Source organism: Python bivittatus, unplaced genomic scaffold (assembly GCF_059951505.1).
Source record: "Python bivittatus isolate LINGU-HERP-01145 unplaced genomic scaffold, Pbiv_v1 ctg000070_np1212, whole genome shotgun sequence".
In the NCBI taxonomy this organism is placed as follows: domain Eukaryota; kingdom Metazoa; phylum Chordata; class Lepidosauria; order Squamata; family Pythonidae; genus Python; species Python bivittatus.
The window spans coordinates 39,726,052-40,007,432 of NW_028277034.1; the positions used below are offsets into that span (position 1 = coordinate 39,726,052).

Sequence of the window (281,381 nt, forward strand, 5' to 3'; positions counted from 1 at the left end):
AGTAAAACTCCATAGTTCAGACCTGCCCCAGTCAGACCTAGATTTGTGGATACTATGCAGGCATGCCTGCCTTTTCTCTATATGCTTTCATACTAAAGTGTTTTTTTTTTCCTGTGTGATTTGTATTGGCTTGGGCCACATGCTAGAGGTCTCAAGACCACCTCCCATTAAGGGCTTATATAACGTTAGATATTATAAAATCTAGGCTTTCTAATATTCTGCTTGACTTTCCAGTTGCACCAATCGGTGGCAGATTATTTGCACAATAACTGAAATCTCTGAAACCTGAACAGAGTTTGCTGTGCTACTAATACATACTTTTGTAAACCCCACTGAGATGGTAGCATGGCAGTTACGTTAGTCTGTAACCCAGTTTCCATCACTTGGTTGCATATTCTCGAATGTCTGATTTATAAGAAATGTACTGGATTGTGCAGATTTATACCCACAAAAGGAAACATTCAGCAAAAGCCAGGAAATGCATAAAAAGACATGCATAAAAATGCATAAGCAATGTTTTGAACTGGCATTAGATATACTGGTCTTAGAAGCACAGGTTTGCTTCTTCCAATTTTTTGTTCCTAAGTCTTAATCTGGATGCAATTTAATAACGAACAGTTAAAGAATAAATAAAAATTCTCTTTATATTTTTATATAAATGTGTCAAAAAATTCTAAGAAATATTTTCAAATGTTTATATAATTTTCATGTTTTTCTCCTTCCAGTGGTAGCAGTAGTACTCATCTGGGCTGTAATCTGGTCTATTACAAACCGTGAAAGTCTTCCTGGTGGGAATCTCTTTGCACTTTTATTCCTCTACCTCTTTGCTGTAATTGGTGGTAAAATTATGGGCTTAATTAAATTTCCTGGTCTGCCTCCATTCCCGCCCCTTTTGGGTAAGTATATTTTCAGATAGGCTGTGTCTTTTCACACTGACATTGTTTATTGAAACAGAGAATCTATAGTCAAACTGCCACACAGTTCAAATTTAATAGCTAGATCATTAAACTATAATTAATTGGAAAAACAGAATATTACTTGGTGAAGATATTTTAAGTACTGAGAAAGTCACTTAAAAGTTGACTTGTTTGGGGTTGCTCTTTGATTTTGTGTTTTGAGATGAAATTAGTTGGAATAACTCCTGTAATGGGGAATCTTCAAATAAATAGTTGCAAATGGACTTCAAAGTGCTAAGTCTTAGTGGTACAAATTAAGAAGCAACAGCTCTTGTTTCCATTTCTCAAAAAAGTACTCATCTTGGTCTTTTAAGTAGTTTTAAAATTGATTTTTTTTTTTCAGTTTACAGCCCCAATCTGTGCTTGTTTCACTAACAGAAGTTTCTGTAGGGGACCTGTCATGGGCATGTATCCTGCAGATTATTTAAATTAATTAACATTTATTTTCTTACCTATTAATCATTCCTTTGTTCTCAACCCACTACCTTTATGGCTCAGGGATGCTTCAATTTACAATGAAGCAAGCTGCTTCACTTTTCAAATTCCCTTAAGCTTTTGGGTCCTATTTGATGTTTTAACCATGGTTGGTTGAACAAGCCATATAACCTGATAGACATATAATACTAAGTCATAATCATAGATTACCTACTGGAATGGCTGGGTTCCCATATGCACTAAGCCAAAATAAAGCACATACTGGCTGCATTCATGCAACAAGCTTAACCCAGTTACTAGGGTTCACACAAAACATTAAACCATAAGCTAATCAAATGTGCTGGGTTTGCATATGAAGCTAAACCAGACAAACATGCACAGATAAAAAATAAAACCAAACCCCTAAGGTCAACATTAACTAAACTTAGTGGGTTGTGTGGTCTAATTCAGCCTGTTGTGTGAATGCAGTCATTGTCATTTAGTTCATGGTATGAAAGCTGCTTAAAAAGTATTAGATTATGATTCTATGTATGACTGATTTATAGTATTATGTTTTTGGTTTTTTTGCAATGATTAGGCTCTAGTAAAAAGAAGAGTATGTTCACACAACATGCAAAACCATGGCTGCTAAACCATCGTTTTCTGAATAATAACACAACCACATGCTCAACATGATTGGGCTTATCCCAATTACTTCCTCTGAGAATGCAGCTGAAGTCCATCATGCTAAACCATAGCTTATTTATTATTTATTTTTATTTATTTATTGAATTTGTCACCGCCCATCTTGTTGAATGACTCTGGGTGGTTTACAAAACAATTAAAATCAATTAAAATGACAAAATTACAATAATAAATAGAAAATAAAAAGATCCAAAATAATTGGCAGTCACTCAGGGAGCGTCATCGAGGCGCTAGCCACCCCCAGGATTGAGTAAGGTTGTTATCACTCCAAGCAAGCTGGCAGAGCCAGGTCTTCAATTCTTTCCAGAAGGCCGGTAGGGTAGGGGCCTGCCACAACTCTCGGGGGAGAATGTTCCAAAGGGCGGGAGCAATGGCAGAGAAGGGTCTCCTCTTGGGCCCCGCCAGGATTATTATTATGCATTTAACCATGATTTATTGAATAAATCTCCATGTAATAAACCTCCATGGCTGGTGTTTGTAGTACAAACCCATTATTGTTTAGTACAATGTCTCAACCAGGCAGACATGATTTAACATGCTCGGTATCTTTTCATCTAATAAACTCTATGGGATTGTTAAATGTACAGAAGAAATTTGGTGGAATACAAATTTGTACAGATTTATTCAGGAGGAAAGCATTTTCTGTAGTGTTCCAGAGATTAGGAAATGGGACTCTTTATGAGATCTCAGGTTGCAGGAGTATGACCCTTTGACTGCATGATCACAGGGGAGCCATTTCCTTCTTAAATGTTTGGTTCAAATGGTATTCTGTGAGTACAGGAAAGGAAACATCTTTGAAGGCACTGGACTTCATAGCAAGCTTTTCAGACTTTGTATCTGCCAATTATGTCAGTCAGTAAGATGCCTCTTCTGCCTCCTTTTTAGGAATGTTGCTTGTTGGATTTCTTCTCAGAAACATCCCATTAATCAGTGACATAGTCCAGATCAATGTGAAATGGGGAGCCAGCCTGAGAAGTATTGCTCTCTCCATTATCTTGGCCCGTGCTGGCCTTGGCCTCGACCCAAAGGTGGAGTATCAAATGGTCCTTGCTTAACAAATGCATAACCAGGTGATAAAGCCATGACTGAGCTCTGATTCACTATTGAACTAGGTAACAATTTGATTATCCCTGGTTTATTAAGCAAACAAAAGTGGCTGGGGCTGCATAACAGATTAAGGCTTAGTGTGCTCCTAAATTCCACTTCTCAGAACCCCTGTAGTCCCTTTTTACTGCAGTTGCCAAAAGTCATGGCTTGGTACCCAATGAAAACAGTGGTGCCAGCTCTAAAATTGGCTTAAAATTGTTTTAAGAAAGAAAGCTACCCCCATCTCTTTAGCAACCCCATGAAAAATACTGAAAATCTCTTATGTGTCTGTGATCTGGCCACACCCTCTTTGCCTGGTTTCCCCACCCATTGCAACTCTTGCTCTCTCAAAAACCTGTACAGGCTTTGGCTACCAAAGTCCATATGTTTAGAGAGCCATAAATCATAATTTATAACTCTACCAGCTGGGCACACGTGGCCAAACAAGTGATCTAACTAAAGATAAATTTCTTTAATGTGTGGACCCAGCCCTAATTTCAGATGAGTTTGGGACCACTTTCCCTCTGAGCTCTGTGGGTGGGAGCACTTCAGAATTTGGGACTAAATAACTGAATGCTCCTTCAAACCACATCCCTCAATTTGTGGAAAATTAGCATCTAGGGGAGAATACTAGATTAAACTCTCTTTGTGACATCTAGTATTTTTTTAAAAAAATGTGGAAGGGGTATTTTGTGCAGAGGGACATTTAACTGCAAGAAGATCCTAAATGTCTCAGCAGCCTTCCCCAGTCTAGTGCTTTCCTGAGGTGTGGGGCTATAATTTCCAGGATTCCCAGCCAGTTTATGTCGTCCCAGCACATCTGAAGTACACTGTTTCAACCCTGACACAGTTTGTCACTGTAGTAGGAGCTATGATGCCCCCACTAGAGCATGGATATTGTCCTTAAGTGCATGCTGGCTGGGGAATTCTGGGAGTTGAAGTCCACACATCTTCAAGCTGCCAAGGTTGGGAAACACTGCTCTAGAGTTTAAGGTCTTGCAAAAACTTTCTAAAGAAAACAAAATGTTTCCTTTAAGTTGATCTTGACACCTGATAACTTGGTGGACACATCCATGTGGTTTTCTTGGCAACCATTTGCCATTACTGTATCCTCTTCTGGATAGGGGAAGCCACAAGGGCAGGGTTAAAATCTGCAAAATGGCAAATGAAATGCAGGCAGATACATGCAAGTCCTGCCCTTTTGTATATGCATCAACACGGCATACACATTCAAGGAGTGTTCACAACAACGCATCATCCAACATCTTGCAGATGTCAATCATCCCCACACCCCCAGATGCCTTTGCTTCTGTGTTTGTTTGTTTGTTTGCTTTGTTTGTTAGGGTGTCCAACATTACTTACCTTCTGAGATCAGCCAGGGATATCAATGTGGAAATTAGTTTGGCTGTATGATTGATCCTCTGGATTATGATCATTTTTGTCTGAATTTAATCTGTTTTTGAACCTATTAAGATAGCAAACGTTTAATTTCATTCAGATGTAACACAAAACCATGATTTACAGTAATGAGGCATAAGTAGCTTTGAGAACTAGATACAGTGGAACCTCGGTTTACGAACTTAATTCGTTCTGTGACTCTGGTTGCGACCCGAATTGGTCGCGACCCGAAGCAAATTTTCCCATAAGGTTCAATGTAATTACCGTTAATCCATTCTGGCGTGGAGGACAGGGAGGTGGCTATTGCTTGCAGGGAGAGTCCCCCTCCCTACGACCACGTGTCTGGGGTGGAAAATGGCCGCGGATCACGTACCAGGGGCGGAAAATGGCCTCGGACCATGTGTCACGGGCGGGAAAATGGCCGCGGACCGGGTCACGAGAGGGAAAATGGCGCGGATCCTGTTCGTAACCCGAGGCAGAGTTAGCAAACCGAAGCAAAATTTTGCGGCCGGAGCTGGTCGTCACCTGAAAAGTTCGTGAACAGAAGCGTTTGTAACCCGAGGTTCCACTGTATTCCTACCCTTTCTTCTTTTCCAGGATGACTTTGCGAAAATCAGAAACTTCTGCTTTTCACTGAGATTAACTAAAATTGTCTGAACCCTGAACTGTGGTAGCCTCAACTATATTTAGCTCATAAGTTTCATAAATTATCATTTAAAATTGACTTCCTTTAGCCAGTGATAACACTAATATACTTTAGAACTTGTATCCAAACTTTAGCAAGCGTAGTTAATCTAAAGCAGAAGCATATTCTTCTAAACTCCATCTGTTAATCATACAAATTGGAAGGAGCATACCTAAACCTTACTAAGGTATAGTATTGCCATGACATTAAGGTTGTGTTTGTGCAACTTATTAAGTCAACTGATTGTCAAACCCATGTAGTACAGTGGAACCTCGGGTTATGAACGCTTCTGTTCACGAACTTTTCGGGTGACGACCAGCTCCGGCCGCAAAATTTTGCTTCGGTTCGCAAACTCCGCCTTGGGTTACGAACAGGATCCACGGCCATTTTCCCTCCCGTGACCCGGTCCGCGGCCATTTTCCAACCCGTGACACGTGGTCCGCAGCCATTTTCCGCCCCTGACACGTGGTCCGCGGCCATTTTCCGCCCGACACGTGGTCCGCGGCCATTTTTCCGCCCGACACGTGATCCGTGGCCATTTTTCCACCCTTGACACGTGATCCACAGCCATTTTCCACCCCTGACATGTGGTCGTAGGGAGGGGGACTCTCCCTCCAAGCAATAGCCACCTCCCTGTCCTCCACACCAGAATGGATTAACGGTAATTACATTGAACCTTATGGGAAAATTTGCTTCGGGTCATGACCAATTCGGGTCGCAACCAGAGTCACGGAATGAATTAAGTTTGTAAACCGAGGTTCCACTATATATTATCTGAATCTGGACCATGGATCCAACTGTAGAGGCCTTAACCATAACCTATAACCGTTTATAATTAATGCATCTTAATCTAGGTTCCTCATGTTATCCAGACCAATTAATCTGTACTGAACTTTTCTCTTTTGGCCTGTGGCCAAAGAGACTGGAACAAGACTAGCTGTAAAATGTTGGGGGTTTTTTTCCTGATGTTTTTACTCTGTTGTATAAAATGAAGACCATCATGCCAAACTAGGCTTAATGCATTATGCAAATACATTAAAACTGTGGTATGCCAAATGTTGGCGTATTATAGTTCTTAGCAGCCTGGGCCAGCATCTACAGTGGTGAAGGAAGCTGGAAGCTGTAGTTCAGCTATATCCGGAGTGCTACAGGTTACCTGTTCCTGCTTTATACACAAACAAAACCATTGTAAACTCAGCACATAAGAAAAAATTCTCTGTTGTACCCCCTTTTCTAAAGCAGCAGGCTCATTAGGTAGGTCTTTCATATCCAGGTAAAAACCCAGTTAGGATCTCTGTATTTCTTTGCTGCCATCTAGTGCATGCCAGATTTTTGCAGTTATGGTAGCCCTATCATTGCATAGAGCCAGTTTGGTGTAGTGGTTAATGTACCAGGTTAGAAACCGGGGAGACCATGAGTTCTAGTCCCACCTGAGGCACAAAGCCAGCTCAGTGACTTTGGGCCAGTCACTCTCTCTCTGCCCTAGGAAGGAGGCAATGGTAAACCAATTCTGAAATCTTGCCAAGAAAACTGCAGGGATTTGTCCAGGCAGTCACAGGAGACAAGACTGGCTCCAAGGCACAAAATAATAATAATAATAATAATAATAATAATAATAATAATAATGATGATGATGATGGTGATGGTGATGGTGATGGTGATGGTGATGGTGATGATGATGATGATGATGTGTAATATTTTGATCACAATGCCTTAGCACAGCTTGGTCAAGAGGGAACACAGATACTGATCCCAAGGTTTCTGATCCTTAGATTCCTAGTTCCAAACACCATGTTTCTATCTGCATTACTTATGATTAATTCAATTTATATACCCCCCCACTAGATATGTGACTCAGTGCAGTGTACATAATTAAACAACTAACAAAAATAAACAGCGGAACAAAATTTTATTAAAACATACTGCATTGGAGGCTATGCAGACAACCAGAACAATCAAAAATAGACTCATAAAGCCTCCTGAGCCAGGTCTTGGGCCATTGCCAAATAGAGCAAATCTCATGGGGTTTTCTTCAGCAGTCTTCAAAACATTTAAAAAACAATTCCCCTGATTGCAAATGCATTTATTTTGCAGGCTCTGAAAAAACTAAAGGCTGTCTGCTTTAGATTAAGCTTGGGACCCTGCCTCATAGAAGCATGTACAGCAGCTGTCGTATCTCATTTTCTCATGCACCTGCCATGGCAGTGGGGATTTATACTTGGGTAAGCCACTCTTCCAACTTAAAAAATAGCATTTATTTTTCTTTCCTGGGCCAACACTGTCTTTCCTCTTCCATGGAGTCATGGGCACAGTGTGGATGTCACATCTGGTTTGGTTTGCTTGTGCTGTGTAAGAGTGGGCATACGTTCTTTCCTACGACAGATGATTAGGGTAGGAATTAAAGCCCCGATCCATAAATACATCTGGAATTTACAAGGTTGTATATTCAATCAGATAATCTAGATTAAATCGTTATTAATTCAAGTGAAGGTTTTCTTTAATTCCGTTCAGAAGTCTTTAAAAAGATCTTGTCAAGACGTATCTTTAGCAACAATTTCTTAATAAAACCATAACCGGATGGTTTCATGTAGCATGCTGAACCCCAAAATAGTGTAGTGTAATGGTGAAGCTCTTGGACTAGAAGCAGAAAGGTTCAGGTTCCAGTCCTCTCTCAGCCCCAGAAGCACTCTGGATGGCCTTGGGATAGTCATCTCTCTTTCAACTCAACCTACCTCACAGAGTTGTTCTTGTGGTGAAAAATAGGAGAATGGAAGGTTATGTATAGCACCTTGAGCTCCTGAATCAAAGGTAAGATACAAATAATCATCAACAATTTTGTTTTGCAAACTCCAATAGTTGGGTTCATGCCATACGTTAAACCACAATAAACAAATAATATGATCTACTATATGACATAAACCCAGTCTGCTGAAAGGAATCAGCCTATATTCCTAACATAAAATAATTCTTGTGACACTATTAGCACTTTTGTGGTGTATTTTCCAACTCACAACACAGTTCCTCAGTTTTCCCTTTCTCTTGTGAATTGCAGATCATATTCTGACTAAGGAAGCTACCAGAAAATGGAGGAAATATACTCATATTGATGTAACTAAAAGTTCATGTGTGTGTGTGTGTTCAGATTTGTCCTAGGTGCTGTGTCTCCTGCTGTTGTAGTCCCCTCAATGTTGGTTTTACAAGCAGGAGGATATGGTATTGACAAAGGTGTCCCAACTTTGCTAATGGCTGCAGGAAGTTTTGATGACATTCTGGCTATCACAGGTTTCAACACCTGCTTAGGGATAGCATTCTCTTCAGGTACTTGTCTACTCTATTGATAAACCACATCAAAGCCACTGTCTTCTTTGTGATAATGCTAATTTATTCTACACAAGTAATATGTTTTGTATAAAAATATATATACCCAGATGCTGATTTTATACCAGAATCTTTATTTGTGACACAATTCATAAAATTCATAGAATGAGAAAATTGTCCCTGTGGTCAGGATGAACCTGAGACCTTGGTGCAGGTATTTCTTCACTGTCCCTTCTATATAAACTTACATGGTGGTATACCTTTACCACCTCCTAGCAGAGGTCAAGGTTTCAATGAGGGAAAAGTGGTTTGTTTTCTATTCTCAGACTGGAACCCTGCTATTACAAATGGAGTTGCCAAGTTCTTATCGGCCACTATTGCCCTAAGGAGGTTTAAGGTGTCCTAATCTTGGAACAATGTCATGATGAAGTCCTCATATACTTTTATTTACATTTTATTTTTATTTTTTCAATTTTGTTTTGCTTTATTTCATTCTTTTTTGTTTACTTTTTATATGTGTACATTTTAATTGGCAAGTCTATAGGTGGTTTTTATTGCTCTTATTGCATTTGAGCATGTTTTAGGGTTGTAGCTACTTTGCTGGTCATTGACCATAAATAAAAGTTTTCAGGCACATTGAGATTTAGCACTTGTTGTAAGCAGGAGTAGTTTTGGGTTACACAAAGCAAGGAGGGGAACCTGTGGTTCTCCAGATACAGCTGAGCTATAACCCAGCAATATCAGCCAGCATGGCTAGTCACAACAGATATTTAAGGACGAAGTGTAAGGTTTGGTTTTAAGTATATGGAAACTGTCCTGTACAAGAGTTGGAAATATTCTGGAAACCTCTGGGATAGTTCATCCTTCCATATGCTGGTCTTTGACCGTAATAAAATTTGATTTGATTCATCCTTCTTCCCCTGCAGTGATTTCTCAAGAATATTCTTGTTTCCAAAATGTTTTGGGCAGTTCTGATATTAACCTATTACCCAAATTCAGCTTGGGGTACCTGAGAGAATGCTTCCTCTCACACAGATCTTCCTAACTACTATTATCCTCATCAGAGACCCTACTGATTGTATCACATACTATAGATGTAGCATATATTTTCTGGAACACATTTTCCTTTGAAATAAAGCTTGTTAAATAATGTTAAACACAATATTATTTGAGAATATTAGCCCTTGTACTATCAGATTTGGAGAATCATAAAAGCATGCAATATTCATTTCCAATATAATCTTACAAATATCCAGACCATTATTTACATACCTAACAATTGTAATTCAATAGGACAAAATCAATATATGATCTACTATAGCTTCAAATGGTTCAGCAATTCCTGGAATACCACCTGTTTCCTTCTCTGAGGTACAAAATTCAGCTAGAAGGACTTTCAATTCCCCCTCCTCTTTTACTGCCTACTTTTTGTATAACAATCAAAACTTTGGATCTTGTCTCTGGCAGGCCAGCCATGCTTGTAAGTGCCAGCTGGGTGACCATCCAAAAACCCATCTGAATCCTCTTTTTCTGCTTTGCCAAAACAGGCTCCACCCTTGAAAACGTCCTTCGAGGTGTATTAGAAGTTGCAGTGGGTATAGCAGCTGGTGGACTTTTAGGCATTTTTATTCGTTACTTTCCAAGCAAGGATCAGGTAAGGAGAGAACACCATTTGAAATGTAGCAATCTGGTATCTCTTAAAGCATGAGAAGAAACAATAACAACACATTTAAAATGAACTCTCCATCACACCTTAGCCAGAATGATAGGTATAGCAATACACTGAATATCTGGCAGGGTTGTAAATGCTTTGATCAGAAGAATCCTTTGGAACTCATGCAAATACCAGCACAGCATCCCTGTGCTATGCACTGAAGTTGTCTATCTTTGTTCAGGCTTCTGAAAAAAATCACAGGTGACCTTCCTTTTCATATTAGCCAAGGTTTACAAGATTTGCCAAGGATTTACAAGATTTGTACAGCCACACAAATCCAAAATATTGTATTCTATTCAAAGTTTCTTGTTATGTTTGGATTGACATTTATGAAGCATATCTTTTGCTTTCTCCAATTTCTCTCTCTAGGCATATCTTGTATGGAAGAGAGCATTCTTTGTTATAGGCCTATCAATGTTTGCAATTTTTAGCAGTATGTATTTTAGTTTCCCTGGATCTGGAGGACTGTGCACAATTGTCTTGGCATTTCTGGCTGGATTATCATGGTCTGATGAGAAAGTGAGTATTTAGCTATCATGTAGCCAGAAAGTCACCTTGGTTCCAAAATATGAGAGTTTGTGAAATATCCTGGACAAGTTGAATGTATAAGAAAATGTTTCAACCTAGACTACTTTGATTCCAGATTCTAGCCATTTCTTGGTGGGCTATTTTGAGATTCTCCATCCTATGGTTTATGGGCATTTTTAAAAATAATATTTCTACAGATTTGAGGGTTTCTTCAAGCCCGCTACCTTCTTCCTGTAAGTGGTACCCTCTTGAGTTCATAAGCAGTGATGTTCAGCTTCTGAAAAAGAGAAAACAGTGCTAATATTGCATCACAGTAAACAGTTATTCTTAACTGAGGCTGTGGCTTGGTCATGTAGCTTTTTTCTATTCAACCAAAGCAAATGTTGTTATGGATAATTTTTCTGATGAAGCTAGTATACATCTCTATTCAGTATTATGAAGGAAAGTGAATGGGACTAGATGAGAAACAGTGGGTTTTAATGAAAAAAGGAGAACCCGGGAAAAGAACTACCATCTTTTTAGTTAGTTCTGTAACTAAGCATATTAGAACAACATGTTATAGAAATAACTTAAAGATGGTATCAGTTTAGATTATGTTTGTGGTGGTGGTACAGAACTTTATAAAAAGTGGAAGAACTATAATTTCAAAGCTCCTTTCAAGTTATTAGAAGAGTCCTTAGTGACATCTTTGAAAGGTCGTGATGCCATCTTTATAAATAACGATAGAATCACTCTTCCTAAGATGAGAGTAAGAAAATGAATTATGGGTCACTTAATTTTTTGAAAGTCATATTTAATAATACAAAAACAATTGAGTTTATGTTACTGTATATCTTCTGCATGAGTGTGCAATACTGTACAACAATGCATGCTTTTGCTTTTTTTTTTGCAGAAAGAGGTAGAAAAAATTATTAAGGTTGCATGGGAGATTTTCCAGCCTTTTCTTTTTGGTTTAATTGGAGCTGAAATATCTGTTGCATCTCTTGAGCCTCAAACAGTTGGTACGTATTCTGCCAAGAAGGTATTTATGGCTTCTCTCTTTGGAGGGGATAGCTAATCAGAGGGAAGATTATGCCGTCCAGCTGTTGAGATGATTAAAAAAAAAACAGGAATAATTAAATCTATTTCTTTGCTGCAGGATTCTGTATTGCCACACTGGCTGTTGGACTTATAGCCCGAGTTACAGTCACATTTGTGTTAGTGTGTTTTGCTGGCTTTGACCTGAAGGAGAAAATATTTATTTCACTGGCTTGGATCCCCAAGGCCACCGTGCAGGTATATTGCATGCTTATGGCAGATTTCTCTCTTCTGGTAATGAAGTTAATTGTACCCATTATTCCTTGCAAGAAAGTTTAAAATTTAATTTATTCATCCATGCGCTGTCCTTACTTTCAGCCTTTTCCCACTTCTTTTTTATCTTATTCGTTGTTCACATTTTTTCCTGAATAGCAGAAGCTTCGTTGCCTAGTAAAGACATAAACTCCCCATCTCCTATCCACTGCTGGGAAATGAAGATGCTGCTCCAAGCATTTTATCTTTATTCCGGTGCAAGCCAAGATCACTCACAGTCAGGATTTGCAATCCTGTTTTCAAATTTCCTTTTAGGAACATAATTTTTGACAGCACTAATGCGACAGCTATACCAAAACATCATACAGCTATTTCCTTAAATGTAGTGAGATGTTCCACCTGTACTAGAGAAGTGTAGGCAACTATAGCACCATTGTGATGAATCACAAGGCTGAACCTTCCTAAATTGGATATAAGATCTTCCAGAAGCAATAAGAGACTATTCATCTGATATTGTAACTATAATCAAGTTCAAGACTGACTTTGGACCATGCACCTCATAGTCAGTTTATCTGTCTTAATCATATGTGAGCAACCCAATGTGTATAGGCTCTTTGTAACTCTAGGATGTTTTCAGTGTTGTCAATGTGAATGTTAAGTCACTGCCACCAAATTTTGCTTGTATGTGTAAGTGAGAGAAAGAGTAGAGTGACAAGAGGGAAATTAACCTTCACAATACCCTCTACTATTTCTTGTCATCCCAAAACTACCAATTCTCTGTCTTAACTTCTAAGGTAGGAAAGTCCAATCCACCTGAACTTCAAAAGTATAAACAGTGCTTTGAACTGTATTAGTAAGGCTCTTAAAAGAGACTACAGATTCTAAACCAACACTGTACTATAAATACAGTCCTAGCTTGTTGCAAGTTTTGCTGCTATATTTTTCACCAAGGATAGCCCTCAAACACTTTAAGACTGATTACAGTAAATCAGATTTCGAAAATATTATATTAAGGATGAGCTAACCCCCTTTAAAACAGTAACTTACAATCCAGTCCTCTTCCAAAGCATCAGTAAAAGGAATCTCTTAAAATAAGACATTGTGAAATTCAGTTGATTAGATGGACACCAATTTAGATGTTCTTGAAAGGGGGCAAAACACATTCACTGAGAATTGGTCTCTTAATGACTGCTAGTCTTAATATCGAGGTACTATCACCTGAAAGGTAGATAGCATACCTTAAATACCAGCTGCTCGGGAACAACTAGGTTGTTGTCCACCTAGTTGGCTGCTGTATGGTATGGAATGCTTGATGAGACAAGCTCTTGGACTGAATTTTTTAAATGTTCATTTGTTGGGTGATCTGTTATTTCTTTTCTCTCAACAGGCTGCAATTGGTTCAGTTGCCTTAGATACAGCACGGGAGCAGGCAGATAAACAATTAGAGAAATATGGCATGGATGTCTTGACAGTTGCTTTCCTGGCAATCTTAATCACAGCTCCAATTGGAGCTCTATTAATTGGGCTCGCAGGGCCCCAACTTCTCCACAAAACTGCTGATACTAACAGAGAAGATCATATATATGAAGAAAGAGAAGAAATAGAAATACATGGGCCAGCATAGGTAAGTGTGAGGTGTGGCTCACAGATCACCTGACTTGAGACTGCTTAGGAATCACGGTGTCCACAAGTAACCTACAGAAGTTTAAAGGCCTATGAAATACACTGTAGATCTTTCAAATATATGTATACATTTTTAAGATGGCACCTGTAGGAGTTGTTTAGTCAGCGCCAGTGTTAGTTGTAGTGGTTTGAGGGTTTTTTTTTTTTGGTAGTTAGCAGTTCATTAGGTGAAGAGATTAGTGGCTGCTGAATTAGAGTATATTTAAAGTACCTGAAGGAAAAGAATAAAATGAAGCTGTTTAAGTTAAACATACCTAGGTTAACAGAAGTCTTCTAGATGCACTGCCTGGGTGAGAGCTAGGGATTTCTGATAAAGACTTCCACCCCTCCCTTTTGTGGTGGGAACATAGTGAGGATTGAAATATTTTTTTGACTGGTGGGGATTTTGGTAGCCTGAAATCTTCTCTGAGAGATAGGTTGGTAAGGGTAAATTAGTGTAAAGTAGACTGTATGCAGATAGTGTTGAAGGGAATTGGTGTGTTAGGTGTGTAAATGGTAGGTGCCAGGCTAGAAGTGTTCTTAAGAGGTAGCTAATGCCTGTGGTATGTGTGTTGGATGGGAGCATGGCAAGATAAATAGGAGGAAGTGGATGCTGTGATGGGGGCCCACCTGTGGATTATGACAGTCGGAGGTAGGTATGATAGGAAGCACCAGCTTGACCATTATAGGAGAAGGGAGGCCCATATATTTGTGTAGGTCTCTTCTTCTTAGCCAGATATTCCAGACCAGGGCCCGGGTAGCTGAATTGCTGGGCATCTTAGCCTCTAGTTACTGCTGGAAAATGGTGAGTCAGTGCAAAATATGACCTGTTCCAAGAGTGATTGAATACAAATGCCTGTATATGGCATTGGACTATGGAGAGCCCTCCATGAATTTCTGGATTTCATCTCAGGGATGGTGTTGGGCCTCCCAAGACTGAGAGGTTGGGGAGACTTTGATCTTCATGCCCTGGAAGAGAGATTCAGTGTATTTCATGAGTTTATGGTGATCATGGGCCTGTCTCAAGTAATCCAAGTGCCAACAGATGTAAGTCAACACTCATTAGACTTTGTCTTTACTTTGGAACAAATAAGACAGAACTGGAGATGGAGGACACTGATACCTATCCTCTGCTATGGTCGGATCACTACTTCATCAAATTCATAGACACCCAAGACTTCCTCATGCATGGTGAACCCTTTCAATTGGTGTGCTCCAGGACCTAGATGGATTCCAGTGGACTTCAGAGGACATGGGAAGGATCTGATAATCTCCTGAATTATTCTGTTTTGTGTCTGGCTGACCTATGGATCCAGCTGTTTCTGACAACTGGGGGGGAGGGCACTACTTTTTTATATGTTCCTTTTTTTATGACCTACTCCGTTCTACATTGCCCAGTATATACGGATTGAAGTGGGCTACAAAAATTGTAAAATAAATACTATTGAAAAATAAGATTTCATTCAATCAATATCCAAATGTGCCTTCATCCTTCTGGAGAAGAGCAGTCACAAACACAGTGCATAATTTGGACATAGTATTTTACTGATGAAATAAATAGCAGCCAGATTTGGAGATACAAATACTAGCTAAAAGGAGAGAAGTACGTATTTCATACGGCTTCCAGTATTAAGCATGGAACAGAGACATATGTAGGATCAATACGGGGAGGAAATAATCAAAGACTAAATTTAGGAAGTTCATAATAGCTAGTAAAAGATCATCTCTGATCATTGTTTTCAGCAGATAAAGATGGTAACTTGTGCTATTCATGGTTGCATACCATTTTTGGAATAATTCTGTACCATCCTAGAACTGATTTCCCCCCTCCCCCTTATATATAAAACAAAGTGGCTTAATGAGCAAATACTCAATTATTGCTCTCAGCCAATTAAATGAACCTTACTATGCAATTTCTATGTTCACGCAGCTCCATTGAGTTCAGTGGGTCTTATTTTTAGGTAAATATAGATAGGAATGAAGACTTAGTGAATTAAGTCTTCCAAAACCTTTGTAAATTTTTCTACATACAGTACATACACTTTTAGAGGAACTCTTAGAGGAACTGTCTTATTTCTCTCAGGCATAAGGCATACTATTCTGGTTTGGTTTGGTTTGGTTTGGTTTTGAACTCCCTTGTCTTGAAAAATAAACTTTAAAAAATCCTGCCTAATAAATCAAAGGTGCCTTGGTAGTTGAACATTATGAGATATATTCTGAAATGATCTACCATATGTCTGTACCAGCACAAATATAACAAGCCTGACCAAAATATAAAAAAAGAGGCAACTATTCCAAACATTAAAAATCAACTGAGGTATGAGACATAATTATGAAGAAAATAAAAAAATACCTTAAAAGAGTAAGGACAAATAGCAGTCATACAATAAGATTTTATATTATTTTTGTTCAAAGCAAAAGGAATTGTATTTTCCAGATCATGCATTGCTGAGCCTGAAAAATATTCCACTGAGCTATGGTTTGCTTAAATAATAACCTGTGGTTTATTTAATGACCACAATTGGTTTAAACTATAAACCACCTGCAAATCATACTGGATGGGTTGATGCGATATGCTAAACCACGAGCAATAACTTCATTTTAGCTTGGCATCGTGGGCTTCCACAGGTGGAGCAGCAAATGATCACAATATCACAATGCAAACTCTACCCCTTTTGTACTTGCACCATGATTCACAAGTGCATAATGAGCTGGCTTGTATCAGGAAAAACTGGTTGCTGCAGACGTGCTTGGCCTGTTGTGTAAACTCCACCTCCATATTCATTTTCATGAGAAAACGTTGTCTCTGTCACCCCCCCATCTAATTGCACTTTATATCTTATTATTGATATGTATGGAGGCAGAACAGTAATTATTTTTGGAAATGTGGTTTTAAAAGCAGGGGAAGGCAGCAGATAGGAGCTGATTAAGCTTTTGTGAGATCCCCTTCCAGTGCACTGACTACAGTTGTGTGACCTGCTAAGCCAAAGAGATCCAGTTTATGGGCACGCGTGGGCTGCCATCTTATTCCACCCCGCCCCCTCCGTGCTGCTCTTCAGCCATAATATAATATAATATAATATAATATAATATAATATAATATAATATAATATAATATAATATAATATAATATAAGTCTTTGGCTTATTGTATTAAAGAGCCATTTAGGCCAATCTAACTCCTGCTCAGTGCAGGGATCCAAATTTAATCAGCTGGGCCCCTCCAAACACATCTAACACCACCTGCCTTGAGTAATTGGTTCCACTCTTGAACCATTCTTACTGTGAGATTGTTTTTTCCTAAGATCCAACTGGACTCGACCATCCTGTAACTTAAATTCATTATTTTGTGGCGTGGAAAGAGAGAGAACACAGCCAGATCTATATGACGTGCCATTCTTTCAGATACTTCTATTATATACCCCTTCTTTTCTCAAAGTTAAGTTTACCCAGCTCTTTCAGCTTGTCCTCATAGAGCAGTGTTGTCCAAACTTGGCCACTTTGAGTGGACTTCAACTCCCAGAATTCCCCAGCCACCATGGCTGGCTGGGGAATTCTGGGAGTTGAAGTCCACTCATCTTAAAGTGGCCAAGTTTGGACAACACTGTCATAGAGTGTATTTTCCACTCCCCTTCTCTGAACTGGTTCTAACTTCTCAAAATTAATGTGCTGCACAGAACGGGACAGAATAGGATCTGACCAAAACACAGTGAAACAGAACAATACTTTCCATGATTTGGGAAGCAAACTAGTATGGATGCAGCTTTATTACTCCAAGACCTTTTTCGCAAGTAGTTACTAAGCCCCAATCTATGCATTATGTTTCCTAAATAAATAGCTTCGTACTTGTCTGTTAAATTTTATGCTGGAACTTCCAGCCCATTTCACCAGCCTATCAGGGTCATTTTGGATTTTCTGTTTTCGAAAGCAGTGTTTCTCAACCTCAGGGACTTGAAGATGCGTGGACTTCAGCTCCCAGAATTCCCCAGCCAGCCATGCTGGCTGGGGAATTCTGGGAGCTGAAGTCCACGCATCTTCAAGTCCCTGAGGTTGAGAAACACTGCTCCAGAGTGTTTTATATCATCTGCAGATCTGAAACGCATCCATCTCATTCTCCACATCATTGGATACTTTTCTCCAGTCGATGGACCAGTCCCTGATGAGCCCCCTCTGAGTACAATGCTTGAACGGGCCACAATACCCACTTACCTGCATTTCTCTCTCCCTTTTCCCTGCACGGTTTTGCATCCCTTGCACAGGTAAAAGCAAGCAAGGATTGCCGCCCTGTCTGGGTCTCCACGGGGCTGCGCCTGCTCAGGATGACCGCCAAGGATTTCCTTGCGCGGAAGTAGAGGAAAGCAAGACGGAGATCTTGCTGCGGGGTTAGAGCAGACCTCGCCCGCTGCCCAGCGCCGTTGAACCCGCTGCATTCCGCAGCAGACTGGCAGGCAGGACCGTTACTTCGCTCGGCACGGCCGGGAGGAAGCCTTTGTGGTCGGAAGACCGGCGGACGGGGACGCGGAGCGGGCAGTCCCCCGGCCAGCCCGGCGCCTCTTACGGCCCCCACCCGGCTGGAGACCAGACCTAGTGAGAGGCTCCCGTGTTTTAGGCAAGTTTGCTTTCTGCCCCATGGCGGCCTGGAACCGTTTAACGGAGCAGTTGCGCTGACCTCGCTATATATAACGGACACGCTGGTAGGCAGCCCAGGGACGCGCGTCACGCTAAATGGGGATTTGGAGGATAGTTTCCTGGGTTCGCCCACAGCCCCTTAAGCCATTTCCGTAAAACTTCAGTGGCCAGTTTCATGTAACGCGTGAAGCCCGTGCCAAACAAGCCACGATGCGATTCAGCGAGATGAGTAAATCCAGTTCACCGCCACGCCATTTGTGAAGATGGAATTGGAAAACAACCCTATATTGTTTTGAACGTCCGGTGATAACATAATCAGCTTGCTTTTCTGGGTAGTGTGAACGCTCCCCCACCCCACCCCTCGCCAGATTTGCTTCTCCAAAGCCCACAGATCTATGCTGTCTGTCTCCATAATCCCCACCCGGCAGGACTGTTAATGCAAAGTTCATTTGCAGAGCTCTGAATTATGAAAGTCTGTCTTAAGCCAGGAACAAATTTAGGACAGGTGTAATTTGAGGAGTGGGAGTTTCCCTATCCCAAACTCTGAATACCAAATCCAGAGTGAATTCCGACAGGGTTGATTCTGTATGAACAAGGATTACCCTCTGCTTCCAATGATAAGCATGTTTACTGGGAGGAAGATAAAATATATAAGTATGGTTCTCTGATGTCATTGTGACGTCTGTGCCAAAATAAATGAGCACAAGGGTTCAGCTAGATAATGAAATCCTAAAGCTGATCATTCAGAAATAACTTGTCCTTCGTTTATTGAGGTTATTCTCAAGAAAATATTTTTAGGAATGTTAGTTTTGGTAAATTACAGCAGAAATCTTGATATAACCTTTTTTTTATTTTGAAGAAATGGCAAAGAATGTGAATTAAAGCAGACAATTACCTTGTAAAACCTGTACCCATATTGTTCAGATCTTCCTGCCTTGTCTGCTCTGATTCCTTGAGTATTGCATAAAAACAAAAGTTCCCTGTTTATTAAAAGGATGTTTTTGTTTCAGTGGTTCATACTAAAATTTTGTGCAGAACAGTTAAACAAAACCAAGTTCTATTGCTTGTAGGAATATTGTGCAACCCCTTTATAGCATTGGATGAACTCTGGCACCTACTCTTAGCTAATCATTTACAGGGTATCAGCGGTGGTGATTTTTTTCCAACTCAGGTTTTTTCTAAATTTAATCCATTGTCATTTGGGAAGTGCAAGTCTAAGCAAAGTAGTTTAAAACATCTTAATAATAAAAGTCCTGTTTTTTTTAAAGCAGATAGTTCAGATAACCTCCAAAAGTCCATTAATCAGAAAATACATTTTATTTTAAAAATTTAGATTGTGAACCATGTCAAAGAGGATACCTGTGGCAGACAAGGACAACCCATTATCTTCAAAGACAAATAAAGTTAATCCAATGCAGGTATTAGTAATAGCACTTTTATATTAATATTGATAGTTTAGGAATTAATAAGGAAATAAGACATATATCTTTCTTCTACATAGGATGGAATGGTAAAATCCAGAATGGTATTGTCATGTTTCCTTTCTTCATGATACAATTATGACGTGAAATTAGAGAAATGAAATGATCTTGCATCTAGATGTGCAATTTCTGTTAAGCCAAATAAGCAAAACTTCTAGTTAAGAAGACTAAACATTATTTTGGGGGATCCATGTGATTCAAGTAGAAGACAGTTCACGTACAACTTATTGTTTAAAGAGCACCTATCCTTTAGGTACAACACATTACATTATTTTTTTCATGTCAGTAATAGTGCTTATCTCAATGTTCAAGAGCTCAACATTTGTTTTTCTTTGGGAGAAGAATGCTTATGACTTTTTGCATATGTGAGTTTATTTACCAATAATCACATTGCGATGCGGGACAGTTTAATGCTTCAGCAGACAACCAAATCCTTCCTTCCTTTATTTTTGAGATTTATCCCTGCCAATCTGGGGGGACTTTAGGCACCTTAGAGTTATATTTTTTAAAGGTACAAAAGTAATAAATTAATAATAATAAATAATACATTACAATGGCAACCGGAATAAATTACAGGTTCTTTAATACCTGTTCTTTAAATTGACTAAGGTAGGTACCAGTGGCTCTGTAACTAATTCCCAAAGGCCCTCAAAAGGCCAGGTTTTTGCCAGCTTCCAGAAGACTATAATAGTGGGACCCATCCTTGCCTCAGAGCTAGCTATTCCATAGAAAGGAAACTCCCATGGAGAACACCTGCATGGGGCTTCCTTCTGCTGCACCTCCTGGTAAGTGCTATCTGTTTCTGCCCACTTGACCCTAATAAGTTCTATCTTACTATCAGGGTTGGGAGGGCAGAAACTACAGTATCTGGGAAAGGCAGTCCCTTAGCTATCCAGGGCCCAAGCCATATAGAGCTTTAAAGGTAGCGACCAACACTTTGAACTGCATTTGGAAACATACTGATAGCCAGCGCAGCTCTCACAGCAGCGGTATAATGAGACAATATTGTGACTGCCCAGTAAGCCAGTGGTTTGCTGCATTTTGGACCAGCTGTAGTTTCTAGGTGGTCTTCAAAGGCAGCCCCATGTAGCGTAAATTACAGTAAATTAAACCAGAGATGACAAAGGCATGAGTGACTGTCTTCAGAGCATCCTGTTCCAGCCCTTCCTGGCCATGGCTTCCACCTGCTTCTCAAGCAAGAGCCAAGAGTCAAAGAGGACTTCAAAGTTGCAAGCCTGCTTTTTCTCTCTGGGGAAGTACATCCTCCTTTAGAGGCAGAGTTAGTACAATCCTGGAATCAGTAGGCTTCTAAATTAACAGCCATTGCATCTTGCTTGGGTTGAAACTAAGCCTGTTTTCCCCATCAGAATTCTTATTGCATTCCCCATTGGTCCTGGGATGAAAATGTTCAGCTGACTATTATCATCATATTGATGATACCTTATCCTAAACTAACAAATGAGTTCTCCAACAGCATCATGCTGATGTTAAAGATACATTATTTGTTTTTGCTGTCTGCCATCCAGAGTCACATTGTTTGAGTTGGTGGCCCTATAACTCCATTAAATAAATATATAAAGCCCAACCTGCCAGCAATGACTCTGTAGAAGATGTACTGGCCACTTTGCAACAAACAACTGAAAATGTTATAGCAGTTTTTCTATGGAATGTAACTCTGTTGAGAGTGTTTCTTCATTTTGTCAGGAAGCTGGTGATTTGGATTCTGGTGAAGAGCAAGGAGAGAGATCTCTGGCTGAGGAAAAGATTCAAGGGGAACCGAGGCACTTGTGTGCTTGTCCTCCTCAAGGTATCATTGCCAAAGTAATAACAAATGGTACGTAAAACACAAAGGCAAAAATGGTTCAAAGAGCCCCTCATTAGTTTCCATTAGTTGCATTAATTTTAGAGGGTTTTTTTACTTGCCCCAAAAGTTCGTAAAAAATAGATGTTATACTTTAAAGAATGTTCATCTTATTTTCCATCATGAAACATGATTTCTATTTTTTGTTTTTACAAAAGAAAATGAATCAAATAATTCAAAAATAATTTGGATTATTTGGCTGTAACGCTGCTTAATCCTGTAATGCTTGAGATTTTATGTAGGCCAATGAAGGAATAATTGCTTGTTTAAAATTCCCTTTCGTCTGATGGAACCTTCTGAAAAATTACACTGGAAAAATGTAAGAGTACCCTAGAGAAATCCCAAGTTCATTCCAGAAGAAACAGGAGATGGAGGAGAATGGGGGAGGCAGGATTTGTCAGGACTGAAGCAGTGGAGAAAAAAATGAAATCACATTTCTCACTGGTTCAAAATTCTGTCTGGTTTTGGCTTTGCATGAACCAAGCCATTGCAAGCTGAAAACCATGGTTTACGGCTTAACATGTACACATCATAGCATAATAACAGAATCACAGCATAATATGATGTGCGAATCTGTATCATGTGAGTCTTCAGACTAGTGTTTTGTAGAAGAAGGTACTTAACATGTTGGAATGGTCAATATAGATTTATGTACCTTACTTATATGTGTTCACTATTAGCAAATAAATAAGAAATCTAATTATCCTAGGGTAGATTTTGCCACTTTGATAGCTTCCTGATGCATCATGATTACAACTCCTAGAAATTCTACAAAATATAGCCTCAACTTCTCTGAAGAGCAAAATGTTCAGGAAGCTTGTTCTACATTAACAATAGTTTCTAAGGCTGGATTCCCACACCACAGTAAGCCAAAACACATAGTTAATATTTACAGTGGCAGAATTCCCACATCATGGAGAGAGGGCACATTAAAAAAACATTGACATCATGACGTAAACTATCCAATTGACTTATGTACTTGCATTCAACTCTGGGATGCAAGCGTAAAAGGACTACGTTTGTGCTGTGAGGTTGTGACTTACATTTTGTCATTTTTTTCATTATCACAATTTGTACTAACACCTAGGGTAAAAACTCTTATAGTCCTGACTGAATTATCTGAGTCTGGGAAAGGTGCACTATTAAACTAAAATGATTATATGATTCAAGGGATTACCTTGCCTCCCAAGAGGTGGATTGATTCCTGCTATAGTTTCCTATCTTGTGAGTCCAGGCAAATGTTCCCTTTCCTTTTGTAATAATTATAAAAAGTAAGTTAGGGATATGCAACATTTTCAGTTTCAGAATAATTATCAAACTTTATGACATTAAAAAACCCTCACAATTAGTCTTTTTAAATGCATGTTGTTGATAAATCAATTTGATATATAAATTTTAAAGATTGAATGGAATAAGGAATTGGAGATCCCCCTTTGGCTAAACAATGGAAAATTGTCTTAATGTCTAGCAAAGATTTCAGTAGATCTTTGACTACATCTTATTCAATAAAAGTATTTCAGACCCACTGAACTTCATTGCACTTGTGCAGAAAAGGAATGAGTAAATAATTTAGTTCAAGATATAATAATTCATACATGTTTTTGCAATCTTCTAAAATTGTAATATTTGGGAAGAAGTCACTATGTACTTTAATCTGACTTTGAGATATATTTTAATATTTTTGGTTTATAGTCATATTCTGAATTAAAAAATTACCTCACAGATATTGGCAGCTGGACAACAGAAATGGATTCCCTGCACTCTTCATATTGCTAAGAGATTATTATTCAAGATTGGAAATATAAATTTATGGTCTCCATTACTCAGAGGAATAAAGATCTGATATTACTTGTGACTCCTTCACACATTGCTTATAATAATATAATAAAATACGGTAATCCTTAGAAACTCTTTTGTAAAGCACTATCTTTACATATATATATATATGCATGAGATGCCCTTACATACTTTTCTTTTTCTTTTTTTATCTTCCTTCCCCCCCCTCCCGTTTGTTCTATTCAAATAAATTCTCCCTCCCCATAAACAACCCGCCCTCCAAACAGCATTTGGAGAACATTGTAAGTGAAGTAAAGGCAGAATGATGTGTAACAACATTACAAATGGTATAAAAATATGAATAGTACAATAACAAATTTTGTTTCCAGTATCCTACAAATTATCTTTCTCTTTCTGAATACTGATGTGGTTCATACTTAACATTTCTTTCCTCTTCCACCACCTCTCATTCTTTTCCTAGTGGCAATAGCAGTGCTGGTCTGGGGCCTGACTTGGACTCTTACAGGCAAAGAGAGTCTGCCTGGTGGAAGCATCTTTGGAATTGTATTCCTCTATTTTTCTTCGGTACTTGGTGGCAAAATTATGCAACTAATTAAAATACCAGGACTGCCTCCTCTCCCTCGCCTTCTTGGTAAGCATCATATTATCAAACAGCATGCCAACTTCATTATCATTAGGTAGGCCTGGTTTGTTAATGCTTGATACTAATATTTTGAATTATTAAACATTACTTTAAAATACTAAAGCAGTATTAAGCATTGTTATAAAAGTTTCCCTTGTGGATTACTCATGTACTCATCCTGTCAGAAGACCATCTATGAGGAGCAGTGGGGGAAATTGCTCTGGACTCCACCGCTTGAAAGGTACTATCCAAAGTATGGTTCAGTATTTTTCATTGAAGGGAGGGAAAGTAATGTGTTGAAGGACAGCTCAAGAAACAGATGGGGTTTCCTCGTGCATTTCATTGACTTCAACAGACAACAGTAAGAAAAAGGTCACATTGACAAAGGATAGAATGGGAAAAAGGGGTGGGACTCTAATGAACATTTTGTCTATAGTCTTAATAAAGCCATGCCTATGGCTATTTTGAAACATTCAAACAAAAACATTCTTTCTTAATATTTTTATTCATCACACCTTTATTTTTTATTTTTATTCATTTCTACTCATTTTTTTCATGATTGTATATGCCACATGTTTTAATTTTAACTATTTCTCATTTATTTTAACTTAACCAAGTGTAGATGTTTTGCATGTCTTCCCTATGGCTAAAATTATAGGCTGGCTGATTGTTCATTTCTTCCTTTTGACTAAAGCACAAAAAAAGAGAGGCGGGGTGGGGTGGATAAAACATTGTGTCTTCTCTGTTGGTGAAAGAAAAGACACCAGACTCAGGAGTAGGCTTTTCAGCTGCTTGCCTCACTAAAATTTCTAGAAGAACTAACTCCAGTGAATCTGCAAGAATGATACCATATGCAGCCACCCCAGGATAACTGAGTTACAGAAAAGAACATAGGCATGCTTAATCACTCAAATTTCCCAGTAGCCAAATACACTACAGAAAAAACCTTAAATATAACTGGGAATGGTTGATAAAGTTAACATGAAACCATTTTGACTGAATCTGTTGCGAAGCATATGACTGGCTCGTGCTCCGTAACAATTTTAACATTATTAAAGTTCCTGACATTAACTTATTTGCTAGTGAATAATGCAGGACTGTTAGGTTTCAGCAAGATGATACTGCATGCTAATTATAACCTTATGTGTATTACTGTCACGCTTTCTTTGGTATAGCCAAGATGGTAGCACATTTAAATTCAGCTGAATGCATGTGCTTCTAAAGTATCCTTAATTGCAATTAATGACATTTAAAGTGTTGAATTTAAACTGAACAGGTTCCTTTAATTTTAGATATTAAAGTCACAAGTTTCATAGAATAACATGCTTTGTTTTATTTCCAGTACGATGGATTTTTGAGAATGCATATGTGTATATACAAGTTTGCTTTCTACTAGCTGCAATGGGAAGAAGCAATTCTGGTGGATTTTTTTTTTTTTTGTCTGTTTGCTTTTTTCATCTCATTTAATGCTTATTAAATAAATCTGAGCTCTGTGAATCAGGGGAATTTTAATTAATCCTGTCCGTATTATATAGAATAGTAGGGGGGAAAAGACAGCTTTTGTTAGTTTTTCTATCTATATGTCAGGGAGCATAGTAATAAAAAAAAATCCTTTTTCCCATTGAAAATGAGCATCTCACCTAATAGCAACAGTATTTTTTTCTTTGAAGATTAGCAGTTATATGGTAAAAACAGCATAATTTTCCTTCCCTCACATACCGCTGGCATCTATGTCTAATAACCAAGCAGTGGGATCTCCAGGAGCATCTGTCAAACTGTTTAACAGTGTTGAGCCATTGCAACACAAGTGCTAGCCCCTTTGTATCTGCATCATGACCTTGCACACATTTCCAAAAGAGTCAGTACTGTTTTAGTCATACTGATGAAAGCAAGCTGGCCTGTGGAGTCACCATCTTAGGCCCTCAAGGCCAGAGCTGCAGACACCCATGCATCCAAGGGATTTAAATTAGGGATATGGGTTTGCGAAGGAAGAATTTGTCCTGTCTCCTATTGCCATGGCATCCATCCGAATCTTATCCCTAAAAAGATGTTGAGAGTCATGGATAGATTCTGTCTTCTGCAATTCGTTCTTGGGTGTAATGAGTACATAGTTCCAAACAAGCTGGACTGTGGAGTCGCCATCTTAGGCCCTCAAGGCCAGTTGCTGTGACCATCTGTAGAGGGAGGGGGACCTTAATAACATCAGGCTTTTCTAATGTATTTGCCTGAGGGGGAGGGGGATGTAATTAGCTCAGCTGCTGCCTACTAGGCCAAGTATCACTAAGATGAGTTTTGCTTGATTATTGTTTCACACCAGCATGTGAGAGGGTGCAACATCAGTTTTAGAATGGGGTCTCCCAAAGGCTAAGAAAAAGGGCTCCGGCTTTATCTTTGAATCTGAACATTGATTCGTTTTATTGATTTGCTGCATTTATTTTTCCTGCAATGACATGCTTTATTCATTAATTCTCCATCTCTCTCCCTCTCTCTGTTAAACTTTTGTAAAAGATGTTTATTTGTGTAAGGAAGGAACGTAAGGCATCACTGTCAGATTTTATGCAGGGTCTTTCAAATGTTCTAAAAGAGTTAATCAGGTGGTTGTCACTATTCCATTTAGGTATGTTGCTTGCTGGATTTCTCATCAGAAATATTGAATACATCAGTAAGGTGATCTTAATCAAAGTGGAGTGGGGATCTATACTCAGAAATATTGCCCTCTCGATTATTTTGTCTCTTGCTGGTCTTGGCCTTGACGCAAAGGTGGAGTATCAAAGGCTTCTTAAGAAATTCAAAATCCTCTATTACAGAAGCAAAACACCATGAGAACCTGTAATGTGTAGTGTATGACTCCATTTTTTACTTTCAGTTATAAAGGGCACCAGTGTGGGGAGAAGTGATTCTTACTGGGAAGAGAATATGAAGGAAGAGGAGGCTTAGTACTTCCTAGTGTGATTAGCATTAATTTTCCAGCTAATCTTCCTTGGTTCTCAGGGTAACCCAGGGGGAATTTCTCTCCTACCTGCTATTCCTGTGGAGGTGTGGGGAAAGATAAGTTCCCATCATGCTTATAAATACTTAAAATTGAAATTGAAAAATAGCTAGACCAGGGAAATGTGTATATGTGTGTTTGCATGTTATTTACATACCTAAACATACACATTTAGAAACAGTCATTAGGGTGTATTGAAGTGTACCATCAACTAATTAATTTCCCATCCCAACCACCTCAAATTTTTAAAAAGAAGAAAATGCTTCCACTAACAGTAGTGTGCTATTTCCCTATTTTTAACTGACTTGCCTGGAAGCCTTTGAAAGGGCCTTGCAAAACATGGAGAATGGACAGAATGCCTCCCTGCTTGAAATAATGCTGAAAATAGTCCCTGCCCATTATGGGGAGGATTTTTATTGTTACCAGCGAACACCCAAGACAAAGACAAAGGCTCCCTCAGAGTCAAGCCCAACTGGGTGGCTTCCACAAAAATGAGGGGTTTTGGCCACATTACAGCAATAGTTTGCTGTTGCATCTTCCAGAAGATACCTAAGGCTCGAGGCAGTGTTTGGACTTGGGCTTGAAATGCACTTAAGCTCCATGCTATGTTGATGAATGACATGAGCATTTCTACCCTGCAGTGTCCTTTTTAATGTTTCCACCAGTCTTAATTAAGAATGAAAATAGGCACATACCATTTGTTGGAATAATAATACACTTATCACATTTGGTCCATTTTATGTGTGAGGAAAAAATGTACTTTTTAAATCTTGTGACAAATTGGAAAAACTCATCCATCATGTCTCTTGTATGACCAGCTGAGGAAAAGATAACAATGGCAACTATCTATTTATTAATATCAGTGCCAAAAGATCTTCATCTTGAATCCCTGAAGTCATTTTGCTCCTGTTGGTTTGTGAGGCTATTAAGATGAATGATGAACATATATAAAATAATAATTTAAATTATTATAATTTGGAAAGCTGTTAATTTGGAAACATTTATTCTATCTCTGGAATTCAGCAGAGGAGAAGCAGACAGCTGTATTTCTATATTAGGTGGGAGGACCAGTTTTTCTGAAACACTTTTTTATAATGAGCAAGAGGAGAATTAGCATGCTTCACTCACTTGCCTGTATGCAAATGTCATATCAATTTATTCATTTATATATAGGCCTTATAAGCTACTCCAGTCAAACAAATATTTAAATATAAAGCTGCTTATGCAATTTGCTGCTAGAATTAATGTTTATGATGCAATTAAGAAATTGTAAGGAAAATATCTATCTGTCCACCCAAAATGATGAAGCCCATTTTTTTACCTCAAAACTCAACAAGCATTTATTTATTTATTTATTTATTTATTTATTTATTTATTTTTCAAATTTGTCACCGCCCATCTCACTGCGGAGTGACTCTGTGCGGTTTTATGGCCATGTTGGTTTCTAAATCATGGTTTGTGGCTTAGTGCAAGGGGGTTATTTGAGAAATTGTGGATTTAACCCAGAAAACATGGTTTATTGCAAGTGTGAACTCAGCCTATATATTAGCAAATCTCAGAATATTTTTTCCTGGTACTAAAGATATATAATATTAATTGTACAATATTTTTGTTTTTCAGGCTCTGACTAAGTTAAAAGGGGTCTGTTTCAGACTAACCTTCGGACCCTGCATCACTGAAGCTTGTTCAGCAGCAGTCATATCTCACTTTCTAATGCACTTCCCATGGGAATGGGGGTTTATGTTAGGGTAAGAGGTAACCCTGCTTCTTTTTGTGCCGGGTATTTCTTTTCCTTTTTACTATATGTACCTCTTCTTATCTTCCATTCATAAATACCGTTGGTGTAAACCAGAGCCCTGGACTTGCACAGCTTCCTTGTTAACACCCAAAGCCACTTTAGTGTTGGGAAGAAACAGGCAAAGAATGCCCACTTGCTTGTACTGATTCATCTGGAAATGTTGGTTTTTCTACAATCTTACGCCCCATTTTCCTCAGTCTCCCCCCCCCCCCCAGTTCTGTTGGGCTACAACTCCCTTACTCCCCAGCCAGTACAAGTTGGGAAAGGCCCATCATAACTATTTGGGGTCATACCAATGCTTGGAATGTTCACAGAATATTTAGGGAATAGTACAGTTGTGATAGGAAACCATACCTACCTCATTTTTGTTTGCTTGTTTGTTTTTCCAACATAAAGTAAAAATAAAACATTCTAAAGTGTTGGGGGGAAGAAAGTGACCTTTCTATCAATACATTCTTTAATCATTCATATTCTGCTGCCTCCTACAAACCTTGGCAGATTTAACAATGGCTGTGTATTACTTCTTTATCTGATGAGGCCTGATAGCATATGCTTTCAGATTTGTTCTAGGTGCGGTATCTCCAGCTGTTGTGGTCCTTTCCATGCTGATGTTACAGAAACAAGGTTATGGTGTAGACCAAGGAATTCCAACTTTGCTGATAGCTGCTGCCAGTATGGATGATATCGTAGCCATCACAGGCTTTAACACTTTCTTGGGCATGGCTTTTTCCACAGGTAATATTGCTACCCTATAGAATGGATGAAGCAGAACATGCACCCAATGGGAGGTGGGGGGTGAATTATTAAAAGTCAACATTGGCAGTGAGATTTATTTATAGCATCTGTTTTTCTTAGGAGAAGGCAAAACCATGAAGACCTAGATAAGATTATCTAGATAAAATAAATTGGTAGAATCAGTACTGAAAACCTTAGTATTACTTTTTTTGTACTGTGGTGATGTTTAGCTATAACCAAAGATGTAACAAATCAGAAATGCAAATAATCATATACACATAATTCAGTGGTGCAGCTTGTGAACCACATGAAGCCCCACAACCTTTTTTTTTTTTTGCAGTCCCTGGAGCCCTCAAATTTTGATGGCATAATTTTTTCAGGATTGGTTTATGAAAATTAGAAAACAAAATGGCCTCTTGTATATTTAACTGACTTATCTTTTCTATACACACACCCATAATGGCTGAACTCTGCTATGATAGATTCAGGAATCTACAGTCTGTCCCCAAATGTAGTTGCAGATGTAAGCTTTTGTAGCTTGATGTTACTGGTTTTCTGTTTGTCCACCCCATTTGTTTTTGTTGAGTGTTTTATTGTAAATAAATGTTTACTGTAAATAGTGTTTATTGTAAATAGATAAAGTTTAGGCTCAAGAAATTATGCATGTTCTTTTAAAAATTTAGGTCAGTGTCTGGCATTTCAAAATACTCAAGGCATTCACTGCTGCTTCCTGAACCTTTCTGTCATAGTATGAGTTTTCTGATGCTTTGTTTCAGCGAAATAAGTTGTCATTTGCAATGAAACTTCAAATAATGGGAGTCATATAATTAAAATAGATTAATATATATGAAATCATTGGCTTTAAAAACAAATAATTTGGCCATTACCTGCTAGAGTATGGTAAGAACATACTGTAGAAATACAACATAAGAATAGCCTTGCTGAATTAGGTAAGGACCAATTTTGTTTCTCACAGCAGATGCCTCTCAGATTCACTTGAATGTAGCCTTAGGCAAGACTGATTTATATGGAGCTGCCCCTATAGTATCTGCTAATACTTTGCTGAAACCAAGCCCTGCAAAGCATTTAGCACGATTTTCTTGTAAAAAATGGATAGATGGAATTGGTGCCCAGAAACTGAGAAAGTATTGTAAGGTAAAGTGCTACCCACCCACCCATTTATTAGTTGGCAGAAACTATGCCAGCATAAAATTCTCTGATCTCACAGGAGATGTGCATTCTGTATCTATTGTCTCTGTTTTGTTTTGTTGCTAAAGGGTGATGTTTTGGTTTTGCATGTGCAGGGCATATTGAGCAAAACGGTCCATGAAATGCTCAGGCTTTGCTGCCTCCTGCTTTCTGGATATCACTAGCCAAGAGAAGCCCATATATTAATTGGGAGGAAAGGATAGGGCATAGATGGGGCTGGGGAGATGGTGAGTTTTCACAGGTGACTGACTGACTTCTCCTTTTTAACTGCGTGTGCCAATGCAGGATAGTGTCCATATGTCCAAAGATGGGGGGGCGGGGGGGAGCTGTATTATAAAACAGGAACGCTGGCTCTTGCAAAACCCAGCAGCCCCACCATGACCAAATGGGAGAGTCATCTCCCTTAAAACCTGACAGGACTTCTCCTGCTTTGCTGTGCCATTGATCAGCTGTATAGCAGGCTCATTTTGACAGTGGTTTTAGCTGTCATTCAGATTTTCAAATCTGAAAGTTCACTAAGCCTACACTCAGAAGAAGATCATGGAACAGGTAATCAACAGCTGGGAACTCTGCCATAAAGCAGGAGAGCTGACTCCCACACTTTACCAGGCACTTCCCCCAGCTCCTAATCAAATGTTCAGCAGCACTGCAGGGAATTCCCCATATTACAGTGCTGGCAGTTCTGCCCAACTCTTTCCACCTGGGGGGAAAAACCAATGGTAGCAGAAGAAAGTATCTGAGACCTGAGGACATGGGCCATGGCTGTACCAGTTGGACTGAACAGAAGATGCCAGGCTGCCCCTCCCACATGGGCTGAGGATGACATGAAGGCAATAAAATGGGAACATGGCACAGTCCAAAAGGTTGCCAGGGCATGAAACAAGTGGGGAAAGGCCTTAATAGAGAAATATTCCTTAAGCCACATTAGTTTGGAACTTTAAAAAAGAGAGATCTGCATTTCTTCAAGTCTATGCCTTTCGAGTCCTCTGATGCCAATTGTTTTACCTTTCTGTTGTGCATCTGGTTTTCAGGATGCAGAAATGCTGATTAGAGGCAATCCTGCCTTATCTTCTGGAGTTGTACTTTGATTTCTTGCCGCAACATTGTTTATGTACAGGCAATCCCTGGGTTAAGAACATCTGACTTATGGACGACTCATACTTACAAATGGGCTGCCTGTTATTAAAAATGGTGGAAGCGTCCTCCTTCCTTGAGTCAACAAACCCCTAAAGTCACACAATGTTTTCATGAACCACTGAAACCACGTGTTTTTAATATACAGCCTGTTTTCAGCAGTTCATGAAAACATCATGCAACCTCAGTGGTTCATTGGCTCGAGGAAGGAGAATGCAGTCCGCCATTTTAGTAACAGACAGCCCATTTGTAAAAGACAGGCTTAGGAATGGAACTGATTCTTAATCTGGAGACTACCTGTGTTTGTTTTTCTAATTTATATGGCCACCCATCTCAAATGCATGAAAAAATATTTTTCCTAGTTTTTGTAGAAATCGGGTAATTATATTTCCGAATTACTGAAAAAGAAAGTACATTAAAATACCTGCTTGACTCTTTCCCCATTGCTTTTGCTTAGGTTCCAGTCTTCGTAGTATCTTTCGTGGTCTGGTGGAAGTGGTTATCGGTACAGGCGCTGGATGCCTTTTGGGATTTTTTGTTTGGTACTTTCCCAGCAAGGATCAGGTAAAAAAAAATACTGTTGGAAAATTAGATGGAATCCCGCTATTGTTTCCAAAAAGTGTTGTAATCCCATTTATACAAAGGCAGAACTGGTGAAAACTAGACTAAAAAGTGATCATTCCATCAAGGGTGGGAAAGTAGGTTTAGCACCTAGATAATTTCCATTTTGCCAGCTAGAGCTAGGATATTACAGATGGGACATTATCCTTGGTAGGGCAAAGCAACACTAAGTCTCTGCAAAGAGGCTAGCTTCCACTTATTCACTATATTCTATAAAACTGGAGATAAGTATCAGAGGGAAAGAAAAACAAGAAGAATAAAGAAGGAACAAGAAAGGCCTACAAGAGGTCCAGACGATCGCTCTCCGTTCACCCACTCTGCAGTGGACACATCCTGAAACCTAGGACCTTATTCAGGTAGGTAAGTAGTCCTTCAACTGGCTGATTGTATTGATTTATTTGGACTTCTGTGTGTGTGATTGTTGCCTTCACTTGTTTTCCCTATGCTTACATTTTTCTAATAAACTCCTCTTTATAGATATGGTGCAAATTGTTTTTTTTTTTTAAGGGAATTTCTCATTAAAACATTCCCCACGTGCAAGACTGCAGAGTTACATAGCTATCCCTTGAGGTTCAGGGTTGGCCCAAGCTTTGTTAAATTTTGTATTACTGGGCATTGGCTGGAGCAAATTTCTTTCTTTTTTTCCTAGATCTGGGCTGAAGTGTACGAGGGCTAAGAACTTCCCAGCTGGACAGACTAAGGGACTCAGGAGGTTTAGCCTGACTAATGGCAGCCTGTCATTATTATCATTTACTAGGGAACGTTGGAAGTAGGGGTCCACCAGGGAGGTTTAATTATCCAGCTTCTTGATTTGTAGACATGGACTTATGTCTCATGAAGTAAGAATGATTGAAAATTTATAAAGTGGAAATTATCTGTGTCCTAGAGCAAGGTTTCTCAATCTTGACAACTTTAAGATGGGTAGACTTCAGCTCCCAGAATTCCCCAGCCAGCATGCTGGGAGTTGAAGTCTACCCATCTTAAAGTTGTCAAGGTTGAGAAACACTGTCCTATAGTACACTATCCATATGTACTTCTACAAATGAAGCAAGACAATGGCAAAATAAAGAAGTCCAGAAGCATTGGTCACTTCAGCAGCCAATAATATGATCTAGAGGTTGTAAATTTATACACTGCCCAAAAGATACAGAGCCACTGTAATTTCTAGATTTTTTTTTTTAATCATTGGTGGTAAGGCCCCATGAAAACATAACTTTTTCTGTTCCCTGAGATTCTTTTAAGTGCAATATCATATTGTCATCATTTAAAGACATGTTAAAGAGAGAGCTCTGGTTGCTTGCAGTGCAGTAGCTGCAGAAGTAGTATATTTGAACTGCCTGGGTTTTCAGTTCTTCACAAACGAATAGTAATACATTATTACTGAAAAGTTGGGTTTCCGGTCAGCAAGAAGTGAAAATTAGGGTTATCTCCTTCTCAGTTTTCTAGGGGAAGAATATACTATTTTTCATATTAGCTCTCAGACTTGATAGAGAAAGCTGATATTACTTCATAACCCCACTGGGGAGGGTGGGGTCCTATTTCAGTATACATTCCTGTAGATTTACACTTTACCTGACCACCAGGAGGCAGTGTACAACACGTTTTGTCCTTTTGCACTCTAGTGATAACAGTGAATTATAAACCTTTTCCATTTCCCTCTCTTCTTTCAGACATCCATTGTACGGAAAAGAGCCTTCTTTATAGTTGGCTGGTCTGCATTTTCTATTTTGAGCAGCAAATATTCTGGCTTTCCAGGATCTGGAGGACTCTGTGTCATTGTTTTGGCATTTATGGCTGGGACTGCATGGTCTGATGACAAGGTGAGGATTCTGTTAACACACATCAAAGCACTGACTCCGATTCTAAAAACTAGACTGGACGCCAGTAGTATTGCTTTATAACACAACTGGTCACTCTTAGTTTGGGACAAATGTAGGCAGTATGGTGTCCATGTGTATCAGGGTGGGGGTGGGTAGAGGTGTATTTATTCAAATTCTTTCAGTTAAAAAAGAAATTGAATGGAAACTGATACTTCCCTAGCAGTATGCCAGCCTCTTACTGTATTTCTAGGAATTCCTTTGGGGCTCATGTGGGAGCAATAGGTATACTGAGGAAATAACAGTGGTAGGTTCCAGTGCTTTGTATGGAAAGGTGGTGGAAAAAAGATACAGGTAGCTTGAAAACAGAAAGCATCCTGGAAGTTATGATGAGTAGTAGAGAGCAAACGTACAGTGATTGATCATGCCCTCTGTGGAAACTGTTTTGTGAGAGCACATATTTATTTAAAAAGTTACTTAACTTCCAAATGTGTGTATAAACTCCAAAAGTTGGGGTTAAAGCAAAGTTGCCTTCTTCTGCTTTAAAGCATGAATATTTGATCTTCCCTCTGTCCCAAGTCTTGCTATGCTGCCTCACCATGGTGGTGAGGAGCGCTTATGAGACATAAGCAAAGTACTCTGGGTGTAGACTCTTCCAGTAGGGTCATCCAAGGCATGAGTATTTTCCCATTTTGCTCAGCTAAGGCAAGCAGGCAACTGTATGGACAGCAGCAATATAGGAAGGTGCTAGAGGTGGGTGATCATCTCAGTGACAATGGCAACATTTCATACTGTGCAAGAGAATGGAATGGCATTTTTTACCAAGAAAACCACAAAATAGAATGAATGTTGATATGGCATTGGAGATGTGCTCCTGAGGTGTTACTGAGCATTTAGTGTATTGCTGAGGAAAACACATGCCTCGAAGGCAACCAATCAATTTTTATTTTTTATTTATTTATTTGGTCCAAATACATACCGTCAGCCCATTACGCATACACATATACATTTTCTCCACTCTCCAACTTATTTAATCTTCAACAACTTCAGCATTTTCGATTTGCTGATAATGAGTGGCAGGTCAGATAACAGTCATAGACTGCATTTTTTTTTCCTAATTACATATTGTGTTCTTATGGTCTATAGCAAAGTTGGGTATTCGTTTTGATGCCAGAAGAACCTTTACTTTTCCCCTTTGAAGCAGCAGTAAATGAAGTGGTGATACTGTAACTTCAATAGCCTTTCTTCCAATTAATTAGCTTTTCTTCCCATTACTTCCCCCTCCCCTTATGTGAACAGTTGAAAACATTTGCTGTAATAAGGCAAGGAAGTTTTTTTCATAGGAGTGAGGTTCTGCATGTACCATATTGAACTGGAGGGATGCCTGCTTGATGTGGGTGGAGCCATTATTTGTGAACAAGATTAAAACTGGAGAATTCCAAATTGAAAAGCTGAAATGTATTTAATTAAAAACAGATAAATAGCCAGATAAAGGCAATCTGTTTCAGACATGAGGTTTAACAGCTCAGCTGGCCTTTGAGATATTGGAATAATTTTTTTCTAGTGGTGTATTTTCTACATTCTGTGTTAATTACCATAATGGGTTCTTCAAGTCTGTGAAAGATGGTGATGTTTCTTCATAATTAAAGGCAGAACCCAATTTCTAGCATTAGAACAAGGATTTGCTTGGACAAATTAATTTTAAGATGTCTTATGCCACACTTCTGCAACACAGGTACCATCAACACTTACTGGTGTAAAACTTTTTCTGGCTTATGTCTTGCAGAAAGCAGTGGAAGAAATTGTTACTTTTGCATGGCAAGTGTTCCAACCATTTCTGTTTGGTTTAATTGGAGCTGAAATCTCCATTAGTTCTCTTGGATCTGAAACTGTTGGTAAGTTTGCTTACAAGAGCTGAAATGTTCCGCCTGCTTCTTTGGAGAAGAACCAGAATCTTAGCCAGAATCAGTTGCATTCATAAAACACACTAGGTGATGAGCCATGATTTTAAATCACATGATGCTTTACAGCAATATGTAAACCAGCAGTTGAGTGCCTCTTCCAAACAAGCTTATATTTCTCTATGCAGCAAACTTACAATTTTTTAAAAATGTTGCCAGCCATACAACTAAAAGTTATGAAGTTTACGAATGGTCCTGCACCCAGATGAATAACCAGTCACCATCTATTATGAATGTTTTAATTGAGGCAACTGAACATGCAGTATCCCAAGATTGATGTTTATATCGATATTATAGTTCAAGTAGTTCTCAGTATATGAGGTGGTTTTCCAAGAGAGGTATAAGAAAATGATTGGAAAACTATAACTTAGTATTATTATACCAGAGTCTTATTTTTGCAGTATTATAAAAGCAAGAAACTTTGTTTGCAGAAGAGATCTATATCTTTCAACAAGATTCTTCTCCCATTCCCCTATAAAGATGATGTTCAGTAATCACTGCCTTTGGGGAAGATCTATATGTTTGATCCTAGTCAGTTGGGGGTCATAGCTACAAATTAAGTACCTCATTTTAAAAAAAACCATGAATTTTTGATGATGGCTTAGAACAAATAACAGAGATACAGCCACGGCTAATTGATTTCACAAAATGCACTGCCTCCATCTGAAAAACACAGCTATCTTTTTATTGTTCAAGATTGTCATTGTACTACAGGGCATTGTTTGGCCACTATATTTTTGGCTTTAATGGCTCGAGTTACGGCTACATTTTGCTTGATGACTGCCTCTGGCTTTGAGTTCAAGGAAAAAGTATTTATTGCACTGGCATGGATCCCCAAAGCAACTGTCCAGGTAGAGTATTTTTGTACAACAGACCTGAACCTTATATAAACAAGGGAGTTGCACCAATGAAGACATTTAAATGTATTTAACACCAAATAGGGGGTGGGGTGGGGTGGGGTGGGGAGAAAATGTGAGAATAGCTCTCTTGGTTTTGAAATTAAAGTCAGAAAAGATAATTATGCTCCTCCAAATGTTGCTCAAGTAAAACATCAACTATCTCCCACCACTGGCTATGCCAGCTACAAACCTGTGGGGGGTTATAGTTCAGTAAGAGCTGGAAGGCCATCTGTTGCCCACCCCTGATCTTGAGCAAAACAGTGGTAGTTCTTATCTCGGACTGAAAGTGACAGCGTTTCCCTGCCTGGGATGTTCTGGCAGCACTGGGATATACAGTGCATTCGGAAACTATCCAGATCCCTTCACCTTTTTCAATTTTGTTATGTTGCAGCCTGATACTTCAAATGCATTTTTTTTCTCATTAATCTACACTCAGTACTCCATAATGACAAAGTGAAAACAGAATTTTAGCAATGTTTGCAAATGTATGAAAAAGAAAAAACTGAAATATCACATTGGCATAAGTATTCAGACCTTTTGCAACAACACTTGAAATTTAGCTCAGGTGTCTCCCATTTCTCTTGATAGTTGCTGAGCTGTTTCTACACCTTGACTGGAGTCCACCTGTGGTAAATTAAATTGATTGGACATGATTTGGAAAGGCATACCCCTCTCTATAGAAGGCCTCACAGCTGACAATGCATATTGTATCAGAGCAAAAGCCATGAGGTCAAAGGAACTGCCTGCAGAGCTCAGAGACAGGATTATTGCAAGGCACAGATCTGGGGAAGGCTACAAAAAAATTTCTGTTGCACTGAAGGTTCCCAAGAGCACAGTGGCCTCCATAATTCTCAAATGGAAGCAGTTTGGCACAACCAGGACTCTTCCAAGAGCTGGTCACCTGGCCAAACTGAGGAATCAGGGGAGAAAAGCCTTAGTAAGAGAGGTGACCAAGAACCCGATGGTCACTCTGACTGAGCTCCAGAGATCCTGTGTGGAGATGGGACAAAGTTCCAGAAGGACAACCATCACTGCAGCCCTCCACCGATCTGGGCTTTATGGCAGAGTGGCTAGACGGAAGCCTCTCCTCAGTGCAAAACACATGAAAGCCCGCTTGGAGTTTGCAAAGGAGCACCTGAAGGACTCTCAGACTGTGAGGAACAAGATTCTCTGGTCTGATGAAACCAAGATTGAACTGTTTGGCCTCAGTTCTAAACATTATGTCTGGAGGAACCAGGCACTGCTCATCACCTGCCCAGTACCATCCCAACAGTGAAGCATGGTGGTGGCAGCATCATGCCACGGGGGTGTTTTTCAGCAGCACGGACTGGGAGAGTGCTCACGGTTGAGGGAAAGCTGAATGGAGCAAAGTACAGAGATATCCTCAATGAAAACCTGTTCCACAGTGCTCAGGACCTCAGACTGGGCTGAAGGTTCACCTTCCAACATGACAACGATCCTAAGCAAACAGCCAAGACAACACAGGAATGACTTACGGACAACTCTGTGAATGTCCTAGAGTGGCCCAGCCAGAGCCCTGACTGGAACCCTATAGAACATCTCTGGAGAGACCTGAAAATAGCTGTCCACCGATGGTCCCCATCCAACCTGATTGAGCTTGAGAGGATTTGCAAAGAAGAATGGCAGAAAATCCTCCAATCCAGGTGTGCAAAGCTTATCACATCATACTGAAAAAGACTAGAGGCTGTAATTGCTGCCAAAGGTACTTCAACAAAGTACTGAGTAAAGGGTCTGAATACTTAAGTACATGTGATATTTCAGTTGTTTTTTCTAAATAAATTTACAGACATTTCTAAAATTCTGTTTTCACTTTGTCATTATGGGGTACTAGGTGTAGATTAATGAGAAAAAAATGAATTGGAACGATTGTAGTATGAGGCTGCGACATAACAAAATTGAAAAAAGTGAAGGGGGTCTGAATACTTTCCAAATGCACTGTATGTATGTTATGAATGGTGTAGGTGTGGAAAGAGAATGGTCCATAGAGAATGGGTTAGTATGTGTCAGCCTACTGTCTTCTGGCATGTATTTTCTGTCTGGCCACAATACATTCCCCAGTCCTGCTTTGGGATGTAAACCTTTGAAATATCTGTTCCAGTACAGAGGTCTTTCTTTTGAATTCCTCCTGAATCAGGTAAGGCAGGCTAGCATCTAGGAGGCCTTTTTGATTATGGCACGGACATTCTCGGGAAACTTCACATAGACTGTTTGCTACACGTTTTAGTCCAGTTATAACAGCTGCTACTTCTAATTTATCTGTGCTTACTATTAACCACTGTTAATTGTTTATTATTTTAGGCTGTTTTATGGCATTTTATGTTTTTTTCATGCAAAGATGGGAAATATCTGGGGGAGATGGGCGGCATATAAATTTAATAATAAATAAAAATAAATTAATTAATGATAGTCATAGTCATGCAATTTGTCTATCATTTTTATGTGTTTATCAATGCAATTAAGGAAATAAATTTAAATATCAAAATATATTTCTACAGTTTTGCTTAAAAAGGAAATTCATAATTTATATATTTAAAAATCCAATTTCAAGGAAATTAATTTATCATGCATTACTGATGGGAAGAAAGTGACATATCCTTTGAACTGGAAAGCAATAAGAGAGAAAGAACTACACCCTTCAGTCCTAGGTATAGACAAGAACATATAAAAATACTCATGGTTATGAGATAAATGGCTAAAGCTCTTTTCACTGGTGTGACAGATAACAGTATTATCACACTTTTTACTAAAAATTGAAGTTGTATACCCATTTATTTGGAATAAGTACCACTGAACTTGGTAAGATTTATTTCTGAGTAGACATAAAACCCAAGAAGCCCCAAAGCCCCTGTAGCCAATCAAATTCTTTTTGGAGACCCCCAGGTAGGTTTGAACATCCCCAAAAGATATTCAGGTAATGCCAGTTCTGATCTTTGAGGTTCTATATAGGCATCATGAGGTTAGCAAATAGTTTTTTGTTTGATTGCAAAAAAGCAATATAGTATGCCTTTAAGGATATATCATTATGCCTGTATGATAAACACATTAAATGATCACCCTTATTTTTTTAAGTAAAGACATGTACAGTATAGCTCTTTCAATTTTATAACCGAGGCAACCAGAAATACAATACTTCTGAGGAATAACTACACTGGTCTGAAACATAACATGTATAAGAATATTCCTTTGTGTTGATCCCAAGCATCAGAATACTTATTTTGGGGTGTTGGCCATCTAAAATTATGCCACCCTCCATGTTTCCAAGCACTCTTGATGAGTAGAGAATGCTCTCCTAAGCAACCTTTCCAGTCTGGATGCCCTCCAAATGTGTGTTCAATTCCTAAACCTCTCAGAAATAGCCATGCTGCCTGAAATTATGGAAGTCAAAACACACACAAAGGGATGCTCCAATTGTGAAAGGCTATGCTAGAACAATATAGAGGATGAATGACAAGCAATGAGAAACCACCTGTGAATAGCCTTAACTGACCAAATGTGATTTATGGCAAGTTTCTCCATGTAGGAGAACTTTAGGGGATGTAACTGGCTGCAGATGGAAGGGGGGAAAAAAGGTTCTTTCATAAACTTAAGACGCAGTTGAGGACCCTGCTTTACTAATGGTGCTGATCCATCTTGTCTTGGTTTTGGTTAGCACAGTAGGTGAACTCAAAACATTGTGGTTTCTGTTTATGGTATAACATGACGTGTGAATCCTCACAACTGTGCTTTACTCAATCAACCATGGCTATATAACCATGATTTAGTGTGATATATGAAACCAGATCAGTGATTTTTTTTTTAAATTTGTCTGCAGGCTGCAATTGGTTCTGTTGCCTTAGATACAGCACGGCTTACTAAAAATGAAAAGCTAGAAAAATATGGCCTGTATATCTTGACAATAGCTTTCCTAGCAATCTTAATCACAGCTCCAGCCGGAGCTTTGTTAATTGGCCTGGCCGGGCCCAGACTTCTCCGCAAGACTACCAAAGGTAGTGAAGATAGCCCAGAAAAAGAAAATTGTTCACCAGTATAGAAAATCATCACTGAATGATGTGTCACCCGCTTGGCAATCCAGGAAGCCCCACAGCGATATGCAGAAATCTGAAAAGCTGTGGAATGCTTTGGAGGTCTTCCTAAAACAGAAACCAAGGGAGAAAAAGGATACTGTTACCTAAAATCAGCATTCAAGAGTCTCTTCAGCTTGATATAGGGAGATTTTGGAGGAAAACAACCACAGTTAAAACGGAAAATTTAGCCATTCCAGTGATACGGTCATAGTTTAGTCTGACGGGAATAGCACAGAAGAGGATAAATTCAGAATAGCTCTTTGAAGAACTTGAGAGCCTTGGAGCAGATATATCCAAAATCATCAGAAGTTTAAAAAAACAAATACACATCAAGAGTGAGATCATGGGATATGGAACAGAGGGCACAAAACCTCCACTCAACTGCTTTTCAGGAGGCAGACAATCAGCATAGACAACGGGTATATTCAGACTTCTGAATGCTCCTGTGCGAGCTTAGGAGACTGATACTTTTCTCTTTTTCCACCACAAGAAGAAAAATACCCCTCCCCCAAAAATACTGTAATGGTAATTAAATTTGGATTTTGCATATAGGATTGTTTAGCTTCTGTTTCCATATACTGAATATTAATCTCACTGTTCTGCTTTGCAAAATCACATGATTCTGCCATTTACCTACATATATTATAAAAATGTAAGCATAGAAAGTAGCTGTTTGAAAACCCAGTGAGATGAACTGGATCAGGGAAGAACTATGGTGCTGTTTCAGTTTCTTATGATTTTAAATATGCAGAGAATAATGGCTAGGATGCCAGGAAATAATTCCTTCGTGAGATGGACAATGGTGACTATACAAGAATCATGCATTTTTTCACTCTGTAAAACAAAGGCATAATTGAAACTTGAGTTTAATTAAACTCTAGATTTCAAAAACTAGACCTTGCCAAAGCATGAGTCAAGAGCTAGACGTGATCCTTATAATTTTGTTTCTCTTATCCACAATTGCAGCTTTGTGTTATTTCAGAGTTTGCAGGTCTTTATGAGCACCAGCCTTTAGAAAAATTATCCATGTCCCAGAGCACTGTATGATTAAGAGAAAGGAAATGTGCCGGCAACTTAAAGTTATGTAGATTTTATTTTCAAAATTAGCGATGACTATGCTACCAAACAAAATTTATCAACACTTTCATCAGTACTCCCACCCTTTAAAAGATTTATTGTAATGCTTTGTTATGTTGTTGCTATCCGCTTTGTGAAAAAACTCATAATATGGAAAGTTGAATAAACTATTTTTTATTTTCTTAGCTTGCGTGCTGCCCATTCCTGAAGGCACTAGGCAGTTAACAACATCTAAAATAATGGCTACAGAAAAACTGAAATACAGATAAAATTGTTTTTTTTCTTTAAAGATACAAACCAAAGAAATACAAGTGCCACGTGTTTGCAATCTCAGCTACAAATTACAACCCACAATCCTCCTGTGAGAGACAAAACAGGTCTTCAAAGTTTTCCTAAAGACCATGTGAGATGAGGCTCATTGAATTTCTGCTCAGAGGGAATTCCAGAGAGTGGAAATAGCTCTGAAAATGTCCACGTCTGAGATCCTGTCATGTGACAATCCTGGAGGGACAGGACTTGGTGGGAGTTGACCCTATTTGATCTGCTTGGATGGCTGATGAATACAGAAGACAGTTCCTCAGATAACTAGGTCCAAAGCCATGTAGGGCTTTAAGGGGGACAACCAGCACTTTGAACAGCACCTAGAAGCCAACTGGCAAACAACGCAGCTGCTCAAAGAGTAGGGTCATCCATCACTGGACTTGCCCCAGTCTGAATTTTCTTCAAGGACAGATCCATGTAAAATGTGTTATAGTAATCTAAATGGGAGATAATTAGGGCATAAGTGACTCTGAACAGGACTCCCACTCCAGGAAAGGTTACAATTTGTCCATAAGGTACAACTTTGCAAAAGCCCTCCTAGCGATCACTGCCACCTGCTCTTCAGCAGGAATGGTGAGTCTAGAAGAACTCCCAAATTAACCTCAAATGTACAAGAGCCTCCTGGCCCATGCCACTATCCAAAACATTTTGAAGGAAAACTAAAAATACAGCTATTAAGGGGAGAATCCCCATTTCACAGCATTGATCACCTGCTCCCCCTGCCCCCAAAATAGTTGCTACCGTTTTTAACAAAGACCTGGTATAGATTTATTTAAAAGTGTTGGTTGTTTAGAAAGAGAAACAATCTGTTCTGTTCTTTTCCGGAATGATACTGTTGATTTTCCTTCATTTTGGATTTGACAACTTAGACTTTATTGTACAGATTTAACTCTGATGTTTGAGTTTTTAAAAAAACAATGGAAGTATAACAGTGCATCAAATTAAACATTCAATATTTGAAGTGTAAGTATCAATGAAATCAGAGTAGTGCATGATGCTTTGTTTCCATGATCAAACCTGTATTTTATATAATGAAAATATACTTTGCTATCTCAGCATTTCTGGCCAGTATCTACAGGTAGTCCTCGCTTAACGACTGCTTGTTTAATGACAGTTCAAAGTTACGATGGCCTCGGAAAAAGTGCTGTACGACCTGTACTCAAACTTACAACCGTCGCAAACCATCACACCACCACCCCTGCAGCCACTTGATTGCAATTTGTGACTTTTTACAACACTCATTAAGCGAATCACCATGGTTGTTAAGTGAATCACATGGTCATTAAGTAAATCACATCATTAAGCAAATTCTGGCAAAAGATGGGAAGCTGGATTCACTTAACGACCACATGATTTGCTTAACGACCATGGTGATTCGCTTAACCACCATCATAAAATGGTCGTAAAATTGGGTCTGGTCACATGGTGAATTGCTTAATTTTCCGGTCCCTATTGTGGTTATTAAGCAAGGACTACCTGTATGGAATCTCCTGATGGATGAAAAAGAGTCAACTTTAAAATTGTAGGCTTGGATCTTAAATTTGCTTTCCCAAACAAAATAAGTAATATTCTCAGCATTGGGCTTTCCTGTGGTGTATTTTACAGCCTCCCAGAACTCTTGAAACTTTGTTCTGGTGGCTTGAGAAAAGCTTGCAGATAGCATTGAATATGACATGGGGGATGGAGATAGGTGGCGGCATTTGTTGAAATTATTCCCTCCTTCATAGGAAAGGAAAAGTAACTTGTGACCCTTTTTGGTGAGGCAGCTTCGCATTAGTCCACAACACAGTTCTGTGTCATTATGCATCAGCTGAAAACTGCCTGATTCTCTGATATGTTGGAGGAAAAATCATAGCAGGTAACTAAGCTCACTGACTTAACTATCCAGATTTTTTACTCACACAGATGTATGAGTTAGACCAGTGTTTTTCAACCTTGGCAACTTTAAGATGTGTGGACTGGCTGGAGAATTCTGGGAGTTGAAGTCCATATAACACCGAGTTAGATCATTATGTACTGTAACATTTCTATAAGCAGAGAGTTTGAAAAATGTTGAATCTCATTCTCACCCAACTCCAGAAGATCAATTGCATCTCTAACTTGAACCTAGTCAAATGTGAACTATTGCACAGGGTTGCATGAAAAATGGTTAACATAAATCCTGTGATTCTAATGTTAAGAGCACAAGTTGCAGATATTTTGTATAATCCATTTGTTTAACTCATTTGCCATTTTTTTTGACTAAATTTCTTCCAGTTCATAGTTCATACTGTTGTGCAGTATCATATACTTCAAGAAAGATCCTTGGTCTCCGTGACCAGAAACATAGAAAATGCAAAAACTGCTTCTTAAAAAACAAAATGATCATAATGAGGAATACACAACTGTGATTTTTTTTTAAACCATAAATACATATTTTTCTTCTAGAAAGAAACTGATAGTAAGCATACCGTATCTGTACATTTCTAGCAACAGTTCTTCCATGGTAAGTATGCAGACAAGGGATTTACAGAAATAATGGAAATTCTTGAGACACCAGATACAGAATGCAAGTTTACAAACAAGCCCTTCACCAGGTAGTAAACCAACAAAGTAAACTGCTTTAGTAGAAAACTGGATTCTGTTCATGGAGAAATTCCTGGGATTCAGGAGCATGGAGAAAAGGAATCCACTTTTACTTTGTCCAAGAATATTCTGATTGCAGCCCATTTCTTCAATGAAACAAATAGTTGGCACACACCTTAATCTAGAGGCAATTATTGTTGCTTTACTGATTTGTCTGATTCCTTTGGAGCAACCGGTATTTTCCAGTGCATACAGCTTGATACTATATGGAACATAAGCCATGACTCTCTAATGTTACTCTTGCACATGGGAATCTGAACCTAACCATGCGCAAGACTGGAAAGACTGGTAGATGGGATATACAGGCCAAGCAGGATTGGAAAATATGGGAAAAATCATTAGACTATGGCATAAACAGGCCTACATGAAGTTCAGAATACCATACTGTTCATGTGCTATGAACTAATTTGTTTGGTGGGGGCAGCAGGTTTAGTAGCAAATAAGTCAATTACTGCATTTCGTTCAATATCGTCACTACTCACTGAATCATGAATTGTGTAAATAAAATATGCAGTTCTTGGATTGAACTGTTCTATATTTCACAACATCAATACATAATACTGTATGATAATTTCTGAATCACAGACAAGCCAATTATGTACATTCTGTATCACTGCTGAGAAGCAGAAGACACTGCTACTAATTTGTAGATCTCTTTAATCATTCTCAAAGACGGGTATCTGACGTTCTGTATAAAAGTGATCCCTGCACACACTCAATGTTCAGACTGAAGTACTGGCTCATATACAAATTCCTAAACCCATTTAAGACCAAAATCATGACTGCCTTTGACAGCCTCCCCAAATTAGGTCCCAGTTTGGGGCCAGTCTGGCAGTACAGCTGGATTAAAAGCTGTTTAAATCTGTAGTGTAGATACACCTGTAGTTAGAATAGAGATTATCTATCTATCTATCTATCTATCTATCTATCTATCTATCTATCTATCTATCTATCTATCTATCTATCTATATTTTTTGTTACAATTACTGCAATTCTGGGAAGAATAATTCTGCTATGACTGCAAAGCATACTTATTATAGTAACTTTTTATTATATAAAACATATACAACACGTTACCAAATGTCTAGCAGTCTATAAATCTAAGTAATCTAAAATATACCAAAACTTAACCCTGTGATACTAGACTGAAAGCTCTACATACATGTAGAGTTGTATATAGGTAGACTTCCCTTCAGCACAGCATGGTTAGGAGTTTGTTAGACTTCTTTTTTCCTGAGTATTAAAGGGCCCACATTATCTCCTGTTGACTCATTGTGTTTGTTGTGAGAACCATCACAGACAGGGAACTGAAACAAAAACAAGAAACAAACAAAAAGTAGGAGACATGGAATGTTACTGGTTTTAGGACTGTACTTAGGATTAAAGAAAACATTACTCTCAAAAGCATGAATAAACAGAACGGAACACAATACATATCCAGAATGGATTGGTTGGCTAGCTTAGCTTGGGTAATAGGACAGAACAGGACCAAGGCTGAGAGATATCCAAAATTTAAACTGAAATACAAATGACACCCTTGATGCTTTAAAATATGGACTGTGTTTGCTCCATCCCCAATACTAAGAACCACTGACCAAGATGAGCATGTAAGGTGTATTCTTTAAAACTATGGCTTAAAGGGGAGTGGGGGTAGGCAGTGTTCAGAAATGAAAAGCTGCAAAAGATATTCTGTCCAGAATCTACTCCTATTTAACCACAATAATTGGCTGGGCTTGCACATGTTAAGATATAAAGTGTGGTTTAGAAATCATAAAGGGCTTGGTTTAAAATATGGTACATAAATAAAGCACATTAGTTTATTTTGAGAATTCAGTTGGTACTGGCTGCTCTTTGCTTATATTCTCACCTTCCTCTTTAGTTCCACTCCTGTGGTGGCAATACAATTATATTAAATGTCGTATATAGTATGTACATAATTCTGCTCAGTGTAATCCACATGCTAAAAGAACTGAGTCATAGATGCCCAATTTGAACACATGTCAAATCATAATTAACAAAACCAAAATATTATTTGGCTCTATATCCAAATTAAACTATGGTTTGTGATCAGATGGCATACTAAGAAGTCATGATTTATAACAGATTTGCGAAACATTTGTCCTAACCATGTAATGGCATGCTACTCCTATCTGGAGTAAAATGGATCACATCTATACTATAGTTGTTGTTCTTCTCCAGCAGATTCACACTTGCAGTTCAACATGTCAGAAGCTAAATGAAAGTAAGGAGTTTTAAATCATCTGAGTTATAAATCATGGTTAACACAAGTGGATTTGCCAAGCTACCATGCCTACTCTAGATCTCCATGCAATTTATGTGTTCACAAAAGCACATATAAAGTTCTCTGGCATCATCTTTCCCAATGATACTGGAGGACTAGAACAAAAATATTTTTTCCAGCTGCAGAATAGATTTAAAAATGCAGATATTTACTAGTATGCATGAACACTAGTTCTGGCAAAAGTAAAAAAAAAAAAAAGCTATTAATTCTTCACTAGTGGATAAACAGTCTGCAAAAACACTCTACCCCCAAGTGTACAATCATGACTTTTAAAAGAAGCAAACCAGACTTTATCATAAAAGACAAGGACCACTGTAAACAAAAAGGGAACAGCAAATCAATAAAATAACTCACTGTTTTGGAGCGCCAGCATCTGCAGTACACTGCCTTAGTGTGACACAGATCCTCAATGTTGATTTCATTTACTACTTTGGGATTCTCCTTCTGGATCTTGAGATTAATCAAGCTGTCCTTCTGCTGTTTCTTCTTAGGAAGGAATGGGCGAATAGCAAGATATCCAAGCAGAGCGAGGACACCCAGGAAAGGCAATAACCGTAGCCATTCTGAAACTAAGCACAATGCACAAGCATATTATAGAACAGCATTCTGCATCAACTTATTTCAACCTCACCCTTCATTACCAAGTGGTTTTGTCCTAAGGACAGATTACAAAACCCGTGCAGCAACTACTAAAAGTACTTCCCAGTCTCACATCAGCCCTCTAACACGCATATAATTTGCAGTACCAAGTGCAAAACAATGACAGCCAGTAGAAAACAAGGCGGCTGTAATGACAGGAAACTGTCCTGTTGGGGCCAATCTATGGAATATTTGTAAAGTGGATTTATTATTTTGTTAAGTCATCCACTTACTAGACTTCTCTTGTTAGATGGGTTCACAGAACAGAACAGGGTAGGCTAAATGTATTGGGGAATTTGGGGTTGAGTATCTTATGGCAAATACATCCATTGTCCTAGCATGTTGGGTGAACCAGACTATCCTGTTAAACCACACAATTTTACTGATTGAAATTGAAATAATGGATGACATATATTTCCAGTAAATTAAATGGCAATAAATTTAAAAGAATACAATGGCAAGTCTGGTTATATTTTTTCCTATGGAAAAATTATTTTGATTTAAATTCTTTTTCTCTATATTTGTTCAAGGCAAAAACTCAAACCTTGAGATTTTCCTTGGAAGAAGTGACGATTGATCAGTAACACTGTTCCATGAATTTCTAAAAATCAATAGAGATTTATTTTATTATATTTATCTTAATAGATTTATGTGGCTGCCTATCTTACAAATGTGATCCTGGGCAGCTAGAATATGGATGGCTCTCTAATAGAAGAGATTGCCATGTTGTTCAGAATGATTAATTCTTGCAGACAATTTGGTTTTTCTAAGAATAATTATATAAAGAAAATATAATTTTGATTTATATCTTGCCCTTCTTCAAGGGGGCAAATTTTGTGTTCCAAACCATTTCCCATTCAGGAACCCTCTGTTGTAAATACTACAAAGCATCAAGAACATACAGATGCTTTGATGATTCACACTGTATGTATTTCTCCCTTCTTAGTTAAATAATCTAATGCTAGACAAAGAAGGTACTATGTTACAAAAATTCCTTTTATCTTGGCAGAGACTTTATTGTTGTTTCAGCCCTAAACTGAAGGATATAGCTTTTACCTTGGAGTGATGGAATCACTGGCCATTCTAATGGTTCTGTGCAAAGAAGCAACCTTTCAAAATAAAAGTGAAAGAACAATGGACTCTTCATTATTTCAGAAGTGAAATAAGAAGATACTTTCAAGATCACATGCATAATATGGAGGCAATGTAGGAAAAAATATTGTTTAAATGCCAAATAGTTATTCCAAACTAGTCTTATTTATTTAAATGGCCACCCATTTTAAATAACTCTGACTAAAAAATGATGATGATGATGATGATTATATTTTTCCTGATATATTTTCAACTCAAGATGGGGAATATACTCGATACTCCTGCCTCCTATTTTCCCCACAACAACCTTGTGAGGTGGGTTGGGCTAAGAGAGTGACTGGCCCAAAGTCACCCAGCCAACTTTCATTCCTAAGGGAGGTCTAGAACTCAGTCTCCTGGTTTATGGGCCAGCACCTTAACCACTACACAAAACTGGCTCTCAGTTACAACATACATGCAAAATTAGCCCCATCTCTTAATCCATCACTCAAACATAAAGATTCTTGGGAATGCATTAGCCAAAGATATTTTGCTGCCATTCTAAATTCATAATAAAATGGAGGAGTGAAATATACATAAATACAGGCAAGTTCACATGCAAATGTATGCAAAATATGTATTAGTTTCTGCTATTCTTGAAGTTCTCATGTTGCATCTTATGCAGGTGTCAGGGCACAAAAGACTACTCACTTTTGTCCTGCCCATGAGGCAAAGCAGAGCAATTTCGTATTTATCTATTCTGATGTAACTTTAATCATGTTCAATAGAGCTTACCCTCAGTTAAGTGGATGTAGAACTGTGGTATAAATGAATTTTTGATTAGATTCATACATCCTGGGCCTAATCATAATGCAACATTTGTTTTTGCCTAGCATGTTGTGCAAACTCCATATTGTGGGTTTCTCATTAAATCATAAATAATCAAAGCTTAGTTCAACGTGCAAACCAGGCCATCTAGATAATCAGTTGTGTTCTTAGTTTCTTAAGAAAACACAGGCACCAATGGAGCAAGTTTTATGTTTTCCCTAAAAGGTATCACTACAGGTAGTCCTCACTAACCGACTGCCTCATTCAGCAACCGTTCAAAATTACGACAGTGCTGAAAAAATCTTTGCCACCAATGCCTACATTTACAACCTTTGCAGCATCCCTTGGTCATGGGATCACCATTAGTCAGTATGCATAGTTTTTCTTTTTTTCCACCGTTACTGAGGAAAAAGATTGGAGAGGAAGGGATTACAAGAGAGTAAGCAGGCATACAACGGGGAATACACCAGGCTGTTTGCATAGCGTGTTTACAGCTGCCAGTGCCAGCACATTGCTTTCGACGTGTATTCCCCACTGTGTGCCTGCTTACTCTTTTGTAATCCCTTCCCCTCAAATGAATGTAAATACAAACATTTAATTCCCTTCTTGTTAATTATCCCAGTGCCAGGAAGAGCATTCCAAAGGGCAGGGAGTGGTTAGGAGGCAAACAAAACTGAAGGTGAGAAACTGACCAGTCTTGTCAGTTTTGAGCTGTAAAGCAGCTGTGATCACATGATTTCCCACTTACCAACCACTTCGCTTAGCGATAGAGTTGCTAGTTCCAATTGTGGTCACTAAATGAGGACTACCTGTACTTCTATTACAGTATTTTGAATGGAGACAGATATTTCCCTCTGCCAGTCAGTCACATATCCTCTGCAGGGAACAGAAGCAAACTGCAGTGATACCAATTTAATCAAGTATACCAGTATAAAAAGCAGAGTCATTTGGGGATGATATGGTATATTTCAGTAGAATTTTTTGGAACAGAAACAGGAAGCGAGAGCAGGAAGACATAACTAGAGCACAATGCAATGCCAAATTATCTAAAAATTCTTTGCTGCTTTTTCATCTTCCATCCAAATAAAGTGGAAATCACTTTTTGCATCTTCTGCTAAAGCACATTATTAATAAACAAGGAATAAATAAGGGAAATATAAAAACAGATAATCAAAATTGGTTTATCATAAAAAGACACTCTATATATGGCTGAAGAAGACGCAATGTATCCTCCCAAGTTGCATTTTGTTTCTTCTTTCCTTTGGTCCATATAGCACATTAGATTAGGCTAAAAAGGGACCAAATAGTTTGTGATTCAGCATATTTTTTGTGTTTTATTACTTTAATATGCAAAAAAAAGGTTCATACAACATATCAGATTAAGCTAAAATGGGACTGACTGGTTTGAGGTACAGCATGTTGTAGGAACTCAGTCACTGACTTACCATTAGCATCTTGCGTTAGCCAGGCCATTATGTTAATTCATTATATTGTTCGTTAGTTTTATACAGCATGTTGTGTGAATCCAGTCTTAAGCATGCTTATCTATATACTACTAAAACTCTTGTGTCTGTACCCATCAACTGCGTGAAACGGTGCATCATAGGGCAACAATCTTTTTAACCAAGGTACCTCAAATGGGCTAACTTACAGAATGCATCCCAAATCCAGAACCCATTACTCCCATGAATTGAAATTTGGGAAATCTGTGGCTGCTTCAGCATTGCTGCACCACTGCAGACAGCTCAGGTCACTATGGGCATATCCTCGACCTCTTTCCCGCCTCCCTCTGTCCCCTGTGCCCAATCGGCTGGTGGCAAGGCCCGACGGTGAGTGGCAATTGGCTGCTTTGTAAATGAGGCTGAAATCTGAAATCTCTTAACAGTGGTTGGTGTTGAGGGAAGGATGAGGGAGAGATCTGGATGCCTGCTGGCGAGGTAGGGTTGGTTGGGGGCACCAGTGGTTAATGGGTGAGCCCTCTTTCTCGAGGCCCTTGGGAACACACCAGAATGGGGAGTGGGGGTACAGCTTTCCTCCTGGTCCACGGCCCCCTTTGTTCCACCTCCCTCCAGCAAAGTGGCAGGCAGTTCCACAGGTCAGCTGAGAAGGCGGCGGCTTAACCAGGGATTTCCTAAGGGTCGTGACAGGAAGACAAATGGCGCAAGCCTATATTATATGTAGAAAGGGAGGGAGGAAGGGAGGGAGGGAAATTTCTGATGCTCCCTGCCAGCTTCCCACAAACAAAGTCAATGGGACTCTCACTGCTTTTTTGCCCTTGGTCATTCTGTTTCTCTGTTTAGGCAAGGAAATATCTCTGAAACGATGACCCAACAGGTCATGGGTTGTCTAGTTAAGAATAAATTACTAAGTTCACACATTATGCTAATTGTTGAATAAGCCAGTGAGTGTTCATACAGAATGCTACACCATAAAACATGGCTTACAAATCTTAGGGACCAAGTTCAGACAACAAACTATGCCATAATATAATTCTGATTTAGTACTGGGTATGAACCCAATAACTGCTTACTCCACAACCCAATGGTTAAGCAAACCATGACCCTGTATGTTTGTTTATTGTACTTTTATTTATTATTGTCCCAATAATTTTCTTGTAATATGTGAACCAAGTCTTGGTTCTCCCAGGCAGAAATTTCTCAGCATTCCCATAAAGCAATGGTGCCTTTTATTCTATCTTTTCTTTCTTGGTTGATTTTTGAGAGGCTTATTAAATAAAACAAACAGTGGTGGGAAAATACAAGCAGAAGATCATGTTGATTGGCCCCACTGCTTAAAAAATCAAAGCCTTCTCTGAGAGCACCACAATGTGCTATAGATCATTAATTAGGAAGTACTTAGAGAAGGACAGATTTTATCATTCACAAAATTCCATTCTCATTTGAAGCTACTTTCTGTAGAAACATACCTGGTATCTTACCTAATTTGCACATGAAAAGAACCCTGCTGCCCCTCCAGAGGCTTTTAATAGAAGGAAATATTAAATCCATGAGATGAAATCAACTGCATTTAATTATTTAAATGTACATTAAATCAAATTTAGATTTTGTCCTGGTTCCATCCATTTTGTTCTGTCCCTGCCTTTTTGGAATATATTCCAGGTATGTCTGTCCAAAAGCTAAACACAGCCATGGACAGAAATAAACATGCACACCTCTGTTCTAGATGAACAGATGGGATGGCAGCTAGACCCAGAACAGAGCTAGAGGTTGTTTTTTTTTCTTTTATTTGAGAAACAGCACTGTGAGATAATATGCAGGGACTATTCTAGGAAAGGAAAGTAGAACAGAAAATCATTTTGAGCCAGGGTGCATGTCACATTTCTATTGGACACATTTGTTGTTGTTGTTCAGTCGTTAAGTTGTGTCCGACTCTTTGTGACCCCATGAACCATATTGCACCAGGCCTTCCTGTCCTTCACTGCCTCCCTCAGTTTGCTCAGTTTCATGCTCATTGCTTCAGTGATGCTATCTAACCATCTCATCCTCTGCCGTCCTCTTCTCCTTTTGCCTTCAATCTTTCCCAGCATCAGGGTCTTTTCTAAAGAGTCCTCTCTTCGCATTAGGTGACCAAAGTATCTGAGCTTGAGCTTCATTATCAATCCTTCCAATGAGCAGTCAGGGTTGATTTCCTTTAAGATTGACTGGTTTACCTCCTAGCAGTCCAGGGGACTCTTAAGAGTCTTCTCCAGCACCACAGTTCAAAGGCATCAATTCTTCGGTGCTCAGCCTTCTTTGGACACATATTCACCACCAAAAAATAGTTCTGCTGGAGGAAATACTCTCCTTTGATGATTATACGTCATATTATAGGGCAAAGTACCATAAATACATTCCATAAATGTAAGCCTACTTTTTGTACCATTGTACTAATATTAGTAGGCTACTAATTATCTACACTTACTGAAGGTAGTGTAGATACTGAAGGCAGTGTAGAAGAGACCAGATTATTAAAATGTCTTTACACCAGAACAATAAATTCCAACTCAGAAGGATCAGAACACACAGCTTGAAGGAAAATTTAGCTGACTGTCCTTAAGTGCAGAAACATAAGCCAATTTTATGAAACCACATTTAATATGAACAAAGCTGTCACTCTGGAGTGAGAGTGCAGGCACTGATCCAGTTGCCTCTAGAATGGGTAGATCTTCCCCTGGCACTGCTGGGGCTGAGTGTATTAGAATTTTACAGGGAAATCCTCTATACGTGGTACCCCTTCTCACTGTGTCTTTTAACTTTTCTACTGCTACCCAAAAATCTGTTATGCAAAATAACTGCACAATGGCTTTTGAGTAATATCCCTCCATCTGGAAGCACCATTTTACCTCGTGACCAGTTAAGACTTTACTAGGCGAACATAAGGAAACACTGTATTCTGGGGGCAGCGCCTCAGCCAGGGATGGGCTTCTCTGTCTACTGTAACTGTGCCAACAGCAGACATCTAGCCTGGTGCAAGGGTTAGCAGCACAGTTGAATGGAACAGGAAGAGGCGAATAAGGCAATAAAATTATGGATTTGAAGATGACCTTCCCTGTGAAATTGCTACATAAAAGTCCTCTGTTCTTCACAAGCTGACAGCCTGTCGAGAAAGAGTCAAGAAAGGCAGGCTGAACAAGATTCCTTTTCTCTCAAGGCCTTTTATCCTCTACCCCATACCAGCCTTCAAGCTGTCTTATCACCTCTGATTTTTAACCCTGTTAGCCAGTTAGAGTCTACAGAGCCACTACACTCATTTGAGCTGAAGCTTATTTATCTCTCCAAACTTCTGAATTTATTAGGCAGCTCAGCACAGAAACAGTTCGTAGCTGGAAGGGAGGTTTTTAAAAAAATGAAATAAAAAACAGAGATAATAGATATGCCGTGTTGATTTAGAAAAATAGCTCTAGGTAGACTTTCAAAATAAGTTTAATAAGCTGACTGAATTTACTCACTTTCTGAGTTTGCACAATCAAACCAACTGGGTTCACACAATAAGCAAAATTATCTTCTCCCAAATTAACCAAGGTTAAAACTAACCAAGCTTATTATGCTATGCAAATACAGCTACTAGATCTTTAACCAACCTAGTTTGGCATGTTGTGGGTATCCAATCTCTGGAGGGCAGTTTTAAAACCGGGGGGGGGGGGGAATTAACAAGCCATTTGGTAGGCACATTTACACAGAAGTATTCTTGTCTTGTGCAGTGTCAGGAAAATTTATCATGCTCAGGGATGGGAGAGGAGATGTGATCCTTCCTCTGTTAACACAAGAAAGAGAACAAGTGTTTCGTTTACTTTCCCAAGAATAAGTTCACATACCTTTCCTCCCCAGTTACTGTTATATAGGCTTTGATTGATCTCTTGGCTCCAACATAGATACTTCATCTGCATACTATGCCTGGGGGAGGCTCCAAGGTAGAAGTCCCTTCCAATCTACCATCAGGCATGCACATACACATTTCCCATTATTTGATGGTTTATTCTGCTGAGCCAATTAAAATGTGACAACCTCTCTAAGATAAATACTTTAATGCTCTAGCAAGGGAATTTATAGCCTCTTGGCTTTCACCCACATTGCTTCCCGCACCTCTGTGAGACATTGTACATTCCACGTTTGCGACACGCACCGTTTTATAACTTTCAAGAGTGCATACATCCAAGAGTCTGTTGGAATCGGGCAGCATCCAAAGTGAATACAATTAAGTAAGTAAATAACAAAAACAAATGCAAGCAACCACTGCATTTTCCCCAAAAAGTTGCCATGAAAGAAAATATTGACAAGTGACATGGCTAATAGATCAATTTGCTGGAAGACAGTCTAAAATATTAAAATGTATTTAATTAAATGAATTAAAAGATAAATTACAATTTCTACACAGCACTTTGCTTTCAAACTCACAAACAACTCCTGTAATTTTCATTCCATGATACCCTATTAAACTGCAACCACTGCATTATATAAGCGATGTTTATATAATATGCTTAAGTAGGTCAGGGCTACATTTGCAAATCATATTAACCTTGGCTAGATTTTGGTGACATAGTGTGCTATATGATGCTGGGCCATTTGGTTAGTTTATGGTTCTCTGCATTGTGAAAACCCAAAAATTGAATTAATTCAGTAACCAGGTTATATATGTTGTACAAACAGTCTCACATGGATGCACCACATGGTCCTCTTATGTTCAGCTCCATTACCATCATCTATCTGAAGATCTCCTGGGCCTTGCCTTTTTTCCCTGCAGCCCCTTATTCAACCAACTGCATCTCAAATCCCTCCTCAGAACCAACCTGTTGCAGCACCTGCCTCTGGAGTGAGGTTCCCCTGAGATCTGGTTGACTTTTACCTGCTTGTGTTTTGCAGGGCCTTGAGGACCTGGCTCTTTGCCCAGGCATTTTGCCTAAGGTGGATGAAGCCCCTTCTGTGTAGCATGCATCTGTTTTCATTGTCGTCCTGTTTTCCCATCTTTTGACTCCCTTATTTTTCCTGTTATATAGTTTTGTTATTTTTTTCTGGTTTTATACTTCGTGAACTGCCCATAGTCACTAGGAGTTGGGTAGTGTAAAAATTCAATATTATAAATAAATACCTTAAACATGAAGCCTTTGGCATGGCCTAATTTCCATACCCAACTATAATGATGCTAATTAATAATAACGATCATACATCAGGCTAAGCAACAGCTTACATAAGTAATTACTGTCATATTTATAACCCACCTTTCCCATGGGAGCTCAAGCCCAAATGTGGGATACAAAAATCCAATCAGTAGGTGGCATCAAACAGCCGTTATTCAGATTTCTACCTCCCACGTATGGTACTTCTAACTCCATGTGGTTTACATGGGTTTATCTCACCTATCATTCTGCGAGAAGATTGGGCAGAGAGAGTGTGACTTATCAGAGTCATTCAATGAGCTCCGTAGTTGAGTAGGAACTTGAGGTTGGGTCTCCTCAGTCCAAGTCCAACATCTTGACCATTAGATTATATTGACTAGTAAATCACAATTGGCCAGGTTCATGCAACATGCTAACCCCAAAGCTAATAAACTATATTTGTTTACTATGTTGAATAAATCCTGTCAACATGTAATTAAAGTAATTAAATATTGGTTTTCACCTACTGACCTAAGCCACTGCGGTTTCTTTCCAAATCATAGTTAAAAAATCATGATTCAAATTACATGAAGCCACAAACATACAAACTGTAATATAAATTGCCACGGTGCATGAATCCATATCTGAGTGATATCATGTTGGATTAGAGGATCAACAACTAGTTGAAAGCAACTAAAAAGACAACATAATTGTTGTGTGTTGTTGTGTTGTGTGAACCTAGCTATTATTTCCCTTGTCTCTTTAGTTGCTTCCCCTGTTTCAAATTTCAAACTTCATGGATATTGACTTACTTTCTTTGAAGAACAATGTACAGTATATTCATGGTACCAAAAAATAGGTATAATAATCATATCACTCTTTGCAGTGATAGATGAATTAGTAATATGAGAAACAGAAACACCATTCAGGACAGAAACATGAATGGAAAAAGATCATAAGGGCACAGTTACCCATTCATATAACCACACCATTGTAGGAATGAAAGAGTGGCTAATATAGAAAAGAATAACTCGTCTCCACTAAAGAATGTTGGCTATACTTCCCTAGAAAATCTATTGTGTAATGTTATCAATAATTACTGCTTATTTACATTATTACTCCACTACATAGAGATCCCTGAGTGGCTTTAATAAACCATCAAAACAATTTAGATACACACATAAAACTGTAACATCAAAACCAACCTAAACACAAAATATGTAATTCCATAATCTTAGTTCCTGAAATATGATTTGACTATTAACCTTACATTGCTTATAAGTACACAGTGAAAGGAAAGAGGACAAAATCCAAACAAATTTCTTTTCTTTAATTGAAAATCCTAACTATTACGACTGAAAGAAAAAATGAATGGGTGAAATTCCTATACTGTTTCTCTTTTACATATGATATAAAGGATTCCTCAAGTAGAAACTCCTGGCGATTTCACAAAGGGTTTTGACAATAGCATGGAACTGGTTTGCATTTGTCTTCTTTCAGAATATGTTTCAATTTTCTATTCTACCTACAGCCCTAGTATTACCTGGTGATCTCCCTACTTAGCTTTTTAAAAAAATCATTAAAATAATTTAATTCATTGGGTTTTACCGTCGCCCAACTTCAAAAAGACACTGGATGGCTTACAATATTTAAAATGCATAATTTAAGATACATACCAAACTGCATCAATAACTTTCAAAAAAATCGACCCAGATGCTGTCACATTATCTATAGTGGCATTTAAATGTGCCTAAAATTACACTGTAAAACAAAGAGATGCTTTGGAATTTGAAACTAAGGAAGAAAACAACTCTTTAGAAAAAGAACTATTTTAGGGGGTGATTTTTACAGCCCACAGATACGAACCACAATGATAAAACAAGCATCACAACATTATGATGCAAACCTTGGCCTTTTGTATTTGCATTCTGATGTTGGATGCAAGTAAGTAAGTCATGAATTTCTATCATAACCTTGCAAAGCACGTTTTGACAACCTCTCCCTGCCCGCCTCATGCATGGAGGCCTAACGGCCAACCTGGCAGCACTCAGATATGGATTCATACACCATGGTAAATCATACTGTATTAGTTTGTGGCTTTGGGGTTTTAAAAAATAAAGAAGGTTTAAACAAACCATGGGGCTGTAAACTGTGCTAACCCAAGTTACATTTTATCTGCTGGCATACCAATTAGCTTTGTATTTTTCCATCCCAGAAACAATATCCTACATGCTTTGTAAGCCAGCATATGAAGCCATAGTTTATCATGGCTTGCTCTAAACTTAGCAGCTGCAGAAAGGAGGAACCTAGATACTGTGTGCCCTTCTCGGAGGGAGCAGCACGAAGCGGAAAACTGGGAACTGTAGTCCTGCACATCTACAGAGTACGTTCGGAGGCTGCTAGAGTCGGTCCCGCTGAATCCAACGAAGCTCACTTCCGAAGTGACTTACACATGCATCCGTTCTTAAGCGAAGCGGAAGGCAAACGCCGGGTTTACAAGAAATTAGGTCATTCCATTATCGCCCCAACACAGGAGAAGCGAAGCTTGTCCAAAGTGGCGCGCCTCGCCTCTCAGGACCTCCGGCGGCTGAAGACGAGGGGAAAGGAACGCAACCGCTGCGGGCGCGCGCGCCCCGCCGTACCCAGAGCCTTCTGCACCCGCCGCGCCTTCCTTCCTCCTCCCCAAACAACCCTGCCCCCTAACCTGTGAGCCTCAGGAAGCCGCCGACGCTCTCCGGCAGCGGCAGGCGCTTGAGGTAGGCAGGCAGCTGCACTTTAATTATGCGGGCCAAGCTGTCCAGCACCATGGCGCCGGGCACTGCTTCGGCAGGGCGGGACGAGACGGGACGTCGCTCGGTTAACTCCGGCTGGCGCGGTGAACTTTCATGCCAGGGTCGGACTTTGCCCTTCTTCCCTCGCACAGAAGCACTGTCTCTCCCCGCCACGGAGCATGCGCGTCCCCGGAGGGCCTACCAGGGGAGAAGGGCGGCGCGGGACAGCTCCGCTGGGGCTAGGGCTAGGGCTAGGGCGGCGGCGCCTACGCGCCCTCCTGGGAGGGCGCCGTGGATGTTCCCAGCGGCTGGCGAGGCGTTTGACGAGCCGGTAGCCAGAGGCAGGCGGACAGAGAGGGAGGAAACCCGGGAGCTGCGCAGGAAGGCGTGAAAAACTAAGCAGGATCTTCCGAGTTAGGACTTGCGAAGGAGAGTAGGCCAGACTAGGAAGCAGAAAAATCCCTTGGAAAAAGACCGTGGTAAACCAACCACATCTGTTATGTGGCCGGACTGAGAGTTGAACTGTTATTTCTGGGCCGGAATAAACACTTTGCAAATAAAGAAATGTTACTCTATAACTGTGTTTCTATAAAACTACCAGCTCTAGCCTGCAGTAATCCAGGCGATCACTGGAAGGTAGGAAAGAGTTACAATTTTGTGTAGCTGTTTTTTACCATCTGGCGGTTGTCCAGAGGCTTATTTGTGTGGACGTGTTGACCCGAGAAACTGAGCTCAACTCGAGGACATTTTTACTTTTTTATATGGAAGGAGAGACACTTTTCATATCAAAAATTATAACCAAGTCAGGCTGCAGCCTTAAACTGCTTCCACTTAATCTTCGTCAAAACGGCAAAAACAATTTCTTAGAAAAACATTTAGGTTGGAATCACGGAATTGCAATTGTGGAGGAGTAACAAGAGGATTTCACTTTTGATCTAGTTAGTTGAGCCCTCCGTATGCCCCCCCCCCAATAAAATGTGGCAGTCTTTGGAGTACTTCGTTGCTTTTAATTTGTGTGTATGTACAACGACAGTCCTATTAAGACCTGGCTGCTTATATATTCCAGCTGTTTCTTATGTTCTATTTCCACCAAAAAACGGGGCGGGGGAAGAGCATTCACAATCATTTGCTTGTTCCTTCTGCGCAGCAAACTTTCGGAGAGCCCCTAATATAAGTACATTCTGTACCTGATAAGACCTACTTTGCATGGCTGGAGGCTCTTCCTCACCCCAGCTTAGAAGCTAGTACCCATTTGGATCAGCCACTTCCTTTGGAGGGAGTACTCTTAACTGTTTCATCTGATAACGAGTTTAAGTAACTCAAATTCTCAGAAGGGATAATTCTAAGAATCTTATTGTAAAGTGTTATCAGTGGATACACACTGCATAAACATAGGAATCCATAAGAAGCCATACTGTTGTCAAAACAATGACATGTGCATTGTGTTGTCATCAAGCAAATGATACAGCAGTGCAATTTGCATCATGACTTTTGATGCAAGCACCTAAGGCATGTATTTGCCCCCTTGATCCCCTATGAACACCCATGATAACAATATTTAATGTTCAATCCACTCCATGTCTCAAAATGAAGAATTAACTTTGCATATCACTTTATAATTAGTTTCACAAAATTTGGGAAGACAAGTGGATTGTTTTGTTTTTCCATAGTATGCTGTGTGAATCTTACTACTTTTGTAGTAAATGGTTTATGGTTTAGTATATTGTTCAGAGTCAGCCAATAGTAGTTTATTCAGCTTATCCTAGCTAAAGGATGAAGCAGATCCAGTTGCACCCAGTAGGAAATTCCTCCTTAATACATTCTTTGGCTGAATTCACACATTGTCTTAAACCTCAGAGCACAGTAAGCTAAAATGAAACAAACCACATTATGATGAAAGTCAGCCTCTGTGGTGCTGTTTTATTAATATTCCTAATCGTTTTACAAGATGGGTGGTGACAAATTTGATGAATAAATAAAATAATTCGGATAGCTTTGCATTCTGAAATGATGTCTGCTTTTCCTCAAAAGAAAAATCTTGCCATAAAATTAAAATACTCAAATACTCTGATAGAGAACTGTTAAAAACATCTGCGTTTACCATATTTCACCCCACAGCTTGTTCTAGGATTTATTGTAAAAGGCTAGCAGTGTGGACATTGCAATTTGGAATCCAACAAAGCCATCATCCCAATCGGTGGTCTTCCATATCTGTACTTTCTCTTTCCTCTTATTTCTCCCCTCTTCTTGATTCTGTATTTGAATGAAAGTGTTTGAAATAAATTCCTGGAGATAGCCAGTCTTGGCAAGAGCCTTTGATCTCAACTTCTTTCAGCCCAGGGACACACTGAACACCCTGAGCAGAGAGTTTTTTCCCATTCACTAAGTCTTGGCCTATATAAAATGAAAGGACTTAAAAAGACAGAAGTTTTAAAATCAGGAAATACAACAAGACTGAAAGGCTAAAGAGCATTATTATATTCCTAATTAGTTAATTTTTTGAGGATTAGGGTTACAAAGCACCCTGCACCAACCCAGGGGGAAAAAAAAACATACTGTAGAATGTAGCGTGGCTCTGTGCAACATCCTAAAATTCTGTTGTATTCAATAGGGCCATAGAATCTATCATCTTATTCCTCCTTCATACAGCTCTTTAATCAAGGCTTATGTCAGGTTATGTGTATCATGTGAAACTGAACCAGTTGCCACTGCTGGTTTACACCAGAATTTTGTACACCAAAGCTAGGTGTACAAAAACAGCCAGGCAGGCAAAAGTGTCCATTTGTTTCTACAGTGAAGTCAATACTATATTACTGCCAGCAGGTGGTGTGATTATACATTTCTTAGAAACTCTCACATGCAATGAAGTAATTATATATATTGTTCCAATGTTCTGTTTTTAAGTGTAATTATGTAATGCAACATTATAGCCAATTGTAATCCTGAATTATGAACATATTTTGAACATGAGTGGAGAAAATGAATGTATAAAGTTGCTACTTCCATTATTTTCCCTAAAGTCTGCATCCAATCTATATGCTTTGCACCTGTGCCCCAAATAATATTTATCTGATTTTATTTCACACGTGGTCATAAAGTTGTAACCTGAGATCTGAAGATCCCAGTCCACCAGAATATTTTCCTGTGCAGTTTTATGGATTGAATTCCAAATACTTTAGTGAAAGATAACTTGTAATTTAACAATTAAAAAGATATCAGTAGAAATATAGGCCACTTTGAATACTTCATTTCAATGATAAAACTTGGGGAAAATGTTTGATACCCCCAAAATAATATCATCTATGAAGTTGTGCCCTTGATGCTTAGTCCTATTAGTGAAAACCTATTAAGGGGTTGTAGCCTTTTATAATTTTAGGCAATACTGGGGGGAAATAGCAAGGAGATTTTTTTTTCTTTTAGCAATTTATGAGGAAAATTCATAATTGCAGACCAGTTCTGTGATCCAAATATGACAACTACTGTTCTGTTCTGTACTGTTCAACTAAATAGGAGTACGTAGGAGATGATGGATGGATGGATGGACGGATGGACAGACACCAACACATACATGCTGTGGTGCAATGAAGTAACTAATGTGTTAGACTAGAACTAGAACACCCAGGTTCAATACTGTCCTTAGCACTGGAAGCTCACTGAGGGCCTTTGGGCTAATCATTTCACAGCTTGATCCACCTCACACGGTGGCTGCTTAAGGGAAATACAGGAAAGGAATGTTTGTATCCCACCTTGAATTCTTGGAAGAAAGGTGGGTGAAACTTTAACAAATGATAATATAGAGCCCACTGATAACTTCATTTTCAGCCAACAGTTACACTGCCACTTTCCAATTATGCTCATAGATTAACTATAAAAGGGAATCACCAACCTATATAAATAAAATAGAAACAGTGGTCTAATTTAGACCATAATTAGTCTGATTTTCATGTTGAGTCATAAACCACAATGATTTAAAAACCATAAGGGCCGTTTTCATAAAAATTCTATTTTCTGTATTTAGAATAGGATACCTAAGATACTATTTATCTGAGGCACAATATTAAGAATTTTTAAGCCTGATCATTACAGCTGAGAGCAATTACATACAACTCTCCCAGTGGACCCACTGTCATGTAAAGTTCTTTAATGTTAACTGAATTTTGGCCTAATTTTAACTACTTGACACATATTTGTTATCTAATTAAAACAAAAAAAAAAGAACCCTACAAATTCTGCAATTAATTTTTCTTTAACTGAATCTGTAGAACAGAAAATAACTAATTCCAGTTAACTATGAAACATTTGAAACTATAGATAAAATATGAGACATATTTTATTTTGGCAAACTATCAGTTTTTTGTTTTGGAATTATGTCTTATTATTGTCATCTTTCTTCTCTGCCTACTACAGTATTCTTAAATAGCAGGTGTATTCTATTCTTTATTGATCTGCTGAACATGGAGCTAAAACAGACAGTGGATGAGTCAGACAATAGAGATAAAGAACGGCATTTTTATCCGAAAAGCCCATCCAAAGGCAGAGTCACGTTTCATTTGCTACAAAAGAAAACTAGCAACAGGGATACTTAGAAAAGCCAAGAACTGGTTTCCTCAGCCAAAGCAGTCTGTCTTATCCTGCTTCAATATACCAAAGGTTTACAAAATATAAGTGCTGAAAATATTAATCATTCAAAACAAATTCTGAATTTTTCAAGATCATGCTATAGCAGCTTTAAATTAAAATGAAGGTTCCTATACTGAGAAAAGAGAAATCATGAATATAGCAATAGAAAACTTTGCTTCCAAGCCATAATTATTTTATTCTACCAAAAGTTTTATTACCTTCCTGGGCTGTCTCTCAGAGCATAGCCCCTGCAGATATGTTTTGTTACATAAATCCTTGTTATTTTAGGTGAGTCGTAGTCAAGTAGCTATGGCAGAGGGCCACATTCCTGCAAGGTGACATCTCAGTCACAAGAAAAGAAATGGCTGCTTCAAGGTCTCTCACTCACATAAATGATTCAGTGGGTGGAATTGTCCAGGTCTGGAGGATGAGTCCACATCATTCCGTTGTGTATCATGTAGTAGTTGATGTATATTAGTCATAACAGATATAATGGGTGGCATATTCTTGGCCATTACAATGGTCACTCTTGACATGTATTCACCTGCTATACTGCTGAATGACTATGGACCTTCTTTTGAGTGCTACATTTCCAAACTGCCCTGTTATAATGTAGGACAAAACACATGGCATCGTTTTGGGGAAAAAGTGTTGACCCAGGGATTGAAGGATGTGCTTCATTATAAAGAGGCACAGATTACTGGACACAAGAAAGTTCATATAAGCATATACGTATGCCCAATCTGGGCTACACAGCTCCAAAGTGCTCCTCAGGTAATATGACCAAGAGGATGATAACACTATTAGAGTGAATGGGGTGAAATTCCTGCCCTTTTGTGGGGAGGAGATTGGGGTTTGAGGGGGATTTAAAGCAGCAAAATGCATGCTTAAACTTCTATATTAGGTATCCATTGTGCCCCTGATTTTTAAAGAAAACAGGAAAATCTTATTTATCATATTTATATAGCTTCCCATCTCATAAAACATGACTCATTAAAAATGTATGATTTTGTTGCCAAATGCACTGGGGCTGCAAAATGGGTGCTGGGGTATTTATATGCCAATCTCTTCATTAAATCAACCAATTATTTCTATGTATGGTTTGCATGAAAACTGTAAGGCAGGAATACATTCTCTTTTGGGTTGATGGGCATAGTAGGAATGCTCTGATAAACTAGCTAACCAGTCACAGAATACATTTGCAAGAAAGCAAAGTAGTAAGATTCTTTTCTCCTATCCCTGGAATATTCTTTATCACCCAAGCTTATCTTTATTTTTTTCTGAGTAGGCATATAATTTCAAAACACGGAATGGACTGCTGATACCCATTCTAAGAATGCTGTGTGACCCATGGAGGGCCTAGAGGCAGTCTTCTAAATAGGGATGAAGCTAGAGGATTTTTAAAATTAAAATAATTTAAAAATTATTCAAGCCAGGTGAGACAGCTAGCTAGGGGGAAGCTCAAGAAACCAAACTGTGTACTTCTGTAAGAAGTATCACCTTGAGGGAGGATGGGTGGAGTCAGCTAAAACATGAGTAATGGCTGCCTAACATACATCTATATGTATCTCAGGAATTAATGGTGTTCACCTTGCCTGCCTCATTATAAACCTTTCTCAGAAGACATTTATTGCAAATCATGCATCCTTTGTGCCTGAATCTTCACATTGGAATTGTTTATGTGCCACTGATTTGTGGACAAACTTCTAAAAAAAAATGTTTTATTTATTTCACATGTTAACTTTTCTTTTGACAGCACCCAAAAGAAAAAAAAAACAATGGCTAAAAATAATTAAATCAGATTTTTAAATGATTAAAATTGGTATAAAAGTATTTTTGAATATAATTAATCTAATGTATTTTTGGATCCCCAAAGTATAGGAATATGACTGTTATGGAGTGATGAGGAAGTATATCACATATTCTCCTTCCACAGGTTCAATCCCAGGAATGAGAAATCCTTGTGTAGGGATGGCCACATTTCCTCATGTGTAACAATGGTTATTAGGTATTGCATGCCAGTAGCTGAAGGGCAAAAACTAGCAGAAGACAGAACTAGAGCCCAAAATGGATGGAGCATGCCTACTTTAATCTGCCTATCCATCCAGCAGGCTGTCATGGGAGAGAGAGATTGCTGTTGCTAGAAATCTAGATTTAGACCAAAGCTTGCATTTCTTCCTACCCATTTTAGACAACATCCAAGCGAAATATGCCTCCATATTTGGAACTCACATATTTATTCATGATAAAAAATCTATGTCAAGTGTTACAATAAATATATCTGAAACAGGAAGTAATATGAAAGGTTGCCAATTAAAAAACAACTGAAAGGCTTTTAGGTCACCCAGCCTAACCTGCCACCATAGTCAAGAAATCCACAACATCTAAGATAGATCAATATCTATTTTTTGTTAAAATAACTCCGGTACAGTAAGGGGCTTAACCCAATGTGATTGCACCTATTATCAAAGTACCATATTATTAAAAAAATGGCCTTAAAGTTTAACTTGAAACTTATTTTACTATTTTCTTTGTCATATTTTTAGAAACTCTTTGTGTAATCTGATCAAAGAGTTTCAATTACTGATCAAATTAGAAGCAAAATAACATTCTATAACAAGTCAATTTGATCTAACAGAAAGATGGTAAGGATTCTCGTAAAAGCTGGTGTTGTGATATGGACATTCTCCCCATGACAAGTTAAGAGAGGGCATGATGCCACCAGCCTTGAAAGAAGCTATTTCTTGATTCAGCTTAGAGAACTATTGCCCTATTACAGCTTTCCCTTTTGGGGGAAAGTTAAACAAAAGGTTAAGTTGTCTCAGCTTCAAATCTTAGTAAGTAAAATGGTTATCTAGGCTTCTTTCAATCTGGATTCATACCCAAGCCTAAGATGGAAACTGCAATGGTTTTTCTGCTGAATGATCTATGTTGGAATCTAGAGGGTGGGAATCACACCCTTCTTGGTTCTACAGTATTAGACCTCTCAGTGGCTTTTGACACTGTTGATCATGGATCTTACTGGACTGCCTACATGGTTAGGAGTTGGAGGCACCATTTTGTAGTAGTCCTGGTCATGGTCCTTAGCAGGCAGTTCCAGAGTGTGTGTGTATATGTATGCTGGAGATGAAGCGATGAGACTACTGGATGTGCCAGGGCTCAACAATCTCCATGCTATTTGTATAAGCCCACTGGGAGAGGTCATCCTTCAGTTTGGGGTGAGGTATCATCACTTTGCTGATATTCAGTTATACCTCATCATATCAGGCCAAACCAGAAGTGCTGTTGGCATTTTAATCTAGTATCTGGAGGCTATATCAGGATAGGTAGAAACAAGCTCAAACTAAAGTCCAGCAAATGTGTTGCTGTTTGTCTAGAAATACTGGGTTTTGGTTATAGATGGGGTCGCTCTCCTGCTGAAGGAGTAGATCTGCAATTTGTGGGTCTTCCTCCTGCAGATGGAAACTGCAGCCAAAGGGGCTTTCACCCAGCTGAGGCTAATATACCAGTTGCAGTCCTACCTAGACCAGGATGCCCTAGCAACAGTAATTCATTACCTTATTACTACATGATTAGATTACTGTAACACAGTCTCTAGGGGCTGCCTTTACAAACAATTCAGAAGCTACAGTTGTTACAATGTAGTAGCCAAGATAACAGCAAGTAAGAGCTGATTGGCAAGCATAACACCTACCTTTTGGTTGCTGCATTAGCTGTCATTTGGCTTCTAAGTCCATCTCATAGTGCTAGTTTTGACCTATACAGCATTATATGTCATGGCTCTAGGATATGTTGGAGACTATCTCCTCCAAGTGTTCATGAAAGGAAGGGATGTTGAGAATTCAAGGCAACATGGGCTTGAAGGTACTCTCCCTGTTTTGTGCCCATTTTTTGGAACATGTTCACAGAAGCACCACTGGCATTTTTTTTTTTTTTTAGTCTTCAGTAGGGCAGAATTGTATTGTTTTGAACAGGCATTTTGGCATTATGCTGTTGGCGTTTGGCTGATCAGGTAACCATTTGTATTCTAAATATATTGCTTTAAATAGATGTTATTTTTGTATTTGTAAATTGCCAGGGTCTGTGTTGATCTGGACAGTATAAAGATACTTTAAAATAAAGAAATTGAGAGTTTGGCATAGTAATTAAGGCATCAGGAGATCCAAGTTCTAGTCCTGTCTTAAGCAGAGATATAGGAAACTGAAATAAACTAGGATTGGGACCACTCCTTTATCTAGTACCCATATTTTAATCCATCCTTCATGTTGGACAAACAGTGATGTATTTTCTGATATTGAATACAATATTTTGTTTTCCCTTTACATTTTGGTGAGCTACAAACTAGCCAATCCCATTTTAGCCAAACACCCTGGGCTAGAGATTTATGCTTCAATGCGCTATACAACCCTAGAAAATCTTAATTCAGTAACCTGTGGCTAAGTTAACTATGGTTAATGCATAAATACAACATATGTGAATCCCAAAACTGACCAGCTGAAAAAAAGCAATGGAGACATGGAAGACGGTTGCCGGGGGGGGGGGGGGGAGAAGAGAGAGAAACACAGGTTTGTTATTTACTGTTTCTTGGTGGCTTAGCATGTTTTTGTGAACCCAGTCAACCTGATTTGTAAATCAAAGTTAATGATTTTTAGCATGTGTGAACCCAAGTAATTATGGTTTATGGATTATAGCATGATGCAATATATTTATTGTTTCAGGCTGTAATCTATTGTAGGGTTCAAATGTGCAGCCCAATATTGTATGTGATTTTTCAGAAGTTCAATAAAAGAACTTACTTCCGAGCTTATACCTCAACCCGGGTCAGGGTTGGAAAAAAAAGTTTCCTGTTCTTAAAAAAGGGCACCTTAATCTTGGCCACTTCCAGGCTTCTAACTTCATGAGGATTTACTCAAGTCAACCAGCTCGTGAACACTCTGGAGATACCGAGGAAGAGTAACCGTCAGTGCGTAATATCCCAGTTGCGGGGGGTCCGACGAAGCGAGGACGCCCCCAGGCCCCAGCCCAGTCCAGCTGTGCGGAGGGATACAGGGCCAGACCGACCGGCAAATAGATCCGGCTGTGACGGCCATTCGGAGAGTACGCAATCCCGAAAGGAAGAAGAGAGGCCGAAAGGCGAAGCTGCGGGAGGCGGCCGGAAGCGCGCACGCGCCGCATCCTGACTCCAACGGCAGCCGGATTGTAAGTGTTCGCGGAGGCCGTCGCTGCTCTCGCGGAGGGGGCAGGGGAGGAAAAGCGGAAGCTCTACAAGGGAGGGAAGAAGACCTGGGGGGGAGTGTTATGCGTGTCCATGTGCTCACGTTTCGACGCGCGCATCCGCGGTCCCTCGTGATGAGCGAAGCCGGGCATTTTTTTTCCCCCACCAGAGGATAAGCGCTGTTTATCTCGCGAGAGCTTGAGCGAAGACGCTTGTGCGCCTTCCCCCTTTTTCGTTTAATGCCGAAGTTAAAGAAGAAAAAATAAGTCTAACGAGGCGCGCGTGCGCGAATGTTCTGGCCCCTTTTTATTTCTTCTTTCTCCCCTTTCGCTCCGCCGAATGCGCGCGCGGTCTCCTTCCCTATGGCGGCAGTTGAGCGTTGCTGGCCTCCTCCAATCGGAAGCGCCTCAGGGGCGGGACCTCACGCGGGCGCGCGTCCTAGGCCCGCCTCCGCCCCCAGGAGGGAGGGCGGTGGCGGAGGAGGCGGGGCCTATATGTAGCCCCGCCCTTTCCTTGGCCTCGCCGGCGGCGGCGGCGGCTGCGCCTGAGTTTAACCGCGCTCTTCTCCCGTCCCCGTCCGGAGCAGGTAGCCGTGGACCCCTCGTTTCCTCCTTGCCGGAGAGGCCGGGTCGGACCTAGCAGGCGAAGACATCTACCAAACGAAGGAGGCGGCGCCGCTGACGTCGCGGCTGGTGTTCGGTGCGGGCGGGCGCCCCCGGCTGTTTCCGGAGGAAGGAGAAAAACGCAGGCAGCGAGCGAGCGGCTCCATCCCCCACCCGCAGGGAGGGAGTGCGGCAGCGGCGGCGCAGACAGGCCCGACGAGGCGGAGGCGAAGGAGGCGCAGTTCGAGTGACCCCCCCGGCCGCGGCGGCCACCCACCACCACCGACCACACCGCGACACTCTCCCTGCGCAGAAGGAAGGATGGCGCTGAAACGCATCAATAAGGTGAGTTGGGCCCCTGAAGCTGCTTCGCCCTGCCGGCGTCGCTGAAATGCTGTGTGGAGGAATAAGCCGGGAGCGGAGGCTCCCGCCTTCCGTTCCTCAGGGCGTTGGGCAGCAGCGCCCGGTGGCTCGGGTGGGCCCGGCGGTGGCGTTACAGGGGACGGGAGGTTGGATTCCCGGCTCCTTGGCTTCCCACAGTCCGGCCCGGCTGTGGGGTGGGGGTGGAAGCCCGTGGAACAGGCCTCAGGACCGTTGGGGGGTCAGTGGTGGTCGCGGAGGGTCCCGAGCGTCTTCGTGCTCCTCTGCGTCCGTTTGGCCGAGCCGATTTTGAAGGCGATCGGGCTGCCGAGAGCCGCCGTATCTGCCCTCGTTGAAATTACAAAGCCTCCTATTGTAGCTTACGATCCGGGCCCCCGTCGTGTGTTGAAGGAGCAATTAAAAAGTGACCCGGACCGCCCTGCGTGCGTGCGTGTGTGTGTGTGTGTGTGTGTGTGGCGTCTGCCTCCCATCCGTCGTTGGTTTCTGTGCTCTGGCCGGGAACTTCTTTCCCGCATTGTAAGATGGCGGCGGGCTTGCCAGTTCAGGCGCTTCCCCGGGATCTCTTTCTCTTTTTTTCGCCCTAGCTTTCAGCAATAACATGACTGACACACGCACGCACGTCTCCATTCTCGGCCACCTCCATGGCAGCTGCCGATCGGCCTGGCCGCGGTTATACCTCCAGTCTCAGTGGCCTTTTTTGTTAAATGCGGAATACTCGCCTTTTGCCTCCGCTCCTGACAAGGAGCGGAAGTATGTGGTGGCGGCTCTGTGATGCATAGAGAATGTCGTTCTTGCACAATCTAGAAGGAGGGTGGAGTAAGGAGCTTAATGTGAAGTGAGTGTCGTGGTGAGGAAGTTGGTTCCTATTTTGAGTTAAAGGCTCACTTGTCGTGGCAGAGGGTGCGGTTTAGGTAACTTTGTCACTCAGCTAGTTTCACTGGTGACGGTTCTTGTAAACTAAGGGTCAGCGTGGAAGGTTTTATAAACGGCTAACGTCTTGGAAATATTAATTGTCTGCTTACGGCTTTTAACTATCTCCACGTTCAGAGATATTCTGTCTCAATAAAAGCTGCTTATAGTTAGTACATGTAAAGCATTAGGGCAGTTTTAATAGTTGGACCACCTTTGAGATTATATTTTAGATAGAAGTACAGTCCTTAACTTGCCATTTTTTTTCCTAATGTTTGCATTCAATATTAAATCTTAATAATAGATGCTGGAAAGCTTACTTCTAAAACTTGTTTCCCCTGCAGTAGAGAATAACAACTCTTAAGGGAGTCACCCAAGCTTTAATTAGTTTTCCCAACAACACAGAGGCAGAACATTTAGCAGCTTGACTCCTGAATGTTTTGTTTCTTCCTAATGTATGTAAATGTTAAAGAATTGAAAGATAAGTTAATCAGAGTCCTGACAAAAGAGGTGCTCATGCTATTGGCATTGCATTTCAGCTTATTTTGAAAGTCAGATGTGATTTAAAGTATACTTCTAGTGGTTTAGCTTTTGAAGCTCACATTCTATAGATAAGAATTTAGTTGTAAAAGCCAAGGTCTGTAGCTAGAGTTTAGACACCTATTGCTGTAATAGCATTGACTTTGGTAATGTAACTTTAACTGGTGTTAACTGAAATCCATACATCTGAAATGTTCTAGAACTCTCAGTTGATGTCTCACTTCTACCTGGTTTAACCAGGCTGTGATGAATGCATTTTTATTAATAACACCCTTGTCATATAAACTGTCTGAGAAATGCATCCTTTTTTCTTTTTTCTTTTTGAAATAGCTCAAGATTGATCTTACGGCCAGAGTAAGAGGCTAGCGGTGTGCAAAATATTTTGAATTTAAAATAGTTGTTCCAACCATTCTGGAAGTGTTCCAATCCTGTTTCAACCATTCTAGAAGAATTCTGAGCTTGGAACAGTTCTGGAATGGTCAGAACAATTCTACCACTGGCAGAACAAATTATTCCAAACTTGAAACAACTCTCTCAAGTTTGAAACATTTTGAATTAGAAAACATTTTGCATACCCTTATTAATGTGAATCAGGTTAAGTAGCATTAAAATAAGTAGACTATTGTACAACAATAACAGTATTTCAGTTTCAACTAATATGTTTACATACCATATAGCCATTATTTAAATATTATCTAAGAATCTTTTATACTCCTGTTTGCCACTCTTCTCTGTATACTTTTGTTGCAGTTTTTTTCATACACTTCAAAACCACTACAAATACCTCTTAATGAAAACCTAAAATAACCTTGCATATTTGGTCAAAAGTGAATGGAAATAACTGACTTGCATGTTGCACCAGCTCTATATGGTAGAGCTACACCATTTATCTAGTAAACAAGTAATTATGGATCAGAGTTGTTGCTTTAAATAATAGGTGACCAGGTGCATTCAAGTTATCTTAGTCTACAAATCCCAGACATAACCAATAGTCCAGAAGTTATAGTTCAAAATATTCAGAGACATCAGATTGCCTAAGGTTCCTGAAGTAATAATTCTCAACTTTATTTCTCTTATTACATTGGCCACATTTTAGAGACTGCATACCAACTCACAGACTGAACATTTGTAAAATTACTTCCTAATACAAATATACGTATTCATCTTCATCTATACAAATTACACTAGGAGAATTCTTTACTAATAGTTTTGGTATACTTAGTTCAAGGAATACTTTTTTGTGAAGCGTCTGGTATATCTTACTTTATTATTCTTGCTTGGTCCTCCATCCCAGTGGGTGTGGTTAAACGAAGCAGTCTATAATTAGTTTTTGTATTACTTCTGAGTACTGGTTGTCTGGAATTGATACGATGCCAAATAAATGTAGATGAAGGTTCCTGTCTCTTTAGCTATTCTCATAGCAAAAGTATCCAAACAGGATTGAGGAAAGTACATTAATATGCACATTTGATACACAAAGAATTATGTAAAACAAAGAATGGACTTTTAGCCATTCTGGCTTATTTTAACATGTATAGAGGCATTTTTAGTTAAGGCAGCACCAATGGAATGGTGGTTGTAGTTCCTGCCACCAGTCTGTTTATGAATCTGACAATACCTGATAATTGATTATAGTGGTTTGCTTATGTTATTGAACTCAGTTTAAGAATTTAACTGTCAGTATAATGTGATTTTTTTCGGATGCTAACATTTCACCTTGAGCAGGTTAGCTTACCTAATTAGAGGTTTTGTGAAAGAAAATATTTGAAAGTTTATCAGTTATACAGTACAATAAACAAAATGTATTCAGAAGTGTTTAGATGAAAGAATAGTTTATTGCAGACGATGACCAGTCAGTGTAACAAACAGCAGTACAAAGACAGTATACAACATTGACAGTGTGTTGTATGTTTTTATATGGCAAACTATAAGATGAGGATATGAACTATGTCACCTGAAGCATAATTGTTGTCATAAAATAAAAATTTTGACTCTATTTTAAACAGTAAATTGATAAATTAGACAGTTCTAGTCCAGTCCTTATATTACTAATTTTTTCTTGATTCAGTTTTTTTTCTCTTGATCCAAAAACATGTATAGTGAGATGGGCAGCATATATAAATTTGAAAAATAAATAAACTCATGGCAACATTTTATCAGCATGCAACCTGCATGGTGATCTTAGAGAGTGGCATAAAGTTGTCCAGTAAAAATTTAGAATGAGTTGAATCTGTGTCTTTCCTAGTCCAATGGTCAGATCACTGCACAGCATGATACCTAACTAGCTGTGTTCATACTTGATAAAATGTCACTTTTAAGCTAAATTGTATATTGTATCTTTCTGTCTTTTACAATGTCTTATCTTTTTCACTGTAGATTTTAAAATCTATATTTATAGGATTTATAATATATTTATTATATTGAATAATCCTATACAGAACTACCTTTTAATAATTGTATTGGTTTGTGTTCCAAGATACTTAAAATGTGTATCAATTTAAATCTAAATTTAATTTCAGTTAATATTTGTTTGGAGGAAATAAAAATTACAAAGAATCAGGAGAATTCCTGGTTTAAGCTTCCATTCATGGAATTCATACATTTAATATGTATCTTATTGGTTAATTTTGAGTTAGTTACTATCCTTAGATAACTAACCTTACAGGATTGTAGCTATGATGTAGTGGTAGACCTATTGCCTCCTTAAAAAAATAGATGACATGTGGCTTAATCTCTGTTTCTGTCCTCCCTAATTTATATAGATGTGTACATCAACTTTAAAATAATTGTGAATTTGGCTTCTTTGTGTTGACACCACCTTTAGCTATGTTGCACACAACATAGTGCCAAGTGGTTCACCTTCAACAATTTACCTTAGATATTACCTTTTCCCTTGCATTGTAAATGTTCTAAGGCTGCTTATGTTAATCTGGCTTTGGCCATTTCTCATGATTTGTTAGGGGGTGAGGAAGACTATATTTTTATCAGATAGAAATTCTGTTATTGATCCACCCAGTTGTGACTTAATGAAATCTTGTATGAACAGATCTAATTGTTATAATATTGCTTGCTTAATCTGGTGCAAAAACCCTTGCTAGCAAAATTAGGATACTTGTATTGACTAGAGTTCCATCATAACAGTTATGTCCTGCAGTAAGGAACATAGATTTGTAGCCTAATAGGATGCTTAAATGAACTTTTCTCCCCCCCCCCCGCCCCTTGATAGGAATCTCATAGTAATTACATCAGTAGGTCCATTGCTTTTATATTCATTATTCACAATATTGATTAGATGAGGGAAAGAAAATTGAAATGTTTTAAGTTTCTCAAGTAAATGCCATTACAGTCAGTAAACTGTAGCATTCCTAACATTGTGGAACAGCTCCCTGTGGAGACAAGAGTGGTTCCCTTTTTGCTGGTATTTCAGAAGCTCTTGAAGACCAGATTGTTTCACAGAACTTTCCTCTGGTGTAAGTGTTGCTATCTTTATTTTTATCTGTAGTTTATGTTGTATGTTTTGTTTTGTAGTTGTTTTATTCCTAACTTGGATGCTTTAATCTGTACTTGTTCTAGGTAAGCTGCTGAGAATCTGTTTTGATTGCAGTGGCATAAAATATGTAAAATAAATGGTAATGGCTGTGTCACCAGTAAACTTGCATTTATCCATTTCATTACTCTGGACTGCTCTACATACCATTCTACTGCTTGCTTACCTGCCAGTTTTGCTTTATGTGCTAGTTTTACTTTCCTATTCTTTGTTTACAGTAACGTCTAGATAGATTTGTCATAAACATCTAAGTTTGCAATGCTAGTTTCTGATCACCTTGAAATTTTCTTGATAACATATGTTGATATCCAGTGTTATCTTAAAGATTCATCTTTACACATAACAGTGAATCAGATCAGTTTGCAGTTGTTATATTTGGAATATTTAGTTTTCCATTAGCATGAAGATACTTATCACAGTAGAATATAGCCTGCATTTTTTTCCCCAAATACTTTTTTTAATGTTCAGAAATCTCTACAGACAAATTAGCAAATATCAGTCCTCCTCTGCATTATAAGATGGTATAGCTTTTTTTTTTTTTTTTAAGTAGCTGGAGAGTTGCAGATAGTTTTTTGCATTGATCTATGATTCCTGTATGCCAAATGTTTAATAGTTAAATATTTATCTCAGAGACGCTTTAAAAACAATGATTGTGTTGGCAGTGGTAAAATGTTTGAATCTTAATAAAAATTATGTTTATCTCTATCTTGCAGTTATTAGGCATGAATTTCTGCTACCTACTTGCTCACTGTTGTGTTGGAGAAGAGCTATAATCCAAAATATCGTGAAGACACTAAGTTTATATCACTAAAATAATTCTCTGGAGAAAGTGGAGTACAATATCTGTTTCAATTGTCTTTATTAGCAAGAAATTTTAGTTGGCTTTCAAAAGGGGATCTTTTATCTGCCCCCATATGTTCTTGGAATAAGTGTTGGGCTGCCTTAATATCATTCTGCAGTACTGGAGCAATTTAGAGTATTGTTTGAGTACAACATTGCAAGGATTAATTCTATCCTAAAACTAGCTGCAGTGATGCTTTTGGATGGTTAAAAGAATTCTGGGAGTAGCAATATTTCTGGGCCTTGGCAGAAATCATGGAACATGTCCAAGATCATTACTAAAATGTCAATGTCCAACTTTAATGAACTTTGGTGGCATTGTATCTTAAGTGCCTATTTAAACTACAGGTAGTCCCTCACTTAACCAGTCATTCATTCAACGACCATCTGAAGTTAGTGCTAAAAATAACTTTATTGCCCATTTATGACCCCACCTCAGTCACGTGATTGCCATTATAGTCAGTATGTGTCCTGTGCCTTACCTGTGGCTTTTTCTTTTTTTCCCTTTGCAGAGAAAAAAGATTGGAGAGAAATGGATTGCAAGAGAGTAAGCTGTTTGCTCTTCTACACATCGAAAGCAATGCAATCAGGGCTGGGAGCTGCAGGTGCATTACACAATTTGCACTACTTTCTTGAAATCTCTTCCTCTCCAATCTCTCTTCTCTATTGGGGGGGAGAGAAATTTCTGTAGGCAATCTCTCCTGATTCTTCTCTCCTTCTCCCCCCCCCCTGCAGAGGGAGAGATTTCAAGAGAGTACTGTATGCTATTTGTGTAGCGTGCCTGCGGCTCCCAGCCCTGGGCTGCCTGTTTGATCACACTGATTTCGATATGTACAAGACAATAAGCAGGCACTCAAGCATTTGAAAGGGCATGGGAGTAGTTAGGAGGCAAACAAAAGCCAAAGGTGTGAAACTGAGTACTCTTGTCTCATTCCAGCTGGAAAGCACTGCCTTGGTCACGTGATTTCCCACTTAGTGACGGCTTCACTTAGCGGCAGAGTTGCTGGTCCCAATTGAGGTAGTTAAGTGTGGACTACTTGTAGTACAAGACGATACACAATGGTTGGGTGGTGGTGATTTCTTCAAAAGTCAAAAGAATAGCTTGGAAACGGAATGGCATATGTAAAATGAAACGTTTTATTCCTCAGTTTCATTGCTGAATTAGAAGACGTGACTGGAATGTTTCAAGGTGCTTTGTATAGGCACTAATTTCAAATAATTGGCTTGTATAGATTTTCATGTTTTGCTTTGTTTAACTTTGCAAGACCACTAAATTTTTTTTTGTTTCTTAAGTACTGTCATTAGTAGGGTTGTGCAGTACTTTGGATTTAAAGGTAAAAAGGTACTTTGGACTATGTGAATATAACTTCTGTCTGCAAGTTCTTAAAGCAGCCTGTTCAATTCTAGGAAAAGATGTTTGTACGTGAAAACACTTCTAGACAGATACTAGGTTTGTGTACTCCAAGGTACCTTTTTGCCTTCAAATCCAGAATACTGTACAGTTTTAATCACTAATAAGATTTTACATACTTTACATGGACATGTTTCTTTTTTTAAAAAGTTGGACATACTGTTTCTTAGAAATTCCTTTTAGCTAAAATGTCTGAATTAATTCTGCATTAATTTTGGTAAAGTCTTGACAGTGAAATGTGTCTTGTGTCTTCGTTACATAAGACAAGGCCATTAACAGAGCAGAATTTCCTAAATTAATTTGATATCCTAAAATTCTGCTTTGTGTTATATCCTCACAATTCCAAAACTGTATTTTACATTCTACAGTAGACCAATGTGGATTAATGAATGTTCTTGACTACGAAGTATTCAAGACTTGTAAGTTTTAGTTGCAATAGAAGTGCCTCATGCTGAAACTTACTAGATTATGTTCTGTGATTTTTGTTCACCTCAGTCCATGGGCAGTTTGCCCTGTAGTTTGTGAACCATTTTGGTACAAAATAGAATATATTAATATTGAGTCAACTAGTCTTTGGGTCTGTTAAGAATAATGGGATAAGTAAATCTTTTGACACAGCAGTCTTTTAACCCCTAGTGAATTTGATTTAATGGTGTTATTCATATAGTTGACAGTTCTATAAATTAGCTGAGAACTTGATTTTAACAGCAGTTACTAGCTTATTATTCTTAAACAACATACTACTGTATTTTAGAATATAGCTATAATGCCAGTATTGGGGTTTTGAAAGTTAGTAATACTTAGTTTCCAGACAAAGCCACCTGTGAAATCTAAAATCACATCCTGAGCTATTTATACAAAGGTGTGTGTGTGTGTAATAATGATGAATTATTAAGTCATTACAGTGGTGATAACAAGCCAACCTAAAAGAGCACTGTGTTTACTAGTCGACTTAGTAATACAGTGCATTGTCTCCACAAGTACTTTTGCTGTGACCTGTCTTTAAAGTGTGGTTTTGTGTTTTCCTTAGTGCCACACATTTTACATAAGAGAGACCATCATTCAGTAGTAGCGGATTCATTTTATAAAAGTCTCAGACTTAGTATTCCAGAATTTTCAGTTAAGAAATTCTCCAAGAGCAAGGCTACTAATATCAGAATTCATTACATGTATACATATACATTCCACACGTCTCGATTTTAATTGCTACTTGGAAGCTTAGGTAATGCTGATTCATCCAAGTCTAGTTATTCCTGATTTGTCTTGCAGGACAGTCAGTGCTAGTTTAGTTGTTGTCTGTTTCTGTCTAGCCATAACTTGAACACATTTCCCCTTCCACTGCTTATTTCCTAACTCAAGATTATGTTGCTGAAAATGCAGATTCATAGAGTAAGTGCAGAAGTATACTGTGATGTACTATACCACCAGTTTTCCTTAATAATGTAGTAGTGGAAGTCATCATACTTGATCCCTGTAATGACAGTTGAGAAAGAACTGCTAAATAGCTTAAGATTGTTATCTTTATTATTGAAGTAGTTTAGAACCATTTATTAACATTTTATAGTTGCCACTTCCATAAAGAAAATACTCGTGTTGCTCCATCAGGATGCAGGATCTGGAACACAATCGGCAAGTATTATTCCCTGATAGTGAAAACTCAGAATGAGTGAACACTTGTCAGCAGAACATTTTCACAATCTTCATTGAATTATGTAGAATGACTTTTCATTGCCCTAGCCTTTGGGAAAGAGTTACTATGTTCTTGTTTTGTTTTGCTGTGCATGATAACCAGAATGGCAGGAGATCCTTCCAGTGTATTTATTTAATAACTTACTAAGAAAAGACTGAAAACCTAACAGTCTTTAAGAATACTCAGACATCTTAGAAATGTCAGTACTATTTATTCCCAAATGTTTACAAAAGGTTAAGGGTAGAATTAGACAACATGAGCCCATGTTTCTTAAGCAGATGTCTGAGTTGGCTTACTGTCTGGTAATTTTGTTCCCAAGTGCTAGTCTTTCTAATAACACTATAGTCAAAATTTTCTGCAAAAAATGTGTAACTTGGATTAGACTTTTTGATAGGTCTGTGCAAGTGTTGAAATATGCTTTGCTTCAGTGAGTAGTCTGCAAGATCCAATCTCGCTTTTTCCAGCTTTCTCATTAAAGTTAAGGTGGCTTTTAAAGCAGCAATGTCTTTTTGCAGGCTTGTAAGGAAGCCTGAAAAGGTTGGGCTCTTTTAATGAATAGTAGAGGGTGTTGTGCTTGCGTGAGATCCAAAGCATTTTCAAAATGTGCAGTCCTGGTATCTGAGACACAGTACTTCAAACTCTGCTATAGTGTTTTAGCTTCTGCTCTGATTCTTTTTCTTGCCTTTCAGAAATCACTGTTGGAATTAGTATCCTGCAAAGATCTGAATGAAGTACTAGTCTATATGAACACCACATAATTATTTGCATTTGGAAGATTGTAGCAAAAAAATCTAGAATGTCTTTGGCCATGATAACCAGTTCTTATGATTCAAGAACTGTTTGTTGCAAATATGTTGAGGCCATAATACATTGTAGATTACTGTGGGTGGTGATGAATTATGGTTTGCAATCACTTGCTGACTGGCCTTTTCAGATACATTGCTATCTATATTTAGGGTGCACCTATTGTAAGCCCATTTTTCATTCCCTGTGTGAATGATAGAGACCAAATTTTCCCACCCATTTTATTTTAACTTATTGTTTTATTTTTATATTTCCTAAACTGCTTCAACATAGTTTACAAGAAGTAGTATATACATACTATAAGTAAAACATTCTGGGAGTTGAAATCCTGACCAACTAGATGGCACCCAGTTTCCTATCCCTGCAATCAGAGTTGTCCACAGGATCCTAAGCTTTTGTCATTTCTTCGCCCCGGACATGTCTGCCTACAGCAGTGTTCACAGTCAGCAACTGTCAACCAATATTGTGAGCCTCTGTAAAAAGAGTAGTTTATTGAATGATTTTTAAGATTCATGTTATAACTTGGGGATTGGCACCCATCTTCTATCTTGTGTCATTCCATCACTATCATCCCATACTACATCCAGTTAAATGTGAGAATCCACACCATTTATTGGGAGGGAGAAGTTGACTGCTCTAGATACTTTTCTGGTGATGGAAATTAGAAATAAGTTTAAGTCTGCACCCTGCATAATGCTTGTAAGAGATGCAGGTTTGAAAGCTGTTTTTATTCTTCCTTGGATGAGTAAGTACTAAATTAAAACCTGAGTTAACTTTGGGAGAAAAAAAGATCCTTTACATTGCAATTAGCGTATATTTAAATTTTGAACTTCGTGTAACTGAATAGTTGATACAAAAATATTTATAAATTGACATACTAATGCAGATTAGGAATACAGGCCCTCAAGACTTTCATTTACTGACTGGATTGACATAAGATGGTTTACCACATATTTAAAAAGGAGCCTGAAAGACTTCTAAGAAATTAAAGGCCTGTCAGCTTAACATCTGTTTTATGCAAATTGGTAGAAATGCTAGTAAAAGAAAAAATATCTAAGTAGGCAAGACATCCTTGCTGAAGGAAAAGCAGCATTGATTGGTAAATTGGTAAATTCTGCCTTGGAAACTTAGAGCTTTTTGAGGCTGTCAAGAGGAACTTGGATTTTTGAAAAGCCTTCGACAACATTCCCATAAAACAGTTCTTGATTCAATTTAGCAGTCATAGGTTTAGAGTACCTGTTTTTTGTCAGTTGTTAATTGGTTATAAAGCAGAAAGCAAAGAGTAGGAATAAATGATGATTTTCTCATTGTAGGGAAGTAAGCAGCAGAGTCCTTCAAAAATCTGTTCAGACCAACTTCTTTTAATGTGTTCATAAATTGACTAGGGACAAGCAGTGAGCTAGCCATGTTTGCAAGTGGTACCACTTATTTAGATGAAAAACAAAAGTGATTGTGAAAAGCTCAGTAAGTATCTTTAGATTTGGTATCTGGTGAACTAAATTACAAATACGGTTCAGTTTAGTAAAACAGTGCACATTGGGGCAAAATACACTAACTTCGTATATACATCAGTGGTTCTGAGTTGTCTGTAACTGACCCAGTATGAGCTATTGTGGTCATGGTGGATAGAATAAGTCTCAGGGTGCAGTAAGTGTAAAAGAAACAAATTCTATGCTAGGTTCATTAGAAAACGGGAAATCTGCCAGTTTGCCTATAGTGCATCTGTATAGTGCACTCTTCTGGTAGTCACATTTGAAAAAATAGATAATAGAGCAGGGAAAAATGCAAAAGAGGACAACCAAAAATATCAGAGGGCCCACATGCTTTCCCTCAAAGTAAAACCCAGACTCTAACTGAAAGAAAGAATGACTGAGGAGCACATAATCAGCATGAATAAATTCTGCACAGCATGGAGAAAACGGTTAAGGAAAAGTAGTTTTCTCCCTCTCTCAAAACTAGTGAAATTGATGAAAAGGAAACTTCTTCATACAGCATGTAATTAACCTGTGGAACTCTGTTACTGCAAGAAGAGATGATGGCTTTAAAAAGAGTTTAGATAATTTCATGGAGAGTTGTTGAAGATCCTTCTTGAAGAATCAGTGCTACCTCTGTGTTGAGCGGATCATTTCTCCAAATACCAGTTGCAAGAAAACAGTGTATGAAATGGGGATGTATCCCATCTCCTTTTTGCAAGCATTGCAGTTAACTGATCACTGAGAAACTCAATTTTAAGATGGGCTGTTACATGTTTGTATATTCCTTACTTTTAGTATTAAGTAGAGAATGATGTCAACAGGTTTCTTCAGAACATATTTAATATGATTGCATGTTTCTAAGATTATAACTATTTTATACACTGGGAAGAAAGTTATGTGTCCCACTTCATTTTTCATTGGTAAGCAATGCTGGTGAGTAAAGCTTGCAGCACTTAACTCTAGAGGAAAATGCGCATCTACAGTGTACAAGCTAAGCATATGGTTAGGCATACCTTCTTGGCAACTTCTAAGATAATGGCAGTTTTGGAAACTCATGCAGTAACTGGAATCCACGTACTGATTGTTCCTGATTCCCCTTTTTTTCCCATGTTATGGCAAATTGCCTGTGGAGGCATCTTGGGTTGTATTAATAAATGGAGGCCATGTGCCATCTTAAATAATGTGTATCTTCTAGACTGAAGTGAAGTAGCCTGCAGCTATAGAAAGTATATATAGTGCAATTCGGAAAGTATTCAGACCCCCTTCACTTTTTTCAATTTTGTTATGTCGCAGCCTCATACTACAATCGTTCCAATTCATTTTTTTTCTCAATAATCTACACTCAGTACCCCATAATGACAAAGTGAAAACAGAATTTTAGAAATGTCTGTAAATTTGTTAAAAAGAAAAAACTGAAATATCACATGTACTTAAGTATTCAGACCCTTTACTCAGTGCTTTGTTGAAGCACCTTTGGCAGCAGTTACAGCCTCGAGTCTTCTTTGGTATGACAGGACAAGCTTTGCGCACCTGGTTTGGGGGATTTTCTGCCATTCTTCTTTGCAGATCCTCTCAAGCTCAAACAGGTTGGATGGGGACCATCGGTGGATAGCCATTTTCAGGTCTCTCCAGAGATGTTCAATAGGGTTCAAGTCAGGGCTCTGGCTGGGCCACTCTAGGACATTCACAGAGTTATCCTTAAGCCATTCCTGTGTTGTCTTGGCTGTGTGCTTAGGATTGTTGTCATGTTGGAAGGTGAACCTTTGGCCCAGTCTGAGGTACTGAGTGCTGTGGAACAGGTTTTCATTGAGGATATCTCTGTACTTTGCTCCATTCAGCTTTCCCTCAACCCTGAGCAGTCTCCCAGTCCCTGCTGCTGAAAAACACCCCCGTGGCATGATGCTGCCACCACCATGCTTCCCTGTTGGGATAGTATTGGGCAGGTGATGAGCAGTGCCTGGTTTCCTCCAGGCATAACATTTAGAATTGAGGCCAAACAGTTCAATCTTGGTTTCATCAGACCAGAGAATCTTGTTCCTCACAGTCTGAGAGTCCTTCAGGTGCTCCTTTGCAAACTCCAAGCGGGCTTTCATGTGTTTTGCACTGAGGAGAGGCTTCCATCTAGCCACTCTGCCAGAAAGCCCAGATCGGTGGAGGGCTGCAGTGATGGTTGTCCTTCTGGAACTTTGTCCCATCTCCACACAGGATCTCTGGAGCTCAGTCAGAGTGACCATCGGGTTCTTGGTCACCTCTCTTACTAAGGCTCTTCTCCCCTGATTCCTCAGTTTGGCCAGGTGACCAGCTCTTGGAAGAGTCCTGGTTGTGCCAAACTTCTTCCATTTGAGAATTATGGAGGCCACTGTGCTCTTGGGAACCTTCAGTGCAGCAGAAATTTTTTTGTAGCCTTCCCCAGATCTGTGCCTTGCAATAATCCTGTCTCTGAGCTCTGCAGGCAGTTCCTTTGACCTCATGGCTTTTGCTCTGATACAGTATGCATTGTCAACTGTGAGGCCTTCTATAGAGAGGGGTGTGCCTTTCCAAATCATGTCCAATCAATTTAATTTATTACAGGTGGACTCCAGTCAAGGTGTAGAAACAGCTCAGGAACAATCAAGAGAAATGGGAGACACCTGAGCTAAATTTCAAGTGTTGTTGCAAAGGGTCTGAATACTTATGCCAGTGTGATATTTCAGTTTTTCCTTTTTCATACATTTACAAACATTTCTAAAATTCTGTTTTAACTCTGTCATTATGGAGTACTGAGTATAGATTAACGAGAAAAAATGAATTTGAACGATTGTAGTATCAGGCTGCAACATAACAAAATTGAAAAAAGTGAAGGGGGTCTGAATACTTTCCAAATGCACTGTATGTAGATTTCTAGTAAACTTACATGTTCTTTGCCTTTCCAAAGCTAGCAAGTTTAGCTACTGTTAGAAGTCCTTAGTCAGAAAACCATCTTTTTAACAGTTATTCGTCTTTGTATCTTGCAATAGAGAATAAATTGTAAATTTTAGCCTATTTTGATTTCCTCAATTACTCAAGGAAGACTTTAGGTTGATGCATCTGTATAGTTTTCCTGCCTCTCCATCTTTTATCTTTCTTCTGAACTGATGAGCTTGCTTCTACAGTATTTTCTATGAATGCTGATTGGACACAGGGACCTGCTTCCAAATAAGGATCATGATGAAGCTTTGCAGTCAGCTTTCTATTTAATAAAACAGTTCTTTTAAATTAAAATAAATGGGTCAAAGCATGGTATGAGTCAAAAGACATGCCAACACGTCCCACATTGGGAATTCAGCCTATATCTTAGTACTGTATAAGCATGTAAATGAATAAATATCTGTTCATATCTGTTAAAAAATAGCATTTCCTCTTAGGACCATATGATTAATATACATTCTGAACTCCATGGTCAAGTATTAACATTTTTATTAGGATTATCAGAAATGAACAGTATTTAGGGTAGGCTTTTAAGACCTCTTAATCAAGATGTTATGAAAAAGCAGGTGGTGGGAGAGGATTAAGTGAATTTGGGCTGAAGATGTTAAATCTGCCTAATTAGAGGCTTTAGATTCAATGAAAGGAAACTTTAGGTCTCTGCTTTCTGCTAAGTGTAATGTTCAGATTAGCAATGAAGCTTTGGGATATGAAATCTCTCTTCAGTTTTTAAAAGCATATCTAAAACCATTTTTGTTCAGAGTTTCTATGCAGTTTTTAAAATTGACAGTTATTGGTTGATTTGGGTTATGTAGGTGAACATCCGGAAGAGGGAGATGTATTGAATACACAGATATTGAAATACACTGTAGCCGACATGTTGAGCTCTGTGCCTACTTTCAGTTATCATGACTAGCTGAATATAGTCAGTGCTGACTCGAACTTGGAAAGATGGAAGTGTTAGTTTGTCTGTGGGGGTAATGATGGTCAGCCTGGTTGTGGTGTGTGTGTGTTTAAAAAAAGCAAACCAGAAAATTTTAGAACACTGTATGGATAGTCTTGCAAAATAATTTCTGCGGAGCATCACTCTAGCAGGATCTCCCAACTATGCTACTTTTTAGGGCCAGTAGGCACAGTTCCAGTCAAAAAAGCACTGGTTAACAGCTGCTTAAAAAGCCTATAGGATCCATTTGGAACCCAACACATTATTTGAAGCAAAATTAAATCTGGAGGCTGATGCTTTGTTTTACAGTATGTCCTCTTTTCAAGTCCAGATGGGGGAAGTTAGATGAATAACTGACGATACTGATGCTCTGCTTCCCTCAGTGGCTTTGAAATGTTTTCTATACTTGATGGTGTGTACAAACATGAATACTTCTGGTAGATTTGAGATTAGGTTATATGTTATACAAGTCCACACACACACTGTATTTTTATAGGGTGTACCAAAAGTCAGTCCCCGTAGGCCAATTACAAAATCTTGTATTAATTTTATTAATTTTTTTAGGGAAAATGTTACTGTACTTAGGTATGTTCAAAGATCAGAACAAAATGGCAGCCAATTTGAACATTTAATATAATTTATATGATTTCTCAATGAAGCCTGATGTTTGGTACACTCTATACATTCAGATCAACTCTAGATTGCTAACCTGACTTGGCTTTAGGAATGTGGCATTTTGATACGTGCAACTATACTGATTTCTTGCCCATTTGTAGTCACCATTCAGAGTTGCCTTTTACTTGCCTTTTTAAAGGTTGTACAGGTGGTCCTCGACCTACGACCATTTGTTCAGCGACTGTTCAAAGTTACAACAGCACTGAATGAATGGTTGTTACCATCGGTCCTCAGAGTTCTGGCCATCCCAGCACCCCCACTGTCACGTGATTGCCATCTGGGCACTTGGCAACCAGTTCACACTTACCATTTGCAGCATTCTGTGATGACATGATTGCCATTTACAACCTTCCCTGCCAGCTTCCCCAGAAAGTCAGTGGGGAAGCTGGCAGGGAATATTTCAAGTCACTGGGGTAAGTCTCCCCCACCTGGTCATCCTCCCCCAGCCCCTCTGCACTCATGCTGCACCAGCCACTCATGCACCCACACACCCTCCCCGACCTGAACCACCCCTCCTGTGCACCCTCCCCAACAAGAAGGAAAGCTTTTGTGCAAAAAAATATGAAGTCTTCTAGGTTTCATTAAGATTGCTTGAAAGCTTTCCAGATTAAAGTGTAGTTCCTTTTGAGCTGTAGTGTAGAGTCTAGCTTCCCAATAAGTGCCCAAGGTAAAAATAGGTGGCAGATTGGTTTGCCCCTCAATTCTAAAACTGCACTGGTAGTAGCAGTGCTTCGGTTTCTCTTTATGCTGTATCTAGAATGGTTGCGCTAGAGAACTTACCATGGCTTGGATGTACAAAAGTGTTTCAGCAAGCTTTCCATCTTCAGACTTCCATTGACTCATGGGTGTCAAATGCTTGTAGTGTTTGAACCATTCCACAGTGGTTTCAACATTTATAGTTGCATTGTTATACATATAATTAATTTATTGGCGTGAGATCAAGTTTGATGTTTTTTAATAGCTGCTGTACAAAAGCATTTGTCTGGATTGCTGCTTTGGAGGGGCAAGGGACAGAAATATGCCATTCTCTGAAGGTATTGTTTTTTGTTTTAGGAACTTAGTGACTTGGCTCGTGACCCACCAGCTCAGTGTTCTGCAGGCCCTGTTGGAGATGACAGTAAGTTACTGATAGATACTGGTCCTTCTGGTCCAATATGGCATGTTGTTCTTGGGAAAGACACATTGAAATAACAATTTTTCTTTTTTCTCTTCTCTTCCCACTCTCTCATTCAGTGTTTCATTGGCAAGCTACAATTATGGGTCCTGTAAGTATTGCAGTTTTATTAACATTCATTCTAAATACAGCTATTTAAAAGTTATTCTAGAAAGACATTATTTTTTGTTCTTTTATGTAATATGAAGTTTACAGTTTTTGGCACCTTTTTGTTGGGCTAATTAATTTAAATTTTCCTTTTTTTTCCCCCCCATTCTGCATACCTTAGAAGGTGCTAATATCATGACCTTCGACTTGCGATTTTCATGGAAAAACTTTTGCCTAAGATTTCACCCAATATAAACGTACTTTTTTAAAACACTTTTGCCAAGGTAGTTCATATATGAAACAGTGTGCCTGCAATAAACTGTACCATAGCTTCTTTTTGGGCTTAATGCATTATATCATTTTATTTAAGCCACGCTTGCTTTCTTAGGGCAAGTTTGCACACCATGCTAAAATAAACACTCTTATGGCCTAAAAATCAATGTAATATAACAGATGAAACTGATCTATTTGCTGGCTTTAATATTCAGGAAACAGTATTGATGCCAGCAAAGGCAGTCCATAAATGTCATTGCTGTCTTCTCTAGCTATGTCAGTACATGTAGCTATATTCTTGAAAATTTCCAGGACTGCCTGTGCAGAAGGAGATGTTGAAATCAGTGTATCATTACGTGCACCCCATTGTTAATGTTGTGAATGTTAATGTTGTTTTTAAGTGCTAGTGTACGTGTCATCTTTCTGTAGCTAGTTTTACCTTTAGTTAGCTAGTATAGCTCTTCAGTGTTTATCCTAAACTGTAGTTCCTACAGAAATTTTTAACTTGACTTCTGAATTTTATTCTCTGTCAGAACGACAGTCCATATCAAGGCGGTGTTTTCTTTCTGACAATTCATTTTCCTACAGACTACCCTTTCAAGCCACCTAAGGTAAGTATAGGAGGAAACATTTATAACTTTGAATCTCTGCATGAATAGGCAAGTAATAGTCTATGAGCTTTGCTATAGCATTTTTTGCTTGCTAAAGAGGCATAAAGAAATGCCTTCTTCAGATCTATATACTGATTTACCCTTTGGGTTACAGAACTACTACTTCATTCACATAACTGCAGAATTCCTTAAATTATACTTGTTTTATGTTTGTAGCTGCAGTTACCGAACATGCTTTCAGGCCATTATAATGTAAATTGGTGATAAACTTTATAAAGCTAAATATGGATATTTGTGCTGCCATATACAATATATTGTGGTTATTTTTGAAAATAATAGCCAGTTTTGCTGTATCTTAGACTACTGATGCTTCTATAGATTCTTTGAATCTGTCACATACAAGTCTGTCACATTGCAAGTTTTCCCTACCACTGTGAGAATAATAACACATTGTAAAAATTGCTCTGGGAGTTGATTGAAAAAATATGTATTTTTTCTAAATGATAAAAGTTTAACATTTTTATTTTGATACTATACTTTCCCCAGAACTAAATAGCCCTCCACACATTCAGTTTCAATTACCATATCTAGGGAAAGGTGATGTGGTATAGCACATGCTAGATTTTACACTAACCCTCAATATTTCTGAAGAAACTGACAGAGTGTTTATTTTATATTAGAAAAAAATTAGAGATTGCAAAGAACTGTATTTACATACCTTGTAACTACTCTGTTTGTAGAATAAAAGGTTACATTTCAAGCTATGCACACCTAAAATTGAGTTTACATATGAAATTTAACAAGCAGACACTTTTCCCCTTGATATTTGTTAAGTAGTATTCTAAATATTAAGAGCCAGCACTTTTAATCAGAACAGAAGGATATGTATGCTAATTACAGACTGATCTCAATTTTCTAGGTTGCATTTACAACACGAATTTATCATCCAAATATTAACAGTAATGGCAGCATTTGTCTTGACATTCTAAGGTCACAGTGGTCTCCTGCTTTAACTATTTCTAAAGGTAAGTGTATTTGGGTGAAACTATCCTAGTTAATATTATTGCTGCCTTTGCTTTGTATTTTGTTAACAAAAAGCAGCTTGAATGGGTATGCTATATGTGTATAGATTATGCAAAATTTGTCATTCTAGGAACAGAATGTTCTAGAGAACTCCTGAATCTTTTGTTTCCTCCCAGACCATGCCATTCTGAGGGCAGGTTCCAAACTGGAAATGGTTCAAAGTGTTCTGGATGAAACACCTATGTTTTGGGTTTGGACCATCCATGGAATTACTCACCCTGCTTCTATGTTGAAGAATTTGTTTCAGTTATTCTGAACTGCCTCTGGAATATGGTCTGACAGGAGTTTGGCATACTCCAGAGGGAAATCATGTGTTTTGGAGTTTTTCAAATTGTTCCTTTCCCAGATTGACACATTTTGCATATCCCTAGTACTGTATATACTAGGATTTGTCTTACTTTCCTTTCCATTTTGGCATGACCTTTGACTGTTGCTTTGAGGCAACTACCCACTGGTACCTTTCCCACGCACGCAGTGGTCCCACAGATTTCTCTCCACTCATCCTATAAGTTGCCCACATTCATTAACTTAGTGAGCTAAACCTCACTCCCAAATCTTCACAGTATTACCCAGGTAAAGCATTTGCTTGGATGTAAGGCCATTATTCACTTTTCTTTGGAGGAGAATTAGCAGTTTTTCAGAAAAAGTTCCCAAAAATATTAGGAGGAAGAGAGCAATATAAACAAAAAGTAATTCATATTTTCTTATCACATATTTCTTTATAAATCTCAAGGTATGCTAGCCTCAATTGATGCTTGAATTGTGCACTCATATTTTGAGGCTCTTGTGCCTTTTGTAGTTTCATTCTTTTCCCCATCGTTGTGGGTTATAGATTATTATTGTTATTATTAGTTTCATATAAGTGTTCCATGTTCTCATTGATGTTAACTACTGCCAGTCCCTCTTGATTATGCAGTATACAAAACAAACAGATATGTAAGGGTTAGGACTCAATCTTTAAAGAGAAGCTGAGTGACTTCTTGCTAGGCAAACCATTTAAATTTATTTTTTAGACCCAGGTGGCTTTAGCATCACCAAAAAGCCAAGACAAAGAAAAAGATTAATCTTGGTTTGGCATGCAGATTCAGTGAGCCAAATGGGTTTCAAACAGAAAATATTTTGGTTTATCAGAATATTCACAGGGGACAGCATGGTGCAGGGTTACATATGGGCGTGGCTGAACAGACTAAGAATAAAGATCCCTAGTTTAAATTAACGTTTCAGCTAACCTTTTTTTTAAGCTAGAGACCACCTTTTTGCAGTACAATGTGTGGGACTGTTCTACCTACACATGCAGAAGTAAATAATTAACTTGTTCTTTGAACTATTTACAATTCTTCTAAATGCTTTTTTTTAATTTGTTTCAGTTCTCTTATCCATTTGTTCACTGTTATGTGACCCAAATCCAGATGATCCCCTAGTGCCAGAGATTGCGCGCATCTATAAAACAGACAGAGACAAGTAAGTATAACTTTGTTTTTGGAAAAATTGATGCAGTAGTGAAATGTAGCTAGAGAACAGTTGAGTTGTTGCTGCTGTTAAAAACTGAATTGGGTAAAATACTTTTAAAAAAAAAAATCTAGAAGGCTTCAGTAGCATGCTAGAATAGGAATTTAACACTGTACAAAATGTTGACTTAAGATTGCTACGGACAATTTTAACAATGAGAACACTCTGGTAATAGTTTTGAGTTTGAGGGGAGAAAGTGAAGGTTATCCACTACTTTAATGATTTCAGTATTGCCTTCTGTTTTGAAGTAACTGGTTGCATCAAAATTATCTATTAGTTCTGCTTTGTGTTTGCAATTAAATCGGCCCAGATAAATTTAATAGGGCTCTATTGGCTTGTCTGTGTTACTAAATATACTTATCTAATTAGGTACAATAGGTTAGCAAGAGAGTGGACAGAGAAATACGCTATGCTGTAGGGTAAGACTGCACTTCATGGTGCATTAATGATGTGGGGACTTCAGCACTTGAGTGCAGCATGCTTTAAGGCACTGGATTAACTAACAAAAGATTGTTCAAGTCACTGAAATACAAAGTTTTAACTGCTTGATTTGTATTCAGCGTGAGAAGCCTATCTGCATGACTAGATGAGTATAGTCAAATATAAGAAAGTTTTATAGATCTTCCTTGGTTCTGGTACACTTATCTGGTAAGTATTTTGTGTCCTGTTCAGTGCAAAAGGGGCTCTAATCATAATTTAAATTATTTAGCAGATTAAATTCAGAAGTACAAAAGCCTATAGGCATGCATAGGTAGACACTAACATAATAACTGAGCATGTAAATATAGCACTGACTCAATTTCAGTGGAGTTCTGCACAGTTCTCTCACAATCCCTGCTTATGCGAGAGGCTGGCTGTATTTAGTATTTAAGGGTTTGTTTGATGTTTGTGTGGAGTTTTACTAGCAAGAATATCCACTTATACTTGCATATTACAATGTGATTTCTAATATGCAATAATGTGTACTTTTATATGCTAGATCAAAATTGGCAAGTGTGCTTTGCCCAGAATCCACTGCAAAACTTGTAGAATATTGCCAAAAATACTAGTAGGCTGAGGTGGGGGTGGTTCACACTCTTATTATAGCTATTCAAAGGACCAAGTGAATACTGGAGTTGATGCCAGTTCTTTCTAACATGCTAGTAGGATTGCTTTGGATCATAGGAAAATATAGTGATACTGCATATCAAGAATTCTAATTTTTTTACATAAAACTGTGTTGCTGTTTGGAATTAGATTGCTCAATTTAATTTATTCTGAAATTCTGAGTAAGAACATTATGTAGCATTAAGAAAGCTAAGTAGATTTTCTGTGTTGGTAACGACTTTCAAAATGATTTTGGGTGTTCCTGTTGTTGACTCTGAATACGATTTCTGTTTCAGAAACTAAATATTTCTAAGTGTCATTGGAATACATTGAATATTTTGTAAAGTTAGCATAAATGAGCATTTTTATGAGTCACTGCAAAGAACTTTGTAATAGGTTACATTTTTATTGTTGATTCTGGTTTTGCTGATAAAGATCTATCTATCTACCTATCTGTCTGTCTATCTTGGCTTAACATTTTTTCCTTTTCCAGGTACAACAGAATATCTCGGGAATGGACTCAGAAGTATGCCATGTGATGCTACCTTAAGTCAGAATAACCTGCATTATAGCTGGAATAAACTTTAAATTACTGTTCCTTTTTGATTTTCTTATCCGGCTGCTCCCCTATCAGACCTCATCTTTTTTTTTTTTTTTAATTTACCTCTATCCATTCATGCACATGCTCATCTGAGAAGACTTTAGCTCTTCCAGCTTTGGACAATAACTGCTTTTTAGAATTTGTAAAGTAGTTATACAAGAACAATTGCCCAAGATTCAGAATTCTTTAAATGGAGCATGTGTGTTGTGGCCAATGTCTTCACTCTAACTTGGTTATGAGATTGAAATCATTCCTCACTGCTCTAACAGTTCTACTGAAGATATCACCCAAAGGGAGGGGAGATGGATGTTCAGTTTGCTCACATCACAGGAAATAGCATTGCTGTAGCATCATCCATCTTGTTTTAAAACCTTCCAGTGTTAGAGACTGAGGTTTCATGACATACTTGTGCTCATAACTGGTATGGCTGGAGAATTGGTACAGAACTTGTAGCATCAACAGAACAGAACACGTGATGTATCTTATGCATGTCAATAAAGGAATGACCAGTTCTTGTTCTACAGAGAATGGAGATTGGAAGTCCAACATCCCTTGTATTCCAAAATAGGGTCTCGGAACATTTTTGTAATTCTCATTTAAATTTTGTTAGGATGCTTGGAGCTATTAGTTAATCTATCTTCCACAGCAGTTTAATATAGCACTGAATAAATGATGCAAGTTGTCAATGGATGAATGATCAACTAATAGCTCTCCTAGTAATTGATTTTATTTTCTTCAATAAAGTTACATAAACCAATGAGTTAGCTGCCTGAATTAATCAGTATGGGAAACAAAATCTTTTGTAAAAGCAAAGGTGGTTTTTGTATATACTTGTTGGGATTTGCCTCATTGTTTGACATCAAATAATGATGTGAAGTTAGTAGAGTGAGCCTTTTGCCATGTTCAGTTATAATACTTGGTCTGTGTTCAGGTTGACACATTGATCAGCCCTGGAATATGCAGAATTAATAAGCTAACCTAGTAGTGTAGACTTTAGTGAGCTACACAAGGTCCTGGGAACCAAGCTTTCAATTACGGGCTTGGAACCCAGCTGATATATGTACAGGTGTATTGTGAAGACTTCACCAAAGCACCCAGCTTGCTAACTGAGAAGCATTTCTTCGCCTTGTACACTTGACAGCTGAAAGATCTTTATGTGGGAGTAAAGAGGCAAAATTGCAAAATAAAGTACTGTTTTGATGTGGGAATTGTCATGAGGTTGTGTTGAAGTGACTTTTCTATGTGGGATGTTTGCTGTCCAAAGGATTATCATGCTGCCACCTATATTAACAAACATTTTTTGCTGCAAGGGTCACTATTTTTGGGTGACCAAAAAGAATTAATAAAGTCATTGCTACAGTGTGTTCTGTTTTGAGAAGCACTGACTTGTGCCACTAATTCTTGTTCGATAATGGATTTTATCCTTCTCCTTTCTACATCATAATTTTGTCTCCATTCTGGTCTACAGCTCAGTATTTTCTAGTCCTGTGCTATGAGTTTGTGCTTCTGCCACTTCTACCTCCATCTTCAGCACTGTTTAGAGTTTTGTGCATCCTAATGCCTTTTCTTGACATAATTTTGGAAATCTCACTGTAAAATAAATGTAGACTGTACATTTTATGAAAGGGGAATAAGTTTGGCCATGATTTGTTTCAACTTTTAAAAAATTACATTTTGACGAATTCAGTTGTCAGTGTGGTACAAATTCCACCCAAGTGCTTTGGATGTATTCAGTGTAAGTAAAAGCAACTTTACAGGGTGAAGAAATATTACTTGAAGAATCAGGGCCAGTAATTAAGATAAGGCTCCTTTGTTCAGTTTGCAATAAAATGCTTAATTCTAGCCAAGCATGACAGTCTTACCTAAAATCTTATTAAGGTAGCCTTCTTCAACTTGGTGCCCTTTAGATATGTTGGGATTATAGCTCCCAGCATGTCTGGAAGGTTTATTTCTATTGCCTTCAGATTATGTAATTCACATTTTTAACCACAGTGTGCAAGAGGCTGACTTCTAATATAACACTGATTGCTTATTATATAGTCTGTTTTGCAGCTTTGATACAAAGACATTTCACAGTTCAACGCTGATTCCGTGCAAACTTAAAACATATAAGCCTTGATTGCCATGTAGTTGAGTTACTGAAAAATATTTGCCTTTCCTAAAGCATCTTAAATTCTATAGCATGCTATATAAGCAAACTATTACAGCCTCTTTGCCCCTCCTCAAATGCTTGAGAATGTAACATAAAACTCATAGGTTGAATAAACTATTAACAGGTTACAATTGGTTATTCTGCTGTATAGTCTTACTCATAAAGTATGGGTTCAGACTTTAGTTCACGGCATAAAGACTGGAAAGTGAGAGTGGATTAGTTTTTGTGTACAAATGGCTACTTCAAAAGTAGTTATGTTGAATTCACTGCTTTCCTACATGCAGTTTATAATTCTAAGATTTTTGTGCTGCTTAATATTTGTTTGCCTTGGAAAAGTTTCAGTAACTTACTTAACCTTTGAAAAGGACTGGTTTGGTTCAATTTGATTCTATCTCATATCAGAGTGTTTAATAAATATAAAGAGTGTCATCACATCTACTTTTCATCATTGATCACCACTTGGAGGATGGCATAGTATAAGACTGCTATCACAAGATCACTCTTTGCCTACCAGCAGGGGTCTCAATTAGGTGTGTTGAGCAGGTGAAGTAGGTGTAGTTCTGCAATAAAGCAAATGAGACTTCTGGCTTTTATTGGTATGGGCCTAATCAGTGTAGGGATCGTTATAGTCCTGGTGTATATGTCAACTGGGCAAGCAGAATAGAATCCCACTTTGCAGTGTGAGTACAGGCAGTCCTTGTTTGGTGACCACAATTGGGACCAGCAACTTGCTCATTAAGTGAAGCAGTCACTAAGTGAAACCCTGACACTGCTTATCTTATTTCAGCTTTCCTTTGCAGACCTGCGAAGGTTGAAAATGCGAGGATTGGTCGTAAAGTTACTTTTTCATCATCGTAACTATGAATAGTTGCTAAACAAGTCAGTTGCTAAACGAGGGCTACCTGTACTTCTTTTTTTTCTAGATGCTCCCTTCTGTTTGATACAGGAATAGGAAATAGACATGCTGAAAACAGATTGGAATCTTGGTCCCTGATGTGTAATGTTATAAATTTGTAGGCCACTTTTTGCATGGTGTCCAGATGATTTCAAAACCTTTTTCTCACAACCCAATGTTGGAATACAGGTAGTTTCCAGTTTAAGAACAAGTTCTGTTCGCAAGATCTGTCTTTAAGTCGAATTTGTATGTAAGCCAGAAGAGTATTACTGTATAATACTGTATAAGTATTGTGTAATGAGCTCAGATCATTGTGTATTTAACTCAATTTTTGCTACAATAGGCTCAGTTCTTAACTATGGGTTGTCTGTAACCCGGGCGTTCTTAACCCGGGGACTACCTGTATACTTGACTTGTGGTATCTTACATTCTTACACACACACACACCAGGCATTGTTACCAGCAGTAACAGGGCATTGGGTTTTTAGCTACCCTATTCTCTCATTTAAGATATCCTTATAGATCTTAATTCAGCCCATATATTCCTTGCTCTCCTATTTCCTAGAAATAACTTGGCAGAGGCAACTTTCTTTTTATAGACGAGGCTAAATTATCTTCAGGGCCATGTTACATGCTTAAGTATTTTTCAGAAATCTAACAGAGAGCAGCCTGTCATTAATCATCAATACTTTGGTTTGACTAGCTTTAAATGTAACTACAGTATTGTGGTTGTATTGACTAACCTGTTAAGCAGCTCCAAAGCATTTCATGGTGGCTGACTGCTCTCTTGTTTTTGGTGTTAGTCCTGAGCTGCGTATGTAGCCCTGCTGTAACTGTTCAGCTGATCAGAGAACTTGTAATTATTGTAATTTGCCTTGCTGTTACAGGAAGAAACTGGTGCCTGCTTTTGGTTATATTCCTGTGCTATTTAGTTAATGCTGAAGTATTGAAAACTTTGCAGAGTTATAAAGTGACTACTGACCACACCATTAGAAGGCCTCTTAAAGACCTGTAAATATTAGAACAGCTCTGAATCTTTGGGAGTAGACTTAAAGTTGGTCTTAACTTTCCCAAGATGAAGCATGACTTTTCTAGAATATTAATACAGTGTGGAAAGTTCTGAAAATAACTTCACATGATTTGCCTTTCATGTAATGTCCACATACTGCTTTTTTTTGAAGAATCAGACCTCTAACTCTGGACAAGTGCACCTGAGAAACTGAAAAGCATGCATTCTGTAAATCAGATGTTGCTAAATCAAAGCTCTCAGCAGCCTTGGCCTTTCGGAAGGGATGTTGGCAGTTGTGTAGCTGAGCTACAAGTATTGCACTGCTCTTCTGTGTAAATGCACTAGGCAAGGAAGTTACTAAATGTAATTGTCATATAACTCAATTTAAGCACACACAGGTCACACTTCAACCATGGAATTACACTTTAATTTTTGTTAGAACCTCGAGTGTAAAGGACAGTGGCATTTTAACCTATTTAGAGTTAGAAAAATATTCCTGAAGTGTAAAATTGAACTTGATTTTTTTTTCAAATTAATTACTATCCTATGCTTCCAACAGTTTTTTGTTTGTTTTTTTTAAATACAAGTCTAACACTGCAAATTGATGTGGCTGATCTCTGAAGCCTAACGTGGCACAGGACAGGATGACTTGCTCTAATAAGGTGGCAGGCTTTGTGTCCCCCCCTCTTGAAAAACCGCCACCTGGTATGCCATTTATGTAGCAGTGCCTGCCCTTTGGAATAATTCCACATACATGCCCAATGCTTGGTTGGACCTGATCCTGCTGGCCTTTAGAAAAGCTTCTAAAACTTAGCTATTTTTCCTGAAATTGGGCTGGGCTGATTAAAGTCCCCACCGGGAGAGAGTGTGAATGTGAACCAAGTCGGCTATTTATTACATACTGTTTTTATTTTGGTTGGGTTTCTGTGTGTGTGTTGAAAGCTGTTCAGATCTGCATTGTTTGAGTTGGACAGCCATATAACATTTTTAAATAAAATATTACAAAGCCCAAAGGGAAAACAAGCATGTTGCAAAGTGCAGCTAGTATTTTTTTGCTGTCAGTGGGGCTGTAGAAATTAGACTGAAATGGTTTGAAAAGGATGCATGTTTTCAGTTAAGCATCTGCTAGAACTGCTTCTAGTTGACTGAAGCTGTTTGGGGAGATTGAGAACTGTTCAGTAAATTAAAAAGGTGTGCTGCTGTGGCCAGTGTTTTCACAGAGGGCTCTTCCAATTTCTGGAAAGAAGCAGCATACGGGAGCATGTACTTTTCAATCATGCTGGGGAAAGAGAAGATATGTGGTCAATCTGAATCATTTTTACTGATTACTTTTCCCAATATATAGGGTGTAACAAAAGTCAGACCCCATAGACAACTTATATAAATTACATGAAACATTCAAATTGGCTGCCATTTCCTTAACACTATTTGACACGTGACCTTTGAACGTTCCTAAATACATTTTCTCTGGGGGAAAAAAAAACATTGTGGTTGGCGTATGGGGCCTGCGTTTTGGTACACCCTGTGTATGGTATATGAAATTAATTTATGGTACTATGAAGGAGACATTTATTGGGGGGGTGTTTGTTTTGGTTCATTCTAATGAAGAACAGAATATTAGTTGGCCTTCTGTGTGTTTTTAAAAGGTCTCTTTGACAGCAATGAATAATTGTGTATTCAATGTGTATAGCCTGACATGGCAAAGAAACTCAGATGTGAGTGTCACACTCCTATTACCACATGTATTTATGGCATGTTGAGAGTTCCTACCATGGGTGCCTCACAAATTGAACCAATAAAATGTATCAGACAATTGGGACTCTAGTAATTAGGATTGGGAGCACACACAAAATTGGAATTTTTTGCTGAGGAATATATGAAAAACAATACCAAGATAATCTTGCTGTACAGCTAGAGGCAGATAGATCTTTTTTTGTCCTGCAGATTTTAATCTCTCACTTTTTTGTGAAAATCTTTTTTTCAGAAACAGCCCAAGTTACTTCCTGTTTTAATAGCAATAAACTGTATTAACTACTGTAGTTACGTTAGTTTCGTTTTTGCATTAAAAGCACAACAGGTGTATTGGTTTTGGTATGTGCTCTGTTAAAGCTGCTTTTTCCTGGATTATCACTGGAAGCAGAACTCTGATGAACTATTATTGGCTGTAGTGATTACGGAAGGGTCAAACAGATTTTCGTGGGTATGTAAAAAATAACAGTATGCAAACACAGAAATCTTTTGACTTCTGCACATGGACAAGCAGCAGCTTAAAATTGCAGGAATACTGTAGTTGCAGCAGCATGTTTCAGACTATTTCAGATGGTGATACTTCATACGTGTATGAAGGCTGACTTACAGATATAATGGCATTTTATTTAGGTTACTAAACATAACAATATTTGCTATCAATTTACAATATATGAATGTAAATGAGAGAGACCACCTTTTAAAAAAATACATAAAGCAATATTTAATGAAATCCCATCATATCTTAGGGTTACAAAATTAACAGTTTTTAAAACACAGTACTAGGCTATAAGTTGTTTAAAAGACTTCTATGAATACAAATGTCTTCACCAGGTGCCAAAAAGATCATAGAATGTGTACAAGTAATGTCTCTGGGGATGCTTCTCCATTACGAGCCACTACTAAAAAGCCTACTCAGTTTGCCAGGAACACTCAAAGTAAGACTTGAAAATCTTGGAAATTCTGGTAATATAAATTAGACTGAAAAGATGGGATATGTTTGTGGTCAAGTCCCACTCCTGGTAAGTTTGCTATTCTATCTAGTCAGAATTTTTAAGGAATCAGTTGTTAAGTTTCTTTACCTTCATAGTGCCCTGCAAGAAGACTTAATATCTTGAGAGGGGGTTTTCCCCCTGTATTTCAGATAATTTCTTGCACAAAACATTGGAGTAGATGTGCTTAAATGGACTAAGGAAAGTGCCTCCCACGCTGCACATGACTTTGTTTATTCATGATTTGCTAAGTCATGATTAGCTACAGTGGCTGAGTCCACAAACACTATTAAGCCACAAACATAGTGGCTAGATTGATACACCATGCACAAGTATTAGCATGATGTCAGTATACAGCTTATGATGTCTACTCTGACTGATTAGTGAACTGTTCTCCAACTTTTACTGGTGGAATAACTGACTATGGGTAGAGTGGGCTTTGAACAAGCTATTATACCACCAACTCAACCAACCCAGATTATGTGCAGTTACATTTCCCTGGAGTCCTTGTCTTAAGAAACTACTGCTATACCAAGACAAGTAAGTTTGGTGAAGCAGAACGTGTCTGTAAGAATACAATGAACATTAGCAATCTAATAATAGGACTTGCTAAAACTCATACCTTGATATTCATGATTCTGCTATGATTTCATTTGGACTCTCAGTCTTTGAACTGCTACTGTGTTAAGTGGGTACATCTTTAGAAACTTGCTTTATGCCATATTTTGAACTGAGTAAGGACTAAAAGGTTATTTCTGTTCACCTACTGCAAATAGTGAAGGGGGGGGGGACCCTCACAACATGGATAAATAATTCCACATAAACAGGTTACCTTATTGTGCACTTTATATGTTCACTGATAAAAGTCAAGAAGCAGGCAGAAATTTAAAATGCCTTAAAGGAAAAATGTAAAATACAATAGCAAAACAGAAGTACAGAAGTAAATAAAAAGCTAGTAGAATAGTCTCTTGTTTGTGGTAGGTAAAACCATAAATAAATGCAGAGAGGATCTCTGCTGCTGTTCACATAACATTGGGGAGATTATTCTTTGCACAAAAAGTGTATTATAATGTCCAACAGGCATGACTGGGATTGGAAGCCGTCATAGGAACCTTCTGACCACAAGCTACTTAGTAATGGATAGGATGAAAACTTGCTGCATGTTTTGGTAGCCTTTGATTTGTCCATATAAATATAAATAATAGCAAATGATTTCGTTGTTTGTATTGTCCTATAAATTAATGCAAAAAAATATATAAAATACAATAGCAAAACAGAAGTACAGAAGTAAATAAAAAGCTAGTAGAATAGTCTCCTGATTGTGGCAGGTAAAACCATAAATAAATGTAATAGAGTATAATAGTATAATATGAGTATAATATAAAGCCTACTCAGTGCATCCAGTTAAAGATGAGTAATCTTTAGAAATAAAGATAGAACAGAACAAAGTACCATCTAGTCCATGCTGTTTGCTCCTAATCAGCCACATGCTTCCAGGGATGGTAACAATACTGCTCTCTTTCAGAACCAATATTCAGTGACACTCCATCTCTGAACACTGAGATTCACGCAGTAGTCTTCTGAATTCCCATCTGTCTAATCTCAACTTGGCTAGCCATCATCAGGCCATTTTGTGGTCAATTAACTGTGCATTGTGCATCTTGTCTTTTGGGAGGATAACCTGAATCAGCTATCTATTTTTTTAAAATTCCAGAACTTCCTACTACAATCTTAGGGTACAACCTTTATGAACCAGACATCCTTTAAGTATGCTACAATTGCAGCTTCCAGAATTCTCAGCAGCATAAAAGTAACATAGGTTAGAAATTATGTAAGTTGGGGGACTTCTTGGGAAGAAATGGTGAACTGAAGATGACTTAGGTGGAATGAAGAGCTGGCAAGTAGACCCGCTCTTTGTAATTCCTCTCCAGACAAAGAAAGGACCTGAGATTGCCCACAAGTGCTCCTTACAATTGTTCCTTGCGAGGAGACCACAAAACAACAGTCTCCAGCAGGTTTAGAGCTCTGGGAGACAAGGGAATCGCTATCCCACAATTGGCACTTTTAAGGACACTGGGTTTGCATACTTCCTTTTCTAATCATTTTCAGAAATTGCTTATTAACTGCTTTTCAGTTATTAGGAACCTTTGGATCAACAGGTTTTACAGCACCAGGTGAGTTTCCTTCAATCCTTAGCTAAGAAGTTTTAAATACAATTTAAGGATTTGATTTTTTTTTCTGAAATAAACAGCAAAAGGGTGATTAAAACTTTGATTTTAGAAAGTTACAAATGGACTAAGGGTCCAGATCAATTTGAAATAAGATTTTGGAATTAATTATAAGAATCCTTTTGGGGGGGGAAATAGTTTTGTTTTGAATTCTTTAAAAAAAACCATAGGATGGGATTTTGGACACTAGAGGAAACTAGAAGGAACTAAAGATGTTTAACAATTAAAGGAGAAGAACATTTAAATTTGACTTACCAATACAGAATAGAGCAAAATATTTTAACATTTGGCATGTTGAAGGGTATTTTTGAACAATGGATCCAGAAGTTAATTTTAAGAGTGTCTACCTCTACAGATAGACTGTGTTTAAGAGATGTTATGGAAGAGAAACATGTTTAACCATATAAGACTGAGACTGATCTAAAAGTGGATTTAAAAATGACAAGCTACAAGAATGATATGGAAAAGGATGATACACTGGACATACAAAAGAAACTGGCTGATGTCTTAATAATTAAAAGGGATATACAAATAGCAAACCAAGAGGGTGATCTGGATATTTCCTCTATTGGATTTACAAAAGAGGCTTGTTAAAGCTTTGAAGAATTTTGTGAGACGGGACAAAGAAAAAATGAAATCAAGTTTTAGGACATTATTTGAAAGGACAAAGATCAAGATTGTTAAAAGTAAATGGAAGGAATATAAAGCTGGTTTATTTGATCAAGGTTAAAATAGATATGTTGTTATCTCTGGTAAGCTTTAATGGACTTTTGCTGACCAGGACTGAAATGACGAGGTTTTTAAGATTTGTTTATAGATAAGAGATGGGATATGGGAAGAAGAGATCATTTGTTGTACTTTAAGGAGAAGGTGATAAAGTACTAAAATTGTTTATACTTGTGATGAAAGGGAAAGTCATTTCTTTATATATTTCCTTCTTTTTCTTTACTATATTCTTATTTTTCTTTTCTATTTTTTTCTATTCTTTTTCTTTTCTGCACCTTCTATTATTTTTATTTTTATTTTAGTTTGTATTAATCTTTTATCATTGTAGTTGTAATTTTTAATAATACTATTAGAAAAAGAATTCTGTAAGTTGCAGTTCCAATGTGTCTGAAAAGCATTTGGTTAAGAAATACCCTAATTATGGGATCTGGATAACAAACATATTGTCTATGTACGTATTTTAGAAGTTCAGTGAACTAAATATGTTGAACTGTTAATAAGCTATTTTGTGCTTTTGCAGTGAAGCAGGTTAATTATAAAACTAATTAAATTTCATTCTCTCATTAAATGGGTAATTTAAATGATCCCAAACATGTTTGTGGCATCTTTGAAAGCTAATCGATCTATTATGGCATCAGATGTATGGTACTACCCTAAATCAACAACAGATATTAAGGGACGAAAAGAAAATAAATCAGTGAAGTTTGAGAAAAATAACTCATCCATGACCTGTAGATCATTATGACATTTTGAAAAGCCTTAGCTAAAAGGTGTAAGTGACAAATATTATGGGTTTTTTTTTTAGATTTTTATTGCTCCTTTGTTTTCCCCATATGCAACTTAAGGTGGCAGACATACCAATACTCCTTCCTCTTCCTATTTTCCCCACAAGAACAACAACACTCACCTGTACTAGATAATCAGTTTGGACATCTTAATTTGCCATTTCTCTTCCACATGGGAGGGAGAACTGGATCTAGTTCATGAATTGGATCTGGTCCTTCCATCTACCCAGGTGGATCCCATGATATCAAGGGTCAGCCTTAAGCGATCAAAGCAGCAGCATCCTTTATTTTTGCAGAAGAACCAGAATAAGCACTCCTTGCTCTGAACTGAGTGGTCCCTGTTTCACACTTTCCTAGTACAGGAAACAATGGGACATTTTGCATTATGTTATTCCAGATGTTTTGCTATCCTGTGATTGTCTTTTTTTTTTTTTTAAGTACACCTCCAGTTATGCTCTCCTTGATGTCACTATCCTGCTATAGGCTATCCCATTTAACATAGCTATAGGCTACCCCATTTAATTTTAAAAAATGTGATCCTTGACTGCTTAAAGCTTACCTGCCTGTACAGCTATGTGTATGTATGTGTATTTACCAACTTCACAGATCTTTGAAGTGACCTGTAATTTACAAAACCTTATGCCCTCTGAATCTTTAACACACTGCAAGAATTTCTTATTTTTTTCTTGGAATTGAGTAACATATCACTATTACCCTTCTGGAAATAATTAAGTTATAAGTGTGATATTGCCTGTGTTTCTCTGTCCAACTACATAAACATATTTTAGAAGTTAAGATTTTAATCTGTTTATCTATTACATGCTGGAAAAACAGCAGGCGTGGGCTGGACGATCATAGATCCCAACCCTCTCAAGGCCATAAACAAGGAAATAAGCAAATGTGAGGCTATAAAAAGTTTTCTGGAACATTTTTCAATCACAAAGAGCAACCAGATTAATCTTCATCAGAATCAGGAAAATCAAGTAAAGAATAGGCTGGATCCTTGAGCCAATAGAGTTACCATCACTATAGCTTCAGCTTGTCTGAAAGGTAGCAGTCTTAAAATATCTGAAAGGATATCATATAGAAAAAATTAGAGACATGGAACACTCTGTGCAGGACATGGAATAATGGATTTGAGTTACAGGAATGCAGAGTCTGATTAAATGTTATTAAACAAACCCTAACAGTAAAGCTGTTTGGTGATGATTCACAGTGGAGTTAGGCTCCCCCACACAGTGTATTTTCAGGCAAAGACCAGGCAGTCATCTCCCTGGGAATCCTTAACTGAATCCTTTGGGCTGGATCAGTGGTCTAAATGGCATCTTCCAACTCCATAATTCTGTGGATTAGAGGTGTACTAAAAGAATGCATTAGGTGGGTCTGCCTTTGCCATAGAAGGTATAGGCAGATTCCCTTCCTGACAATATTTTTTCAGACACCAACATCTGAGAAACTCTAGCAAACATGAAGTAGAAGAGGGAACTACACTTTTCCAGTTGTTGATAAAACTGGCTGCATTTTAACCCTTGGCCATGTTAGATGGCACTGCTGGGAGTTGTAGTTTGGTAACATTTGAAGGGCTACTTTTTTTTCCCCATTTCTGTTCTGCACATTACTAACTGAAAACAGACATATCACTAGGTCCAGATGGGAACTATCCAAGAATTTATAAATATAAAATTGCAGATCTTCTGGCAAAAATATGTAACATGCCTCTAGGGATGAACTTCATGCTAGAAGAAAATAGCCAATGAAATATTATTCTCTCAAAACAGGAATTCAGGAAGTTACAGATTCAGCTAGTTTAATTTATATATTATAATTTGGTGGAATGTAATGTTAGAGGTAATTTTACCAAGCATATGTTAAGACTCAAGATGGCTTCTGCAAAGTTAAATTCTGCTTCACTTATCCACTTGCAAGTTATTTAAGGTTGTACTTTCAAAACATGCTAAATCAAACCATGGTTTACAAATCCCAATGGCTGTGTTCATGTTTTGTACTCAAACTATATTATAGCTTAAGGTGACATACAATATATTGAGACATTGTTTGGTTTTGACTTAGCTGTCCTGATTTGTAGAGCATGGCTTATGGTTTAGAAAGTTATGTGAACCCAATCTAAAATATCAATGAACATGTGGAAAAAGGATCCTAAAACCACTGTTTAGCTGGAAAATCAAGTTATTCACTGAAGGTTCTTAAAATTTAGCAATTGTGGGACAAGGAAAGTTAATTAGTGGATTGTTAATTGGTTTCAGAATAAACACAGTAGGAACAAATACAATTCTTGTAATGGAAGGATGTAAACAATGGGTTCATCAAAAATCTGAGAAGGGTGTGTCAGCCCTCCCAGGTAAACCAGACAGGAAACAGGACCGGATTAGCTAATTCTACTTTATTGTAGGCTACATTAACAGAATCTTGCAAGTCTGGAAATACAAATCTCCCACTGTCATTTTTAGCAGCCTGATACGTTAGGGTGGATCCTTTTTAACTTTCTTTCTTTGCTCTTTATTCAGCTGCGGGCTCCTCCCCCTTTTATCTGATCATTCCCTAGGGGGCATCTTTTCCTCTCATTCCTCAAGGTCATTCCTACATACCATTACAGTTGGCTTATTCACCAACTGATTGGCTCTCATTTAATTCAGTACTGAAGGCAGGCGTGCATTCAGAATTGCAACTCCCTTACTTGAATATAAAAAGAAATAGAGTTGGATATGATTACTGCATCACTGGCAACACCTCACTTTAAATGAGCTCATACTCAGGTTTATCAGATACCAAGAAGCACAGGGGAGCAAGATGGAAACCTGAAGTATTCCAGAGCATAAATTCTAGGAAACACAGTCTTCTCTGAATTGGATATCCAATTGTAATGGTTCCATAACCTACAATAGCAAACTGTCAAGACCAGGTGGATGAGCAAGGCTGTGCTTTCTATGTCTTCCTTCAGGCACAGGTCATCTGCAGGTCAACAAGGTATTTACATTGCCAACATGGGTGTAAGATCCACCTAAACTGGCTCCTGAAAAATCAGCTGTGAGTTATATGGTTGAATAACCATCTCCTTGCTTAACCATGATGCCTGGGGATTGAATTTTAAGTCAATTGAAAATCTTTCATCAACATTATGGGAATTCCTACTGTATTAAGCACTTTTGTATATGTACACTTCTTTTGCTTCAGAAGGAAATGCAAAAAATCATGCAAAAAATATAAGTGTTCTATCTCAGGCATGTGTCCATAAGAACTAGACATGTTAGAAGGAAGCCAGATCTTACCAGTACAGACCAGTGGGCTTCTCTGGAAGTGGCCACATTTAAGTTAAGCCAAAGATTCCTCTCAAATCAGGCTGTACATCCAGGAAAAAAAATCTGGCTATTCACTGCCTAGATTACCTCTCCGGTATCTAGGACAGTATGAAGTTATGCTTCCTTTTGGAGGGCAGGAAAGGGACAAAAACTTATACAGACATGCATACAGTTACTTCTACCAACTAAAGTGTTGATTGTTACAGTGCTTTCCAAATAAATAGTTTATGCTTATTCCTATTATACTATGGCCTTAGCATAATAAGTTCTAGATTTCTTGTATACATACTATATTTATAGAATTTTTACAGTTCTTTAACTGTTTCACTTGCTCCCTTCCTTATTCACACAAGTGTTACTTATCACTGCTTTGCTATGTTAGCACATTGATGGCAGCTTAAAAGTGCTTTCATTTTCAGACTTCTTTTCACCTACAGAAAAGAAGAGGGAAAGAGGGGAAATAACTCTTTCCTGAGCTTCTTGGAAATCCAGCTTGGTTTTTCTTCCCTGACTTCTGCCAAACACAGTTTCAGTTCTTTCCCACTAGACAGATCTTTTCTGAATCCTCAGTAGCACATTCCTTCTTACAGGGTTCATTCTTCCAACCCTGCTTCTTCCAACAGATTCAGCCCTTGCTGCTTGATTCACAAAGTACAAGCATAACACTTCCATTGCCTAGCACCTCTGTCCCTTATATTTTTTTCACCCAAAAGACATACCTGCTCCCAGGTGTTAATAACTCTGAGAAGCTTTGAGGTGTCGGGACTTCCAGTGAAGCAATGGCAGAATGAAGACGGCTTTACTTTTTGCGGATCTGACCACCACTGCAGAACAAGGAGCCAATGAACAGATTGGCACCTCGAAATTCCTCTCTGGATAAAGGGGAGGACCTGGGATTGCCCATAGTGCTCCATACAGATGCTCCCTGTGACAAGACCATAAAACAGCGGTCTCTGGTGGGTTTTAGAGCTCTGGGACCCAGCAGAGTGAGTTTTGCCCAAGCCATGGTTCAGAGCTTTCAAAGGGACACTGGGTTCGCCCACTTCCTCTCTTAACCACTTCTGGGTGGCTTGTAAATTGCTTTTTGAATATTACGAACCTTCAGAAGGACAAGTTTCATCACACTGGCTGATTCTCCTTCAATCTTCAACCAAAGAGGTTTCATGTAAATTTAAGAACTTAAAGATTTTTTTTTTTTTAAATTTGGAAATAAGCAGCAAAAGGGAGATTAGAATGTTGATTTTGGAAAATTAATCATTGGACTTATTTACTGCAAATAAGATTTTGAAACTAATTATACAAATCCTTCCTATGGTTTGTTTAAAATCCTATTAAAAATATATGAAGATTTTGAATCCAAGAGTAAGAAATCTTTCCATGGGAAATGTTGTGGATTAGAGAAAAACATGATAAGAGGAGACCTTGAAAGCTGGTTACTAGAGACAACCAGAAAGAACTAAAGGTTATATTTAAAGGAGAAGACCCTCTTAGATGGAATAGAGAAAAGTGTTTTAATTCTGGAAGAATTCAAGGATATTTGGCAATAATGTACTCATAACTTTCTTTTTAAGATTGTCTGCTACTATAAAAATTTGTTTAAAAGAGCAGATAGAAGAGGATACAACTGAGCATGACGCTGTTTTGGATATGGATTTAAAAACAACAGGCTACAAGAATGATATTGACAAATATGTTAAACAGGACTTACAAATGAAACTGGCTGGTGTTTTAATAGCTAAAAGGGACATACAAATAATAAATCAGAAGAGTGACTTGGATGTGTGGATTTCAACTCAGAAGAATGACTTGGATAACTTTTTTATTTTGGATTTACAAAAGAGATGTGTTATACTTATGAAGGAATTTCTAAGAAATAATGAGAGAATGAAAAGAAATCAGCTTTTGGGACACTACTTAAAAGGAATAAACATTAAGACTTTTAAAAGCAAAAAGGATTATAAAGTTGGCTTATTTGATCAAGGTTAAAATATATATGATGCTTTTTTCTAGTAGCTTTTAATGGGTTTTTCTTGACCAGGGTTGAATGACAAGGCTTTCAAGATTTGTTTATAGATAAGATACAGGAAGAAGAGATTTTTTGTTGTTGTATTTGTAGAGAAAGTGATAAGCTATGGTGTTAAAATTGAAGGAAAGTTAAACTTGCAAAGGAGTTTCTGAAAGGAGACAAAGAGAAAATGATAAGAAATTAATTTGTGGGACACTATTTGAAGGGATTAAAGATCAAGATTTTCAATATGTTGTCTCTGGTAGCTCTTAGTGGAATTTTTTTTGATTAAGTTTGAATGATGAGACTTTAAAAATGTGTTTATAGATATAAGATATGGGAAGAATTGTTTATATTTTCAGAGAAAATGATAAGTCACTGTGTAAAGGAAAGGAAAGGAATATGACATTGATTTACTTGTTTAAGGTTAAAATACACATATTAATTTTGGTAACACTTAATAGACTTTTGCTGATTAAGATTGAATGATGAGGCTTTATTATTTGCTAATAGATAAAAGATGAGATATGGGATGAGAGATTTTTGGTTGAAATGTTAGAGAAGATGATAAGTTACTGAAATTGTACTTGTCTTGATAAAGGGGGAAGTCATTTCTTTATATATCTTTTTTCTTTATATTTTTTCCTTTCTCCCTCCCTTTTTTCTCTCTGCACTTTTTATTTTTTATATTTTTCTTAGTTTTAGTTTTTTTATTTTTGTATTTTTAAACTTCAATACAAATTATTATTAAAAAAAAGAGAAGTTTTGAGGTGTCTACATGATTCTTTGCATGGAGCTGGCAAACAAACAAAAATCCTAACAATTACAATGCTCTTTGTTGATCACTGCATTCACCCTCTAATATCACTTTAATCCTTTAAATGTTCAGAATAAAATGAGGATTGCATGAGTGTATGCTACTGTTGGAAAGACAGTATTTTCCTAAACAGCCCTGAAGAGTGAGGGGCAAAAGTGAACCAATGTTTGATTCACTAATGTATACTAAAACTCGGAAGAAATCTGGCCACAATTTCCTACTATTTTCTTCCCTTGTGGAAGAGACTTCTGTTTTCTACTTCACTCTCAGGGTGCTTTGATTCTTTTCAGTTTTTTTTTTCCCCAGTTGCCAGACTTGTGGCCTGTCCCGGTTCTTTTTCATCTTATTTTTATTAGAATTTTTCAGTACAGTACAGTAAAAGTATACAAAATTAAAAGAAGATTAAGGAAAAAAAAGTATATAGAAAATAAGAAAAAAAATGAAAAAACAAAGAAAACATAGAATTATGACTTCCATCCTTCTTTCTATCGAGTAATTGCCATCTTATTCTTTCCCTTACCTCTTTAACCCTTTCTAATCCCCAAATCCATAAATCATCGGTTCTGTCTTTTCTTCAGCAAAAAGTCCATATAAGATATCCAGTCTTTTTAAAAAGTGTTTGTTTTTTCCCTGACCAAATTGGTCTGCTTTGTCATTTCTGTGAGCTCCATCAATTTTATAATCCAATCTTCTACTGTGGGTATTTCATCATTCTTCCATCTTTGTGCATATAATAATCTTGCCACAGTTACCATATACAATATTAATTTATCATATTTTTTTCTAGTTCATCATCCATAAAACCCAATAAAAATAATTCTGGTTTTATTGTAATATTAATCCACAGTATCGTTTGCATCTTAGTAACAATTTATATATTTTAGCTATGATATGATCATAATTTGTACATAACTATTTCATATTCAGTCTTCTTCTCAGCTCCAATGTCCTTTTGTCCATATTAAACCTCTCTTTCATCTGATTATAAGAAAACCATTGAATAGGATGTTGCTAATGGTTCTCTTGTCTTCATCTTAATTTCTTCCTTATTTTGTATTAATAAATCTTTATATGTTAACCATCATTCTTTATCTGCTGTTTCTCTTTTATAAAAAGCTTTGGACACAGTCTGGGTTTATATTTATTCCATATTCTTAATAACATGTTTCTCAAGTAATGATTCTTAAAATCTACATTTACTTTCACTTTGTTATACCATAAGAAACCATGCCACCTAAACCTCAAATTGTGATCTTCCATCTCCAGTATTCTCTTATTTCTTAACAATATCCATTCTTTCACCCATACTAAACAACATGCAGCAAAGTATAATTTAAGTTTAGGTACCCCTAATCCTCCTCTTCTTTTTGCATCCTGTAAAATGTTACATTTTACTCTTGGTTTTCTAGTTCTTCTGATGGCATGCTTGAGCATCAGTGTTTTAAACTTCCAGAGGGTCCTTTTTCTTTTTCTATGATTCATCTTTCGACCCTTCTACAACTTCCTTAACCATCCATGCTTCCTAAGCAGAGAAAGCCTTGATGGAACAGTTCTGTCATGATACAACCCATCTATGAAACCTCCTTGGGATGGGGAAAAATAACTTTTCCCCTTCAGACTGAATGGGAATAATTCAGGAAACATTTTTGGCACAGCACTAAAATTAATGTCCTTAATTTCTGTTGCAAAGCTAAGCATACTATGTGGCTACGGGCCATGCTACCAGTTAGGTGGCAACACTGACCTTGGCTGATCTTGAAAAGTATATTGAATGAGCTTTCTTTCAATTGGAAAAACAATTTGTAAGCAATGGAAAAGAGATTATATGCAACAGCTATGACCTGCATACACTAAACTGAAATGTATATGAGATAATTCCATTCCTATTCTGTCACAACAGAATTGAAAATTTGGTGCTTCTTATATATTCTTATCTATATTGGAAAATGAAATCCAAGGCTAGCTTGAGCCATGAATTAACATAAATTGATTCAGGACCAAGTTCAATTTCCACTTTAAAAATTAATTCAAATTAGTTTATTGGCAGGCAAGTGAACAGTAACAACTCTTCAGATTGTTAACAAAGGCAATTTGAGAGATTTCTTTTTTAACAGCAGTAAAATTGTAAATCAGAATACCTGATTAAAAAATTAATGACTGCCTTTCTTCTCTGTGATGGGATGTAGGGATTTTTTAATACATAAAAAAGCTCATTTTCAGATATGTTGTTCACCTTCTACACAGTGGAAACACTCTTCTGCTCTGAAAGTGAAAGTTGCTAAACTAATTTCAAAAGAGTATTTTGACATTCCAGAATTTTGTCATGGTACATGCCATGACAGAGGAGGCATGCTTCGTCCATACCACAAGATAATATTTAACTGAAAGGACTTGGAGTGTTCCCACTCTGTTCAATCATACCTGACAGGCAGAAACAGTTGGAGACAGGTGCTCCTCATGCTATGAAGGGCTTTATAGGGGGTGACCAACAGTATATTGCACCTGGAAGCTGACTAGACACATGGGCGTAGCAAGAAGCACCCATTGGTGCCCATACTGTTGTATTTTGAACCAGCTGTAGCTTCCAGATCTCTTCAAGAGCAGCCCCATGTAGAGTGCATTGCAATAGTCCAATCATGAGGTCAACAAGGTGTGAGTAACCATCTGAAGAGCCTCCCAGTTGAAGGAAGGCTGCAACTGTTATACAACATGGACTTGTGCAAAGGCCCTCTTAGCCACAGCTTCTACCCGTTCTTCAAGCAGTAGTTGCAAGTCCAGGAGGACCCACAAATGGGGAAGTACAACTTCATCCAAGTCTAAAGGTGAAAATGTTTCAGACCTAGGGGGCACAAATAGCTTCAGTCTTGTCAGGATTGAGCCTGAGTCTGTTCCTTCCCATCCAGACTTGAACAGCCTCCAGACCGCGGATAGGTATGTCGATAGCTTCACCTGGGCAGTCCAGGGTTGAGGCGTACAATTCAGTATTATCACCATACTGATATTGGATCCCCAACTGACAAATGACCTCACCCAGCAGTTTAATATAGAAGTTAAACAGGAGGGGTGAGAGTGTCGAACCCTGAGGCATGCAAGAGGTGAGACCTTCTCCCTCCCTGTCAACATAAGAACTAACCACTGAGGAAGGAGGGGAACCACTGCAGCACAATGTCCACCCCTCCTGACCCCCTCAGACAGTCAAGAAAGATACCGTAGTTGATAATATCAAAGGTCAGTGAGAGATCAAGGAACATGAGGAAGGACATGCCATCCCCATCCTGACTCCACCAAAGACCACTGATGAGCACAATCAGTGCTGCCTTAGTACTGTACCCTAGCCTGGAACTCAACTGGAATGGGTCCAGGTAATCTGCTTCCTCCAAGATCCAGTGTAACTGTTGTCTGACCACCTTTTCAACAACTTTCCCTACAAAGGGAAAGTTGGAGACCTGACAGTAACTGTCCAAGATGGAAGGATCCAGCAATGGCCTCTTGAGAAGGGGAAGCACCACTACCTCCTTCAAGGCTGGGGGGACCATCCCTCCTTCAAAGAGGCTGACACCATTGCACGGACTCAACCACAGGTCATCTCTCAGCCCACCTTGATGACCCAAGCCTAACTGAAGTCAATTTGGAGGAGGAGTCACAGATCAAATTCGTAATTAAAAGGGGATAATGTAGTCCAGATGCTGTGAAACTCCAATAATGAGCTACACAATAAGATTGTCTGGAAACAGAGAACGATGATAACAATTCCCTTTGTTCAGTAGAACTACCAGCAATATATTGGGAGGATTGCAAACAGGATGGGAAAGAGTTCTGAGAAAAATGTCTTGAATAAAAATCCGTGAATGGGCTACCGGGTCGCCAAGCACCACTCTATCGCTCCCATCAATGAAGGAAGAAATGGAGAGGGTAAGGCTTTTCGCACGAGAGCAGTAGCTTACACTTAGAGGGTGTTCGGAAAAGAGATTACAGCGGACAGAAGAGGAGGCTGCAATCCAAAAACCTTGTTCCTCCTGTCCTTCCCCCCCGTCCCCCCAAATACAGCGCCCTGCTCCAACACTTTCCCCAGCCCCTCTGAACCAGAAACGCCTCGATCCGGCTCCTCTGGAGAGTCTGCAAGGCAGTATCCGGGGTAACACAGACCGTGGTTCTGCTCCCCAAGGCTAAGTGACGTGAGAACGTAGCCTGGAGATTTCCCGACCCGACCAATGACAACTTGGGGCGGAGAAGGCGATTTTAAAAAACGAGTCCCTCTGCCGAACCGCAAGAGGAAAGCTGTAAGGGGCGTACCCGGAAAAGAAGTTTCCGAGCGGCGCGGCCGCGGGAACCGCTCACGGCCGAAGGAAACGGCACCGCCGCCGCCGCCGTGTGCTGTTCGAGAGGGGCGGCGCCACGGCAAGCGAGCCGCCCCCAGAAGGAGAGGCGACCGCGCGGCTCCCCTCCCCGGCTTCGCTCCCCTACTTCCGACGGCGTTCTGCGGACGCGCGAAGCGAAAGCTCCCTTCCTTCGCTTGCAGCGCCCGAGGCGAGGAAGATGCGCGCAGGCGCATTTCTTCCCCTGCGCGGAGGCCAAAGGCGCTCGAGAGTTTTCACTTTTCCGGGGAAGCTCACTTGACGCGGCTCCCGCGACTCGGAGTTTCTCCGTCCCGCTGCGCCGCCCCCAGCACCCCCTGCCTGCCTCTCCTGCCGGCAGCCTCTGCCTGGCTTTAACTCCTGTTGGCAAAGCCGAGGATGCCAAGCAGGGGTCGCGTGCTTGTGCTGGCGGTTCTGCTCGCTGCGTGCAGGGGCGGCTTGCCGCTCGGCTCCGGCTTCCCGCGCCCCGCCGGAGCAGCGGTGCACACCTTGCGGGGCAGCTGGCGGGTGAACAACGCGAACGGCTCGCTGGCTCTGAAAGCCGAGGTCCCGGGCTGCGCGCACACCGCGTTGCTCCGAGAGGGTCTCATCCAGGTAGGCGATTATGACGGCGGCGCAGGGATTCCAGAGCGGGGTTAGCGGGACGGGCCCCGCGAGCCCCGGACGGGGGTCGGTTGTGGTTCGCCGTGTCCTGCGACAACGGAGCCGATTCCAGTAGTAAATTCGGGCTGAGTTGTCCGCGGGGAATGCTCTTGGTTTGGCATCTTCCAGCAGTTGCCAAAAGAAAGCTGTTCAAACAAGGGTTGAAGTCTTTCTTTTCTCAGATGTTCAGGCGGATAAAGCACCCGTGCTAAAGTGTTCTGGACGTTTGTGTTTGTTCCTTTGGTTGGTGACTAAGTTGCTCCACTGATGTGCTCATCTATACAGGAATTGTGGGTTTTCGGATTTGATGGGATTTGCAAGTTGCTATGGTATGGCCTTCCACCACCACCACTACATCCATCTCTTCCCATATATGATTAATTAGTTTTTGTGGGTAGGTGTTTTACTTGTGGCTGTCATTGGTATCTATTTTAGGCTTGAATGGGCTGGGTCTTTCTACCAGTGAATATTGGGTTGTTCAGCCGCTTTGTGGAAAGGGACACGTTCACACATTCATACATAACACGAAGTCATCTGTAATTAATCTTTTCCTTTGCGCATGATGTTGTGTCATCATGGAAAGCTTTTGAGGACCACCATGCATAAGCCAATGGGTGGTAGTGACACCATGACATATATAGTCTCCACTGGGGTCTGTGGGATCTCAAGATAGAATAACAGTTAATTTTAAAAATAGCCAAAATCTCAAAAGGTCAAACCAGAACTCAAAAATCTTGTAAGGTTTGGCAGTCTCCTGATAGGCTAACCATTTAAAAACAGTATCTGTGTTTTTATTTTGATACCCTGAATGGAAAGTACTTGCAGCACATACACAGATCACTAGTGGCCCTGGGTTTAGAGATAAGATCCATTGCATGAAAGAAATTAGTCTAGTTTAACTTTAGCTACAACTGAATATTATCTGCAAATCAAGCCATGGTGGGTTGTTCAACAAATTCCCTTAAAACAGAATCTGGCATTTATTCTTAACTTGTTTTTTCATTCCCTTCATTTCTGATGTTCAGTGGTTCAGTGATGACACCCTCCAAATAAGAATCAGTTATTTGGCAGACTTGGAGAGGCGACATGGTTTATAGAAAGAAAATGTAATCAAATCACCCTGGGGGGCAGGAGGAACCCCAAAATCCCAGTGAGAACTGAGCATACTCAGTGGCTGGAAACTGAAAAAAGTTGAAACCCATGTACATGGAAAACGCTGATACTGTATTGGAGAAGGATTGTGGAGAAAGACATGGATCTGAATGGGAGCATGCTAGGTGGCAACACAGATTCCACTTTTCTTAAAATGAGAGTGAATTACCCTGATGGATGTATCAGTTAACCAGTAGAAGAGAATATATGCAGCTCAGGATTGAACTGTGGAATCCTTGGTGTTCTCGGAGCTTGGCTGTTTTCTTGCAAATGTTTTGTTACCCAGCTAGGTAACATCTTCATTGCTAGAAGGGAATGGGGTTTCCTCTCTGTTTATATACAGTAGCTTGCCCTGTTGGTGTTGGTGGGGGTGTTGTTTTTTCCTTGGTAGCTCCTTGATTAGGCTGTTGTTTACTGCTAGTAACCAAGATCAAAATACTGAGAATCATGGACTTCATCAACCTCTGCCTCACTATTTATGGTCAGTTTGATGGACAAATATACCAACAAATCAGAGGAACACCCATGGGATTACCACTCTCAGGACTCATAGCAGAGATTCTAATGCAGTGTCTAGAAGCTATAGCACTCCCACGCATACAACCAAAAGTATGGATCCAGTATGTAGACGACATCCTTGTCATAATAAAAAAGGAACAACTAGAGAAGACACATGAAACAATCAACATCTTCAAAGGAATAAAATTCACAAGGGAAGAAGAAAACAACACCTTTCATGTATATCCACATCAGCAGAGGAAAAGACAGCAAATTAGAAACACAAGTCTATCGAAAAACCCATGCTAACCAAGTGCTCCATTACCAAAGTAACAACCCAATCGCCCACAAGTAACACCCAGTCGTTGTGTAATAACATTATTCAGACAGGCACAAGCGCACTGCAGCAACCCAGAACAGCAGAAAAAGGAAACAGACTGCCTATACAACATCTTCCAGCAAAATGGAACTCACACAACTTTATCAAAAAGTGCCTGACTACTCAGCCTACTACAACAACCAACACAAGCTATGAAAAGGATAACACTGCCACACATCAGAAAGATGTGGTGGTTCTCAGAAACAACCAACAGACTATTACAACCACATGGCATCATTGTAGCACACCAATCAACTAAAGCCCTCCAAAGCATCTTGAGTAAACCAAAAGACCCAGTAGTCCAAGAAGAAAAAATGGGAGCCAGCTACAACATACAGTGTAAAGACTGTAACAGCCACTATGTAGGACAGACAGGCAGAAGGCTAGCAGAGCGCATGCATGAACACCAACTGCAGTCAGAAGACATGATGAAAACTCCTTAATCTCACAACACATGGACAGATTCAACCATAGTTTCAACTGGAAAACTGTCAGCATCTTAGATCAAGCTAAATACAGAAACATGAGGGAATTCCTGAAAGCTTGGTATTCAGACAACTCAGCCATCAACAGGCACATAGAGATAAACAACATTTACACATCATTCAAAAGAGACAATAAAAAGGAAACAAAAAAAACCCAAGCACCTCCTGCCAGCAATCAGCACCCAGATAAACGGGGATTAACACCAGGATTAACACCAAACAAACAAGCAGTAAACAATACCCAATTCAAGGAACTACCAACTCAGATAAACAATCAGCAGTAAACAACAGCCTAATCAAAGAACAACCAAGGACAAAGCAACACCCCCACCATAGAATTGCACTCTAAGCATTGCTGCATTTAACATAATGGTAGGGATTTGGATCCAAACAAGCCCAGGATTATGATAGGATGTAAACAGAGGGATCTTTTAAAAATTACGATTTTCCACAAATTCATCTGATGATTCCTGCTTGACGCATTGTGGCAATTGGTATGCTGTTGTACAAATTATGAAAAGTGTGCTAGGGTGCTTTATTAGGTGCTGCTAAGTATTGCATTAAGGTTACTAAGCTGTTCAAGGATAGTGGAACGCATGACTCACATTTGCAGGCTTACCTTGTAACCGAAGAGTTCGGGATTTGAAGCCTATTTCTGAGAAAGTGTCAGGCAGCAATTTCATTGAGAGCTGGACACTTCTATTAAGTGTCTGCAGCAGGCTGTGTGGGAAAACTGCAGTGAGCATTTCTGCATTTTCTTTTGATCCCCGAGACCAAGCTGTGAGGGAGTGCGGAATTGTCTTTATTTTCAGATCACTGAAACTGTGCTCTAAACATACCAACTTTCTTTGCCAAGAAAAGCCTCATGGTGACTCTCTAAATATGTTAAATTAAGTATGTATGAGTGTGTGTATAAGTGTGTGTGTGTGTATCTATCAATCAGAGTTAATTCTACCGCTGTCTGCAGGTGACTGAATTATGCAGGTGACAGAAGCTGTTTTACCACTCAAATTTCATTTCGTCTCTAAGAACTGTAGTTGGGCTCTGAGTGAACTCATCCTGACAATTGAAGTCTGATTTTATTGTGGAGCTAGAACTGGAACTTTGAGGATAATCGTTCACGAAGGTATTTGCACATTCTTACAATGTCTAACCCACATGTTTATTGTTAAAATAATCCAGGAGTTGCCTGAATATTTAGGATAACAGTACTGTGTTCTGAAGAATGCAAATTAGCACACCTTTTGCACTGTTCTGTTCTGATTTGGATTGCAATTTGTATTCCTCTGTAAATAATAGGGTTGAACTCAGAGAGAAATGTGCACTTTGGGCTAAATACAACATATATACAGAAGATCTACAAAGTAGTAATATTGATTTTTAGAATTCATCTTCAAAAATGAGAGAGCGGATTTTTGTTTCTTTTGGCTACAAAGATTATGCTTCAAAATATGTAAATGAATTGTCTGAATTCAGAGGAGTGACTAAATAAATCTAAAGGTCAGAGTACAAGGCTGCTGTCCAGCTTAGTACCTTCTTTCTTCCTGTATCTAGCAAAGAAAAAATATATTACACGATCAACTGCAAATAAAGGAGACAAAATAGGAACGATTGCAAATGTATTAGATTTACATAATTTGCTAGATTTCCATGAATTATTTCATGTGCAGGCTATAGCATTATGAAAAGCAGTTGTTTAAGAGTTATGTTCTGGTACTTTTGGGTCACAACGACCAATATTATTATTGTTTGCCAGGGCTTAGCAAATTGGGCAAGCATTGCCTTTCTAACTTGAGCTAGAGAGAAGGGAACCGGCTATACCCAGTTGCAATACCCATTTTATGTAAAACTGCAGCTTGGGTGTAATTATAGTAATGATTAATCAATTAAGGAACTAAATAAAAAAAATAACTATTTTTTTCTGCTTACCAATAATGAACTATTCCTTTTAAATGCTTTTTTTCTATACAAGTTCTTAAAAAACCAACATCTGTTATTGTAGAACACCTTTTTCTTTTAAGGTGAAACCTACAAGATACATTGTGCATTGTTGATAAACAGAACTACCATGTTTAGCCTTTAACACGTTTAATTGATCAGCTTCTTTTTTAACCTGATAAGTTTGTAAAACCTAACCCAACACTTCTGTTCCTGTTTACATTTTCCTAAAAACGAACATATGATAGATGGCCCAGGGAGTTTGAGAAATGCATCATTGTGCTATGTATTTATGAAATAATGTTTCCATCTTAACTGGAAATTATTTCTATGCAAGATAAGCCACAAGTAATGGTTTATCAAGTATAGATGCCTGTTATGTCAGCAACCCCTTGGGTTGAAAGCAATGAAGTACAGGGGCAGTCTGTCAAGACACAGAAGAAGCAGGAAGAAGACACAATGGGTTTAAGCAAGGAACTGCACCATCATTCTGCCAGAGGATAACAGCTGCTCAATGTGGCTTCATTCTAGTTTTCAATAAATATTTTTATGTAGCTACTTCATGTTGTCTGAGAAACTTCAAGTTAAGCTATGTGACACTGGGGGACTGAGATTTACTGCTGAGTCCTGGATGGGGGAGGCCAACAATTTCCATTTTATATTTTCATGCAGCTTCATGCTCATATTGTTGCTTGATAACCTCATATAGGTGACCAGAATTACTGTGGGATAAACCGATTGATCAATGTTATCCCACAAGAACAGACCTCAATCAGACCTATCTAATCCAGCTTTCTGTTTCCATGGTGACCATGAAGCTGTCTATGAGATATCTATGAGATGGACAAGGGAACAATGGCCTTCTATTGTTTCTCAGGAACTAGTATTGATACGCATTTTGCCTTTGATATTGGAGGTATTATCAAAAGTCTTAGGGGTTGCTTTTCATCTGTGAATTTATCTGATCTTCTTTTAAAGCCATCTGGTGTTCATTGTTGCATTTTACAGCAGCAAATTCCATATGCCATATAAGGAATTGGTTTTGTCTGTCCAGAATCTCCCACTGTCCAACTTTGTTAAATATTCCTGGGTTCTAATGTTAAGGGAGAATGAGATAAAACTCCTCGCTATTCACTTTTCCCCTGCAGCATCTAATTTTATGCACCTCTATCATGTTCCTTCCTGCTTACAATTTTTTTTCTCAACATAAGTGCTCAAATATTTTTGCCTTTTATACTACAGGAGTTTGATCGTTTTATTGTCCTTGTTTTCTTACCATCACCAGCAATTCTGTATCGTTTTTGAGGTTTCACCAAAGCCAAAATATTAAACAGAACAGATAATTTCCCCACATAGTATGTGGCCTAGGCTTAATGATCTGTGCCTGTGATCACAGACTACATTTCTGTTTGTTTTCTGAGTTGACATTGTAGTGTGTTAGCAAGGCAGATTATCTGCTTGTAAAAGGTTGGAAGTTACTCCTATAAATGACCCATTTCTCCACAGTAGGTAGATCGTTATTCTAATTACTCAACTACACATTGGGTTGACTCATCTGGCTATGCTGAGACATGCCAGCACAAGTTGCAACTGCTTCCTTCTCCATGATGTTACACAGACTGATGCCCTCTGTAAATGTATAGTGTCTGATCCTGCCAAGAAGTCATATGAACATTCCTTAAAAACAACAGTGCTGTGCAGCTTTCAAAGTTTGAAGGGGAAAAGGTCATTTGGGGCATGCATGTACTGTACAGTATCAGATGTTGGCATCTCCTTAAACGTGTTTTTTCTTGGGATCATGCAGCATTTGTACAAGACACAGGATCTTTAAGGAGTTGCTGATGAGTGTTACATGAGCTCCCAAGTGTGCCCTGAATCACCTTTTCCCCTTCAGATGTGGATTGTTACACAAATTTAAGAAGTGGGACCTGTAACAAAATATTGCTCCTTCAAACCTTCTATCTTTGTAGTTCTGTCCCTTCTCCCCAGTTTTTCTCGTTTATCAAATGAGCGTACTGTGTCGACTAAGTATGTTTTATCCCTCTACCACCACTGACTGCCCAATGCTAATATTTATGACTTGATTGCCAACGTTGTTACGCCTACATTAGAGCACATGCTTGAAGACTTATTTGTTATACCATTATTACTGATTTGAATGTGGTTGGCTTGCTTTCTATTTCACCACATTTGCCAATATTTTGCTGGTTGATCTGGCTGGATGGAAAGTTTCTCTCTTGTATTTGGCCTTGAAAATCGATGATTCTGTGATTCAAAACAGCATTGGCCACATCTGATAGCTGTAGCAGGTTGCTTTTCTGAATTAAAACTGGAGGAAATGTTTTGTCTGTAAAACTCCTGAAATGTGTAGATGTGGGAAGTGGTTCAGAATTGGGCTTGCATATTAAATTGAGCTGAATTAAAGAGGTTCATGGAAGGAAGCCTCATCCCTATTCTTGTCCTTATCCTGTGCGATTTAGGTAGTTTCAGGGAAGGGATTACTGTATATAGGAAATGTTCTTATTTTAGGTGCTTTCCTCTAAGACACCAAGAATATGGCATATATATATACACTGATATCCACATTCCCCTCCCCACCCAGAATCATCTTCTGGGAAGGTAGCATGCTATGTACCAGAGCAGTAAGTTACCAGTAAGTTCTGGGTCTCACTTAGGCCTTCTTACAGGGCGAAAATGCAGCCTTGTGCATTATTTGGAAGTTGCCTAGCTGTGCCCCCCTCCCAAAAGAGGGAGATGATCCAGCTAGGGAGCTAGCTGTGTAGCTGGAAGAGATGGCTGAACCAAATGTAGCCAAGCGCAACATGCATTCTGTGGATGTGCAAGCCCCTCCCTCTTCATGGCAGCCATTTTGTGAGAACACCGATAACAGGCTCCCTGAATTCCACAAATGCCAAAAAAAAAAAAAAAAAAGTATCCCTCTGCCTAACAGGAACTTCGAAATACAGTAACAATAAACTGGGTCTGTGCATGTGTGACAGGCATCAATTGTACCCAACCTCTGCCTCGCGTACTCCAATCTCTTCTAGTACAATCCCGTAAAAGAGATTAGTAGGGTTTGCTTCTATTTTTAATTACATAACCACAATTCTTCTTACAACCAACCTTAATCTTAATCATGGTTTTTTGAAAGTATCAATTTAGCAAGGTTTGAAGTTGGCATGTTTCAGCAATTGTGTGTTCTTCAGATAGATCAGATTAAAGTTGTCTTAATTACCAGCCTTTGGTTTTGCTTGGGAATAAGGGGGATTTTAGTTCAATAAATGATTGTGTTGCTTAGTGATGGCAATTCTGGTCTCAATTGCCATCGTAACCTGAGGACTACCTGTCATCATAAATTATTGTTTGCCATTGATTTGTAGTCACTTGTGTCTATTATTTCCTTAGGATAGATTTTCTTGGGAAAAATCAAATAAAAAGCAGCATTCATTTTTATTCTGCCTTTCCTGTCTGCATTTTTATTCTGTTTCACCATGTCTGTTCTCTGATTGTGGGATTTTACTGGTTTGTATTCTTTTTTTTTTTTTCTTCATTGTTTAGCATTAGTCTTTTACCTTATTTTATAGTATCGTTCACTACTTTGGGGAATAATGAATAAATTATAATTTTGTGAAACTGCTTAATCTAAGGAATCAACTAGATGTAGATGTAGAATCCCCTCTTTTATTTACCGAGAGGTAGCAAGGGTGAGTGAAAGCAAATCAGGTATTATGCTGTCTTTTATCTTAGTTGATGTGTTTGCAGTTTCCTACTCCAATATCCTTTAAAATGTTTTGATATAATTGGTTTCATTACCCAATTTTAAGCTTCTGTTTCTTTCTTTGTTTCATGCGGCTGATTTGTAGGATCCTTACTATAGATTTAATGATCTGGTCTATAGATGGATCTCCTTGGATAACTGGACATACAGCAGAACATTCAAAGCTCCTTTTGATATCAGGTATGTGAGAAAACTGAAATTAGGAATACCAAGATGTGGACCACAGGTTTGTATGCATTTATCTCTGAATACAGCACCACACATCTTTGAACAGAAGGATTGCAGACGCAGGTTCTGGTCCATAAGCCAGTCTTATCCATTTCACAGACTTGTTGTAATGATAAAAAATGGGGGTGGGGGGGTGTAGAATTTGTAAAGAAAGGATGTAAATATAACAAAACAATGTTGTGTTTTTTGTTATCTTTTCTGCAGCATGTGGCAAAAAGTGAGTTTGGTTTTTGAGGGGGTAGACACAGTAGCACAGATAGTGGTCAATAACATAACTGTTGGAAAGACGGATAATATGTTCCAGAGATATGTGAGTATTTTTTTTTTTGGTGCTTTGTTAAAGTCAAAGAAACAAAACAAAAATAAATGCATCTCAAATTCAGGATGTTTCAAATGTTACCAACTTATTAATTCTATATAGTTTAAATTAAATTAATAAGGTAGTAATTACCAATGCAGTATGTAATATATTACAGTTGTCCTAAAGAGGTTTCTGTAACTGAGAAAAGAATATGTGGATTTGATGTGCTTTGCCTCTTCAGATCCCAATATGAACTGTGGCTGGTGCTTTGCAGTGAGAGATCCTGCACATTTGCTTATAACTCTGTAGCACTTTTTCATGATTTATCTGAACAGCTGTGGCAGGTAAAATCACTTTCCAAAAAACAATCATTTGATAAACAATAAGGTTCAAGGATCATTGATTTTTGACAATGAGAATCAAATTAGTGGCTGGGCTCTCATACCACATCAAACCTTTGTTGGCTGAAGCATGTTTTATTGATTAAATCACAATGGTTGGTTTCATCAAGCCCAAATCAGGTGGACTATATGATAGGACTGTAGTATGCTTTGGATCCAAAGGCCAAACTTTTCTTTTCCTGAGATCACATTGCAGTTGTTGAAGGCAGCTGCACAAAAGGAATTGTGGACACATACTGTGTGTCAAGTACTTTGTTTGCTTGAAGCACCATTTTGCCTTGAACTCAAAACATAGCATGGCTCTGCTGAATTATTGCTTGGCATGTTGTGTGAACCAGGCCAACAAATTTAGAGCAGTGTTTTTCTAACTTGGCAACTTTAAGATGTGTGGACTTCAACTCCCAGAATTCCCCAGCCAGCATGCTTCCCCAGCAGTTGCCAAGTTTGAAGAACACTGATTTAGAGGTATAGAATGAGATGGTTGCCTGGGTGTCAACAGAATGCCCAAGGAGGGAGCTTTTTGTCTCTTAGCGTGAGAGACTCAATGCAAGGAAACCCTCTTACTTGTGTAGTGCCTCAGAATGGAAAAAAAAAAAAGCAGAAAGTACCTCCCCTTATTATACCTGCCCCTTTTGTGTCTGCTTCTTTTCCTAATCTTTGCATGCCTGCTGAGTGGTTGGGAGAGAAAAGCAGCTCTTTGGGGAACATTAAAAACAAACCCCCCAAAAACTGGGAAACTCCTGTTTTCTTACCCTCTCCGTGCCACAAACATAGAATAGAATACCTAGGGCTTTTCTTGAAGCTTGAATATCTCTCAGAGACATGGGATGGAACTGGTAGTGGTGCTTGATGTAGTCTTCATTAGTAAGTCAGAATGATATTTATGGATGTTTGTGGTTGGTTCTAGGCTGGGATAAAGGTCTTGTAAATGTCTTGGGTCAGAAGAGGACAACTTTTTTTTCTGTTGTATTAGTTGGTGATAAAGATGGGGGCGTATTTATGTGTCATCCGCTTTGTCTACATAGAAAGCTCTAGTGTTCAGGCTGCAAAATTATTAGTTGCAAAGGGCTGGTAGATTGGACCTTTTTCTGCCCATCTTTATCTTTTAATACTTTCCTAGTCTATATATGAGCAGGAGTTCTTCTCTCTTCTTCTTCCTTTAGAAGGTTTCTGGTGGAGATGGTCCAAAATAAATCAGCATGGGCAGTTATGGGCATGCTGCCTCATGAGCTGCACTGGTTACCAGTAAGCTTCTGGGTGCAATTCACGGTGTGGGTTATCACCCATAAAGTCCTTCATGGCATAGGATTTGGATATTTGAGGGACTGTTTGTCTTTCATAACTTCTGCCTGTCCTATACAACTGAGCATACCCCAGGCCATCCATTCGACATTGTCACCTGATAGGACTCAGAAAGTGGGCCTTCTCTCTGGCCTCTGGAATGATGTCCCCTGCATAGATCTGTACAATCCCTACCCTGACCATATTTAAACAAGCCCTTGAAACCTGGCCTCAGGCTAGAATGGTTTATGCATTAAAATAAAATAATGAAAATAAAGCTTTCTTTTTTTCCCCATCCAAATTCATGGAGCCCCTGAAATCCAGCCACAGACCCTGAGGAGTCCATGGACTCCAGGTTAAGAGCCTCTGAATTAAAGGAACTATATAAGTTTAACCCAAAGAAGAAAAGGCTAAGAGGAGATGTGATATCAGTTTTCCAATATCTGAAGGGCTGTTGTAGAAAAGAGGGTGTGAATTTATTCTCCATAGCTTCTGGAGGTAGGACAAGAACCAACAGGTTGAAGCTTTCAGAGGAAGACCAAAGCTTGAATTATGAAGGAATTTCCTGACCATGAGAGCTAGTAAGTGAAGGACCAGTCTGCCTCATGAAGTTGTGGGTGCTCCATCACTGAAGATTATCAAGCAAATGGTTGTCCAACCATTTGTCTGGGGTGGTCTAAGGATTCTTGTCCTGGACAAGGGGTTGAACTAGAAGACTTCCATGGTCCCTTCTAATCCTATTATTCTATACATTGAAAAATTCCTCAAAGAATTCAGAATTGCTGCAATCCCATAAGTCTTTAGGGATGGACCACTGTAATTGGTTCCCCACTTGTGTAGAGGTGGGTGGTAGTCAACCTATTTGTATTTAGAAGTGATATGACCACGGAAACAGAGAAACACACACACCTCTAGCCATTGATTTTCTATCTAACTGCTCAGAAGCAAAAATTAAGATGACTATTTGGCCTGCAAAGTATTTTGGGCTTCTGATGTACTGAGACAGCCCCATGGTGGTTGTATGGAACATGAAGTCCTGAACTGGTCAGTATGAGTCCCCAGCATGAACACTGAAGCCAGGACAGGAGGGATGGCACCCCAACACCACACTAGAGATTATCTCTACCAGTTCAGACAGAAAGGCTGTTGGGCAACAACGTGGATAGTATTCCGATAGTACCCCTGTTCTGTCCCTTCAACCCAGCATGAAATACAGACCATTATATCCAGATTGCAAAATGAGTGATTTCCTGGCGATAGGAATGGAATTCCTGTGGATGAGTGCAACTCCACAAACACACCCAACCCATTGATCTATCTTTATGCTGTATTTGGGTGGACTTTATTGGTTAAATATGGGCCGCTTAGCTTTCTCATCCAAGTCTCTATGATACAAACCAGATTAGCCTGTTCATCCACACTGACATCATAGATCATAAATCATAGAGTTGGAAGGGACCTAAGAGGTAATTAAGTCCAACCCTGTGCACGCTGCAGAATTCATTATAACTCCTCCCCCCCGATTGAGGACTATCCAGATGTTTTATTGCAAACTAATCTGATGTCCAACAACAACATCATGAAATGGGTAAGCCAACTAATATGACTATCTGGATCACCAATAAGATGGTGTAATCCAGAACTAGGAACACAGCTCTAAGATGCTGTATCTCTTGTGTTTGGAAAGTATTCTAAGAGGGTAGAAATGGGAGCACAAGGCATCTAGTGAGGCAAAAAACCTCTCATTCCTTAAACCACCTCTGCCAGAAAGCCTCAGCATTGCTTGAAAAGCACCTCTTCTGATGACATCACTGCAAGGTACTGACCAACAAGCAGGTCATGAAGCTGTTGTTGCCCCAGTCAAGAAGTTTGCCATACATGAAGCAGGAGAATCTTGGCCTTGGAGCTTCAGAAAAGTGAATAAATTATGACACAGCAAATCATCAAATCATACATATTTCTTAACAGTACCCACCGAGGTGGTATACCTCTACAAACAAACAAAAGAACCCAAGTGCAGATAACTGAATCATCATACAGTGGATGTTGTGAGCCAGAGTAATGAATTCATTATCTCTATAATCAACCTCTCTCTCTCTTTCTTTTGTGGTCTATTGCTGACATAGAACTTCGATGTTACTGATGTGATCAAGGAGATCAACACAATCCAAGTTCATTTTTTATCTGCTATTTGGTATGCTGCACAACAAAGTAAAATTCACCAAGCATACAGGGTACCTCCAGAATGTCCCCCACCTGTGCAGAAAGGAGAATGCCACGTGAATTTCATCAGAAAGGTAATACTGATATGTGCATGTATGTTGTAATAATGATGATCAGAGAAAATGAATCCTACAATTGTCATTGTTAACTGGACTCCATCCTCTAAATATATCTATTAATAATCTATAATCAAGTGATACTTTTATAGGTCCACCCAAGGTAAAGCAATGGTGACTCCTTTGTTACAGGTAGTCCTTGGTTAATGACTACACTGTTTAGGGACCGTTCAAAGTTACGACACTGCTGAAAAAGTAACCTTATGACCTTTCCTTGCACTTATGACCATTGCAGTGTCCTGGTGGTCATGTGATCGGCATTTGGGCACTTTGCATCCAGCTTCTGACAAGCAGAGTCAATGGAGAAGCTGGCAATAAAATTGCAAGTCGCAGCCACTGATGTCTCGCTTAATGACCGCTGGTGATTTGTTTAATGACCATGTAGCTTAGCAACAGAGTTGCCGGTGCCAATTGTGGTAGTTAAGCAAGGACTACCTGTATTTTAGTTGATTGTAGTTATAGTATTGCCCAACTCTGGATTTTAGATATGACTATGATTGCTTTTTAGAAATAGGTAAAAAGTAAAAGACAGAATTACGTGCATTAGATTATGACAGGAAATATATTTGCAGAATTCATGATGTAGCTGATAGACTTAGATGTTTTTAATTTCCTTTTCTAATATTCTATATAGTTAACATTAAAATGTTTTATTTTCCTTTATTCAAGGATTAGTCTTACAATATATAAGACATTTTATTGAGACATGTTAATTTTAATGGAGAATTTCAATAACATGGGGGGGGGGAATGAAAAGATAATTTATTTAGCACCAATGACAACAAAGTAATATTAATAGTTAGAGAACAAGAGAGCTCATATAACCTGTACTAGCGAAAGCCCATTGTACACTGTTCCTAGCTGGTGTGATTGAAATAGAATGGATTTAAAAATTCAGCCAACTCCCATTCATTTCATGGATGGTGCTTTATGACTGAATCCAGCCAGAGAATTTCAACAGTGAGAAAAGATGCAAGCGGACTCTGAGATGTGCCAGAATACATTGGCAAACTTGTAAGAATCTTAGCCAGGCAGCTTTGTATGCATTTGCTGTTCCCCATATACCAAGCTACTTATGTTCTGCAATGTGCCCTGTCAGTTTCTGGGAAGTGTTAGCTAATAAGAAGCCAGATCTTATCAACCAGCTGTAAAAGGGTGGTGGGATCTGTTTGAGGATTATTAGAGGATAGCTCCCAACAGCTTTTATTCGCAACAATCATAATGGCTAGAAATTTATTAAAAAGGACCAGTGAACCTTGTTTCTGTAAATATCAGACAGAACAATCCTCTGCATGTTTATCTGGATATAAGTCCCACTACGTCCAAAGTGACCTACTCCTTAATATGTATATTTAGGTTTGAGGCCCTAGAGTAAAAAAGATGCTTCCGCTATTGTCAATCTGATGTGCTTTAAATACTGCAACTAAGATAACTCACTAGCTTGGTACCTTTTTTGGTCTCTTGATTAAAAAAAATGACTTTATCAAACACAGACAGAAGAGCACAGTGTAATTAAAAACATAATAGAAATAACTTTGGTTGAATTTGGATGTGGCGTTTGTGATTGGATTGGATAGATGAAGTAAGCTGTGAAGAAACAGCTATTGTGGTTAACCATAACCAGTTAAAATGTAAGGGGTCATCTTTCTGCCCTAGAATCTATGGCTTCTCCCAGGCTGGGAGGGAGGACAAGAAGAACTTTAACAGCTGTCCTCATATTTTTAGTAGAGAAGATGAGGGTGGCTTTTGCAAAGGCTTATGGTGTTATGAGAGATACTTATTGAAAAAAGTTTTTCTTTCTTGAAGAAACTACGCAGTTAAGGCTGAATATCAGTTATAATGTTTCCTAAAATGAATCTCTTCCCCTTTATTCCCCTCCTGTATTTATATTACGTTCCTTCTGCGAGGAGATTTGTCATGGTACTCATGGAAGTTTGTCCATCATTCAGCTGTAGCCATATGGCATTTGTAATAAAAAAAAAAAAAGGCATGGGCAGCAGGCTGAAGTCTTGGAACAGAGAAGCAACCTGGAGGCTGAGCTTTCCATGTCACCAAAACCTGGTGGAAAGTTGATGTTTTTCAGTTCTCTAACTTGGGTTTATGTTTTATGTTTTAAGGATATGGGCTATGATGGCATAAATGTCTGCTTGGCTTAACATAGCTATTTTGTCTTAAAACAAAAACGAAATAGGCCTAAAGTTTCAGCCTCTGAATTGGGGGTTTTTCTTGGAGCTTTCCCTTAAAGTAATGTTCCCAGCAAGACTGGTTTCCTGTTTGTCTTCCTGGTGTTTTTCTCCCTTTGTGTCATTTTGGACAGCTGGTTGATGCTGTAGCTAGGCATGGCCCCATCTGAGTATGTGAAACAGGCAGATATGTGCTGTGAAGGTGGATATCTATGGGCAAAGGATACTCACTGATTAACATGATTTTGAAATGGGACTGCTTCTCTCCACTCTCCCATCATCCTGATACGTTTTGTAAAGAAAGCAGCATGAAAACAGCTGCTGCCTTGTCCTCCTGAGGGCTCCATATGTCTGATTTTAGGAGCTACCAGGTACTTTTGAAATGTTATGGGTGGGGTTCAGAGGTATGCATGGACCAGTTGTGTGAATCCTTAAAAAATTTCTGCTCTTTACATTTAACTCAGGAATAGGCATATGCATCAATGGCCTAGTCCTCATGGCCAGTTTTTTGTGGCTTTCAGGACCACAAGCTTCAGTTCATCTGGGATCAGCAGCACGGTTCTCATAGGCACCAAGGCATCTCTCATCCCAATAGACGATGGCCACTGACCTCCATTTCTTTAAAAAAGCAATGCATATACACCCACAGATATATATAGACAGAGAGACAGAGACAGAGAATTAGAAGTAGCCCAAGTACTATGTGCTCCCACCTGAGAACTCAGATCTTTCAAGATTTGGCACTCTCTCAAGATTTCAGTCATTTTCACTGATTAAAGGTGACAGATACTTTTAAATATGTATGAATTTAATGTTTATATTTGGGCACCCTCACCGTTGCACAAAACTGTGCAGTGCCTTTTGCCACTTGAAAAGATTCCTGACCCCTGCAGTATATAAATTGTATTACAGCATCTTTCATGCATGGATTAGTATTTGGTTACCCAGAATGGCATTGTTCAGAAGGGTGAACTGAGTTCAAAGAGACTAAAAAAAAAATCCTTGTTGAAGCAACCTGTGGCATACTGGTAACACTGAAGAAAAATGGCATGGTTGCATGTATGCTTGGCAGGCCAGTTCAGTAGCAAGTGTCAGTAGCTTGAATGACAACACTTTGGCTACATGGAGGTAGTTGTTAACCACCATTGCACAGGCAGTCTGCAAACCAGACCTGCCCTGTGGATTATTTCTCTTCTGTGCTCCACTATTATACATTGACATTTGTAACAGTGTGCATAAGTAAGTGAGGAAATTAATCTGAAGATGTTACCTAGCAGGGTAATGAAACATTTGCAAGAAAAGAACCAAGCTCAGAGAACCCCAAGGACTCCACAATTAATCCTTTATTAAAAATAAGTAAGCTTAAACTTTAAGTTGGTAGAGCAGGAATATGGGAAGCAAAATGAGGTGCAGTTCCAGCATAGTGAGTTTACATTAAATGTCTACACTTTTCTTCTAATGAGCAAATTTCATTTTTAAATAAAATTTAGTGTTTTAAAATGATTCTATAGCACATGAAAGCTTAATTCATGGCTTTATTTTTGATGTTTTATATCTGCCTATGGGGATTCTGTTGCCCAAGTGGAGAGTAGTTCAGAGTAGCTGTCACATGCAGACTTGAGATTTAGAAGCGTGTGAATCCAGTCTGAAGCTATTTCCCTTGCCGTATTCTGACCAGCTGCTTGTATAGATTTGAAACTCAACATTTGCATCATAGCAGCAGTCAAGCTGAAAGGTAATTGGTGTGGGGATGGAGAAATTCTGTTCTAAGAAATGGTTATTTCCAGGGTTATAAACTAGAAATAGGCACAATGCCTGCTTCTCACTATTTGTAACTTGATCTACTAGCAGGCAAGCCGGTTCCTGGGATGTAGGGAACAAGTGAGGCAAGTGCAGTGTGTGTTGCCAAAATTAGAATGGTTCAGCTACCAGTTATTAGGGTTATAAATTTAGATCGGTAGGTCACAGTGCAAAACTTCAGCAAGATCTCTCGTATGCCCAGCAGAGGGAATTATGAGGCCACATTGTGGTGCCTTCCAGGGAGTGGTCAATAACATGTTTTGCCCTGAATATTTTGACATGACCTGAACCTCACATCCACAGTGGAATCATCTGTTGTTTGCATAAGTTTGCAAATGATTTCTATTGACTTATGTAAAGTTAATGGGAAGCAGCACAGCTGTTAAATTTTGGGGCTACGTAGATAATCTGATTCTGGATGTCTCATTCTTGGATTACTGAGTTATATTAAAGCTACATTGCCTAGTTTTGGAAGCTAGACCCACGAGGATGGGGTTCTGTTAAAAAATGAGAATTGATAGGTAGGGACCAAAGTCTTTTCTGCCTGGTTGGCTTCTCAACATTTTTTTTTTTTTTTTTTGTATGGCAACTGATGATCGTGTGGACCTCCAAATGTTGTTCCAGCAGCATGGTGAAGCTGCAGAAAATACTATCTTAAAGGGTTTTTTCTTGGGTAGAAGTCTGCAATTGTCTTAGATCCCAGGCCCCATTGTGTGATCTTGCCTCTTTCCCCACAAAAATTTTGTGAGATTTTGACAATTGTAAGGGAGAACCCCAGGAGAACCTTTCAGGGGCCTGGCATAAGCTACATTGCCAATCCCTGCTATAGTACAGTGCTTTTCTCTGTGGGACCTGAAATTAAGGAACCATGGATTCAAGAATAAAAGTCCCTAATGCTGCTGTTCTAGCTGCTCTTTTTCTTTTACATGGTAACATGTAAATTTGCCATAATCCTGAAATGGAATAGGCTCTGATCCCATAAGCACATAACACACTTTCAAAATAGTCTCATGTGGCAAGTCATGTGAAAGCTTTGTGTACATTGACATGAAGCCTGACAGCATGTGATGAAATATATTTGTGGATGCAGTCGCATACAAAATTCTATAATTTCATCTTGTAGCCTTTTTTGCATGGAAGTGCTACTCCATCGGATGAAAGTTAATGTGTCGAGTAGCCCTGGTACTTCTAAATCGCAGAGAGAGAACTGAATTCTCTCTGAAGCATGTGAATTGTACTGGCCTATATTTGAGGTATAATTGATATTTCTTACTTAGTATTTTTGATCTGAAGTGGTAGTTGTAACCAAATGCATGTTACGAGGGCATGCTACAAATATGGATCTCCCAACGCTCCCTAGCCTGACTCCTACTGGTGTACTGGGAGTGCAGCTTTCAGATCATGGAAATTACATACTCGGGGCAAGTTAGAGGCTGGCAGATATTCTGTACTGCAGAGACAGTAACTGAAATAGAACGCTCTATTAAGTCTTTATCCCACTGACTTTATTTTGGCCCCCATTATGGACTACAATCCAGTTATTTTCAGTTCTAAAACGGGGAACGTCAACCAAAATAAATGCCCAGAAAAGGAGAAGATTAAAGAGAAAAGCAAGCTGAAAAGTAAAACAGTCCCCAAAACTCCAGAAAATGCCTCCACCTTCAGTTCTGCTGCATCAGGTGGTCATTGCATTATACCTCAATCCTGCGACTCTCAGATGTCTTTAAAAAAATGCAGCCGCCCTTGTGGATGTTGCAGAATCTGCTGCTTTCCTCTTGCGGATGATAATTGCGCAGCTCACTCTGTATTTTGTCTAATCTATTTCAGGAGCAGTGTTCATTTAGCTGGGATTGGGGCCCCTCTTTCCCCACTCAGGGAATTTGGAAGGATGTTAGAATTGAAGCATATAGTCTTTATCATCTTGTCTACTTCTCTGTGATTCCTGTCTATGGTAAGTCTTGCTATCTTAACTCTTGATTGAATGTGGGAATAGATGACCATTTAATACTTTAAAATTGAAGACAACTAATGGCTCTGGTTTTTCTTGTTACTAAAACAATGACTGAATATAACCCCCTGTGGCAATAGTTATGAGTGACAAATAAACATTAAGTTTTTCTCTAGCCAGCCTAGAATCCTTTCCGTCTAGTTCACTTCTACTGTTGACTTCCCATCATTTTTCTCCTTGATTCCTTGTATTTCTAGACATGAAGAAAGCCAATGCTTTTAGCCATCTCTCTTCAGTTGTGCCCTTACCTCTTTTTTAAGAAATTGCACTCTTCAATAAATTGATTTTATGAAGGGTTTCCAGTAGTTACTGTTGGGTAATTCTTTAACTTCACATTGGTTTAGATTCAGAAATTGTACTATATCAGGAACTTTGTATATTGGCTGTTCTCCTTGTTTTCACTTACATCCTTCTTGCTCTCCCCATATTAACTGCTATCACTACATTTTGTCTCCAGCTTGTCCACTAGGGACCTTCTGTCATATTACTTCCTCTGCTTAGAACAGATATTGCCTTTCTTTCTCTGCTTGTCAGCTCATTGCCTGATCCTCCTGGAAGTCCCTTTTCTTGGCCCAGCATGTTCTATGAAGGCTTTCCTGAATAAAGGCTTATGATGAAAGTGTGTTAAGCTGGATACAATGGTTACCCAAAGCGCAAGGCCAGCATGAATCAGCTCTTAATGTATCTAGAATCAGCTGCAAAAATGAAGTATTAATATACATAACCAGGAAGGAGTAATCTTTAATCCAGAGTACTGAATTGGAAACTAAATGATTTTTATAGGTGCCCCCAGTATCTAAATGAGGTTCTAGGAATGAAAACAGGGTTCCTACACTAAACATTGGAAAGAGTTATACTTCTGGTAGACTGGCTAGCACTCTTTCCATCTGACTTTTTTTTAATTATTATTCTTACTATTACTACTTTAAAATAGAGAAATTAGAAATTATAAAGTTGCAAAGCAAAGTGCCAGTCCCTAGACTTTGCGGTGTTCTCTGAAAACAAATAAGGTAGTGGCTACAACCTGAGCTTTGTCTGAAAGTTGTCTATCTGCCTAGAAAAAAGATCAAGATAAGGTGGTAGTTGATCAGGAGAAGAACAGCAAGGAACAACCTCACCAGTTGGCCTTCTGGATTTGCCCACCAAAGTAACCATTTTGTGAGCAGGCAAGTTCTCTTCTTGTGGTGGTCTTTTTGTGGCAACATCTGTAACTTGTTCTCAGAATCCTAGAATGTTTTTCACTGGTCACATTGCTGTAAGTAGGGCTGGCAAAGGTTTCTCTTTGAAAGTCTGGGCAGAACTGTTGGATGTAACTGAGCTAGGTGAACTGATAGACATAAATTCAGTTTAAGGCAGTTTATTAAAGCAAAATTAGAGATGATTCTAGAATAATATCCCTGGGGAAGTATTTGGGGCTCCAGCTTCCCACTAGCTTATATGTTTTACTCTTTTTTTTTGGTAGACCTTAGTTATTTATAGTAGCGGGTAATATTGCCTTAAAATAGAAATACAAAATATGATGCAGGGAGGGGCAGAGAGAAGGCATTAGTTCATAATAATAGTAACAATAAATAATTTTACATAAAAATGCTTAAAAGTACTTTGAAGATATTTTTTCTTTTTTTATTGTGTCTGAAAAAGGAGCCATGTTCCATGGGAATTTTATATAGAATAAGCGCTAGGTTAGAAATAAAAACAAATTAAAACTAGGTGGGTTTTGAAAGGCAGGATGGTTAATATCCAAGCATGTAGAAAAAGGCTAAACTTCTTTTTTCCAGCTTCACTAACTCTGGGTAGTCCATCGCTTGGTACTGCCCTCAATTTGACACTCATGGTGACCTCTTAGATCACCCATTCTTGAGCTGGTGGAGCAGTCTTAATTTAGCTGTGTCCTAGGCCTTTGAGAGAAGAGAGGACAGATTAGAGGATAACTTGCTGTGTATCTTGCATGGTTTTTTGTGCTGATATGTGTGATGTTCAGCCTGTGCCTTTCTTAAACAGGAGCTGCTGAAACTGTAGACCATCATTCTGAATCTCTGGATTTTTCCCCAGTGTTGATTTCCAACAGTTTATAGTGTAAGCAAAGGTGTGAGGGTAGTTTATCTTCAATATGATCAGGCTTCCTGTTCTGCCCTTGTCCAGAGCCACCAAGTTGCTTCCTGTCACTGATGGCCACTTCTTTGTTGTTTGGCTTACACTGAGTTGACTAAAGTGAAGAACAAGTAGATTTTCTGTAATGTGAGACATCTTAAAAATATCTCATAATCGCCATTCAATTCAGAGAGCTGATAAGGACTGCTTCCCATTCCTAAGCTATCTGATGAAGTACTGTTTGAAGATATTTGTAATTTCCCACCCTTATTTGGAGGTAGCATCTGCATGCAAAATATAATATCTGTTACTGAACTCCAACTCTGCCATTGCATTAGGCCATACGTTTAATGTGCAGCTTTAATAATACGTTTCAAGGTTGTAGAACCTAAATACATGAGGTGTTCTGAACTCTCAGGCAAGAGCCACTGTGTACATGTGAAGGGCATCCTGCAGCACAAATGAAGCAATGTTGTCCTACCAACTCCTGTGTGAAAATTCAGGATGTGTGTAAATATTAACTACTGGTAGAACACCCACCCACTTTGGCCCTATATATGGATGATACAAGAAAGAAATAAGCTTTTAAAGCCTCTGGAAATAGCTTGCACTTGAAACACAGAGCTGTTGTACTTTAAAAGAATGCTTCCCACACTTACTGATTCATAGGGTTTGCCTATTGTATGCTAAAGAGGTGATTAGCAAAGCTTTAGCAAGAGACAGTTTATTCTGGCATATCAAGACAGGCTGAACTCTTGGACAGGGAATACTCTATGAATGAATGAATTGAACTGGAAAACTTTTTTAGATGCTGCAGGGACCTTTTCTTACTAGTTATCAGCATATTGATGAGTCCAGCACACTTGAGTGACCAAGAGAAACCACCATAAGCCCCATCAGATTCAGACACAATGGATTCGATTCATTCTCCTCCAGCATAATTTCACTCACTTCGCAGCCTTGCAGCACAGAAGTTTTCACACATTTTTCTTGAAAGCAGCATTTGTTTGCTCTGCTGAAGCGATTGTGCTGTCCAAAAGTTAAGATCTTTCCCCAAAATAGAGCAACTATAACAGATGGGGGAAGTGTACCAATAGTCTGTGTCATTAATTACAGCTGGTGCCAGGCAGGGAAAAAACCTTGCATTTTTATTACCTGCACTCATCCAGTTTTGACACATCTTTTAAAGGAGAAAAAAATACCTGAGAAATTCTCTTGGTGAAATGCAATACTTTTACACGTACTTAGTGGTGAGGTGGCCAAGAGGAGTAAATGAATATCCTCTGTTTCATTGCAAATAATCTCTCCAACAGGCTACTGGTTGCTGGTTCTCAGGCACCTCCATGGCAATGCGATTGTCACTCCAAAGTGGGAGCCTCACTCTTGAAGAATTGTTGGAGATTTTCTTCTTTCCTTGGAGAAATCCTCCATTCAATTGCAAATTAGGTAGAGAATTTTAAAAGGCTGTTTCTGTGCAGCTATAATTATAATAGTCTTGATGCAGCATTTATTTTCTGTGTGTCAATCTACTATTACTGGTCAATGGATGAACATCTTGGTGTATGTATCCAATTTTCCAATGCTTGTTTGAAGAGGGAAGTCAGTGGCAGTGGCCAAAGTTTCTGTTCTGTTACGTTGGCGTGTGGCCATTGATAAACCATCGAAAGGCAAAGTCTGTTCATTAACCACGAAAAAGTAGTGCACCTCTGTTTTATCGTTGTTTATCTGCAGTCTCCATCCCTTGTGAAGTTGGGAATGGGAGTTCATCACACCTAGCGAGTACAAGGTCAGGGAGGGCCATTCTGACTAAAAGGGTATGTAAAAGCATCACACTTCATGTCTCCGAGCAACAACCCTTCTTGTTTTATTTTTGTCCAGAGCGAAACACTCATCAGTGGCATCTTCAGATAGAGTCGGGGTTTGATGTTGTCAGCAAAAAGCCAATTGCTGGATTTGTGGCTGTGAACATTCCTGAGCTGAGGACCCAGGAGGTGTTCACTGTGCAACTTCTTCCTGGAGAAGGCAGTATTGCACTGCTTGTAAATATCAGTAAGGTGAGGACCATATCTGCTGCACGTGGAGAGTTTTCTTCTGCATGGAAATCAATGCACCATGATACATGGGGCATGCTGGAAGACCATGCAGGATTACTAAGGCATAAAAAATGCTAAGTATTTTGTATGTTGGCGAGCACAATGACAAACGTTAACTGATTTTGTATCCCATTTTCAGTGTGATTCTAACCCTTCCTCTGATTTTAAAGTATTAGTTGGGAAAAAACCAGCCCTTTTCCAGTTTGCAAGCTCTTCCTTGTGTGGAAGACATGGTAAACTGTGGCTGGGCTCAGTTTACTGATTATCTCCTTTTTTGGTTTGCATCCCAGCCACCTTTGTAGGGGCTGGCTCTTTTTCAAAGTTTTGGTATAATGGCTGGAAGCAAACAGTAACACTGCAGCGTTCTGATCATTACTGGACCAAGACAGAACCTCTCTGCCCACTTCGTATCCTGATTTCAACTTTCTACCCTCCCAAGGGGAGGGCATGAAAAAAGAGGAAGCAAAAGAATATACTGCAGCTGGAATGGACCCATTTTGCAGCTGTTCCAGCCTCTTGTTATGCCCAGAGGCCAGCCAGAGAAATAAACCACACATAAACCCCTCTATCTCAGTTTGGACAATACATGGCTTCATCTCACTTAAGGTGATTTTCTTTAGTCACAATTTAACCTATGGTTTGGTGGTCAGACTAAGCCTAATTATAAGTAATGATTTCTCATTCCTGGCAGCAAAAAATCTTCATAAAGAGTTGCAGAATAGGAGAAACCAATTTGTTTCTATTCAAGAGAACAGATTTAAAACCATTCAGCAGCATTAGCAGACGAGCCCTGTGATTATAGTAACACAGTGTTGTCCAAACTTGGCCACTTTAAGATGAGTGGACTTCAACTCCCAGAATTCCCCAGCCAGCATGGCTGGCTGGGGAATTCTGGGGGTTGAAGTCCACTCATCTTAAAATGGCCAAGTTTGGACAACACTGTAGTAACACATTGGTTGTTCCAGCTCCTCAATCCCAGCTTTCCTGATCCCTTGTTTTCACGCTCTTGTGAGGAAGCACTCAGAAATGAACTTTTATACAGTGTAGAAAATTTGTACCTGCAGTTTATGTTGCTGTTTATATTTCATGTATTAAATCACAGAACACATACTTTTTAAAGCAGCAACAATTTATTCCTGGGAAGTGTTCCAAAAACAAGGTTACTCAAACCATTTGTGGCCCTCCAAAAGAGTATAAATCTCAGTCTCTCTCTCTCTCTCCCCCACCCCCCCTTACCCAAGTTGAATGCACACGGTGTTTTCCAGCAAAGGAGTAGCAAATGGATGAGTGGGGATGTGAGATCACTAATAGCCAATAGCTAAGCTCTAGCCATGCCTTTGCTTCTGTGCCATTCTCTGTTTTACACTGCAGAGTGAAAGAGGCATATTAGTAATGCTTTGTGCTCTCTGCTAAGAATTCATGTACCCTCGCATGCTTCTAGCTTGATGTAATCCCATATAATGAAAGGTAAAGCATTAGTGGCTCTGCTAAGCTGTGCCTTGGTGATAGATGCAACAAACTGGATCATTTAAATGTTTTCTCCCTGGTTGCTGTCTATGAAATACCCAGACCATTGAGCATTCTCCTGTTCAAAATCTATTCGTTTAAATATTCATGCATATCTCATAACCTTTTTTCATGGTTAAAATTTTGCATCAGGATTTACTTTACATAAAAGGAGCTAATGTTGTTGTTCTGCCTAAAACAAACAACTGCATTAAAAAACAGTGGTCACTGTTAAATATTATACTAATAAAAAGGGGTGGAATTGATCCACTGAGAGTCAAAAGTCATGCCACCTAAGGATTTTGATGCCATCTGACCTCTATGGAGGGCACTATGTTAAGGGAATGCTACAAATATAGTTTGTGAATGGGGTCTGGTGAGTCCCCTGGGAACTTCTATGCAGGTCCTATCAAAGTATTTTTAATAGCATGTCAGGATAGAAACCTATAATGAATTTTGCATGTTGAACGTTGTAAGATGATTTCTTATGATAACAGTAGGAGGATGGGACTTCTAACAGAATGAGTTGCATGATCCCCAGAAGGCTGACAACAGTAGTCTTGTGAAGTGCTGTGTGAGGACCTTGGACAGTGTAATCCAGGGGTTAACAGTGTTGCACCTGCAGCATCCTTACACTTTCTAAGGACACCCAATTCAAATGGTTTTTTACATTCAGTACTTTAATTATTTTTAATGGTCAAAATCTTGTAAGATGAATTCACACTTGAGATCTCAGTAGGCAAGAATGTGAGATTTGGGGGAGATTTTCTTTAATGGGGCACTCATGCCTTTGCTTATGGTATTTGGCTATTATTGTTGGTCGCACAGTCAGCCAGATGTTTAGACTGGATTTGGCATTTTATCTACCTATCGAGTCATTATTATTATTATTATTAATCACCCCTTTTAATATATATATAACTCAAGGTGATGAACATACTTAATATTCCTGCCTCCTATTTTTTCCCACAACAACAACACTGTGAGGTGGGTTGGGCTGAGAGAGTGACTGGCCCAAAGTCACCCAGCCGGCTTTCATGCCTAAGGGAGGCCTACAACTCAGTCTCCGGGTTTTTAGGCCAGCACCTTACCTAACCCCAACCTAACCCTTATAATATTCCTTCTTCTCCAAATTCTCTGAACCTTTCCTCCCCGTTCTAAAATAACTTCGGATGGGAACTAGTGAGACAGGATAGACTAGTGGAGGAAGAAAAGCATGTATGATGTTTTGGTACATCTTTCTTTGATGCTAATATACATTTCCAGATCCCCAACATGGAGTGCATTATTCACAGTGCCAAGTGATCAAAGGAGGAACAGTTTTTTATAAATTTCAGTATTATTTATACCATTTTATACTTATTTGTTTTAGTCAATTACAGTATTTAGATTATTTGAGGTAAAATTAACTTTAACTACAAAGGATTTTTTGTTTATAATATCTTCACACTGCAATTTTACCTCAATAATTCTATCTTCATCCCATTTTATGCTATTAACATGATTTTTGTTTTTATACTTACTGTAGCGTAAGAGCTATGTCATTGGTTATATGCTGGTCTATGACCAAAATAAAATTGATTGATTGATTGATTGATTGATTGATCAAAGGAGGGACAATTAAACTGGGTTTAAATGCTATTACAGTACCGTAAGAGGAACCTACCTCCCTGAGGCTAAAATCTAGCTCACGTTTGAGAGTTGCTGGAAGAAAGATGAAAGAAATAAGTTTTTTTCTCTTCTGCAGTGGACCCCATTTCAGTTTGTTGACTTCCTCTTGCCTTTAGCAGCAGGAAACGAACAATTGGTTCTTAGTTAACCAGTTGACAGCACGTAATAGATTACTTTATGACTGGTCCTAATGGCAGCAGGAAGCCCAGAGATTTTTCCCCACTGGCCAGTTGGCTGCATTGATCACCTAGTTCAAGGCAAGGCAAAGTTTTTGTGGTTGGAGACCAGGGATTTTTCATTCTGCTTTTTACTGAGAAGTCATACTGTTAGTGGCACCAACTATACCCACATTTGGTTATTTATTTTAAGGAATGTTGGAAGCAGTTGTTAAGTATTGTTAGGATGAGCCAATGCTACATATATCGTGACAATGAGTTTCTTCCATTGTCTCCCTAATAATTGTTTTGATTGGTCTCACAGCACTAATAACTTGTAACTATTAGAATATTTGAAATAGGTTCTGAATGCTACAATGGACATTTTCTGCCTTGTAAGGATAATGTCTGTTCTGAATATTGACCTAGATTGGATTTTCCCAAACTGAAATGAATAATGGTCACTGATCACGTAAGGCTTTGATGGAGGAAGTTTTGAATTGATCATGAGCATAACTTGATACATTCTAGGTGATGTCCTTGTACATTTGATTTTTTATATATGAAAAAGGTAAAAGCTCTTTAATATATGGAACCTGAATAAAACATGGAATTCTTATATCACTAATACCTACTGCAGATAGCTGGGTCCCCTGGAAGGGTTGCTTTGTCACATTGTTAGCTCTCAGTCCACCATTCAAGGAAAATTGAAGGACATCATTTGTTCAAGGAGCAGTCCTCTATGAGCTGAATGAAGTTCTGTCCAGGCTTTCATCATCATATATTTTTTTTCTTTCCCTGGGGCGGTGGGTTTAAAGAGTGTGCCAGTGGAACTTTGGTGGCCGTTTGGACATGGAAACCAGACTGGATACAACATGACAGCAGTGTTCGTTATGCAGGGAGGATACAAGATCACAAAACCTTGGAAGGTATGTCAGAACTTCTGCTTAGCATTACATATAACATACAATTGTCTCTTCTCTTTTATCGCCTCTCTGACTGAATTCATACATTGCACTTTGCTAATGGTGAAAGGATCACCACACATTGCAAGATTTTGGCTCTTCTAATGCTGAAGTGGATGAGTGGAGCCTGAACTGTATCCCTCTCTCTCAATTATACACGTATTATTAACATATTGTCCAGACATTGCTGAGATATTCCACTCTACATTTGAATATTTTCATTTTGCAACCTATCTGTATTAAAGATAAAATTGTGGATTGATGGCCATGTTGGATGTCAGATTGAACATTCATTCATTCCCTGTCTGCAATATCCAGCAATATCAGCAGGATCCCTAGAAGGAAGGAGGAAGCAAATAGTCTTCCTCCTCCTCGTAACAGATCTGAAAATTCTTGGGGTTCTAGAAATTCGTCACTTTGTTTCTTTCAGAACATCTGATCAGATCAATAAGATGGTCAGCAAGAAAATCAGGCAGGTCTCCTGAATGGCTTCATGGACCATAAAGGCGTAGTGGAAGACTGCATATGATCCCCATGTCACTCACTCAGAAAATGGTCCCTGAAAGCACTGCATGCAACCACTGGAATACATCTAGCAGTTGCCACAGAATAGTGATTTTTAATAAAAGGATTTATGAATAGATCTAAATTAAAGCTAGTTTTGGTCTTGACCCTGTCCCTTTCTTTTTTCTGGCTCCACTCTCTTATTTGATATTCTGTCCTTGCAGCTTTAAGCCTGAAGAACCTGCATATTCTATGCCTACACCAGGGAGATCAGTGCAAAAGGCATTGCTTTGAGTATAATGTGGGGAATTAATCCTATCTAATATGGTCTAAGGATGGCAAAAGCGCAGCCTTCTTTTCATGTTTGCAAATAAGAATTTCCTTACTGAAATGAAACTCTTTTTTATGTATCAGAAGGAAGTGTTCTTGTTAGTTTTGTACAGGCCAACCTGTGCTGGATTCCACCCATCCTTATCTACAGCCAGCCAAGCCTTCCTTTCATCACAGTTCTGTTCCAACATAGCTAGAAAACAGCAGACTGGTCTTGAACTGAGCCAGCAATTGGGAGTGAGTAGGTTAAAATGTATTCAATTTATATCCCATTTCCCCATTTAATGTTATTTTATGTTATTTATTGCCACTTTGGGCAATAGCATTAAAGGAAAGGCAAAAGCACATTAACATATAAAAATACTATAAGTGGTTGTTTCACTGTTGCTGTTGTGATTGGCAACTTCTTGTCATCATGGAGTGATTTATTTCTACAGTGCCTGTTAAAATGGTAATACCTACGTTTTTACTATATGGTGTGTTTGGTTCTTTCCTCTTGGATGCTTATGCCTTGGGGGTGGAGTGTGAGCGGTAGGGAATAGCCTTCCCCAAATTAGCTTGCCTTCTCAAGCCATTGCCCTCCAGATGTGTTGGGCTGCCATTCTCATCCTACACAGCCAATGGTTATGGTGGCTAGCGATTATGGGAATGGTAGCCCAACCCACTTCCAATCAGACGTAGTGCTGGAGAAAAGATTTGGGACCCTTTTAAACCTAGCCTAGGGTTTCTGTAGTTTCTCTGTGAATGCAGTTTGCTTGTCATAAATATTTAGTCTAGTTGATTCATTACTTTACCCCGTTAGTAATCATAAGCAGACTGCATGTTCACAGCAAACATGCATTTTCTTTGTTGAAAAAGAATCAGGAATCAAGCAGGAACATCAGAATTTTCCAGCAATGTCTACTTTCAGGTTCCTTCTTCAACTGATTCTAATTTAATCCAACTTCATATCTTATTTTAAGAAATCTTGCAATAAGGTTGCATTATATTTCACATGGTGGTGTTGGGGAGGAAAATATCCAAATCATGCATCTTAAAGGTAAATGTTTCTGTCAAACCTGTCCACATTTTCATTTTCCCCAGGTTTATTTTCGAACAGTAGAACTGGTAGAGGAACCCATTCCTGGCTCGCCTGGTTTGAGTTTTTATTTCAGAATAAATGGACTGCCCATTTTTATGAAAGGTTCCAACTGGATTCCGGCTGATTCTTTTCCTGACAAAGTGAGCTCTAAAATGTGAGTTTAAACGAATGTTTTTTAGATGTTCGTCCATATAGGTAACTACTTGATTGAGCTTTGGAGAATTTTGAAACAGTTTTGTAGAAATGTTAATATTGCTTTCTAATGGAAGAAATAATTCTGACAGTCTAGAAATAATAAGATGCATTACAGATTCATAAATGAGGAAGGAACACAGTGAGTAAAACAAAAGATCTTTTGAAGGACTGGGAACCGAAAAGTGGCCGAGATATTTTTTTTCCTGTTTGCATGCTGGTGCTGCTTCTCCTTTGAAAAGGAATGAAAATAGCAGCTTGCAAAGATTAATTCGCTATTAACCTATGCCAATCCCCAGAAAATATGATAGCTGAGTAGCTCCCTTCAGTTCAGTGTTATTCAGTTCAGAATAGTTTAATGCTAAAATGTAGAATGCAAGATCACTACAGAATTGTGCGTGCTTTCAAATGAAATATTTGCTACTTCCTTATGTTTTTCTATGGGGTATGCATTTACTGCTCAGTAAGACTGAACTCCCACTTCTTCTTGATAGGTTACGGCTCTTCTTGCAGTCAACGGTTGATGCCAATATGAATATACTTCGAGTTTGGGGAGGAGGCATATATGAGCAAGATGAATTCTATGAGATCTGTGATGAACTAGGAATCATGGTAACCCCCCCCAAACCAGCATGTGCTAGCAGCAACTGACCTCTAAAGTAGTAGTGTAAATAATATTTTCTCTTTAAATTTAAGTGTAGCCTTTGGCTGCACAGAGGTTGCTCATTCATGTAGTAAAATCACAGGTAACAGCTTAAGCCATGGAATGGAAGGTGAGTCTTGTTGGAGCAGATCTAAAATCTAGTGCTGGATGACTAATGCACCAGTGCGGCAATGCTCAGCCAGATTGGTGAATATACTCTTCTCCTGTAGAGCAGTTTGTGAATATCTGAGGAAACAGAAAACACTGGTGCTTTTAGTTTACTGAATCTATGCTTATGTGGTAAAGACTGCACACTTCAACAGTTTATATGTCTCCCTATTCGGGAAAATGCAAACCAAATGAAGCCAAAAGTAACAGCAGAAAAATGCAGAAGTAGAAGAATGAGAGACATGAGGAACTATTCATGGTTTCTGTTTGGTTTTGGTTCTCTTGGTATCTAAAAAATGTATGATATTTAATTCTAACCCATATTATTACTAAATGCTCACTGTGATGGTTCTTTCTGTCCTTTGAGGTATGTTAAGGTTCAAATGCTGTAAAATATACAGTGAGGCAAAAAAGTATTTAGTCAGCCACCAATTGTGCAAGTTCTCCCACTTAAAAAGATGAGAGAGGCCTGTAATTTTCATCACAGGTATACCTCAACTATGAGAGACAAAATGGGGAAAAAAATCCAGAAAATCACATTGTCTGATTTTTAAAGAATTTATTTGCAAATCATGGTGGAAAATAAGTATTTGGTCAATATCAAAAGTTCATCTCGATACTTTGTTATATATCCTTTGTTGGCAATGACAGAGGTCAAACGTTTTCTGTAAGTCTTCACAAGGTTTGCACACACTGTTGCTGGTATTTTGGCCCATTCCTCCATGCAGATCTCCTCTAGAGCAGTGATGTTTTGGGGCTGTTGCTGGGCAACACGGATTTTCAACTCCCTCCAAAGGTTTTCCATGGGCTTGAGATCTGGAGACTGGCTAGGCCACTCCAGGACCTTGAAATGCTTCTTACGAAGCCACTCCTTCGTTGCCCAGGCAGTGTGTTTGGGATCATTGTCATGCTGAAAAACCCAGCCACGTTTCATCTTCAATGCCCTTGCTGATGGAAGGAGGTGTTCACTCAAAATCTCACGATACATGGCCCCATTCATTCTTTCCTTTACACGGATCAGTCGTCCTGGTCCCTTTGCAGAAAAACAGCCCCAAAGCATGTTGTTTCCACCCCCATGCTTCACAGTAGGTATGGTGTTCTTTGGATGCAACTCAGCATTCTCTCTCCTCCAAACACAACGAGTTGAGTTTAGACCAAAACATTCCACTTTGGTTTCATCTGACATTCTCCCAATCCTCTTCTGGATCATCCAAATGCTCTCTAGCAAACTTCAGATGGGCCCGGACATGTACTGGCTTAAGCAGGGGGACACGTCTGGCGCTGCAGGATTTGAATCCCTGGCCGCGTAGTGTGTTACTGATGGTAGCCTTTGTTACTTTGGTCCCAGCTCTCTGCAGGTCATTCACTAGGTCCCCCCATGTGGTTCTGGGATTTTTGCTCACCGTTCTTGTGATCATTTTGACCCCACAGGGTGAGATCTTGTGTGGAGCCCCAGATTGAGGGAGATTATCAGTGGTCTTGTATGTCTTCCATTTTCTAATTATTGCTCCCACAGTTGATTTCTTCACACCAAGCTGCTTACCTATTGCAGATTCAGTCTTCCCAGCCTGGTGCAGGTCTACAATTTTGTTTCTGGTGTCCTTTGACAGCTCTTTGGTCTTGGCCATAGTGAAGTTTGGAGTGTGACTGTTTGAGGTTGTGGACAGGTGTCTTTTATACTGATAACAAGGTCAAACAGGTGCCATTACTACAGGTAACGAGTGGAGGACAGAGGAGCCTCTTAAAGAAGTAGTTACAGGTCTGTGAGAGCCAGACATCTTGCTTGTTTGTAGGTGACCAAATACTTATTTTCCACCATGATTTGCAAATAAATTCTTTAAAAATCAGACAATGTGATTTTCTGGATTTTTCCCCCCATTTTGTCTCTCATAGTTGAGGTATACCTATGATGAAAATTACAGGCCTCTCTCATCTTTTTAAGTGGGAGAACTTGCACAATTGGTGGCTGACTAAATACTTTTTTGCCCCACTGTAGTTTAGGCACCAGAAGATAATTGAAAGCTTTGGATTATTTTGAAATTTCTTACTTTAGAAAGCAAGTAATGCTTTTTCTTAAAAAAACATACATGCAGAGTCCTGGCTTGAGACCAAGCACAGAAAGTTTCAAAACCCATTTATTTTTAATGAAGGGTGTATACAAACAGAAGTATGATTAGGAGGAAGACGCCTGCTTGAAATTGCAGAAAAATAGTACCTGTGAAACTCTGAGTTATAGTCTATAAGTTCATTTTCCTAGATTATGATTAATGATGTAGCCAGGTGAAACTTGAGTTCCCACCCTGGGCTCTTTGGATAACATCCAAATGCAATTATTTTACTTGCTCTCACCCTCCTCTAGTTCTTCCCTCCAGCAAGACAGAACCTGGTGCAGAAAATATCCAGTTCAGATTAAAGAATTCAGAGCCTAGAGATCTGTTTTGAGCATCAAATCTCATCATCTTTCCATGCAAATTCCATACTTGATTACTTGATGTTTCTATTATTTCAGAGTGTTATCTGTGTATGTGTTTATGTGTGGGGATAACTATTTTTGCTGTTTCTAGTTAAAAAAATAAAAATAAAAACTGCTGATCATTTGCATCTTGTTATATATGGACCAGTTGTTCCAAAGAGTGAGTATGAGGAGTCATCTCACAAGCTCTTGCCCGTTTTCTGAATGTTTGGCTTCCATAGAAAGTAAGCCTCAACAGTGTTTTGTAACCTTGTTTCCTGCAGAGGTGTTGAACTTCAGCTCCTATAAATACAGAGAAATCTGGGAGTTGTAATTTCCAGACATGTGGATAACACCAAGTTGGGAAATGCTGCCCTAGGCCCTTTTATTTATCTTAGTATTCTACCCAACTGCTTGTTGAAGAAACAAACCATGTTTACTTTTTGGTGTTCTGGCTAAAGAGTATGATGTCCATAGGATGTTTGATAACAAGCCATCGTTTTTTCAAACTTATTATTTTATATTACTGTATATTATTTTTTTCTGCTTTATAATGCTTAACTTCTCCCCAGATCACCCCAATTTTGTTGGGATGAACAAACTTTTATTGTGGCTTTATTATATCTTCTGTACTGCAAAACTGCAGTGCTGTACATGCCAATGAGAAGGAAGCTCTATATCTAGGGGGGCATATTTTCAGGAAAGTGTGTACAAGATCTTAGCTTTAATTATGATTTGGAGGAAGAAAATACATTTATGACTGTGTGTTCTTTTTAAAAAGTAACACTTAAGGGAATCTTTCTTGATGCAGTGCCCTCCAGATCTATGACATAACAGCCTCCATAATCCCTAGACAGCATGCCCTTAATGGGAATTATAATCCAATACATTTTGTAAATACCAGGTTGGAATCACTAATATAATGGAAACTGTCTTCTGTGTCTATAGGAAGAAACTGGTTGTTTGTTGATCTTCTATTTTGTTCTAATTTCTCTAGATTTGGCAAGACTTTATGTTTGCGTGTGCCCTTTATCCAACCAACCAGCACTACTTAGACTCAATAAGAGCAGAAATTACTCATCAGGTATGTTATTCTGTACATGAGGATCAAGATACTGATAGACTATCACAAAGAAGTAAACCTTCATGTCAGTTGAAGGCTTATCGGCAAATTTATCTTGGTCCAAGCAAGCTAATTCTACTGTTACTCCACCTCTCCCTTCCTTCCTACAATGCACTGAAAGATGTTAATGGTTGGTATACAAACTTTCTAACTTGGTTAACTGTCCACGAGTTGAGTAATATTCTTGAAAACTCTTTCCCAGAACTCTTGTGTCAAAGGTAGGCAACTCCTGTTCTTTGGGTTGGATGCAGCCCAGGGTCTCTCCATCCTGTGTGACACATCCTTACAATCCCCATGAAGCTTCCATAGGATACTTAAAAAAAACAAACAAACCTAATTTCCACATGGAGCAAGAAGCGTGTTGCAGTTGTTAACTATCTTTTCCTCATATGTTGAATATTCTCCATATTCAAAAAGCTTTCACTGATGCCAAGGGACACCTCTTAGTTATTTTACAAGGATATGGGCCAAGCAGGAGGAAAGAGATGTGGAGGGAGGGAAGGAGACAGACTTGGGGGGGGATTTAATGGATTGGATTATTGTGTGTGCTGAAGAGATGTAGAAAAAAGAGAATGGATGCTTTCTTTCCCCAAAGGAAGTACACTGTATATTAATGTGATTGTGGACTGCCTTTCATATAGAAAAGTGTTCATTGATTAACTTGTGTGGTTGATCATTTAATAACCAATTGTAAACATTGAAAGTGGGCCAGTATAATTTTGAGCTGGTAGGATTAGCCCTTTCATCACTACCACCTCTGGACTCCAGCCAATTCCATCACTGAAGAGTTGCTTGGATTCATCGAGTTTTGGATGCATTATGAAGAAGAGACCATTTCTGTGATGCCAAGAGCAACACTGGGGCAAATTCCAGCAAAGGGGACAGGATCCAAAGCTTCCAGATGGATCCTATAAACTATTCACTGAATTGGACTTAAAATATATTCCTGTTTTGAGTTGGGTTCTGAAGTCTTCAGAAACAGATACTTTTAGCTGGTAGAATTAATTTGAAATTCCTGGGTTGTTTTCAGGCTAGGTTTATCAAAGCAAGCCCCAGTTGCCTTTTTCCTCTCTAGGGTGAATAAACAGAGTCCTTTTTGCATTGGGCTGAGAGAGATTCTCTTATCCTTTCTGCTCCCAGAACTGGAAATAGGAGGCACACCAGTTACCATATTTTTAAAGGGCAAAACCTATTAAGGTTTTATGTATTCACCTAAAGGAGAGGAATGTATCAATCATTTTGAAAATGAGTGTTACATGATGATGACTCAGGAGTCAAAATTGTCTGAGCCACTCTTGGGGATATACAGTACAGTGCAAAAGTTTTAGGCAGGTGTGAAAAAATGCTTTCAAAAATATATATTGTAATTGTTTATGTTTATCAATTTACAAAATGCAAAGTGAGCGAACAGAAGAGAAATCCAAATCAAAATTTGGTGTGACCACCCTTTGCCTTCAAAACAGCATCAATTCTTCTAGGTACATTTGCACAGTTTTTGAAGGAACTCGGTAGGTTGTTCCAAACATCTTGGAGAACTAACCATAGATCTCCTGTGGATGTAGGCTGCCTCAAATCCTTCTGTCTCTTCATGTAATCCCAGACAGACTCGATGATGTTGAGATCAGGGCTCTGTGGGGGCCAAACCATCACTTCCAGGACCCCTTGTTCTTCTTTATGCTGAAGATAGTTCTTAATGACATTGGTGGTATTTTTGGGGTCGTTGTCCTGCTGCAGAATAAATTTGGGGCGAATCACACACCTCCCTGATGGTATGGCTGCCTGTATTTCTCAGCATTGAGGACACCATTGATCCTGACCAAATCTCCAACTCCACTTGCAGAAATGCAGCCCCAAACTTGCAAGGAACCTCCACCATGTTTCACTGTTGCCTGCAGACACTCATTATTGTACTGCTCTCCAGCCCTTTGCCGAACAAACTGCTTCCTGCTATAGCTAAATATTTCAAATTTTGACTCACCAGTCCAGAGCACCTGCTGCCATTTTTCTGCACTCCAGTTCCTATGTTTTCGTGCATAGTTGAGTTGCTTAGCCTTGTTTCCACATCGGAGGTATGGCTTTTTGGCTGCAATTCTTCCATGAAGACCACTTCTGGGCAGACTTCTCCAGAGAGTAGATGGGTGTACCTGGGTCCCACTGGCTTCTGCCAGTTCTATGCTGATGGCACTGCTGGACATCTTCCGATGTTGAAGGGAAGTAAGCATGATGTGTCTTTCATCTGCTGCATTAAGTTTCCTTGGCCAACCACTGTGTCTACAGTCCTCAACATTGCCCGTTTCTTTGTGCTTCTTCAGAAGAGCTTGAACAGCACATCTTGAAACCCCAGTCTGCTTTGAAATTTTTCCTGGGAGAGACCTTGCTGATGCAGTATGACTACCTTGTGTCTTGTTGCTGTGTTCAGTCTTGCCGTGGCATATGACCTGTGACATGAAACTGTCTTCCACAACCTCACCTTAGTAGCAGAGTTGGCTGTTCCTCATCCAGTTTTAAGCCTCCTACACAGCTGTTTCAGTTAATGACTGTGTTTCAACCTACATATGAAATTGATGATCATTAGCACCTGCTTGGTATAATTGGTTAATCATACACCTGACTCTAATCCTACAAGATCCCTTACTTTGTGCAAGTGTACAAAGTGTGCAAGTGTAAGAATTGATGCTGGTTTGAAGCCAAAGGGTAGTCACACCAAATATTGATTTGATTTAGATTTCTGTTCGCTCACTTTGCATTTTGTAAATTGATAAACATAAACAATTACAATATATATTTTTGAAAGCATTCTTACTTTACAGCATTTTTTCACACTTGTCTAAAACTTTGCACAGTACTGTATAATCTGTATGGCAGGAGGTTCCGAATTTTTTGTCCTTTCAGAATGTTTGTGAGATTATACTTTCAGTGCTCTCACACAGCAGCTGCCGTTGTAGGCAGTCACACATTATCCATGTACTAAAAACGGTCCCATTTATCACCAGCTCTTGTTCTTCCCCCTCCCATGCCCTCCATCTCTGTAGTGTGTCTTTATCTTTCCACCTCACAACAAAGTACTTTGCTCCAGTCACCATCATTTGATTTTCTAAGAATGTCTCTGGAATCTAAAAGAGGCCCAGAAATAGAGATCATGCTTGTCAGAAATAGAGATCATGCTTGAGGCTGGTACTTTACTCTGCTGCACATTAGTTTTCCATTTCTTGTTTAATTAAAAGAATCTAACACCCCCCTCCTCCCAAGGTGGAACAGGGAACTTGGTAATCTCTGCATGCAAAGGGGCCCGGTTTTATGCGTTATAAGTATAACCCATATGCTTATGGATGTAGCAGCCAGATGAAATATCCCCTAATCTCTTCTGATCTCTCTAAAAAAGCAAAAGAAAGCACTGTTTTGTTGCTGCACGTTAAACAAATTGATGTTCATGCTCCCAACACTTCTACACATATCTGGCTCAGATAACTCCTATTTGCCTTAGTGGAAGAAAACATGACTCATCCAATCCATGAACAGGGAGTGACTTTGGAAACTTCCATTTTGCTGATGAAAACTTCAGAAAATTAAATGCCCTGTTTATTTCTTCTATCAGAGATAAGCCTAGGTAGCAGGTTCAAGAGAAGTAACTGGGTACCATTGGACAATTCTAATTTCTTATTTTTTAAAAGTAATTATTTTAATAAATAAAAAATAAATAAACAGGAGTTGGTGTGATGGGACTAGATTCTTCTTTGGAGGCTTTAGAATACAAGTCACTTCCAGAATTTGAAAAATGGCTTCCTTTTACACTATGTCACATTTCCAGATTTATTAAGACATTTGGTAAAATTGTGTAGTTTCTTTCCTCAGTGCCCTTTGTCTTTTAACCTTTGACCATGCTTGCTGTGATTTCTGGGAGTTGCAATCCTAATGCATCTGGAAGAAGTCAGTCTTGGGAGAGCTACTTTGTCTTTTCTGACTTTGCATTTTTGTACAAATACTTTTGTTTGAATTTGACAGAAGCTCTATTCTTTTCAGGTAAAGCGACTGAAATATCACCCGTCCATCATTTTATGGAGCGGGAACAATGAAAATGAAGCTGCACTTTCCACCAACTGGTTCTCCATTCCAAGTGCACAGATGAACCTTTATTTCAAAGATTATGTGATACTTTATGTGAATAATATCCGAGAAATTGTTTTTGCTGTAAGTACTGGTTTCTTTTCCCCTATGAAATCTAAAGAGGGCTGACATTTTAGTTGGTTTTATGTTCTGCTGAATTGTGATTTTCCTTCAGAGTCTGGAAATGAATGGATTGTTTTGAATATGTTGCAGGCAAACCCTTCATGTTAAAGATGCACTACATAAAATCTGGAAACATCTGTTTCCTTTGAGTCCTGATGTGCTAAGATCAGCCCTGACAACCATTTTATGTTCTGCTTTCCCCCTACATTTGTGCTGGCTTTGTAAGATATGTATTAAAATGATTTCTTCTGTTGATTGCCTATTGTATCAGGTTCTCCAAGAGTCTTGCTTGGAGGGGGGAAAAAAACAAAGTCCCAATTTGAATAAGCTAAATATGCTTAAAAAGAGATAACACAGTTCTTCACAAAAGTAAGAAAAGTGACAAAACCAGCTGCAGTTGGCTGATAAACCTTTGGTGCTAGTCCTTCTCAGAGGCTCTGTGATTGCTGGGGAGGTGCATATTTCCTCTTTTCATTTTACAGCTAAAGGTGGTCTATTTGAAATGGAATTTATGGTTAACTTAATAATGATACGATAGTAGTAGTAGCATTTCTTCAGGCATTTTATAAAAAACAGATAGGAGATGAAGTCATTCTGTAAAGAACAAATTTATGGTCTGTCTCAAAAACAGTGATAGCCTAGTTATCTGGCCTAGTTCAGCTTTCTAGATCCTGTTGGAACTCCTATGTGCTTTTAGGAATCTGTCCGACTTCTCTAATAACCCTAATGATAAACTGCTAGTTAGGAAAGAGGAGACTGTTTCTAACTGTTCACCTTATTGTGCATTGGCATAATAACCTTGTCACAGTGCTCACAAGGACACATGACCCTTTAAAGAGCACTGGGTTTTGAACATGCTTCATTTTTTTCCTTCTAAATCAGGCCTGCACAATTCAACAGCTGCCATGCCATATGGATTACCAGGTGTCTTATCTTTCCTCTCTTCCTTGTATTTTCTTCTTCTTTTCCCTTCTCTTTTCTGAAGGCAGACAACAAATCTTGGACATTTATTACCCCTCTTAATAGCCATTATGTATTGGAGGGTCAAGGATCTGTTTGGCTTGTCTGGTTACAAGTTGTTCAGGCCAGTTTTAAATGTGTGCAGTGATTGTTTTGAATTTTTCTGGATCTGGACTAAAAGATGCAGGTAGGCGAGAGTTGGTTATCATAGAAGTGCGCTATGGGATACAAACATTGGACTTTGGGCTTGGTTTTTTTTCCAGCATTTGTGCTTCTCAAAGCATTTTGTTGTTGAATAGTTGCAGTCCTGATCTGGCAAGAACAGTCTGAAAGAGCTCATATTATTCTTCATTATAGGTACAAAAGTATTTTGGGGCTGGGAAGAAAGATCTTCCCTGTACAGTGTTGCCCACTTTGAAGTGCTGTGTCTAGTGAAAGAAATAATTAATCATTGGAAAAGAAGTGTAAACATCAGAACCAACTTCCCCGCTTGAAAGATTGTCCAACAGATGATGTAATTTAATACATCATTCGATGATGGTTGTAGCAGCTGCCTGTGCAGGCAACTGTCATGGCTGCATCCATATACAGCCCACTGAAACATACAGTGGCAGCTGGCCAGGGCAGAAGACTGTTCTTAGAGCTGTGTGCTTACAGGGGATGAAAGTGCTTCTTCAAGAAATGGATCAGGAGGTGAATTCTTTTGTCCAATTTGCTGTCTGAAGTAGCTGCTTCAGTCCCTGTATTGATGGGATGAGCTCTGGATATTCCATATACTACCCATATTGGTTCCATCTGTTTCCTGGATAACACTGAAGATGAAAGGCATCAGCTCCCTCCTGATTGCCTTGGGCATGGGGGAAAGATACCTCCCAGTCTTTGTCTCGTCTTTGAATGAAAGAGCCAAAGTTTGATAGCCAAAATGGGGAATGTTACAGACACTAGCAATTATGCACAATACTAAAGAGGTCAAATAACCAGCGTGAAAGATTCCATTGTTCTGCAGTAAATAAATATAATGACTTGTTTACTTGGAAATTGTAAAAGCCTTAAAATAAATAAAACTGGGAAAGGGAAATTATGTAGACGGTGCCTAACAGATATGAAAGGAATAGTATCTTCATTCCCTGGAAGTACCTTGTTGCCCTTTCCCAAGGTCAGTTTTTCCAAGGGCATTTCCATAGAACCACTGGTTTCATCCCCTGAAGTTCACTATTTCCTGCAAGCTGATAACTAACAACTATTCTCTTCCACTGGCCAAAGGAGAAGTACAAAAGTCCTCTTCTTTTGCTTTTACAGACACACACACATACACACACACACACACAGACCCATGGGATGCCTTTCCTGTCAGCATAAGAAACCTTGGAAAAGGTGTCAAGGTGTTGTGGTGCCTTGACTTCAACAGGGAGAGAGGAGAATTGAGAAGGCAGGATGAAATGGGAGTTCCCACTCTGCATTAACACTATGAAGATAGCTTGGCAGTGTGAATGCTGGAGCTGAGCAGGAAGTTAATCAACTCCACTGTAAAAGAGTGTGTGAAGACTGATGCTATATAGAGGTGCATAGGGGATCCTGGATTAGTGCAAACCAAGTGCATGGGTGGGCCCTAGGCTGTGCAAGATTTTCTATCTACTTGTCTTGCAGTCTGAAGGTTGCAGAGAGGTGGAGAGTACGATCACTGGATGTGTTCAAAAAAGATTGTTCAGCCATATGGTAGTTTTATTTGGATTCTTGCATTGAGCAGGAGGTTGGACTTAATTACCAAAGTTTCCCCTCCCTCCCAACTCTGTGCTTCTATGCATATGATTGAATGCTGCAATATGAAACTCTGTTTCTTGCAGCTGAAAATGCGATTCCAGGAATCTGACATTTGTTGACACGTTCAGTGAACCAGAAATGATAGAAATGACCTAGTATTTTTGGGAAAAGAGACCATGATTCACTATGATTCACCATGAAAAATCTGCCTTTTGCTTTGACTTTCCAAATTACAGTTTGTCAAGATAGCTTTTATAGCAACTCTTTTATCTCTTGGCCCCAGTTATTCTATTATCTTGAATGTTGTTAAATGTAGGAAGATCAGAGCCGTCCTTTTATTGCCTCAAGCCCTACCAACGGATTGGAGTCAATCAAGGAAGGCTGGCTGGCTCGTAACCCTTACGATACCCATTATGGAGATACCCATTACTACAATTACCTGAATGACTGCTGGAACTGGACCACGTATCCCAGGGCTCGATTTGCCTCTGAATATGGCTTTCAGTCATGGCCTTCCTTCAGCACCTTGGCACAGGTAAATAAAAGCCAGCTGTCTTCTCTCACTCTCCAGCACATTCTGTGGATGTAAAATGAGACTTAGGGAATCAGCCCAAAGGTCCATCTGGTTCAGTCTTAGGTCAAAACACAAAAGAGTAGGAATAAATGATGTGGAACCAAGTACCCTTTTATCCTGTGCTTGGAATAAAACCACATAAAACAGGATGCTTCCACCAGAACATCCCCAATTTTCTAGTGTTCAGCCACTGCTTAAACCTTTGGGAGCCCAATACAGACACCAGATTCAGAACTAAGAACTCAGCTAGGGGGGTGGTAGCGTTGGTGAATTGAGTATCTGCAGAGATCTGTTAGTTACTTCTCCTCCCCTGTTCATGCAGTTTGCATATTTAAACATCTGCATATTAAACGCACAGATTCCTTTAAAGTGGTGTTTAATTATGCCCCACCACACCCAGATGACACAATTAGTTTAAGAAAAAAAATCTGTACCTCCTATACCCCCTCCATTGACTTCAGTGGAAGGATGTGTGTGTACATGCTTAGCTTTACAGAGAAGCCAAAGCTACAAACTTAAAATAGCATTTATTTCCCTGCTTGTCAGGCATACCTATGTTAATCTGTAAACTGAAAAGCAAAAAGAAACATAAATTCTCTAAAGCTTCTCTAACTGGTTGCTTGGAGGCAGTTCTAATCCAACATGGGATGGCTGACAAGTCTGCACACGGTTTTCTTTTTCTCCAGTTTAAATCAGCAGGCTGTAGAACTAATACAGGATAGATTATGCTGCCTTAAAATGATATCTGTAGGTGTTACCAATAAAAGAGAATATATGTAACTCAGGGTTGAACTCCACTGAAGTCAGTGGAGTCCTTGATGCTCTCTGAGCTTGGTGGTTGATTGCAGATGTTTCATTATCTGACTAGGTAACATCATCAGTGCACTGATGATGTTACCTAGTTGAGTAATGAAAAGTCTGCAATCAAACAACCAAACTCAGAGAGCACCAAGGACTCCACATCTGTAGGTGTGGCATGATTTCTTAGCCCACCTGAAAGCTAACTAAACATATCTTAGAGCATTCAGAAACTTTTTGAATTTTGAATAATTTTTTTTCATAGAAACAAAAAGATAGAACAAGTTGGATCAGAAGAAATTATGATTCCTGGGTCTAAATACAACATTGGGAACAATAGGTTTATTTCAGTTTTATCAAAATAAATGAGCTGTAACACTTAAGGCATACCCACATTTTTGGGGATGGAATTTAGCAAGGGTGGGTGTTGCCTTAATTTTAGAGTCCTTGTTTTGTATATTATATTATTATATAATATACAATTATATTATATTATTTAAATAAATAAATAGGACACAGACTCTGAAGCAAAATAAATGTTTTTTTTTTAATGCTGCATCCATTTCTGTATGCTGTTCCTGTTCTTATAACCATATAAATGTGCTCTTTTTTAAACTCAGGTGTCTGTTGAGGAAGATTGGTCTTATAAAAGTAATTTCTCCCTGCACCGACAGCATCATGCTGGAGGTAATGACGAAATGCTTCAGCAGGCTGGGCTTCACTTTAAATTGCCTCAGGTAGTAAATCCAGTTGAGAACTTCAAACAGACAATCTATCTCACTCAGGTAAGGATTTATCAGAATGTTAACAGTGTCCTTTAAAAAAAAAATATATATATATATATATATATATATATATATAAAATGTTATGATTTTGTGAAGAACTGTGTTATCTCTTTTTAAGCATATTTAGCTTATTCAAATTGGGACTTCATAGAAAATGTGCAGCGGATAATCTGTTCACATTTTACTGAAGTTAATTCTTGGATCCAATGACAATATGAAGTTGTCTGTGGGCTTCATTTTTATATATTTTTCTTACAAGCATATAATTTCTATGAAGGAAAAAGTGTGTGTGCTACTGCATGGAAGTGTAGCACGAATATTTCTTCTTTGTGTCTTTGTACTCTCTACATATGGACTTATGGCCTAATTCAGTGGGGATTTGCTCAGCACAGCTCCTGAGGGATTGCCTTTCAAAAGCTTGGGAACAGCATAGGAGAAGACCCTCTCAATATGAGCCCAAGAAAAGGTGGTAGGAAAGTGAGGGAAATTTTAAGAAGACTTCTCCTGTTGACTATAATGTCCAGGGATAGGTGATCTCTCCAATAGTCTGATTTCAAAGTAACCAGGTTTTAAAGGTCAAAACCTAACACAATGAGGTCTGGAAAACAATTATAGTAGCATGGCTGAACCCATAAGTGGAAACCTCATTTCCCAGAAACCTTCTGAGTCTTTATACCCCAGCTCTGCCTTCGGTCTTGGATTAGTTTTGGTGGCTCCCTCTGCTATTGCGCAGCTTCCAGAGAGTCATCTGGTGTCCTTCCCCAACCCAGCATACAAGAGAGATTCACCACCACTTTGACTAACTGCAGTGCCTTTTGGCAACTGAAAGGTGAAAAAGGAAGAAAAATAATTTATAGGGTCTCTCTTTTCTGAGAGATGGACTAAATTCATATGTGATAAACAAAACCAGGCTTTATTTTTTTTTTAAAAATGGAAAAGATAAAGTATGTGAAATCTTACTCTAAGAAGAACATTTACAAATGTGCGTGCAGTGTTCCAGGCAGACCACAGGATGGTGCTGGCCTGAGCTTGCTGGTTAGTGAGCTCAGGCAGAATCTTCATGAAGAGACTGCTGTTAGATTATGTTTCGCTTTGCAAGAATTTAGGAATAGAGAGGTTGAGGTTGCACTGAATTCCTTACTTATGCAGAAATAATAAGCATAAGATGCAATAAGGCTTAAGTAGCACTACTCAAAAATAGTAAAAATCAAACTTCCAATGCAGCTTCCTGGCTAGAGTATTTCTAGATTTCTTGATTCCTTAGAAATAAACAGATTCCTGAAGCAAAAGCCCCCAACTGTTCTAGCTTCTTGTAGATTATGTTCTTTAATCCAGTATTTTTCAACCTTGGCAATTTTAAGATGTGTGGACCTCAACTCCCAGAACTCCCCAGCCAGCATAATTTCCCAGCCAGCATAAGTCCACACATCTTAAAGTTGCCAAGGTTGGAAAACACTGCTTTAATCAGAGGCTCAGGAGAATGAGGTTAGTTCTCTCCTTTTCATAGCTCTGGTATTAAGCTTTTTCCTTTGTTTTCAAAGGATCAAGACTTTTTAGAGGGGACTGGGAGAAATCTGACTGTGTATTATGACTCAAAGTTTACATCTCCCCTTTGTGAAGATGTAGATTCTCTATCTGAGATGAGTGAATGTCTATCTTATGTCTGGCATGACGGCCTCACAACCAGGAGTGTTTTCCCAACACCAACTGATATAGGACTAACTAAACTATGCTCCCTGTATTATGCACCAGTTTGCAACCTTGTTGCTGTATTTTGCACTAGTTGTGGTTTCTGGATATGCTGTAGAACATGTTGCAGTAGTCAGCTGGGAGTGACCAAGGGATGGGAATCTCTTCTGAGGTCTGATCATCTCAGGAATGGCTCACTAGACATAATATAGTAAGTATACTCCTCATTACCACCTGAGAATCATCTGGAATCAAGGACCAGTCCAAGACAGTGGATCTGCTCTTCAGAATGAACCTGAAGCCTAGAGTTCAGTTTCCTACTGAACAATAGGATCTCCATCTTGTCTGGACTAAAGTTCTGTAAGACCTCTTCTTGCAGGTTCATCTAGATACTAAACAGCATGGGGAATAAGGTGGAACCCTATGGGACACCCCAGGCCATCTTCTCAGGTTCTGAATAGTAATATCCTAGTAACATCCTAGTCCTCCATAAGGCATCATGGTGAATGATATCAAAAGCCACCAAGAAGTCCAGGACAACTAGTAGAGCCACATTCTCCCTCCCAGTTCCAAGGGTAGGTCATCCATTTAGGTGACTAAAGTAATTTTACATATCCTAGTTGAAAGCACAATTGAAATGGGTCCAGATAATTGGTATCCTCCAGATCTGCTGATCTATGAATGAAGCATATTCTCTAATTATAAGAACTTGTATGTTTCTAGGTAGTTGAAACTTACGCTGTTTTATATATCCCAAATTAGATCATGCAGGCTCAGTGTGTAAAAACTGAAACTGAATTCTATCGTCGCAGCCAAAGTGAGATAGTCAACGGGGAGGGACGGACCATGGGTGCGCTTTTTTGGCAACTCAATGATATCTGGCAAGGCCCTTCCTGGGCTTCTCTAGGTAAGACTAAAAATAAAAATAGTTGTGCTGAGTTAAAGTATGGGCTTTATTAGTGCCTGTCTTTCATTTTAGTCTCATTTTCTCTTAAGACACTGAAGGCAGTGTATGAGATTCCTCAACCAAATCTTACCACGTGTGTTAGTATAGACTGAAAGAGGATGAATAGACCAAGATTACTTAGTCAGCTTCATGACTAACAGCATGACTAATAGGTCTTCCCTCACCTTTTGTGTGTGTGTGTGTGTGTGTGTGTGTGTGTGTCTTTGAGCCAGTGTTGACTCCTGGTGAATGCCTGGACAAGTCCCTGCAGTTTTCCTGGCAAGATTTCAGAAGTGGTTTGCCATTGCCTCCCCCCTAGGGCTGAGAGAAAGAGGGACTGGCCCAAGGTCATCCAGCTGGCTTTGTGCCTAAGGCGGAACTAGAACTCACAGTCTCCTGGTTTCTAGCCTGATACCTTAACTGCTACACCAAACTGGCTCTCCTTCCCTCACCTAGTCTAACACAAATTGCTGAATAATTTGCTACATTTTTGTTTAAGAAAGAATTTAAAGTACCAAGCATTTTTAACGGGAAATTAAACTTAGCCTCCCTAACTGCTGGGGGTGGGAAAGGTGTGGAAGGACTTGTGCTTCTCCTCTGTATTTCTTAGGATGAGCCCCCAGAACAGCAAGTACAAATGTGCATCTCATCCAGGCAATACGTAGCTTTTTTTTCTTTTGTTGTGCAAAGAGGTCGGAGGCATGGAAGACAGAAACATTAATGAAGTCTTTGTTTTAACCGTAGCTGTTTATACAGGATGTTGTCATTGGTTTGGTTTAGACAGTTTCTTTTCTCAGGGGATGTTTAATAACAGCTGTAAAATGAAGGAGACAAGCAGCACATAAGTCTCTGAAAGAGGTTTGGGATCTTGAGGCTTTCCAGATGTTTCAGAATTGTTATACTCAGCATCCACCAGGGCAGTGCTGGCAGGACAACTGGAAGGTGTCGTTTGACAACACCTGGAGGGCCAGAAGTTATCCCCTGTGGCCCTAAGAGGCTTTTAGGAGGCCTTTTTTGGCCAACGACTTTTGTTGGACTTGAGTTGCCATAATCCCCAGCCAGCATGGGCAAAGGTAATTGCTGTGCTAATACTTACATAAGATCACAGCAGGAAGGCAGCCTGTGTCCTCAGGCTACCTCTGATCACTATTGCTAAAAATCAGTAGCAATTAGACAGAGTTAGCCATTGTAGTGTAAGCTTTAAATTAGCATTAAACATTTCAAAAACAAATTCTTTTAAAGCCTATGAAAAAGAAACCCCAAAACTAGTCTTGCCAGCATTGTGACATGATCTTTCTCAGTTTTCATCACTGGCCTGGCAATAGAGGGAATAGAAATAATCTTCCCTCCCTCCCAGCTGAAATCTTGTGGCTATAATAAAAACAAAACTAAACTGAAACAAAAGTGTTAAAATAATATATTAAATTAAAATAATGAACACTTAAAAGCCTGTTTTAAAAATGTGTGGGTGTGTTTTAAATGGCAACGGTGAGGTCAGTCGTCTCAGTTCAGAGACCAGGGATGCTACAGACAAGGCTCGACCCTGAGTCATTGCCAGGCGAGCATCTGCTTCTGTAGGCAGTGTTTCCCCGATGACCTCAGTAAATAGAGGGAGTCTTGCCTTCTCTGGTTCTCACCCAGCCTGTTTAGGAACGGGCATGTGTTAAGCTTCAAATTAAAGGCTTCTGAGTCAGCCACCTGTGTGGTTTGCATTAGCCCACTGGGTTACATCTTAGGCAAATTGCAAGCTGTATTTCCTCAGCTTCTGTCCTACATTTTAAGGTCACCTTAGCATGATCAATTCAGATCACACATTTTGGTTGAAGAAATGACTCAGTTTTTACTGACATTATACCCTAGCATTTTCATCTTCTGCTAAGCGGAAACCCAGCAGCTATTAGAGACAATCACACCTTTCTAAGGCATGATTATTATGGCTACAGAGAGAAGGAAATAAATAATGCCTTTATGGTATGGCATGATTATTTATTATATTTACAGACCAGCTTTTCTTTGGGAGCTCCAGGCAGCATGTGTGGAGGACTCTATAATTTTATTCTCACAACATCTCTGTGAGGTTGGGTTGAGAGAGGACGAATGTCCCAAGGTCTTCTATTGATATCCATAATCATGTGGGCCAACCCCATAGAGAGGAAAGAGCTTCTGTTCTGACTCTGGTAGATGGTGAAAAGGGCTTCATGGTGCTTACTTTCTAAACTAACGATCATATGATTCCCCCATCTGTTCTTTTATTGTGATCTCAGATCAATATCTGAATGTAGGTGATTGCTTGACGCATGTTAATTGCTTGAACTCTTGCAGTTTTTAGAGGAATTGTCTCATTGGTTGAGTTAGTAGGAATGAACACATGTATCACACCATACGTGATAGAATACCTATGTGGTGTGAAGGTTAAGGAGTTGGGCTGGGAGTGGGAAGACCAATGTTCAAGTCTCCACTTGGCCATATTGTTTTCTTGGGTGACTTTGGCTATGCATGCTCTCTAAGATTGGCTATCTCACTGGATGGTTGTTGTGAGGATCAGACGAGCAGAAAACCTCATCATATGCCTTAGCTCGAGTTCTCATGAGACATGGCAGGCTAGTGTAATACGCCAGATGTTCCCAAACCTTCTTGGTTCACAGCACCCTTAGTGTCTCAGTAATTTTTTTACAGTGCCGCTAGGCCAAAACTGAACTACCTCGAGCTAGTAGTTTGCATGGTATCCAACAGGTGTTAAGCATTGCTCTGCCGCCCTCGAAAATTTAAAACATCTGTGGTGTCCTTGTGAATTTGTTGTGGCACCCCAGGGTGCCCCAGCACACAGATTGGGAACTGTGGTAATAAGCTATACCTTTTGGTGAGGACTGCATATGAACTTTGCAGAGGTGGTGAGAATGCAGTGAATAGGAAGATAATATGACTAGTCAGAGTAAAATGGAATCTGGGGGATATTTCTGTTGGGGTTGTTTTTGTTTTTCAAATGTATGAAGCCTATTTAAATGCTGGTAAAGTAGTTGCATAGGGCTTTCCACTTAAAAACTGCAGAAGTGTATCACTTTCTGCCACAACTCTGTGATCAGGACAAAATTCAATAGTAAAGTCAGAGGATTTCACTTGCATTTTCTTCCTGGGATTGCACTGAGCAGCCATGCAATCATGGGAAAAAATGTAGCTACTTTAATGAGTTGCAGACATGGCCTGTGTAAGCACTGGTGTGTGTTCCAAAGATCCTTTTGCCTTCAAATCCAAAGTGCTATACAGCCCTATAAATTACACCTAAATCCTTGCTGCCTTTTATTACTGCTTTGCTGCCATTTCCAAGAGAAGCAATATCGTTGTGCAGAAAAAAGGTTGGACATGCAAATAGTTTTCATGCAAGAACTTCCCAAAGTGAATATTAATATGAGGGCTGGGTTGAACTAGCCTGAGACAATACCAAAAAAAAAAAAAAAAAAGTCCTGTGTTGAGACAGTCCATTGGTTCCTTCAGGCCAGGCTTGTCTGGTCTGATTGTAAGGTTTTCTATGATTTTGGAAGGTCTTTCTCATTGCTGCTGTCTAATCCATTAGCTGGAGATAATTAAGCCGATGGCCTTCTCTCGCAAAGCATGTGCTATATAGATAGTCTCAGTTTAAGAATGAGTTCTGTTCCCAAGATCTGTCCTTAAGTCGAATTTGTTTGTAAGCCAGAACACTATTATTGTATAATACTGTATAAGTAGTATTGTGTAATTAGCTCGAACCACTGTGTATTTAACTGGAATCATTGTGTATTTAACTCAAATTTTTCTATAGTAGACTCTTTTCTTAACTATGGCTCATCGCATTCTTAACCTGGGAACTCCCTGTATCATGGAGCCAATCCTTTTCTAACAAGGAGTTGAAGCTGCAGCCATGGAAATTATTTTGGCTGCCTGCTGTGGTTCAAGAGGTTGTCTGTAACCTAGATGAGAAGATGTAGCAACCATTCTGTCTTTGCTGATTAGAGGACAAAAATTTCATGAATTGAATTGAATTGAAATGATTTCATGGAAAAGGCTTACATTATTAGGGATGATAATTATTAGGAATGCCACGTGTGCTGTCAGGGAGATCAGCTTGCAATGTGATTATTCCCCTTGAGTTGACTTTTAGAGAGCTGCAATGCTGGTGTGAGGAGTAATTGAATCATACAAATCTTCCTTGAACATGATATTTGGTGTTATTTCTATTACTGTACATACATTCCTGCAAAAAAGCAATGCCTGTAAGGCATCCATTTCCAATCTGGTGTACCTCCCCCCCCCCAATTTTTTGTAACGGCAACTCCTAAAACTCCCAAGTAGCAACACACCTGGAGCATTCCAGGCTCTGGAAACCTTTTCTAAGGCAATGTATGTAGGGATCAGTCTTTGATCTCCTGATTGAAGAAAAGAAAGCAGGCTTGTGAAGCTGAATAGTTCCATATGGGTTCTTCTGAGAGAGTGTGGTGAATGTTTTCCCTTTTGAACACTTACTTAGAATACGGTGGCAAATGGAAGATGCTTCATTACTTTGCCAAACATTTCTTTGCTCCTTTGCTGCCTGTGGCACATGAGAAGGAAGATGTTTTCTACATTTATGGAGTCTCCGATTTTCATTCCGACTACAACCTGGCCCTCAAAGTAAGTCCCCTTTTGCTTTACATGGAAATGAGTGTTGAGGAGGATTCTGGAGTAGAGGAAAAGTAAAACTGCCAATTGATTTTAAAACATAACAGTTCATTTATATTGTTTTTAATGGATTTGTAAATGACTAAAACAAGAGTTCTGAAGGAACTGGTTCCTGAAAAACTCTGGTTTTTCAATGACTATAGTATCTTCTTAGAAGAAGCATGCGAGGGGTAGGAAAGAACTAAATATTTAACAAGGTAATTTTCTTCCGTGGTTTTGGTTTCATTCCAGAGTTTGCAGTTTGAGCCCTGAAGAAGTGCCCAAATCAATTTTATAGAAAGATTCTTCACTTTTCATGACCTTCCTTCCTTCCTTCCTTCCTTCCTTCCTTCCTTCCTTCCTTCCTTCCTTCCTTCCTTCCTTCCTAGTCAACAATTACCAGGTGCCATTATTTTTTTCTTTGTACTTGGGGAAAATAAAATGGTAGTAACAGAATTTTGCTTTGAGGCAAAACCACCAGCAAAATCCTCAGCTCTAAAAAGAAAAACCATTTTTAAGGAGGCAAGCGAGTGGAAAAACTCACAAGAAAACCCTTCCTACTTTGATTGGGTTTCTGTGGTTTTGCTTGATGTCATAGCGGTGGCAACTCATAGCTGACCTTAACTGCTCTCAGAAAATGTTACACAGAGTTGGGCCTGGTAATTATGTGCATGGGAGGCTAACAGGCTATCTCAGGGCTGGAGGCTAGTCTGCAAAATAAAAAATATTGTTGCCAAGAAAAGAAAAGATGTGGGATGTGTTGATTGAGTCACCAGGAATCAAATTTGACAAGCTTGAAGGAGACTAGATATTTTGGGGGGGGGGCTAGTAGCTCAGCTTTTTAGTTTACTCAAAGCCCAGAAATGAAATAAGAGGGCATTTGGTCCAGTTTGTAAACTGTTATTAGATTTAAGTATTTTAAAAGTAGAGCTGTGAATATTGCAAGGGAAGGTGCAAGAGAGGAATATGCAAAATGTTCTGTGTCCAACCCATTCTGTGCATGTTACAGTTATTTTGGAGTGGTCTGTGGTTACACTGAAAAAGGTGTATTTTAGATATTTTATAACATAATGGGATATTTTACTCCTGATATGCTCTGAAATGCAGTTGCTCTGATATTTTTTAGGGGGTGGGGGAGAAAAAAGAGTGGGAAAGCCTGAGCAATTTCCTTGGCAGCAGCTGGTGGAGTCATCAGTGGTGGCAACACCGTTGGTTTCTAGGAGGTGGGAAAGCTGCTGGGACAGGTAGGGGACAAGTGGGCTGGTAGGAAGTACCACACTGGGACATTGGTGGCTGGGAGGGAGGGGAAGTAGGATACTGGGGAGATAAGGGGATGGGCAGGCTGATGGGATATGCTTTCTGTAGAGGCTTTTGTTTCTCACTAAGCCACAGTCAGTCCAACTTCCAGAACACAGTGGCTTGTTTCAGGTGTGAAACAAAATATATTTTCCATTGCATGTACAGCCGTAATGCAAGATGAGATACAACATGATAGCATTAATGAAAGTATGATCCTACCTTTTAAAGGAATTTATAGAAAGGTTTGAGTACCTGGATTTGATTAATGGAAAGCAGTAATTCATAATCACTTTTTTCTGTCTTGATCTCTCTTATGGGCCCCATAGATAATTTTGTATGATTGGAGCAGGATGGAGCCAGCGTGTACTTTGGTGAAGGACAATGTGATTGTTAAGGCAGGAAGTGCAGTTCCCATTTATAAGGAGCCCATCAATGCTCTTTTGAAAAGATGTGGAAATTGTACTAGGCAAAGCTGCATCATCACCTTTTACCTCGAGGCTGAAGATGAAGTCTCCAGTCCAATTAATTATCACTTCCTGTCTTCATTGAAGAATGCAAAAGGATTAAAGAACCCACACATTCATGTAAGTACCATTTCCAGCAATACTTTTGCCCTCAGCCAAATAGGGCGTTTATTATGTGTATGTGTTGTTTTGAGAATCATAAAAGCTAGAGGAAATGCCCTGCTTGGTTGTTTTCCTGAAAATATGAATAAACTTCGATAGGGGGCATACAGATCAGCCTCCTAAGTTTCTTTATCATTTCTAGCATCTTTCTGGTCTTTATGAAGATATGCTTTCACAAGATAGAGGTGATGGTAATGAATGTGATTTATTGACCCGCATAACTTCTTTCTCTTCTCCTGGTTTGGAGAAGCAGAATTAATTACAAGATGCCAAGTTACCTAATTTGCATAATTTATAGAGATCTCAGTAAACTCTTTGCTAGTTTAGATTTTGTTTCTGAAAGTAGAAGATTACACACAGAGATACACACACACACAGCTTTTCACCTAGTTTTGGATTGTTTTCCTCCCTGGAAAGATATTATACCTTTTCAAGCAAAATGTTCTGTTTTTGAAACGATATGATCATAAATATAAGTGCAAAATTGCAAGCGTCGGAAACTACCTGGGTTTGGAGTGGTAGAAGTAACACAATCATTAATCATGTATATATTTCTGTAATATAGCTTCTGCCACCAATACTCTTCCATTATTTTAGTGGTCCCTTGATTAATGCTGATATACTTGATGGGGAGAAATTGACTAAATCAAACACACTGGAATCTGGTCATTGGATCATATTCCACTGGGAGGCCAATGCTTTGTATATATAGGTTTCATATGTTAGAGCTGCGTTTCCTGACTTAAACAGGTTGTAGGAGGACTTGGTAAAATATTTATCTTAAGCATCTAAACAACATTGCCATTAATAGGGTAAAGGGTTAAAATTAAGGATACATCTAGGTTCATTTTTTTGCCAGGAAATCTTGAGAATTATGTATTTTGGAATTGGGAAGAGAGAGTTTCCTGTATTTTCACTAATTCAGACCTACAATTTCGGGAATTTTGGGGTGGGGTGGGGGAATTTTGATCAATAAATCCTAAAGCATTGTTTATTGTAAATGAAATTTTATAATTAGGATGTTCTTTATACCCTTTATATGCAATTCATTTTTTCTGCAAACTACAGTAGTCTGTTGTAAAGGTGACGAAGTGTTAAAGAGATCTGTGTGTAGTACAAGTTCTCTAGAATTCTGAATAAATAACGAGAACATAATGAAACAATACAGTAATTTAAATTTGTCTGCCCCTTTCAGGCTTCTGTTTCTCAAGAAGGAGATCATTTTCAGCTTGTCCTGGAAGCCACAGCCATTGCTCCTTTTGTTTGGTTGGATGTTGGGAACATCCCAGGAAGGTTCAGTGACAATGGCTTTCTTCTCACAGAGAAGCAGAAACTCATATTCTTTTACCCTTGGGAGACCACTAGCGTCAAGGAGCTGGAGAAGTCACTCAGCTTAATATCGCTGACAGATATTTCCTGAGGAAAACTCTGCAAGAATGGCAAGGAAGGCTATTGGAAACAGGAAGCTTTTATAGGAATGTAGCTCTACATCTAGAGATGCATAAAATGGAACTATTGGACATTATTCTCATGCCAGCTTCCTACACATGTGGCATTGCTTAGTTATGTGGAGTGAAGCCAAGTGCAGTTCCGACTCGGTTTAGAGTACTTTAAATAAGTCAGACCAGCACACATCCTGAGAGAGGTCTGAGGACAGTAAAATATGTAATGCTCTGAATCCCCCTGGTGCCATTTTTCTGTATTCCAGAACCAGAGTTTGCATGTACAATGGAAAAATATATTGCAAAAGACTAGAGATCTGTGTGGACATCTAGGCATTGCTCCCCTTACAGGAGTTACCAGAGGGAGCTTTTCTTCTGCTTCTTGTGCTGGGGCATCTTAGGTACTATTTTTAAAATGTTACATGGGCATCCATGACATGTAATTAGAACACTGCTCTCGGTGACAGGTAAATTTTAGTGTAGAAGGATAATACTGCTGGTGAACACATAGGAAGTTTGACCAGACTGGTGGCTTATAGATTGGACCTTCTATGTCCACTGTTAAAGAGGACAGGTAAGAGATAACAGTATGAGCACCTCTGGCAATAGTCTTTTCCTTTTCCATTAGGAGTTGCAACCAGCAACTCATTTGTAAGAAAGGCTTTTAAGCTGAGAGCTGTGACCTTCAGCTGAACTTAAATTGTGGCACCTGAAGTAAGCAGTAACTGAATAGAAGATAGAGGGCTCAGCTTCTTGCTGACCCATTTAAAGCTAGTTTTTCCACCCTCCAAGATGTTTGAGTTTGTGAAAATGGTTGAATTTCTTTCCCGTTTTTTCTATCACTCAAAAATTATCCACTTGTCTACCTCAGAAGTAGTAACAGGTATCAATTTCTAGCAATTATAAACATTTAATCTGTTTAAACTTGCTCTGCATGCTTTATTATCAAATGATTGTGAGAAGCTTTCTAGCCATATTTCCCATATAGAATATAAATAATGCTGCAAATCATCAGTTTTGCTTTTTATTATAAAAGTAAAATATAAAACAAGCTTTTTTTAAAAAAAGCAATTTTTTAGTGGCAATTCATCTAAATTGAAATATTTACAGTAGAAAAAGGGTAAAACAATGGGAAACAGTTTGAAGTTTGAATGATAGACACCAAATGAAGTTTTAAATACATTTACATTCTGTTTTGCAATTAAGTATCCTGATTACTGTTTGTGTTTTGATTTTGTGCTTCACAGCTTTGGACCACAGTTAATGTCTATTATATAACTTTCATTGAGCATCAAGAGGGTTGTTAATTTTCTTTACAGATGATCCTCTTAGGAAAAAATAAATGCCATTCAATCCTTCTCCTGAGTCTCCCACTTTACTGGGATCTGATCTGAGTTTGTTGAAAGGTCCAGTAGATAAACATTTCAAAGAGCTTTTTCTTCTAGTGCACTTTGGATTGTTAACAGCTCCTTTTTCACTGCAAAGAATTTTCATAGCAATACCATATTTTTAAGTTACTTCAATTTTGCCTTGTAACGAGTTGTCCTGTACATAGCCTGAAGCCATTTTTTTAAGGTTTACTGGTGTCTTGTTGGTAAAAGATTCAGAATATGTAAAGCTAAGTTTGTGAAGAGAGATCTCTACTCCACTGTCACAAATGCTTTCAGCATCCTGGAATCTGAAATTACATCTTTCATCTGGTGAAAGAAAAAGGAAAGTTTGAAAAATGCTAATAAGACAAAACACTTTACAGAATTACACAGTACACACAAATCATTACAGGAAATAATAGAACCCCTTTTTTTCCTAGTCCAGTCAAGATTCCTTGCAGCTCAGGGCAGGAATTTTCAATGTATTGCCTTCTAATTATTTGCAGCGATTTCATAGTTTAGTAACAAAGGACATTTTTTGGATGGCCAATGGCTTGGATTAAGAGGCCTGATTAAGAGGCCTTTGGTGATGAAACGGGGAAGTTGGGGTTATCTGGGAATATAAACAATGCAAGAAATGCTGGGCAAGTTGAATTAGCTTTATGATATAAGAGGTGGTGTATTCTCTGAAGATTCTCCTAGGACTGCTTTCACACCAACAGTTGCCCTCTATTTTTGTAAATTGGGTTTCAAGTATTGAAGGCTGCCCCAATTTCAGTGGAACTGAAACTGCCCCATGTTTTATAAAGTTTTACCACCCTCTGGTTCAATCTGAACCCACTACTTCCATCTTCAGGAATGTAGCAATGTGTTTTAATTGCTTGTAATGCATTTTAAATGCCACTCCTGCTTCTAAGCAGATGTGACAGAAAAGTTGGTAAGAACCTGATAAATGATACATCCAAACATACAACCTGTACAATTAACTGTGGAACCATAACCAGGATTATTCAAAAGCAAATCCTGCTGAATTTAAGGAGGACTTGCTTCCCAATACTTAAGAATATAATGATAAATATATTTTTAAAGTAATACACATGTAAGGGTCATTTAGCAAACCCCCAAAATATTATTTTACTTTTGCATCCTGTGTTCATAAAAACTCACAGCAGCATCTCATCCAGAAACTAATCAAAACCAAACACGCTTAGCTTCAGTAAGATCAACAGCATTACTATATTTACTGAAAATGATTTGATCCTCTAGAATGATTCCACGCCCCCCAAAAGAAATATGACATTGAACCAAAAAAAAAACCCAACTTATTTGCTTTCCTTGCCACAGATCATCAGAAAATCTAAGATGACTTGTGCATATTAAAATATAAATTATAAGAAAAACACCCAGTCTTTCTAGTAAACATAGTTATGTGTCTGCCTTGATTTGTGACATTTCCATTCTGTAACCATTAAACATTGAGGACTGAATGATGTCTGAAGCCTATCACAGTTAAAAGTACCTAGTGGGGTTAACGCCCCAATTTGGATGCCTGGTGTAAGAATTGTGTGGATCTCCATATCCTGCCCTTTCTCTAAACTGCTCAAGGTAGAATTTTTGGCACAAATCCTGCATCATCACTTTGATCTTATTGCTGCCTTTGCCACAAGAAACTAATTCATCTGCAAAATGTTACTCTAGAGCAGTGTTTCTCAACCTTGGCAACTGGGGAATTCTGGGAGTTCACACATCTTCCAGTTGCCAAGGTCTACTGCTCTAGAGGTCTGGACTGACATAATTACCTGCTTGTGCTGTCCTGGGAGAAGGTAAGTCACATAATGGAAGCCCGACATTTTTGGTTTTCTCCTGGCTAGACTGGCTTGATGAAATAGTTGTTTTCTCAATTATTTCAGCAGCTTCTGGATAATCCATTTCTCTCAGGGCATCAACCAACTCTTTTACTGTTCCACCAGAAACCTACCAAGAGGGAAACAAAGGTGAATTAGTTTGGCAGCCTTTTTCCCCCAAAACCCTAATGATTAGATTTTTATGCAACTATATCTGGTGGCAGACCTATTTTTATATTTTAGAATTGTACTTGCCACTCCAAAAAATATCCAACACCTATTAAGAGACAGTTGAGTGAATTTTTTAAATCCTGCAATCTTATTACCATTTGAGAAAACCATGTAATTCTCCCTTTTCTCCATTGCAAATATGCATTTACATAGTAAAATAGAATTTAAAAAATGTTACATTGGGGGTGGGAAGAAAACATTTCATTTTATTATTATAATAACAGTCTGGCATGGATAACAGGATGGATAAAATAACCAAATAGTTGAAAATCAATCACAGAAAGAGCCGGCCTATCTCCTGGACTTCATAGGTATTTATGGTATAAGAAACAAGAAAAATTTGAATGGACATATTATATGACAAAGTTTGATAAAAAATATGGAATCTTTTAGAAGTCTGGTCATCTTCACCATTAGCTTCACCTTCAAATGCCTTTTATTCTAGGCACAACTATAGTAAGAAAGATTTAATCACATATGCAATATAGCGCATCCAGAAACAGACTAAAGAGAGCAAGAACTGCTTAGTGAAGGTAGGAATTTACTATGGCTGATGTATTTACAAATTGCTGGAAGAATAAACAATGATCTCAAGAATCTCAAGAAAATATATATATATATTTTCATTCATTCATCTTGGTTTTTGTGTGTTTCAAATTCTTTGTGTGGCAAAGTCCTTCCTGAGATCACTGTTTATATATGTGTATGTATGTATGTTGGTTTTATATATATAGTTTTAATATAACTTGGTTATATATATATATATATAGTTATTGAAATATGACCCAAAGATCGAACAAATTAAAATTGCATGATAAAGTGGACACAAAACTTCAAAGAAATAATCACAGTACAACAATGGGAAGAGCAATAGAAAAATCAATAAATACACTCCAAGCTGTAAGAGAAAATTGGTATAAAATGTTTTACAGATGATATATAACTAAGTAACTACCAAGATAGACAAATCATATAACAGTAAATGCTGGAAATCCCATAACAAAGAAGGAACATGCTGTCATATGAGGTGGCTATGTAAAAAAAAAACCTCAAAAGCACTAGAAGGAAATATATCAAAATATTCAGAAAATCCTAAAAATAAAATTTGAACTGAATCACAAAATAATTTTACTAGGTGTAATTCTGGAAAACAAATGAAAAATTTAAAATTTTCTAAGATATACTGTATGCTGACAGCTGCAAGAACAAATCTGGCATGCTGGAAAAGAGGAAGCTTGCTGGCAACATTGGATCGGGAGACCAAAATTGGAGAATACGCAGCAATGGCAAAATTGACTGTATATATCCATAATAGAAATCTAACCACATTTAAGCAATAATGGGTTCAATATGGTTTTTACAAATAAAGTTATGAGACTAATGAAAAATAATAGATGAAAAGATTCAAATAGATACTAGTAATAATCTTTAAAGTTTAATATAAAGCACCTGTATTTAGCTTGAGGTCTGAGGTTGGGGAAATAAACAGAAGGGAAGGGGAGAATGTCACTAGAAAGCTTTCGCTTAATGCTTTTATTTATGTTTTGTTTTATTCTGAGTTCTTTTTGAGTTATACAACCATTACTATTCAGTGTAGATTTTTCTTTCCTTTGCATTTTATTATTCTAACAATTAAAAAAAAATCTTTAAAAAATTCAATAATCAGTATGCAATCTATTACTGCATCATCTTAATGGAGGGTTAGGTCCAGATTTAGTTACATGCAGTTGGATGCAGGAAGCAGAATTCTCACCCAATCCTCCCAAAGAGAGATCTAGCCAGCCTTTCAAAAATGCTGCACAAAGAATGTGAGCCATGGTGAATGCAGTAAGTTATACAGGTGGTCCTTGGGTTACAACCACTTGTTCAGTAACTGTAATGGCACTGAATAAGGGGGACTTACAACGAGTCCTTGGAGTTCTGGCTGTTGCAGTGTCCTCGCAGTCACATGATCACGATTTCCGACGTTCCAGTCAATGGGGAAGCCAGCAGGAAGTCGGAAGTTGTGGTCACGTGAGGTCCTTGCTTAATGACCTACAAGGTGTTTGCTTAATAACAGCAACCGGGACTGCCGGAATTGCCATCCCTAAGTGATGTTGCATTTACAACCACGTCACTTAGCAATGGCAATTCCAGTCCCAATTGCCGTTGTAACCTGAGGACGACCTGTAGTGTGAAAGACAGGCATTACAGAATACAGAGAGTTTCTGAGCATGTGAGAAGTTCTGTAAGTAACAAGATGAAAGTTAAAGTTACAAGATTGTTTAAACACCATCTTGCCAAAGAAGGTTTTCACCATAATAAAGCAGTTAAGAGAATTACCTCATAATTATCCAGTAGAGTTTTTGATGGAGAAGGGCTCAACCGAAAGGCATTGTTTAGTATCCCTAGGCCTAGCTTTTGTGCCAACATGGACCAATTTTTATTCAGATCAGGAACTTCAAGCAATTTGTACAGCTCTAACTTGACATCCTCATTTAGGTCTTTCATATTGCCTAGAAAAGAGAAAAAAAACAACTTGAGAGCCATAATTATGGATTCCATAAACTTTAAACTATGTTCACTTCCTTCAAATTCTCAAGGAGCAGCATGCACTTATTTAAAGTAGCATGAAATTCACTGTTGACTACATTTAGAAGACTGAAACCCTTTTATATGTATCAAGACATGTCACACAGGTATTTTTAATTGGGATAAAAAGAGACCAATCTCCACTGACCTCCCTGCAAAATAATACCTACTAAAGAAGGAAAGACTATGTGAGTATCAGGGTTTATTTTCTTGCTTAAATATATTCTTACCTTGAATCAGTAGATCCTCAGAAGCTGCCTTTGACTTACAGAGTTTGCTATTCAAGATGTCATACACCTGTCAGAACGGAAAAAAAAACTAGCTAGAGTTGAAAAAGTATTGATTTTATTCTATAAGTTTTGGTTTTCATTTAAGCCTGTCATTTATACTACTCAGTTGCCAAGTTTAGACACAGAGCCAAATCACAGCTTGCTGTGTCAAAGTGAGATTCAAGTTCTTATGTTCTCTCCTTCACTAGTACAACTGCAGAGAGAAAACAGGAAAACTTTCTCCATTTTTGAATCAAATGTGGTTTTAATTAATAATGAAAAATAACCCTATGATTTAAACTAATTCTTTTTAAGAGCAAGAATCACACATCTTGTTTATTAATCATAGTTTAATTACAACTTGTCTTTTCAAAGGTAAGAAAAATATGGCTGGTTTAAAGCATACACTTTTATTCCTGAATTGTTTGTTGTGGTTTCAAGAGAAAAGATAAATAACAGACCATGACTGGCCATATTCCCTCCCATAGTGCTAAGCTATGGTTTAGCATTAAAATATTTTGTTACAAAATATTTAATCTACTTTGCATTTGATAGAGTTAATCTACCTTATAATGTCCAAATTACAACTACTTTTCAAAAACAGTATCTGGATTTTAATTTTTGTCCTCAATGGTCTAAAAAACTCCTCCTCCTCTGGTGCCTTCAAGTCACTGTTGACTCCTGGCAATTGCCTAGACTAATCCCTGCAAGGAATCTTTTCTTGGCAAGATTTTAGAAGTGTTTTGCCAATGCTTGCTTCCTAGGGCTGAGAGAGAAGGACTGGCCCAAGGTCATCCAGATGGCTTTGTGTCCAAGGTGAGACTAGAACTCAGTCTCCCAGTTTCTAGCCCAGTACCTTAACCACTACCCCAAACTGTCTCTCCTAAAAATTTTTAGTCACCTTTTATATCTAGCCAATACAAAAACCAATGTAAGCTTTGCTTTAAGAAAGTTTGCTATTTAAGGCAATTCCACTTAACAGTGTGTTTTGGAGAATTAACAGAATTTTAGAAAATATGTCTGTTTCCTAAGAACACCTAGAAACAATTTAGAATTGGGAGCATCACAGGGAATTAAAATGCCTACCTCAACTTGGCCACAGGGCACAGGTAAGAATACTGTTCTCAAATAATTTTCCTTGAGCCCCTTGATTGAAATTCACATTATACCCCCCAAACCTTCAGCTCTTAGTTATACAAACATTGCTAATATCTCCTGCAATTAAACCACAATTTTTAAATATTTTTTTCATAAAATAAAAACTAAGCTCATGCATGTCAATTTTCAAAGCAAAATCAAATAACTTATGGTGTTAGCACTGGCTGCATTCTTATCAAAATAGAAACTAAGTCACTTATAAGAGTTTTTTTTCACCATCACTGTTATTGTGTACATTGAGAATGGGAAATCTGTGGCCCTTCAAATGTTGCTGAACTACAACTCTCCACATCCTTCAGCACTGACTATATTAGAAAGCCAGAGGTTTCCAATTTTTGCAAAAGGGAGAATATCTGATTCATATGCTTAAAATGATCCTAAATGAAATAAACAAAACGTGGGCTTTTGAAACAAGTTGTCAATGATCGCTTGCCTCCCAGCTCGTCGCCATATCCAGAGGTGTTGTCCCAGGTATAATTCCTTCACCATCTTTCATATCTTCTTCTTCAAACAATGGCTCAAAGTTTTCAATGTGGGGATCTGCACCTTTATTAGTGATTAAAGAATATGGAAGAAACATCATAAACTTCCTTTAGCATTTTTACTTCAGTAGTTTAGTTTAATACGTAGGTAATTCGAAGTTCAAGGAGCTTAGGTATCTTTGGCATTGCTTAATTTTATCCCAGTCTCCCAATTTTGGAACAAAATTAGCACATTGTCTGGGTTTGTATGTGTTCTCCACTGTATATTAGCAAGCTTCCCCCCCCCCCCAAAATCATTGGAGTGATTCCATATAAAGGAAAAAAGAGCTCAACAGTTATTATTTCATAGTTTGTATTCTTGAGTGCTGTTGAAGTCCAAACCTCGGGCAGACTTCTTGTTAAATGGCACTCTTTGTTAATTATGTCTTTTAAGTGTTAGTCCCCTAAATGCTTTGAGTGCCAGACATCAGTTCTTGGAATGATTATGCTGAAGGCATGAGAAATTCCACTGGAGAACAAGTATGAATACATCTAAATGTGCACCATGGTCTACAACATTAAAATAATTTTGATAACAATGCTTTACCTCCCAAAAGAAAAGAAAAGAATCTTCAGAGGAAAAAAAAGGTCTCCTGTTGTTCTGACTTTCTCTATATTCATCCTCTTTTCTTCAAGTTCTGTTTAGGAATATCTCTGGCCCTGCCTCCACTTGCAATTTAACGCAACACAAACAAGCCTTGCCCACACCAATTTTCCTCTGGCACAAATTTGCCCTCAATTCATCCTGAGCCCATGAATGCAACAGCCTTATGTTATTCATGAGGAGTATGAGCTTTAAAGAAGCATTTTCCTTCTTAAGCTGATAGTATCCCATTGTGGGTTCAAGGTATAATTATAATCTTGGAGGCAAGCTCTGTTGAGGTATGTTTTGGGACTATTGGGAGCAGCATATATACTCTTCTCCTCTTTTCGCTAACCAGGCTTGATTGCAGTCATTTCTCTGTGGTGCTTTCTCCACTAGCAGCCTGTTTCCCGAATCCCTTTCATACCTACCCCCTTCCTATTTTTACATCCACTTCTCTCAAACGTCCAAGAAGATTGAGGAGAGAAGAACAGAGCTCCGTTATTTTATGTGGGGAAGAAGCAGGATTGTATTAATGCTAGTCCTGTTTAATGATACTCTAAAATGTCCAGACCTCCAATATTTTATTTGGAGAAGGAAGGAAATATTCTTGTTCTATTTTGCTTTAATGGTATTCTGAAACATATCTTTATCTTTAGAACAATTGCCTGCTTTTCTTCATTGGCGTGTCCAGAAAATGAGGGGTGCTGGATTGGGCTTTTTTGCCAGTTTTCCATATTTGTCAGTTTCAAACACTTCCCAGCAGCTATCAGTTTCTGTTCTCTTGTTCTACAGGATCTATCTAGTTGCACATTCAATGCAGAAGATGCCTTCTTTCTCTTTGGGGCTATTTCTGCTCTAGTGCAAAGGACATGCTTGTTCATTTCACATTGTCGTAACTTGGGAGATGCCCAAATAATGTGTGCTAAGAGGGGCAGACTAATTAGCCTAGAGAAAGATAGGCAGAGTCCCAAAGTGAGACATGACCTGATTCTTGCTTCAGTGCCTTGACTGATGTACATTGTCTCATTGGGTTGTGATGTGCTAAAGAGGAAAACCTCCAATTTGCCTATAATGTATGACACACTCTTACATAAGGACAGCGCCATTTGGCAGTGAGTGGGAATAAATGAAACAGAGGCAGGATAAAGATTGGCAATGGGAGCAGCAAATGTTATGCTGGTGTTGTTTTGTGCCCGCTCAAGGATGGGTGGATAGCACTTTAAGTCAGTAGTGGACTTCTCTCTTTAAAGACTTAATACTATGTTACAACAAAGCATATGGTTCTTTAAAAAGGAAATTTAGCAAAAGCTGACACCAATGTTGAGTCAGTAAGGGGAGCTGAGGCATTAACTTCTGTATCTGAGGGCACTGGACTACTGAAGAGGGAACTGGCCAGGATCACACAAGGCTTGCCATCCAACACCTTGTCAGCCTCTGATGCTTAGGGAAACTACCCCAATCTGCCTAATGACATAGTTAACTCTGGATTAAGATTTTCAATGAGAGAGTGGCTAAAAGCACAGAAGAAAGTGAATAAGAAGAAATGATGATGCAGCTGAAGAAAGGGTGTGGAGTAGATAAGGGACCAAGAAGAGGAAGATAATGAAAAAGCGATTAAGAGGAAAAAAGGAGAAGCATTTTAAATAGTGAATTGTTTAATAATACCAGGCAGGAACTCTGCCACTGCTGCATTACAGTGATGTAAAGCATAAGATTGCATGGGTGTGTATGTGTGAGTACTAGAAAAACAATGTCATTTTTTTGGCTGCAGTTTCTAGTTATATAATTTTTTCAGCTAGGACTTTGGGAGTGAATCATGATATAGTCATTGTAGATTGACTACTTCCTTACCTGCTGCTTTGAGAAGAGCTGCCAATTTTGCAGATCCCCTTCCAGCTGCTATATGAAGTGGAGTGGTTCCATCATAAGTAATGCTGTCAACAAATGCATCTCCCTGGTTTTTTTTTTTAAAAAAAGAAATGCTGTTTTGGCTTGTGGCCAGCTTGAAAGCAAAATCTACAGAATATATAGTAAACTGGCCTCAGCTCACAACTTTATACCTTTTTTATAATGCATGCACTTTAAAATATAATTAAAATAACCATAATGTCCCAAGGCTATCAAATCAATATATAACACATATAAATATATATATATATTTTTTATCTGCGCTCAGTCATTGCTGACCCTGCAGTGACTGCTTGGACGAGTCCTTGCAGTTTTCAAGGCAACTGTTTTTCGGAAGTGGTTTGCCAGAGCCTCCTTCCTAGGGCAGAGCCCAGCTGGCGAGCGCAGGAGGCGGGGTTTCCGTTGCTTCGCGCCCTTTTCGGGCGGTGCGGTTTTTCGCGCTTACCGGCAACTGCTCCCAACTCCTTTTTTGCAAGGCGCCACCAGCATTTTTCCTCCCACCGGAGTGAGAGTCCCCATTTATCTACTCACGTAAGTTTTCGAACTGTTGGGTTGACAGGAACTGGGGAGGAAACAGGAGCTCACCCTGTTAACGCGAAGGCTGGACTCGAACCGCTGAAGCGTCGACCATTTCTGGTCAGCAACTTTCAGCGTCATTAAGCCGCTGCGCCACCGCGTCATATATATATATATATATATATATATATATATATATATATATATAAATATATAAGCATCTATATTAGCACTTTCTACTTTATTTATTTATTTATTTATTTAATTTTTCAGCCGCCCATCTCCCCCCAGTGGGGGAACTCTGGGCGACTCACAACAAACATTAAAACATAAATATATATATAAATACATAAAACAGTTAAAAACATAACTAAAAAGGAGAAGGAGAGATATTCTCACAAATCATCAGAAATCCTGGAGCCAGATAGTGGAAACACTGTACTTATATCAGACAGGAATTCCAAAATAATCACTTGGTAAAAAGAGGAGGATACCCCTTGTTCTTCTATTAGTTAAGAACAAAAGCAACGATTGCTTGGGTTTGAAGGAGCATGTATCTATGTAGCATTACTGCAAGGCGTGATGAACAACCTGCTAACTACCAAATTTCACAAAGGTGGGAGGATTACACAGAGAAGAACAGCTGCTCCTTTCAAAGAAGGAGAGAGAGAGAGGATTTGCCCCCATAATGCTCACCTCAAGTAGAAGGCAACCTGCCATGGAGATATTTCCTTGTTCAACAGCCAGGTGCAAGGCTGTCCTCCCAGATTTCTGTTCCTGGACATTGACATCAGCACCAGCAGCAAGGATTTGTCTGAGGCATGGCATACTGTTTGCCATCACAGCTAGATGAAGGATTGTCAGGCCTGAATAATAATAATAATAATAATAATAATAATAATAATAATAATAATAATAATACACTATCAGGCAAATTGTACTTGTATCAGAAAAAAACCCTACATACATGGAGAATTGCCCTTTTTCTCAAGACAAATTTTCCTGCAATTCCAATTTTTAAAAAATGGTCACCATGTTTCCATTTTCCAGAACCGTGAAGTTACTTGAGAACAAAACAGGGGCTCTATAAAAAGAGGGCTGACATATTTCAGGATATATTCCTGAACAGCTAAGACAGAATTGTTCCAAAATGAACCTCCTGAAAATGGCAAATTTCAGATGGGCAACACGGTAGGATAGAAACAGTGGAAATGGAAAAGACATCTTTCGGAAGGTTTCCATCAAGGAAATATTAAAAAGTAGCAGGGACAGACAAGGGAAGAGATGGCAAATTGACATGACACCCTTGTTACTGTCTTCTTATTGTACAGTAGATTATGTTCAGTCTTCTCTAAAGCATCGTGTATCTTGATTGTATAGTTAAGGATGACTGTACAGTTGATGGTGATGATGGTGATAATTATTCTGTTTCAGAATCTAGGCATTAAAATACTGGGATTGCTTGGAAATCTAAGTTTTAATGAAATAATGAATAGCTTTTGAGAAAATAATATGGCAGCACTATTATGTTTTAATCAAGTAGAAAGATATTCAGTAGAATTCCGGATATTTGCTTACCGTCCCCATTAGGAAGGTCTCTCATCATAGATGCCTCTTTGTGGTTAAGCAACATACTTAACACCATCTCATCCCCTTGCTGAGCTGCCAAATGGAAGACAGAATTCCCATGGCGATCCAAGAGGTTCACATCGGCCCCAGCCCTGAGTAGGTCTTTCATAACTCCTGCCTGCCTTGTTATAACAGCCAAGTGTAAAGGAGTCTGTTTAAAAAGGTGTGTATGGGGAAGGAAGAGGGAGAAATAAAAAGGCAATCAGAATTTTTTTTTCACACATTTTTTTTTGGGTGTGTCTTTGTGTGCATGCATTTGAGTCATTCTTGATTCCTGCCAACTGCCTGGACATGTCCCTGCAGTTTTATTTGCAACATTTTCAGAAGTAATTTGCCATTTTCCTAGGGGTGAGAGTGACTGGCCTAAAGTCACTAAGCTAGCTTTGTGCCTAAGGCAGACTAGAATTTACAATTCCCCAGTTCCTAACCTGGTGCCTTTAACCACTGCACCAAACTGGCTCACTTCACACAAATACACTTGTTTACAACTCTGTGCAACATAAAGTACAGACTGAAAACATGTAATTCACCTGGTTAATATGATGGATGCTTAGGAAAACCTGTAGCTTATGAAAAGTAGAAAGGTAATATTCAATGGGTCACATGAGTTTGTGTTGCATGGTGTCATCTTGTCAATTTCACTGTATCCTCTGATGTAGACTCACATTTTAATTTTCCACACTCTAATTGGCTGATTTTTTTCAGTAACATAAAAAATGACCTGGTTTTTATACTGCCTTCCTCCCAATGTTTCCATACCTGATAAAGATCATTTCTGACATTGAGAACATCAGCAGCATTCATATCTGTTATTACTTCTAAAAGGTTCTTTACCAGTTCCGTGTGAAGGTGAATAATTGCCAAGTGAAGGACACTGGTATGGATCAAAAGGAAGAAAAGGAAAGAAAAGAGTTTTTCAGTAATAATAAATACCAGAAGAGGTAAATATACTGCAAATAATTTTCTTTACTTAGCATTTTTGCAGATTATACAAGACTGTACATGAAAATTGGAGTTCCTTTTCTAAATCAAGAGTTTTAACAACAAATAATGCTTCATATTGGTAGAATAAAACTATGATCCATAATTTCCAGAAAGGATAGCCATGGTTTTGCTGCAGACAACAGCCAATCTTGAATATCTTTGAAGCCTAACATCATGTGGAACAGAGTTGAAATACTTCATAAAATCAGTTGAGGTGGGCTCTATCCATAATCAGTTTAAGGCATCACAAGCCTCCCTGGTATTTGTATATCATTGCTTCTTAATTTGGTGGTACATAGTTAACACAGTTAGAAATCAGAAATATTCTAGGGGGGACACAGGGGAAATCATTAAAACCTGCCATAAAGGAGAAGTATGACTTGCATACTTAGTATAATTATAACCTGTTAAACTTCAGAGATAGTTTTTTAATATCTGTCATGATGCGATTCAGGTTGTTTGATAAACTAATGGGTGGGACCTAAGATCTGAAAGGCTGAGAACCCCATCAGCTTGAAAGAGAAATTACACTTTCCTTTAGATAGTCCCCTAATATTGAGCAAACTTTACTGTTCTTTTCTGTAATATATATTCAGGAATGTAGCAGAAAAAGAGATGTAGTAGGAAAAAACCCCAACCCACATTTAGTATATAAGTTGGAACACATTACAAAAATCCAATTTCCTTGTTTTACTGTGTTGAGATCACAATTTCTTATTTTTTTAACTGCATTTGGTTCCCATTCATTTATTCATTCAAAGAGATTAAGACAAACAACTTGAACTTCCCACAACAGCTACATATAAGATCTCCTGATGTGCTTCTAACTGATTTCAAAATTCAGTTTAAAACTGTCCATCTCCCTCAACTTACCCATTATTGCCTAATCACTTTTCAAATTTATTTTTATTTAGACAAGTGGAGGTAGTTCCCAGTTTAAGAATGAGTTCCATTCCCAAGGTATGTCCTTAAGTCGAATTTGTATGTAACCCAGAGCAGCATTATTGTATAATACTGTATAAGTAGTATTGTGCAATGATCTCAATTCATTGTGTATTTAACTCAAATCATTGTGTACTTAACTTTTGCTATAATTTTGCTATAATAGGGTCCATTCTTAACTATGGGTTGTCTGTAAACCAGGCTTCTTAACTTGGGGACTACCTGTAATCAAACAACTCATCAAGGACAATGAATAAATCTCCCAAAATATTTTTGAATAAAAAAACTGCAAGATTTTTTAGAGGGAGGGAGAGGGAGAGGGAGAGGGAGAGGGAGAGGGAGAGGGAGAGGGAGAGGGAGGGGGAGGGCAAAGACACCAACATAAATGACTACTTTGATTTGGTGGGAAATGCAGGAAGACAAGGAATAGCACCTTCAAAAATACTACACCAGTCTGGTGCCCTCCTTTCACTCTCATCATGTCTGGCTGTCCTGAGCAAAGGCAACTTTGGAAGATTGTGCCAACAATTGTTTCTTTTCTATTTGCTCTTCTAGCTCGAAAGCCTTGGACTGCAAGCTGGCTTGCAGGATCAAACAATTTTCCCCTGCATTTCTTTTTCAAAGCAACCAGTCAGATGTCTCTGGAAATTCAAATGCAGCCCTTGAAGATGATGGAAAGTTTTAAATGGTCTATGGCCAGACTTAGTTGGTTATAGGGAACATATGACTCCATTCTAAAACCACTAGCCAAGGTCTCAGTCTATTTCCGGTCATAACTGAAAGTGCTGGTTATGAATTTATACATTCTTCTTCATTGAGCCTAGAGCATATGTCAAGTTCTGAAGACAGAACTGGCAGCCTGATCAATGTTTTCCACTTAGAGATCACAGGCCTCCTGGAATTCAATCTCACTACTGTCACAAAGACAAAAGCTTCCAATGACATTGGAAGCCACAATCTGGTTCAAGAACACGGTAAGGTAAAAAAACAAACTCTATAGCCCTCACACCTACCCCACACCAATGTTTTATACTCTATCCTTGTATTCAAAATAAATTCTATTTGTAAAAGAGAAATCCTGTACTCAAGAGCAAACTGTGTAATTCTTGTTATGCATAGTCTGGTTCACTTTGCTGTACAGATCCATAGTTATTTTTCAATATATGCCTTGAAGCAGTGGCATGTTGATAAACAGTATGGATAGTCTTATTTCAGAGAATGGGAATTTCCCAGTAGAGCGTACTTTCCTAGGAGGAAAATACATCCAACTGCTGCACCATCTCATTCTGCTCAGAGAAGCATACACTGCATGTTTGCATGACACATTTATGTTGGTCTTTTGAGAGAGGGAAAAACTGTCTTAACTATCCCCAGGCAATTGCCTCCCCTCACCTCCTGGCAATAACTTATTAAAGCGAGATGATGTCCTAGAGAGACCTCATGATAACAAAGCCTCTCTACAAACTCCCATCCTAACCTTCACCTCTCCTGTGGCCACACTTGGTCTATGTGTGAAAAAGGGGCAGAAGGCAACTGGAGGGACTCCAGTTTTTCCACAATGGCACTCACCCTAATTGTGTCACTGCTATTACTATATTACATTATTATATTTTACATTATATTAATCATCATATTTTGAGGGAATTAAACAAGAGCAAAAAGTGGGAAAGGAAGAGATAGCCTCCAATCATCCATTGCTGGGGTTCGGAGGATTAAAAAATGGTCATCATATGAGACTCCCAGCTATCTCATGTTATGTGCTGCCAGCACACAAAGGGGAATCAACTGATGTGGAGAGGTTGGCAGCATCATTGTGCCATGTGAGCATTGCCTAAGAGAATGTAGCAGGATGTAGCATGAACAGAATTCCAGGATGGCAGTCAAAATAGGATTTCAGAAGATCTAGGGAAGATCAAGCATGTATTAAAAATGGCTAATAAATGAAGACCACGAAGTTTACACAAAGCAAGGAATTGGGTTAACAGAGTATGTAAACCAGGAGCTTCTTGAGAATACTGCCAAATATTTTCTCAGGCACAGAATCCTCCCTAGCTCTTTTATATTTGAACTTCAAGAAACCACTAGGCCCGGATAGTATCCACCCAAGGGACTATTAAGGAGCTTAAAGCTGAGATTGTGGACCTTCTAACTAAAATATGCCACCTTTTTCTATACTTGGCCTCTGTGGTTGAGGATTGGAAGGTGGCCAATGTAACTCCAATTTTTAAGAAGGGTTCGTGGGGAGATCCAGGAAATTATAGGCCTGTCAGCTTAACATCTGTTCTGGGGAAGATAGTGGAAACTGCTGTTAAAGATAAAATTACCAAACATTTGGACACATAGGCCTTGTTCAATGATATCCAACATGGCTTCACTAAGGGAAGGTCCTGTCTAAATAATCTGTTAGAGTTTTTTGAGCATTTTAATAAACATGTGGATAAGGATCAGCTAGTTGACACCATCTATTTAGGTTTTAAAAAAAACTTTGAAAAAGTCCCTCATCAAAGACTTCTTAGAAAGCTTAACAGCCATGGAATAAAAGGGCAGGTCTTCCTGTGGATAAACAACTGGGTAAAGAATAGAAAACAAAGAGTAGGAGTTAATGAACATTTCTCAGAATGGAGGGTAGTAACTAATGGGTCCCCCAGGGTTCTGTCCTAGGACTGGTACTTTTTAATGTATTTATAAACCATCTGAAATCAGGCATGACTAGCAGAATAACCAAGTTTGCAGATGACACCAAATTGTTCAGAGTGGTAGAAATAATATTGGACTGTGAAGAGCTCCAAAGGGATCTCTGCACATTGGGGGAGTGAGCATCCATATGGCAGATGTCATTCAATGTGAGCAAGTAAAAGTGATGCCCATTGGTGCCAAAAGTCCTAACTACTGACATAAACTAAAGGGATCAGAGCTAGCATTGACTGATGAGGAAAGAGATCTTGGAATAATGGTAAACAGTTCAATGAAGTTGTTGACACAATGTGCATCCACTGTAAAAAAGGCCAACAATATGTTAGAGATAATAAGAAATGGTATTGAAAATAGAGATGCCAGTATCATAATGGTCTTACATAAATCATTGGTGCAACTGCATTGGGAATATTGTGTGCAGTTCTGGTCTCCACACCTCAAAAAGGATATAGTGGAGCTAGAGAAGATTCAGAGGAGGGCAACTAAGATGTTCAGGGGCTGAAGCAGCTTCCCCATGAAGAAAGGTTGCAACATTTGGGGCTTTTTAGTATAGAAAGGAGGTGAATGAGAGGAGCCATAATTGAGGTGTACACAATTATGCATAGTGTCGATGAAGTGGACAAGGACAAACTATTTCCCCCTTCCTAAATACTAGAACCAATGGTCAATGAAATGGAACCCTGCAAGAATCAGGAAACATTTTTTGCACAACATGTAATTAAACTTTGGAATTTGCTACCACAAGATGCGGTACTAGCTTCAAAAAAGGGTTGGACCAATTCTTGGAAGTCATGGGGATCAATGGTTATTAGCCCTGATGGTGGTGAGACTGCCTCTGAAGGCCACTGTTGGCAGACCAGTGGGCTTCCTTGTTTCCAGTTGGCTGGCCATTGTGAAAAGAGATTGCTGGACTAGATAGACTAGGAGCCCAATCCAGCAGGGCACTGCTTAAGTTCTTATCCTCAACAGTTGTCAGGGATAGAATCTGAGATTTTTACATGCAAAATATAAGTTATGAATAATATTTGAGCCAGGACTGCTATCCTCTTTCTTTTCATATTTAATACATACATAACAGAATCCAAGAAGGATTCCTGATTCAGTCTATGATAGACAAATGAATCTGAGCTTACTTGTGTTTTCTTTTCTGCAGAAAAGAGAGAAGGTAAACATACAGGTTTCAGGCAGGGCTGGATTAAGGCCAACCAATGACCTAAATACAACCCAACAATGGTGCCCCTTGGCTCTTCCGCTGCTTAACTGACAAGACATTAAGACTCAATAAGTGCTGAAAACTAAAGTCTGACAGTGAAAAAGTTAAGGGCATGATAGCTGGGGGAAAATCTCTGCAGTGTCCCCCTTCCCTTGATGCTCTAAGCATGTGCTTATTTTGCTTAATGGTTAATCCAGGGCTGTTTTCAGCTGATGCTCAATAATGGGCAACAGTTTAAATAAATGTTCTCTTCTCATTCTCTTGCATTAGAGATGTAGGAATCATGTTGATTTGAGCTAATTCTTTGCAGCAACATTATCACCGCTGGCCAGAACCAAAGATCTTCTTTCAATCCTTCATTTTTTTTAAACAGAAAAAGACAACGGGTTTCTGGTTTAGCCTTTTGTGGATTTATCAGCCTTCCCAGGCTTCATTGTAAGTGCTTCTCATTTAGAGAAGAAGAAGCAAAATTGTTTGACTCATCTCTATATGTAACATTTCAAAAACAGGGCGAGATCTTCCCAGATCTAAGTGTTGGAGAAGTATTGTCAAAGAGCTGATAATATATGATCCTGCCAATTTCTGTAGCTTCAAAGTTGAGAAGCTTCCTGTTCTTCATTATTTGTTGGAGGGAAATGGCAAGATTAAATCTCAAGGCTGATGTCTGGAATGGGAGGAATGGTAGTATTCTCCAATCAGATAACCCTCCAGATATGTAAGACTACAACTCCCATCATTCCTGGACAGGGTGTTTCCATTATCCTCTTTTTTTCCAAATGGAAATTCTTCAGTGCATTTTGGGAGAGTAATTGATTTGAATCAACTGCAAGGGATGTAACTGCAAAAACCCCAAGCTTTAAAGCATTCTGGCAAAATATAGGGATGAATGAATTCTCTCTGATCTAAAAGGCAAAAGGGATCAAAGTTAAAGAGGAAAAAAACCCTCTCATCCTGTTTTTGAAATGTTACATACAGAGATGAGTCAAACAATTTTGCTTCTTTCTCTCTAAATGAGAAGCACCTACAATGAATCATTGGAATGTAGCCTCATTTTGGACCATTATTTCCCTTTCTGTGTCATCTCAGGAGTAGAATATGACATTTATTACTTGAGAAAAAGTAAAATAGTGAGAATGATATTTCAAAAGTTAAACAGGTTTACCTGGAAACAAGTATCAATGAATTTAAGGAAATTTATTGCAGGCAAGTATACATAGCACTGTATCTTAAAGGCAATGAGCCAAGAACGTCTGCAGAAGATAAATTCTGTAAGGGTCAGTATATGCATTATGATGTTGTGATGCACATTTCATCACTCAACCCTCTTTTTTCATCTTCTGCAGAGGACCACATACTCTGTGTCTTTACGATGTAGTTCTGTGTATCCCGGCCTGAAAGTAAATGTCATTGATTTCACTGAGACTTGCATGATAGGTTGCAACACGACTATGAAAGAGTAGAACTGGCATTGTGATATTGCAACACATGTCTTTTTCATTTGGACATCATTGTGGCTAGCTGTGGACATCTTTGAGAAAGCAATTTTTCTATTAAAAATTTTAAATGGAAAAACACTGACAGAATTTGGGAAATTAGGGTTAGGTTTTTCCCATCATGTACAAAAGTCCCATCCCATCATGTTATACAAATTTGATTTAAAGATGCACATACTTACTTGTCACCATTTTCATCCTGAACAGTTGTAAGGTGGCGCTGTACTGCCAGAAGCATCTTCACATCTCCTGTGACTGCATAGTCAAAAAGGGCATTAGCATGTCGCTTAGCAAGTTCCAGGGCTTTTTCCAAAAAGAAGGCATCTGTAGGGTGTGGAATTATCATTTTCACTTTTAATAGAAACATACACCCACAATTTCGCAGAGTATCAGTCAGATGCAAGAGAACTACATTATACACAAGAACCTGTATACTTCAAAACCATCCGGCAAGAGAACATAGAAGTTGCAATCCCAAGCAAAGCATTTAATCTGCATAGTAGGCAACTTTAGGATAGCTAAGTCAAAAATGGTTGTGTGGCAAGATGTGAGTCTAGTAAAGAAATAAATAAAACATGACTGTCATAGCCAGTCACAAAGCATCCATGTCACAAACGGAAAACTGGTAAATTCTAACAGACATTTATTTATCATATTTTCAAATCTATCTATAATTATCCAATTAATATAATATATATATAATTATCCAAGAATCTGGAAACAAGTAGAAATGGGTTTGGCCCCCAAAACACTAAGTCATTTTTTGGAAGGCTCCAGTGGGCCTTAAAGAGATAAAGGGGAATTGAGAAATGCTTATTTCCTTCCTTTTCTCAATGTGTATCTGATGTGTAAACTTTAAACAGAAAGAAGGAGGAGGAGGAGGAGGAGGAGGAGGAGGAGGAGGAGGAGGGGAGAGGGGAGGGGAGGGGAGGAGAGGAGAGGAGAGGAGAGGAGAGGAGAGGAGAGGAGAGGAGAGGAGAGGAGAGGAGAGGAGAGGAGAGGTAGGAAATTTTATATTCCATGCCAGATAAAAGTTACAAGATAAGTATAGAAATAATTCTAGGTTCAAGCGATATCATGACTAGGTGCAATTGTACAATGGCTCTACTATTTCTATAGATGGGAAACTTCTATGTCAAGGCATTGCTCTCTTTGAAACTAACAAACCATGAAAATGGTAGGACAATTCCAGCTGTCTATTGCTGTTTTCCTCTGGCTAATTTCACCTCTGCTTGCTTAACCAGAGCTGCTACTCCTGTGGGAAGAGTTATAGCATAGAGAGCTGCAAACAGACAAAACAGCCCAGTCTCTGGTGTATTTGATACTGGAATCGAAAGGGTTGAGAGACAGAAAGGCTGTTTACCTGGCAGGGCTCAGAGAAAACACAGGGGCTTTTGATTCTCATCTCAAATAAGAGCTGGCATTCCTCTTTGTTTTATGCATAAAACCCTGGAAACACGTTAAAGCTGTTTTTACTGCTTGGTCACAAGAATACCCACAAAGTTTCAGATTTAATCAGCTGTTGTGCTTGTTAATTAATGTGAAGTGACATGCTTTGTATGAAACTGGACATAACATTCTTCCATGCATGATCTTTGTTTGCCAGGACATGTATCACATAGTTCATTTACTTCAGTAGAAAGTAGGATTGGCAAGTTCCCTCTTCCAGCAAGAATTCCTATCAGCTAAGATAATCTTCAAAGGCTCTGCTTCAAGTATTCCCATCATTGGAGTGTAGGTGGATAGCAAGAAATGGATTTCTTTGGGTGGCACACAAATTATGGATTTTTTTCCTAAAACACTGAATATCCATTCTGTTCTCTCGTGCCTTTACAATTTTAAATGTTATTTATAGGATTTAAACTCCTATCCTCATTTTTTATGTTTAGCCATGATCTGTTTATCATTTCAGTGTTGATTCATTTTGTTGTCTAGCTGATACTGCAGGCTATATCTTTAAACTAGTATAAAGTTTTAAATTTAGGCTCTAAAGGGATAGATTAAATTATATAAATAAATTCATACATGCACACACAAATATAACTACACATACATTCATACACCTATGTATACATTATGATTCTTATGTCCAAAGGGTGTATTATTTCTTGAATCAAAACTGTATTTTAAAACCAGTTTTATAAAACTTAAAGCAGCAAATCAGTCATTCCTAGATGACAGGTTGCATGATGAAACAGTACATTTTAAGGTACAGATGTCTCTAGTAGATCGGAATAAATAACTAGAAGATGCCTGAATTTAGAAAACTGATCAAGCCTGGCCATCTGGAAATGCACAATTCGTGTAAGAACTGCATGTAAGAGCCAAGGCTTCATCTGTATCTCACCTTCCTAGATAAATGCAAGGACGCTAAATAAACTTTGCTGATTACCTTGTAAATGAATGTTGGCATCAGCATATTCTTCCATCTCAGAAACTGAGCCAGTGCTGGATTTGCTTTTATCTTCAATCTCTATTTTTTCCTTGAATTTCTTGTTGTGTATTTTGTTGCAGCACATTTGATTTTCCCTTTTAGGCATGCCATTTGAGAATCCTTAAAAAGATAGAAATGTGGAGGAATAAGTTTTTAACCTAAATCCAACAAAACCAGAGGGTATATAGCATCAGAGTATAAATTCCAAAAGTTTTGGCTTGCATTCAAAAGTGAATGGCAAGAGAAGCAGACATCATTTTTCCACCAAGCAAAAGACATTGATTCATGAAGCTTTTGGCACAACTAAGTAATTCCAACAATCAATGGGCCAGGCCAGAAGTGATCTGCAGCACCTTTAGATCTGATTTTAGCTTATCCCCTTGGCTAAAGAAAGAAAGGATGACCTCCTTTTCCCTGCAGGCTGTATTACCATTCCCTACTACCACATGAAAAAAAAAATTAGATTTTGGATTTTTATAAAAATATAATTATAAAAATAGATTTTAATTTTACACACAAAGGAGATGTTTGAAGAAAGGAACCAAAGAAAAAAAAGAAAAAATGGAACAGACGGTAGTGATAGAGAGAAAAGTGATAGCCTATTTAGCCCCAGATTTGATTTAGCACCTTTTCTGTTTTGGTCATGGCTTTGTCTGCTCCTGGTATTCAATCTATAGAAGTTTGCATTTAAAGGAATGCAACTGAATCCAGTCCATGCCCTTTAGCAGTGTTTCTCAACCTTGGCAACTTTAAGATGTGTGGATTTCGACTCCCAGAACTCATCTTAAAGTTGCCAAGGTTGAGAAACACTGTCCTACAGTAATGAAGCCATGAACCTGGCAAGCACATTCTTCCCTTTTTCACATCCCCTTCCTATGTTGTTTGCCATGTGAATATTTCAGATTACATGGCCTTGCAACAGGAGGCTGTCAAACCTGCTCTTTTACAAAGACTATACAGATAGGTGAAATTAAGTACTATAAAAATTACACAAATCTGAGTAATCAAATTTAGATTACTTGGCTACTAATAGTAATAACACATACAATAATAATCCAGTACATAACACAAATGAGAAAAAAAAATCCTTTGATTTTTACCATGTTTCATTCCTGCACCAGTCTTGTTTGTGCTGGAATGGAAATGCATTGTTCCATAACCAGAAAACCCATATGGTGGGTACCCATATCCTAAAACAAAACAAAACAAAACAAACAAAAGAAAAGAAAAGAAAAAGAAAAGAAAAGAAAAGAAAAGAAAAGAAAAAAAAAGAAATAGATTAGAAAGCAAATCATTAATTGTAGCTTTTTCAGATGAACAGTATCCACAAATGAACTACTGATTAAAAGTACAGTGTTAAATAATTCCAAATGACAGAATTATCTGGAGGATGTCTTAGCCTGGTGAATCTCTATGGAGGTCTGTACATTTTCTTGTGTTCCAAGGAAAACATCTGGATTATAAGTAATAAAAACAAATATAAAGGACATTTTTTTCATCTTTTAAAGGCAAAATACAGTATAGCATCTCTAGATGCTTATAACATGCTCATGTCAGGGCTGTGTAATTGTATCATAAATTACAGAAATATAACTTATTTAGACTAACTCATTAGCTACAGCAGACAATATAGAAATCTCAGTAGTACAAATGGATCCAGCCTTGTATTTACATCTATGTAAAGCCACATAATAAAGATAAATCACAGGATTTGGTATAACCAGCAGAAGACTATACTGACACCTGTGCTTAATATGGTGCTTTCCACGGATGTTTCATTATAAGTATAGAAACATTTAAATACAGGCTTTTAAAACTTTATTATATAATATATCTCTAGCTATAAATAGGTCTGGCATTAATTGTGTATAGATCTATAAAGTTCTTTTTTGCAACTGTAACAAATATTTTAGTGAACTGTTTTTCTTGGAGGCCTTTTGGTACTCTCTACTAACAATCCAAATTTTATTCAGGGATATCTGTTATTGTTGTGCCGTCCTATTACTGTTCACTCAGAAATGCACTATCTAGTATGGTCTTTATAACTGCAGTATAAGCCTAAGGCTACACATGCATTTACTCTTAATTAACAGTAATTAATTAATCAAGAGTAATTAATTAATAGTAATTAATTATTGACTTTTAATGAAAGTAAATCCAGTTGAATTCAGTATGGATGCAGCAATGTTTGCTATACAACAAATCAATAATCGCTATATCTACAGTAAGAAAATGTAAAATATAATATGCTCAGGTCAAAAATGACCTAATAACATAGTGGACATTTGCCAATAATTCTCTTAGCTAAAAACAGTATGATTTTTGTAAAACTTGAAAACAACAGGAAAAGCTAAATGTGTATAGAGCAACCAGATTCCATCTTGTTTTGTTTTATATTTTTACTGTTACCGTGTGCCGCCTAGAGTCAGTGTGGAGTCAGGAGATGCCTAAATTTAAATAAGTAAATAAGTCTGCACTGCTTTGCCAAACAACGCTCCAGATAATGCATACATTTTATGTAAATTGTGTAAAAGTGAACTATATTGCATACTTTTGAATTAAAGGACATTTGGTATTAACAGGCACCTCTTCCCCAACTTTGCATAAAATCTAGGTTTTACTGTATTAAGATAAATACATGTGAAAATATTTGATTTTTAGGGATGAAAAGTATTATTGTATCATTTTTCCTTCATAAAGACATTAAATGGAATAAAGCAATCTACTACTTAATCTACAATTCAGTTAATGTACAGAGCCATCAAACTCCACTGAGAATGGAATACATAAATGTAAACTGTATTGATGGCAGTAGTTTAGGATCAGCATTGTATGGGACCATGGACATAAAACATCACTTTTTAGGCTTCCTAAATCTCCTGCAATACAAAACCCATCCATCATAGTGACCACATTCTCTAATCCAGAATGAATGAAAACCCACTTCCCAAATGCATCTTCCATTGTTCATTTCAATTATCATTTTTCTTTACCTGATCCAGCACTACCACCACCTCCTCCTACTCCTCCATACATTCCACCTCCTCCAGCACCTGCGCCACTTCCACCATAACTATCAGAGAAGTTTGGCATAAGCTTCTGTCGTTTCCTTTGCACTTCTTCTTTATCTACATTTTCAACAAAAGAAGTATGAGAAATATGCGACTAAGACAGAAGGTACATCCATTCTTTTCAGAAGGCTGTCAAATAGGGAACAACAACTGCTGCTGCTTACTTACTTAAATTACAGAAACATGAGTAGAATTCTCATATTTTGTAAGAGTATGATTGTATAAATAATGAATTAAAAAAGATAGTCGTGAATCTAATTTTCTAACAAGTCCTTGTTGGATGGAGCTTCTGATTTCAAAGAGTCAGCCCTCCCTCTTTCATTACTGGGTATGTTGTTTGGGGCAATACAGGGAAAACTGAGGCACAACCTATAATAGAAGTTGCCATAGTAGATTGATATGAGGCAGACACTGTTGTTTAAGAGTGTGACTGTCTGTTAAACTATCTGACTAGGACGTGGCAGTAAATCACAGACCTCCTGACCAGACCAGCATTACTAGGCTCCTAGGCTAGGACTCTTTGCATAGGGCTTAGTGGCCTTAGATCTGAGCAGTTGGGTTTCAGCTGACTTCTCACACTACCAAAGACTTCAAGATTAATAAAACTCTTTTTTTCCTCCTGTACTTAAAAGTTTTCTTACTTTCCAGATATATTCCTTCCCATTTTCTCTTTTCTATATCCTTTAATGATGTGTTGCTGGGTATATACATGAAGAATTGCCAAATGTATTTCAGGAGCTATGTTGATCCCAGCCCAGAGCATGGAATGTTTACTATTATTTAATTATTATAAAATTTAATTATTAACACTCAATTAAAAACCTTATATTCTCTGGAGGGAAAAGAGACTTTTCTGTATCATGAAAGGATGAGAACAGTCAAAATAGGTTATGGAAGCTACATATCCTAGGGACACAGCACAAATGAGAAAGATGGAATGAGAGTTACTGAACATATAAATATTTTATGTATGCCCAAGCCACTCCCTAAGAGCCCTTTTACTTATCTTAAGATTTTCCAATTAATCACATGCAAATAAGAAGCCTAACTGTATCTGGGTTTACACCATGATATGAGCAATGCACAAAATAGGTCAAGAAATATCTTATACTAGCAGCTAAGGCAATTCTCAAACTAATTTATAGGCTAATCCTACTTCCCCACTGATGATACTAACGAACTCTTAGTGTCTTCAGCTAAAAGCATATAAACTCATAGAATCATAATCATGGAGCTGAAAGGAGTACCTTAATTCATCATGTCCAACATTCTGCTCAAGGCAGCAATCTAAATTAAAGCATCTACAACGGAGGACTGCCCAGCCACTGCTTAAACATAGCTAGTAATTGGAAGCCCACTACCTTCCTTAGTATTCACTGCATATTGCTCTTATTGTCAGGAAGATTCAATCAGAAACTGCCTACTTTTAATTCAGTAACATTTTTATGAGTCATGTATTCTGGTATGATAGAGAAGAGACGTTTTTTGTGTGGCACCTCATCAGAACCTAAAGCGTGCTATGCTATCATATCCCCCAAGAGAGTTGACTGAAAGTAATCTTTTCTGAAGGTTAAATATACATAGCTCCATCATCCTCATACTTGTTATCCTTATTACATTTCTTAAACTCATTATATTTTGCTTAGGCAGAACATGAAGTATGACCCAGTGAAAAATAACATTCTTTTTGCACTTACTGATGTTATTTATTCTAAGCTAACATGGTGAAGCAATGTTGAGCTGGCTGATTTAGCATCATAAAAAGGAGGGATAGGCTATAAGATTTCAGGCTCTCAAAAGAGCAAAACAACTAAATCTAATAATGTAGAAGCCTACGAAAAGAAAAATCTAGGAAAGTAATAGGCCAGTCAAGCTTGACTTGTGCCTACTTCTTGGATCTGCCCATGTAATTTTCTAGACATTAATATGGAAACAGTTTGCTATTGCCTTCTTCCAGGAGATAGATAGATGATAGATAGATCGATAGATGATAGATAGATATTTTCATGGAAAAATGCCCATGAGATTTTCAACAAAGGAGCTTTTTATAAAAAATAATTCTCCATGTTATGATGCAAATGGCTGGGCAGGAGTTTAAGTCGCCCACTGCATATGGTGTCTTCAGCAGGGCCCCATGCAATAAAAAATCAGAATGGAATACCATACTCCAGCTATAATATATCAGTAGTCAGTCCAAAGAAGGAGAAAAATGGAGAAAGGCAGAAAGACAAAGGAACAGATTACAGCAGAGTAGGACAAGAGCATATTTCGTCTGCAACACATTTCAAGGTCAATATTTGGGATTTCCAATTAAGAACGATATCAAAGAGCAGTGGATGTGAATGACTTTTGCCTGGATCTCTGAAAAGCTGCTCTTAATCAGAGTAGACAGTGGTAGACAAGTTGGATAAAAAGTCTGACATGGTATAAGGTAACTTCTTGGTAAACATGAACTTTATTAAAATATTTTTCTTCAAAGTTATACTTTCCTGAAAGATTCTTTATAAAGTTTTTAGAGATTAACACCCAGCCAATTTAGTAGTACTGAATTTATATGAAATACTAAAGAGTAGCAATTATATAAAATAAATATGTATTCCCAGACTTGGAAAATATTCAGCTAGTATACCTGGAACTGAATTTATATTTATAATTAGTAATTGAAAGGTATGTCCACCTAAGTAGACCACTGAATCTGGGCATTTCCCCCAAGATATACAGATAGATAGTCAACCAGCCCCAGGATAGTTCAGGAGGTGCCTAGGGAGTTTTTGAAAGTTTCTGCAAAGTTCAAGCATATACCACAAAGATTTCTGAATCCTAAAAAAAGAAGTGCACAGAGTTCATCAATTCAGTGGTAAACCTGGAAATTCCCTAATATACATCACTTCCTGTCAGTTATGATAACAACCTATCAAGAATAAACTAATTGTTCCCTCATTTGTCCATCTCGTCTACATGCTATTGCTTGTTATATATCAAACCTTTCATCCTTTAAATACGTTCCTCAGGTTTGATAGAATTCAGTCTCACAAGTTGCCTTGAGATCAGTCTTGCCTGTGAGTATTTGTAAGAATGGGAAACAAGCTCTATTTTGATACTGAAATAGTTGCTTTTGTTTATCTGTGTTCAAAGCTGAGAATGACTCTGCTTTTTTGCCAGAGCACATTTAGTGTATGGGCTGCATTATTACTGCTGTACGTGTATCTCCAGCTTGCTCATTCATTCTCATATTGCATATCGTAACACATTTGAAAGAACTGCTAATGTGCCATGTGACTACACTTGCCAGAATAATTAAAGGTTATTAATTATTTTAGCCAAGGTATGCTATACCTTTCTAACCCAGTACAGTGAACATATGTAAAATAGCCATGAGTGTTCCACAAGCACCCATTACGAATAAGAGGCATCTGGTGAAACTGAAGGAGCTCATTTATGCTTATCAGTTGGGCACGGTGTGCAGGAAAGGTAAAGATTTGCAACAGCACTGAAACTACAAGTGGAGACTGAATTGTTATTGGTGGGAAAGAGTATGGGGTGGGAAGCAAAGTAAAGGCTCCTGAGAAGAACTGAGACATATACAAGCGGCATCTCCTGTCTTGGACACCATGGAGCAAATACTCTATCCTTTAAAAAATGGAGAGATGAACAATATCTACTGTAGCATAACTAGAATAATCAGAATAGAGCGTGATGAGCCATGAAGTACTTCAGAGAATCTCCCAATTCTTTAGAAAATAAGTGAGCTATCTCTACATCTGATTAATTTTTTTAGAGGATCAAACGTATAGTACTTTTAAGAATGTAAGTCAAACAATGAATTAATAAATGAAACATAGCTGCAAATACTAAACATGTGCAACAATAGTAAAAACAAATCTACATAATTACAGACTATGGGAGTCAGGTACTTCTTCAAATATTAAATTTATTTCCTTCAGACCCAGGAATTCCTTTCAAAATGCAAATATTTTAAATTGTTTACATTTTATTTTGGACAGGTAGTTGCCTTTATTCCCTTAATGGTTTGAAATAATTATTATAAGATGATAACGGCTTATAAAATCAATATTTGCAGTAACAATGAATATAAATCAAAGAGAAATACTGAACAATATTGGAGTACATCTACAATCAAATTTGTATAATTAAGTTTGTATAATTACATTTGGAAATGTCCAGGATCAAAAATATTTGACAACATAAAAACACAAATTTGCCAAATTGGACCCCTTAAAAAGAATTTAAATGTCAAATAAATACTGTGACATTCTTTAAAAAATAATAAGAGAAAGAAGTCTTTTGAGAAACCAGTTTGATAGGTTTACAAATTGAATCAATACATTAATAAATGTCCTGACTTTTTTGGTTATTTCTTTCTTATAATATTTGGCTGTATCAATGCATTTCAGCCAGTCTTTATAGGCACACCAAAGTAAAGTTTATCAAAATAATAATTCTATCACCGGTTATCAATAATGCTCCCTTCCAAGTGAGTGTTCTATTTTTCCTCTTCCCCATTAATGTGACATATAGATATTTCACATCTGATGTGACAATATTGCTGAAGGAACTGCTTGCCACAACTACAAAACCAAAAGTCAGATAAGTAGATAAAAATGAATGCATCCATTTTTTAAAAAAGGGCTTATGACACTGAAAACATTAAGGAACCATGTGTCAAGGCAGTTTACTTAAATTAGGAAATAGTTAAGGATTTCTCTCAAGAAAAAAAAATCTAAAACTTGGGTGCATCCACTAAGAGTTTAAGACACACCATCGGGCTTGAGTTTCCCAAGTCTTTAAAAGGCCTGTTAAAACCAAGTCAGTCTGGTTGTATTTGCCTTTCTTCAGAGCTGTACTGATTTTCACAACACTACAATCTTTGGTATGCTTATATTTTTAACTCTGGAACTTGAAGAGACCATTGACTAATTAATGTGCACAGCCTCAGCTTCCAAGTGGCCAAGTATACTGAGTGTCCCATCCCTTGAAGATCACAGATCATGAATTAGCAAAAACTTTCCCTGCACCCAAATATAGTAAGATTCCTTGCTAGTGCTCCCCACCCCCCATACAAACTATCTCTTTGTCTACATGTATTTGGGTAGAGTTAGACAAACATTATTTCCAACAGATAGGTATGAGATGGAGAAGGAAAGCTAAGAGTAAAGAATATAAATAAATGCATTCAAAATTCTAAGAAGACTTTCTGAATGGTTGTGAATGAAGCATCCTGTTAATAAACTAGTTGTGGAGGGAGTGCTTACTAAAAGAAAGTTTTCACAAATATCAGGACATTAGAAGTTGATTTCAGCTGCTATGTATTTGCCCTTGGTTTACAAGGAAATTAAATGGTTAAACTGAGTTTAGGAGCTGCGAAGTGTAGTGAAAATTCTGATTAACAGGTAAATATCCCAAGGCTACAAAATAATGGCTGTGATATAATAACAGTGTTCAAAATGTTGCAAATTTTGATAGTAAAAAATGGCTTTTCTCGTTAGAGATGGAATAGCTTTTCCATTGTGGAAACTACCAGGAGGTGGAGCATTTTACTGGTGACTGGAAAAGAAATACGGGCAGCTTCTACAATAATTTGCATCACCATACCATGTCAGACACCAGTCATTCCAACACATCGCCATATTTAAGCAGGTTTGCATGACAGTGGTATTTTTACCTTAAGTCATTTAGGGCTCTTTTCTAGAAGGTAAAAAAAAAATCCCTATTGACTATTAATTCCATTTTTTACAATGGGTAGAATGTTAAATGTAGCAATTATTTTTTGGCAATGCTATTCTAGAATTCATACAAAGTCCAGAATATTAACTAATATGCAACTTATTACAAACTGTAGAAAAATTCCAATACTGATGGTTTTCTAAAAAGATGCATGTCTTCTATAATCTGTAATATAATACAGTGTTGATAATTACCTTTGATTTCAGGATAGTACAGAAAAGGCTTTGGTTCGCTCGTCTCCAGATCTGATTTTCGCCGTAACTGAACAAAAACAGATGCTGGTTTCGTGATATTGACATCTCGATACTTTGGTGTTTTGAATACTATTGCGAACTGTAGCCAAAATGATATAGATGATCAGGATACATAAAGTATAATAATTTATATATTTAATATATTTGTACATTATAGTATCTTGCTTTGAAGTTTATACATCTCTGTACATTATCTACTACTACATTAAAATAACAGGAAGTGAACTCTGATCAATGTATTGTTGAAGGCTTTCATGGCTGGCATACGATGGCTGGTGTGGGTCTTCCGGGCTGTGTGGCCGTGTTCTTGAAGTTTTGTTTCCTAACGTTTCGCCAGCACCTGTGACCGGCATCTTCAGAGTGCAGGAGCACAGACAGGAGCAGTTCGCCAGCTAACGTGCTGGCGAAACGTTAGGAAACAAAACTTCAAGAACACGGCCACACAGCCCGGAAGACCCACACTGAACTCTGATCAGTTTATCATACCCTGAGAACTATTAGAAATGAAATACCTCAAATTAAAACTGGTTGTGTACATTATTACTATAATTCCTTGCCAAAAGAACTTACCTGTCTGTGCACATCAGTAGGTGAAAAGTCTCCGAAACCTTCCCAGACACCACCGTTTTCATCTTCTTCATAAAAACGGATCTGAATATCATCTGTAGGGAGAAAACATTAATAATAGGTGATGATTCATGTTTACCCTCTGCTTTAATGCAATAGCGGATATCTCAGCTCCAGGATGAGGTAAAGTGGGCTGGGTTAGGTTGTAAAGACTATATTGTTTCAATTTTACACTCACTGTCTAGATCCAATTGATTTTTAAAGCTGTGACAACATTCTTCCAGACATTTCTTGAAACTTTGTGTTTTTTTCCCATCCCTGCTGATAGCCAAGTGATGTGTGGTGAATAGCTATGCAAAAGAAGGCCTTTCCATAGAAATATTTCCAAGTTGTATCGAAACCAGAGGCAAATAAATCTGAGGCAAATTAAAAAGCAACTACTTTGGGAATGATCTGTCTGTTCCATCATTTCCCCGCCCTCTGCCCCCCCCGTCTCATTTTCTTCTTCCAAGACAGAAAGCAGATGCCAGCAAACCTTAGATTCTGACTGGGCCAGCACTAGTCAGTCCACAGAACCCCTTGCCTTCCTTCAACAAAGCCTTACCATGTTAAGAGCTAGAGGAGAATGTGTGACTGCACAGCTAATGGTTTGCAAACAAAGTTGAGAAAACAAAGTAAAAGTGAATGGTTTTCTTCTCCCCTATCCACAAGCTGTTCATCTGGTATAACAACACAAGCTGTTTATAGTCAAAGCAACATGGCTGAGGAGTCAAGATGTGCTTTGGTGGGTTACTGGAATCTGGCTCTGTGTTTTACAGGTGAATTTTAAAAGGAGTAGAGATTGGGGGGGGGGGCGGGTAGAATAAAATTGTCAAAAAGTAAGATTGTATTCCTGTCCAGCCTACTGAAGGAACGGGAGCCAGTTTGGTGTAGTGGTTAAGGCAGCAGGCTAGAAACTGTGAGACTGTAAGTTCTAGTCCTGCCTTAGGCACAGAAACAACTGGGTGACCTTGGGCCAGTCACTCCCTCTCAGCTCTAGGAAGCAGGCAAGGGCAAACCACTTCTGAAATCTTGCCAAGAAAACTTTAGGGACTTGTCCAGGCAGCCGCCAGGAGTCAACACTGACTCAAAGGCGTGTGCGCATGCACGCGCCGCACATACACACACGCACACACAAATACCGAATAACTGCGAAGAACAGAAATTGAGTAGAGGATCTGCAAAAATGTGGAGAAAATTGAAGGAATGGAGAAGCAGGAAATAATTGGACCCACCAACAGAAGTTTTACCCTCCAGATAAGGAAAAGTATTTGGGGATGTGAAGAGCTTTGTACTATTCTCAAAGGGATTGTCTTACTGGGAAAAATGCAAATTTGGAGTTAAAAAACAACTCCAGTGTCAACGTAATCCAATCGTGCAGGAAGATTCTTAATAATGATTCCTACATTGTTGCTCTCTCTTCTCATCTTGCATCCTAATGCTGGAACCTACATAAATAAAATCAGAAACTACAGCTTGTACACAACACGCACAAACGTTTATGCAACGAAGGTAAAATATTTTCTTAAGAAATCTGGGGAACACCAAGCTGTACCTCCACAAAATCATGGGTAGTGCTAACAATGCTGTAGCTAATGTTTCCTTTTTTTCTTAATTAATTAAAATAAGCCAGATTGTAGTGTTAACTAAAACAGGTTCAATGTAGGCTATGGCAAAAGTTACACAGAGGCGAGATGCAGTCGCTGTATATCTGGGGAATGCCTGTGGGCTGTCAGTTCTGTATAAGCAGAAGCTTATACTTTCTCTTTTTGAGTGTTTTTTCCTCTTGCTAATTATGGAGAGTTTTTGATAACAGATGCTATCTCAAACCCTTTAATACAGAAGTGTTTATTGAGAAAAAAAGTATTAAATTTCTTATTATACATTTCAATTCGCTAGGCGGAGAGATTTCAATTAACGCTGTCACAAGGAAAAAACATACTTGCTAAGGGAAAACCCCACTTTGGAGTTTCCATTTACTCAGAGTCTTATTTAAATCAGTTAAGAAATGTATTTCACTTCCCTATCTTGGATTGGGAAGGACTTTGTCAGACTAATATATCATTTTTATCATTTACTAAAACCTGTAATACACAAATCTTTGTATTACAAATCAAAATCAAAGCAATTTTTGGTTATGGAATATTTATTTATTTATTTGTCATATTTATATAGCTGCCCATCTCACACAAAGTGACTCTGGGTGGCGTACAACAATTAAAAAAAACAACATAAAAACAGTTACACATAAAAACTGTAAAACCACACAAAAGAGGGGGGGATAAAATTAATAAGGGAGCCATCGTAAAATCTCCCTGGTCCCCTGGGAGCCCCAGGCCTGATCACATAGCCAGGTCTTGAGGGACTTGAGGAATGTTAAGTGGGATGGAGCTAATCTCACTTCTTGGGGGAGGATTATTGCAAATTTCCAGCATATAGAAGCATATTTTATTAATAAATTTCATAGTATGAACTTCCCTATTCTCCACCAAAAGAAAACATGAATTATCTGTATTTAGCTGCCTCCTTATCCCATTCTTCCTTCAAAGAATTCACTTGCATTATTTTTGCATGCCATTTTATCCTTACAACAATCCTGTGAAATAGGTTAGACAGAAACGGTTAATCATCCTCAAAGCATCCAGCTTTTTCCTTATCAGCCACCCTTTGGATTCCCAGAATATGATTATATAACTATGTTCAAACATGATAGATGCAATTTTGAGTTCTCACCTTTTTGGACTTTGTCGCAAAGAAGATAAATCTCTTCTCCTCCTGTCACACAGCCTGCAGTCCGATCCATCCGTACAATTTTTAAATTGGATGCATTGGGAGCTTCTGCGGGGGAGGGGGGGAGGTGTTATATAAACCAAGAATTAGTTATAACTACTCCAGCAACAAGATTTTTTTCCTAACCTGGCTGTGTCATTTCCAAAATTCAGTGTTACAAAACATACAACTGTAATCTATAGAGAATAAAATAGGAAAAAATTACTGGTAATTCCATGCCACTTTTTAATATTAAAAAATGCTGATTTGATGTTTTTGTGGTTTTATCCTTTCAGCTGCCAATTATGCTTTCATTATTATGTTTCTGTGTATGGTGTTTTTAACAGTTGTTAACCAGCCAACCAGAGTCATGGTTTTGAGATGAGCGGCCATATAAATTGAAATAAAGAATAAATGACAAATAAATAAAAATATGGCTATAATAAAAACTATAACACAAGGATTATACTTTATTGATATGAGGGAGAAAAGGAAGAGCACAATATAAAATGTAATCCTCTTATTATGTAGAAAGTTTTTGTGGAAAGATCGTATGAATAAAAAGATAATCAATATATGATTACTATATTTTATTTGATAATTAATGTTACTGGCACATCCACCAATTATACAAGTTATATATAAGTTCAGAAATATAACTGAGTTCCAGATCCACACCAGCTAAAGCAATATAAAGGAGTAGATATGTTAGAATTAAGTAGCTGGAAGATTTAGAAGATGTATAAAACTGGCTCATACAGATTTTGGAAAGTCTGGTATAAAATTGAAGTACAACTACCAGAACAGCATCCAACTCTACTTAAAATTCACGATATGCTACAGGATAATCCACAAGAGACTAAAAAAAAGTAGAACCCTGCTTCCTTTAACAATATTCAACACTGTAAAAAAAATAATAAATGTATGTGTATGTGATAGTGTAATTGCAACCATCAGCTTGACTTTTCTGACTCCTTCCCATGGACACCATGATATGTTATAACATAATACATTCATAATATCTATAAAAGCCTTCAGTTTCACAGCCAATAAAACTCTACTTACAACAGTTTACAAACAGCTCTTAACCGCCTATATCTATTGATTTAGTCTATATGAATATTTTTGGGTTATGCCCTATATGCTACTTTCTTTAAAGATTTTAACTGCATTGTAGAGAGGATTGTGAAATATAATTCCCTTTGAATTAAGAACTATTTTGTATCATTTGTTTCAAATCATATGTCACTATGTAGGCCTAGGGGTCATGCCTGATGTTTTTTAGAACTTCAGTCACAACTTTTAGGAACTATAGCCATTGTATTAACAGGAAGAGGAAAATATATGCCTCTGAGTATACATTAATTCATCACAGGGACTAACAAGGCAATCTGCATTGTGTGCCCTAAATTCACCTTTATGGTTTATGAACGCAAAGTGTCATTTGCACTGAATATTGCAGCTATAGGAAATAATGTTTTTTTTAGATATTAGTCTTTTTTTAAAAAACCTAAGTCTTTCATACCCTTTTAAAAATGTTAACTAGGGGAAATTGCCTATGCCTGAATATTCAAGCTTGCAACGAAATCCCATTCAGACTGGCATTTGGCCACAGTATAGGAAGAGAAGCAAGAAGGCACTCACTGCTATCATATATAGGGTCAGACAAGACAGGCTGAAGTCTTCTTGTAAAGCTGCCAGTGCTATCAGGAAGGAACGCAGTGAACATGAGCCTCACGACACTGAGATCCATCTCTTTCGTCTGCTGAAGTGCTGCCTGATGAATGATTTCTCGTTCTCGCTCTGCAAGCAGTGGAAAAGACCATGGATTATTGTGGCATGGTGTCTTAATGGTGGTAGTGGTAGGTGAAAGAGGAAGCCGGCTCTGAAATCGAATTAAGAGGAGATCTAGGCATTTCAGTGCAGAAAGCAAGAGCTCGGATGGAAGCCAAGATGCAGGACACACAGCTGGCAGTATAGTAAAGAGACACTATATTCAGTTGTATGATTCTTCTCAACCGTTTCTTTTATATGCTCAAACCTTCGCAAGCATGCACACGCACACCACTGCTGTTTTTTCAAGAGATACAGGGAATTCCACAACTCTTCCACTCAATTCTAAATCACCCACACAGCTATTTGACATGCAAAGAAATTTTAAAAAGAATTACATAATGTATGCTTTAATGCTAAGCATTACTTCAACCAAGAGATAAAGAGAAAGAAGAGGAGTGGATAATGTTCAAGAATGCGAGAGATTCATATGTCAGAAACAAATATTGAAAAAGACTCAAAGGAATATCAATATGCACCATGAAATAAATTAGTTATTTTCTCTCCCACTGAACTTTATATTAACAATCCCGAAGAAAGTATCATTCTTTACCTTAACAAAGCTTGAGTAGACATAATGATAAAAAAAAAGAGAGAACTGCTTGCTTACTGTAAATATGATAAACAGGAATTAAAAGTAGCATTTATTTCATGCGCGCAAGAGAGCTGAACGCCTCACCTACCTGTTAGCTGCCGCTCCCCTCCGCCTTCTACTTGTATATAGTTGAGATCAGGATGAACCAGGAGTCCTGGATTGTACCCTTTTTTACATGCATCAATCATGCGGGTTTCCAGTGTATCTAATACTCTTTTCTTTGTTACATGTAATATTCCCAGGTTTGGAAACCTATACAGAAATACAAAACACTGAAGAAATACTCTAAAGGTTCTCATGTCCAAAGAATTACTGTTTATCCTTACCCTCTTACCATATTTTCTCTGGCCTCAATCAATGCAAACTCTGTTGCCCATGTTTATTCAACTTTTTTCTGTATTGTAAAGCTAAGATATTTAAGCATTAGACCAGGTTTAAATGCCACTCAAGTGGCATTTGAACCAGTAACCTCTCTAACTGGGCTGCTGCAAGCATCTAATGAGATGGGGAAAACTAATAAATTGCTCTGAGCAACTCAGAGGGGAAAAAATCTATGGCCAATAAAACCTGATTGCATAAATTCACTCAAAGCATTTTTACATGTAGGAAAGGTTTTGAGGGCTTTTGTTTTGATAGTAACAGAACATCAAATAAGGTGCAAGTTTGGACAAGTAGCTACAAGCGGTATACTCTGAATTCAAGTTAAAATATTTATTATTATTAATGACATAAAGGTCCCTACTTTCCAAAACATAGTTTGGTTCCTTAAGGGCAAGTCTATTATTTCAACATGTTTGGTGGAAAAAAAATGCTTAGCAGGAAAATGACAAACCTTTCAAGATTAGAAGCAGAATTGCAAAACAGCAGATCTGAAATCTTGTACTCAATTTGCTGGCAACCTGATTCTTAACATCAAAAGCATGAGTCTTTCAAGTCTGAAAAGGTGCTCCTGTCTGGCTATTTTTTCCAAGATTGACACATATGTTCCTAAAACCTTCCTGTATAACATCAAGCTAGCGCTTATCTGAAATCTAATCCAATCTTAGGAACAATAAGATGGGTACTTTATTTGCTCTTTCAAAAAAAAAGCAGAAGATTAACTAGGATTTAATATTCCCTTTGTTACTTCACACTTGGAATGTAACAGTTCAAGGAATCCAATGTTTATGTCAATGTCATACTGACTTTAATATTATTTTTGTGAAGAGATATTAATTTGATTTAAAAGAAAGAAGCTCACCTATATAGTTAGAAAAGCTTGGGAAGAAGCTTCCAACAAAATGGAAAGACCTGGAAGTTGAATTTAGGAAGTGTGTATTTGGGGGAAAGGGGTAACGTCTCCATAAGAATGTTTGAATTCTATTTTTTTCTATTCAATTATTAATCAGACAGCTTTGAACAAGTAGTAAATTGTCAATCTCAATTCTTCAACTGAAAATCACGGGGAAAAAATAACAAGAAAATTGTGAAAAAAATAATAATTTAAAAAATACTTTTGAAAGTGTTACATTTAAAAAAGAGGAATTATTATATTACTTGCTATGGTGTACTTGGAATGAGTTATTTCAGAATAATAAAACATTTATTTCCCTTAGTACTTCAGTGGTTCTTTTCTATAGCTGTCTTCAAGATAGGAAAATTATAATGAAACCATAACAATATATGAAGCACTAATTTCATACACTGTTATACATTTTGTTTCTCTATCATGACATGCATAATCAATTTCAACTCATTATGCAAGCAAATTCACAAATAATTAAAGCCCTCTGAACAAAGCACACCAGAAATAACAATAGCAATAACAACAATAAAATTTTCACATTCCCACTAGGATTTGACTGCAACTTAAAGGTGTGTGTGTGTGTGTGTGGACCTTGGAGATCTACTTCATCACAGATCACATCTATAGCAACCCTAAATGAAGGGTAATCATCCACAAGATTGTATTATATGGTATCCATTGTTCTGCCTCTACTATTATAGACTGATTTAAATTAAAAAAATTATAACTTGGCACCATGCACTTGCAAACTTTCCCATCTCTCCACATTCTAATTTCTAGTCTTTTAAAAAACAGGATGGTTTGTCACAAATTAGGAAGGTGAGCCAGAGTGAAAGTTGAGGGGATAAAAACACATTGTTTCGTTAAGACAGAACTGAATCTACATATCATAATTACGTAGAAATTGTACTTTACAAGGACACTATTGTACTTACCCCACTACCATATCTTTTGGTCCTGCATTTACTGTGCATACTCCCTGCTCACAGTGTTTTCCCACCAAGCTGTGAGCATGCAAGTGGACATGTTTTCCATTTGTGACTAACTGCACTATTACTTTTGCAGGTCCAGCATAATTGCAGATCTGTAAGAAGCAGAATAAACACTTTCACTTCTGAGCAATTATTCCTCTGTCCTGATTTTATGCTGATTTTTGAAATGTATTACCTGTGGGATGTTTACATACTAAGAATTAATTTAGGCCTGAAGGCACAAAGACACTGCAGAGTGCAAAATACATTTTTATTTAAAATTTACAAAGAAATGTCAAATATCAGGCATGACAGAAAATAGGCAGAGATTTGAAATAAAAAAGGGATGCTAATATACATACATAAATATGAAGTTCTGAAGTAGCACATAGTTTCAGAACTTTTGGACCCAACAGATTGGATGAGTATATAGAACAAGCTGAAAATTCCTTATTACTATAGGTTCAATCAGATATACTCAAACCAAAATTAATTGGTGTGACATCCCCATGAATACAACTAATGATTTAATTGGAGTTAGAAATAAATATACCGCTTACTTTTAATAACTTAATTTTAATCTAGATATAAAATAAAACAATGATAGAACCTTATATTTTTTTATAAAACAATACCTTTTCTTTAGAAATACATGAAGCATTTATTTAAAACATATTCTCTTAATAAGAAGGGCAAAATAGGTTTGCATAATTCTTGAAATCTGACTTAGATTTTGAAACAATCTTTCTCATTTCTCATTCCACATTTATTTTGGGTTGATATTTGCTCTTTATTTGGGTAAAGTGAGACTGAATGCTGACAATACCAGGCCACTCTTGTAGTCCCATGGAGCCCTATCAGACTGTGATCATGAATTTTCTTGCCTTGACTCTAGCTTTCTTGAAACAGTTGGGATTTCTAAAATAAATTCAGACACCACCACCAAGTCAGTTTTGAAGCGAAATTACAGCGTTCTACAGCAATACTATTCAGTCTTGGGAAGAGTGAATTTACTTCCTTAGCAACAATTTTTCCTCCATACGTAGCTGCAGTTCTATTTGTTGGAGGGGTGGGGGTCAGTTTATAGGAGGATGGGAGTATCTTTTCTATACCCAACAGCAACTCCCCCTTAAAATTCCCTCTCAGACTGGAATCACATTTTAAAACAGCAATAGAACCCATTATCAAGCATTTTACAGCAATGATGGCCTTTATAAAGCATTGGAGATGGGACAAAAGTTCTTTTTCAATTGCTTATTGGAAATAAGATTTTCCTTTTTCCCTACCTGGAGAGAGAAGTCTAGGTGTGAAACCAAAGCCTAACAAAAAGTTAGTAAAGAAGATTCTTCAGAATATATTTACCTCACAGGCCTACATCTGTTTCAAACCTTTGCAATAATTTTCAAATAAAGCATTTGAAAAGGATGGAAGGTTGAGAGGCATTCTGTAAAACTAATTCCAGACATTAAAAAAATCCTATAACTCGACTTTAAATAAAGGATGTTATGGAATTATCTTGAGTGTGCATAGGGACACTGCATGTACCTAGGTGTTGGAATGTGGGTGATGATATGTTGGCTTGCAAGGAAGTCCCTAGATTGGAGATCACAGCATGCATGAAAGCTCTGATTGACCAAAGCCGTGATGGGCAATCACAGAGAAGATCAATTCCTCTGGATGGGCTCATTTGGTGATGACAATGATATATGGAAAATTGAGGCTTAGAATGAAAAAGAATGAATTGTCTAATAATAGATTAGGAAATGAAGTGAGAGAAAGAAAAATCATGTGTATTTGTTAAATTAAAAGCAAAGAAAGGAAATATTACATCTCAATGAAGGTAGTCTGATCTTATGAAGTGGAACTGATGAATACATGCAGGGAAGTGAAGATATATATTTTCGAAGACTAAAATATATATCTAGGAGTATAGATTTGTGTCATCCAAGTGGGTATGTATAAAATATGCCTGACTAGAATATTCAGAATGGTCAATATATAATCATAAAAAACAAAATATTAAAATTATAGAAAGCATATGTAATGTTTTCATAAGCCAAATATAATTTTTGAAAACATTTATACTGAATATGTGTTATAACATACATTTGAAAACCAGAAGGATGATTCCTGTAACTATAAATCAAAAGATATGCATATTGTTTTTCTTAACAGATTTCTTATGGTAAAAAAAAAAAAAAAGTATGGGAAAAACACAACAGGGAAGATGTTCGTTGGACATCCTATAAAGTTTTGTAAATGAAGCAATTTAAGTCTTATTTGGAAATGGTCAGTTTTCACTATAGATGTTACTTTACACTATAGATGTTATTTTCAAAATGATATTCCTTAAACTGGAAACAAAAGGGAAAGTAAGAGCCTGTATGAAGTTTTACTCATAAATTCTGTGTGGAGAAATTCTGTCATGGTGATACCAAAAATAAATTTCATACTAACAGGGCAATGATTCCAATACATGTTGCCCAGAATACACACGCACGCGCACACACGCGCACACACACACACACACAGGACTTCCAGATCCAGGCAGTTAGGTAGGTACTAGCCAGTCAACCAGACATCGTGGTAGTAGACAAGGACCAGAACACAATGGTGGTGATAGATGTAGCAGTGCCAAGTGACATCAACATCAGGAACAAGGAGTATGAGAAGCTGAAGAAGTACCAGGGCCTAAAGGAGAAACTAGAGAGGATGTGGAAAGTAAAGGCCAACGTGATCCCAGTTGTGGTAGAAGTACTCAGGGCTGCAACTCCTAAACTGGGAGAGTGGCTCCAACAGATCCCAGGAACAATGTCAGAGCTCTCTGTCCAGAACAGTGCAGTGCTAGGAATAGCTAAGATACTGCGCAGTAGTAGATCTGCGCAGATCTACCCTCAAACTCCCAGGCCTCTGGTAGAGGACCCGAGATTGAGGAAGGCACAATTATTTTTATACACACACACACATACACACGTGTAACTGGCAAATGTTTTAAACATATTACACACATTTTTAATTGTCAATGAGCTCCATCCAAATGCATTTCAGGTATTGTCGAAGGCTTTCACGGCCGGCATACGATGGCTGTTGTGGGTCTTCCGGGCTGTGTGGCCGTTAGGAACGTTAGGAAACAAGACTTCAAGACCACGGCCACACAGCCCGGAAGACCCACAACAGCCATTTCAGGTATCTTTGGGAATCTGGCTCCCCACTATGAGAAGAAAATGCTTGATTCAGATGGGCCTTGGCCTGCAATGGCTGTTCTTCTGTTCTTATTTCCAATCCGTTTGTGTTTGTCTATACATTCAACTATTATTTATTCTTAGCTGTACCTTTGTTAAAGTAGTATTGTCTCTCTTGTTCCAACACTGTCCAAGGGCAATCCTAAAGTGCATAGTATCTGTTCCACTTTTGTCATCCATACCTTGATATTGACTGGGAACAGAAGCAATAAAGGTAGGATAGGGACTGGCAACAGGGACAGCAAATATAATACTGGGATAGTTTTCTACTGACTCAAGGATGAGCAGACAGCACTACAACGTGGGAGTGGGTAAAGGCTCCTACAGTGTGGCCCTAGCATTGCCTGGTTTCAGTGATTCATGCTATTTATTTATTTATTGCCTTTGAATCAGTTTTGAATCCTGGTGACTGCCCGGACATGTTCCTGCAGTTTTGTTGGCAAGGTTTTTCAGAAGTGGTTTGCCACTGCCTCCTTCTTAGGGCTGAGAGAGAAGGACTGGCTCAAGGTCACCCAGCTGGACTAGAATGCACGGTCTCCCAGTTTCTAGCCTGGTGCCTTAACCAAACTGGCTCTCTATAGTAGAGATTCATGCTCTACTATAGCAAATCAAAATGTGGCCTTCAGGCGAGAAAAGGCAAGGGAAGGCTCTGCCCCCTTTGTACGTGCAGGGTGATGCACAAATGTACAAAGGGGTAGCGTTTGTATTGTGATACTGAAATGTTTGTTGTACGGTTTTAACAAAATCAGTGGATTCTGCCTTAGGTATGTAGAATTTTAGCCATTTCTTTTTAAAAAAACATTATAGATTGTGCTTTAATATGGCTTCCATGTTCTCCAAAGATAGGATACTTATAATGACAAAACTCAGGATTTTTAAATATGGGGGGGGGGATCTGTATGTTGCCACCTGAAGTGATGTCATTTATACTTAACGTGAAAAGATGGTGCTGCATAAATTAACAGCACAGCATAAACAGAACATGCACAAGAAACAAGAAGAATTTATCTGCTTACATGTTAAGTAAAATATATTGTAATATATATGTCATGACAACTAATAATTAATCAGAACAGGTTAACATACTGGAGGTCTTTTCATTCATGAAAATGAAGCACCCTGAATGAAGGCAGATAGTCAGAAGGAAACAGACAGAAAATATTCTACCTTCTTACTGGCTAAACTTGAAATCAAGAACAGGCACTAACAAGCTATTAAAACAGCCTTAAGGAACTTCCCCATATTTATCTGCCAACCTCTCCTTGCAGGTATTGTCATGGAAAGATTTATACAAATGAAAAGAAAGGAAACAGAAAAAAAAATACAATACTTTTAAATACAAATCAAAAAAACTGACAGTGCAACTCTTTATATGTCTATTCAGAAGCAAGACCTATTGTTGAATCAGACTTTCTCACTAAAAGAATACAAAAGTGAAGGCCAAGGAATATAACTATGATAAAAAATTAAAGACAAGATGAAATATTAATAAGAGGGGAAATACCCATAAAAACCCCACATGCCTTGCCCATTTCCATCGATATGAGAACACCTCTGACATATTTTCCAAAAAGACCCAACTGAATGTTAAATGACATAAACATACAGTAGTTAATTCTCTAGAGGGTTCTAAGAAATACATGTGAGGTCAAAGTAGATGTTCTAGGAAGGGCTATATTTACTCATTCACAAGCAAATCCCGTTAAGATGTTGGGGGAAGGGAAGTAAGATCTTACTTTTAAGCACAAAAAGATATCCGTAGCTGAGAACAGCTAATGCCTACCCTCTCCCCTGCCTTGCCTTATCTGACTCCATGAGAAACATTTTTCTCTCTAGCTCAGCTCATTTTTTTGTACTGGAGCCAGTGCTAGAAAGAAAAGTTCCTGCAGGGAGATAAGGCAAGAGATAGAGCAGAACACAGTTATCCTTAAAAAACAGATATCCATTTTACGCAGAAACAAAAGCATAGATTGGCCTACCACATTTATAAAGGTAACAAAGATGTCACGAAAAAGCCAGAATAGTCTTTTGAGAAAACAGTTGCTGATGTTTAATGTTTACACTGAGGCTGAACAGTGTGGTTCTCTATCTTTGTAACAGGAATTACAATAAAGAAATACAGTTTGGAACACTGTAAATCATTGCTGCAGCTGCAGGGCTGGTGGTATCGTAATGGGTAATGTGCCATCCAAATATTGCCCCTTTTGTACATGCACACATGTTGGGGCCGGACTGTGATTGTGAGCTGCGACCACCATCTTGCCTGCTTTGATTCCCCCACCCCCTTGACTGCAGATACACCAGTCTAGTATATCTGAACTTCGCTATGCTTTTCTATTCATGTTGATAACTGTGGGTCTTTAAAGCTGCTTTTTGCCTAAAACTTAACTAGATATGTTGATTTTCAGGAAAGAGAAGGAATCATCCTCAAAGATGTTCAGCCTGCTCGTGCAAGTTATGTATGCCAACCTCATCTATATGCACACATCCCAGCTTCTCTGAAGATTGTATAAATATTGATCATGCACAGCTACAGCTTAGAGAAGATATGTAACGCTTTTAGTTAAATGCATGTAAAAGTCTCATTCTGAACTTAAAAAGCACAAATATCTTTATAGGATCAAACATGTTCAGGAAACTCAGGATTTGAAAATCAAGACCAGGCTCCTTTGTGATATTTTTTAAGCATTGTCTGATGAAACTGTTTTCCTGCTTGTGAAGAGACGCAAAGCAAGAGTGAACAGCCTGCATTTATCACAATGCAGTTGGATCAAAATAAACCAGGATGTCCTTGAATCTCAGCTTATTATTCTATGAAAACACAGCTTTTCAGGCTCAAAAAGATTACAGTAATTGTGGACCTTGAATACTTGTCTGGCTAATTCCCATCCCTCATTTCTCAATGTTGATACAACTGGGGACTTAATCTAACTGATCATTTATTTCCAAATGAGGCTGTAAAGGACCACAGAATGAACCTTAAGTAAAATCACTTCAGACAAACATGAATTGTACTTTCATCAGCAAGCACATGTGATTTCTTATTCTGTAGAGTGTCACACAAATTGATAATTGGCAATTACAATCATGTTAAATATAGTAAATATTAATCATGTTAAATGTAGTAGCTATGTTATTAACTTACTTTAACTTGGGGATAAGACTTCTTGTTCTTTTCGCTAGAAGCTCCAGGAAGTCCACCGTGTGATGGCCCTTCACAAACATAGCGGAAACGAAACCCCCTCTAAGGAGATTAGTTTTAAAGAATTAAAGAACATTTAATTGAATTACAAATTCCTGTATAAGCTAGATAAATCAGTAATATTTCTCATCTCCCTTTTATATTTAGTTCTTCTGTACTGATAAATATTCACATATGTTACTAGTTTATTAAAATATGTACCTACTATTAATACTGTAGATATTTTGAATATTGTACAACTACATAATTTTTCCTCCCATAAAGTTAAATGTCAATTATATATTAAAAATTGAAAGACAATTTATAGCAGATATATCAAATAATTTTTATAGAAATACCTTATCCCACAAAAAAGTTCATGATTCCCAAATATTAGGAATGAAATTCTGATGTTGACTAAATATAAGCACTAAAGGGTGTTTTTGTGGTGTTTCCTTTCAGAATAAACAAATTGAAATCTGATTACCATTTATTAACTATATTAACAATGCTTTCCCAGCAGATGACTTTCATCTATAGAAATGTTCTTCTAAATAGAACTGAACATGAATGTTGAAAATGTTTATATTTCTCCTTAAGGGCATATTCTACTCTCTTTTGATTTTTGTACTGCTTTATCTTAACTCGATACTTCTTTTTCATTTTTCTTCAAATATTTGTTCAATAAAAAAGAAAAAGGATAGCTAATCTTAGAGCCTTAATAACAACTCTTTGGTCCATTTTTCCTTATTTTAACATTAGAATTTCACTCAGAATTTGCTATAAATGTTTCAACATTCCAAGCCACTTTTCTTGACACCCCACTACCTCTGCTTTTTATAATACAGGTAGTCCTTGCTTGACAATCATTCATTTAACAATGGTTCAAAGTTACAATGGCCTCAGAAAGGGTGCTTCATGGCTTGTAAAGCACTTCTGGATATCTTAAAAAGTTGCACCACCTTCCCCCCTGCAGTCACATGGCCGCATTTTGGGCACTTGCCAACTGGTTTGCATTTACAACCAGTTGCCAAGAGCCCTGTGATCATGTGATCACCATTTGCAATCTTCTCTGCCAGAAAGTCAATGGGGAAGCTGGCAGGGAAGGTCACAAGTGAAGGGGACAGAGGGGAGCTGAAATTCTTCTGCAGTCTTCAGGAATGGAGCTCAAATCCTGAAGATCTGAGCTCCGTTCCTCCAGCCCCATGAAGGATTTCTCCTCTGTGCATGGAGAAGCGGGGAAACCCTTTGTTGGGCTGCAAGAATGTTTGAGAGCAAAAGGGCTGCCTGCTGGGAGGATTTCAGCTCCACGCAGAGCTGAAATCCTTTAGCAGGCAGCTCTTTCACTCCGTCCACTTAATGATCTGGGAGATCACTTAACCAACTGCAACTGGGAGTGCCAGGATTGCAGTTGTTGAGTGAAGCAGTCATGTGGGCGTCTTGCTTGACGACCACTTCACTCAACGACTGAGATTCCAGTCCCAATTGTGGTTGCTGAGCGAGGACTACTTGTATTATAACTATGGAAGATTTTAGGGCCAACTAAAGCTTTCAACTTTCTGTATCGTTTTGGCTGATTCCAGTAAAGACTATGGCCTCCTATGGATGTTGGATTCTTTTTTTTGGGGGGGTCTTTCAACTCATCACAGCTGCTATGATGATGATGATGATGTCAAAATTTGCTATTTAAAATGAAAAAAGTAGGTATATGCACAACACAAATGAATGATAAATAACATATAGTGATAATGCTGAAACAAAATGAAAACAATTTAAATGAAAAAAATCCATGCCTTTAAATCTTAGAGTGACATTCCCAAAAAAAGTGGCGGCGGCAGGGCGGGGGGGATAAAGGCTGGGAACTTTGATTTTCCTTTAGCAGAATTTTTATAATCTGTACAATATTATTTTGTTTTCCATCATATACTTCTTTGTGGAAACATGCATTCAGTATACACAAGAGTAAATTTCCTTAATTCTGAATCATTTACAATGCTTTGCCAAAAAACTTATTTCATATAGAGAACTGCTTATTTTTTAAAAAAACCTTTCAATATGTCATTCCAAGGAAAAAATATTACACTTCGGGCAAAACCAATTGTTACAAATAGTCAGCCAGTTTTACAAACTTGCAGCTTTCTTGCCAGCTGTTCTTGTCTGACAGGCTCAGGCACGCCTAGTAGGCATTCTCTCATCTCAGATGTGAAATCTATATCTGCATGAAGGACAACTCCATGTCCTGGGTCACCTACAAAGTCAGATTACTGAAACCTCTTCCTTTCTGTTCAGAGGGAAAATATTTATATTTGAAAAACTGCAGTCAGAATTCTGAGAGAAAGGGAGCAAGAAGCTAATGTGCTGAAGTTGGATGCAAGGAAGGTGGGAGAAAGAGGCAGGAGAAAGAGAACTCAGATTGCCCTCCAATCTCTGATTAAAGTTGGCAATTGCAGGAAGAAGGATTTTTCAAGTAAAAAAAAAGTATAAAGTTAGTATCTGTTCCAAGGGTCTATATTCTTTAGAGGAATAGGTAAAAGTTAGATAAGTACTGGGCTGATCTGAATTTCTTTTCCTGTGTTTTTAAGTCTAATTTTGTCTTTAATGATTATTGTCTCTATACAAACTCAGTGCATTTGGGATTTGTGCAAAACAGCAACCTTTTAGGTCAGAGTTGTTTTTAAATAGGAGCAAATCAGTATAATTTGTATAATTTGTATCAGTATAATCTGCTGAGAGCCCTACATTTTCCTGTGTGTTTTTTCTATTTGAAGTTCATCTAAAATGTCCCTGATTTGATTAGCCCTATAGTTTTTATTTCCTCCACCACTGATAGTTTTGCATTTAACTTCTTGAAGTTAGAAGGGAATTTTTACATTCTCTCTTTTACATTTTAAAATAAAGTTTGACTGTATTTATCTCTTCTGAAATTGGTGTATGTCACTACAAAGGAGGATGAGGATGAGATGAAACACCTCAGTGCTACAGGGACAGAGTAACTACAAGGTTTATTTCATTGGTCATTATTTATTTCCTTTTAAATGCTAGTAAGATGCACAGGCTGTGTGAATCTTATCTCTCTCATATACTGGGGTTGGGGGAAGGACAATAGGTAAAGGCATCTTACTGGAAGAAGGTGGTGGCAGTGAAAACTTCCAAGCTGCTACATCAAAGCAAGAGACAGAAGGACTTCCAGGGGAGATATGGCGAACTGAAGATGGTTCTGCAAAAGCGGAGCCAATGACTGTGGCAAAGGCTAAGGAACTGGTGAGTAGACTGGTTCCTTGGAACCTCGCCAGATAAGGAGAGGACAAGAGATCACCCACATGTGCTCCGGATGGCTGCTCCTTGCAAGGAGACTGCAGGACAGCGGTTTTCGGTGGTATGAATGCTGGGAGACAACAGGATCTTGCTTGCAACTGTGGCTGAGACCTTGAAAGGATGCTAAGTTCACAAACCTCACTTTCTAATCACTTTTGGAAATTGCCTATTAACTATTCTAAAGCTGTGGAGACCTTCGGAAGACAGGTTTGAAAAGTCTTCATTGGGTGAGTTTATCTTCAACTCTGAACAAAAGAAAAGTTAATTACAAGCTTAAGATCTTAAAGGATTCGAAATAAACAGCAAAAAGCTAAATAAGATTTTGACCTAAGAAAGATATAAATGAATTAAGGGCCCAGATAAATTTGGAATATTGACTTTTACTCTAAGATTTTGGAATTAACTATAAAAAATAAAGAGCTTCTCAAGAGAAACAGACTTATTTTGGTTATCCTGGCAATTGCAAGTTATAACAAAAGGTAAGTGATGATCTTAGAAACTGGACACTAGAGGGGACTAAAGATTTTAAGCAGGAAAAAAAAAAATACAAAGCCTGATGTCAGTTAATACTAGTACTTACAGAATGATACAAAATGTTATAACTTTGGAAATATTGAAGGAGATCTTTGAAAAATGGAGCCAGATGTTAGTAACTACAATATCAACATTGTCAGTAATGATGTCTGCTTCTATGAATAGACTACATCTAAAAGGAAGACTTAATGAAATTAATGAAGGAATGACAGATGTGAAACAAATTTTATCTGATAAGATAAAGTACAGAATGTGGAGCTACAAATAACAGGCCAAGAGAATTATTTGGAAAAGGACGCTTTATTGGATATACAAAAGAAACTGACTGAGGTTTTAAAAATTAAAGGGAAATACAAATGATAAATCAAGAGAATGACATAGAAAAATGTTTTCTTATTGGATCTACAAAAGAGGCTTGTTAAAGTCTTGAGGAAATCTGTGTGATGGGATAAAAAAGAATTGAAGAGAAATCAAATCCTGTGACAATATTTGATTGAATTAAAGATGGAGACTGTTAGAAGTAAAAGGAAAGAATCTAAAGTTGGTTCATCTGATCAAGGTTAAAATAAGACTTTTTTTTTTTTTTGCAATGTTCTGGCAACCCTTTACGGACTTTTTGCTGACACCAGGATTGAAAAATTGATGTTTTATGGATTTGCTTATAGATAGGGGATGGAACATGGGATGAAGAGATATCTGTTTAACCTTATAGGGGTGAAGAGTTACTTGTTTATACTTGTTGTGATGAAGGCTGGAAGTCACTTCTTTATATATTTCTTTTCTTTATCTTTATTATATTCTGTCTTTTCTTTTTCTTCTTTTTCTTCTTGCACTTTTTCTTCTTTCTTTCTTTCTTTCTTTCTTTCTTTCCATTCTCTTCTCTTTCTCTAAGTTTATTTTGTATTAGTTTCTACTATCATAATTAACATTCTTAATAAAAATTATATTTTAAAAAAATCAGGAGATAGAGCTAGGGTAAGCAGATCCCAGAGAATTTGTGGGAGAGAAGATTTAACACCACCAACCTTTCATTCTATTATTCTATTATGATAGTCATGCGGTATCATAATGATCAATTTTTGTATAAAACTTGTTTTCTGTGTTTGGCATTATCTTAATTAATTGGGATTTCATTATGTTAATTTATTAACTTTTCAATATTAAAAAAGAAAACAGTTCTCTTCTCTTACCTGTTTAGGTTGCTCAACTATTTGAAGATATGGCCCATCAGCTAGTAAAAAAGCAAATAAAGAAAACAGAAGAGTTTGTACAAATATTGTATTTCTGATGACATTTTGCAAATGATGTTTTAAGAAACTGAAGATATATATATATATATATATATATATATATATATATATATATATATATGAATGACTGCAATTCCTGGTTGATACGTTCAACAAATAAAAATCCCAACAGAATAAAGTAGTGTTACAATCACATGAGCATAGCTATCTATATTTCACATATCTTTTTCAAAGCATCTAAGAAAATTTGCAGTATTGATACATGCAAGAAAACTATTTCTAAGCAAATAATACCTATGCAACTATTTATTTAACCATTTCTGTTATCAATCACTCTGTTCTTCAGGACAGGTACAAAATTGCAATTTCAGTCCAGTTTAGATCCACAAATCACTATACACAAAGCAGAGTAATTTCAAAGCATAAATCAGTTTATTAAAGATTACAACAATAAACAATAATACAGAGAACCAAAGGAATTAAACATCCAGCAACAACATGAGGCATACATAAAAAATGAAAGATTTAAAAATATTTTAAATGGGGTGCCCCAAAGAGATTAAGACTAGTAGAAACCAGGCGTTCTAAAGAACAATCTACAGCCTGAGGGGATTACTATTAAAATACTGTTTTTAAAGGTAAGTCTTTTGGACCAAAGAAATTGAGACTCTCTGAAGTTACTCAGTTTTAACATTCACTGTTTTGTTGCTAGATATTTATAGGTGTTTTAAATTATTTTAGAGCTTTATTTAATTTTAAGGAAAAGTTTTTTTAAAATATGGTCCAGGATTCAAAAGACCACATAACAACCTTCCACTGATGTTTCAGCTGACTTCTTCCCACTGTAGAAACTATCCTTCCTCCTGAAGATTCCTCACCCAAATACACGAACATGATTTATGTGTACCTTTAGGTTTTCTGAGCTTTGGCAATGCTAAATAAATTAAAGGGTTAAACAGCCAAAGTTCAACAGTAGCTGGTGTGGGTCTTCCGGGCTGTGTGGCCGTGTTCTGGAAGTTTTGTTTCCTAACGTTTCGCCAGCACCTGTAACCGGCATCTTCAGAGTGCAGGAGCACAGACAGGAGCAGTTCTCTCTGTGGCCAGCAGAGAGAACTGCTCCTGTCTGTGCTCCTGCACTCTGAAGATGCCAGTCACAGGTGCTGGCGAAACGTTAGGAAACAAAACTTCCAGAACACAGCCACACAGCCCAGAAGACCCACACCAGCCATCGTATGCTGGCCGTGAAAGCCTTCGACAATACATTCAACAGTAGCCTTAACTTTCGAATCATCTTCATATATAATAAATAATGAATAGAAGAGGTTAACATTCAAAGAGGAAATCAAGGTACATTCTGAGTTCACACATTTCCCTGTAGAGAAAATGAGTTACCATTCCCATTTTTCATGCAATAAATGACATGAGAATACAAATCATTCACACTTCCTTGCACTGTTTGTTAAGAACATCCAGGTCCGTTCTTAAGTCATCTTTGGTGTTTAATTTGGGGAAACAGCCTATAGAACTATAGCAACGACAACAAAAAAACCCTGTCATCTTTGCGTGGTTGCAAAGAACAGGGTATTTATTTTCAGGAAGTCCCCAAATTTCCCAAGTATTTCTCTCTCTCTCTCTCTCACACACACACAAAAGAATGAACTGTACAATGATAATATAAAAAGGGTCAGAATGTTATCTGACAATGCCTTTCATTGTCCAATATTTCAAAATATCCTTTCCCAATTCAACTCACGTCCTCTGCCCTATGGAACACCTTAAAATGTATAGTTTGGGTTCACATAATTTGTTTTTACATTTTAGAAAACGATCATGGGAGAAACTGCCCTTGTTAAAGATTTTTCTTTTCTAGCCATCTAGTTAATGAGTAATGGCTACCAAGTCTGGCAATTCTTAGAACTCAACTCTTGTTCTAGAAAACAGATTTGGTGTACTGGGTGATCAATCCATATGTTATGAATTATCATTCTTATCTCTGACGTACATTTATTGTACATTGTGAAATCTGTCCTAGATCTAACCAATCACAGTGAAACTTTCAGAACAAAATATATTAATAAGGGTTTACAAATTAACGTACAGATTAGGAATAGACAGCAGATTGGGAATGCTGCTATTCTGGGTGTGATTGTGAGTTCTATGTGACAGACAGTATGTAACGCAAACACAAGTATAGTGATGCCACATGTAATTAGAAAATTAAGAATCCAGAAAGAACTGGTCCTGACAATGATAATCTCTATATTCTGAGAAAAACATTTTGTGATTAGACTTAACATCACTTGGGGTGGATTAGCAGAAGGTCTTAGTATGGAAAGAAATATAAAGTAATGAACAATATAACATATAGAATAAATGGGATTTTACATAGATAGTTTGCTATTGTAAAAATACATAATTCTAGAACATAAATGCCTTTGATCTCACAATGCAAATATATGGCTTTCATCAGTCCAACATTACCGGTTACAGAGAACAAATTCATACACATACACGAATCCTGACAGTAAGTGATACCAAATCACTAATATTTATTTGTAACCATTTAATCATTATTATTTATCTATCATTTAACTGTAGCATTTTATCTGCTTCTGAGACAAAGAGGTACCCAGGAAAGATTCCTCACATAAAATTAGCCAAATAAAATAAAATAATTCCTGCCTGCAGTCTTATAATCTAAAAATATATAATACAATCAGAGAGAAAAAAATAAGGCAAATGTAAAGACAGCAAACTCAGGCACCAATTTAATAACTTCAATTATTTTAAAGTTATAGATGTCCAGCTAACCATGTCAAGGAGCAAAAATATTTCAAATATTCTGGGCAGTATTTTTTAAATAGTCATTTAAAAGCACATTCCTTGATTTTATTTTATTTTTTTACAAAAATCTCTTTCCATCATCAGTATATGTAGATATTATTAGTAAATGCTAAATCAAGCAACAATGGCTCTTACTTGTGCGAAGTGGCAGATCAGTTGCAATCATGCTTGTGTTATTGTACAGCTGATTCATCCCCAAGGGAAAATGTTCCATTGTATACACCTGTGTTAAGAATGTTTGCATTTTGAATAAGTCCAGTTATTTCAGACGCTTATAAAAGCTAGTTCAAAAATCAAATATTATAATTTGTTTGGTGACTATATTTTGTCCTGCACAATTACTATGTCTGTGCTACCTCACCATTCAGCATTTTCACCTTCTAGCTACTTACAGTATCTGGTATGAATTATCCACTCTTAGCCATCTAGTATAGCTAACAGTGAAAACTCCAAATACATTGTGAAACATGAAAAAACAATAGTTGGAGTCTGGCATATTATAATTCAGCGTGCAAACGTACTGAAGGTAAATCCAAATGCAGTTCAGGTAAGAAATACAAAAATACTGTATAACTACAATAAAATGGGTCTGCAAAACATTTCATTCTGAATCTTTCTGAGCATGAAATTTCATTCAACTTCCCATTTCAAGTGTAAGCTGCAATTTTAAGATGTTTCATATTCTCTGTCTCTCAACCCAAAGTATCTCACAGAATTGTTGGGTGACAAAATGAGGGAAGATCCTCACGTGTCACCTTGAGATAAATGTAATTCTAAATAAATTTATATGTGATGTATTCATGTAATAACCGATAAACCCTAATGCTTCCCAAAGAACCTGCATGTTCTTTTCATTCAAATCACACTCAGATTATGCCTTTTTAAAGAAAACTTTGAATCAAAGTTTCAACCAACTAGTTCCCATATTCCATTATAAAAAAACCTAAATACATCCTACTGAAATAACTATGAATTCTTCTCCTGTTTAGTCCTGCCTCTACTTCCCTCTCTATCTTCTGTTATTTCCCATATCAATGTTCCTGTTGTAAATTTCTGAGGATTTATTATACAAGAGGGTAGGTAACCTTTTGCAACTCTGGGGCACATTTTACAGCATGTATGGATGCAATCACAAAGAAAGCATGGTGGGGGATATCAATGTTAGGCTTGGCAATTTACAAAAATATGAACTGTCGAGGTTGGTCATTGCTATCAGTTTAACACCCAGGATGACTTCTACCTTCTCAGCTTACCTTTAACTTTTTATTTTTCTGGGCAGGTGAGCATACTTCTAAGCAAAGCAGAGGGCTGAACCCGCCAGCATTGTTTGTATTCTACAAATGATTTTTTTTTTTTTAGAAAATCACAGCACATGTGAGGTTCAGATTCATTTTTGGTACTTTGTTCTGCAATATGGCAGCTTTGCTGCTGCTGTTTTTTTTTAAAAAAATTATAATAAAAATAAAGTTATTTGGGGCAGGTAGCCTAGTGGGCACCATAACTGGTATCCTTGCACATATTCATTGCCTAGCCTTGGTACAGATAATCAAACTAATTTCCAGCAATCATATACCCACAAACCCTCCACCAAACCAATATCAACAAAATCAATTATGCTTCACAGGTTTTGGTAGGTGGATGCTATTTATTTGGAAATTTTGCCTTTCACTACTTTCAATATCATATCATAGATTCATAAGTGTCAAAAAGTTGCAGCTCCCACTCATTAATGAACAAATGAAGAAATATCTAAATTATAGTTATGACTCACTCAGGATACACTAACCTAAAATGCAATACCAAGTAAAGTGTTTATATGTCTGCTTTCAAAAAGCTTACTTCACATCTTTACTAGAATAAGAATAAAAATATGCTATTTGTGGTGGCTCTCTGGCCTCAATTGTGTTTATTTCCAGTTCTTTTTTATACAGTGTATCAGATATTTATCAAACTGACTCTGGAGTACGGGTTCAGAAAAAAATCTTCTTTGAAATAAATACATAAACTAAGGGGTGCAGAATGTTAGTAAGAATCTTAGCTAAGAAGATGAGAAGTGACTAACAGAAATGTTAACATAATAGCTCCTTAACACCAGTTTGTGGTTAAGGTATCAGGCTAGGAACCGGGGGACTGTGAGTTCTAGTCCCACCTTAGGCACAAAGCCAGATGGTGATCTTGGGCCAGTCACTCTTTCTTAGCCCTGGGTAGGAGGCAATGGCAAAGAAATTGCCAAGAAAACTGCAGGGACTTGTCCAGGCAGTCTCCAAGAGTCAACAGTGATTTGAAGGCACCAGAAAACCAAACCAAACCAAAACCCACAACGTTGGTAGAGATGAAAAAAACAAAAAACCCAAGCTTTTGTCAATGATCTGGTGTGGTTACCTTCCCAAAGGAAAAGGCAAATAATAGGTAATGTCAAAGGAAAAGTGGTTTCAAGGCACCAGGATCATAAAAAAGAAGCATTCTTCCCTTTACCCAACCTATAGGTTGGCTTGGCTTCTTACTCAAATTGCTTAAAGGAAGAATGGAATAAGGAGGGAAAGTCTCACTTTAAGGTACTCCCACTTCTTGAAACAGTCGCTTCTCAGTACAGTGGTGGAGGACCTGTGGGTCCAATCCTGACAGGCAACAGTGGAAGATTTACTTAGCCTTTAAAGTATCATAGGTACAACATACTAAATGAAGAATAAGAATGTCTAGTCGTATGGTAACTGATGTGCTCCCATTATGGGTTATTTCATGATGTACTTTACCTAAATTAGGCATATTTTAGATATGTTTTGCAGAATGCATAATGTTCTAAAAGTCTTCATTTGTTAAAGAGGCAATACAATTTCATATTTTTTTTTACATTTTATACTTTATTATTTCCGTATTACTATTACTATTATTAGGTACAGATACTCACCTGATGATCTCCCATCCCCAAGAGATAAGTATTCTCATCTGCCATTCTGAGAGCTGAAACAGTTAACCAGGTATTGGTAAGTCAGTGCATAGTTAGCAAATAACCTTTATTACTAAAATTCTTGGCAGTAGGAAGGAACAAAGTTCAGAGAAAAAAATCCATCAATATAAGAAAGAAATTTGTCACATACTGCAGCATCTATAAAATCTAAGAAAATAAAGATGGATATCTACAAATCAAAGTCACTGTTGATTTTGCTCATTTTTGGAAAGATAACATGTATATCCCCAGCAACAAAAACAAACATCAACAATGATGACAAAACACACATCTGGGGCACACCAGCATATATTTTATCTCTCAGATGAGCTCATCTAACATCCTATTAGCCAGATCTTCAAAACCTTCATGAAGATTAACAGAGTCAGGGTCAGTCAAAAAAAAGGCACAGCAGAAATATTTCAGAACTGCTTTCCACAACCAGTGAGAAACTAAGATGCTATCTGCATAAAGCCTGTTAAATTGGTGCTAAAATAACTCTCCAACTGTTTTAGTTTTCTTTATAGAATATAATTCCTTTATGAAAACATGAAGGGACTTCAAAAGAAAACCGATAAACAGTGCTCATAACATTGCTCATAAACAGTGACGTAGGATGACTGCAGTTGAGCAATAGTCATTCTGGTTTAGAGCAAACCCATTTCATCCATACAACATCAGAAATAGTTCTGGTCATAGCAAGCCAAGGCACAATCTCGAAAAATGTGTTTCTGCATAAGCCTTCACCAGAAGGAGTTGAGACATAGCATAGTGCTCTTGCTCAAGTCCCAAGGCTTTAGAGCAGAGTAACATATTACAACAAAACTTTCAATCATGGGATTTCCATATAAATATGTCCCAAGTCTGTAACTCATTGGTATGATTGTATGAATCTGATGTAATTTTGGATGATTCAAGTATGAGCAATATATGGGTGCAAATTGAGAGAATAAGAAAAAAAAAGTCATTAAAAAAGCAGAAGTAATCCAAATTAGATTATGTTCTACAAGCACCAATGAACAAGATTCCATGTTTTAAAAATCAACAAATACCGCATAATCCCACAGGTTAACATGCTGTCAATTTTAAATGTAATATTAACAATTTGTCTTTTACCATGAGAAATATTTGGTTTAATTCAGCAAGTCAAGTCTTTGAAGACCAAAAGAAATTAAATAATATTATAAATTTTACATTTTTAGAAGATTTATTGAGGATTTAAGATTTTTATATATCTGACACAAACAAAATATTAGTAAATAAAAACAAGTGTTTTTCTATATTAGGTCTTTCTTTTGATACTAAATTTAATTTTAGATTCCACCTATAGCCTTAGAAGGGACACAGTGGAATAAGAAGAGGATAAAAGACTGCAGATTTCAGTGGCTAGATTCATACATCACACTAAGCCATCGTGTGGTTTAATCTTTGGCTTACTGTATGTGCAAACAGTGTAGTGAATGACATTATGTTACCAGCATTAAGAAACAATTCTTGTCATGTGCACTTTTTGCTGAAGGTTATTTCTTTTAAGCATGAAAGAACAAGATTTCTTTCAAAGCCTCTTTCAAAGAGTTTTGACCCACAAAAATAAAAATTAAATCTGAATGATGCCAAGTTTCATACAAGAATCTCTGCCCCAATTTTGTCTGCAAAATGTTAGTGGCATGTGCAGTTATATAGACTGTAGGAGTTAGTGGTTTTAATCAGATTATAACTTTAAAATGGTTTAGTGCAAATGGAAAACAAACAAAAAGACACATTAAATGTTCACTGACTTGCCAAAGTATGGAAGTTAACTGCTTAAATCAGTACAGAATAACTGATCTCTGTGTGTTTTATGGGGACATTGGGGGAGATGGGCAGCATACAAATTTAATAAGTAAATTAATAAATAAGGAATGTTTATTAATAGATTTTAATAGACTTTCATAGTATTATAAATTAGTCAGTTCAAAGCTATATTTACTAACAGGAAACATGCTTATGCATTGGCACTATGCATAAAACTTGGAAATAACCTGAGTGAAAATAATTTCTCTCTTTTTTTTTCCTCATGCGGACAGAACATTATAATCATCATCATTTAAATGTATATGCCATCTAACTCCCAACAATCCTAATTTGTTATGTGTGTTTTACGCCACCCTGAGAAAACCTGATTTTGGAGATGGAGTCAAGTTAAAAACACAATATAGCAATAAAAGAAAAACAAACAGAAACAATGATTTGGGGAATAGAAAAATAAAATAATCATAGCATACAAGGGGCTGACAAAACCCAATGGCCTAGGACCTGCTGGAAAACCCAGGTCTTTATAGCATTCCTGAAGAACAGAAGGGTTGAGGCCGTGTGGACCTTGGGGGGCAGGAACAACAATAAAGGAGGCATGTTTCAAGACTCTCACCAGATTACATTCCGTGAGTGAGGGGGTCTGAAGCATGCCAACCCTGAAGGATTGTACAGGATGGGCAGAGAGAATTGGAGAGAGGCTGCAAATAAACAGGCCCTAATATATAAAGGGCTTTAAAGATAACCATCAATACCTTGCATTGTACCTGGAAGCCAACTGGAAACTAGTGCATCTTGTGTAATATGGGCTTACCAAGGTTTAACCATACAACCATAACTGCTCAAACTAGCTGTAGCTTCCAAGTAGTCTACACACTGCATTGCTGCAATCCAAATGAGATGTGAGGGGTGAGTAATACATGAATGATTATGAGAAAAGCTTCCTGATGCAGGAGAGGATGCAACTGGTACTCATTATAAATATTTGGTGAGGCCCTCGTAGCCAAAGCTGCCACCTACTCTTCAAGCAGGGGCCACAAGTTGAGGAGGACCCACAAATGTATGTGAGTTCCACCTGGAGAAATGCTACCTAATCCAGAGTCCTTCCATTCTGGTGAGTGGATGTTTGTAGAAGCATGGACAGTTTGTTCTCTTTCTTTTTCTTCCAAGAGGTGTGCTCTGTTGTGTAAGTTTGTTGTCTTGTCCTGGTGAACTCCTGATGCAGTTGAAATTCCAGGGTGGAGATGGCATTGGTGTTTAACTTTTGCTCATTTCAAAGGATACTGAGTTTCCTGGAGAGAGTATGGCATGATCTTTAGCTGTAGTCTGTAGACTGTAGAGGGCATTTGCTTAATCCTTTAGGAATGACGTCATGTTGTTTGCATTTGGTTAGAAAAATTATGTGAACTGCTATTCACAAAAGCTTATGCCTTTTAATAAATCTGTTAATCAGAAAAAGTGCCAGTAGATTCCATCTGATTTTTTGTCACCTTAGTTAAAACTGTTTGGAGTATTATAATTCCAGAACCAGGGCGTTACAGTATGCTCAGAAAAAAAGGGGAAGCAATTACCATGAAACAACCGTGATCTACAGTAAAGCTGAAATGGCATAGCCCCACATTTGTTACAGAACCTTGATACTTGAAGAGTTCCTGCCAGCAGATGAGAATGAGGATATATTTGCTGGTGCACCTAGCTTAAATTGGGCAAAAAATAAATATTAGCCAGGTTTGCCACTTGTACTCACAACCATATTCAAGCACAACCTAAGTATATGAATGCAGGTCTTGTCTTTCAAAGGGTATAAAACCCTATGTACACCAAGGCATAACCCTTGTCCTGGTTCAGTTTTGCTAATTACTCACAGCACCTTCATATTAACTAGATACAATTTCATTTTATTAGCCCACATCCAACTATTACTATGCTATGACATTCATAAAAATGTCAGAGTCAAAGGAGAGACTTTGAAGAAGCACAATAGGAAGCATATTGATGCTTTTGAACTTTGGTGCTGGAGAAGACTCCTGAGAATACTGTTGATAGCCAAGAAAACAAACTGATGGTTCATCAAACAAATCAACCCAGAGTTCTCACTCGAGACACAAATGACCAGTCTCAAACTATCCTACTTTGGACACATTATCTGAAGACCTAGCTCTCTGGAAAAGGGTCTAGTGCTGGGAAAGGTGGAAGGAAAGAGAAGAAGAGGGTGACCAGCAGTGAACCATTGGAAGACCTGAAAGACCAGGCTAGGGACAGATTGTCGTGGAAAAAATCTATCTTTGTGGTTACTAGGAGTCGAAAATGACTTGATGGTACATAATCAATCAATCAATCAATCAATCAATCAAAGGAGAGCGAGTAGCAGGTATTATCCATATATTGCTATCCAATTGCAAATTCTCAGAAAACCATCTCCCAGCAATGTCATATAGATATGGAGGATAAGCCAAAATCCCAAGGGAGGCCATAAGCTAAGCTTCCCTAATTAGGTCACCCTTCGGATGTATAGACTCCAGTTCCCAGAATTGAGAATAAATACTTAGCTTAATAGTAGTTGCAGAATAGTAATGACAGATATTCTACACTCAAAAACAGCTGTACTCATAAACTTTGTGTATGAAGGACATTCCTTCAAATATGAAAGTATGTCATTTTTTTTCATCTACAAAACACTTTTGCATGGCTGTTTAAAAATGCTAAGCACATGTAATGGGTGATAAAATAATTCCTAGATGTGAGAATTTTTGAAGTATATACGTTACATAAATATAATATATTTTATAGAAATATGCATGACAAAGAGAAAGTAGACTAAGAACAGAATATTTCTCTCACAATACTATAATTTGGTTTATAATAATCCAATGAAGCTGAACTTGGAGATTCTTCTTTTCAGTGTATAATCTCAAAATGTGATGGTGGCCTTCAGCTTAGATAAATTTGCAATGCCATGAACAAGCTTTTGAATTCTCTAGAACTATCTAAGAACTATCCATGAGATTGGGAATAAATTAAAACTGGAAGAAAGGAAGAGAAAGAAGAAAATACCGACATAATGTTAAAGCTATCGAGCCTGCACTTACTAGTAGACAGAGCTCTAGTGGAGTTGTACAGTTAATTAAACCAACTTTTGCTACAGTTATAAATATGATTCCCCTCCCCTAATTAAAAGACAGCTATCCATTCTTGCAGTTACTCAAATCTGTTATACGCAGTATTGAGTAACTCGTTTTTTTCCACTTGTTTTTTATATATTTCCACCCACTCCATCAGTTGGCCTAACCATTCCCTCATAGACATTCAATGCATTTTCTTATAATGGTACAGTAAACTCTTCAGAAGCATTCAGCCACAGCCTTACAAAACTTTCACCTTGCTGCATGTACTGAACTTTACAGGGATCCAGACAGAATAACTTACATTTGTAGCCCTCATATTTCTCACATTTCTCCACCTTCTTTTTTAACTATGGGAAACTAATAGATTACTGCAATGCAGCACCTTCTGACTGAGTTAAAAACAAAGCGAAAGAAACATCTGCTTAATGTTTTTTATGGGTAGCACTAGGAGCTTGGTCCCTGCTCAGCAGTTGAGGCAATATCTCTCAATCCAGAAAGGAATACTGCACTCCTATCATGGCTGTAAGGGCTGAAGCTGATAATATGGGGATCTTTGATTTTCACACCAAAGAAAACTGTTTTATAAATAAGGGGTAGGTGTCAGAAACCTTCAAGGTCAGGAAATGAGGAGCTCTATGGCTGTTGACTCAAAGACAGAAGGAAGGAGACCATGATCTAAACTTCAGGACTAACACATACCAATGGCAGGATTCTAATGTACTCCTAGACAAAAAAACCTCTTCATATGTATGGCTTCCTAACTCTCTGCAATAAATCTATTTATTTAACTTTGTTTCTGCTTGGGAAAGAGAAGCAGAAAGACTTCCAGGGGAGTCATGGTGGATTGAGGATGGATCCGTTTTGATGGAGCCAAAAACCATGGTGGCTTAGAGGAGCTGGGGAAAGGTCCAGCTCTTCGGGACATCCCCAGACAAAGGAGATGACTGGATCACCACAAGTACTCCTTACAGAGGCTCCCTGTGAAGAGATTGCATTTTAGCAATCTACAGCAGGTTGAGCGCTCTGGGAGTCACGGAAAACATTGAGCCCAAGCCACGGCTTGGAGCCTTCAAAAGGACACTAGATTTGCTTTACTTCCTCATTTAATTACCATGGGAAACTACTTATTACTGATTTACCTGGACATTTACTTCTGAAAGGCAAGTTGCTGTACGCTGGGAGAATTTCCTTCTATCCTGGAAGAAAGATTTAAGTAAGTTTAAAGGTTAAAAGAAAAGAAAGGGAGTTAAGAATGCTGACTGGGGACAGTTAAGGGGCCAGATAGATTTAAAAGAATATTTTTTTCCTATGGACTGTTTTAAATTTTATAAAAATACAGCCATTTTTGACTTAATTGTCAGAAAACCTATTCTGGGAATGTTTGGGCTCTGAAAATAAATAAAAGATAAGGCAGGGCTTTGAAGGTTGACTAGAGGGAACCAGAGAGCAATTAAAGGAAAAGATACATCCTTTATCTTTTGTATACATAATGTATAGAGAGAACATTGTCTCAAAATCTTAGGAGATTTTAAATCTGTTTGGGAACAATGTGTTTAGGACTTATTTTTAAAATTGGATTTAACAGAGGAAGAAGGATTTAACATAGAAGAAGAAAAGGTTCTACTGGATAAAACAGAAGCTGAGGATGATTTGAATAACGAGTTTAAAATGGACTTTAAAGAAACGCCAGATTATAAAAGAGATATGGAAGATATGGGAAAAAGATGTGGATTTGGAAATGGATTTAAATATGTTTGATTACAAGAATGACATGGAGAAAGAAGTTGTAATGGATATACAGGGTTTGCTGACCGATGTTTTAATAATCAAAGGGGATACCCATATTGCAAATCAGAAAAGCGGGTTAGGGAGTTATTTTACTTTGGATCCATAGAAGCGAACTGTTGAATCTCTGAAGTTGCTTCTGAAAATGATAAGAAATTACTATGTGGGACTTTATTTGAAGAAGCAACTAAAGATCAAGCCTCTTAAAAAGAAGAAAAAAGGTGTTCAAAGTGGACTTACTTGACCAGGGTAAATTGTATACGTTTTGATTTTGGGTTGTTATTATTGGAATCTTTTTTCTGACCAGGACTGTAAGACGATGTAAAGATTTTTATACACACACACACACACATGTATATGTATATGTATATGTATACATACATACATACATACATACACGGATGAATCTTTTATTTCCTATTTGTTAGAGAAAGTTAGGGGTTAGTAGTAAAAGGGATTGATTGGATCTAGTTTGAAATATATATGTTATATATGTTCTTTATGCTTATGGGGATAACTTTTTTAATGCTTTACTTACTAGAGAAAGTTATAAGTCAAAATGTAAATTAGATTTAATTGTTTAAGTTTAAAACATATGGGTTATTATTACTGTACTCTTAAGTGTAAGACTGATCAATGACTTTTTTTTTAATAAATTGGTTATTGTTTAGTGACGAGAAATGGGAAGAAGAATTTCTTTGCCTATAATATCAGAGGTGTTAAGTTTCTGTAAATGCTTATACTTGTCTGGAGGGAGGGCAGAGTCACTTTTTATATGTCTTTCTTTTTCCGCTTCCTTGTTCTCTTTCTTCTTCTTCTTTGTTTGTATATCTTTTCTAATTATCTATCAGCTTTTAATTATGTAAAACTCTAATAAAAATATTATGGGAATGAGAAGCAGTAAGAGAATGAGTCAGAGGAAGTAGCTGCAAAGGCACTTTATGGGATGATAAAACACACTTTAGCTAGGAGGGAAAAGATACATTAACACACTTAAGAGCAATTGTTCTGCATCCCAAATGAATCACAGTTATCATAAAGCATAAATCAAACAGCTCCTTCCCCCCCCCAAAATACATTTACAACCTAATACTAAAATCTAACTGTAGTATACATTAAAATGTTAAGACTGTTGGCAATCTTTGGCACTTCCACTGCAACTCCCAACAATCTTCATCACTGACAATGCTTCCTGGAGATGTTGGGACCTGTACTTCAGGAATTTGTGGACTAGGGCAGGATGCCTATTTATGGAATATAATATATTATATATAAATATTATATACAAACATCGTGCCTTTTAACATTTCAAATATTAATGATACAAATGTCAAATATTAAAATATTTGTGCTTCTACATTCCTTATGACTGAAGTGGCTGATGCCTGTATTTAATACACATTAATATTTTAAAAAATCACCCTTTCAATCTTCCCAAAGGGCAAAATTAAAGAAGTATATTGTCAGGCTACACTGAATACAGATTATACATACTGTACTAAATAGTGTCAGCTGGAGCATATAAAATGCAGCAACTGTAATGAAAAATGCAGTAATTGGGGCAGCATCACATTTGTTGTTGGAAAGAAAATTATCTTAAGATGTGAGTTCCAAATGTTACTCCATTAATAAGCATGGCATGTAATTTCGAGAAATACAACAAAATTAAACAAGACTAGCCATTCTCTATCAAATTAACTTTTGTACCACAGAGGTTATATAACAAGGCAATTATTTAAAAAATCACTAAAGAAATGTAAGATTGCTATAACCCTTAATAAAATAAATAATTAGAATTCTGTAATAAAAAGCCAAAGTAAGAAAAAGTCTGTTAACTGAACAATCATGATTAATAATCATATTGTGAAGCTTTGCTTGCCTGCTTTTTATTTGTAGAGAACCAGAATGGGAGAGGTTTCATACTTTGCTGGCAAAAGCCTTTAAGTGTTAGATGTTAATTGAATTTCTTTTTAGCAGAGTCCTAACTAGTTAGAAATCCATAGTGTAAGTTTGTAAGGGACCTTAAATTCATCAGCAAATAGTCTCAGTCCTTCAGAAAACTTTATGATTCAAAAGATTTTTCTCTTTATTCTCTTAGCTACTTCTTTCCTAGAGAAACCTGTTAAGCCACTTCATAGTTCCTTTTACCGTAAGATTTACAAATAGGAAAAATTTACTTTTCTGGAGAAGCTGTGTTTATTTCACAATTCTTATGGTAGACATATTTTGAATTTATCATAATGATTCAGAAAAGGTAAACTTTGATTGACTTTTCCAGTTGCAATATTTTATAACAAAACATTTTGTTTAAATAGTTCAAATGTGATCCGAAATATCTAGTTTAAGTGAGTAACATTTTAGTTTGCTTGGTACAAAACAAAGGTTTTATCATCACACCCTAAAAATTCTACTAATATTAAGATTAAGATGTGAATGTTCAAGAACAGATTACATAATCTGAAAAACAAATACTCTGTATGTGCTCATTTAGCATAAATAAATACGATATTACCTCTGTACACATTTATTTTGAAATAATTATCATTAATTTCAGCACAATATTTTCAAATATGTTCCAGAGTTTAGAAGTAAGTTTTTAAAAAAATATGATTGATCAGTCCAACAATAAGTAGATAAAATGGCAACAGAACAAATACCTATATAGATTATGATATTGGTAAAAAAATTCTAAATTTATTATATATTACAATTTCTTTGAAAGGAGGGCCTCTTTTTAATATATTATTTCTCATTCCATCTTACAATACACCCCCAAATTAACATAGCATAATAATGAACAAATATATTCTTTGATTCACAATCTCCCTTAACTTGTAACCATCTAATCAAATAAAACTGATTACTGGTTAAAATTCAAGAGTACTAATCACAACTTCTGCCTATCTATTAATTTGACTCTCAAATAAACCTACTTGCCAAGTTTAACATACACAAATACTTCAGCCATATTACAAATTGCTTTTGAAATATGATAGTACATACAAGCAATTTGCGACTCAATGTCAGACAAAGCGGTCAACACATATGCAGGTTTCATGCCTTTCAACCAAAATAAGAATAAAATGCACAATGTGTGTCACTGTGGCCACTACTTAAGTACTTGAACTGCAAATTAAATGTCAATACAACAACATCAGAAATGAAGAGCCCACAACTGTAAATGCAAACAGGAACTTGAATTTTTCTAAAACATTTATCTAACCCCTACAGGAAGATGCATCTTCCATTTTAAAGATGGAATTACTAAGCAGTATTAACTGTCTAAAAAGCACATAGCTAGGTCTAGATTTCTTAATCAACTATTCATTCTTCAGAACTGTATTTTTTTCTAGGTTTCTTCTATTTCACTGTTTTGCAAACTTCCAGAAATATTTTTTGAATTTCCTTCAACTATTTGAAATCCATGCAGAAATGAAAATAATTCACCCCCAATTTCACAAACAAATCTTGGTTAGCATCAAACTATCGGATTGTGTAAAGCAAAATGGATTCCCCACCCCCACCCCCCAGTTCTGTATTTCTCTTAGGGAACAGGAAGGAAATAGTAATAATTATTGCACTAAGACAACCTTTGAAGGTTGATTAAAATACTGGAAGTGGCAACAATATAGGTTTCTTTGGCTACATATTATCTGGCTATCAATGCAACAAATTTGGCTAATCTCTCTTCCAATATTAGTAAATCTTGTGCATAATATTTATTTTATTTGGTTGTCAATACAATACATCATGCTAATGCAACTTCTAATTTAATTCAACAATATAAATGATAATAAGTGCAATAATTTGTGCTAATTCCTCTTCCAGTATAACTAAATGATCTGCATAATGTTAAATGTAAATGATTAAATACATATATTATCTTAGCAATAAGAGTCCAATAAGAAATAAGGGACTGAATGGGGGAAAAGGTAGCTTTTGAAGTGCAGACTTCCTGACTCAGAGCTGACCCCTGTAAAATAGGCTGTTTATTAAAAGCAAGAAGAACGTGAGCTTGCTCTTTGGCTAACGCTCCTCCCTAATCTGCTTGCAAAGATGAAAGTGCTACCAGTTTATGAAATGGCAGTTTCCACTAGTCCCAATTCTGCAATCTGGTTTAGAGTGTTTAAGACAGGCTATATGGCACACACTGTGCTGCCCTCCAACTTATGGGAAGAAGGAAAAAACCCAGGTAACCAATTACTCAAAGACATCGAGCCTAGCCATTGAAGAATGACGTGGCAACATCAGTGATAATGCTCATTAGGAGAAGATGGGAACAATGCTTTCAGAAAATAGAAGAAAGGAATCACGATAAGATAGTACTACAGTATACATGTGCACGCATGTAACCAAAAACAGAGAGATGCATTAGATGGGTGAAGAAGGGTGATTCTCATAGCCCAATCTTGCTTGAAAATGTTCCTGGGAGCTAAATGAATGTTTGTATCTCTTTGCTCATAGTTTCCAAGAATAAAGATACAGCATTTATTTATGTTATTTATTTATCATATTTGTATAGCCACCCATCTCACATAGTGACTCTAAGCAACACATGTTTGAAAAATGAGTGGATAACCATACTTTTACAGGTAGTCCTTGTTTAATTGGGACTGGCAACTCTGCTGCTAAGTGGGAAATCATGTGACCGTGACTGTACTTTCTGGCTGGAAAGGGACAAGACTACTCAGTTTCACACCTTTGGCTTTTGTTTGCCTGCTAACCACACCCCCACCCTTTGGAATCCTCAAGCATCTGCTTATTGTCTTGTACACACTGAAAGCAATGTGATTGTGCCAGCAGCCTGGGGCTGGGAGCTGCGGGCACAATCGCTACACAAACAACTTGCTGTTCTTCCATGCAGGCAGAGCGTCAGGGAAAGGAGAGATTGCCCACAGAAATCACTTGCTTTTTTTCCTCCCCCACCTGCCCCCACCCCACTCTCACAGAGTGGAGAGACAGGAGGGAAAGAGATTTCAAGAGAATATTATAAGCTGTTTGCGTAGCATGCTTGCAGCTCCCAGCCCTGCTGGCACGATCACATTGCTTTCAATATGTAGAAAAGCAGACAGCTTACTCTCTTGCAATCCCTCCCTCTCCAATCTCTCTGCTCTGCAAGAGAGGAAAAACCCAGGCCAGGCACAGGACAATGCATCCTGACTCTGACAATGGTGATCACGTGACTGAGGGACGCTGTGAAGGTTATAAATGATCGTAAACTGGCCATAAAGTTATTTTTCCAGCATCGTCATAACTTCAAATGGTTGCTGAACAAGCAGTCAGTAAGTGAGGGTTACCTGATTTCTACACCAAGAAATGCCTGGGTAATTTTTCCACTGATTGAGGATATATATGGATTATATGGAATTTTGCCAGAAATTAAACAAGATATATGCACATTCACAAAGGCTGTTTATTATTATTTTATCATTTTAAGAGCTGGAGTTGGGGGAAAAAGGGAATTTGATGACTGATGAGCCCTTATGTAGATTCAGTAATAAATGTTCCATTTATTTTATTCTTGCTCCATTTCTTGCTGACATACCTAGTGATCTAACTGAACTGCTTGCATGTATGGCCCAATAAACTTTTTTTTTTCATGTAGCAGAAATAAATGAATGAGGTACTAGAAATGCTCTAGTCTTTGAAGAATGTTGTTCACAAAATAGTCCATAAAGATGGCTTGCTTCACATTTTAAAACTTAATCAGAAAATGGGCCAAACTCTCATAGGAAATTCTGAATTAGGTCAGAATCAATCACATTAGATTCAGCACACAATCTCTCCTATCACAGTAAGTAGTCAAGTGACTAAGTTATTGGCCTGATTCCTGGGAAATGAATGGGCACTTCCACACAGCCACTGTTCTCATTGTTCAATCATTTTTGAAATAATTTGAAATTCTCCTGATTGGCTCACCCAGAATTATAGCAACAATCAATGGTCTGTCCATCTGCCCACAGGAGACCCCAAAACTGGCATCTAGCCAGAGCTCCATTATCCTGCCCTTAATTCATAAGGCATATTTTCCCTAAGAAGGAAGGAAGGAAGGAAGGAAGGAAGGAAGGAAGGAAGGAAGGAAGGAAGGAAGGAAGGAAGGAAGGAAGGAAGGAAGGAAGGAAGGAAGGAAGGAAGGAAGGAAGGAAGGAAGGAAGGAAGGAAGGAAGGAAGGAAGGAAGGAAGGAAGGAAGGAAGGAAAGAAAGAAAGAAAGAAAGAAAGAAAGAAAGAAGGAAAGAAAGAAAGAAGGAGGGAGGGAGGGAGGGAGGGAGGGAGGGAGGGAGGGAGAAAGGAAGGAGTCTAACTAGTTGCTGTTGCAAAAAAAACCCTTCTGCCCAACTTCAAAGACTGATGTGAAGACTGAATTGTGGTTTGGCAACCATGGGGAAGGAGGAGACTAGAACCCAGAGTAATATGAGTGACAGGAGAATTTGGGATCCAAATTCAGATCTCAACAGCCAGACAACTTCTTGACTAACCTTAGGTCAATCACGGCTTTTCAGTCTAATCTGTTTCCTGAGGTGACTTTGAAGATAATAGAAGAACATGTGTGCTGCTCTGAACCTCTTAAAGAAGAGTGGGGAAGTGCCATTTGAGGTTCTAGTATTATAGTTAATATCTGGCAAACAGTAGTTTCATTTTTTTATTTATGTACTTTTCAGACACATAAAGAAATTTAAGTAAATGAACAAGCAGCACACAAAAATAAACTTGATTTTTATGAATAAACTGATCTTCAATCAAAATAAATTGTTTCAAGAGTATACAGTTGAATCATAGAAGCTAATCTGGATGTGAAACAGTTAAAAGTTTATAATCAGTAATTAATCTACAGGGTACCATTCCATTGATAGGACTGGAGAAATTCTCTACAAGGGTTTTCAAAATTCCTGACTTGCTGCTATAAAGTTATTTAGAAATAAGTGTATGAAAGAGAACTGATATTATATGGAGTGGGGGGGGGGCAACATAATAATAGTTAGGTTGACAAATACAGAAGACTTGGTAATATGTTGATGCTAGGGTCTCTGTATGAACTAAATATTTGCATGACTGTTCAAAAATATTGGTAGAGACAAGCATTCAAGATTGTTTCTCATGTGATCTCTCTCTCTGTCCCTTTCTCTCACACACAGACACACACACAAAGACCTATTATTCCAGTAGTGGCCTACCTATTATCTCCTTAAGGATTCTTTCCCAGCATCTACAATACAGAGCAGAAGTCTTGACTCCACTGGGTCTCCAACAGATAGCTTGTTGACTGTTAGTAACTTGTGGGGATGATGGCCAGTAGCTTGCCTGGATGACCATCAAGGAAAGCTGGAGCAGCAGCTTTCAAAACAATAAAATATTTCCTTGCAAAAATTAATCTTATTCTGAGAGGGGAAAACATTATCAATCATCTACTGGAGAATTGAGCTTTTTGGTTTATACTGGTTCTTCTCTCTCCAAGCAGTCTCTTACATAACTTTCTGTGCAAGATTCTGGTAGCAGCTCCAACAAATGTGTTCCTTTTCATATTATCTTATCATCCCAGTTTATGCTTGTTCTTTCATTCAGCGTTACCACTGATAAATACTCTTACTATGTCTCTGCTTGTAAGCTCTAGCGCTACTTAGATATTCCATGCAGATTGTCAGGTGCAAAAAGGAAGGGAACAGAGTTTGGAAGCCAAGCCTAGTTAAGAGAGATAAATCTTAATTTTCAGGGAATGCATGGATGAGGAGAACCTATGTTCAGGACTGATTTGTAATAACTGAATGTGCAATACAGTACCACAATTCTGCTAGATAATATGTGGCAAGGAAAATGATCTGCCCTTGCTGACATTAATGCAGGAGCAGGTCCTTTTAAAGAAAGACAAAACGTAACAATACATGGTGTTATGTTTTTTAATGAATTAAAGGACAGTTTTCTTTACATTTGTTTTTCATTCACTTCATGTACAGTGACATTGTTCCAGAAACTGGTGATTGGTAAAACCTGGTATTATAAATGCCCAACATAATTTTTATTAAGCCATGCATGCTTGATATATAGTATGCTTTTAGTAGCTCAGAAAATTATTTTATTTATATGCTAACTTTCTGTGCAAAAAGAACACTCCAGTAGTAAACACTAGTCATTTTCAATCTATCACAAGAAGCTCTTGTTAACAAAAAAGCTGGAAAGCTCTGATACAGAGGCAGAATTCTTTTGAACACTATATTTTGCATTTCAGACTAGCTATAATTTCAAATCTTGGTTGTGAATGTTTGGGGGCATCTGGTTGGCTGCTGCTTTAAGAAGAGGATGCTGAAATTTGGTCTAACCTAAAGTATAGTTCTTATAGTTTAATAGCATCTGCATACAATTAATGAAGCCTTGTGTATTTTACTGTTTGTATATAACTAAATCAGGAAGGTCCATCTGTTGTAAGTATTCTGGAATAAAATACATGAGACAATGCATACCCAGGACACTGCCCCATTCACTGCTGTATGTGGAATGGCTCTTTCATACAATGCAATTGACTGCTAAAAAGATATCAAAGGAAAAATAAAGGTCAGCCTTGTCTTGTCTGTTTAGCTGCCAGTCCAAATCTTGGAAAAATTCATATATCAATGGCAGTTATGTGTTATTTCTAACATAGGCATGGCAGATGAAGCTACCAATGATAATTACGGATATATAGTATCTCCAATCAGAAGCCAGTGGACCCATCAGTACTAGCTGGTGAACATAGAGCTGTCAGGCTCACAGTCCTGGTTGCATTAGACTGCAAAATGTAGCAACAGAGTTCTGAAACAGATAAAACTCTGGTTTGACACAATACAAAGGCATGCTCTAATTCTTCTCTTCATCATTTCTAAGAGACTTATTATAGAGGAAAGAACCACCTTCTTATTGAAGTATCAACTGAAGAACAACAGAGCATTACATACATTTTGTATGAGGAGGATTTTTATTTAAATACACACACACACTGAATGCTAGCACTGAAGTAACAGAAACTGGGAAATTCAAAAATTGCATAACACTGAACATGTAAGTGGTCAGTATTGTTATTAATAATAAAAAACCACTACTGAGTATCTTTAGAAATGCTATTTATTAAAGAAAGCTTAATATCTTAATCTTGCAAATTTTGCATAGCTCAGCTGCAAAAAAAAAGAAATGTTTTACAATTTGATTTGAAATTTCAATTTTCCCTTTATAAATTACTGAATCTCAACAAATCATATTTTCTTTCCAAAATACCTTATATTGAGAAAAAATAATTTATTTCAGAATATAAATTAATAAAGTAGCAGCCTTTACAATATTCTTTCTCTTCACTCTGAAGTCCAACATATCCCTTCCGTAATATTTATAAGGCAAGTGTAATTCCTTGTATTGCACTGACATACATTTCCCACTTACGTTCAGTTCAGACTTTCCATGTTCCCATGGTAGTCTCAACAAGACATTTTATACAATAATAGCCAATATATAAAGACTATGTCCTGCTTCATCTATCCCATCTTAGCTTCCCCTCCATAGTTCCTTAAATGTGCTTCATTTAAACAATACCTAAAATGCATATTTTTCTGGGAAAGACTGTAACACTGGGAAAGATGGAAGTAAAGAGGAGAAGAGGATGACCAGCAGCAAGGTGGATGGACTCAGTTACAGTGGTGATGGGTGCACTGTTGGAAGAGCTGAAGGACCATGTTAGGGATAGATCGTCATGGAGATAATCTATCCATGTCGTCACTAAGAGTTGACAATGACTTGATGGCAATCAAACTGCAAACTGGAATTGCACTGACTTTATCCAACCCAAACAGCCAAAAAGCACCCAATTTAGATATCAAGAAACAACAGAGGTTTAAATAGCTTACTACATGTACTTTTTATAAGAAATTTCCTATTTATGTTGTGATATTAGTTCTTTCTTAGCAGTATTAGAATTGATATAAACCTACATCCACATGTCTCACTTTTAGAGTGATTTTCCCCCCCTTCATTTAAGTAGGCACACTCTGCTCATGCTCAAAATATTAGCATTTTCCAAAGCTGAACTTGGCCACTGAAAGACCTACTGGACCTATTTCCCTTACCTTCATTTCTGGTCATTCTTACCCTCTATTCATTTACCGATTTTCCTTTTTTGAGAACCTTTTTAGAAATCAGATTTGTTTTGGCAGGACAATGGAATAACAGTCCTAGGCCTCACGCCTAGAGGAAGTCACATCAACAACGACAAACTTTACCTTCATCTGAGAAAAAATGACAGTGACACAGAAGCAGCAAAAAGAATATTCAGCTCCTAGCTGTTTGCTTCTGACTAGTAAAGCTTGCTCCTAAATGCCACATGACTGCAGACTGTTTGATATTGGCCAACTAGTATGTAGAATCATGATTAAATGTGTGTGTACTAATGCTAGCATTGGATTAGAGCTAAGAAAACACAGGTTCAAGTGCTCCTAAGCCATGAAATTGTATTGGGTATTATTGGCCAGTCATTGTCTCAGGCCAGCCTACCTCTCTCTTAGAGGAAACTTGGAAGAAATAGTCCTACATACAACACTGAGTCACTAATGAAAAGAAAGAATGTCAGTCTAATAAATCGATTCAATAAAATCCTGGCATAGAAGAGAGAATGCTCACATTATTGTAAGAGAAACTTGTCTTTATTCATCCCAGCAGCTAAAGGACCACTTTCAGTATCAGTGAACATGCCATCTGAAATACAAATACTTTCACTTTTTTTTTTTTGCCTTTTCAGTTTGAAATGGCCTTTTTCTAAACAATGCAAGGATGAGAAACCCGATCATATTCCCACAATATTTTGTATTCCTCATCAAAGACTGCTGCCACATTTCCCCAGCGGACCTTTTATGTCTTTAACAGTTGTAAATCATGATGTATTAAGGCTGCCATGTACAGGCTGAGACTGTTCCTGGAACAGAGAGGAAGTTATGGGGGAAGCTTCACCAGTTGCATATCAGTCTCTGACACCCCTCTAGAAGACTCTGTGACTTACTAAAAAGAAAAGGTTGCAACTGTATGAACTGGATGCATCATTTAGGGAAGGCCTAGCCATGTGCTCCAGAAAGGAGTAGCGCCTTGTAGTTTACACAGGAATGAGGAAGTAGAAAGTTCTGTTGAACTCACACACACGCACACACACACAAAGGCACAGACAAGCAATGTGACAAAATACAACATTCTTTACTCAAAGCGTTAATGCGTTTGAGCTCAGGTCATCTACAACTAAAAAAAAGTTGGTGCCAGGTCTAAAACCATTCACACCCTAGATTTAAACCTACTGAACTCCCTCCCACCCCACAACCCGTTGCTAAGGCGATGTCTGTAAAATCCATAGGGGCAAATACAAAGGCATAGACACAAAGCAGCCTTGTCAACTGCGTTTAAGGATGCGCCGATTTACTGCGGCATCAGGTTTCTCCATCCTGAGACCCAGCCCGTTCGCCAAGCCTAAAGTCCGCGGCTGACAGGAAAGCTTCTGCCACATTAAATCCGGGGATCCCGAAAAAGAAAGAACCGTTTCGCTGTAATAAACCCACAGGACAAGCCACCATCGCGCTCTAACGTCGGAGAAAAGACACGACCCGGTTTCTTCCCCGACTTCACAACATTTCCGCGTGGCACCAAAAGCGCACCCTCGCTGGCTCTCGCGCTAGCCCCGAGCACGGAAGCCGTCGTGGGGATGGGCGCTCCGCGGGCTCACCTTACACTCGGGAACGGTATTCCCGATGGCCTTCGTCGAGGAAAGGAAGGAGGAACTCGGATCGAGGCCCTCCCGGGGACCAGCGCAGTTTGAAAAGGAAGGAGAAGCAGGACGGTCGTGGCGGAGAAGTCCCGGTCAAAAGAGCGCCATGTCAGCGCAAAGGCTGTCCGTGGTCGCGGGTGAAAAGCGCAGCTGGAGGAAGCAGCTGCCCGAGCCTTGGCTCTTCGTCGGGGGCGAAAAGCCGAGCGAAAAAAGGAAGCCCCGCGCGCTGTCGCCTGTCAGGGGCCCGCGAGGACTTCGTTGCCCTCCAGCCGTGCGCCTACCCGCCCACACAGACAGAGACACCCGGGCGCGGGCGCGCTCGACTGGGCGCTCGACCCCGAGTGCCTCGCGCCTCCCTCCTCCCCGCCCACTCCTCGCTCGTTCCCCTGCCGCACTTTCGCCTCCCTCTCACTTCCTAGCTGGAAATTCCCACTGACGTTGCAAGAAGAGCGGAGAAGGAAAAATGAAAACGACCAGAAAGAAACAGCCGCCCCCGGGGAGGGCTGGAAGCCCAGAAAGGGCGGCGGCAGGGCTGCCGGAGTCTGCGGGGTGGAAATGGGCTGGGTAGGGCCCGAGTGTGCAACACTAGCGCTCGCGAGTTGATTACTCGGAAGTCAAGTTATCACAAGTGGGACTGTCTTCCTCCTTCCAAGGGCCCGTCATGACTGCGGCCGGAGATACTGCTTGGTGGCGATGATAGTGAAAATAACAGAAATAATAAAAGACATACGTTTTAATATTTTCTGATATCAGCCACCTCCAGCCAGGTGCCCTTCAGGCGTGTTGGACTTTACCTGCTCTGAATCCTGGCCGGTAACAGGTGAAGGCCGATGTCTTAGGAAGGCTGGGTGCTGACTCTGCCATGAAGAACTGCAAAGCTTTTCATGGATCATCAGTGGCTTATAGACCAAGAGCAGTCTTCCTCCCTTAGACCCTTTGCAATAATACTTGAAATTTAGCTCAGTTGCCTCCCATTTCTCTTTATTGTATTCAGACCCTTTACTCAGTACTTTGTTGAAGCACCTTTGTCAGCAATTACAGCCTCGAGTCTTTTTCGACAAGCTTTGCACACCTGGATTGGGGGATTTTCTGCCATTCTTCTTTGCAAATCCTCTCAAGCTCAATCAGGTTGGATGGGGACCGTCAGTGGACAGCCATTTTCAGGTCTCTCCAGAGATGTTCAATAGGGCTCAAGTCAGGGCTCTGGCTGGGCCACTCTAGGACATTCACAGAGTTGTCCCTAAGCCATTCCTGTGTTGTCTTGGCTGTTTGCTTAGGATCGCTGTCATGTTGGAAGGTGAACCTTCAGCCCAGTCTGAGGTCATGAGTGCTGTGGAACAGGTTTTCATTGAGGATATCTCTGTACTTTGCTCCATTCAGCTTCCCCTCAATCCTGGCCAGTCTCCCAGTCCCTGCTGCTGCAAAACACCCCCACAGCATGATGCTACCACCACCATGCTTCACTGTTGGGATGGTATTGGGCAGGTGATGAGCGGTGCCTGGTTTCCTCCAGACATATTGTTTAGAATTGAGGCCAAACAGTTCAGTCTTAGTTTCATCAGACCAGAGAATCTTGTTCCTCACAGTCTGAGAGTCCTTCAGGTGCTTTTTTGCAAACTCCAAGCGGGCATTCATGTGTTTTGCACTGAGGAGAGGCTTCCGTCTAGCCACTCTGCCATAAAGCCCAGATCGGTGGAGGGCTGCAGTGATGGTTGTCCTTCTGGAACTTTGTCCCATCTCCACACAGGATCTTTGGAGCTCAGTCAGAGTGACCATTGGGTTCTTGGTCACCTCTCTTACTGAGGCTCTTCTCCCCCGATTCCTCAGTTTGGCCAGGTGACCAGCTCTTGAAAGAGTCCTGGTTGTGCCAAACTGCTTCCATTTGAGAATTATGGAGGCCACTGTGCTCTTGGGAACCTTCAGTGCAGCAGAAATTTTTTTGTAGCCTTTCCCAGATCTGTGCCTTGCAATAATCCTATCTCTGAGCTCTGCAGGCAGTTCCTTTGACCTCATGGCTTTTGCTCTGATACAGTATGCATTGTCAACTGTGAGGCCTTCTATAGATAGGGGTGTGCCATTCCAAATCATGTCCAGTCAATTTAATTTACTACAGGTGGACTCCAGTCAAGGTGTAGAAACAGCTCAGCAACGATCAAGAGAAATGGGAGGCAACTGAACTAAATTTCAAGTGGCTGGTGTGGGTCTTCCGGGCTGTGTGGCCGTGGTCTTGAAGTCTTGTTTCCTAACGTTTCGCCAGCACCTGTGACTGGCATCTTCAGAGTGCAGGAGCACAGACAGGAGCAGTTCTCTCTGTGCCCAGGAGAACAGAGCAGAACAGAGCACAGAGAGAACTGCTCTTGTCTGTGCTCCTGCACTCTGAAGATGCCAGTCACAGGTGCTGGCGAAACGTTAGGAAACAAGACTTCAAGACCACGGCCACACAGCCCGGAAGACCCACACCAGCCATCGTATGCCGGCCGTGAAAGCCTTCGACAATACATTAAATTTCAAGTATTATTGCAAAGGGTCTGAATACTTATGCCAATGTGATATTTCGGTTTTTCCTTTTTAATAAATTTACAGACATTTCTAAAATTCTGTTTTCACTTTGTCATTATGGGGTACTGAGTGTAGATTAATGAGAGAAAAAAATGAATTTGAATGAATGTAGTATCAGGCTGCGACATAACAAAATTGAAAGAAGTGAAGGGGCCTGAATACTTTCCGAATGCACTGTATATCTAGGAAGAGAGTTTCTTCCTTCCTTTACACAGAAAAAAAGTTGATTAATCAAAGTATATGGAGACAGCAAGAAAAGTATATCTGACAAGGTGACTACTTGGACATACAAGATACGTATAGTTATATTAAAGGCTTTGACAATAACATGAAGATTATAGTTACTAAATTTATATAATTCAGATAGATAACTCTACATTCTGTTCTTCTAAAGCCCTCAGCAAGGTACTTTATGTTGGCTTTAGTTTCCAAGTGGATTCCTGTCATTTGGTACATCCATTTGCTAGCCTATTGTACCATCCAACTCCTGCTGCTACTCATCTATCCAGCTTCCAAGTAATTGAGCATATGCTGAGAGTGGAAAGTTTTCACTCACCTGTCTTTGGAAGACTGGCAAAAGAATGAGCAAGTAGTCAGCAAAGGCAAGAACTTGCCTTTATCTAAGTATCTTTTCTTGAGTGGTGATGGGGATCCAGCCAAAAGGGAACAAAGAGAACAGGTTTCAAAAGCAGATGTTGCTCTTTCTTGCAGCTGTTTTGAAGGGCTAGCAAACAGATGAGAAACAGCAGTCGTACTGGGTTAAGGATCCCTCGGCTTTTCTAAGAAATGGCCTTACCAGCAGGCAGAATAAGGCGATCAATAGCGAATGGATTTGGAGGAAAGAACCACGTATGCCTCCAAATCTAACCTTTGAAAAATGGATGCCTGTTTCAATTGTCCATCTGGTTGGCTTTTGACAATGGAGTGAGAGGGGCGTAATGATGTCCTTTGCCTTGGGCAGCAAATGTCTTGCACTAGCCCAAATGTTGGGCCTTGATATCTACTGAAGGATACTGCCTTATCTGTTAACAATATTATGAAAACAAGTTTGCTATAAAAAAAATACCTCCCAAAATTAACAAATTAAATTATACTCAGAATTATACATCTACTGTGGAAACCTAGAATAGGATCATGCATGCAGAACTTAACTTCTTGAGATCTGTAATCCTTTTTATATATGACAGATTCCTAGCTCAATATTATTAAAAAACATGTAGGCAGTGAATGCTGATAAAAACAGAGAGGTGGCTGAGTAAAGCTGCAGTCCTAAAGTTTTTTCCTTGGAAATCTGTGGGATTTATTTCTGAGTAAGCAAGATAAAGATTGTGGTATGTGATTTCCAAGGACTGTGGGTGATTACTCTAATCAGAATAAAATGACACAAGACACAGAATATATCTTTATGCCTAGCGAACTATGAAAAAGTACATAATCACATAAGTGAAATATACAGAACACATAACTTCAAATTGTTTAACATGGATTAAATGCTGTAAATCTATGCTGAAGTCCTCACCAGTACATGAAGATTTCTCAGCTGCTAGTTCTTAATAGGGCAGAGCCAGCTGAAGGCATTTTATTTCCAATGGACAACAAGCGGTTCCTTGCCCAGAACATGACCAGATTGGGAGCTGAATATTAATTCAACATTAATTATGGGACAATGTTTCTTTTAACACCTGAAAACAGCAAGCTAGCTAAGGGGCTGCAAAAGAGATGAGTTTTGTTCTCTGACACCTTGATACCATTTCTTGTTCTGCAACAACTGTTGTCTAAGGTGTGATATATTGTAGAGAAGATGACCTTGACAGAGATATGCTGATAAGTAGTTTTAGCCTTCCTGTGGAGTTGATTTCATGGCCTGGTCTACCTAGTGGGGCCGGCAAATATTGTGCATATATACACTATGCATATGTAAGATTGGAATGGAATGTGTAGAGCAAATAATCAAAATTGTTTGTTTTCCAGAGAAGATACTTGAGAGCATACTATTCACCAGAAAACCAGGCACATTTGTAATTCTTTCTTCTGTACCACGTTTGTACTGAAGTTGGAGCTCTATCATCTAAGAGCCTTATGTGAGAATATACAAGAAATGGGCAGAAGTGACCTTTTGAAACTCTCTAAGAAATCTGTGGGCATCAGAACTGGCTGGTGGATTTTTCCATTTTTTTTCCAAGGGAAGAATATTTCTCTAACCACTTTTCAAGTGCAGGTTTCTCCCATGAACGATGATAGTTGCATGGTTATGGAAAAAGCCACAAGGAAAGAGTCCCCTCGGGAAATCTTCCCTTCTTTGCAGTTTAATTGATGCATGGAAAAGACTGTAGACCACTACAGAGATGATTATACAATGAAAGACAGGACATTCATGCATCTGTTAGCTGGTTCATAACTAAATAAGTGCAAACATATTATATTCAAGCAATAATACTTTCTCAGAAATTTATTCATCCCACTGATTAAGAGCTGGTTGAAATAAATATATAGGATAATTTGTTTGCCTGGCATGAGCATTCATATACATTGCTCAGGCAACTGTTGCATCACATGCCAGACCTTTGACACCACAATCCTTAGGTCAGTATTAAAGGAATTGGACACTGTGCATCAGGACATGGGCCTTTTTTCAATCAGAGGCTAAGGCATATTCCAAAGGTACAATCAGAGAGATGCTGTGAAAATTGAAATTAGGGCAGTGTCTGGATGGGGAACTTTCAGTGTGTGGATGCTTAAAAGCCCTTTATATGTGCTATCATGAGTTCCCTAGCTATTCTTGTCATTACTGTGAATCTGAACCCCAAATCAATGCCACCATATAGAATACAGTATTATCAAAATTCAGTTATTCAGGATTGAAGGTTAAGGAAAATGCAATAGTTTGAAATTCAGTACTGTATGTATACATTAGTAATTTGCAAAGAGCATTTAACCTTTTGTGGTTAGATTTTAGCTTAAAAAATAGCCGGATCTATCTTGAATTGGTCGGAGGTGAAGGGGATTCATCCTGACATTCCCAATTCTGGAGTGTTGGTTTAGTCAGAGTTCCACCCTCCCATTATCTAGCATACTTACTAAAACATAATAAACATAGTTCACAGTGTTTTATTTATTCTGTTTTACCAAAATAGGGCTTCATTTGCAGAAAAACTAAGGAATGAACCTGCCAAATTTCACAGAAATAAGCTCAAAGGTTTTTTTGAGTTACATCCAACTTCTTTTTTTAGCCAACTGGACTGAATACAATTAATCCAAAGAACTAATTTCTCAGACCTCTGATTATTAAGATTTATTAGAAAGTGGGTTAAGGTTTTAATTCAAGAATTGCAGCATTTTCCAATGAGGCACCTATATATAAGCAATTCTGGGGACAAGATTCTGGTTCATTTTTTCATGCTTTGTCACTGCAAAGGTCTTGTCTCTTTTGTGAAGTTGGGGCAGACAGCACCTCTTGAGTGTTCTGAAAGTGGCTATTAGACTTATCAATGGCAGAACTAGCTCACAAATCCCATTACAAACTCACATATTAAAGTGTCTGTAATATTTTCACTTTTCACTAAAGCAGGATGAATCTTACTGGGAAGGTAGACCATTATCAATAGATGAAATATGCCATGTAAATTAGAATTAGGATTTTTCAAGTTACATAGCCTTTTGATTGCAATAACCACTTGCTCAGATCACTTATTTAGAATTTCCAGTAATTCTGAGCTAGCACAATTTCACCGGTTTTCAGACTCTCTGACCACTTTGCCTAATATGAACAAAAACACAAATCATATCAATAAGATCAACAGTCAAAGGGGCCAGGAAATGCTGCTTATAGGGATAAAAGACAGGAAGGGTACATAGAATACTATGTTGTTTAGATTATTTATATGATTGAAAATATTAATAGCCTCTAAGTAAGTAAGGAATGATTTGTGGAAACAATAAAGAAGGAAGGAAGGAGAACTAAGTAAAAAAAATTAGTGCAATCAAAAAATTTTTGTATCTAAATCCAGATGATCAAACACCTGAATGCCTAGATGGCAACAAAGAAATGCCATAATTCAGGGTTCTTCAACCTTGGCAACTTTAAGACAGGTGGACTTCGACTCCCAGAATTCCCCAGCCAGCCTTACTGTCTTAAAGTTGCCAAGGTTGAGGAACCCTGCCATAAGTCTTACTCCCATGTTCTGAGTTTTCACACTCAGGATCTGGTAGCCCTGTTCTAAATAAAATTAAAAAATTGAAATATGTTTTGAAAAGAAAGAAAGAAGGGATGGGAAAGGAAAGGAGAATTGGACAAACAAAGTAATTGAAGGAGAATCAAGTGAAAATGGTAATAAAGAGAATGGAAAAATAAACCAGCTGTTTGATCACAGGAGAGAATGTTGGAAAAAATCTGTTTATGAAGATTCTCAGTCATCCAGGTGGAATTGTCTGGAGGTTGAGTCATGGCAACTGGACTTCTTTTCTTTCTGGTTAGAGACATTTCGCTGCTTGTCCAAGCAGCTTCTTCAGTCTGAAAAAGTTGGTTAGGGGGACCCCATAAAAATCTTCCAGGGTAGCTGTGTTTCTTATTAGCATGACAGGCTTGTTGAAGGGTCAATAGATTTTGCTGTCAATTCAGGCTGGATTTGGGGTGACCAGTCATAAATGTCACTGATTAGAGTACAGATCCACCAGTCTCAAAATTCAATAACCCCCTCTCAGTCAATGCATTATGTGAGAAAATGTTAAAAGGGACTATTTTTTTAGGAAAAAAGAATACATCTTACTTTTAGACATGGAATATGACACTCTGCATATTACACAGAATTCCATCTCATATCAGAGATGGAATTCTGTGTAATAGTTTCTATCACTGAAAAAGTTATGCATCTCCATCCCGGCTTGACTGAGTTAAAAACCATTTTGGTTTCTTCAGTTTAACAGCATCTGCAGGGTGTGTGCAACAACTTTTGCAAAGTGGTGGATGGATACAGTCACCATATGTCTTTATTATAAAGGACAGTCCTTTATTTCAGAAAGATGTCCTTTAGATTTATTTAATTATTTATGTTCTTGGTTTTTGCTCATGAATTTTCCTTTGTAAAGCAAAGTTATAAACATAAGCAATTGATTTTTTTTATCCTTATGAACCGCTTTCAGATGTGCCCCCTGTTCAGGTTTGTCTTTTATTTTTTCCCAAGAAAATATGTTCACTGTATGGATGGAGCATCACTCCTTTAAAAGGGGTGGGGTTTTATCGCAACACTCCACCTACCATCTTGCCAGTTTTGACACACGTGCCCTCCATGGACACTGCGGTTCTAATTTTTTGTTAGGTCTGGAATTTTTGCACAAAGCACATCACTCACTCTTGTGCATAAAATGCAGTACATAAGAGGATAAAATAGTTGAAGGTTAAATTTGAAATATTAATGAGCGAGAAGAAACATAAAATACCTATTTCAGCAAAAGACCATACTTATCCCCAGAGAATGGATAACAATATAACAAACTCCTGGGAAATAACTTACCCGGCTTAGCATGTTGCCTGAATCCAGCCACTTGGTCTTTCAGCATGTTACTGTGAAGCTAGTCTTTTTGTGAAATGGGTCCAAGAGAAAGGAGAAATTGTTTATTTATTTATAAATCAAATTTATACGCCGCCTATCTCACTATATAAGTGACTCTAGGCGGCTCACAAATGAAAACCATAAAAACAGTAAAATATTTACAAAGCAAAGTTAAAAGACGGAGAGAGCATCAGAAATATCAGATGCTCTTTGATATGCACCAGAAATATCAGTACATCTCTGTAGAAAGCCTCAAAATTTAGGTACTGTAGTTTTTCAAGTTATAGGTGGACCTATTATAACCTTTGCCAATTCACATTTTACAGATACATGTCAGAGCAAAACAAGATGTGATGTTTCAGATCTCTGATCAACTCTGCCAACAGCAATTTTAAAAATAAAAACTCAACCATAGTTTTAGTTCCCATTATTCCTTTTGTGTTGCCCAGAGTAGGTTCATCAACATTTCAGTCCTTTTCAAAGAGTTAGAGGTTTTAACTTAAGGCAATTATGTTATCCTTCAAAAAAATTTAACCCCGCCTCCCTAAAATCATTCTTTTTCCCTAGTGGGAGTATTAACTGGCAAAAATGGGTGCTTTAATATTTTTTCATTCAGGGCCACAGGCAGCAGCTTTTAAAACAAAATTAGAACACGGATCTCTTGCATCATATGTAGTTTCTTGGTTTACATGAAGCAGTAGGGAACTGGATTGTGTTACAGAGAAGATCAGATAGGCACTGTTCATACACAATTGTGGCTGATATATCAACTATATCAAATACAGTTCAAAATCTCCTAACGCATAGGCTCAAGAATCCTAAAAGGGTACATAGCTGAATAATATACTGTTTCTTCCCCAATTATATATATATGCCAGTCTGACTGCCGAAACACTTCTCATTCAGTTAACCCTTGAAGTATGTATACTGGTCAGTTTAGAACAGAGTTTCTCAACCTTGGCAGTTTTCAGATGTGTGGACTTCGACTCCCAGAATTCCTCAGCCAGCCTTGCTGGCTGAGGAATTCTGGGGTGGAAGTCCGCACACCTGAAGGCTGCCAAGGTTGAGAAACACAGATTTAGAACCTTGACAGGAAACAGAAACCACTCCTGAAGCCTTTCTATCCCCAAGACAGAGTGCACCACGGAGTAACTGGGTAGTCACATGAGAGCACATACCTCATATTGGATTCTGTAGGTCCATACTCCTTCAGATCAGTCATAAGTTCACAGTAGGATCTTCCTTGAACAACCTACTGCCACATTCTTCATGTTCACTGTTTGGATTGCATGGGATTCAATCCACCAACCTGAGCTCAGGAAAATAGCCAAGAATTTTACTGTGTTTTCCTTCTTTCTTATAGACCCATTTGTCCAGCTCCTAAGCCCAGTGTTCATGCAACATTGAATCACAAACTAGCCAACCACATTTTAATCTAATGAAATGTCAGCCCACATGGGCATCCACGAGAGGGGGTAGAAGGATTATAAATTCATTATAGCTTCATTACACAAGTGACCTGAGTTATGTACTTGCATCAGACATCATGACATCATGAGAAAATTACAAATGTCATTTTACAACATTGTGGCTTGTCACAGATACTTCTGATACCTCATATGGTTATTTTACTGTTCAGTGTGTTGTGCTAATCTAGAAAAGAGTTATATTTTATAAACCAGGTTTACATTAACCATTGGTAAGTATGTCATGCAAACATAGCTGTATATCTCCTTAAATCTATAAATACCTCTTCAATCTGGTCACCAGTTCTTTCTTTTTGTCTGGACAATCAGCAGATTTGTGTGGCTTATTTTAACTCAGAGATTAGCTCCAAGTTTTCATGGTCTCTTCTGATGAAAGTGCTATCTTTTGTCCATACTAGTTTTTAACTTGCTTGATTGCTTATTCATTTATTTATGGAATTTACATGCTATCTTTGCACCAATAAATCATATCTTGCAAACAAATTAAAACAATGAGACTTAAAACATGGCTTTAAAAATACAAGGAAAGCATATTAAAAACCTACAATTAAAACAACAAAAACATCTCATGTGCCTCTAACTTCACCACCTAAAAATCTACTTCTGTGTCAAAAGCTCAACTGACTACAAAGGTCCTAACAGTTCAGAATTATGGAAATTGAAGACTATTATTCCCAGCAAATATACTGATGAGAATTACGGAAATTGAAGTCTAACACATTTGGCTGTATTTTAACCTTTTTTTCAACATCATATCTTATTCTCCCCAAAACAAAATAGTTTTTTTAATAGAAGAAATACACATAACGTTTCATGTTATTCAAACATATTGCTTTGAATCTTCAGACTATACATATAATCTTAAGGATGAAAAAAAAAGTCTTCTGCACCAACATGACTATTTTTATTACTACCATTAAATTTCATAGTGCCTGCAGCATTTCTTGTAAAGTGCTCATCATTTTCTGGTGATGGAGAATGTAATAATAAGAGATAATAAATTAGAGACCTGAAGTTAAATTAGATGATAGATAAATCCTATCTATGCACTTAAGAACAAAATCAACAATCTGTTGGAGAATCTCTCCTCCCACCCATTTCCATCTGAGGCAATTATATGTCTCTTTCTCAAACATGATTCCAGTGCCAGTTTTCTTCCTTGAGGAAAGGAGTGGGTTGTATAGCTCAGGAATAAAGCACATGCTTTGCTACTGAAGGTCCAAGGTTCAGTCCCTGGCATTCCAAGTAGGACTTGAAAAACTCTTATACAAAGCTGTAATTCTGGGGTAGAATTGGTCTGATTCAGTAGAATGCAATTTCCTGTGTCCTTCTAGCACGTGGCCTTTTTCTCCAAGGACCAGATCCTAAACCCTACATTGACCCCTTTTTCCTAACTATGGTTTCTTAATCTCTCATGAATTTACCATTTCCTTCATGTTTCCTAATGCATGTTGTTCTGTACATTTTCTCACTTTTTGTTTTCCTGGATTCATGTACTGTTCTTCTAAACGGTTTTGAAAAATGGCAAAAACTCCATCTGGTGACTTCAGGAATACATTTGGGTAATTTTCCTGCAACAACTCAAAAATGGTTGACCATTGCCTTCTTCCAAGTTTTCTTTTCTTTTCTTTTCTTTTCTTTTCTTTTCTTTTCTTTTCTTTTCTTTTCTTTTCGGTGCTTCCCATCTAGCCTGTCACGCTGAGATTTTCTGGTAATCTCCCATCCGAGTCAGTAAAACCACTGGAGAACCCCTCCGTAGAGTTCAAATTTAATGGGTGAAAACTGAGTACAGATCTCAATCCATTTAGCAGCAATCACTTCCATTTAGTGGATGAGTCCACTATATTAGAATTAGCCTGAACAAGGACAGTTATACATAATTATGCAAATGATGCAAATTGAAGTGACCTCAATTCAGATTTAACACATACCACTTCCTTCCAAATGGTCCATTAAATTGAAGTTTTACTGTACTAATCAGATTTATCTGCTTAATTTTTGAAGCAATACATATGAAACTCTCCTGTAGGCTTAAGAACATTTAAGCAATAGATAAGCAAAGTTTATGTTTCTTAAACAGTTAAGAACAACACTCCAATAAACAATGAGAGGGCACTCGACACATTTTTAATTTTCTTTCCTAGCACATAATCAAAATTCTGCTCTGATGGATTATAGCCAAGAGAAGACAGTGTGCTCTATTGTACACATTAAAATACGTTACCACACTGTGTTTTCAAAAACATTTCTGTGGATGCCCTTAAAGGCTGCAAACCAAGTAAACTAGAACCACGAATTCTTGCACCTTCCTGTATCCTGATAAATTATTGTTTCCAACACAGTTGCTTCTCTTTTCGCTCCCCATATTTATTTTCCAAAAAGAAATACAATGACACATTGTCGGCTAGTCTGCTGTTATTTTACATCAGCTCTGACTTTATTTTCTCAGTTGGGGAAAATAAGCTACCTTTGTGAACTATCTCTGTAAAGTCCTGCCTGGTTCTGGAGAAGAAAAATGACAAAGACTTGTGAGTTGCTAGGCAACCAAAGGATGCTATCTTCATCTCCTCCAGACCAATAAACAGGACCCAGGGTAGTGGAGACACCTGAATGAAAGGAAGCAGAGTGTGGTAGATTCTATAAATTAAGATCAAAAGTGAAACTCATCTGATTATATCTCTGAATCGTAATTAGTACACATCACATCTACCCTTAGGCATTCTTCTTCAAGAGTAAAAAGCTTTTGAAAACTCAGCTATTTAATACATGTAATAACCCTTTCTATTTTTGTACTTCCACGATAGATGGGTTTCACACAACAGATTCATGTGGTCCATTTGGTTTGAACGTCTCATGTTGACTGAATCTACCATTGTTAGGAGCTTAGTAATATGTGAACCATGACTCTGTGGCTTGTTCAATAAACTATGGTTAAAGCAAAATATGACATAGGGTGGAGTGAACCAAGCAAACGAACAAAATAAGGTGGGTTGACACCATATGCTAGGGCAACAAAAAGCAAACAGAGCACCATTTCCAAATTATTTCGAACCAAATTTAGTATGTTGCTTGACTGCACATCTGCGGGGTCTTTATGTGACTCGATTAAGCATGTTGTATGAACACAGCTCCTGCCTGCTGCCATACACTGGTTTTGAATTTGCATTTATCCCTTCAATTGATTGAAATGAAGTTTCTAAAAAAAAAAATGGAGTACAGAGATGGAGTGCCTCCAATGTTTATATCCAGCAATTTAATTTGGTTGATATAGCAAGACAATCAAATCTGTCTCCACAGGTATATACTTGTTTCAACGGCTTACGGCATATGTTCATATTTGGGTTATTTTTTATTATTTCAATCCATAGTTAATCAAGTTGAGAACTATTCTACAGGCTCTAGTACTGGTTATAATACAGCTATACTAGTTGGGGTAAGAAACATCAGATTGGTGTTAGGTGGTATTTTAATATATTACAGTTAGAGGATTCACTGCAAGAAAAAGCTTTAGATTTTTTTTTTTAAATAGCAGATCAACAAATGTGAGGAATGTGTTTAAAGTTTATATACAGTATAGGACGATAGCTCGTGCTTTATTAAAAAAAGAAAAATACTTATAGTAAGTTTAAAAAGAATGTAAAAGATGTTTTGAATGTGAAGGTGAGAAATCATACTTGGGAATTATATAGTGCCGATAGGTCTGCTAAGCTGGCATTTAATTAAATATATGTTATGATATGGAATTTTAATAAAGTCTGTTAGGTAAATATATTGGGAAGAGAGGGAAAAACCAAGGAAACTGTTGGCTTGTCAATTGAAACAATATAATGTAATGCATATAATAAGATATTATGATGTACCACTATTGGCACAATTAGAGACTTATAATTTGCATCTCTAGTATCCTGGCTAGTATTTGATTCCAGTTATATCTGGAATTCTATTGTATTTTCAGCACTGAAGGCTGTTAGAGATATGTGGATGTAACCCTAAATCAGCTCCGTGTTAATGATACTTTAATTTTGGGGGGAGGTTAAGAATATAACCTGCCTAAAATTGCTGAATGGGAATATGTGCAGATAAAACACTTGCTATATACTCATCATGGACTGTATGACTTATTATAAAATCTAATGATTTTGAGGATATTAGACCAACATTTCTACAGAGTAAGTCAACAATTCAGTTCTACCAACAGTCAAAGTGTTTTACTGAAATAAAGACTGATAATTTACAAAAATTAAAATAGGGCATTGGAGCCTCCTATTTTACCAAGTCAATGGTCTCCAATTAAAAAAAAATGTTAAATGTGTTTTTTATGATTTTAAAATGTAACAATACATCCAACATGTAAAGATTTGGGAAGGACTGTATTTGGTGCAAAACACACTTTTGACACTTCCCTTTCCATCTTCTACTTGCCAGGAACCTGTGTATGTATACCTTTGCTTAATGAATCTCTTATGTTGCCAAAATTTGTACAATCTGAAGGAGCTTTCTAGTTTCAATGTACATGGTCAGGTGATGTCACATCATTTGGTCCTTCTCTATCAGTGGTTTATATTAGAAACATAAGAATTTGCCTTATGTTCAGCAACACCTTGGTCTCTCTTGCTCAATATTACCTGCATCAGCCTCCAGATACATTGGACTACTTCATCCCAAATTTATTTATTTTTATTGATTATTGTATGACGCCCATCTCCCCCAACGGGTGACTCTGGGTGGCTCATAATATCAAATAATAATATCAAATCAGCTGATTAGCACCTTTCCAGGGTTTAAGGCAGAGGATTTCCCATTTCCACCTAGGAAAGCGTAGATTTAAACCTGGATCTTGCTGTAGCACCACCTGTTTACAGCCGTCTTGTGAAACCTCGATGCCCAAAGGTGCTCTGTCAAGATGCCAAGATTTTTTTCTGAGCTGTGCAGGCGAATCACACAACTCAGTGTTGTGACTCACTCTTTGATTTGTTCAGCCTCTGGTTCTGACAAAGGAAGAGCTCTGCCAGCTGAAAAAGAAAGTTCTCAGCAACAGGAGCGGAGAAATGGCTGTTCAGTGTTTTAAAGGAAATGTGTGGCTTTTAAATCATGCAAGTTGAAACAGAAAGGCCATGCAGGGGAGAATAACCCCGGAAGCTGTGGTGAGCAGCAGAGGGATGAGACATGAAGCACAGATGCTATTTACATCTTCAGTTCTGATAAATATCTCTGCCACCACCCACCCTTTGTGCCAGGTTGATCTAACAATGTCAAGTTCTTACTATTTTGGAAGCTCTCCTATTTTCTTTGCAGTATAAAGAAACCTCATTACAACCACCTTGTTGGGGGAAAAAAAACCCTTGTCCAATATTTTCTCTGCCTTTCTCCATATGAATGTTGCCATAAATAGCAAGTTGTGGAATTACAGATTTGGGGCACCATCTCCCAAGCTGTCATTGGGAGGCAAGTAGACATGCTAAAATCCCATTCCCATTGATTCCCCCAAGGTTAGAGTACGCTGAACAGGTGCAGAAGGGTGGGCAATGCACAGCAATGAGCCAGAAGAAAAAGGAGGTTATCCAAGTCCATTGGATGGCTTTCCTAGCCTTTGCTTTCAGGAGATGGTGAGATGGTAGTTTTTAAACAAACATTATGGAAGCGTATTGTCGAAGGCTTTCACAGCCAGCATACGATGGCTGGCGTGGGTCTTCCGGGCTGTGTGGCCGTGGTCTTGAAGTTGCATTATGGAAGTTGCATTAAAATCACTCTGACCCGAAATATATTTAGTGATTCTCAAGCTATCCGGGTAATTCTTGATGGGCAACTGCTGTCTCTTAAGTGCTTTCATCCTCTAAACTAGTAGTACAGCAATGGCTTGACATATTCACATATCATTCTAATCCATGATTTGCTGAGTTCTGCATTATGGAATAAACTACAATACTGGATTCACACAGCTTACTAAGCCCTAAAACATGGCTTACAAATGGCAGCAGCAGCTGGGTTCATAGTAGCTAAGCAAAAGCCAAAGAAAACACAGTATGGTTTAGCATGGCATGAACCAAACCACTGCATGGATTTATATAGTATGTTAAACCATAATTTATTTTCACAAAGGTTTATTGAATAAGCCAAAATGTGCTGGGTTTGCCATCATGCTAAGCCATATATTAGAGCCTCCAAAGCACAATAGTTAGGGTCATAAAACATCCTAAGCTAAAACCAACAAACCACAATATAGGTTAATGTGATATGCAAATGTATTACTCAATGTCCAATGCACCTTAGGGCTACCATATATGGTCTGCAAAATGCTGGAGAACCATTAGATGGCAGCAAAAAAATCCACATTTTCTCTGCCTCTTTGTTGCCATCCAGTGGCCATTCAAATTTTAACTGCCCAGATCTGGTAGCCTAGTAAAGTTTAAACCTGCAATATACATACACATGGCATTACAGTCCATATATTTTGCACAGCTTCCTCTCCTTTTGTTAATTATATGTTTCTATCTTGAAGTTGGATCCAGTAAAAGCCATCAATTAATTTGGTTGGTTGTTGTTTGTGTTTTGCAAAGCCATCTAGCCATCTTCTTGACCCTTGTTCAACAAACCCAATTTATTTACTTTTTTTTCAAAAAGTAAATGCATCATATATTTGCTTTATCTGACATTTGCTGTAAAACATGTGTGGAAAGTATCTATAACTGTACATTCTAGTACTAAGCTGACTTCTCAACATCCTTTAGCAAATCAGCTATTGAGCAGCTGATCTGCAAATGTAAAAAATACCAAAAGAAAAACAAAAGTTAGAAGTTAATTCACTCAGACAGAAGTTCATTCATTCAACCATACTTAAGATTTATGTCCTGCAAGGATTCTTCCAGATTTGTAAACTGAAGAGCAATATTTTGCCACCTTATTCTGTAAAATGGGTGTGTTAATTTATGGCATACTCTGACTGGGCTTATTTGTGGCTTAAATCATTATTTGTTTTTTCTATAGTTAATTGAATAAACTACAACCAACACACTAAGCCATGAACCATGCTACATAAATCACATGGTCTGGATTCACATCATATGCTAATCCAAAGCCACCCAAACCCCATGATGGTTTTGTTCACAACCCCCAAATTACTTTTTTGCAGCTTCTGGAACCCCTTCTGATTACTGTTGCTGATGGTCAGCTGCACGGTGTCCTGATTTTTGGAGGCATGAAACATTCAAAACTATAGTACAAGGTCTAGGATAGGATTAACATAGTTAATCCCTTAACTATTCCCTCAAGACCCAGGAAAAATAATAAATCATGCCCCATCCCCCATATATGTAGAAATACCAGATCTGAATTGCAAACACTTGGATGACCACTAGATGGCAGCAAATAGGTACAGAAAACCTGAATTCTTTGATGCCATATATTTGTCATCTGATTTTTTTTTTCCAGGCCAAGCATTCATTCACTTATTTATTTACATCATTTATCAACCACCCCAAACTAACCAACACTCAGAGTCATACAGTACAAATAGCACTGTACTTAATATCTCATGCATACAAAATTCATACATCATAAACTATAATAATAATAATAGATTGATATCCCACAATTAACTTAGAGTCCAAAGGCCAGCTGAAGGGGCTCCTTAAATGCAAGGGTGAGAGTCAATTTCTCCTCTGGGAGTAGTAATATGGGGGCTACCACTGAGAAGTCCTCCCCCTTGTCTAAGTCCCTTCTTTTCCTAATGAGGCAGGATCATTAGTAGGTCCTTCTAGCTTCATGTTTGAACCAGATAGGCAGAATCATACCTGGCAAGGCAGTCTCTGCTTGTCTCCTGATGCCATGCCATAAAAGGCTTTATAAATAACAACCAGCATTTCAAATTGCATCCTGAAGCCTGTTGGTAATCAATGCAGCTATTTTGCACCTCAAAATAGGTATCATTCTGCATGAATGGGTTTCACTGACTAGCAGAGAATGTAGCCCCAGACGCCGTGGTCCAAAAATTGTTGATATCATCAGCAATGACTGAAAGATTGCTCAGGCCTGGTTTAGCTTAAACTGTGTGAATTTAGTCTCAAAATCTTCAAATGGGGAGATGGAGGATTTTGTTGCACCATTACAAAATCTGGTTCTTTGCTAATGCAGCAGCTGACTGATTCATTTCAGGACTGGGTTTCTTGTGTTGTACAAAGATGACCCAAGCATCTCTGGACCTGCAAGAGCTGCACTTTTTACCCCCCCCCTCCCCCGAGCAGATGCTGGTAAGTACCAGGCTAGTATGATAATATCATTCCTCAATTTGTCTCAAGTCACGATAGCTTCATGACCTCACAATGCTATGCCCCCCCCCCATTTGAACATTCCTATTCCTGTTTTTTAAGATCTAGGCACAAGTCTTGATTAAGGCTGTTAAAAGTGATTAAAAGGGTAGTTGAAGGATTTATTCTGTTATTTGCTAAACACAGTATTAATATTCTATAGAAATCCAACCTCAAAACAGGACAGGTATTAGAAAAGAATAAGGACATTTCAGAGAGTGCCCTGAGGTTTTCGAATGTAGGAAAATCATTATAACTTTGTGACTCTGATGGGGGGAAAAAGCATAAGGTGAGCTTGTTTCAATGAGTATTTTTCTTTTCTTTTAAAAAAATATTTATATATCTTTCTTTTTTTATTTTAGTATATATTTGAAAATTATTAAGAAAATTAAGAAAAAAAATAGAAAAAAATAAGGCAAGAAGAAAATAGAAAATAAAGTTACAAGAAATATAAGATTAAATAAAAATGTTAATGTAACATTGGATTAGTGCTGCATATTAGAGTATCTTAAAATAGTAGCCTGTCTAATGTGAATCATAAATCAGAGTAGAATTAAAGACATTTTCTGTCAAATCTGTCTATCCTTATTTAATGAATCAAACAAGAATACATTGAAGCTTTATGTCCAGAGAAGCCCAAATTTCAGAGACGCTGTACAAATCCATATGAAGAACTGTAATCCATAAATGGTTTCCAAGTCTTTATCAGACTTGTTCTTCAAATACAAGTTTACTTTCAATATTGATGCATATTCCCACAGCTTACTTTGCTATTCTTCTAATAGAAGAATTTATTTATTTGCAATAAAAAGCATAAAGTGTCCTAGCAACTGCTGTCAAATACAAAGTTAACTCAGTATACTTTGTGGGAATGTAAGGTTTCACAGAAAAACAGCTAGCCAGAAAGAGAATTCAACCTTAAATTTATTTCATTCTACAATAAATCATCTTCCAGAATTGTTGGGCTTTACAACATAGCCACCAAATGTGAAAGAATGATCCAAACTGATTACTGCATTTTGAACAATTTTAGAAAATGAGTGATCTATTTTGGCAACCAATACTATACCAATGATAAAATATCTTGTCCCAGTTTTCTCTAAGTGTGGTATCCACAGTAAATGTAATATTTGTCTTCAGTTGCTATTGCCATTGTTGCATATGAATTGTTTTGCTTACATTCTGTATCCATTGCATGATACAGTCTTTAACTTGCTTGGTTTCTGAGTCATAATTAATTAACAACTTGTATACAAGTCTCAACAGATATTCTGAGTTTCGTGTTACAAATTTTTGAAATTTGGTGAAGTCTCTAAAAAGTCTGCCTTGTTTTTCTACTTCCTTTTGAATGAAGCTTATTTGGAGTAAGGTAATTCTGACCATTCCAAAAGAAGGATCTTGAAAGATCCCACCTTTGTTTTGTTAATAATCAGATAATCAAATGAGTATGTTTAATGGAGCTAAACACAGCTGCAAACCATGGTCAATGGTATGAAGCAGGGAATTTGTTTATTTATTTCCTTACTCAGGCTTATGGGCTACTGCAGTGATAGATAACTCTAACCAAGGGTTTTCATGCCCCCCCCCCCCACTGCAACCTGATAGGCAGTTTGACAACAGCAAAACATGCCGTTCCAGGCATCACCTACACCACCCAACACTGCTTCATCCCACATTAGGGAGAATTATTGTTATTTGCACAGCCACCTGTAGAAAGGCATTTTTTTCCCTAAACTTGTCCCACTTAAAATGGTTAGGAGGGAACCAGTTGCTGGTTTTTGTTATTGTGCAAAAATAGATCTTGGTTGTCAGGGTAGCAATTGTTATGCTGGCAATTTTTTTTTTGTTTTTTTGCTACCTCAAGGCTGGTTAGCTCTGGCTTTGCCCCAAGCCTGAGTGGGGGACTTGAACATCTTCCTGGCCTTAACTCTAACCCAATCAACAATATTTAGAAAGCCACATGAACAGTCAACCTGCAGCCACACCATAATTGGTATATCATTACTTTTCTCCCCTTTAATCTTCTTCCTGTGTGAAAAACCAGTTCAGATTGTAGTCCTATGGAAATTTATTTCAAGATCAAATGTTGACATTATTTTTGCCACCCTTTTTTTACTTGCCACCCTGTTGCTTTGTCAGCATCTTCAGCATTTTAGCTAACAGCACCCGCCTCCTCCTTTTCTTTTCCATATTAGTAGGTTGCTATTTAGGTCACATTAGCCCATAAGTGCCTTCAAGGTGAAGACTGGCTTTGCCTTTTTCCTGGGGAATGACGGCCATCTAGTGTTGAAGAATACAAACTTCTAATCAGAAGATTCCTAAATCGGGAAGTAGCAAAACAGCTTTCGGCATTTTGGATCACGTTCAGCTTCTTTGAAAAATGCATCAGTTTTCCATCAGATATCCAACTGTTTCTGGCAACGTTCAGGGTAGGGTGCTTGTTAGCTGGCAAATTACACAGTGCATGCTGGCATCAGCATATTTAAAACTAGCATATATTTTGTACAGTACGATGTAATTGCTTAAAGTGGGTGGAAGAGGGGACTAACAGATCTGGGCTGCAAAAATCTGAACAACTATCCTAACTTTTTGCTGCCATCTAACGGGAATCTGGATTTTTGCAGCCCTGTTCTGGCATCCCTAATTGAAGCTGATTATTATTTTATAATAATAAAATAATAATAAAACATTAAAATATTAAATAAGATATAATAATTATATGCTATTTGTAATTACACAGCATAAAAAAGAATAAGGCATGTATTGTACTGAGACTTGGAAAGGCTTGGAAAAATGACTTGGAAAGAAATACTTGTGTCAACTGCATGTGGTTTGAGAAAATAAGTTATTCTCAACTTGCCCCTAACCATGTCACAATGATATTTTTTCTGCATATACCCATGATACTTCCTTCATTACCTGCCAATGAATGACAAGGTTGAGGTCATCTGTAGTTGTACCAAAGTTAGAGTTGCTTGCCTTAAGGTGACAGTATTCAGCGGCAGCATTAATGTATATAAAATCAGTTGTCAACCATTAGTTTGAAGAAAAGGCAGGTGACTGCAGTGAGTTGAAATAGTGGTAATAAAGATGGGCTAGAGAACATTTATGGGGATAACAGATTTCATGGTAATATAGTTTTCTGTTGACTTGAGTGGGTAGAATGCATTTCAACTCAGCAGTGGGTCCTATCTGGTGTATATTCTATAAGGTGCCGTGTATGTTGATGGCACAGGATGGTTGTGATGATAATGATCTCATCATACCCCAAATTAACCAAAAATGAATACATTTTGTCTTATAGAATCTATCCAGTCTCAATGGCAGATTATTATTTTTAATTGTGTAGCAACTACAGTGGTACCTTGGGTCACGAACGCTTCTGTTCATGACCAATTCGGGTCACGAACAGCATCGTTCGCAAAATTTTGCTTCCATTCGCGAACTCCGCATCAGGTGATGAACAGGATCCGCGGCCATTTTCCCTGCCGTGACACGTGGTCGTGGCTTCCTGTAGGGAGGGGGACTCTCCCTCCAAACAATAACCGCCTCCCCACCCGCCTTCCTGTCCTCCACGCCTCAAGCAAGGTTAGCGTTCTCTCTCTTCATAGTGTACTGTACTGTACTTTGTGTCATATTTTTGTGGTTTTAAAAAAAATACATATGGTTCAGAATGGATTAACCATATTTACACTGAACCTTATGGGAAAATTTGATTCAGGTTGTGACCAAAATTGGTTGGCAACCAAATTCGTAGGGGTCAGAACAGATTAACCGTATTTACATTGAACCTTATGGGAAAATTTGATTCAGGTCGTGACCAATTCGGGTCGCGACCAGAGTCGCGGAACGAATTAAGTTTGTGACCCGAGGCACCACTGTATATCTAATCGTTGAAAGCATGGCAGGATAGGCAAATGTTTAATGCATTTATCTGTCATAGCTAAAATCCAGCTTTCTTCTAAGGAGCTTCACGTTAATTACTTAAAGAGTTGGCTTGACATCCTTTGGCCTTGATAATTAACTAGGGATCAAAACCTCTTTGGAGGATGGTCCTTTGCCTTCCAGAAGAAACATCAACTGAACTTTATTCATTTATCAGTGAATAAGCTTTACAACTAACAATTAGTTCCTGGCTCAGTTTTTATTTTGTGAGGACAAGGCTACAACAGCAAAAAATCATTACCTTTTTCCTTACAATATACCTGAGAGGCAGAAAAGTGAGTTATTATTATGAAGCCAAATGACATAGTGAGATCCTTGGTTTAGTAACCATTTAGAACTATCTTCTGCCCTGCTTATATTTTTAAAGCAAAAGCTCCTCTCAGGTATTCAACATGAACCTGACATGTGGCTTATTCCTGGCCAATATGTGACTGGAGCCAGCCTAAAGGGCACAAAGTCTTAACAGTCAGAGATAAGAGTTCATCCTCCAGTCTCTTCTCCTCCAGTCAATTCTCTTCCCTGGTTGCACTGGTGCTTCCACTAAATCCCAAGGAAAGATTCTTTACATATTGAGTGTGTGCAGCTGGGGATGCTTCAGAATAATGGAAATAGGTGTAAAAAACAAAAAAACAAAACAAACAAAACAAAACGGACTACTCTTCACCAATTCCAACAATAAAGTCAACTAAAATAAGAGGATAAGGTGGTAAATAATGGTATGGATTTTAACATTCTGATTCCAGAAACCTAGTGGCTTCTTTATACAATGGTACCTCGGGTCACGAACTTAATTCGTTCCGCGACTCTGGTCGCGACCTGAATTGGTCATGACCCGAATCAAATTTTCCCATAAGGTTCAGTGTAATTATGGTTAATCCGTTCTCAACCATATGTATTTTTTAAAAAAAACCGCAAAAATATGACACAAAGTACAGTACAGTACACTATGAAGAGAGAGAATGCTAACCTTGCTTGAGGCATGGAGGACAGGAAGGCGGGTGGCGAGGCAGTTATTGTTTGGAGCGAGAGTCCCCCTCCCTACGACCACATGTCACGGGCGGGAAAATGGCCACGGACCACGTGTCACGGGAGGGAAAATGGCCACGGATCCTGTTCGTCACCTGATCCGGTGTTCGCGAACGGAGGCAAAATTTTGCAACCGGAGCTGTTCGTGAACCGAATTGTTTATGAACAGAAGCGTTTGTGACCCGAGGTACCACTGTATATTTATATTTATTTGTATATCAAATTTGTCACCACCCATCTCATTGAAATGACTCTGGGCAGTTTACAGCAGAGATAAAATTCATTAAAATACAATATAAAATTAAAATACAATATAAAATCCTAATAATGGGAGGTGTAAATTCTCAACTTGAAATTCTGACCAAATGCAACAAAAAAGATCTAGTTATTTAGAGTTCCTTGTATATAAGAATGAGACTTATGCACCATCCAGTATTAGGCAGTATCTACTATATGATCCAGACTTAAGCCCCATGGCAACTCTAAGGTCAAGCATACAAAAACAACAGTCAACTGAAAGTCTTCATCAAACTCCTTCTACTACAAATCCCATTTACTTTGTGCAAGTAAAATGGATCATCTTACAGATGTGGCCCAGAAAGACCTGGAGGAATGGATAATAAATGGAATACATTAACCTTTAACAACACGGGTGTGCCACGTCTGCATAGAAATCTCCCATAAAAAAGTAAATTCTATGCCATTATGAAATAGTTGGGTACTTCCAAGTGGAAAATGCTTAGCGAGCAAAGTTATTAACCAAGTATTGAAATAAGATAACATAAAAGAAAGCATAAAACATAAAACGGAAGAAGGAAGAAAATGTTACAGGAATCTATTTACAGTAGGGTGACAAAGATCAAGAAAATTACAGGGTTTAACAACTACCTACGTGCTGGGCCTTTTACCCTCATCATTTCTGCAGCGTGTCAGAAAGGTAGCAATAAGCACTTTTCAAGCTCTATTAAAATGTGTGTTTTGCTGCACTGCTAACTTCGAAGCTGCTATTTTCATACCCTCTTAGTTTCTGTGATGTGGTAAGCATGCCAGAGTATTTTAACCACGATTCTCGTCATCCCTGAATATTGTTTCCATTACGTGCTTTTGATGAGCAGGAAAGAGCTGTCTCATCTTTGCTAGGGATTTAGAGTATGATGAATGTGACCAAAGATTATCTGTAATCACAGTTTTGCATTTTCCCCTGCTCCCCTATAAAGCTCCTAAGTCTTTGTTTGCTTTAGTAAATGCATAAATCCATAAGTTACGTAGAACTTACTGTGTTCTGCATTCACATTGGCTTAATGGTAACAGGCAAACTGTACAGAGGGTGGGGAATTGGGATTGTGCTGAGCCACACCTTGGTGCAGACCTCCTCCATACCTGGCCCAGCCTGTCATACAAACCCAAACACAAGTTGGGCCTACACACGTTAGCTGTTGTGCAAATACAAACTTGTGCAAATGCCCACTCAACTATGAAGCTCACTGGGAGAGTTAGATTGGTCATTTTCTTTTATCCTTACCAAAGGTTATGTAGATGAAAGTGGGGAAAATCACCCATATTGTCTTAAACTCATTGAAATCAAGGAAGGAAGCAAGATGCTTCTATATCAGCAAAGGATACGGTGATAGAATAAGTTACACATGTATTGTCCAATCTAGTAGAGAAAATGTGTGCATAAGTGGGTGTTGCACATACATTTCTCTAGGCTGAAAGAAAGTAAACTGTGCATTTTCTCTGGGCAGCTTACCAAAATTAAATAACACAATATGGTTTTAAAACGCAATGACCATAAAAGCAATAGTAACAAAGAATTGTCAGCATACCAGTTTTATAGCATCAGTCAAAATACAGAATAGATAATGTGGGTTAAAATTCAGATCACCAGTACTATACATATCTTCATCCAGTACCAAAATGTCCATAAAGAAGGCACAGTCATTCCACAATTGGACTGTTGCCAGTGAAATGCCTTCTCAGTAGCCGCTGTTTCCTTTGGCAGGAGCACCTGAGCTGAACCTTGGCAGTGAATCTTAAGGTTTGGCTAGAAATGTCACAAAGAAAGCAATTATCAGGTACTCTCTTTCTGAGGCAGCTTGAAGGCAGATTTCCTATCATGGAACAACATGATGTTGAATGAGGTGTTCCATGTTCCCTTCTCCCCTCAAATGTGAATAAATGCAAAAGTGACAACGTATTTGATTGTAAGATGATTCAAATCAACCAATCACAGACATAAATATATATTTATGTTTCTGTGTAAATACAGAAAGATGGAAAATGCAAATGCAGACACATTTGCAATTTTATAAGCAAGAGGTCTTCCTTGCCTCTGTTACTTCCTTTTACCCCCATCAGAATTCTCCCTCAGCCTCAGATTTTGGAACTGGAGGTGATTGCTGGAAATTCTGATATGTCAGAAAGCAAATACCTTATCACTAAGGCAAATACCTTGGCAAGGCTGACTCTATTGAGCAACACACACTGCATAATGAAGCTTATTTCTTCATTTACAGAAACAACTTGGAATAAAGGACACATTCCTTTTTGTAAGTCAAATACATTTTTTTTCTGGGCAGTTGTGGGGTATGTGCTGGTTCAACATCATAGCAGAGGATCCTTTTTTTTTTTTTTTACCTATCATGCAACCAGTATGGAGATATGAAGTTCTTCAGACATTTCAAGGCACAATAGTTATTAATTGGACAATTTCCAGGTTGTCTTCAGACAAAATAAAGGAATATAGTTCATACCTCTCTTTTCTATTAATGTAAACAACATCTGTTGACAGAGTGGTAGCAGCGAGAATTTGTATTAGTACTACTTTTTTCTGAATAATGCCCCTTTCTTTCCTGCATCTGGAAAAACATCCATGAATACTATAGTATCTGTAGGAGGGATCCAAAAATCAGGATGCTGGTTGTGAGAACATTATTGAAGCCCTGCTCCCTTGTATGTGCATGCGATGGAGATGGGGCTACAATCACACAGCTGCAATCACTACCTGGAGATTTTTGACCTCTGTTCCAGATGCTACTCAATGCACATAATCCATTGAGGCAAGATCTTGGCTATCTGAATCTTTACAAAATTGGTATAAACATTTGTGTTTCCAAAAATGCTTCATCAGGCAAGATAGCTAAAATCCAGAAATAGTAACATTTGTTGGAAAACATACAGTCTTTTATTTTGAAAGAGATTTTAGATATAAACTTTCGTTAGTTTATTCTGAGCTTGTCTTTCCTGACACCCTTTTTGCATTGAGACCACCTGTATATACTCTTTTTTGGTTAAGTGTCTCTCCTTTTTCCTATATATGCCTCTTTTATTTTCAGATTTTCACTAGTAGCCACTTTGGCCGATTTTGTTGTCCTCCTATTTGAATTGTAGTTTGGCTGATCTTCTGATATTTCTCTCCCATCTTGAATTCCCTTTTCCTTAGTATTCCAGTCCTTGGAATTTTATTTATTGCATCTCTTAGCTAATTGTAATGTGCTTTTTGAAGTTCAAGATACAAGACTACACCAAATTCGGTTTCCCTTAAAATCAAGATTCTTTACTCTTACACTGCATTACACTTTTCCCCAATATTCTTGCTGTTTCTACTTCCTTAACTAAATATTCATAGATGAGTAATCTCATATCAAGCATAGCTGTCCTGTTGTATCTTCCTCCACCCTCTGAAAAAAAAGTTATCAGCAACAAAGAGTCAGTTCCCCTTCATACTTCTATATGTCTTTTTGAAAGATCTCCAGTCCGATTTGGATCAGATCTTCATAATTAATTTTCACATTTCAAATGACCCACATCATGGTCATAAGAATGCTATTTTGAGAAGTGTGTTGCAAGCAGATGTGACTTGTGTTCTACTTGAGATGGTGGTGATGGGAGGAATATACAAAGATGCCTTTGTCCATCTTATTGAGTATTGCCTTAGCCACGTGGTAGCTGCTTTCAGGTGAAATTCCCCAACCCTTCCTGGAAATTATTTCTTTGCTTATTATCAGCTTTGCTTATTATTCTTCCCATGTGTAAGACTCTAGGTGGCCTACAATAAAGAAAAAGCATCCATGAACATTTATTATAATAAGTAAGATAAAACAATAAACACATCGTTGTCTGATTAAATCCTTCTCTCATATGGTGGACACCTGAAAATCCTGTTAGAATGTGTAGGGCAGGTAGACACTACCTAGAGAAGATGGACCCAAAGGCAGAAAACGCTCAAGCTCCTGGAAGTAGAATTTGAGACTTTCTACATAGGAGGCTCTACTAGAGAATTATCTAAGTCTACCAAACCTGGGCTGCAAAAATCCAAATGGTCACCAGATGGCAGAGAAGAAACACAGAAAATATGGACCTTTGCAGCCCAGGTTTTCTAAACTCAGAGTTATAAATAAAAATAAATAAATGAACTGCTGGAGCAGGCCCCTGTGAGTGGAAGCTTTGTTCATCTAGAACTTTTTAAAAAGTGCTTATATTCTTTCACTATGAGTAAGAGAGCTTTTAAAGAGTGCTTAGATTCTTCCAGGAAGGAAGAGAAATAATGCTTTTCTCTTATTTAGAAGGAAAGTTTGGTCAGTTGGTTTTTCCTGCCCCATGCATAGCCTGCTGGAGTGTATGACAAGGAGAACACTTCTCAGAATAGAAAGGCAATTGAAAGCCCCTCCCCACCCAAACCACAGTCCCATACCATTTTGGTCATACTCACTGTTTCCTCATTGTGTATAGCAGTATCCTGATGCTTGCTCTCCTTCTGAGTAGGAGGGAATGGAGCTGCTTTTAATTGTGATTAATCCAATGCATTTCATCAGGTGTGGAAACTACATGGTGTAGAAAAAGTGGATATGAACTCATCTTTCTCAATACTAGAACCTATGGTCACCCAATGAAGTGACATGTGGGAGGTTCAGAACTATAAAAACCCAATAATTCTTCACACTCCACAGAATTAAACAAAAATTGTCTTCATAAAATTATGTAGTGATTGCTTTAAATTAATGCTGCTGTACATGGCTACTAACCATGTTGGCTTTGTTGTACCAGTTTCATAGATGCTATATCTCTGAATGCTTGTGAATATTGCACTGACATCTCTGGTGGGTGGGCACATAGAAATAGAGGTGGTGTTGGCCAGCATATTTTTACATGTGCCAACAGGCCTGCCACCATTTTGTGTTTACAAAGACCAGCTTGTTTGTATTTGCACAAAATGGTGGATTGGCAGGTTTTTGCACAGTTGTCTTGTTGCAAGCAGAATAACAACTGCCATGTTGGTGCATGTACTAAATATGGTGACTGCCATTTATCACCCATCAAGCAAACCTGTGTTGATGCATTCATGTTCTGCTTCTGAGACTTACAGAGATATCTGGTTGTCCATTATGGAAAACAGAATGCTAGTTTAGAAAGACCTTTGGTCTACTCCAGTAGACATATTCTTACTAGAGTTACTGTATGCACAACTTTTGAGATGACTTTGTTCTTGATTCCAGCAAAAGGCTCCTTTGAAGTATGTCCTCAAAATTAAGAGGTGCCCTGCCTCTAAATAGCGGTGGAATGGCTGCTTTGCTAACATCAGGGGTTTCTGCGCATGATCAAGGCAAATAGGTTTTCACACAACTCTTCTTTAAGGAAAAGTGCCCTATGTGATGCAATGACCTGTGAGATCAAAGCATTCCCTGAACCAGATTGCCTGCTATCTGCACACCCTTCATTTTTATGTACTGTTAGTAGGGAAGATGGGAAATGGTACAGCTTCCCAAAGTTGGGATCAATGTTATTTAAAAGTGTGGGAAATACTGTAGCATTGGCTAAAAAATTAACACAACAGCAAAAGTCTTAAAGAATTGTTTAGTTACGGATTGCTTTATTCACAGTTGATATCTGTTTTTTATCATATAGCAAAGTAATTCCTAACAGATTGTCTCCATCTATACCTTTTCAAAGAGAAATGTTGAATATGGATGTTTAAAATTTTCCATTTCTTCTTGAGATCCCAAGTATACTAATATTTATGTCCTTGAACTATGTAGTCTTTAGAAAAATGCTCCTTTGCATTTTGTATTTAGCTATGTATTCACTTTTTATTTTCAATGTTTTGTTGATGCTCTTGTTCAATTTTATTTTTTTAAGTTTGGAAGGTACAGTTCTAGGAATAGGTATGGATTTGGGGTGGTCTCTCACTAGATATAGAGTCATTTTACATATGCTTTCTGATAAATCTTATGGAATTTTAGCAAAAATTAAGGTGCCTTAGATCACTAAACACTCATGCAGAAATAAAGGATAAAATTGTTTATTTGCCAGCAAGTTATTATGACATTGCTCCCCACAATGCATTTTCCCTTTCAGTCAGAATGTTAGATCTTTTCAACTGTTGAAGTGTTTACTTGTATATTCATTTATTTATGTCAATAAACATATTTTGCTAAATATCAGATTTGAGTTTTAAGAACTCAGCAAAGGAACCAGTGAATCAGTGGAGATACAGACTTGTTTGTCTATAAAAATATTATTAATTGAATGATAAAGTTTATCTTGATTGTCATGCGTGGAATCTTGTCTGAAGACCTGGCTTATATGACTCCCCACTCACTAATGACTCTGGTGTCTAACAAGGATTATAAACCTCCCAGTATGAAAAGATAACACATACACAATAAAATAATAAACGCACCCCATGCTGGTGTCAGGCCAGATTAGGAAACCAATGCCATGTAGGTCAGTACTACTTTTATTGTAAATTTAGTAACAGAATCTTGCAAGTCTGAATGCACTTCCCATCTCCTTCCCTTTAGTTTCAAGCAAACTAAGGAGGGGCTTATCTGAGATGTTTACTCACATTACATTCTTGGCCTGGGCTCAGGCCCTTTTATCTGACCATTGCCTTGGTAGAAGCTCTTCCTCTTGTCTTTCAAGGCCATTCCCTCTTCCCTCTACAGCTGGGAACAAAATATAGGACTCATATAATCACAGTGGGCTTATAGACTATCATGGTCCAGGGTCTGGAGGATGAATTTGCTAAAACTATAGAGTATAACCTGGGAATTCTGTTCTATATTTTCAGTCTGCTCTGGAAAACTTGTTTCTGAGCTTCAGTAGCCATCTGCCATATGGATTTCACCTTCTATTTAATTTACCCAGCTGCTTCTACAGATTTACATAGCATAAAGCTATATAGCAATTTTTTTCAGAGCATTCAGTTAGGGTCAGGCACTAATCCTTATAAGGGGAGAAAAAAAAGCTATCTCACAGGACTGTTGGAGGAGAAAAAAGGTTCAAAAAGGTTTATGGATTAAACTAATGCAAGTTTTGAAGAAGTCCAGGTTGCCTACTTTCGATGTTAGGGCTCCAAACATATCTGGCATAATTTAAGATCAGACATTTAAAATTAATTAATGGCACCTTGCTTCATACAGAATTATTCATAATTTAGTTGGTGAGTAGAACTCACCATCTCCCAGTGTCTATCCTGGCGCCTTAACTACTACACCAAATACACCAAGCAGGCTCCAAACTATACCACACAGGTTTGTACACTAGGGAAATATATAGCACTCCAGCCTTGTTTTTATGTTGATTATTTGAGAAGCAGTATTCCTCTTGCTTAAACTGCACACAACACGCACATACACAGAGACATACGCACACTAGTTTTTAACTAGCTTTTCTTGGGGTTGTTAGTATATTCTTCAGATGTTACCTAGCCAGGTAATGAAATGCTTGCAAGAAAACAACCAAGCTCAGAGAACCCCAAGGACTCCACAGTTCAACCCAGTATATTCTCTTTTATTGGTGGCTTTTCTCCTCTATTGGTAGCTTTTCTTATCAGAGAAATAGATCATTAAGCTTATATCTTGAAGGTCTGGTTTAGCCAGTCTGATTTCATCATTAGTAAGAGGATCTAGTTCATACTTGTTTCATACAATAACTAACTATTTAGTTGCCATTTACTAGGCCATCTTTGATTGTAGAAGCAAAACCAGAGAATAAAATCCTTTGTGAACTACTGAAATAGAAATTGGTTGATTGCACTCCAAAATTCACAAGTAGACAAATAGTCTGAATTAAATTCAACAGGTACAACAAATGTGATTATTGCTTCCAAAATCTACAAAGATATACCTTGCTTCTATCAAAACGACTCCAAAGTATCGTATCTTATATGAAAGAGCGCTTATGTGAGAGTATATAAAGAGACATCTGTGAATCCTTCTCAGCTAATACTTCAAAAAAGGAAGTACATTATTTTTATTTCCTCATAAAGGTTGTTTAACTCATCTATATTATTTTATGTTACAAAAGTACATGTTAAACAACTAAATAAGCATAAGAATTATCAGTAGTTCCCATCTAAATGTACAGCAAATATGTTACATTGCATGTGTTGGGGTGTGTGAGTGTGTATTGGAGAAAGATAGTGTCTAAGGTTGTAAAATGAGCAAAAGGCTATCATGTTAATTCCCTTATATTGTGTTTGTCATGGAGAGAAATTGCTTTACTAGGAAATCTATAACTCTGCACCCTTGAAATGTGTTGGGTGTTTTACTTTTTATAATGCATTTAGCTATTTTGAGTGTGTTTTTTTTCCCAAGGACATTTTGAGTCTTAGCTTTTTTCTTTTTTTGTTCAGCTCACCTTTTCCTCTCATATTGGATAAATAGCCATCTTAAAAAAGTTGTGTTGAAGAATATATGTTCACTCATGGATATACTGTAGGTTTCCACTTAGGTTTTCTGAAGCATAGGCACGTTAGCTGTACTGGCAAAACATGCCTGAGGTATCTTAAAAGGTAACCAGTTTATGGTGGCAGAAGCATTCATGAGCCAAACCTCACTGTTTAAATGCATGTAGTGGTCAATTAAATGAATAGGCCAGAAGGTAGAAGAAAAATGTTGAATGAAAAAGAGAAGACCAAAGGCTCAGAAAAGCAAGAAGGTCTATAAAGACACTCAGTGCCCTCCCAGAGTTATTTAAGACTTCAGAGAGATCCAGTTATGCTTGAAGGAAGAGTTTTCTATAAACTTGACAGGATTCCCTTGCTATTAAATGAAGTAGACACGTATCATTCTCCAAAGACTGTCAGTGGCCTTACTTCATACAACCTGAATATTTTATGAAATGACTAAACTTTACTCACTGAAATGAAATTGGTACTTGCAATTTTTTTCTTTTGCAAAATATATTTATTAGTCATAGGATTGTCATAGATTATTAAATCTCTAATTAGGCATGATGCTCTAATTCCCATTCTTTGAATTGTACACGGGTATCATTCTACAATTTTAAAAAGTTACTAGAGCTATCAGTCTGAAATAAAGGCTTCTTTCATTTCATTCTGAGAAAGATTTCTTGTGGCTTTAAAAATGGTATGGTAGCAGGTAAAAAAGAAAAGAAAAGAAAAGAAATATCTCAGAGGAAATCTACCTAAAAATGGATAAAACTTCAGAACTAATAGCAGAGGCTGTCTGGAAAGCGATGTGCTAATGCTATTCTGTTGTTAATCAGAATTCTCCAGTTACAGTAATTAGATATTAGGACTGTGCACACTTTGTAAATGAAGTGCTTCAGCACTTGTGGAGTTGTGACTTCAGCACCCCTCTGCTACTTATGAAAGGAGCTGCATCTTTCTTCAGACTTCCACGCAAGCCTGAAAAAAGATGTGGCTGCTTTAAGGAGTTGCATCAGATGACTCCTTCAAGAAGCCATTTTTTTCAGGCTTATGTGGAAGCCTAAAAAAACCACAGCTGCTTTAATAAGTAGCAGAGAAGTGCTGAACTCACAGTCCTACAAGTTCTGAAGCAGCCTCTGAATAATTTCTTTGGCTGATACACAGCCATTTTACATAGGTATTTTGGGAAACATAGGTATGCCAATGAATTTACAAATTGTTAATTCTTTTTGCTTCGATAAGGCTCACATCCCAGTTCCATGCTCTTTTTGTGCAGTATCATCATCCAACAGAATGGGAGATTTCCAGACATTATAACACACTGTGAACCAATAAGCCCAGTCACGGTATTTACAAGAGCATAGATACAGGTATCTGGAAGAAACTGGAGTGATGTCACACACATTATGACATCATCATGCAAAGGATGCAGGTTATGCCATTGGTGTCTGTGGCATCATGTCATCATGATGTAAATGACATTTGTTGTTGTTCAGTCATTAAGTCATGTCCGACTCTTCATGACCCCATGAACCATATCGCGCCAGGCCTTCCTGTCCTTAACTGCCTCCCTGAGTTTCATGCTCATTGCTTCAGTGATGCTATCTAACCATCTCATCCTCTGCTGTCCTCTTCTCCTTTTGCCTTCAATCTTTCCCAGCATCAGGGTCTTTTCCAAAGAGTCCTCTCTTTGCATTAGGTGACCAAATGACATACGGTACATCATTTTCATCTTTTGTGGTGATGACATCAGGAAGTACACGATGCCTGTCGCCCCTCTTTAGCAAAAGGTTCCAATCTTAATTCACTGGTGCTTGGAGTCAGCACTACTCCTAATGTATGCTAAGACATTTTAAGCAGAGATGCAGAACCAGAGACTCTAGGACAGCCAATGGTAACCTTCAGATGTGTCTTCTGGAGACCTTCAAATAGGATTGAAGGGAAAATAACTGCATATATGATTGGTGAATATTCATTAACTATATTTAGTTGTAGTGAAGTTTGGCTGTAAATAAAATAAAATTTAGTTTTTGTCCAGCTCTGTCTGAAATTTTTTGGTATGTGCCCTGTATCATGCCACTCAAAGACCGGGTGTGACCCTCAGCCCAGGAAAACTCACAACCCATGGTTTATGATAGCATTGTGTCAAAAACAGCTGTATAGCTTATTTGACAAAGTTCTATCCCTTATGTTGCTATCCTATAAGACTTAATGAAAGGGAGAGAAACCTGGGAAATTCAGACTTCTGTAAGGATACTCAACAAACACCTCTCAGCTACCTCATAACCAGAGTACCTGCTGGAACTCCCTTGTATTGAGAATTTCATTAGATTTGTTATTCTTTTGCAAGACAAATGTAACGTTTTATTTTCCCTCAAATTGAAAAAAAAGATGACGAATGCAGAAGATTTTTCTCAGCACAGCACAGAATATAAGGAAACATTTCTTTGCAATTTGTTCTTGCTCTTTAATTTTGTGGTCCAAGCATCTGTTTGCATGCTGTTTCGAAGCCAAGTTAGTGAAGTTGTTAATCTGTGAAAACCTAGAGCTATGCTGTAATTAGGCTGTCGGTTAACTAAAGGTGCTACTACGAGAACTGCTAGTCTATTATCTCTGCAACATACAAATAGTGTATAGTACTTAACATGGCAATTCTCTGCCAATTTATGTACAAATAAGCTCCGCTGGACATACTTCTGCCTGCGTTGGCATTGGATTACTCAGAGCTCAGAAGCGGGAGATTCTTGGCTCAATCTTGCCTCAGCCCTGGCTTTAGACCAGGTGCTGTATTGTTGTTTCAGTCCCAAGTGCCAGCTACAGGATTGAGATAATAATAGCAGCCTACCAGAAATGATTTTTGGAAGGCTTATTGAGGTAACGTATACAAGGCAAAATATTTCTTAAGACTGAAGAACTACGTTAATGCTACATTAACTATTATTATTAGCTTGGCCTAGCGTGCAGTTAAATACATATATTAATGCTTTAATCCCATGCACGTTTACCTCAGAGCAAGCCTTACTGAACACAGTGGGATTCATTTCTAAACAAACATAAACTAGGATTAGACATATCTGAATTCTCTCTTTAATCCAAGTGTATCAGATGGTATGTTATGTCATTTCTTTTTACTGCAGCTTCATAAGGTGATTGTGGGTTACTAGCAGGTCCCAGTCAGATTGTTAGCTTTGGAACTCACTGAGCAAAAATGTGAGCCCAAACAATCTTACTTTAAGCATGTTGGCCAGGGCTATGGGCAACTATCAAGGTTAAAATATTGTGGGATTTCCAAATACAAAGTGATAAAAGTCTTGGTGCATAACACACCAGATTTAACTGTAGTTGAAAAGAAGAAAGTGTGGATAACTGATGTGGCAAAACTAGAGGATAGTAGAACAGAAGACAAGAATTGGAGAAGATCACAAAGAATCAAGAACTGAAAATTGAAGTTGAAAGATTATGGCATAAACAGGCAGTGATGGTCCCAGTGGTTATCGGTACACTGGGTACCATTCCGAAAACCCTTGGACGGCACTTAAGAAATCTGCACATTGACACAATTTCCATCTGTCAATTACAAAAGGCCACATTGCTTAGATCTGCATATATATTATACCAATACATTATGACATCCTAGGTTCTTGGGAAGAACTCAATGCAAATGAAGGCCAACATCTGGCAGCTGTGATTTCATGTTGTTGTGAATAATAATAATAATAATAATAATAATAATAATAATAATAATAATAGCAGCAGCAGCAGCAGCAGCAGCAGCAACTGCAGCAGCTTTACTTAGAACAGCTTATATCCTGCAACGATACCTTTAACACCATCAAACAACAACACCTGCCTATCCCAGGTCCTTGGGAAGGACTCAACAGGTGGACAAAAATGCCAAACCCAGTCTAAACATCTGGCTGACTGTGTGACCAACCATAATATAAATGTATATGCCACCTGACTCCCAGTGACTCTGGGTGGTTTTTAAATTATTAAAAATATTTAAATCAAAGAAAAAAAAAGAATAAAGGTGGCACAGAAAACAAACCTGGAGAAGAAAGGTTTGTTCCAATCATCCTCACCCAAGGCCTGGGTGAACAGCCATGTTTTCAGGGCCCTTCGAAACACTAGTAGGGTGGGGCCATTTGAATCTGGGGGAAATCTTGTTCCAGAGGGCAGGTGCTGCTACAGAGAAGATGGACTTCTGGGGTCCCGAGAGAAGGCATTGTTTAATTGAAGGAATGTGGAGTGTGCTAGCCTGGTTGGAGCTCAAAAGGCAGAGTCAAGGGACATATGAGAAGGAGGGAGAAAAGACCTTCTTCACATTTCTGCCTAAATGTATACAGTAGATAGGGTGACAGGCTGGATATCCTGCATGCCGTCTCCTCTCATTACAGAACTTACTGTGTTATACTTCATGGTGTGAAGACAGCTGTACTTGTGTCTGTTTGAATACAAGCAAGGAGCAGAATTCTCTTGCATGATTGCAAACCCAACTTTGCCTGAGCCCACAAATGTGAGGAGGAAGTTATTATTTACATTCAGATGAATAAAAGCAGAGCTCTGTTCAGACCTTGTCATTGATGTTGTTTGTCAGAAACTGGGCAGACAAGATGGACATCAGGAGTAGATCAATAACTGGGCTACACACATTAATGCCTCCATGGATCCAGGGGATTCTCTGATCATGTTTATAATTTCAGGCCAAACAGGCTTTTAGACCTAGAGCCTGGACTGATAAGCTTTAAAGATGTACTTTTGATAGCTCCCCACATAGGATTCTCATCAGCAAGGTAAATTGTTGGAATCCTAATAGCTCTTGACAAGATTAAACTGTATAAACTGTGAAGATTTATATTCACTCTAAAATACCATGATGGGAGGTAATTATCTGAAGAATGTACTATTGATTTCACCAGTTAGTTGCTGTTTAGTTACAGTACGGTATATACTGTTGAAGACTTTCTTGGCCTTATTTGACATTTCCTTCTTTTTGAATAACACGCTGCTTAAAAATCCTCCTAACTATCTGAAAGATGGAGGGGAAAAAGAGAGGGAGGAAGTATCAGTCCTTGAGTTAAACTTTGGCTAGTTCCCAGTCAGAGAAAGATTTTCATTCTGCAGCGGATTGGAACGAGAAGATAATTCTGATTGGAATTGCTCAGGAATTGAGCTTTTCAGCATTATGCAAACACAGACTGTATTTCTGTAGCTGTAAATGGCTTCAGTGAAATTGCAAATGGTATTGAGAGCCAGTGGCTGATAAGGTACAAGACAGCGGAATCACCATCTGAGGTTTATTCAAGGTTACATATTTCAATACCTGAGAATAAAGGTTTACATTTTGGCAAATTGTTCCCATTCTTACAAGTGACTAAACAGATCAGGTTTGATGGACAAATCTTTCCATTGGTTTTAAATGGAATGAATTCAGATAGAGTCATCAACTGAATCATCTACATTCACCTGCCTCTGTTCCCAAAATGTTCTTTCCTTGTCAGAGAAGGGGCTGAAAAGTGCCAGTTTGTTATACATTTCATCCATCTGAAGTTCTAGAATATAAGAAAAAACCCTGATAAGCAAACATTCACAGTGTTCTCCTTATGGTTTGTTTGGGGTTTTTTTCCCAGGAAATTTCGTAAGTACAAGGAAGTTCTGCATAGATTATGGTGAATCAAATTACAACACACAAAAGTATCTGTGCGTAAAGTCTGGAGTGGGAAAGTAAACTAGGCAAAAGTAAAATGAAAATGTTGCAGGTGGGAAATTCAATTCCCATTGCCAGCTGCTTAAGTTGCCCCTTCTCCAAAATGTTCTCCCTTAAACAAGCAGAGTTTTATTTTGTTACAAGCATTTATGATTAGCATCTCATTTAAATCTGAGATGAATAACCTGAAGCACAACAATGGTGTATGCAGTTCCACAAGCTTTGTGTGTAGTCCCCTGATGACCTCCAAAACTATTCCCAAAACTGTAATTTAGCTAATTCTCCTGAATGGAGAATAAAAATGTAAACTATATTTTATTTATTTAATTTACAGCAAACGTATATGTAAACAAAATGAAATGTTCATCTTAGCTCTGCCCACATACCACTCAAAGATTGGTGCAACTGTTAATCTGTAAAAAGTTGATTCCCTTCCTTTAAACATACAGAGCAGTTTTGCAAAACACTTATATACTCAATTCAACATCTGAAATTTCCAGTGGATTGAAGGATCAGAATTTCTTATGTTATGCAGTTTTTCAAGAAGTAGGTATATAGTTTCACCTTGGTGCAATTTTTACTGAACTTCTCAAATATAAGCCCCTTTCATATGAATCTACAGAAAACTGACAACTTTACTTCCCCAAAGATCTGTTGAATTTCTTTTGAATAACTTAGTAGAAACAAGTTTTATTCTTTTGAATAACTTAGTTAGAAACAAGTTTATCTGGACCTACAGATAAAACATTTCAACAACAGTGTTGGGAACTTGCAGAGCTATTGGCAGCTTAACTGGTGGCATGCACAAGAGGGTTTCTGCAGTGCAGTCCTGTTGCTGTGCCTTTTACCTGTTAAGTTCATGTCCATGCTAGCAAAAAAGAAAAAAATAGTGGGAGGAGGAGGAACCACAATCTGTCTGTGGATGGCGAAGATCTTAATGGAAGCCAACTCCAGTGGAATGTAAGAGAATTATATTCTAAGTGTTGTGCTGAAATGCTTCTATAACCTTGCTTACACAGAAAACAAATCAGTTCC

At 38.2% G+C, this 281,381-nt stretch overlaps 6 protein-coding genes across 13 annotated transcripts in view; 4 read left to right on the plus strand and 2 right to left on the minus strand.

Moving 5' to 3' along the window:
• SLC9B2 (solute carrier family 9 member B2) overlaps nucleotides 1-15,227 on the plus strand; it is a 24,322-nt gene extending 9,095 nt beyond the window's left edge. The window contains exons 5-14 of one of the 3 annotated variants that reach the window (XM_025167673.2): nucleotides 726-896; nucleotides 2,961-3,103; nucleotides 7,339-7,466; nucleotides 8,387-8,562; nucleotides 10,110-10,216; nucleotides 10,646-10,795; nucleotides 11,697-11,805; nucleotides 11,943-12,079; nucleotides 13,482-13,718; nucleotides 14,670-15,227. In XM_025167673.2, the coding sequence (XP_025023441.2) occupies nucleotides 726-896; nucleotides 2,961-3,103; nucleotides 7,339-7,466; nucleotides 8,387-8,562; nucleotides 10,110-10,216; nucleotides 10,646-10,795; nucleotides 11,697-11,805; nucleotides 11,943-12,079; nucleotides 13,482-13,718 (1,358 nt within the window). In that variant the 3' untranslated portion in view covers nucleotides 14,670-15,227. Of the gene's footprint in view, nucleotides 1-725; nucleotides 897-2,960; nucleotides 3,104-7,338; nucleotides 7,467-8,386; nucleotides 8,563-10,109; nucleotides 10,217-10,645; nucleotides 10,796-11,696; nucleotides 11,806-11,942; nucleotides 12,080-13,481 lie in introns of all 3 variants that reach the window. The other 2 variants (XM_025167672.2, XM_025167674.2) reach the window with 2 other exon arrangements.
• A 3,348-nt stretch (nucleotides 15,228-18,575) lies between these two features.
• On the plus strand, nucleotides 18,576-41,359 carry LOC103051584 (sodium/hydrogen exchanger 9B2-like). The gene is made up of 12 exons (XM_088133018.1): nucleotides 18,576-18,716; nucleotides 19,718-19,802; nucleotides 21,570-21,699; nucleotides 23,984-24,154; nucleotides 26,763-26,905; nucleotides 28,755-28,882; nucleotides 29,492-29,667; nucleotides 32,468-32,574; nucleotides 34,302-34,451; nucleotides 36,235-36,343; nucleotides 37,124-37,260; nucleotides 41,141-41,359. The coding sequence occupies exons 2-12, from the start codon at nucleotides 19,728-19,730 to the stop codon at nucleotides 41,357-41,359; spliced, it is 1,545 nt and encodes a 514-aa protein (XP_087989144.1). The 5' UTR covers nucleotides 18,576-18,716; nucleotides 19,718-19,727.
• CISD2 (CDGSH iron sulfur domain 2) lies at nucleotides 41,327-59,787 on the minus strand. 3 transcript variants are annotated; one of them, XR_015794616.1, is made up of 5 exons: nucleotides 59,553-59,787; nucleotides 48,902-48,958; nucleotides 48,073-48,287; nucleotides 46,579-46,723; nucleotides 41,327-41,459 (listed from the first exon to the last, which is right to left on the minus strand). XR_015794616.1 is itself a non-coding variant. In XM_025167676.2 (4 exons), the coding sequence occupies exons 1-4, from the start codon at nucleotides 59,653-59,655 to the stop codon at nucleotides 46,634-46,636; spliced, it is 465 nt and encodes a 154-aa protein (XP_025023444.1). In that variant the 5' UTR covers nucleotides 59,656-59,787; the 3' UTR covers nucleotides 42,629-46,633. The 3 variants fall into 3 exon arrangements, 2 of the variants coding, with proteins under 2 accessions (XP_025023444.1, XP_007429864.1); XM_025167676.2 differs by lacking the exon at nucleotides 41,327-41,459 and having other exon boundaries at nucleotides 42,629-46,723; XM_007429802.4 differs by lacking the exons at nucleotides 41,327-41,459; nucleotides 48,902-48,958 and having other exon boundaries at nucleotides 42,629-46,723; nucleotides 59,553-59,782.
• Nucleotides 59,788-69,301: 9,514 nt separating this feature from the next.
• UBE2D3 (ubiquitin conjugating enzyme E2 D3) lies at nucleotides 69,302-93,846 on the plus strand. Of its 3 annotated transcripts, XM_088133020.1 has the most exons (9): nucleotides 69,302-69,438; nucleotides 70,041-70,401; nucleotides 87,268-87,331; nucleotides 87,448-87,479; nucleotides 88,282-88,359; nucleotides 89,279-89,384; nucleotides 90,810-90,903; nucleotides 91,321-91,370; nucleotides 92,531-93,846. In XM_088133020.1, exons 2-8 carry the CDS (start codon nucleotides 70,378-70,380, stop codon nucleotides 91,367-91,369), a joined length of 447 nt encoding a protein of 148 aa, XP_087989146.1. In that variant the 5' UTR covers nucleotides 69,302-69,438; nucleotides 70,041-70,377; the 3' UTR covers nucleotide 91,370; nucleotides 92,531-93,846. The 3 variants fall into 3 exon arrangements, with proteins under 3 accessions (XP_087989146.1, XP_007429862.1, XP_007429863.1); XM_007429800.3 differs by lacking the exon at nucleotides 69,302-69,438 and having other exon boundaries at nucleotides 69,950-70,401; XM_007429801.4 differs by lacking the exons at nucleotides 69,302-69,438; nucleotides 91,321-91,370 and having other exon boundaries at nucleotides 69,950-70,401.
• A 19,749-nt stretch (nucleotides 93,847-113,595) lies between these two features.
• On the plus strand, nucleotides 113,596-168,774 carry MANBA (mannosidase beta). 2 transcript variants are annotated; one of them, XM_015888356.3, is made up of 18 exons: nucleotides 114,122-114,259; nucleotides 117,789-117,947; nucleotides 122,623-122,717; nucleotides 122,970-123,075; nucleotides 126,875-127,045; nucleotides 132,898-133,021; nucleotides 137,048-137,223; nucleotides 141,413-141,523; nucleotides 143,477-143,628; nucleotides 144,161-144,278; nucleotides 147,927-148,013; nucleotides 152,073-152,240; nucleotides 155,317-155,535; nucleotides 156,993-157,157; nucleotides 159,610-159,754; nucleotides 164,295-164,437; nucleotides 166,090-166,347; nucleotides 167,585-168,774. In XM_015888356.3, the coding sequence occupies exons 4-18, from the start codon at nucleotides 122,971-122,973 to the stop codon at nucleotides 167,807-167,809; spliced, it is 2,367 nt and encodes a 788-aa protein (XP_015743842.1). In that variant the 5' UTR covers nucleotides 114,122-114,259; nucleotides 117,789-117,947; nucleotides 122,623-122,717; nucleotide 122,970; the 3' UTR covers nucleotides 167,810-168,774. The 2 variants fall into 2 exon arrangements, with proteins under 2 accessions (XP_007429868.1, XP_015743842.1); XM_007429806.4 differs by lacking the exon at nucleotides 117,789-117,947 and having other exon boundaries at nucleotides 113,596-114,259.
• A 415-nt stretch (nucleotides 168,775-169,189) lies between these two features.
• Nucleotides 169,190-243,432, minus strand: NFKB1 (nuclear factor kappa B subunit 1). The gene is made up of 24 exons (XM_007429799.4): nucleotides 243,055-243,432; nucleotides 224,598-224,650; nucleotides 221,825-221,912; nucleotides 218,786-218,826; nucleotides 213,711-213,809; nucleotides 207,288-207,436; nucleotides 205,156-205,319; nucleotides 204,284-204,442; nucleotides 202,604-202,708; nucleotides 199,835-199,926; nucleotides 199,205-199,343; nucleotides 193,188-193,322; nucleotides 191,295-191,384; nucleotides 190,153-190,314; nucleotides 187,943-188,084; nucleotides 181,194-181,308; nucleotides 180,384-180,585; nucleotides 179,502-179,671; nucleotides 178,233-178,335; nucleotides 175,708-175,820; nucleotides 174,078-174,144; nucleotides 173,599-173,771; nucleotides 171,001-171,175; nucleotides 169,190-169,528 (listed from the first exon to the last, which is right to left on the minus strand). Exons 2-24 carry the CDS (start codon nucleotides 224,640-224,642, stop codon nucleotides 169,341-169,343), a joined length of 2,916 nt encoding a protein of 971 aa, XP_007429861.1. The 5' UTR covers nucleotides 224,643-224,650; nucleotides 243,055-243,432; the 3' UTR covers nucleotides 169,190-169,340.
• Nucleotides 243,433-281,381: the final 37,949 nt, after the last annotated feature.

Coding starts and splice junctions, on each gene's coding strand:
- LOC103051584 (XM_088133018.1), top strand. CDS start 19,728: ATGTCAAAGAGGATACCTGTGGCAGACAAGGACAACCCATTATCTTCA. Junction 21,700..23,983: donor TGCCAAAGTAATAACAAATG/GTACGTAAAACA, acceptor TTCTTTTCCTAG/TGGCAATAGCAGTGCTGGTC. Junction 29,668..32,467: donor GGGCATGGCTTTTTCCACAG/GTAATATTGCTA, acceptor GCTTTTGCTTAG/GTTCCAGTCTTCGTAGTATC.
- CISD2 (XM_025167676.2), bottom strand. CDS start 59,655: ATGGTGCTGGACAGCTTGGCCCGCATAATTAAAGTGCAGCTGCCTGCC. Junction 48,288..48,901: donor CTTCCAAGGAAAATCTCAAG/GTTTGAGTTTTT, acceptor CATTGTGCTTAG/TTTCAGAATGGCTACGGTTA. Junction 46,724..48,072: donor GATGCTGGCGCTCCAAAACA/GTGAGTTATTTT, acceptor TTTTTGTTTCAG/TTCCCTGTCTGTGATGGTTC.
- UBE2D3 (XM_088133020.1), top strand. CDS start 70,378: ATGGCGCTGAAACGCATCAATAAG. Junction 70,402..87,267: donor CGCTGAAACGCATCAATAAG/GTGAGTTGGGCC, acceptor TTTTTGTTTTAG/GAACTTAGTGACTTGGCTCG. Junction 90,904..91,320: donor TATAAAACAGACAGAGACAA/GTAAGTATAACT, acceptor TTATCTAATTAG/GTACAATAGGTTAGCAAGAG.
- MANBA (XM_007429806.4), top strand. CDS start 114,044: ATGCCAAGCAGGGGTCGCGTGCTTGTGCTGGCGGTTCTGCTCGCTGCG. Junction 137,224..141,412: donor TGCTTGTAAATATCAGTAAG/GTGAGGACCATA, acceptor GTGGGTTTAAAG/AGTGTGCCAGTGGAACTTTG. Junction 166,348..167,584: donor TAAAGAACCCACACATTCAT/GTAAGTACCATT, acceptor TGCCCCTTTCAG/GCTTCTGTTTCTCAAGAAGG.
- NFKB1 (XM_007429799.4), bottom strand. CDS start 224,642: ATGGCAGATGAGAATACTTATCTCTTGGGGATGGGAGATCATCAG. Junction 221,913..224,597: donor TGGGGATGGGAGATCATCAG/GTGAGTATCTGT, acceptor TTCTTAACACAG/GTGTATACAATGGAACATTT. Junction 218,827..221,824: donor TGATCTGCCACTTCGCACAA/GTAAGAGCCATT, acceptor CTTTTTTACTAG/CTGATGGGCCATATCTTCAA.